The sequence below is a fragment of the Cryptomeria japonica genome, chromosome 9, assembly GCF_030272615.1.
Source record: "Cryptomeria japonica chromosome 9, Sugi_1.0, whole genome shotgun sequence".
Taxonomy (NCBI): domain Eukaryota; kingdom Viridiplantae; phylum Streptophyta; class Pinopsida; order Cupressales; family Cupressaceae; genus Cryptomeria; species Cryptomeria japonica.
In genome coordinates, this window is record NC_081413.1 from 642,748,297 (window position 1) to 643,036,654 (window position 288,358).

A 288,358-nucleotide genomic window follows, 5' to 3' on the forward strand; every position below is an offset into this window, starting at 1 on the left:
GTCAAGGATAGCTTTATGTGCAGGAGATATACGTAAGAGCTCAAGAATAGAGATGAGTGCAGGTGTCTTCCCTAGTTGTTCTACAAAGTTGTACTCAGGCTTGGTTGATGAAAGATTGGTATTCTTAGTGGAGGCACCTGGCAATGTAATCTTACCTCGACGGGTTGTAACATGACATTCAGAGGTAGATTCGGATGAAGATCCCACACCTTTTAGGACAATTTTGGGTCTCTGAGAAGGATTCTCAGGATTTTTGTTTTTGATAGTAATGGTAGAGATATGATTGTCCATTGAGATGTGATTGATAGTAGAATCATAATTGTAAGGTGCTCTAGTGTAATTGGCTTGATCATCTATGACTTTGCCTTTTCCTTTGTCATGTTTTGGGAATGGTTCCTTAAACACCTCATGTTCTTGATTAGATGAATGTCCCTCAATCTCTATATCTCCTTTGTCAATGAGATCTTGCACAATGTTTTTCAATCGATGGCAATTACCTATCTTGTGACCCTTGCTCTTATGAAACTCACAATACTCATCATCATTCCACCAATTTGGTTTTACCTTTGGTTCATAAGGAGGAAAATCTGGAACTGTAATTACTTTATTTGCTACAAGCTTTTTGAATACTGATTCAAGTGGTTCCCCCAATGGAGTGTACTTCCTTCGAGGTTTAGAAGTTGTTTGGTTGTTCACCTGATTGTTGGTAGAACTTGATCCAGAAAAGACGAACTTTGGTCTCACTGTATTGGCATCAACAACGCCATCATTAACTGTATTCTTGTTCTTGTTCCAAAATTTTGGTTTGTGCTTTCCTTTAAAGTCCTCTTTGTTTTCTTTGAATAGTTTGATAACTCCTTGTTCAATTAAGACCTTTTCTGTTGCTAGGCCCTTTTCAATGACATCCTTGAATGTAGACAAACAAGCTTTTCTGAGATCATAGCCAATAGCCTTATTAACGTTTTGTGTGAACATCTCTACCATTTGTTTCTGCGGGATTTCACAAGAGCATCTGCTAGCTAAGTTTCTCCATCTCTGTAAAAATGTTGCGAAAGATTCTCCTTCCTTTTGTTTAGTATTGCACAAGGTAGTAACTGAGACATCTGTTTCAATGTTGTAAGAGAAATGCTGAATGAATGCCTCTGCTAAGTCGCCCCATGACTTAATACCAGGAGGTAATTGAGAAAACCATTCCATAGCTTGATCGCCTAAGCTCTGTGGGAACAACCTCATTAATTATGTTTCTTCTGCCGCTACCTCAATGCAAGCTGTGAAGAATTGTCTTATGTGTGCCTTGGGGTCTCCTCTCCCTCTATATTTGTCAAATTTTGGTGTCACAAAGTGTGGAGGAAATGGAGGCATTGGAATGCTCTTATCGAAGGGATAAGGACATATATCTCTCATAGTGTATGTAGGTTTTGATGTACTCATGTCCTCCACTTTCTTTTGTAGATCTCTAATTTGTTGCTCCAAATTATTCTTGGGAGGAGATTGATTTCTTGTAGCATACCCCATGTTTGAAACACCCATTTGAGGAGGAGCTTGTTGCATATATGGATGATACTGATCGTAGACATGTCCATATGGAGGTCTATATTGTTGCGACATATATGGAGCACTTGGCATAACTTCTTGTTGAGGGACTCCATATCTGTTTTGTGTATATAAACCATATTCAATAGGCCTTTCATTTTCCATTGTGTTGCCCCCAATTTTGACATGAGGTCTCCTTGTGTCAAAATTTTGAGGATGTCCTTGAGTATCCACTTGTTTTGATTGATTCAGACCTTGAGCATGTGATTGAGCATAAGGCCTCCATGATGGTCCTTGAGTGTAAGTATCATATGTTTGAGCTTGTGTATGTGGGATTGCTGGCTTTTGAAGCAAAGCTGATGGTGACTCCGACATCATATTATTCGGTCCTCTATTTCCTCCACTATTTGGTCTCCTTTGATCCATGTTGGGTTGAGTTTGTTGTGAGGGTCGACTTTCCATAAGTTGAGATAAGTCAAAATCATGTGGTATTTTAGCTCCACTATGTGCCATCATGTTTAGAAAGTATTGTCGATCTCTCCTCATTATCTCTTCAACCAATCTATTGAATTGAGGATTCATTATGGACTCTTCTATGTCTGCTGATAGTATTGAAGAGTTGTCCACTGTGTCATTGTGTGTAGCATTGTTGTTTATAGTGTTTGCGCTTTCCACATTTGGATTGTGTCTATAAACATTCATGTCTGGTAATGTAGTGTGCTCAGGATTGTAGAATAGATCATTGTCATACTCATAAGAACTCATGTTTACGGATTCTTGAGCTTCTTTAGCTATTCTCCTAGATTTTTGAAGGCGGGTTTCAACCATGAACTAGGTGTTAGACCAAGATGTGAGAGACTAGATGAAAAATGACGAGAGTATGGAAGACCAAGAGTTGTATGAAGTGTAAATGAATCTTGGGGTGTACTTGCAATGTCCAAAGTGTAAGAACAAGTATGTAAGTAGTAGAGTAGGTGTGACTTCCAAAGAGAGGATAGTTTCTCTTGATGAGGTAAGCTGACCTTGACTCTAAGTAAGACCAAATGAGACCCAAAGGTAAGAAACCTTGATGAGGGACCACTTAGCAAAGTGTTGTAGTATGTAGTGTGTTGAAAGAGTATAGTGAGGACAAGCAAGTGACCTTTTTGACTCAAGTTTAGACAAGTATGAATGTAAAATGAGATGTGAAGCAATGATGGACTGTGTGAAACCTTAGAACAGGCTGAATGCTAGATGAAACCTGAAGAGACAACCTAGGAAGCTCAAGTATGCCGAAACTGATTTTCTTTTGTTTGCTGGACTGTTAAAGTTTTCAATTCCTGACACAGACGCCTCTGTATACTTCACAGACGCGATTCCCAGACACAGACGCTACTTTGTTTGACACAGACGCTGATAAAAACACAGACGCTATTCTGTACTTCACAGACGCGCTTATCTGACGCAGACGCGGTTTGAACAGACACAGACGCGTTTCTGTAACCTTAGTGCAATTTTTCCTATCTGTGAAGTTGTTTTGTTGTGACCAAATCTGATTTTTCGACTGTTTTTCATGACAAGAGGACACAATGTTGATGACTCAATGTTTGCAAGTGTTTAGACTTCAAAATGACTCCAAGAAAGTGACCTTTTGACTCAAGTTTGCAAACTGTTTAGACTCCAAAAGTGTGTTGTTTGATGTAAAAAGTTTTTGCATACACTTGAAGACACAAAAGACACAATGTTTTGCTGTTTTGTCTTGAATGTTTGAGTGTTTAGCATAAGACAAGCACAAATCTTAGGGCTGGCCAAGACAATAGTTGTTGATCCCACATAGGGTTTTACCCCCGAGGCTATGCTATTCAGAGCGGATACTTAGATGCTTGACCTCACTGGCTCCACCCTCGGCACTCACTTCTCGGGTCAGCCAAGCATCAGTCCCCATGAAAACTCCCCATGGCGAACTTTGTATCTCTACTAAGAACCGTATGTGTGTGGGCCGCTACCAGAGGTCCGACCTCCTGCCTCAACAACTAGAAGGATTTGGGCATCTAAAACAAAGAGGTGCTAGTAAGGGCATCCGCTCGTGTGGCCATACATGCGGCACTTTCAGCTCTGTAAATACAGAAGGCTCCCAGCCGGTAGGGGTTACGCCCTACAAATGATCAAATAAATTTGATCAAACGGGTTTATGGGGAGACATAGTGTCGGTATGAACTAATCAGCACACGTTATTCATAGTTTTCACCATGAATACATTTGATTATAGTGGTTTGGATGAGGTGGGTTTTCCTCGCTACCACTTGGGTCGTTCTCTTCTCACTAGTAGTCCTAATGACCACACGGGAAGACAGGCCCTCTAAAGATTAAACAAAAAGAGCTTATTGCTCAAGACACAAAAGACAATGATTCAATTTTAGTGCACCAATTGAAGTGTTTGCTAAGCTATGAAAAACAAGGCACACAATCAAAATTACAAAACCCTAACTAAGGCCCTGCAACAAAATTGTTAGTAGTTTCCAATGATAACCCCTTCCTGCAAGCACACAAGTTAGGTAAATTTTAGAAAACCCAAAAAGACTTTGTGAAAAGGGGCCTTCAACAAAAAACGTTTTTGCCTCCAAAGCAAGCTGCACAAACCAGGTTAGCTAGATCTGCAAGGGTTAGCCGAAAATAAACCAGATCTGAAACCCTAAGTACAAAATCTGAAAACCCGAATCTCAGAAAAATTGAAATTGCAAAACGGAAAGCACAGACGCTTCTATACCAGACACAGACGCGTCTGTATGACACAGACGCGGTTCTGTTATGCAGAGACGCGCTCAGAGATCACAGACGTTGTTAAATGATGCAGACGCGATCTGATGCAGCGCAGACGCGGTTCGGAATCACAGACGCACCTTTCGGAACCCTGCAAAATAAAAACTGACAGAAACACAGACGCGATTCCCTCTATCACAAACGCTTCTGAAACACAAAAACGCGATCCGAACACTCGCAGATGCGGAAAAACCTAAATGTCGTCGAAAAATTGTCCGATCTGCAACTTCAAAAATGCAAAATCTGCAACAAAATTGTTAAATGCAAAGGGACAAGAGTCCCACCGGGCGTGCCAAAATGTTTATGGTGAAAATGGATAACAATCATAACAATATTGAAAGGCTAAAATGAATCCAACCACTAAACCCTAGCCTAACAATGAACAAGGATCCACCATAACATATGAAGATAACCTAAGACAATGCAAAATAACTCAAAATCACAAAGATTATACCATCACATGTCCAATAGGGTTTTGATCTCCATTCTTCCTATCTCCATTGATCTTGCTTGATATATTTGCTCTCAGATTTTTATATGCACAAGAGCTCAACAAAGAACGAAATGTGGTTGTAAGTGGAATTGTAGTGTAGCCAAGTTGCATGAAAGATCATTAGCATGTGTCATTAGGGTTTGACAATGAAGAAAGCATCTCCTTAAATAGAAGACACAATATGAAATGGAGGGTTAAGATTGAGAGGTGTAAAAAGAGAGGTCGGCTAGGATTAGAGGGTAGGTAAAAGAAATACCAAAATAATGAAAGAGGTAGGTAGTGTAGGAATTAAGAGATGAATGACATGTGTCATGTGTAGAAAAAGATAATGAATTAATTAAATAAATAAAGATTTATTTAATTAATAGAAGAAATAGGACAATTAAATAAATAAAATATTTATTTAATTTAGGAAAGGGATAATTTAAATAAATAAATGTATTTATTTAAATGAGAAATAAGGCTAGAAGAGGATAAATGAATTAATTAAATAAATAAAGATTTATTTAATTAATAGAAGAATTAGGCTTAGATAATTAAATAAATAAAATATTTATTTAATTAGACATGACAATTTTGAGTGTCTACAATAAGAATGGAGACAACAACATTGTATGGAATGCATTCTTATATTATATTTATTTAATTTAGGAAAGGGATAATTTAAATAAATAAATGTATTTATTTAAATGAGAAATAAGGCTAGAAGAGGATAAATGAATTAATTAAATAAATAAAGATTTATTTAATTAATAGAAGAATTAGGCTTAGATAATTAAATAAATAAAATATTTATTTAATTAGACATGACAATTTTGAGTGTCTACAATAAGAATGGAGACAACAACATTGTATGGAATGTATTCTTATATTATTGTCTAGAGATGAAATAAAACAATGGAGACCAACATAGACAATACAACCATGCATTTTCTATTACATAATAAAACTATGATATCTCACTTTTACCAACACACTTTATATTTGAGATAGATCTCTTATACAAAAGAAATATTTGTGAAAGGTCATGTATGGGTAACATATCATTTATGAATACCTGAAGGAGAAAGTTAGGGCTAGGAAAGATGATCCCCTGGTCACTAATGCATATATTTCTGAGAGCTGTAAAGAATCTGATTCGGATGAGGATCAGCCTAATACCCCTACCCATAAAAAACGAAGAGCTGAAACAGATAATGTGGAAACGGAGGTGCATTGTGATTTGGAGGAGGAAAAGGGAAAGGATAGTGAGACAAAAATGGAGAGTGAGAAGGATGAGAAGGTTGGTGAAGAGGAAGAAGGGGGTAACTCTGAAAACCCTTACTCTAACCCTATGGGCTCGGATAGCAAGAATGTCACCCAGAATTCTAAGGAGGAAGACAACCCTAATTATGTGGGCACCGAACAAGGTAGGGATTCAGCGAATACTATTTTGAATATTGCCCATAACTATACTCTAGAATCCTTCAACTTCCAGAAATGGGTTATTGACAACATTACTAGCATTCAAAGCAAACAGAGGGATTTGGAAAATAAGATAAATAATTTGATTAAGGAAACAAATTCGGGGAAAAAGAATGAGGAGATGAAAACCAGTGAAACCGAGGAGGAAATCGAGATGGAGGACTGGTTGGAAAAAGATCTGATTAAAGGGGATTTGCAACATCTAGAGGATGTTATCAGAATTGTGAAAGAACGGGCTGAGGAGGATAAAGACAATATCAATACCTGGGTTGCTCGTACTGAGAAAGCTCTGAAAAGTTTCATGAACCACAGTCTTGAGGTCCTAAAAGTTTTGTCACAGAACATGAATGCCTTGGTGGATCACTTAGAGAGGAAAAACTGGGATAAGAACTTGGTAATCATTGAAGATGCACCGACCTCCAGCTCCACTCATCAAATTTCCAGGCGAAGGACGAGGCAAAACACCACTGAGATGGAGACCAAAATGAAAGACATCCAGCTGAAACAGGAGAGAAATGATCTAAGGGAAGCGGCCAAAGTGATGATGATTCTGGTCCAGAATGATGAGGAGTCTATAAAAGTGTTCAATTGATATGTAATGTTGGGTTTTGGATGCTAATTTCTTGTTGGCTCCTTGCTATCTTTTTGTCCTAGTTGTTGGTTTTTGTGCTGGTGTTTTGCAGCTATTTTGTTTCGTTTCTTTCATGCTCATTTTCGTATTGTAAGTGGGTTTTGGGTCCCTTAAAACCTATTTTTTCTTAATCAAAAACATATCATTTTATGATTGTTACCAAAATTTCGCACCAGCTAAATTTTGGTGGCCTAAACAGACCTTACACATTGCAATTGAAGAAAAGATGCACATTTTTTTTTACAAGTTCTTTGATTTTGCACATTATGGTTTTAAATCTTAAGTTTATTTCATATATGCAAGTGTTTCAGAGGAATAATATTAAAAGATTGCATAGAAACAACTTTTGTATTACAAAAAGTGTAAGGTGTCCCACACAAGCCGTGGGAATAGCTAACATAGCTATAGGCATATACTTTAATACAATTATTCATCTAAGAAATATAAACAAATGAAAGAATGATGAGCCCGAGCTTGAAGAAGTGTTGAGTCTTCATCCACTCATCCATCTTTAGCTGCTCACGCTCTTATTTCATCAAAACCTATAAGAGAATTGAAAATATGTTAGAGCAATGAGGATAATTATATTGTCACACTCAAACTCATTAGAATACATAGCCTATCTACATAAGAATATCCAAATATATGTCTATAACTATCAGCATATCGAAATCAGAGGCAAAGAGTCAATGCAGAAAAAAGGTGCCAAGAGATAACAACAAGAATCATGTTTTGTCTAATGTGTTTGGTCAGTGTGCAAGTACAAGTTCATTTAATATTCTATGTTTGAGCAAGTGGTGTTAAATGAGACTCCCACAAGGGTTGAGCCCAGCATTCCAACACGCCAATAAGGCTTTAGAGAACAGAGGCTTGTCATCCACAATAGTGAAGTCTCGAGACCACTGTTATAAATGGCAAGTCAGTGTCCAATGGAACCATATTGAGAGGTTGAAAAGTTGGACAACCCTAATGAGGTCTCAAAATGTTTAAGTTTTATGTGTTCATGTGCACTATCAAGCTATAATCTAATGACAGTCAAATTAGAATAATGACAAGTTACCAACAACCCCAAGTCATTATTCTAGAATGAGATGATTACCATTTTGTCAGAGCAGCCTTAGGAAAATAGAAATGCACAATGAATACAAAATTAAGTCAAAAATAGCAAAAAATGGATGACAACAAACATAATCGATCAAATTCGGTCTCTTCTTGTGAAGATTTCAAAGGCACAAATTTTAGTGAAAGAGTCTAATGAATAGTCACCATGAATTAGTACCAACAAACCATAATTATCATTGTTCCAAAAGAAAAAGACATTATGTAGCAGTTATATGATTGTCAAAGTAATGATAGTAGCAGCATTTACTGTCCTAAACATAGAGATCAATCGAAGGTATTCAATACATCATGAACAACTACAATAATACCTTTCAAAGCTAGCACAAGGATCTTAAGGAAAAGGCAATCCCTAACCTTGACAAGGAGGTATTCAATAAAAGCAATGACAAGGTTTTTGCTCATCACAAGTCATTCTCCACAGTCCACTATCTAGGACAACATAGTAGCCCCAATGAGCAGATATAGTTTTAATGAAATCAAATACAACAGGGTCATGTAGAAATACACAAAAACATGACACCATACAATCATGAAGGTATACAAAGATAGATAAATATTTGCAGTATGTAGGGTCTGAATGGTTGTTAATATGAATAGTGAATGCAAAAAGGTTTGAAAGAAAAATATCAAGCATGATCATCACATCCATCAAGAACGTAGAAATTCCAAATCAAAGGTACAATATTACACAACATGAAGCACAATAAACACCTTTTACTTGAATAAGACATAGTGAGACATGACAAAAAGTTCACAAGTAAGATGATCAAGCACTAGAAGGTTTATCATCATTGATAATGAAGAGTAACAGTTTTGTAGGAATAGTGAGCATATATTCATATAATAACCAGCTCATTAAGATCATAGTACATGGAGTAGATATGCAGATATATATAGCACCCAAGTTTCTATGATGGCAGTCAAAAGACAACAATAAATTCATAGAGCAGTATTATAGACTGGACATGGTAATACAAAATTGATCAGTTCAAGAGATATGATGATACAGAGGTTGTCTCTTCATAACATAGTGGCAAATATGAACAAATCCCTCATTAAGATGGAGTCTCAAATCAGCCACAAAAGCATAGGAATAATCCAATACATCAGTTGGCTGAACACAAACATTGAAGTCACTGCTCAGATAAATCAAACCCTTACAATAACACAATGTTGCAATCATTTAAATCAATAAAATCAGTAGTGCAGGGTATAAGAAAGAGAGTACATATAATGGTGATCATCCTCAGTAGTACAAGCTAAAGATCTCATATTTATCAAAACACACAGTTATGGACAATTTTGCAGATTAGAGCAATCATCTTTAGTGCAAGACATTCATGTTAAATGGCAATGACAAACTAGTCAATCAAGTAATATTCCCAAAGCATCAAAAGATAGAGATCAAACAACCACTATCACAAATTCTCAGAGCTTGACTTATATGAAGTCATAGTGCAATAAGATTAAATGTCCATAAGCTATAGGAATGGCAAAAAATTCAAGCTATAGTGACAGTGCAGCCAAAGAACATTAACAACTATAGGATACCCAAAACTATGTTCATTCATGGTAGGGCAATCGAAGATGATATGACAAGTGATGATAAATGTATCTTTAAGACACTATGTTTGCATGAAAATAGGGAAATCACTATCACACAACCATGATAGTATTTTATACAAGGTTCTTATTCAATTAACAGTTAAAGATAGTATTCAAACAGATTTACTACTAAGTCATCATTAGGAATACATCTCATAAAGCTCCCAGCATTCAATCATTTACAACTCAAGAGAATTTAGAGAAGAACAAGTTATGATAGTCCAAAAAAAAGCATTGATGATAGAGACTTTGAGCATAGCCAAGCTTCAAGCTCCAAAGACATCCAAAGTATGAAAACCAGATAAGGACAGTAGTGTTTTCAATAACCATTTCATACAGTGATTTGCATTGTGTTAAGACAGATTTTGACCTCAGAAATTATAGTCACGTTGTTTTGAAGGGTTCTCGAGATCTGTAAACTAGATTTTTCTTTTTTTTTTACATAATTAGAAGACAAAGATCAAAAAAACCCAAAACATCTCATGAAAACCCAATTGACGAAATTCGAGAACCCTTCACCAGTCCGAAAGGATGCAAATAAAGAGTTTTCCCAACCAAGGTATTCTATCCATTGATTCTACATTAGTCAAGCAATAAGAAATAAGATGGGAAATCAGTCATAGAGAATGCAAAGATGATTCATTGTGAAAGGGAAATCCAGGGCTTATTAGTCCATACCAATGATAAATGACAATAAAGAGCATATACACAGAACAATGAGAAAACAAAATGCAGTCTTATCATTTCAATGATAGTAATAAAAGCATCAATATAGTAAAAATCATTCATTAAATAATGAATAGGAAATGTTTGATAATCATCATAAAGACTCTAAAGTGCAAGCACATAGCATTGTGATCCCTTAATAGCAAACATGGCACAAAATCATCAAAAAAACAAAGATCAAACACGGTTATAGCAACATTCCATTGAACATTTTCTATCACACTATGAAGATACTAATGTTGTTCAATAGTCATAAGTATAAGAACAACCACCCGTAGATGTAAATGGAGGTTAGCATCAAAAAGAGTACAAATATTACAAAGAGTAGCAAAGAATACAAGATTAATGGTTTTATGCAGAATTCCTAGTCTATAGAGGAGACAATAGTATATGAGCTATCATGGTAGATACCCAACAAAGAAGAAGATCAGTCATTGAAAAATAATGATGATGGTTTAACAAATATTTCATTGATAACATCGACATAAACAAGTGAACCTCATCCTTTAAAACCATTCAAAGGGCAGAGGTCTCAGATAGTATAATACATCATCAAGACCTATATGTTGCTCCATATGAAGGACAAGATTACCAAGGGAATGAGAAGCCCTCTGAATAAAGCACATCAGTCACAATATGGTAAAGAATACTCAAATCTGAGTCTCAAAGCAAGGCTACAACCACTGAAAAATGAAATATTGTATCAAATACAGTAAGCACAGGCCTGTAGAATAACAGAGAAGTGGATTTGAAACAACAAAGTACTAGCAGCTCTATAAGATCACTGAAGATGCATGAAAGACGTTCCAGTATTTTTTTGCAAAGAAACCCTAATACTTCACAAAGCATGAATTCTGCTAATATCTTTCCCAAATGCTTTCCAAAAAAGATCAAAGTTCCTGCTTCTGAGAAATAGAAGCATGAAATAAGCAAGGAAGCATCTACATACCATGATATAAGCCATAGAAGTCCATATTACAAAGCCTTCAAGTCCAGGTCGAGAAGAAGAAAAAAGAGTTCATGCACAATGGCGGCAAAAAGTTCTTCTCCAAGAAAATGAAAAGATTTCCATCTTTCTAAGGTTCAACGCCTTTCTCTTGTGTGCCTAGTTCGAGTTATTAGAATGGGCTTGTTTCCTTTTTATTTGTTTTTATAAAACAAACATGCATCCCTCTATATGCCCTTGCTTTTTAATATAACTTGATAAGCTATATTAAATTAAAAAAAATAAAGAAAAATTATTAAATCATAAAAGGGATTAAAAAGGAGATAGACTTTTTATTTTATTTTAATATTGTTTAAATAAATATTAAAATAAGATTAAAAAAAGGAAATAAAATAATTTTATCTTAGCTTTTATTAAACAATATTATTAATTATTTTAAATAAAATTTAAAATAAAATTATTTTGAAAGCAGAAGAAATATAAAATTTCATGCAGAGTTCAACGAACTAGAAGATGTTTTCTTTCAAAGCTATTTTTATCAGTCCATTCATCATGCAGATTTTTAGAGGAGTGTTTCTTTTTTAGATGAGTTATTTTGGGCAGGATGACAGTTCTATTGATAGCAGGGGGGTTCTTTTTTCATGTAGTTTTTGTTGAGGGCCTATTTTCAGCATGAGGAGCTATTTTTGGCAGTGTTTAGCATGAGTTTTTTATGCCATTTTGGGAAAATCCACCCAAGGCTTTTTCTCATGTAGATTTTTACATTAGGGTAAATCAAGATGCAGATTTCTTCAGCTTCTCTTCTATTTATTCCATTCTCTCTTCATTATTTAGGAGTTCTCTCTTTCCTCGACATGATTGTGGACTATTTTCAGACCCTTTCATGCTCAAGGATAGGATGGTAGCTCACTTTTCTAAGATTATAACAACAACAATTCCTTTACTTTCAATAAAATAGCAGCAGATTCCTTCTCAATACTTCTTGTCTGGTGTTTGATGAAAGATACTAATGATTTTTCTGAGATTTATTCTTAATCCTTTAATGTTGTCTCTTTCAATCAATATTATTTTAGGAGGATACATGGTTAATGCAGGTCATAGTTAGTGTAATCTGATTTTGACTGGTTTGTAGTTGTGAAGATAGTTTATTTTCCTTAAAGCAATCTTTCTAACCAGGCCCTTTCTATGAAATATTTATGTATTCACATGTTAAATTGAGTTGTGAAACTTTCAAAATTATTTGTTGAAGATTTTGTGGGTTAAGCGATTGCAGATTTCAGAAGCAATATTTGGTGCATCACCTCGTAGGATAGATTTAATTTCAATATTTTTTCTACCCTTTTTCTCAGGAAAGTTTGCAGGAGATTCATTAGACAGGAAGCCAACCTGATCTCCGGAGGTCTACTTTCAGGATAGGCATGCCCACAGGCCTGAAAGTATTCCCATGTTTCACAGGATTGTTGGGTTTTATACTTAGCTATCACAGGTGCAATCCTTCGTGACAACAATAATTAAATTGATAAACTTTCAATCAATTGAATGGATGTAACATCTTGCGAAGCACTTGGGAGTGGTTCACAAAAACCTACAAGTTGGGTGATGAATTACTTAGAGTTAGATCATTCTTGATCCACCCAAATTGAAGTATAACTTTTTGCTTGTAATCGTTACAAAATGGAATAACTTTGTAGGAAGGTCTCTTTTGATTGCTTGGAATTTGTGATGAATTTAAGATATAGAGATTCAATAGGAGTAGGCATTATTGGCATGCTAGAAAAAGATGCGACCATGAGTTAGCTATTTGATTATTTCCTAACGTCTCTTTTACCACTGTTGGTTAAACAATTTAACCTTTTCTATGTAAATTACAAATGACGTTAGGAAATAATCAAATAAAGGATTTACAAGATTGATGACACCTAAATACTAACAAAAAATGTTAGAGATACCTATGCTACACCCATACCTTAATATTCCCAAAAGAGAGAGCACCATCCTCCCCCAAACCATAAAAACAAACATGGAGAAATTGGTATTAATAATCATGGGTGGCTCAACAAGAGCCAACACATCTCCCACATTCCCCGAACGAAGTAAAATAATAGAAATATATTCATAAGAGGAATTATAATACATTATGCTTTGTATGAGACTTATGAAATTGATAATTCCACACATACAAAATGATGGAGGTGTGTAGCTCCATTTTTTAACTAGATTCATCTTGCTTCTTATTGTTCTCAAGATTAAGTTCCTTGTATGTTCATTTATGTTGCTAACTAAAGGCTTTTTCTCAATCTTGAGAACAATAAGTGATACAATAAGGTTAAGTCAATGGTCACTTTCTCTAAACATCCACTTTCTCTAATCACTATTCTTGCTTTTTCTAGAGATATCTTACTTACACCAAAGTCAATGTCTTTTAAGATATTTTGATCTACATCTTAATTTTCACCCTCCTGATCCAACTTCTTATTGTCTTTAATCCTTTGTATGATTACTTCATATATCTTCTTTAAAATTAAGGCTTTGAACTTAGGAGACTTGATGAATTCAACATTGGATAACAATTTCTCATAAGCTAATGCTCTCACATCCTGCACAACTGTTCCTCCTTCCTCAAAATTTTAAAATGTACTTTCTAGATGAATATTTGTAAGATCATACCTTTGAGGTGAGGCAATTCCCGACTTGATTTCTTGAACATCAACTTAATTTACTCTGATTGCCTCTATAATTGAATAATCAACCAAAGGTCGGACTCCCATTTGTTGCACTACTTTTGTCTAAGGATTATCAGACCTAATCCCCATAGTAGGGGGATCTAGAGGTGGGTAGATATATTTCTCCACATCTTGTATTTCTTGATGTTGGACCTCCATTATAGGATCTTAAATGATTGGCCTTGTGATAGTCCTTGAAGTGAAAAATCCCAAACTATCTACATTGTCTAATATTTTTTGCATGAGGATAGGATCCCTAATTTTATTAAAGGGATCCTTAAATCCAACATCAAGGACCTTCATCTTATTTTGTATGAGGTGAAATTTCATCCATTTATCTCTCTCACTATCAACTTTGGCCTCAGTGAAAAATTTTCTAATCAAATCTTTAGCTTCATCAAATTAATGTACATATGCTGATTTGTATACCCCTCTTTTGAATTTATCAATGTAATTCTTTGGATTAAATCATCTCCGCTTTGATGTCATCATCATGTAATCCATTAATTTAGAACCTAGGATTTCAAATCCTTTCCTTTTTAAGTAATTATAAAGTATGATAATTTTAAAGTAGGTGGGATGAGGGAGGCCTTTTGATGTTGCCTCAAATGTATCTTATCTAGCTCATTCAACTACCACTTAGCCTTAAGAAAATCCACCCTATTGGGTATCTACACAAGTAGAACGTGTAGCTTAATTTCTACTACATAATTTTTGATGATTGTTCTATCTATATGAAAGAATTGATCACCCCAATTGTGGTCATAGTATATAGCTAGATAAGATCCTTGGGCATTAAAAACTTGGTGACATTATCAAATAGTTTCTTACTTTTATGCCCTAATAACATCAACATTGTTTGCACAAAAATATCTTTTAAATAGATCATTAGTTTAACAATTGAAAATTGATATCTCAAATATAGATCTATCCTTGGATAGGCATGGGATTCACCTTTAGGATCTTATGCCTTAGTTGAAGGGTAGATTCTTAGATAGTATCTCCAACATATTATAGAATGTGGCATAACATGAATGCCTTCTAAAAGATGGGATCCTATCATTATTTTCATAGATGTTAATTTTTGTTTGGATTGTATAGATTATAAAAGATGCAAAATCAAATGTTTTGTTGAGATGTTGATGTTGGTTGTCAACAACCATTATCATCAAGTGAATTGTTATTTGAGGATTGTAATCAACCCCCAAAACCTAACATAGTGCAAAGTATGTCATCTTGAAATACTCTTCAACGTGTCTATGTTGAAAGGATCAATTTCATGTTTTGTATTTTGTCTCAATCCATCTAGGAATTTTTGCTTGTGGTTTGGCAACCATTTGACTCTATAACTATATCTACTTTCAATAATCTGGTCACAATGCATCAAAATCAATTTTAACATGTGCCTAAGAGTTAAGGTTGAAGACTTTCATAATCAAATGCACATGAATGAGGATTCTTCCAATGTTAGTGATAGGGAATATATTGGTTTTGGTGATACTCGTAAGGATATTCATAACAAACCACATATTGATGTTGCACACGAGTTTATCAAACATTTAATAAACTTGAAGCAAAGATGCATGGACCAAGAACTCAAACCAAGGCATTTAAGTTACTTATCTTGAAAAATACATGACACTTGATACCATTATATATGCCACTTTATTAATTGAGAAATAATTCATAATCATACACAATCATTTATGCAACACAATATTCTAATGGATAATCCCATTGGAGCATGAGATTCGTATGATACATCTTTATCTACCACACCCACTATATTTTGACAAGTTCATTGGATATTACCTTCACATTTCTCTTTCATTACATCCACAAGTTTTTTGTTTTCTTCACGCTATATTCATGATCTTTTGTGCTTTCATTTTATCTTTCCAAATGGAGGACAAGGTATTGTTGCTTGATACATGGGAGCTATGCCTTCATTCTTGCACATTAGAATCAAAAGTGTAAGGGAATCCTTTTCATCTACATCCTTTAATGAACACACATATGTACATATATTTCACATGTGCATTCCTTGCTGACTTTTATTTCATGTATCATATTGTGTTTTATATTATTTTAATTCAATCATTATTATCTCTTTTTTTCTCCTCAATTTGTATTCAGTTTTTATAGTGCACACAAATTAAGGAGGCATCTTACTATTCATTTTTTTTTAGCTTTTGCACAAATTTCTAGGCCAAGAACACACAATTTCATACAACAATCCAATCTATTGAAGACTTATCTCCTTTAGGATACTATTATTTTACTTATTTTTACTTTGGTATGCATACACAATTCGTTTCAAACACACACCGAAGTGAGGGACAAATGTAGAGAAAAAAACATGTACCATAACCCTTTTCTATTGTTGTTTACACCACTTTAAACACATGTTAATGTTCTTAAGGATGAACTATTAAAATTAACCAATTTACATAATATTTATGTTCAAATGTAGCTTTGGGTCCTAAAAGCCTTTGAATTATATGATTAGGGCATCTGTTTACAAAAATCATCCCCAGGTTATTTTAATATAATCACACTATCTTGTAGTTGCATGGAATCAATTAGAACAACTTCCTATGTCTGTCTTAATAATTTTGTAGGACTAGTGTAATGACAACAAGCTCTATTTGTGCTAGTATTTGATATTTTGTCTTCACGACCATTCTATCTTTTTATTGTTCATTCACTATTAAGGCTTGTTTGACAATTAATACTAGTAACGCTCTCATTTTATTTACATTAGACATATTAAAAAAATATTAACATATGTAAAAACAAACAAAATCATATATTTATAGTTTTACAAAAATTATACTTTTACAAAATCATTAGTATTATTACAATTATATCCTCAATTCTCATTTTCTTGAAATTTAATCATCTTAATCTTCTAATTTATAATCCAATTCTAAATTATTAATTATAATGTTTTTGATTACGAGAAAAATAGGTTTTGAAGGGACCCTGAAACCCTTTACAAAAGAACCTTAAAAGATAAGAGCATTAATAAACAAGACAGGACAGTTTGCAAAAAAACCAGCAAAGTACTGGGCAAAAGCCAGCACAAAAGCCCAACAAAACCAGCAACAACCAGCCAAAACAGAGAATAGACAAATTACTTAATGTTTTTAAGGGCATTAGCCAATTTTTCGCTAATCCCTTGCATTTCTTTGATATTATCCCCGAGCATTGGGATTTCCTTGGAAGAGGCCAAGGCAACTTTTTTCATACTCGCCCTAGTCCTTTTGGCCGCACCTCCAGGAGCACTATCCACATTCCTAGCCTCAATAGCATCATCATCAACATCAAGGTCCACAATAGGTTTGGAAGTGCTGGAGCCATCAAGGTATTTGGCAATTTCCTCCATATTCCTGATCACAGAGTTGAGGATATCTGGAATTATAATGTTATGTCACACCATCCTATCAAATAATTTTTTGGTGTATTGAATAAAATAGAAAACAAATAAAAAATGGACATTTTAAAATATTTAAAACCCTTATTAGTTCATGCCAAGGCAGCATACTATTGCATCCATTGGATTCAATTTTTCAATTAATTTATCCAATCACTACAAAGAATTAATTTTTTTCCACAAAATTTCTATAATTATATTTAATTTTTTATTTTAAATGATTGTAAAAATGTCATTTATTTGTCTCCTTACTGACTCATATGACAAACAGTAAGGAAAAAAATCAATTTCTCTTTTTGAAAAATGATATCATAAAACATTAAATTTTTTACTCGCATACCTATCAACATCAATATAACTCATAATTTGTTATGTCCGCAAGCAACTAGATTTTCGTCGTCATTTTTAGCACTCTTTAATCATCTTAAATTCTTGGTAGATATTTTGATTTCACCGTACTCCCCACACACCACAAACTTTCTTTTTCACTCCATAACGTATTTCACACTTCAAGTATTTTAATTTCACCGTATTTTACACCACAGAAAAATCATATGGAGAGGTTCAAAATCCACGCATCCATCGAAATTATTGTTGTACATCTATCCACTAAATTCACCCTTACCGAATTTCATAAAAGCAAAAGAAATTGGAATAAAATAGTACTGACTATATTATTTTCTATTATTAGTCCCTTCCTTAAGCAGGGAATTAATGTTTTGATGTCACTTCTCATATATTAATTTTTCTTGTCAAATCAAGGAGCATATTTCTAATTGTAATGGTGGAAAAATGGTGAATGATATATCAAGAAGGAAACTACCCTTTTCCTCAGATAGATATGAGAGTTTTGCTATTGATTACCCTTCAAACACTTTTCACCATGTTATATTAGGAAGAGGAGAGGATAATTCACTAGATTCAATCTCTACACGAAGATGGTAGATTGCATTCTAAGTGAAGTGGGAATGATAAGTTGATCCCCTCTTCCTTGTTTGAAATGGGAAGGAATTGATTGAATTATGCAATGCAAAAGTGACAAAGAACTGATTATAACTTGAGATCGGAATATGGGATGAAGTTGTGCACCTGGATCTGGCAATAATATGTCGAGACGAAGTCACCCTACGAATTTGAGGAAAAGTTGCCCGAACCGTGGCGGGAATGTACACGATCCTCTGAAAATCCATGAAACGAAAAGGGTTTTTCCCCCTCTGCAAATGAAGCCCAAATCTGAAAGTATAGCTGCACACCTACAACCTACACATATAAAAGAGAGGAAAATGGGTTGGGATTGGGGGTTTGCCTTTAGGTCAAACCCCAATCTTGGAATTAACCAAGTAATTGCAAGTAGATGTAAATGAAAGACTGAATTGTAAATCACCTCAAGGGAGATTGTAGTAGCAATGTTGATAGAAATGCTTATATGGAATTGTATGTTGAAATCAATCTCCTCTTCAATGGTTGAATCCTTGACTTGAATGCAACACCTAGCCTTGAAGGGAGACTTGAGAATGCTCAATGCTAGAAAAGAATGCTTGAATGCTTGATCGCTTGTGCAACTTGAATCTCTCCAACTTCAACCTCCCCAACTTATGCAAATGAGAGGACAAATGCCCCTTAAATACATATTAGTGGATTTGAATTTCGTCATGGGCCGACATCGGGGGAGTTTCCCGCTCGATGCACAACCAACAATGCAACCCTAGGAAGGGTCCTGCCTCAAAATAAGGCAAGGACAAGGGTGTCATGCCCCTATCCTGGGAGGACAAGGGTGCCATGCCCCTATCCAAGGGGGGGCAGTGGTTCCACGCCCCTATCCTGGGAGGAAAAGGGCACCATGCCCCTATCCAAGGTGGGACAATGGTGCCATGCCCCTGTCCTACCCCTTTTTTTTTGGGCAGAGTGCGGACGGGATGATGCAGAGGACAAGGAAGAAGTTGTTTCTGAAAGCTGAGCAATCTTCGGTCTCTAATCAGGCTAGAGGATTTGAACTCGCATGTGTGAGGACCCTAATGCAATCGAAAATTGCTAGGGTCACAATTTTATGACACTACATTTAGCCCCCACTTTAGCAGTCTAGTATAAGCGTATGACAATACTGCCAGTAAAGTTCAAGGAAACAAGATTGAAAGACTTTTACCACGTTAATGAGGTAAGATGTGTCAATCCCCCAGTGGACTTAGGATCTTACAAATTCAATTGACAAAGTAAAAGGGAAGATCGAGAAGGGGAGAACCATGACTGCGAGTAGCAAAGTTCCCTTCACTATGAGTCATGAAAGAAAGGATACTAAAGATTACAAAGCAAAACAAGGTTCACTAAGTAATTCTAAGTATCACAAGAAGAAAATTATGAGTAGAGTGTATGCCTACATGTTAAAGTGATTGCACGTGTCTTATCGGGAGCAATTGATTTAAGGTAGCATACACCCAAGAGAAAGAGAAGGAGGGAGCACGTTATCGCAAGGATTTAGCCCCCAGTCAAGGAATAAACCCAAGGATAATGAACATAAAACATGAGGTAGTGTCGCTTTCCTCAGGTCAATATGTTGTATGATAACTCATGTATATCATGTATGTATATGCATATAATAATCTTCATTCCACAAAGAAGTATACTACCTTAAAAGAAAGGGAAGAGAGGATGTCTTTTGAGTCAACATGAAAGAGACCAAGAAAAGATCTCAATGCTTTGCATCGTCCCCAAGTAGACATTAAGGAAACAATACAAGAACAACGCTACACATAGAAGAATGGTCACAAAAGATAAAGAAAGGAGAGAGAGAAAGATCTGCAATGCTAATATTGCTAATCTAGCATGACATCCGCCTCCCGATCTTGTTGATCACTATTTCGGGAAGGTGAGCAACATGCTAGAGGAGCGACATCGAGCACAACAGATGGAGCTATCACAAGATCCAAACAAGGACTATGCTTATGTTGTAAGTCACTTTCTTCGATTCTAGGAGCTAGGATTAGAGTTTGTGAAAACTCATCCGATTAATGCTTGTCCACATCAACATACTCATAGTCATTGTTAGAAGCATTAGGAGTTGTATTATCATTATGAATAACATTTTCACCCATTTCTTCATCAAAGTTTAGAGAAAGAGGAGCAAGAAAATGAATAGGAGTAAAACCATCACATGATTTATGCAACTTATGACTTGGAGATGTAGGTTGAACATCTTGCTTAGGAGAAAATGGAATCATGTCAATTGTTGGAGTCTGAGGATATTGAATATTTTAAGGGATAGCATCACAAGTTCAAACACAACGTCTTCGTCGACATTCTCTCGCACAATGATTTCATGGAGTCTTAGTAGAAGGCTAAGAAGGAGGAGGAACACTTGAAAAATTATGAATATTTCTCTCCTTGATAATGGAAAGTTTAGGTTCAAGTCTTTTTGGTTGAACAATAGGAGAAGCAAGCCTCTTCTCTCGATAATAAGAAGGAGGTGGAACTACGACATAGAAAGGAGGAATATTAGGTGTAGGAAGGAGACAAGGTCCATCATGAGGAGGAGGTATAGGTCTAACCTTAGGAAGAATATTGGTGTTCTCCTTAAGATAAGGTAAAGTCACATCCATAGGAATGGGTTGATAATCTTCCTTAGGAGGGAGATTAGTTATAATTGTGAGAGGAAGAACCTCATCTTGAAGAATAATAGGGATGTCAAGTGTTGGAGATATAGGTTGTCTTAAGGATAATATCATATCGTTATTCCATTTTTTATAAGATTGAAAAAGAGCGTCGCTCCTTGAAGGAAGAGATTGAAATTGTTTAGGCCGAAAGAGATCAATAGGAACACCAAGGCTTCTTTCGGATGAACGAAATAAGCTATGGTTCACGGTTATGATTTATCCATTGTGAGGAAATTTGAGACACTTGTGTATTGGAGAAGCAATAATATTCATGGAAGATAGCCAAGGATAGCCCAACTTCACATGGAATTGCTCAGAAGAAGGTATGATAACAAAGTCAACATCCAAGGATTTAGTATGAACTTCAACAGGAAGAGTGATAGAGCCAATTGTAGGACAAGAGAAGCCATCAAATAACTTCACAACCACATTAGAAGCCTCATATATTATTTTATGCAATCATAAAGTGAAAAGATACTCTTTAGTTATGATATTAACCATGCAAGAGGGGTCAATCAGGGCACCATGACAAGGGATGTCCTTAACCTTCACCACTATGTATAAAGGGCCATCAAGTTCTCTAATGGTCTCACTAGGGTCAAATGTAATGCAAATATCCTTAGGCAAATCCTATGTTTCTACCATATTAACCAAGTTTGGAGCCATAGAGGTTAATTCTTCAGAAGATAGAGAATTAGGCACAATCTCAATAACGTTAGAGGTATGAGAAGGTAAGGGCTCGGTGAAAATATTAATATTTTGATTAGGAGGAGCTACAGATTTATTCCCTTTATCATTCACAGCTACCACAAATATAGTATTATTATCAATCAAGTCTTGAATCTTATTCTTCAATGCAAAACATTTCTCAGTATCGTGACCAGGTTGACGATGAAATTGACAAAAGGAATTTTTATCAAAATAGGGGAATGTTGTTGGCATTCTACACTCACATGAGAATGGTTAATGTTTTCATTGATGGCAACCAACCGATAACAGGATTCTACAGGTTCAGCGGCAACACAGACATCATTCACTAGCACCAGTAGGCACAACAAAGGTCATTTATCTGCATTTAGTTTACACTGGCAACTAGGCCGACTTGAGACAAGTTTTGTTTATGTGAATTATATTGTAATGTAATTAATTATTTGTAAGTCGACATGATGTATTGTAAAGACTCATATAGGTATGAGATCTTATAGGTCATTTTTGATATAGCATGGAGAGGAAATTATGTAATGGTAGAAGATAGCGAAAAGATTTTGTAATAAGGCAGATAGGTTATGTGAGTGAATATCATTCATCAACAGGTTTTTAATTAAGGTTTCTGACAGAGCTTAAACCAGTACTGAATCAAGCATTGCAGATGCTATTTTGAGCAGTACATTGTCTTGGATTTAATTATCCATTTTGTTGTCAGTGAGACTCTTTCATTGAGCAGTGAGCTATAGGTTGTTGGCCTTCCTGCATGTGGAGGCCCCTATTGTAACTAATATTTATTCATATTGGCCAGTGAGTAAATATTGTGGGTCACAAATCCCACCGAGGTTTTTCCCTTACCGGATTTCCTTGCCAAAATATCTTGTGTTATGGTGTGCATTTATGTTGTCTCTGTTATTTCTCTTTGTTGCATTATTAATTGTTTACCGGTACATTAATTTGAGTTGCAAAGTTATAAATAAGTTCAAATATTACATTAACCAGTTAGACATTGATTGACCCCCCCCCACCCCCTCTCAGTGTCTTTGGGACTGTCATTGCATCTAACAATTGGTATGAGAGCTTGGTCCTCTATTTGCAAAAGCCTAACAGCTTGAGGAAGATTCTAAAACCGGTATTGATGGAGAGTTTGAGAAAATAGTTGGAAGGCTTGAAGATTTTGATATTGAAAAATTGAAGAATATCAAACTTGAAGATGATCTGAGGGCTTCCCAGGAATTCATTAAAGGACTTCAGGAGAACCTGGTTATAGAACAAAATAAGAGGAAGGAACTTCATGAGCAAATGCAGAAACATGGTGATGAAAAGGAAACTCTTAGAGATATTGTAGAGAAGTTGAGACAAGAGAATAGTAATATGAGGAATGAAATGCAAGATCTGACCATGAGGCTATGTAAGGATATTGAAGACAAGAAGAAGAATGAAGAAGACTTGACTAGGAGACTTAATGATGGAGCAAATGAAAATCTAAGACTTTGTCATGAGAATGATATGCTAAAGACAAATCTGATTCACATGCAACATGATAAAGAGGAGCTTAGGAGACAAATTGGCATTCTAGAAAATGATTTGATCACTGCAAATGAACACAAAGACAAATTCAAGAAAAATTTAGAAAGACTTGATGACATGTTGAAAAGACAAAAACCTGATGGAGATATAGTTGGACTTGGATTTGAACATGGAGAAAGTTTCGGGGCTGCAAATAATCAAGATCATAGCAAACCGGTAAGACAACCTAATACTTATAAATTTAATGGAAAATATTTTAATTGAAACAAATATGGTCATAGAGAAAATCAGTGCAGATTTAGAAATAATCAGAATACAAATTTACCCACATGTCAATGTTCCAAATGCACTAAAGTTGGTCATAACTCAAAAAATTGCAGAATGAATGTGAAATGCTATGTTTGTGGTAGATTTGGACATTTATTTAATCAATGCAGAACACAAATTGGTCAAGGATATGGAAAGGCTATTCAGAGGAATAATGTAACTTGTTATGCATGTAACAAGATTGGACATATTGTAAAATTTTATAGAAGCAATACTATACTGGCGAACAATAAAGGATCTAATGAGAAAGGAAAAGAAAAGGTAAACAAAATAAAGCAAGAATTTTCAAAACAATGGATTAAGAAGAGAGATCAGAGAGTTGATGAATCTATCTTTGCACCGCTAGAACAGAGTAACACTCCACCGGTAGGAGATTATTCATCTAACTAAGGAATAATCCTTAGGGGGTATGGCAGCAAATTGAAAATCATGCATTCTACCCTCGGTTGATGGTAAGAAGTTATATTTCTTCTTTACCGACAAATATGTTAAGACTTCACTTAACCGGAAAGCATTTAATGCAGTTGTTGGAGAACTTTTTGGTTATAAAACACCGAAAAAACCCTCATTTCAATCCACCAAGCATCCAAGCATTCGAAGAGCGCAAAGAGAGAGCAAAGGCATTCCAAAGGTGAAGCAGCAAGATTTTTCAAGCATTCAAAGATTTCAAGTCAAAAGGTATTTATCTTTCGAAATGGCATCTTCATCTTCTGCACCTAAATTTATTGCAAACCCTACTGTGGTAGAGAACATTAAGCGCCCTAGACCTGTATTTAAAATCATTCCTAAGATCACAAAGAAAGATGATTCCATCAGAGCCTTTTCTAAGATTCCGAAGGGAGTTGCTTTTGTCGAAGACTCGAGGATTTACATTTACTGCAACATAGGAAATTTAGGGTCTGATGACTTGAAGAACATGTATAAAGATGTTATAATTGATTAACAAGGTTTAGTCAAGCCGAAGCATAAGATTGTTAAGGATTTAGGATTTGTTGAAATTCTGAACATTCCTGAATTTTTGGATAAGATAGTTTGTCTTGTACAGAGAAGATTTCATGGAGAGTTTATGTGGCTAGATTTTGTTTTTAAAATCACTAAGGAAGAGATCAGGTAGTTACTAGTTTACCCTCAACTGATACTAGACCCAACAAAAAGAAGAAGATACCAAACAAGGGTGTTATGGACCTAACCGAAGCTACATTTGACAACAGATCTCTTAGGCTTGATGATATCACTGATGCAAATGTGAAATATGTGAGCGTGGCATTTGGATACAAAGTTACACATACAAATAGGTTAAATTTTGTTTCTAATTTGTGTATTCATAGTGCATATGAGATGGTTAAGAAAAATGCTAAAATTGATATCTGTGAGTGGCTTAAGGATGAACTGCTAGATAACTTAAAGAAGATTAAGGGTGACAAGAAGAGAACATTCCATTTTGGGAATCTACTTGTGTGTTTAATGCTTTACTTCATAAAGGAGATACCTGACACTGGTCACAAGGACTTTGCATATGACATCCCGGTAGGTAGACAGATCATGGAAGCTATTACCGGCATTGGTGCTAACAGTGATGACATGGTAAAATCCTATTTCGAAAACTTCCAAACCAAAATGAAGGCTAGAGAAAGGATATCACAGAGTATTGTGGATAAGTATGACAAGCAAATATGTTTTGTAATCAAACATGATGAAACATGGATGGAAGCTGATACTCCTAGAACTATTTGGATAACAGAAATGGGTTATGAAGTTGATCTTAATATTATTGAAGCATATGTCAAGACACTTCTTGATGCACCTAGGGAACCTTTAGAAGAAATTTTTGGCAATGCTGAGACTATTGAGAGTATTGTTTCAATGCAAAAGCAGAGAAAAAGAAGAGAAAAATTCATCAGAGATGCATCCAAAATAGCTAAAGAAGTCAAGAAAAATGTGATGAACTTGAGTGGTATTTCTGCTAGTGAACTGGAAGGACTGGAACCGGTAGCTCATGTTTCACCAGTTGTCACTTCTTCTGATACAGAGAATGGTAAGGTAGCAGAGTTCAAAAGAGTTGAAAGGAGGAAGATGAAACCTTCACCGACACCTTCTCCTTCTCCTAAAAAGGCAAGAACATTAAGGAAGAAGCAACAGGTTGTAAGGGAGCCTAGGAAGAAACTAACTCCAAAGAAGAAATAACCTAAGGCACCAGATACTCTTACACCAGAGGAACTGGTAAATGAAATTACTTGAGATGGTAATCTTTGCAATGTGAATAAACTTTATCGTTCATTCAAGGATTCTAATAAGGACACAATAGAGGAGAGCATCATTTTGCATCTTGACATCTACAAGAAAGTTTTGATTGAGGTTGTAGATGATCTACGTAATGACTTGTACATAAGATTAGAGGCTAAATGAATGTCAGTTATGGAATTGGACAAAAAGTTAAAGGTTGAAGCATTGTTGGTTGTTCACCCCATTAATTCTAGGGAGGAGATTGATGAACTGATTGATAAAGCCAACTGGACAGTTTTTATGAGTGGTCACCGGCAAGTCAGCCTAATAGCTAGGAGAGTGAAAGATATAGCTGATGAAACTATAGACAAATGGGACATATTTTTTGTTGAAAAAGAAAAGAAAGAGAAAAGGGAGAGACAAAAAATGGATAAATCTTTTGTGAAGGTATATCAAAAGGACAAAGGTAAAAGCAAAATTGGTAGTGTACCTATTATAAAGGTCATAGATAACCTTTCTCCACCGATGTAGGACACCCCTCCAATAACCTCAGGAACACCGGTACATATAGACAGTCAACCGGATAAGGAGGCTGAAGAAATAACACATGATGATACTAATCCAGATTCTGAAATTATCTTTACTATGAATGTAGATACACAAGATGTTAATATTGTTATGGATAAAGAGACTATAGAGGTTAAGACTATTGATGCTACAAACATTGAGATCTCTGAGCCACCGGTTAACACTGCTAACTCTCATAACATTGAAATACTGGCAAAGCCTAACACTGAGAAACCGATAGATGAAGAGGTACATACACAGACTAAGAAACTAGCAGATGCAGAGGTAATAACACAGAGTGAGAAACCGGAAGCAACTATAAATAAAGAGGAAACAAATGATGGTAACAAGGAATAAATTGTTATAGTCAAGTATTTGTAGAAAAGAAACTTATTGCATTACCAAGAACATCTACTACAGATTTCAGACCTACAAATGTAACAAAGGTTCTTTTGGATTCAATTAAGAGGATCACAGAGTGCAACGCCTTAGCATACAAGGCCATTGATGATACGTTGCCTATTCTGAATGATTGCACTGGCATGTAAGTTAGAACATATTGATGGTTCTTTGAGTAAATTGGACGCATTGTCCAAATTTATTGCTTCAAATGTTCTAACTGTCGATAAGATCAATGTAGAAACCATTAAGGAAAGGATTCTTTGAGAAGAATATCAAGGACTATACAAAGCATATTGATTCCTTATTACCGGTAGTTAATTCCATAATTTTGGAATACAAAGAATTGTATAAGGAAGCTTGTAAGCCTCACCACCTGACTGAAGACATTGATGAAAAGATTAAGGAAACACAAAAGGAGATAGACAACATAGCAGATAATATGATAGGTTCTTCGGAACTTACCTCAATTCTTGATCAGAAAATGACAGTTTTCGAAGAAAAGATAGAGAAATTGGAGCAGGAAAAAGCAAGGATAAGGTTGAAGGCCCGAGAGCTGAAAAAAAACTTGGTCCAAAATTGGACAGTCTTATAACTCAGTGGGTTGAGCTATCTAAGGAATTAATTCAAGGAGAATGATCACCAGAGCAACATATGCATTATCTAATCGGCATGATCCAGCAGACAGAAACCATTATCTCTGATAATAATAAATTCATGCAGAGCCTGAATCTAATTGTAAAGTGGAAAATCGCGATTGAACCCTAAGTGCTCCCCCCACCACTCCAAGGAGAGAGAAAGGAGGTCGCTAGGGTTGACGGTTTTCACTTAGGGGAGACTTTACATTCAAAAGAGGGGTTGAAACCCACAAGATCCAATCCCACACAATGCAAGATTGGATTCTAAATGAGTTTCAAGGGTTGTGACAGCAAGGCTACCCTCTTTTGTAAAGAATGTAGATAGAAGGATTAAGCTAGGAATGCACGAAAAGTGAGAAAGATTCACTTATAAACAGAGATAGGAATATGGGATGAAGCTGCGGACCTGGAATTAGCAGTAAAATGTTGAGACGACGTTGTCCTGCAAATTTGAGCGAAAGTTGACCGGACGATGGCGCCCGGCGTGCACAGGGTCCTCTGAAAAATCCGCGAAACGAAGGGGGATCTGTTCGTCTCTGCACAAGGATTCCAGATCTTCAATTACAGCCGCGTGCCTGCAACCTACACACAGAAAAGAGAGGATGATTGGGGGGTTAGGGATTAGGGGTTTGCCCTTAGGTCAAACCCCAGTTTTGGAATTAACCAAGAAATGAGAATGCTATAAATGTAAATGATTGTAATGTGAACAAGTACTGATACCTTGTTGTAAGAATGTTTGTATTCCTACATGCGAAGGTGTAAATGTTGTTGTATGTTGTATGTTGTAAGTGATCTCCTCTTCAATGGTTGAATCCTTGTCTTGAATGCAACACTTAGCCTTGAATGGAGACTTAGAATGATCAATTGCTTGAAGGAATGCTTGAATGCTTGAATGTTTGAATATCGTTTCCGCGTCTTGTGCACATATATTCTTCCTTTTTTTCATCTACCTTTTTTGAGAGGGGAAATGTAGTTTATATACTTGCCAATTAGGGTTGAAAGACTGATTTTTGCGACCTTGGGCCGACATAGCAACCTTATTTTCCAATTTGCAAACTAAAAGACCCGAAGCCCCATAAGATACCGGGCCCAAAATAGGTCCAGGGACCAAGGCGCTGGGCGCCATGGTCCTGGGGGACCAGGGCACTGGGCGCCCTAGTCCTGAAGGACCAGGACGCTGGGTGCCATGGTCCCACCTCCAAGGACAGCAGGGTGCAAGGAGGGATCAGGCCAAGGTGCTGAAAAATGCAGTTTTTGATGTCATGGACAAGTTTCAGGGTCTCCATTTAGGTGCAGTGTTGCGTCGCCATCGTGAAGACCCAAATGCAGTCGAAATTGCAAGTGTCACAATTTTAGGACGCTACACTAATATTGGTAGAAATCTTTCAAATTGTAAACAACCGGTTACAAGCTATGAGGTAGAATTTTTTCCTTTTGACATACTTTGTCATTGATGTCAAAGGGGGAGTAGTATGGAGAAAAATGTAAGGAAGAAAATGCACAAAAGAAATCACTTGCTCAGTAGGAGCACACTCTTTTTGGGGATCAGTTTTGGACTTCATTTTTGGATAACAATTTTTGGATTTTTCTCATGAGTGTTGCCATCAATGCCAAAGGGGGAGATTGTTGGCATTCTACACTCACATGAGAATGGTTTGTGTTGTCATTGATGGCAACCAACTGGTAATAGGATTCTACAGGTTCACTAGCAACACAAACATCATTTACCAGCACCGGCAAGCACAACAAAGGTCATTCATCGACATTTAGTTTACACCGACAACGAAGCATACCAAAATCCAAGTTGACATGAGACAAGTTGTGTTTATGTGAATTATATTGTAATGTAATTAATTATTTGTAAGCCAACATGATGTATTGTAAAGACTCATATATGTATGAGATCTTATAGGTCATTTTTGATATAGCATGGAGAGAAAATTATGTAATGGTAGAAGATAGCGAAAAGATTTTGTAATAAGGCAGATAGGTTATGTGAGTGAATATCATTCACCAGCAAGTTTTTGGTTAAGGTTTCTTACAGAGCTTAAACTGGTACTAAATCAAGCATTGCAGATGCTATTTTGAGTAGTACATTGTCTTGGATTTAATTATCCATTTTGTAGTCAGTGAGACTCTTTCATTGAGCAGTGAGCTCTAGGTTGTTGGCCTTCCTGCATGTGTAGGCCCCTATTGTAAGTAATATTTATTTATATTGGCTAGTGAGTAAATATTGTGGGTCACAAATCCCACTGAGGTTTTTCCCTTACCAAGTTTCCTCACCAAAATATCTTGTGTTATGGTGTGCATTTATGTTGTCTCTGTTATTTCTCTTTGCTGCATTATTACTTGTTTACCGGTACATTAATTTCAGTTGCAAAGCTATAAATAAGTTCAAATATTCCATTAATCGGTTAGACATTGATTCACCCCCCCCCCCCCCTCTCAGTGTCTTTGGGACTATCATTGCATCTAACAGATGCAAGTTTGGAACAATCAATTTGTTTTATAGGAGGAAGTTTGATAACATTTATGTGCAACAACTGAGACATAATACTATGTAAATATTCATTCAAAGGAGTGAACTGTCTTTCTCTTTGGAAAAAATTAGAAATAGAAGGCACACCTGCGGTAGCATTCACATGGTTGTTATTGATTGGATCATTGAACTTGATGGAGCTTTTTGTTGGTTTGAAATTTGCAAACGGTTGTTGAACACTCTCCCCTTTATCACTCGGAGCCATATGAGTGGATTTCTCCATTTGACTCACAACCAGTTGATAATTGTGGAGTGTTGCACACAACTGCGGAAAGGAAGTAAACTCAGACAAAAGAAGCTTATCCCTGATATCTTTTTGTAAATTAGAAATGAAAATTCTCTTAATATCATTATCAGGTACATGAAAAGAAATTTGAGCACACAAATGCTTATATCTACCAATGAAATCAGTCATTTTTTCTTTAACGCCTTGTTTACAATGCATTATTATTTTAAAATTATTGGATGAAAGCAATTGCTAGTTGTTGAAAGGAAGTGATAGAATAAGAAGGCAGAGAGCAATACCATTGTAAAGCCTTATCTCTTAGTGTTCTTTTAAATAGTTTTTCAAGCAATCGTTGATCATAAGCACAATCAGTACACAAGGTTTGAAACATTTTGACATGCGTAAGAGGATCACCTTTTCCTTTATAGAGTTCCAATTGAGGGATCTCAACATGTTTAGGCGGCATGGCTTTAACAATATCAAGAGAAAGTGGGCTCGTAACATCAAAGGTGAGCACACTAAACTTGGATTGACTCGTGGAAGCAATTTGTTGTTGTAGAGAAGACACAGTTTGAGCAAGAGTGTTAATTGTCATTTCGGTAGAAGAATTGATGTTAGACATAGGTGATTGAGAAGGTGGTCTGATGTTATTGAAAGAAGGCATGGACTAAGAATAAGATGGAGGGACATTATGATAAGTAGGCATTGGTGATGATTGGGTAGGAAAAGGAACACTTAAGGAGGAATAAATTTGTTGAAGGAATTGCCCCCTTGTGTCATACTAATTGGTTGAGGAATAGTAGGAATACTCATGGAAGACATAGGTAATGATGGAGGATTAAATGAAGAAGAGGGATTTCCCCCATGACCCATGGTTGTAGGAATGACATTTTGAGTTGAAGTAGCCATGATGTTGGATGTGAAAGTAGGAATACCATTCATAGGAATATTCAAAGGAATTGAAGGATTGTCTTGTATTGAAGGTTGTGAATAACCTAGGGTTTCAGCACAACTCTTGATAGGCATGACATTAGAATCAACAATATATGTGCAATGCCATGCAATATATCATTTCCATTCTTATCACTTTGAATCATGTGCTTAAGGCCTTCAATTAATAGAAGAGCTTCACTATTAGGGTATTCTTGGGACTTCCAGTGTTGAAAGTTATCAAATTGATTATCTAATGTGAAAAGTTGATCTAAAGAAACCCTAGTTAGAGCTTCTTCTTCATCATGAGATCCATCAATGGGGTGAATAGGCACATGATTAGGATGGGAATAATTAGCATGATCCTCATTAAACAACTCACCCAAATTAGGCTCCATATCCTCGATAATTAAACCTTTAATTCTAGTGCTTCGTCTAATGGGGATAAGATAGGTAGGAATAATAGTGGTAAAACTCATGCACCAGAGGAAAAATTTGAATTTTGAATTATGAAACAAAGCCTACAAAATTGGTTAATGCAAAATTTAAGAAAACAATGATTACACAATTTTTGAACTTTGTTGGAAGAAGGGAATGACACAATTTCCAAAAATGAGAGGAAATTGGAATTTTAAAATTAGGGCCAAGGGAATACCACTTAATTTTAAAATCAGGGAAGATTATAATTAACCTCTTAATTTTAAAAAAATTCTTGAAAGTTGAAATGTTGAATTTTGAAGGTATTTTCGATTCTAGAGGGAACAAAAATCAATAAAATCAACAAATCTTCTAGATTTAGGCTATTAAATACAGTCATAACAATCTCCCAAAATTTTGGGAAAAAAGTCGAGGACCGTGGCGGGAACGCACATGGTCCGACCAACTTTTTTTGAAATTTTGAGGGATGGATATTACGATGATTTTAAAGCTAACCCCAAAAAAATGGCAATTTTTATGATTTCTAGATGGGCAAAATGAAGGCGGAAATGTGAAAATAGGACCCTATTAGGGTTTTGAAGAAAAAGAGGAATTGAATTGCAATTTTGAAAAGGGTCAAACCTAATGGATAGGGACACCTTGGAAAATGTTTAGATATTTGAATGTAAATAAAATTGATTTGAAATTCTCACAAAATCCAATTAATTTTAAAAATTAGGGTTTGATGACCTAACCACCTAATTTTTAAATTTGAATTTTGGGAAGAAGGGGGGAATTGAAAATTTGAATTGTAGGATTACAGAAAAATCTGAGAACAATCAGAAATCTGAAAACTAAATGGAAATCCAATTTTTGCACAAGTTCAAGATGATTTTTGAAAATTAGGGTTCTGACGAGTAACCTCTTAATTTTGTAAATTTTATTTACAAATTGAACAAGACAAGGAGGAAATTGAATTTGACAAACAAAATAATTTTTAGATCTAAGATAACCACAAGCAATTTTTACAAATCACAAGTTCAATTTTAATTTTAAAAACTAGGGTTTTTAATGATTTAACCACTAAGTTTGCAGAAATTTAAAACTTGTAAATGAAAAATATGCAATGTTGTTCAAAGGAAAGAATGCTTCATATCGCGTTCACCGAAATGTAATGGTGGAAAAATGGTGAATGATAGATCAAGAAGGAAACTACCCTTTCCCTTAGAGAGAGATGAGAGTTTCTCTATTGATTACCCTTCAAACACTTTTCACCATGTTACATTAGGAAGAGGAGAGGATAATTCACTAGATTCAATCTCTCCACACGAAGATGGTAGATTAAATTCTAAATGAAGTGGGAATGATAAGTTGATCCCCTCTTCCTTGTTTCAAATGAAAAGGAATTGATTGAATCATACAGTGCAAAAGTGACAAAGAACTGATTATAACTTGAGATCGGAATATGGGATGAAGTTGTGCACCTGGATGTGGCAGTAATATGTCGAGACAAAGTCGCCCTGCAAATTTGAGGAAAAGTTGTCTGGACCGTGGCAAGAATATACACGGTCCTCTGAAAAATCCACGAAATAAAGAGGGTTTTTCCACCTCTGCAAATGAAGCCCGAATCAGAAAGTACAACTGCGCACTTGCAACCTACACACAAAAAAGAGAGGAAAATGGGTTGGGATTGGGGGTTTGCCTTTAGCTCAAACCCCAGTTTTGGAATTAATCAAGTAATGAAAGAAAGTAATTGCAAGTATATATAAATGAAAGACTGAATTGTAAATCACCTCAAGGGAGGTTGTAGTAGCAATGTTGATAGAAATGATTGTATGGAATTGTATGTTGAAATCAATCTCCTCTTCAATGGTTAAATCCTTGACTTGAATGCAACACCTAGCCTTGAAGGGAGACTTGAGAATGCTCAATACTGGAAAAGAATGTTTGATCACTTGTGCAACTTGAATCTCTCCAACTTCAATGTCCCCAATTTATGAAAATGAGAGGACAAATGCCCCTTAAATACATGTTAGTGGATCTGAATTTCATCACGGGCTGACATCGGGGGAGTTTCCCGCCCAATGCACAACCAATAATGCAACCCTAGGAAGGGTCCTGCCCCAAAATAGGGCAGGGACAGGGGTGCCACACCCCTAACCTAGAAGGACAAGGGCACCACACCCCTTTCTAATGGGGGATATTGTCGCCACACCTCTATGCTACCCCTTTTTCTAGGGCAGAGTGTGGACGAGGTGATGCAGAAGAAAAGGAAGAAGTTGTTTCTGAAAGATGAGAAATCTTCGGTCTCCGATCAAGCTAGAGGATTCAAACTCACGTGCGTGAGGACCTTAATGTAGTCGAAAATTGCTAGGGTCGCAATTTTATGACACTACACTAATCCTAAATTTTAAAGCATGATTCTTTTGATATTATTATTTTTCATTTTTTTATTTTTTTTTTCTTGAAATGTAATTGGCTGATAGAATTTTGGTGGCAGTTTTATTGAATTTTAATTAGAAAAAAATATAGAAATTAACTTTTTTTTGGGCATTGTATTCAATGTTTTCGGAAAACTTTAAATATATGAAGCATTTATTATGGACTGTTGGCATTGTCATCACCAACTTATGGTGATTGCACATCAAGAAATATGAAATGAATGAATTGATGCAGATATAATTCAATACTTATTGAATAATCAGTAATTTTTAATGCTTAGTACAAGATTTCATTAATTTCTAGGTTTAAAAAACTTATTTGCATTGGCATGCATTCTACCATTCTCTTACTGCACAGAAATGAGGGATTTCATCTAGATTGAAACAATAATGGATAACAAAGGCAGTGAACCCTATAATCAAAATAAAGTGATAGTTCTACACGTAGCCACCTCTACAGACGTTTAGGTATGATCTTCTTCCCAAATTCTTTAATTTTTTTTGGTGATTTCTGAAATTGCATTTAGGTATTGATTTGCTTCCCAAATTCTAGGGTTTTTTGGCAGTTTTTGAAACTACATCTAGGGTTTTGTATTTTGTTCAACCTTGGGTTTCAAATCATTGTCCTCCTCTGAACCAACTTGTACAAATTCCAATCGCTTTCCTTGAGAAGCCTCTTTCAATATTATACAATGAAGTTTCAATAACTTTTTAGCATAATCAAAGTTGAAATTGATTGAAATTTTGATAAACAAAAGGTGTATAGTAATTCATTTATATTGAGTGAAATTTTTAGGTTGAGAGAAGGAAAAGAATGATAATTACATGTGTTGATATCTGGATAAACAAGAGGTGCATTTGAAGAGTTGCTCCTTCAAACCCACATCACCACAGAGGTTGCATTCAATGGAAACAATCTCTGATTCAGTGCTTTTCACAGTCATTTTATTGGAGTTTTGCAACAGAGTTTCCATGTATTCTAACCCTTGTTCTACTACTTTGAATAGTATGAAGTTGGTAAATATAAGATTTAATTATACAAGCAAGTTTTCTTCATGCTTGTTCTTGGGAAAAATAAACTATACGTGTAGATTTGTGGAGTGTGCAATTATAACATGTTTAATGAGTTTGATAGTGGACTCTTTCCTACCATTACTATGGAAAATATACACTTAGAGTATTAACCAGTTTGATGTAGTCATTGACTTCCTCAGACTTAACAACCTTGTTAAAACCCATAGTTTCATAAAATTGCGCCTCCTACAATTTTAATCATGTTTGAGGTCCTCACATTGGTGACGACACCCTCCTTTCTGACCAAGAGCCCTTTCTGCATTTTCACCCCTTGCCCACTTCCTGTTTGAGCCTTGAGGTAGCCTCAGGGCCCTGTCTGGGCTCTAAGATAGGACAGGAAAGGGGCGTGGTTCCCCTATCCCCCTTAGACATGGGCATGGAGTCCCTGTCCCACCCTCTTAGGGTGCCCCAAGATAGGTCCCCTCAGCCTTATCTGCACTTCAGGATCCCAAATCTCCCCAATGTTGGCCTTTGGTGATATGAATTAATATTTTGAGGCATGTATAAAAAGGGAGTTGGTTTTCTCATTTGCATAAGAAGGAATGGGAAGCAAGAATTAGATAAGCAAGCATAGGCAAAGATATACATCATCAGGCATTCAAGTGTTCAAGTCTTCTTCATTCATTCATTGGAGCAAAATTTCAGCATTCATTTGCAAGCATGTGTATGTGTTAGGGTTTTGTCATGTTACATGCCATTTCATGCAACACTTATGATTACATTCAAAAAGTAAAGAAATCATCATCAACAAATTGCAGATCTACAAGGTATACATTTCCATTGTTTACATTCAAGCCTTTGCAATTACTTTCTTTCAAGGTTGATTCCTCAGTCAGGGTTTGACTAAGGCAAACCCCTATCCACAACCCCTTTTCCTCTCTTTTGTGTTTGTAGGTTGCAGGTGCACAACTATAATTATAGGTTTGGGCTTCATTTGCAAAGACAAAAGAACCCTTTTCATTTCGCAGATTTTATGGAGGACCATGTACACTCCCGCCACAGTCCTGATGAATTTCTCCAAATTTGTAGGGCAGATCTGTATCAGTCTAGTTAGCTCAGATTCGAAGTTACAACACGATCCCAAATTGGTAGCTCTTCATTTCACTCATTTTCTCTCTCTTTTCCACATAGTCAACAAGTTAACTTTCTCATTTACAAAAGAGGGAAAATCACACTTCAACCCTTGCAATCCACTTGGAATTCACATCCTTGTTTCCCTTGGATTTGGATCTAGTGGATTCAAGCCCCTCTTTTGAATGTAAAGTTACTATAAGTAAAAATCATCCTAGTGGCTTCCTTTCTCTCTCCTAGGTGGGGAGTCACTAGGATCCAATTTTCCACTTTACATTTTGGTGAGCCCGACATCTTACACATTAATTATGATTTCTCATTATTAGATCTAATTAATTGCGATTTGGATTTCAAATTTTCATTGCCAAGTTTGATCTATTTGCAATTTTTAGAGGTTAATTGCATAAAAACCTTAATTTTTCATTTTGAGGAAATTAAGCTTGTGAAGTGCAACATTTTAATTGCTCAGATCTGATTTATATTTTAAAATTACAATTCAAATCTGTCTCTTTATTCTGAAAATTCAGTGGTTAAATCATAAAACCCTAATTTTTAAGATCTTTCTATTTTCGACCTTTGACTGTGAATTTGACCGATCTAGACATCTCCAAGTCAGTTGTTTTTTTGGATTCTACAATAATATCATAATACCTATCATCCTTGAAAATCTCAAAAAAAGTTGGTCGGACCGTGTGCACTTTCGCCACGGTCCTCGGCTTTTTTCTTGAAATTTTAGGAGACGGAATTGACTGTATTTTTTTGCTCAAATCCAAAAATTTGGCCTACTTTATCAATTTTAACACCCTCTAAGGTTGAACACAAATTCAAATTTCAAATTTGCAGTTCAAATTCCATTTTCCCTCCTTTATTAAATTTTTTATGCATGTATGGGGTGAACATTATTCTTATTTGATCATCAATGAATATGGAGTTCTTATCTTATTTTGCTAATTCAATTTTGAGTTACATTAAAGATGTTCGTGATGTTCCCTTTCATGCATATGATGATAATTTAGTTCTCCCTTTAATTCATAGTTATGATTTACCCTCTCCCAACATTAATCTCATTAATGAGGGCACATTGGTGTAAAAAGGGAATATGGACACTTCTTTCAAAGATCTCCCTCCTAAAGATGAATCTTTGGAGAATTGTGTTCCTTCTTCTCCTACAAAGTACCTCCCTCATAAGGACTACTTGGTGCAAGAGGATGATATTATTACTACTTATCTTAGTGGTACCATACCTTCTTTTCATGATCTTTCCTCTAAAGATGAAACATTAATTACATATGATAGTCATTTTTCTAATGAGTGTCTTGAACATAAAGATACCTTAGAACAAGAGGATGATATTATTTCTTATCATAATGCTCTCTCTCTCAAAAATCAAAAGCCTAACAAAAATCAAATCAATTCCATTCATGTTCGTAGGAAACCAAAAATTCTTCTTGATTATCATGTTGTGCCTTACACATATACTAATGAGGTAGTTGATGAGAACATAAGTGAAGAATCATATGCTTTCTTAGTTCCTACAATCCTCTCTTAAATTCACTCCAATACACCATATCCTACCAAATAAGTTCCTAAAGAAGGACTCTTAGAGGATGATTGGGGGTCTTTAGATTTCACTCCTACCTTGTCTAGAAAGTCTAAGATGCCTGAATTTCATATTCCCAATTTTTTTCTTAACACAAATCTTGAAATTTATTGGGCCTCTTTAAACTTCAATCCAATTCCCCCAAGAGTGAACCTTCTTTTGAACATACACATGGATGCAATGGACAAATGCTTGAATGTGAGCGACAAAGTCATAAGAAATCACACTTTCCTTTGTCCACATCTTCTTCTTCTCCATTGTCTTGTAAATCCACACCTTCTCATTCTCATTTTGAGTTAAGAAAATGTGTTGACAAATCTTCTAAATTCCAACTTAATATTTCTTCTTTGTCCTAAGCGAAGAAGAAAACATAAACAACATTCTCAAAATTCTTCATTTTGTAAATATCATCAAACCCATGACCATTCTGCTAATGAGTGTCAGGCTTTGAAAACACAAATACAACATTACATTGATTCGGGCATTTTACAAATAATATCTTACAATGAATGGCATATTCATCATGATCATTTAAAATAACATTCAAGTTTCTATTATGTTGCTCCTCACTATGTGATATAGTTAGCCTACTTATTGGGGGCTCTTTGTCATTCATGGTGGTACAATTTCAGGTGCAATCATACTTAGTGAGCAACATAATAGTCTATTTATTTTTGCCTCTCTGCTTGGGGGGAAAGAATATTTCTTTTCCTCTTTCTATGGTTTCATTGTTTTCTTCATGAGGGTACATTATTCATAAACTTGATGTCCTTTCTTGCATGGAGTATTTCTTCATGCGATCACATGTCTGTTCCGTGAGTGGGATCTTCTCCTTGCTTGAAACGGTATGTCTATTATGAACAATCTCCCCTCAGAGAAATTTTTTGAATCTTATTCTTTCTCTCTCTTTTAAAATTACCTCTTCTATTGTGTTATTCATAACTTGATGTCCTTTCTTGAATGGAGTTATCCTCATGTGAGCGCATGTTTGTTCCTTAGTTAGGATGTATTCCTTGCTTGAAACCGTACGTCCCTTATGATTAATCTCTCTCTCAAATATGTGTAGTTCTTCTTATTGTCCTACACTTGGGGAGTATTGATCTCTCTCCCTCTCTCTTTCTCTAAGGATCCACTTTTCCCTATTGTGTGGGTGGTGTGAGCTTTATTATTTAATGTCATTCCTTGTACAGAATTGTTGGTTGTTTGCCCAAGGATTATCTCTTGTACAAGAGGTATAAGTCCTTGATTACAACCTCTTTTCCACTTGGTAATGTACATCTATGATAAATTCACCCATCCCTCTTGGGGATAAGCGTGAGTCAGCCTTCATCAACAATCCCTTTCACCTAGAAATAAGAGGAAGGATTGCATTCTTGTTCTCTATTGCGCTTCATTCTGGAAGATGTTATGTTTGTCTAAGATAACTCCTCTTGGGTGTAGATGTCTTTTGAACAAATATCTCTTCTCCTCCAAGTATCACCTTTACACTTACAGCAAGATATCTCTTTTCAACTATCTTATCCTTGCTTGAAGAGTATTCCCTCTCTTGCTTGGATTTATGAAATTGTTGCATAACGGGTATCTTCTTTGTGATAAAGGTAGGTATACTTGTTCTTATTTCTTTAAGATTGTTGGTGTAAATAAATATTCATTTTGGATATTATTACACTTACTTAAGTTAACTTAGGATAATGCATCTCTTCGTAGTTTGGATTTGAGACACTTAGAGAAGTGTGCACATAGGGATAGAGCTTGTAGGAGAAATTCCACCTTTTGTGGTCTTATTTTGCTGTTACACTCCACATTTGGTGGGTCATCCACCTCTTGTGGAATATTATATTATTTCTCCTACCTACCCTTAGTATTTCTTACCTACCCTTGTTTCTCATTGAGCCACATGTCATATTTGTGTGCTCATACATCCATATGGCCTTGCCTATATAAGCAGGCCTCTATTCATTGTATTGGTTAATCCAATTGATCATTTTGCATATTGATGAGAATACAGTTTGTTCTTGTCATTATATTGTCTCTTTTATGCTCTTCATTGTGCCCTTGATCTTGGCAAAATCCTACATGGTATCAGAGCTATTGGGGCTTCATTGATTGGTTTTTGGAGACATCGTGGAAGGCTTCCATTTTTGGATTTGGGGATCTTCATTTTTTGGGGGTGTCATACAGCGATTTGGACATCACCGTTGAATCCGAGAGGCCGTTTCCATAAATTTCGACTATAAAGTTGACCTATTTTGGTGAGAAATTTTTTTTCCCCATTTTGGCTATTATCGTACAGATTTCGAAATTCTTTTAATTTATTTTTCGGAAAAAAAAAATTATTTTATGAAAAATTTTGAAAAAATCAAAATTTTTTTTTTTTTTTTGGGCGCTGTGTTTGGGGGTCCGCAGACCCCCCCGTACTTGCATGTCGCAGGTGTCGCAGGGTTGTACTCTGCCATTTGTCGGAACCGACCCGTGCCACCTACCTGTACTCGCCGCCACCGCCCAGGTCTCCTCCCGCCGACGCCCAGGTTCACCACCGCCCACGTTGCCACTGCCCTCTGGAGCCCATTATCGCTGGTCTCCGCCTTCGACAGCTCCCCACTGGCCCCTCGGCTCCGGCAACTCCCTCCGCCGATGACCACCAAAATAGGCAGCCTCGCATCCGCCATGTGGCAGGCGGCCACTGGCCCACGGTCGACTTCTGTACGCCACTGTACAGTGCCACGTCAGCAGCCGTACTGCACAATCACCTACACAGTCAGCATTCAGTATAGTATGGATGCCCGATCAGCAGGGAGGCGAAGTTTTTGCGACGGTCATACGACTATCAAATTTAACATAGTGAATTGCTGATGTCAGCACCACATCAGCATTTTTTGAAAAAATTTTGACCCCTCTCCATTGAGCTTTTCAGTTTTGCAGTCCAACTTTGAAAGGCCATATCTTGCTCATTTTTGCTCCTTTTTTGGTGCAATTTTTTTTGAAATGGGCTAAAATTTTGTGATCTTCATAGTGGTGTGGTTATTTTCTGATTTTGGTGCACAATTGTTTTAGAATTTTCAGATTCTCTCAGCTGTACCTATCCGATCCTCAATTCTGCAACTTCAAAGGCCTCGTTCGAGCTCATACAACCTCCTTTTCAGGTGCCATTTTTTTTTTAAGTGCTTATTTTTTCATCTACTTTCATAATCTATGATCAGATTTTAGATATTTTGAGTGGAAATTGTACTTTCAGATATTCATCTTATTTGGCCTATTAGGTACTTGTAAATTGCTTGGATCTTAGTTAGATCTCTTGCATTATCAGTTTGAGACTCTTTTGGCCTTATTGAGGTAGTTGTAAAATTGTAAATCAGAAGTCCACTTTGCCATTTTTTGCAAGTGGCCCATTGTATACACACTACTTATAAAGTGCCAAAATCATCACATTTGGGGGGGGGGGGTCTTTGATTGAGTGAATTTGGGGGGGTGTCTTGTGTGATTGTGCCTCTCTTTGTGCTCTTTCCATTTTTGTTGCAATGAGTCCTAATAAATTTCCACCTTTAACTCCACATAATTATGCATCATGGAAAATTAAAGTATGGAGTAAATTAATGGAAAAGGGTCTCACACACTACATAGATGGAACAATAACAGCAGCACCTGATCCTAAAATGCTCAATTAGAATGGCTCACAAAGAATTGCATGGCTCTTGGAACTTTACGCAAGTATGTATCAGATGACCTCATTTTTCACATTAAGAAGTGTAAAACAATTAAAGAGGCTTGGGATATGTTTCAGAAATTATATGGACAAGTTGATGAAATCAGAGGCTATCAGTTTGACAATGAGCTCACCAACTTGGATCCCAAGAGTTTTGATACAATCCAAGATTATGTCACCAAAGCAAATGAGCTAAGAGCAAAGCTTAAGGATTGTGGAATTGACAAAAAGGATGCTCAATTGATATTCAACTTGTTGGACAAGCTTGCACCAGAATATGCAACATTTGTATCTAGCTTCCAAACTCATCATTTGACAGTGGGGAGTTCCTATGTTATGCCTTCATTTGATGCTTTCACGGAAATGTTGATATTGGAACAAACTAAGTCGTTGAACATGGGGTTTCTCAAGTCTTCAAAGTCCAAGGCTTTGGTGGCTAATCAAGGGAATCAAGGAAGTCAAGGCAAAGATTCCAACAAGAAGAAGAAGCACTCTAAGTCTAAGCCACACCAGGAAAAAGGGAAATCATCCTCTCCATCACAAGGCGATTTTTCATCCTCTTCCAAGAAGGGGACACCACCTAAGAAGGATAAACCAACTTGTGCATATATCAAGAAGTATGGTCATGATGAACATCGATGCCACGCAAAACAAGTTGATGAGTTAACCAATCTTCTCAAGAAAAACAACATCAACTTGCCATCCGCCTACACAAAGAAGGATTCATCTCCTTCCTCTTCCTCATAGTCTAAGGGAAAAGGGCAAGCATTTGTGGCTACAACAGGTTCTTCACAGCAATGGATACTTGACTCGGGTGCCTCATATCACATGGGGTCTACAAAGGAATAGTTTTCTTCATTGGAGCCATCTAAGGTACCTCACATTTACATAGGTGATGACACACAAGTAGAGGTTGAAGGGAAAGGTTCAGTTGACATGGATGATGGAACATTTGAGAATGTTCTCTATGTTCCTAACTTGTCTACCAACCTTCTCTCCATCTACCAAATCACTCACTATGGGAATGGGAAAAAGGTTGAGTTTACACCAGATTCAGTTGTGGTAAAGGAACTTGATGATGATGCCTTGGTAGCAGTGGGACAAGTCAATGACAACTCAAGGCTTTATTCATTCTCCCACTTTGTGCCAAGTTCACCTTCTAGGGCCTTGCTTACTCATTCAAATTCAAAAAGTAAGCTATGGCATGAGTGGTTTGGTCACCTCAACTACTGCTATCTTCAGCAGCTCAGCACTAAAGACATGGTCACAGGTCTACCTCGAATCAGTTTTTCAGAGGGTGTATGTTCAGGTTGTTCCATGGGCAAGCATCCCGAAGAGAAGTTTGATAAAGGCAAAACTTGGAGAGCTTTGGAAGTTCTTCAACTTGTTCACAGTGATGTAGCAGGTCCATTTCTAGCACCTTCATTTAGTAAGGCCTGCTATGTTCTCACCTTCATTGATGACTACTTCTGCTTCACTTGGGTCTGCTTTCTCATTCATAAGAGTGAAGTATTTGACAGATTTCAGGACTTCAAGACTCATGTGGAGAAGCAATCAAGGAAAGTGGTCAAGATTCTTCGCACAGATAATGGAAGGGAATATGTGAACAAGAGACTTGAGGATTTTTGTACATTTGAGGGGATTGATCTTCAGCATTCTATCGCATACACTCCACAGTAGAACAGGGTTGCAGAACGCAAGAATAGAACTCTCAAAGAAATGGCTAGTTGTATGATACATGCACGTTCTCTTGATCCCGCCTTTTGGGCAGAGGCTATCAGTTGTGCCACACACATCCAGAATCGGGTTCCTCACAAAGCTTTGCAAGGTATTACTCCTTTTGAGGCTTGGGCTAGTAGGAAACCGATTGTGAGACATTTCAGAGTCTTTGGGTGTCCAGCATGGGCTCGCATACCTCCATAGAAATTCAAGGCATTGGAACCGCAGAGTCGGCCTTGCATATTTGTTGGATATCCTGAGGGTGTTAAGGCATACAGATTGATGGATCCAGAGACACATGAGGTGTTCATTGAGAGGAGTGTTCACTTTGAGGAAAGCTCTCCTATCTTAGCCTCTCTACCTCCTCCACCTTCCTCCATTGTGGATAGTGATGTTAGTGATTCAGATGATGAGACTCCTACAACTCCGACTCGTAGGGTTATACCTCCATAGGGTCCACTTGTAGTTTAGGAGCCTCGTTCTCCACCTCCACCTAGACCTCATTGGGCTCGACAGACACTTGAGTCCGCGGGTTCTCTTGTTGGGGATCCTTCGGATACACGGAGAACTCGATCACAACATCAGGATCTTCCACATGCATTCATTGCTACCGCTTCTGATCCACAGACATTTAGGGAAGCATCAGGGGTTCCTGAGTGGGACCAAGCTATGGAGGAAGAGTATAGTTCCTTGACGAGGAACAACACATGGGATCTAGTCCATCTCCCTAAGGGGAGAAAGATGGTTCGATGTAAGTGGATCTATTGAACCAAGTTTGTAGCGGATGGTAGTGTGGATAAGTATAACGCTCAGCTTGTTGCAAAAGGTTTCTCTCAGGTTGCAGGTGTTGACTATACTGAGACCTTTGCACCCGTAGCCAACATGAACTCCATTTGTTTGACACTTGCTATTGCTGCAGCTCATGGTTGGGATGTACATCAGATGGATGTGAAGAGTGCTTTTCTTCATGGTGATCTTGATGAGGAAATTTATATGGAGCAGCCACAGGGTTTCATCCAGGATACTTCCTTGGTTTGCAGACTAAGGAAATCTCTCTATGGCCTTAAGCAGGCCCCCAGGGCTTGGTACACCAAGATGGATTCCTTTCTTCTCTCCGCAGGGTTCACCAGGTGTCATTCTGATCCAAATGTCTACATTTTGCGATAGGATGACTCTCACTTGATACTTGTACTCTATGTTGATGACTTGATCATTACAGGGAGCACTTCATCCATCATTAGCAGGGTCAAATCTTCTTTGCATGATAGATTTGCTATGACTGACTTGGGTCTTTTGCACTACTTTCTCGGGATAGAGATTTCACAGTCACCTTCTGGGATTACACTATCGCAGCCCAAGTATGCTCTTGATCTACTTGCACACTTTCATATCGCTGATTGTAAGCTTGCCCCGACTCCCTTTCTTTCAGGAGTCAAGCTTGAGGCTCAGTGTTCTTCTCCACCAGTTGATGCCACTTTGTATCGTCAGCTTGTGGGTAGTCTCATCTACTTGACTCATACACGCCCTGATATTTCATTTGTAGTTGGCATGGTTTCCCGCTTCATGTAGGAACCACATGAGCTTCATTGGAAAGCTACCAAACGCATCCTTCATTACATCCAGGGTACACATCACTATGGGATTCACTATGCAGCAGGCACAGGACTTCGCTTGGTTGGTTACACAGACTCCGATTGGGCTGGCGATCTAGTTGATCGTAAGTCTACTTCTGGTTATAGTTTTCACCTTGGTTCAGGCCCCATTTGTTGGCAGAGCAAGAAGCAACATGCTATTGCTCTCTCTTCGATTGAGGCTGAGTATCGAGGCGCTATTAACGCAGTGACTAAGACCATTTGGCTCCAGCAGATTCTCACAGAGTTTGGTTTCACCACTCCACGGCCGATAGTTCTACATTGTGACAATCAGAGTGCTATTGCGATCTTGAAGAACCCGGTCCAGCACCAGCGGACCAAACACATCGAGATTCATATGCACTATATCCGAGAGCTCATCCAGGAGCATGTCATTGATTTGCAGTATTGTCCTACAGCAGAGCGGGTTGTTGACATATTCACCAAACCTTTTACCGAGAGTAAGTTCCAGCAGTTGCGAGCTCTCTTGGGGGTGTGGGATGTGTCATTAGGGGGGGTCAGCTGACTTCTCCTTCCTCTCTTATGGGGGGGACTTTTTCCTCTTTGAGGTTTTGTCCTTCTTCTTTGAGAGTCTTTTGTACATTCATCTCTCTTTTGGGGGGGAGTTTTTTCCCACTGGGTTTTCTCCCTTTCTCCGTTTGTGAGAGAGTGCATTGCATAGTTTTGCTTGCATTTGCATATTGTACATGGGTACCTATCATGGCCTAGTTGTCGAGACCCATCTTGCATTGTTGACTTGAGTCTTCATTCCCCTAAGTTGCACTTAAGGGGGGGTGTTGGTGTAAATAAATATTCATTTTGGATATTATTACACTTACTTAAGTTAACTTAGGATAATGCATCTCTTCGTAGTTTGGATTTGAGACACTTAGGGAAGTGTGCACATAGGGATAGAGCTTGTAGGAGAAATTCCACCTTTTGTGGTCTTATTTTGCTGTTACACTCCACATTCGGTGGGTCATCCACCTCTTATGGAATATTATATTATTTCTCCTACCTACCCTTAGTATTTCTTACCTACCCTTGTTTCTCATTGAGCCACATGTCATATTTGTGTGCTCATGCATCCATATGGCCTTGCCTATATAAGTAGGTCTCTATTCATTGTATTGGTTAATCCAGTTGATCATTTTGCATATTGATGAGAATACAGTTTGTTCTTGTCATTCTATTGTCTCTTTTATGCTCTTCATTGTGCCCTTGATCTTGGCAAAATCTTACAAAGATATCAACATTAGTCTATGTTGACATCTTAAGGGGGGGCACCCACGCTGCTCCTTTGTACTATACTTCTCCCATGCATTGTATAGTGGGAAATTCTTGGAACCAGAGGGTGGATTCTTAGAGCAAGGTGTCGTCACTTTTCTTGTACAGTGGGACATTCTTGGAACCAGAGGGCGACCTCTTAGAGAAAGGTGTCATCACTTTTCTTGTACAGTGGGACATTCTTGGAATGAGAGGGAAGCCTCTTAGAGCAATATGTCATCACTTTTTCTCTTGTATAGTGGGACATTCTCGGAACTAGAGCATAAACTCTTAGAGCGAGATGTCTTCACTTCTTTTCTTATACAGTGGGTCATTCTCAGAACTAGAGCATGGACTCTTAGCGAGAGATGATGCCACTTTTCTCTTATGCAGGGTGATTATTCTCGGAACCAAAGCATAGACTCTTAGAGTGAGACGGATAGCAGCGGCAACATTATGAGGGGAACAACAGATGAACAATGGCAACAAAACAGTTTTCCCAAGGCCTCCTACAACTAGCCCTACTATTGGTAAGTGATTTGCTTTATAAACTTAGTCAATTAGGAGGTGCTCTGCAATTCTAGTTTTAGTTGTGCTTAAATTGGATATCAATCTGGGTATAGATCTGGAACCGTGGGATCCGCATTCTTCGAAACTAAATCTCGATCTGGGACTGTAGGATGGGCGGTTGTTCCAAGAAATGGTTATGGGACTAGATATGCCCTTAGATATAGTAGGGCAATGAGACGAACAGGCGAGGATGCTAGCTTTGACACATGTACTATACATTCTATACAAGTTGTAGCATACTCGGGCATAGACTCCTATGAGGCACTATGAACCTCTCTTGCACACACACGCGCTTAAGGTTGGGTGGAAATAATGGTGTTCCCACTCTCCTCCCTTACATGGATCACCTAGACAAGCTCTAGGGGTTAGATTTTCGGGTCCTTCTCTCCATGGATAACCTAGTTTTAGGGGCGAGATGTCCATGGTTTCTCTCTTGTTCACCTTTCTTCTCATGGATCACCAAAGTGTGTATTTATGTCCTCTCTCTTCTTCCTCTCATGAACCCATAGTTTTGCTATTGATGGTTCATAGATGATGCCAGCTCTGCTCTTTTATGTGATCTCTTGTTTTTATGTGATGACATTGGTCTTTGTGTCCTGATTAGTTGTTGAGACATCTGACTATCGAGGTCTCTTCAGCTAGTTGGTTTGTTGTCTTGTGTCTTGTCTTGTCGTGTGCCTTTGCGCTTTGTTTTTGTTTTGTGCGTCTTACTCCTTTTTGTTTTGTGTGCTCTTTCATATGTTTGAGTGAGTTAAGATCCTAAGATTGGGGACTTGGTTCCTTGAGATTAGTGACATCTTATACTCTTTGTGACCTTGCTCTGCATCTCTCATCTGCATCTCTCTTTTCTTCTACTTTACCAATAGTATTGGCGTAAGTAATACTCCCACTAAAATGGGGGCTAAATGTAGTGTCATAAAATTGTGCCTCCTACAATTTTCACCATATTTGAGGTCCTCACCTTAGCAATGACACCCTCCTTTCTGACCAAGACCCCTTTCTGCATTTTCACCCCTTGCCCCCTTCCTATTTGAGCCTTGAGGTAGCCTCAGGACCCTATCTGGGCCCCAAGATAGGTCAGGAAAGGGGCGTGGTGCCCTTGTCCCCCCTACGACAGGGGTGTGGCGCCCCTGTCCCACCCTCTTAGGGTGGCCCCAAGATAGGTCCCCCCGGCCCTATCTGTACTTCAGGATCCCAAATCTCCCTAATGTCAACCTTTGGTGAGATGAATTAATCTTCTAACACATGTATAAAAAGGGAGTTGGTTTTCTCATTTACATAAGCAGGAATGGGAAGCGGGAATTAGATAAGAAAGCATAGGCAAAGATATACATCATCAAGCATTCAAGTCTTCTTCATTCATCCATTGGAGCAATATTTCAACATCCCTTTGCAAGCATGTGTATGTGTTGGGGTTTTGTCATGTTACATGCCATTTCATGCAACACTTGTGATTACATTCAAGAATTAAAGCAATCATCATCAACAAATTGTAGATCTACAAGGTATACATTTCCATTGTTTACATTCAAGCATTTGCAATTACTTTCTTTGAATGTTGATTGCTCAACTAGGGTTTGACTGAGGCAAACCCCTATCCACAATCCCTTTTCCTCTCTTTTCTGTGTGCAGGTTGTAGGTGCGCAGTTGTAATTGCAGGTTTGGGATTCATTTGCAGAGACAGAAGAACCCTTTTCATTTTGCGGATTTTGTGGAGGACCATGTACACTCCCGCCATGGTCCCAATGACTTTTCTCCAATTTTGTAGGGAAGATCCGTATCAATCTAGTTAGCTCAGATCCAAAGTTACAACATGATCCTGAACTGGTAGCTCTTCATTTCACTCATTTTCTCTCTCTTTTCCACATAGTCAACAAGTCAACTTTCTCATTTATCAAAGATGGCAAATCACACTTCAACCCCTGCAATCCACTTGGAATTCAAATCCTTGTTTCCCTTGGGTTTGGATCTAGTGGATTCAAGCCCCTCTTTTGAATGTAAAGTTCCTCCAAGTGAAAATCATCCTAGTGGCTTCCTTTCTCTCTCATAGATGGGGAGTCACTAGGATCCAATTTTCCACTTTACAAAACCCATTACTTTGTGTGGCTCCCAAAATATGGAACCAACAAAGCCACATGCCCACATACATGCCCATTATTGATGCTTCCAAATAAATAAAGAACCATATCCCACTAGATACATCTTCCCCACCAACAATGCCACATGCCCACATATGTGCCTACTACGGAAGCTTCCAAATGAACTCTATAAATAACCTTCAAATGTCAGCTTGTAGGTGTGTTGTCAAGACTATAGACCATAAAGATTAGGTGTAATATGGATCAAAATATAGTCTACATTCCTAGTCTCTCCAAGCTCCCCACAATTTCCTGGTGGTAGACATTTTCACACTTAGAAAAGAAACTTAGATTGAAGATGCTTTGTTCTTTGTTTGACAAAATAATTTTTGAAACTAACACTAGCAGCTTCCTCCAATGCTATGAAAATAATAAATTGTTAAGTATACTATTAAAAAAATACATCTCTATTTGTCAATAGCAAAAATTATTTTCTAGTCAATGACAAAAAAAATCAACCTTTGGCTATTATTTAGTCATGACAATTATTACATTTGAAGTTGCTCTGAGTTTGTATATATCTCCTACATTTGTGAGTGTGACCTATCTTATACAAAAAAGCATGTATCATTTTATTGCCATAAATCAAACTACATCTAGGTGTTTTTTATTTTCTTTATCGTTCATGAATCTTCTTAGCATTTGAACCTCATCCCATAAGTTGTTGGCAATATGTTGGATTTGGTTAAGTGTTGTCATTGATTTCAACACTGTATCCCGGTTGGAGACTATCTCAGTTAGTCTTGGTGATCTTCTTGGTTTTCGCAGTGATTCTGATCCGGTATGATCAAATCTCTGGATTCGGTTTTGCATGATTATTCTGGTTGGTTACATAGTTGCTATATTTTGTTGGTTTGTGATTTGGTTCTTTGGGTGTTATCACTTTTGGTATTTACCGGTACCAATTAGTTTCTGGCTTTACCAGCTTGCCTCTTCTATCCCGGTTAGCTTTACTCGTATGCATTATTTGGTGACTTGGTTAGTGGATTTTGGGTCCAGCTTATGAAATCGGTTTTTATCGTGTTGAAGGTATTTCTTGATCATGTTTCAAGTATTTGGTGACTTTACATTGGATGGCGTGTTGTTATGATGGTCTTATTTGGATCCGGTTAAACTTTATGTTATTTCACTGAGGTTTTCTACCGATTGGTGAAGCATGTTGGATTTTGGTCTTAGCGGTATTTCTGGTGGATGGAATTGTTTGGTTACTTGATTTAGGTCCATGCTATGTAATGTAAATCATAATATTGGTTCGATGGTATTGTGTGATGTATTTTTGTAGTTATGGGTTTATGGGTTTAGGGTTTAGTCGACCTTGTCAATAAGGTTGATGATCTATTTTTATAGGTGACTTATTCTTGTAATTTGGATATCGATGGGATGGGAGGTTATGTATGCATTATCAGAGGAAGGATTATGTGTGAATAAAGTCATATAATTCAAGTGAAGGTTGGAAAGGATTTGTATTGCAGAGCAAACATCAATGCTTAACCGGAACTGTATCAAGCATTAGTAGATGCTACTTTCACAGTTCATTTCTTTTCAGATTGTAGTCCAATGTTTATGTAAGTTAGTGAGACTTCCCTTTGTGATGAGTAGTGTGCTCTAGTTTGTTAACCTTTTTGCAAGTGTAGACCCCATTGTAATTATTCATAATAATACTGCAGAGTATTCATCTGATTGTGGGTAGGGTTTCTCACCGTGATTTTTCCCTTTCCGGGTTTTCCATCTCAAAATATTGGTGTTATGTGTGTTGTGCTTTCATGATATATTTTTCATTGTGTTATGCTCCCGTATAAAGTTTATAATTGAATTAATTGTTGTACTTGTGAGTAAACTGATACACCCCCCCTCTCAATTTACTATCGATATCAGATCATTCCAATAATTGGTATCAGAGCAAGATCCTCTTTGCAAAAGCTTAACCGCTTGAGGAGATACGATGGCTACTGCATCTAGTTCTACATTCAATCCTTACCAGAAGGAGAGTCACAGATTTGATGGTATAAATTACAAAATATGGAAGGAGAAAATCAAGATTCATCTCAGATGTCTTGGAGCTGAAGTTTGGGAGATAGTGGAGACAGGGTATATACCTGATCATGATCCTAATTCTGGAACATCGATACCTATTGATGAATAGAAGAGAGCTGAAAATGGTGTGAGAGCAAAAGAACCATTGTTAAGCACCATATTTGATGAAAAGCTATTGAATGTCATAGAGTTGGAGAATGCTAAGCTAATCTGGACAAAGCTTGAAACTCTTTATGAAGGTGACCAAGCTATGAAAATTGCGAAACTTGAAGGTTTTTTGGTAAGATATGAAACTTTGAAGATGGAAGAAGATGAGAAGATAAGTTTTTTCATGGATAGAGTCAATGAGATCATCACGGGTATCAAATATTGCGGTGGATTAGTCAGTGAGGATGAGATAGTGTGAAAAGTTATGAGAGTTCTACCTCCGGGTTACAAGATAAAGTTTATTGCTATAAATAAGCTCCGGACAATGTCAAGTAACCCTGTGAGAAGAGATACATTACTTGGGAAATTGACTACTTTTGAACTTGAAGAACTTGGAGATTGGAGTGCTGCTAAAACTGAGACTGCATTTAAAGCAGCTGCCTCCGACAAGCAGAAGATAGATTGGAAGGAGATGTATGCTAAGGATATGGAGGAAATTGAGAAAGAAGAAAGATAACTTGAAGAGCGAGAAGCCCTGACTGCTAGAAGAATTCCTAAAGGACCAGCTAGAAGTAAGTATGAAGGAAAAGTCCCTTTTAAATGTTTTTCATGCAATAAGATTGGTCATTTTTCTTCTATATGCCCTGAAAGAGCCACTAGGAATCATGAAAGATTTGTGAAGAGTTATAAGCCTAATCCTGAATATCAGAGCAAACCTAGATTCAGAAGGAATAAGGATAAATCATGTTATTATGTTGGTGATGATGATTTTGGTATTACTGATGATGATGATGATGATGATGATGATGATGATGATGATGATGATGATGATGATGATGATGAACCTATGAGTGGATCCGGTAATGAAGCCTCATCTGATAAAGATTGGGTCTTTATTTCTATATAGGGTGATTCTCTGGAATCTGTCATTGAAACAACACATACTAAAGAAAAGGCTTTAACTGCAAAAATTGAAGAGAAGGATGAATGAGTCATAGACAGTGGATGCTCACATCGCATGACTAGTGACAATAGAAATTTTTTATCATTGCAAGAATTTGATGGTGGATTGGTTAGATTTAGAGGCAACAAGGTGTGTAGGATCAACGACAAAGGAACAATATCATTGGATGGTAAGACTAATACTGATAATGTTTATTATGTTGAAGGCTTAAAGCATAATCTTTTAAGTGTAGGCCAGATGGTGGATAGATGATTTCATTTGAAATTCAAGGATGGAAAATGTAAGATCGTTAATACATCTGGATTGGAGATTGTTTCCGGAACTCAGACCAATGGAAATATATTTCATTTGAACTTTGGTGAGAAGGCTTGCTTGATTGCTCAAATTGATGAAAGCTGGTTATGGCAGAAGAGGACGTGTCATGTAAATTTTGATTTCATAGTGAAGATCAATTCAATAACGGATGTCAAAGATTTTCCCAAGATTGTTAAACCTCATAATTTAGTATGTAGAGAATGTCAAATGGGTAAGTAAGTTAGAACTTCTTTCAGAAGTATACATGATAAATCTAATGAAATTCTTGATCTTATTCATAGTGATTTGTGTGGACTGGCAAGGACTAAAATATTTCAAGGTGATAGATATTTTATGTTACTTATTGATGATTATTCTAGAATGATGTGGGTAGCATTTCTGAAAGAGAAATCTGGAGCTTTTGAGAAATTCAAAATCTTTAAAGCTATGGTTGAGACTGAGATAGGACTAAAGATAAACTGCTTGAGATCAGGTCATGGTGGTGAGTTTACATCCCGTGAGTTCAACAACTTTTGTGAAAGAAATGGTATTAGGAGACAACTTTCTGCACCTAGGACTCCACAACAAAATGGATTAGTGGAAAGGAAGAAAAAAACAATATTGGATGCAACATGGACAATGATGACAAAATCTAGATTACCTAATATCTATTGGAGGGAAGTTGTCAATACAACAATATATACTTTCAATAAAGTACACATAAAAGCGATACTGGTAAAACTCTTATGAATTTATGGTTTGGTCATACTCCTACTGTCAGATACTTCAGAATTTCTAGAAGAAAATGTTACATTAGAAGAGATGATGCATTAGGAAAGTTTGATCTTAGAAGTGATGAAGGAGTGTTTTTGGTTTATTCTACTAAGAGAAAAGCATACAGATTTTATAACTAAATATTGAATAGGATAATGAAGAGCATAAATGTCAACATGGATGAGCATGGTAGTAATCAGATCGAATCGTTTGATTATGGATCGGAAGATGAATTTATCAAACCTAAACTGGTAATGCAAGAGTCAATTCAAAATAGTGAACCTGTCACTCTGGCAGCATCAAAAAATTCAACAGTGATATATGAACAACATAATGAGTCAGCAAATCAAGAAAATTCAAAGACTCCAAAGTATGTAAAACTAAATCATTCTGAAGATCAAATCATTGGAGATAAAAGGAAAGGTGTGATGACTAGGAGAAATTTAGTTGCTGAAGAGAGGTGTTTAATTTCTCAAATTGAACCAGGATCATTTATTGAAGCAAGTAAGGATGAAAATTGGATAAAAGCAATGGAAGAGGAACTAGATTAGATCATTAAGGATTATTGCAAGGTGTGTGCCCTTGGTTTCCTTGTGTTGTGCACTGCAACACTTGGGTTTGTGACATGGCTTAACTACCTCCTATGAATTATGTTGATTTCATGGCTTAGTAAGAAACAATCATTAACTTCATTGTCTACAATTGAAGCAGAATATGTTGCAGCTACTACCAACTATACTCAGATTTTATGGATGAAACAAATGTTAAAAAATATAAGGGTAAGTTATGATGAATCTATTCTTATTCACTGTGATAATACTGCAGCTATTGATATGTCAAATAATTTGGAATTTCATTCTACATCAAAACACATTTCTATAAGGTATAATTTCTTGAAAGGAAAAGGTTGAAGCAAAGGAAGTCGGATTGGTATATGTGCCTACTAAGGAACAAATTGCAGAAAATCTAACAAAACCATTGCCTAAAGACACTTTTAAATATCTTAGAGATTAGTTGGGGGTTACCAACCCTCCAAAAGAGACTTAGAGATGCAGGAATGCATTAATCTGGTAAGCTTATTAGATATTTTATTTGATCCGGGTTGATGAGATGGTGCTACTACTCCGGGGGAGTAGTCAGCTGTTTGGTTCAGTAATCTTGGTTTAGTATCCATCCTTTGTCATTGATGTCAAAGGGGGAGATGTGATATTCATGTGAAAATCAGTCATATCTTTGAGGGAGATTGTTGGCATTCCTTGGCACTTGGATGTTTTTCACATTCAGTGTTGCCATCAATGCCAAAGGGGGAGATTGTTGGCAATATGCTGGATTTGGTTGAGTGTTTTCATTGATGTCAACATTTTATCCTAATTCGAGACTATCTCGGTTGGATCTATCCCAGTTAGTCTTGGTGATCTTCTTGGTTTTGGTTGCGATTCTGATCCAGTATGATCAAATCTCTGGATTCGGTTTTAGATGCTTATTCTGGTTGGTTACATAGTTTCTATATTTTGTCAGTTCATGATTTGGTTCTTTGGGTGTTGTCGCTTTTGGTATTTATCGATACCGACTAGTTTATGGCTTTACCGACTTGCCTTTGTAGTTAGATTTACTGGTATGCATTATTTGGTGACTTGGTCAGTGGATTTTGGGTCCAGCTTATGAAATCGGTTTCTATCATGATGAATGTGTTTCTTGATTGTGTTCCAAGTATTTGGTGACTTTGCATTGGATGGCATGTTGTTATGATGGTCCTATTTGGATCCGATTAAACTTTTTGTTATTTCACTGAGGGTTTCCACCGATTGGTGAAGCATGTTGGATTTTGGTCTTAGCGGAACTTCCGATGGATGGAATTATTTGGTTACTTGATTTAGGTCCATGCTATTTAATTTAAATCATAATATTGGTCTGGTGGTATCATGTGATGTAATTTTTCTAATTATGGGTTTAGGGTTTAGCCGACCTTGTCAATGAGGTTGGTGATCTGTATTTATAGGTGACTTATTCATGTAATTTGGATATCGATGGGATGGAAGGTTATGTCTGCATTATCAGAGGAAGGATTATGTGCGAATGAAGTCACATCATTCAAGTGAAGGTTGGAAAGGATTTGTATTGCAAAGTGGACATCAGTGCTTAACCAGAACTGTATCAAGCATTACTAGATGCTACTTTCACAGTTCATTTATTTTTGGATTATAGTCCGATGTTTATGTAAGTAAGTGAGACCTTTTTTTTGTTAATGTTTTTTAGCTTCGATCAGATAATTCTAATCGATAAAATCAAATGCTTAATTGGCCTATCGGCCTTAAGCATTTTATATCTATCCTCTACAAGTATTAATCCATTATTTGCATTATGTATTTAATAAGGTTCTTGCTTAAATATTAATCTTGAAATATGATTACGAATTAATCATATGTATATATTTAATAATGTATAACTATACATTATTAAATATACACATATAATTAATTTGATTATATCAAATAGCATTTAATCATATGCTTATCGATATTTTCTATCGATCAGATTATGTGTGTTTAGCAAACATATTAACAATGTAACAAATGCAAATTGGTTACCAATAATTATCGACTGCATTACATTACGTATCGATATGTTCTTACACGACCGAGAGGCATGTCTTCATATAGGCATGTGTGGACATGATCCACGTAAAGGCATGCCTCTACGAAGGCATGTCTCTCTCGTTATATAAGGACGGAGACAATCGTATTGTGGACGTACAAAATAATAACAGTGCAGAAACAATACCGACTGCCTCCCAGAATATTGCAGGCCATTTGCTATTGGAATTTTAATATATTAATTGATTCTACTTTTACTTAAAATTGCAATAACATTAATATCAATTTTAATTGATCATTATACAATAGTTCATGTTACATTAATTGATATACAAAGAAATCCTTATATTGATATAAAAAGTGGAAATTGCATTAATAAGGTTTAAAAGATCCTATATTCAAATCTGATATAAACATTGACATGGTATTAGAGCTAGTCTAAGGAAGATCCAATCAGATTTGAGTCTAAAGGCAGTCAAAATTTATCATTTGAATTTATTCAAAACACATACTCTTCTCCTAATGGCCAATGGTGTTAGATTCGAGGATCATCTTGAAGGTGCCTCTAACTTTTTCTCATGGAAATTCAGAATTATGATCACATTAAGAGAGCAAGAGTTAGAAGCCTTTGTAGAAAAGGAAACAACTATACCAGATGAAGAAGATGAGAAGAGACAATGGATAAAGAACAACAATAAGACCATGAAGTTGACGTAGTCAAGGATCACATAGTACCTATAATCTCCAAGTTAGATACACAATTCAAAATATTCTCAACATTAGAAAGCATGTATGAAATAAACAATACTAGCAGGGCTCTATCACTAAAACAAAAACCTCACCATATGAAGATGAACAAAGGAGAATCCATTACATTGTATTTTATGAGGATCACAAAATTAAAGGACCAACTCTCCGCCATTGGTCACCTTATAGATAGCAAGGAGCTAACTATGTTAGAATTAAATGGATTACCTGCTTCATGGGAAGGATTCATACAAGGAATTAGTGCTCACTCAAAACTTCTAAAATTTGATCGATTAAAAACAGATTGCATTCAAGAAGAATCCAGACTAATTGCAAAGGGGGATGGTCAAAGCCCTATCAATGAAGACATTCATGTGCTGAACTCCTATTCACATAAAAAAGGAAAGAAAAGGAACATCAAAAGGAAGAAGGGCAAAGATTCAAGAGGAAAGTACTCATCCAAGAGGAAGAGGGATATGACTAAAGTGCAATGCTTCAGATGTGACCAATATGGGGACTATGCCATAAAGTGTCTGGATAGACCAAGAACTCAAGCCACTGTTGCAAAAGTTAGTAAGTCAAGGATAGAAAATGATTAAGAGAAACTTGTATTCTGCTCATCTCTTTCAAGTCAAGTATCAACTAACCCTAATACCTGGGTAATTAATAGTGGAGCATCACATCACATTACAAGATTCAAAGAACACCTTGATAACCTAACACAAAATTCTGATGAGGAAGTAACTATTGGGAATGATTCAAGTTATCCTATAAAAGGAATTGGGACTTGTACTATAAACCTAAATTCAGGCATCTCCCTTCAACTCACAGATGTATTATGTCCCAGGGATAAAGAGAAATTTAGTCTCCATTTCAACACTTGAAGACAAAGGATATAGAATCACCTTTATGGAAGGAAAGGTCTTGGCATGGCCAAAGAAATCAACCATAAAAAAGGCCTCTACTATTGGAGTAAGACATGGGTGCCTCTACAAACTATGTATTTCCTCCTCTCAAGCTTTAATGCACGAGTCAACAAGCACAAGTGAAATTTGGCACAAGAGGTTAGGACATCTTCATTTTCGAGCTCTCCCTTTAGTTAAAAAAATGGTGATAGGTCTAGCTAAACTAAAGAAAAATCATGAAGGAACATGCAAAGGATGTGCTCTAGGGAAAAATACAAAAGGTACGTTTCACACCTGTGATAGCAAATCTAAAAATGTATTAGAAATTATTCATTCTGACTTATGTGGACCCATGCCTGTAACCTCTTTAGGAGGATTTTTGTATTATGTTATCTTTGTAGATGATTTCTTTAGGAAGACATGGATATATTTTTTAAAATGTAAAGAGTTAGAAGAAATTCTTATGAGATTTAAAGAATTGAAGGATCTAGTAGAAAATATATCTGGTAAGAGAATTAAAATACTAAGAAAAGATAATGGGGAGAAATATACTTCAGATAACTTAAAAAAAATTTGTATAAATGTTGGGATTAAGAGGGAGTATACAGTTCCTTATAACCCTCAACAAAATGGAGTGACATAGAGGAATAATAGAACTATTGTAGAAGCTTCTAGAGCTATGATGTATGATCAAAACTTATAAACTTCTTTTTAGGCTGAAGCCTCTAGTACTGTTGTATATGTACCAAATAGAAGTCCCCACTCTCTCCTAGATGACAAAACCCCTGAAGAAACCTTCATTGGAGTTAAACCTGACATAAGTCACCTAAGAATCTTTGGATGTCCAGTCTATATTCATATACCTAAAGAGAAAAGATCAAAATTAGAACCCTCGGACAAAAATGGCATATTTCTAGGTTATAGTGAAATATCTAAAGCCTACAAAATCTATATACCTAGACAAAGATAAATTGAATGAAGTAGAGATGTTATATTTGAGGAAGATATTGCTCTTAGAAAATCTAAAATTACTCAAGAGTTAGAAGACCTAGAATCTCCTCTAAACATGGAAGAGGATCTTGCTCTTGAGATTCAAAGGGAGACTCAAGAAGTAATAGAAAATGAAGGACAAAATGAACTCATGGATCCTGCAAATGAAACCAGAGGTACTCATATGAATCGAAAAAGGCCACTTTGGGCAAGAAAAATGATTCAAGAAGCTAAAGACTATGCAGCACCACAAGGGACCTTCAGGGAAAGCAAAATACCTCACAGGTTTTCTAGCTATGTTGCCTTGATGAGTGAGATCATCAAATTAGAGCCTTCTAGTGTCAAAGAGGCCATTGAAAATCAAGTATGGAAGGATGTTATGACAAAAGAGTATCAGTCCATCATTGAGAATGATGTTTGGGACATTGTGCCTCGACCTAAAGAAAAATCAGTAGTATCCTCAAAATGACTTTTTAAAATCAAACATGCGGCAAATGGCAGCATTGAGAAGTACAAAGCACAATTTGTAGCCAAAGGTTTCTCTCAGAAGGATGGGATTGAATATATAGAGACTTTTGCCCCAGTTGCAAGATATACTTCTGTTAGAGCTGTCATTGCCATTGTTGCATCTAAAGGATGGAAGATTCATCAAATGGATGGGAAGACATATTTTCTGAATGGGATAATAGAAGAAGAAATATACTTAGAGCATCTTGAAGGGTTTTTCATACATGGAAATGATGCATATGTATGCAAGTTGAATAAATCCTTATATGGGCTCAAATAGGCCCCTCGAGCCTGTTATAAAAGAATAGATAAATATCTTTTGGCCTTAAACTTATTCAAGAATGATGTAGATATGAATTTGTACTTCAAGGTAATAAATGGTGAAATATTGATTCTCATTTTATATGTTGATGACTTATTAATTACACGAGAAGATCACCTAATTGCCAAATGTAAGCAAGACCTTGCTTCAGAGTTTGACATGAAGGACTTGGGTCTTTTACATTATTTCCTTGGTTTAGAAGTTTGGCAACAAGCAGATAACATCATCCTAAATCAAGGAAAATACACTATTGACATTCTAATAAGATTTGGAATGATGGAATGCAAACCTATGTCTACTCTTATGGAAACAAACTTGCACAAATTAAAGGAAGCAACGTCATAATCAGAATTTGTAGATCCTACCTTATACATAGAAATTATTGGGTCCCTAATGTATTTGGTTAACACCGAGCATGACATTTGTTATTTAGTTAATGCACTTAGTCAATTTATGTGTGAACCAAAGGAGATACATATGGTTGCAACGAAGCATATTCTGAGATACCTACGTGGCACTATTGGGTATGGTCTTAAATATACTAATGTTGATCTATATCTTCATGGTTACACTGATTCAGATTGGGCTGGAAGTGTGGTAGATAGGAAGAGCACATCAGGGTGTTGTTTTAGCCTAGGATCAACTATGATTTCCTGGATCAGTAGGAAACAATCCTCATTAGCACAAAGTTCTACAAAAGTTGAGTACATTGTAGCTTCCATGGGAGCAAGGGAAGCAATACGACTAAGGAAACTCCTTGTGGGGTTGTTTGGACAAACTTTGAATCCTACTATCATCCATTGCGACATCCAGAGTTGTATAAAGCTTTCAGTAAATCTAGTGTTTCATGACAGGTCTAAACACATTGAGATTCCTTATCACTATGTTAGAGACATGGTTGAAAGGAATGTGATTCAGCTGAAGTATGTTAGTACAGGTGAATAGACCATAGACATTCTCACCAAACCTCTATCCAAGACAAAGGTTGAGCACTTCCAGGATAAACTTGGTATGGTTAGAAATATAAGTTAATTTGAGAATAAAATCTAAATTATTTAAATTATGTTGTACGAAAAGGTGTTTAATATGTAAACCCTTTGTCATGTGTGAGACTCCATGACTGCTTGGGCCCTGTGAACATTTTTGAAAGATGACAATTTTTCAAAATGAACACTTGTATATGATTGATATTGTAAAGTGATGACTTTGCAATATTTAACATCACTATCATGTTGGATATCACGAGACTTGATATCTATGAACATGTCATGATAGTTAACATCTCTGTAGATATTATGGTGGGTATCATGAGACTTGATATCAATGGATAACCATAATAGTTAAGATAATCATGGTGGATATTATGTGAAATAATATTCATGGATATGCCATGATTTATATCCCTGTGATAGGTATCAAGTGACGTGATGCCAATGCATATATATATATATATGAGAGAGTCATGGAAAATATCATGTGACGATATTTGCGTACATGCCATATCTGTCAGATATCACAGTGAGGTGATATTATTGGATCTACTATGTTTTGAATAGAATTAATCCTCCCTAGCTAAGAGGGAGTGTTAATGTTTTGTAGCTTCGGTCAGATAATTCTAATCGATGAAATCAAATGCTTAACTATCGGCCTTAAGCATTTGATATCTATCATCTACAAGTATTAATCCATTATTTGCATTATGTATTTAATAAGATTCATGCTTAAATATTAATCTTGAAATATAATTATGAATTAATCATATGTATATATTTAATAATGTATAACTATACATTATTAAATATACACATAATTAATTTGATTATATCAAATAACATTTAATCATATGCTTATCGATATTTACTATCGATCAGATTATGTGCATTTAGCAAATCATATTAACAATGTAACAAATGCAAATTGGTTACCAATAATTATCGATTGCATTACATTACGTATTGACGTGTTCTTACACGGCTGAGAGACATGTCTCCGTAGAGACATGTCTCTACGTGGACATGATCCACATAGAGGCATGCCTCTGCAAAGGCATGTCTCTCTCCTTATAGAAGGAGGGAGACAATTGTATTGTGGACGTACAAAATAATTACAATGCAAAAACAATATTGATTGCCTCCTAGAATATTGCAGGCCATTTGTTGTTTGAAGTTTAATATATTAATTGATTCTATTTTCATGTAAAATTACAATAAGATTAATATCAGTTTTAATTGATCATTGTACAACAATTCATGTTAAATTAATTGATATACAAATGAATCCTTATATTGATATAAGAAGTGGAAATTGCATTAATAAGATTTAAAAGACCCTATATTCAAATTTGATATAAACATTAACACCTTTGTGATGAGCAGTGCGCTCTAGGTTGTTGGCCTTTCTGCAAGTACAAATCCCATTGTAATTTTTCATAATACTACTGTAGAGTATTCATCTAATTGTGGGTAGGGTTTCCCACCATGGTTTTTCCTTTTTTGTGTTTTCCACGTCAAAATATTGGTGTTATGTGTGTTGTGCTTTCATGATATATCTTTCATTGTGTTGTGCTCCAATATAAGGTTTATAATTGAATTAATTGTTGTACTTGTGAGTAAATTGATTCACCCCCCCTCTAAGTTTACTGTCGGTATCAGATCATTCCAACACAAGCCTCGCTTTGCATAGATGTTTGACAAAAGATTATAACTTGCAACATTATTTAGATAAAAATAATAATATTCCCTATTTGTCTAGTAATCTCACATTCATATGAGCTTTTATAGGCACCAAGAAAAGATCTTCACGTGTAGGTATTACAGGCTTAATTGACATTCTGATGAAAAAGTTTACAATTTAGTCAAGATAGCTGGTATGCTGAAGAAATGCACACATAAGATCTACTATAGTTCATAGTTTTAATACAATAAGACCCACACATATAATTATATTCTTGATTTATTAGATATTTACAGCCCTTAGTCACCAAATGCTTTTGCAAATGAAACACAAGTAAACCTTATAGAGTCATGTTAGGTTCTAGACTATTTCATTACTTAAAAGAGATTGAGAGAGTCAGAAAACAACTAAACCAAAACCCCTTAAATAGATTTTATATCCTTTTCTGAAAATGATCCTCAATATCCTACTTTTCCTTTACAATATATCTGAAATTAAAATGATGACCTTGTATCTTTATTTTATTGAAAAATGCCCATTCCAAATTAATACTATCTAATTGCTTTTGTTTAGAAGTTAATTATGTTATTAATTGAATGCACTAGTAGAACATTAGATCATTTACTACAATGAAATTTTGCAGCGAGGAAGAAATGAAGACTTTCCTTTATTAGTAATTCACTAATAATGTAAACATTAATAAGACCAATCTATGTACCTTTCTTTCATTCAAACAAATCATAATTCATTTATGAACTCAAAATTCATAATGTACTTTTCTTTCATGCAAACAAATCAAAATTCATTTACGAACTCAAAATTCATAATCACTTGTAGGAAACAAATGCATTGGAATATTTGTTACAACAAATACAAAGAATCTTGTTCATAGTATTAAAAGTCTATAAATCAATTTAACATAATAGAAATCAAACGCCAAACATTTATAATTTCTTTTGATTGAAACTTAATTTGAAAGATAGTCTGGAAAAATGCTTTCTGTAACTTGATAATTTTAAGTGCTTATTTGGTGGAATTTTTTTGCAATGCCCTTAATGTCAAACATGCAGTTACTCTTGCACCTGGATGGGGTGCTTACTAATTACTCTTGTCTCATACCACGAGGTGTCTTATGAGTGTAAAGCAATCCTTCAGAAAGGATTGACATCCTTAGAAACCTAGATAAAGTGTTTGTAATGGATTGAACTAGTGTCGTTCATTAAGTTTTTCTTTTGTCTTAGTCATTCATGGAAAAAGACTAAGCATTATCAAAAAATAATACAATAGAGATCATTGTATCCATAAAATCACTTTCAACCTCTTGGAAATGTGATCATAATATACAATCTAGCAAACTAGAAAAATGTAGTAACTATTTACAACTGCAACACTTAGGTAAAATTATTACTAGCAACAAGCTCACTTTGCCAACATCCTTTCTATTTCTGTTAGCATGGAAGAAATGTCCACACAGTAATACTATCATTGCCATTTCCATAGCGATTGCCACACTTGAAAACAAACCTTTTATCCTATACATGGAAAAAAAAACCAGAATGCCTTTAATTTTTACATAATGTATCTTTCACTCTATGCACAATTAGATTGGGAGAAGAAAAAAATTGTTAATAAGAACCCTACAATGCATGTGACAAAAAAATACTAGAAATGAAGCATTCGTAAAGTGCAGACTTATCGTTACAGACATGTGACAAGTAGATAAACAAGTGGTAGACACATGCCTCCATACGTGTGCACTAGCAACAGACTCTTGTTCATTGTGAAGGCACATCACACTCGACAAAACATTAGAAATCCATCATAAAAATTTATGTCCTTATTTTTTATTGGTCAAAATATTTTTCCTTCATTTGAAAACACCCAAAGAAAAAGAAAACCCAACAAAATTAGGATTCACCGATGAGAAAAGATGAAAATCAATGAAAATTAGATTTGAAAAATCACAACAATGCAAGCCAAAGGATACAACTTTTGAGTTTTAGCCATTAGTTGCAGTGAACTATTTAATAGGACATCTCAAACAAATGTTATCTCTTGGAATGTCCGCACAATATGCACAAAATAGACTTTTAAAAAGGCTCATGAATTTTCACACAAATGCAATAAGCAACCATGGATTTGATGTCTATGACCTTCTCCAACATCCCACCTGCTTGTTCCCAAATGGGAGCTTTGGAACACAGTATTGACATGTATCAAAGAATAAAGCAAGGGAGATTTGCCAATGTTAACATTGCTAGGTATGCTTCTAGAGCACATACAAGGCACCATAATCACTAATAAATAGTTTTTTATAATCTCCATAAAATCACAAGTTACTGATACTCTTTTCAAATCTCTGCAATTCCATATATACAGACTAGTGAGTCTTGATCATAGCGTTTAATCTTTTGTAGCTTCTCAAAATCATAAATTCTTATCTCCTCCATGTAGCTCCTTGTGGCAAGCATTGGCAACTCCTCAAGCATAGCACTGTCCCTAATATATAAATTCTTTATAATCTCCATGAAATCACCAATTAAGCATGCATTTTCTAGGTGAATTTTTAGGCATGCGTATCCCTGTTTCCTGTTTTGAGACGAGGAGCTAATACTTCCTATATAATTTTTGGTCTAACTCACTAGCTTACTTTCAATTTTGCCAAGTTTCCTACGGACTCCAGCTGTAACACAACTCTTGTTTGCTATAATTACCACGTTCAGAAATTTTAACTATTTTAGAGGCTATTTTCATTTTCTTTGTACACTTTTTTAATTATAAAATCAATATGTTAACATGTCATATGATTTAATATTTTGTAGTTTTTAATTTTTAAGAGAGATTGAATATAAAAAAAGTAGATGAGGTATTTTAAATTTTAAATTATCTTTATATTATGTAAATTATAATTTTTAATCAATTTATATATATTTTTAATTATGTATTTATCTTTATATAATATAATTTTTGTACTTTATTTTTCCTCTTTCTTAATAAATTAACAATTCAACTTAATACCTATTGTGATGTATTCACACATTGCCCCATTGCAAATGGGGACCCCTACTTTTTGCTTTATAGGGTTTGTTTTCTTGGTCTTTTAGGTTCTTGTTGTATACACCTAAAAATGGTTTGAAGATAATTAATTAAATAAAAAATTATTTAATTAATCTCCCTTCCTAATTTAATTGAATTCATTAGGCAATTTGATTAAATTCTCCCTTTCATCTACTTATTAATAAATCTAAGGATTTATTCATTAAGTTCATTCCATGGTCCCCTTTGATTAATTAATTCAAATTAATTAATCCTCCCCCCATTTCAATCAATTCTTCTAATCCCCTAATTAATTAAAACAAATCAATTTATGAGTTGTTGAAAATTAATTAGTCTTTTCCTATTATTTGAATTTTTAAAATTCAAATTACCCACATGTCTTCTAACTTCTAACCGCCTAACCTAACCATCCCTCTAACCTAACCCATTCCACCTGTCTTGGGTTTAGCCAACCCTATCCTATCTTGCACATTTTAACCTCCTTATCCTAACCTCCTATGGCATGGATATTCTTCCCTTGAGACACATGACACTTTGGCCACATGTCTCATGTCTTGGACACTTGTCATTTTATGAGCAAGGCTTCTTGACACTTGTCACCACAGAGATGACAAGTGTCCCTTCCTCCAACCTCCTCCAATTTCACCCTTGATATCTTCAGACTCAATCTTGACCGTTGATTCCTGCCACCTCACCCCTGGCCTTGGAAATCCTATAAATATCCCCTATTTTGGAGCACAAAGGATCCCATCTCATTATCAATTCAGGCATTGTTACTATAGGCATATCATTTGAGCATTGTTGTTATAAGCAATTGCATCTTAGATTTAGTTTAATTTGATCATTTTCTAGCATAATTGTTGAATCATGTAGCTTAATCAATCTTTTTTCTAGCTTAATTGCATCATCATAAATTAATCATGCATATCATTAGCTTAATTAGTCTCTTGGATCAATCTAGCATAATCAATCTCATCTTTGCATATCATTATCATTTTAAATCCTCCATCTAGGTGTAGTCAAGTCATTGGGATTGCTTATCCAGATCTGAGAGAAAATCCATACTCATATCTCTTAGGAGGCGATAGGTCGCTTTGTCATGGTTCATATTTTATTTGCTTTTTATTTGTTAACCATGCTTGTAATGATCTATTGAGTGTTTGTGTTGCAGCTACAAGTATCACACTTCACAGACACAACACTTGTCTATTAACCTTTTTCATTTGGAGTGTTGTCAGAGGGATCATTTAGATAATAGGCTTTGCTTGAGCTAGGGTGAGTCAGTAGGTGGTCAAAGTCAGGGTCTCATTGAATGCCTTCCTTAGGTCAAGTTTTTCTCTTGTTGCTAGTTCTGTCTTGTTTGAGTTTAAGGTGGTCAGTGAAGTTTTGTGAGTGAGTATCATCTTTTGAGGGTTTGAGATTAATCCAATAGATGAAAGATGAAGTCCTAGGCATAATTCAATGTGAAGATGACCTATTTATCCTCTAGGACACCTTGGACAAGGCTAGACTTGGTGAGATTGATGAAAAGGTAAGAAATTTGAGCAAAAGCATGAATTTCGCTCCTGACCCTTCCAAAGGGTCCAGAGTGAAATTTACCAAGACCTAAGATTTCACCTAAAGTCGTTGAATGGTTGGATTTATTTGCAAGGGTATGGAAGGGAATGCATCAAGGGTTGAGTCTAAGGCGAAGTCAAGTCAGTTTGAAGGTGAATTGAGCCTAGAATAGGAATTTCACTCCTGACCCTTCCAAAGGGTCTAGAGCGAATTCCTCCATAAGACATTTTACCTTGCCCCAAACTAAGAACTAACTCATTATCAGGCATTATTAAGGGAAAAACACTTCTTTGGATGAGGAAATATGGGATATGAAGTTGAGATTTGAGCCTAAGTGCAAATTTTGCTCCTGACCCTTCCAAAGGGTCTAAAGCAAAATTCTTGTATGACCTTATTTCCTCACAAAATCTTGAAGTGAAATGCCATTTTGAGAAAATTTTGACTTGATGATGATAGGAGGAGGCTTGAGAAGTTAGATCCAAGGCAAGTAAAGGAGAAAGGAGGTGTGAAATGAGCTCAAGGAAGAATTTCGCTCCTGACCCTTCCAAAGGGTCTAGAGCGAAATTCCCACAACCTCTATGTTGCTCCTTGTTATGACCAAATTTGTTGACTTCTAAGGCATGCTCGGAAGGATTTGATGCATATTTTCCTTTGAAAGGTAGTTTGAGGCGATGAGGTGGTGAAAATCAACCTGGAACAAGAATTTCGCTCCTGACCCTTCCAAAGGGTCTAGAGCGAAATCCTCAACTTGACCCTCTATTTTGCCTAATGCATCAAAGTGACCTTGTTTTGAGCTAAGTGGATGGCAAATTGAATTGATTATGGTTAGGAGAGGTAGGTTTGATCAATTTTGAAGTGAATTAAGGAGAGAAGAAGTGTGAAATCAACCTAAAATATGAATTTCGCTCTTGACCCTTCCAAAGGGTCCTGGGACAAATTCTCCATAGACATTATTTTCTTCCTTGTTTAGACCAACATCCTTGTTCTTTGGACATAGTGGGGGTAGATTGATATAATCTTGCCATAATAAGTGATTGAAAGTGAAGAAGATGAAGGATTTTGTCCAAAATTATGAATTTCTATAATGACCCACCTTACTTAACCCAACAAAATTTGACCACTTTTTTTTTGTTTACTTTAATCATTTGTGTTTGATTCAATCATATACTCTGGGCATCCATCCATTAGGATTAGGAATTCATCCATCCGGGATGAGCATCTAACCATACAGGTTAGGCATCTGTCCATATAGAGCATGAGGTTTCATCTATCCAATATGGGATAGGCATCTACCCATACAGGGTAGGCATCTATCCAATACAGAATAGGCATCTACCCATATGGGGTAGGCATCTATCCAATTGGGATAGGAGGTGCTCTGGCCAGAGACTTAGACTCATTGGGACCATTCGGGTCCTAAGTCACTCACTAAGTACTACACTCTTATAATAGGAGTGCACCGAGGTCGCCGTCCTTAGGAGAAATCAAAATAACATAATACAAGCTTGAATTATGCCTCGGAATTTGGCTTAAAGCCTCGGAAAGTCAAGCGAATCCATACAGGATTCCTTCCGAGTATGCATTGACTTACTTTTTTCTTTTTATTATACTTATCTTTCAAATTAGGATTCTACTCAATCCTTCTTCTTACCAAACCTAGACCCCATCCACGAATGTCGAAGTACTAGGGACAACTCCGCCCTAGACTGCGTACATACCCATTTCGGCATGGGATCAAGGCGTAAAGTATGTAGTTCCATTTTCTACTCTATGGTTTGATGTAAACTGATTAGTGGGTATGCAACCCTTTCTAGGGTCAATGTCCCAGACAGTTTCTCTGCGGTTGCTACCCACGATGGTAGCACTTAAGCAAAGGCTCAAGGTGGCCTATTGCTTGTGACCTAAAACAACTAGATCCTAATACCTATCATGAGCGTCACCCTTGACCCAATTGTCAATCGTCAACAACTCTTCAAGATTAAATCAATTTCATAAAAGCATTTCACTTAATCAACCTTAAAGGGGGTTTACTATCGTTTAACTCAACGGATGTAAAATCATTTAAGGAATATCTTGTTAGATTATCAATCCAAGGGGGATTACCCGCCCCTTGGATTTTAACTTCCAAGTATCCCTTATTACTCCTCGACGATTTATAGGGACGATGCCACAGACGTCGTTGATGCAGCTTTATTAGGCGTTAAGTGTAGTAGTTCAACACGACGGCATTACCCGTAAGTATGACCCAGAGGCACCGTAAATACCGAATGCTGCTAGGTTTTGGTTTTCTGACTTCCTTTATTTAGTTTTCTTAACTAAGAAGCTATGAAAAACATCATGCTTGAAACAATTATGAATTGAACGTGCATAATTAGACATTGCAAAGCTTAATTAATTGAAATAACTACTTGATGAACCACGTGGAATAAAAACCATAACTAAATTATTTAATATTCAAGACTTGAAATGTAACTTGCATAATAATGACAATTATGAAACTCACATATTAATAATTAAACGTGTAACTTGCATGAAGATGAAGAAAATGTAACTTTGTCATCAATAAATGTAAATAATGTAAAGTAATTCGCATGATGCAAGAATAGTGTAGGTTACATGCAAGGTTAAGCAATGTTTTATTTCTACCATGAGAATAATCACTTATAGAGTCATTGGTCCCAAAAATAGCAATTAGCTTAGACATTTGGTTTGAATCATATTAATATGAATTAATTGCTAAAATGCCAACTAAGTGTTGCAATGGATCTTAAATAGATTAAATAATTCTAATTATAAGATTTGATATAATTTAATTTACAATTATAAAATTTACTAAAGATAAATTAATTGTATATTTACTAAAGATAATTTAATTATGAATTTACCTAAGTTTAATTTTATTAAACTAAGATTAAAATTAAAAAAAGAAATTAACAAATCCAATTGCCATTAATTAAATTTTGTAGTGGTTTTTAAAACTAAGTGGGAGTGGGGCCACGGGTCCCATCACCACTGCGGACCTGCGGGTACAGGCCCACAGTGGTGAGGGGACAACCGTGGTCCCCTCCACTCCCTCTGCGGCCACTATCGTAACAGTGACCTCAGGGGTAGTGGGGGGTACCACTCCCCGACGGTGCAATAACTCCGCCCGCCCCCTGCATTGACCGATATTTCATGCAAAAATATTTTTTTGTTTCGAATCACTGTGTATTAATTTATATGTATTTTTTCTGCATAAGTTTAATATTACAAAAATATAAATATAAATATATATAAACATATATATATATATATATATATATATATATATATATATATATATATATATATATATAGTTTATATTTAATAATCTAAGAGGAGTATGTATATATATAACAATGTTATTATATATATAAAAAATAAGAAACTATTCACAGGCATGGAAGCTAATAGAGGAAATTTAATTCAGATGATCTCACAGGGGCCCATGGAATACACTGCGCTTGAATTCGAGGCAGCAATACAACAGAGAGCTAAATCTCCTCAGAGATGTATAATATTTGATTTCACAGAGATCATATTCAACAATTCCGTCTTATGTTGAGATAATAACATTTTTGATGAGATTTCCAGGAAATTGATATTCACAGAGAGAGTTTTCTGAAAATAAATAAGTAACAAGATAATACACAAGGATTTTATACAAATAATCTGAAAAGAATTCCTACTTGAAATATTATATCACATAGCAATATTTCTTAATACAAATGATTATAAGCATAGAAAGAAAATGATTATTTTCAGATATAAAAGAATTTAAGTTTTTCAAAAAAAAAAAAGAATAGAGGTGTTGGAAAAGCATGATTTATTTTCCTCTTTTTTTTATTCAAGATCTTCTCTAGATTTCAAAAAAAATAGAAAAAGCAGAATCTGATTTCTTTCTTTTAAATAGAGTAAATAATAGATTAACAATGAAAGAGAAATATGCATTTGTATTTTTAAAAAGAAAAGAATTTTTTTTTTATCAATGCATTTCTTTAATGAAAAACAAATTTCCCTTCTATCTAACAATTAAGAAATGATTTCTTTCAGAAAACAATATTCAACTAAAAAATCTAGGAGGAGATACTTCCTTTGAAATATAAAAATTTACATAAAGAAATATCAAATACAAAAAGAGAGGGAACCTAGAGAAGTTTTTTGATTGTTGAATCCTCCCAAATCTTCAAGCCTAGCCTTCCTTGATCCTTCCTTGCAAGCTTGGAAAAATTCTTCAAAACAAACTTACCTATTCTCCAAAAATGAAAATATGACTACTAAAAACAAACTATTTGAGAAAACTTTCTTCAAAGAATCACCAACTCCCTTTTTTGAAAACTTACATACAATATATAGGAAAAATCCCTTAATTCCACTATCTAGAGAAATTAATTAAGACTGAGATTCTTTTCCAATATTGGATCCATGCAAAATTGGTAAATATCCTAGTGGGGGAGTTACATGCAAGGTATTGAAGATTCCTCTAGAAGCTTCTAATTCCTCCTACAACATGTGTCATAATTGGGAATATAAATAAAAATAAATAATGCCTTTTGAATTATATTCTCCAAGTGTGTATGTGGGTCGATTATTTATTCTTTTATAATATTCATTCAATTATTTTCAATAGCTCAACCAAAAATATAATAGAATTGTATCAAATCAAAAAGTGATAAAGGAGGGTTGTGACATCCTCCCCCCCTTAATTTGTGCATCGTCTCGATGTACTTATTGAATGTATCCAAAGGAGCCTATAGTTCCTAATGAATTTAAAACAAAAAGGGAAACAACTGTTGCATTTCCCTAGTATCTTCCCATGTTGCATTCTTTTCATCATACTGTTTCCATTGTACTTTGCATTGATCAACCTCTCTGTTGCGCAATTGGCACTGGCCCCTCTCCAAGATTTTGAATGGCTCTATCATTATTTCTCCCATTTCCTGGACCTATAAAGCATCCCAATTCAAAATATGTTTCTCATCGGGTACATACTTTTTAAGAAGAGATACATGGAAGACATCATGGATTCAGCTCAACTGGGGAGGTAAGGCCAACCGGTATGCAATTGGATTAATCCTTTCCAATAATTCAAAAGGCCCAACATAATGAGATGTAAGCTTAGTCCTTTTCCCAAACCTTATGGAACTCTTGTGTGGCCTAACCCTTAGGAAGACTTTCTCTCCCACCTCAAACTCCCTTGGTGTCCTGTTCTTGTCTGCATAACTTTTCTGCCTATCTGAGGCTTCCTTCAATCTTTACCTAATTTCCTTAGTTTTCCTTTTCATTTTCCTTCAACATGTCTGGTCCAACAATTACTCTATCTTCAAGACTATCCCAACTCAAAGGTGTTCGACATGGCCTACCATACACTGCTTCGAAAGGTGCCATTCCCAAAGATGTTTGATATGTATTATTGTAAGAAAACTCTACCAGAGGTAGGTAATCTTCCCATTTCTTCTATTGGTCCATGCAGTACATGCGAAGTAGGTCTTCCAAAAATCTGATTTGTCCTTTCTATTTGACCATCAATTTCAAGATGGTATGCAATGCTAAAATTTAGTTGAGTTCCCAGAGCTGATTGAAGAGTTGTCCAAAACCTTGAAGTGAATCTAGCATCTCTATCTGATATGATTTTCTCTGGCATTCCATGTAACCTAAATATTTCCTTAACAAAGCGCCTTGCCAAGGTAGGTGCATCATCCGTCAGATTCCCTGGTATAAAGTGTGCCACCTTAATGAGTTTGTCAATTACCACTATTATTGTATCATGCCTAGAAGGTGACATGGGCAACCCTTGCACAAAATCCATGCTAATAACTTGCCACTTGTGTTGAGTTACATCATGTAATTGTAATAATCCAGCTGGATGTCTATGCTCTGCCTTTAGCCTTTGACACTCCAAACATTTAGCCACATACTTGACTATGTCATTCTTCATCCCTTGCCAAAAGTATAGCTTCCTTAGATCAACATAAAGTTTGTTAACCCCTGGGTGCCCTGAGTAAGGGGCATTACGAGCCTCCGACAAGACTACTTCCCTTGGGTCTCCTGTATTAGGAATATAGATTCTATTATTGTATCTGAGCAACCCATCTTCATCTAATGTATACCCTTCAACCTTAGGATCGGTTGGATCGTATTCTAAAGTCAATTTGACTTGCTCATACCATGGGTCATGTCCCTGCTCATCCATTACTTGCCTTTTGAAAGAAGTTTTGAATGTTGCTATAGTCATCAAGTGTCTCCTCTTACTTAAAGCATCTGCCACCCTATTTTCCTTCCCCTTAATATATTCAATTTCAAAATCATATTCACTTAGAAACTCTAACCACCTTCTTTGTCTAGCATTTAAGTGGGGTTGGGTAAAGATGTATTTTAGTCCTTGGTTATCTGACTTTAACTCAAAGGGCTTCCCTAGTAAGAAGTGTCTCCATTTTTGTAGGGCATGCACAATCGTTGCTAACTCTAAGTCGTGGGGTGCATAATTAACTTCATGAGTTTTCAGCTTATTGGATTCATAAGCTACTACCCCTTCATCTTGGACAAGTACTCCTCCTAAACCTTCGATAGAAGCATCAGTTGCGACTGTGAAGTGTCCATTCGGATCTGGTACTTTTAGAATGGGTGCTGAAGTTAGTTTCCCCTTCAAAATTTGGAATACCTTATCACTTTGTTTTGTCCACACAAACCTTTTACCCTTCCTATGTAATGAGGTGATGGGGTTCTCTATCTTAGAGAATCCTTCCACAAACCTCCTATAGTACCCTGCTAGCCCCATAAAGATTATTACCTCTGAAATGTTTCTAGGGATCGACCATTCTACCATTGCCTTTATCTTATCTAGATCAACTGCTATTCCTTCCTTTGATATTATATGCCCAAGGTAGTGGATCTTTTCCTCGAAGAAGGCACATTTTGACAGTTTCCCATATAACTTATGTTCCCTCAACCTTTGCAAAACAATTTGTAGGTGTACTAAATGTTCCTCCTCATTCCTAGAGTAAATCAATATGTCATCCAGAAATACCAAAATAATTTTTTCCAAGTAGTCATGGAGTACACTATTCATTAGGTTCATAAATGTAGCTGGGGAATTGGTTACACCAAAAGGAACTACTGTGAATTCATAATGCCCATACCTAGTCCTGAAAGTTGTCTTCGGAATGTCCTCCTCCTTAATTCTGAGTTGATGATATCCTGATCGAAGGTCTATCTTCGAGAAAGCTGCTGCTCCTTTCATTTGGTAAAAAAGATCCTTTATTCGAGGACACCTATTCTTTATTGTGACTTTGTTCAACATCCTATAGTCAATGCATAGTCTTAAGGTTCCATCCTTCTTCTTAACGAATAAGACTGGTGCTCCCCATGATAACACACTTGGCCTTATTAATCCCTTAGCTAAGAGTTCCTCTAATTGCATTTTGAGCTCTTGTAATTCAGTTGTGTTCATTCGATAAGGTGCCCTTGATACTGGTTCAGCTCCCGGAAGTAAGTAGATAGAAAAGTCAAACTTCCTTTTAGGGGGTAAGCCGGGTAATTCTTCTGGAAATACATCCTTTAATTCTCTTAAGAAAGGGGTATTTTCAAAGGTTGGGGTATTTTCCTCTTTTCCTTCATCAATTTCAACCATATAGATTAGGCCTCCTCTTCTTCTTTCCTTCTTTGATTGCATGGCTGATATGGTTTTTATATTAATAAGGTTAAACTTTCCTTGGATTTTGACCCTTTTCCCCCCATCATCCAAGCATTCAACAACTTTTTTATAGAAATCTACAATAGCTTGATGATCTGTTAACCAACTCATTCCAATAATTACATCATATAATCTTAGGGGTGCCACATAGAGATCTATCCTTGTTTCAAACTCAGGAAATTGTACCCTTTCCCTTGGCAAACACTTAGTTACCTCCCTAGTTGCTTTATCCCCATATTGAACTGTCCATGATGACTCCATTTGATTAACTTTTAATGCATATTTGCTTACTAATTTAGGTGAGATGAAATTTAATTTAGATGATCTCACAGGGGCCCAGGGAATACACTGCGCTTGAATTTGAGGCAACAATACAACAGAGAGCTAAATCTCCTCAGAGATGTATAAATTTTGATTTCACAGAGATCATATTCAACAATTCCGTCTTATGTTGAGATAATAACATTTTTGATGAGATTTCCAGGAAATTGATATTCACAGAGAGAGTTTTCTGAAAATAAATAATCAACAAGATAATATTTCCACAGGGATTTTATACAAATAATCTGAGAATAATTCCTACTTGAAATATTATATCACAGAGCGATATTTCTTAATACAAATGATTATAAGCATAGAAAGAAAATGATTATTTTTAGAGATAAAAGAATTTAAGTTTTTCAAAAAAAAAAGAATAGAGGTGTTGGAAAGCATGATTTATTTTCCTCTTTTTTTTGATTCAAGATCTTCTCTAGATTTAAAAAAAACCAGAAAAAGCAGAATCTGATTTCTTTCTTTTAAATAGAGTAAATAATAGATTAACAATGAAAGAGAAATCTGCATTTGTATTTTTAAAAAGAAAAGATTTTTTTTTTTTATCAATGCATTTCTTTAATGAAAAATAGATTTCCTTTCTATCTAACAATTTAGAAATGATTTCTTTTAGAAAACAATATTCAACTAAAGAATCTAGGAGGAGATATTTCCTTTGAAATATAAAAATTTACACAAAGAAATATCAAATACAAAAAGAGAGGGAACCTAGAGAAGCTTTTTGATTGTTGAATCCTCCCAAATCTTCAAGCCTAGCCTTCCTTGATCCTTCCTTGCAAGCTTGGAAAAATTCTTCAAAACAAACTTACCTATTCTCCAAAAATGAAAATATGACTACTAAAAACAAACTATTTGAGAAAACTTTCTTCAAAGAATCACCAACTCCCTTTTTTGAAAACTTGCATACAATATATAGGAAAAATCTCTTAATTCCACTATCTAGAGAAATTAATTAAGAATGAGATTCTTTTCCAATATTGGACCCATGCAAAATTGATTAATATCCTAGTGGGGGAGTTACATGCAAGGTATTGAAGATTCCTCTAGAAGCTTCTAATTCCTCCTACAACATGTGCCATAATTGGGAATAAAAATAAAAATAAATAATGCCTTTTGAATTATATTCTCCAAGTGTGTATGTGGGTCCATTATTTATTCTTTTATAATATTCATTCAATTATTTTCATTAGCTCAACCAAAAATATAATAGAATTGTATCAAATAAAAAAGTGATAAAGGAGGGTTGTGACAATTTCGCTCTTGACCCTTCCAAAGGGTCCAGAGCGAAATTCCTCAAACCACCTATTTTCTCCTCGTGGGAGGTCAAAATCTTGGTTCTTATGGTGTGGTTGAGGGTGGAGTGATGTATTCTTTCCTTTTGAGGTGGATTGGGATTATTGAAATGAAGGATCAAGCCTAGAATTTTAATTTCGCTCCTGACCCTTCCAAAGGGTCCAGAGTGAAATTCTCAAAATCTCCTTTTTCTCCTAATTTCATGTTGAGCCAAGTGTTGATTTCGGTGAATTGAGCTTTAAGATATCCCTAGGCATGTATTTGAATGGGTTGTGATTCCAAAAAGTGAAGATTTTGAGCTAGAGCATGAATTTCGCTCTTGACCCTTCCAAAGGGTCCAGAGTGAAATTCCTTATAGATCATGTCCTTGGCCAAGGTCTAGAGAGAATTTCTCCTTTCAGGCCTTCTTGAGGGTCAAACAAGTGTTGCCTTCATGAGAGAGAGAGATCGAAAGGTGAGAATCAAGGTAAAACGAAGTAAGAGGAAGGAGGAATTCAACCTAAAGGAAGAATTTTGCTCCTGACCCTTCCAAAGGGTCCAGAGCGAATTTCTTCATGAGGCTCTATACCTTGCTCCAATTTACAAGCTAGCTCATTCCCAGGCAATTTCGAAGGCCAAAGACTTGTTCTCAATGACTCAAATGCATGAAGGATGGAACTAAGTGAGGGAAAACAAGCAAAGTATGAATTTCGCTCCTGACCCTTCCAAAGGGTCCAGAGCAAAATTCTCAAAATCCTATAATTTGTTCATGATGGAGGCCAAAATATGAATTCCTAGGCATTAGTGGAGCAAAGATTAATGTACACTTACCTTGAGAAGCAATTTGGAGCAAGGAAGGGATGGAATTGTGTCTTAATCATGAATTTCGCTCCTGACCCTTCCAAAGGGTCCAAAGTGAAATTCCTATAGGGCCTGTCCCTAGAGAGGATCCTAAGCGAATTCCATTTTGATGACTTCTTGTTAATGATTTGAGGTAAGAAATGCTATGTTGGATAAATTTATCATGTGTACTTAATCATGTTTTGGTTTGTTTTGCAGATGGAGGACCTGACTTCGAGTGTTCGAGAAAAGCATTGAGAGATTTCAAGTGTTCAAGGATTTCCAAGCTATCCTCAAAGACTCCATTCCGCCACACAATGGAACCACATGATGACAGAGAAGAATGATCTTACAAGCACTTCAAGTTGAAGTAATGCCACCAGAGAAGAAGGAATGACTTGACCATGAGAGGGCTTCATCAAGCACATGGGAGTCAAAGGGGTACATCATTCATCACATCAAGGACGAAGGAGGATCATCCAAAATCAGTGCAAGGGTATATTGAAGATGCAAATAGTTTCAGAAGAGTTAATCAAAGTTAGTTTCTCGACATCACCAAATTGAGTATCAAAGAGATCAACCAAGGCACAAACGTCAGACAAGGTGGCATCCCAGTCACCGTTCCTCTAGTCAGATAGATCCACCTCAACATCTCTAGATTCAATGTACCTAACTCACCGGTGATGACACAAACTTCGGTGTACCTACCCCTACTTCTTATTGGTCCACACACATTGAATGTAATTTTCTCATTGGCTAAGGAAGTTTGTTATAACAAACCCTAATTAGGGTTTTCCATCTTGTAATCCTAGCCATTGATCGTAAATCAATAAGAGTCATTGAATTGTAAAGAGATCTCTATATAAAGCACCGACTCTTCATTTGTAAAGGTTAATTGTTAGGAGTTAGCTAAAAAAGAGTTAGTGAATAGTCAACAGATAGAATAGCAGTTAGAGTAGATTAGGAGAAGGCAAGAAATTGTTGCCCTTGATTATAAATAAACTCCGTTTTCATTGAAGTCATGGTGAAATGTGTTGTTTCTTTGCAATATGCATGGTCTCTTGTTGAATCTTCATTTTAGATGATAGATAATTAGATTAAATGAAAGAAGTTACTAAATGCACTCGCGTGGAATCCGCCTAGTCCAAACCATTAGCCTCTTGCTGATTGTAAGTGTGCCCTGTGTGGTCAACTGACATCGAGTGAGCTTAATCTCGAGTCGTTACACGTCTATTGTTCATGCATTAACTTGAATGGTTACTAGTGTTTGACAGTGATGATTTGAACATCTTTAGAAATACCCTAGAAGATCACACTAAGCTGGTGTCGAATTATTCAGTTTGATGGTAAGACCTAGCCTAGTAGGACTCCACCTAGCTGTTCATCCATCTTCTCACATTCTAGGTCTTAGAGTAGACTTTTTGAACCCTGTATCTTTTGATATTTCTTTATCTTCTAGCTAGTAGATAGGATTCAAGTTCCAACAAATTAAACACTCAAGCCATTAAACGTAAGTCCCCTTGTGATTCCAACATAATCACATCAGACCAAATTGAGCTTATCTACACGTAGAGAACCTACATATAAGAACCTTGGAGTGGCCTCGATTGATCCTTAGGTGAAATCTTCAGCATTTGAGGAAACTTTGTTCAAGAGAGGATAAGATACTTTGGTATTTTATTATGTGTTCGCATGTGCATGATAGACACATCAACAATACCTTATTTCAAATTTGGTCTTTTAGATATTTATACATATAAATTTTTTTAATGTTTAATAATTATTATATTATAATATTTAAATAATACTTATATATTTGAAATTTGAAATGTTTTGAATTTCATTGATTTTAATATATATATATATATATATATATTTTATATAATAAAATATAATATATAATTAATTAATTTTAATATATATTATATGAAAATTTTAATTATACTAATAATTATTATCATGTGCGAATGTGGAGGCAGATACTCTTTCTAAACGGGCCCTGTCTTTTAATGTTAAAGGACTGCTAAAATTTGAAGACTTTAGGCAGGTTGTTTTTGATGAGGAGTAAGGACTTGACATCATTTAATGATGCGCATAGGTGAAGTACAAATGACAAGGTTGTGGTGTCCATAGGTGGCGAGCATTAATATCATGGTGATGCATTTATTTCGGCTACAAAGAGGATATTATTTGTTTTCAAGTACTTACATAATTCCTCGTAGCTTGCAGGAGAAGATTATAGAGTTTTTTTGACAGAGGGTTCCAGCGGTGGTGAAGCGGTGTAGGGTGAAGTATGGAAGAAAATTTTACTTTAAAAAGCAAGAGACAACTCTGCCCCTTCTATGGGGACTTAACAATCCGAAGGCTCAATGGTATGTTTAAGTTTTTAGATGAATTACTCCCACAATGTGTGGCTATCATTGTAGGGGATGCTTTCAACCTGATTCGGCATAGGTACAAAACTTGTATGGATGTCTACTCCCTAATAATGGCATGGGGTTTGGAAGTGGGAGAAAGTACAAAACGGTAAGGCGTGTTATGTAGATGATTATCCCTGATGATTTTCTAGGTGACATGGAAACTTTTCTGGAGTGGGCAGTGCCGGGTGTGGGTTTTGATGTGAGAGAAGGATTGGTGGAGGAGGAGCATGGACAACAAAATGGTTTAATCCCTCTCCTAAGGTGGCCAAGAGGTTTGTGTAAGATGCATTGAAGTCCGAAGGCGAGGAGAGGATGGGATACTTTGAAGTTGGTGGTTGAAATCAAAGAACTTGATGTAGTGATCATGATTGCCAAAGCCGAAATGGAAGGTTTGTAAGGCGTGTGCTTTGCTCGAGGAAATGCAAGCAGATAGAGGAGCGTAATTCAAATGCGGTTTCTGGCTTGAAGCGTAAATGAAGACAGTGAGTTGGTTTCACTATAGTTTTTTTGGGAATTTTGTCTGTTATGAGCTGTCTTTTGCGTTTGATGTATAGATGGACAAATTTAAGTGGGCCTTGGGTAGTTTTTTTGATCTCAGTGCTAAAGTTTAGATTTGGGAATTTTTTAGTGGTCCTTTTTGAGATGGGGGTCGTCCCTCTTTGGACTTTTAGCGTTTATGATGGAAGTCTTTTGGATGTTATTGTAAGACTTTTATGGATTATTAATAAAATATAAATTACCACCGAGCAAATTATATATATATATATATTTTTTGATCGGTAATTGGCTGAAACCTAAATAGCTTTTGATTGGAGCTATGAACCAGTGGGGACACAGTAGGGGGCCCCATCCCCATTACATATCTTTGAATTATTATTATTATTATGTTTGATTAGATTGACCCCAAGACCTTCCCCATCCTATGGAAGGCCAAGAGTCACATCTTAGAATTCCACTTCAGATGTTCCTATTGGGAATTAAACTTGGGTCTCCACAGTGAGAACTCAGTGTTTTAACCAGTTAAGCTCAACCCTTTGGACCAAAAAAAAAAAATAAAAAAATTATTATTATCATGTATATATACATTGAATTAAATAAATCATAATATTATGAATCAATTCTTTTATCTTATCAATAAGATTCATTTAATTTAAATTTAATTTTAAAATTTATTATAATTATTTATATATATTTATAAAATGATAATTAATAATTTAAAGTAATTAAAATAAATAAAAATACTATAAATAAATTTTAATAATATCAATAATGATTATTATGTATATATCGGTTGAAGTAAATAAATCATAAAGTTATGAATTGATTTTTCATCTCTTAAGTAATTTTATTTTAATTTAGATTTAATTTTGAAATTTGGTTTAATTATTTATGTGTTTTATATGAAATTACAAATAATAATAAAAAGTAATTAGAATGAATCAAATTTATAATCACTTGTCTCATTATCTCTACCTTCCTCTTTTCCTCTTTATCTCCATCTCTAGATTTTTTTATCTATTTTTGTCGATACCTCTTTCCTATTCTCTCTCCATATCTTTGTCCACCTCTATCTTCTCTTTCTATCTCTTTCTTTCTCTCCTCTCCCTTATCTTCTCTCTCTTCTTCATCTAGATATCTCTCCCCCTTTCTCTCTCCCTCTCTATCTCTCCCCACTAAACTAACTACATTATTGACACTGACTTGACACATTGTTCTTCTTGTTTCAGTTCATCCAATCAAATAATTTTTTAAGCTGACATAATTACAGAGGAAAAAATAAATTGACATTTTAAATTATTTAAAACCCTTATAACTCTTGTTTCAGTTCAGCACGCGTCAATTTACTGTTGCAGCAAATGTTAATCAATCCATCTCATTTAAATTTATAGGATTTCCATCTAAAATAAATGTATTCACCTTACATATTTATTTATTTCGTCGACCGCGAACTGACTCTCAAGGTGCTCCCAGTCTGTAGCTGCGAACATCAATGGTAGAAGAGGAAAGAAATAAGATTGTTTGGGAAACTCCAGAAAACCCTCCTAAACGTGATGACTACATTTTTCATCATGGTACTTGTTATCCTTACACGCTCTTCCTTACTTTCATCTTGTAACTCATACCTATGATATCTTCTTTTCATATGCAGGGAAGCGAATGGTGCGGCCTTATTACTTTGAATTCATTGCTCATGTATGTATCAGCAACTTCATTCTTTACTCATTTTTGAATCCTCATGAAATTTTTTCTAGGTTGACTGCTGAGCTTGGTATAATTTTCAGCTTAGTCATGAGGTAAAAAGCGTAGGGCAGAAAATTTGACAGTGAAATACAGAAGATACCATACCCCAAATTACAACCATCTTATCTGTGGCCTAAAAAATAACCTTTACAAATAATTGAGAATAAAGTTCTTTATTATAATCAAGTCCGCTAGAATTCAAGTCTTAAAAAGAAAATCAGAACTAGTTCATACAAATCACTCGGTGAAACTTGTAGAGGACTTTCTGAAGACAGCTTAGGACCAACAAAACTTATAAGGTGATCAACTTGAATGAAATAGAGAATGGAAGGCATTTCTTTCTAATATACCCACTGTATGATCACGTTAAGGCATAATTAAACAGATGTTTATATTCATAGCCTAGTTCATAAAACCTCAAACATAGGTCACACCAAAATGTGCCACATAATCATTACATCTCAATCTGTCACGTCTGTTGATGTTATTAATCAACCTCTTTATTGTTGTGAGGGGATTTGAGTCTTTCACTTGTGACAGGAAAAGTATGGCTATTCCCAGGTAATCCAATTAGGAGAACAACGAAAGTAAACAGGTTTATAATAATTTTGACACGGTAAGGGCACATAAAAAAAGCTAAAAACAAGGAGAACAGTAGTAGAAACTAGAATGAATAGGACATATGATACACAAAATAATAAAATGTTGATGAACACATGCTTATACTGAGTGGTGGGGTGAATTAATATTAGACAAACTTTTACTTTTTCAAAACTTAACAGCCATAGCAATATCAATCACACAAGATCTAAGAATTATGCAACACAAGTGCACTAGATTTACCTGGAAACCTTTACAGGAGAAAACCACGACAAAATATTGTTTATATAAATTTCATTTCACAAACTTCGTAGGCACCAATCTACAGGAGAATCCAATCCCCTCAATTTGTAGACACCAACCTACTAGAGGCACTGATCCCCATTGCTAAGCATCAACTTAGTGAGAGACACCAATCTCTCTTTTAGGAAGCACCAACTTCCTTATCTTTCTCAAGCCTGCTCACTATTCCTTCATAAATTTGCTCATAAAAACTTCACACATCTGCTCATAACAACTTTATACATATGATCATAACTCCTACATAAATATGATCGCAAACTCTTCATAAAATCTCTCCATAATTGCTTCACAAATCTGCATATATTCTTCTTCTAGATCTGCAATATTCTTCATATAAGTCTGCTCCAACTTTCTACAATACTCTTCATGTTTCCTTTTAGTAAATCTGTTCTTATTCCTCTTCAAGGGTTTGCTCTAAAATCTGAATAATAATCCTTTTTGCTACACTTGATTACTCACTCTCTTTTTTTTGAGTGTTCTCTCTCTCTCTATATATTTTCTTTATAGATGGCCTGTAACCTTAGTATAGCTCCCATGGTAATGAGTGTTGCAAACACGACAAAGCCACTTCTTGCCGCCCCTTGTATTTTTGCCCTTGTTGGCAGTCACATTTGTGGCAAACTGAGGCAATGGTTTCTTGGGGTTGAAAAGGGCCTTTTGCAAAATCTTGAAGAGAGGGTGTAGGGTATGCTTGTGGAATAGAAGCTACAGTTGGAATTTTAGAAGTAGAAGAAGGGTCTATTGACATTGTGTTCATTTCATTTTCACTGTCACTGCTGTTGCTGCTCATTTTGTATGTTTTTGTTTATGGTTGAAAGTCTGAAACCGAAGGGATGAAAATATTTTTCAATCTACATACTCACTAGCTAGATAATAACTTAGAAAACTATAAAAAAAAATTAATGTACCTTGGCTCTAGCTTCAAACTTGCAGCTGGGAACTTGTTTCAGACTTGAAGCAGACTTGAAGCAAAACAAAAAGCAGTCCAATATCTCCTGTAATCAGTCCAATCTCTCCTCTAGATCATGCCAATCTCTTCTCCAACAAGAAAACTCTCATAGCAAGGATCAAAAACTGAGAGAATGAAAGAGATATATGGTGTTTGGGTTAACGTTTTGTTTTGGTTTTAAGTCTTTATGGCATTTAGGGTTCATTTGTAGTTTCAATGTGCTTGTGGGTTCCCCATGTCATAAAACAAGCAATATTTTTATTTAAAAAAACCATTTTTTAATTGGTTTTATCGCCTAGAAGCGTTCGTAAGCGCTGGAGATGGCTAGCCGTGCCCGAGACAGAAAGGAATGTTTCATCCCCAAATGCTTGGGGACGTTTCTTGGTGTTTCCTATTGTCTTTGTTGCATCGGGGATGGCAAGGGGATGTCCCCTTGATGTTTCGTCATCTCGAAAATGGCTAGGGGATGGGGGTAGGGGGTTCTAGGGCAAGAGACACGTCCCCGTGTAAGGTAGTTTGAAACCCTATCTACCTTATTAGTGGTAGTCAAAATTTTCTTCTTTGTTTGCACAACTTGATGTATACATGGAGCCACATTCGTAATATTAAATGATATTTTTGTGCCAATGGAAAACCTTTTAGAAGAAGTATCATCACTTTTTGCTTTAATGTTTGTTTGGTCATCTAGGTAGGTAGGTGAGATGAGTAGTGGGAAATGATGAGAGTGTTGGAGTTGGGGTGTCAGGTATACCCTATGACTTGTACCACAAGTTAAGGAGTAGGGTTTGGAAGGTAGGCATGCTAGTGAGGGGAAGTCCGACTCTTTGATAGAGGCTTGTGATAGAGTAGGGTTTGGTGGAGAGGTATGATGGGATGGACAAGTTCAATAGTGTTGTGACCTAATCACACATCACCCCATTCCAAATGGGGACCCCCTACATTATAGGTCCACTTGTCTTTTGGTTGTGTTTTTTTGGGTTGTTTAGCAGTAGTCCCTTCGATTTCCCCAGGTCCCCAAGTGTTTTGACAAATTTTGGTCAAGTTTGCAAGTGTTTTGAGTAAATTTGGCTAAGTTCGGAGCCTGTTTTGTCTATTTTAGGGTTTTTACCCTTCAGACTTAGATTTGAGGTTAGTAGCTTAGGGTTTTGGGAAGTCTGAATGTAGCAATGAAGTCAAAATCAAGGAAGGTAGTAGTGAAATTTGAGCAAATTCTGAGCACTTACTATTTTAGTACATTTCACTGTGTCTCAGATTGTCCTAATTTTGCATTTAAACAAACTTACTATTTTTAGCAGTATCTATTTTTAGTAAGTGTCACCATGTCTTGGTTTGCCCTAATTTGATGTTTGGAAGATCTTACTATTTTTAGTAAGTCTATTTTTGGCAGGTCTATCTCAAGCAGTTTGCAGGACATTGATGGCAGAGCATTCCTAAGAATCCAAAGTCTAAATCTGGAAGTTGAAAAAGCAGGCAGTTGATAAAAAAATGGCCAAAGTCTGGAACTCCTCCCAAAAGTGGAAAAAGCATGGAAATTATTCTAAGGCATGGAAAGTTTTCCTTCACTTGAGAAATTTCCCTCATTCCAAAAATGGCATTTAAGTTTAGGTGATGAGCTCAAAATCCAAGGCAAAGGGGAAAGTTCAAAACTTAACAAAATTCCTTCATACTTCCCAAAAAGCACTCAAAGGGAAGGATGGGCGCTAAATTCAAGACATGGAGGAAATTTCCTTTTCAAGGAAATTCCTCCATCACCTAAGAATGGCGCTCAAGGAGGGTAGTAGGGCGCAAATATCAAGGGAGGAATTTCCAAGATTCCTCCTTCCCATGTGAAACGTGCTCAAGATGAGGTTGGAGCTCCAAAACCAATGCATGGAGGATTCTTCCTCCACACCAAAAATTCCGTCTCCAACTAGAAAATGCGCTTCGGGAGGAAGTAGGGCACCAAAATGAGGTAATGGAGGAAAAATGCAAACTTCTAAAATTCCTCCACCTCCAAGGAAATGCGCTCAAGGTCAAGTTAGAGTGCCAAAAGCATGAAGAGGAGGATTTTCCTCCCAAATTCCTTCACCATGGTCAAATTGCGCCCAAGGATAGATAGGGGATGCCAAACACAAGTCAAGGAGAAATTTTCCAATTTTTCCACATTCCTCCTCTATAAGCAAATTGCGCCCAAGGTTAGAGATGGAATGTGGAGATCAAAGCAAGAAGGAAATATTAAAAAATTCAAAAAATTCCCTCCTCAAGGTGGAATTGCGCCTAAGGTGAAGAATTTCAAGGCATGAGAAAAACTGGCTAAGTGAGAATTTTCTCTCTAGAACTCTGCACAAGGTAAATTCCTCGGAAAAAATGGTCAGTTGATAGAAAAATCTACCTTCAGGACGAGATGTGAATGAGAACACATAAATGTTCCTTCAGGACAAAAAATCTCTCTTGAAGGATTTCCTCTCTTTTAGAATCCCAGATGTATAGGATTCCTTCAGAATTGGACAAAATTGTTAAAATTCTTCTAATGCCGGAAATTCTTTCAAAAATATCTTTATGCGCTCGGGATGGAAAGATTTTCTTAGTAAATGAGTTGGCAACATGCAAAGGGAATATTCCGTATTTATGACACGACTCAAAAATTTATATGTTTCCATTGTTGAATTCAAAATGATGGCGGGGGTCCACTTGCATGACGAGTTGTCGAAGGAAACATGACGCATGATTGAAGAAAAATAATGCAACTGCCAATTTTAACCCCTTGCCAACTTAGCAACCTAGTGGGAGACTTCTATTTAAATGACAATTTGGAATTCATTTCTCACAACGGTTTGCAAAGAAATTGGAAGCTGGAGAGAAGTGGAGAAAAGTCAGAAGCGAAGTTTTATTATTTTCTAGAAGTCCTTGTTCTTGGAGGTTTTATTTTATTCTAAGTCTAGAGTCACAACATGGAATTCCTTCCTCAATGGATTTATTGAATTTCTTTATTACGAATCTAATGTTTATTATTTTATTTTGCAGGAATGGTGGAATCCAGTAAGGTTGCAAACACCTCCTGGTAGGCACAAATCAAGAACAAGCAAAGGGGATTTCTTCCGGAATCAAAGATTATTTCGAAGTGGAAGTCATTGACACTGACTTGGGAACATTCAGGCTGGGAGAATTCAGGAAAAGAGTATATGGAACAGTTGGATGTGCTCTGTTAGCCATTGCCACAAAGATTGTCAAGAGCGGGATCGTCGCAGTTGTCGGCTTCCCCCAACCATTCAGTGCCCGGAGCTGATTATGGAGTGCGCGAAGCATTACAACACTGAAAGAAGGGCAATTTTGGCAGTGGATGGCAAACTCTTGGCCAACTTGATAGCTGAAGCAATTGGAGAAACTTTTGGAATTCTGGCATACCAGTCCATGACATACAAGAGCAAAGAAAGAGCAACGATGATATATGATGCCGACTTCGAGAGATGTGCTGGAATAATCAACAAATTATGGATGCAAAGGCCAAAGCCACATATTTCCAAGTTACCTAAGCAAATCACCAGCATGGATTTCAAACAAGAATATGCATGGATTTCAAACAAGAATATGCCGATCTTGTGTAGATGATGAGTAGAGTCATGGGATGTCTAGTGGCCTTCATTATTTGAATCGTGGATGTTTTACTTCATTGGTGAAGTAATGGAAGATGAAAGAGTGATATACTGAGCAAAGATAATCAGCCACAACTTGGACCAACGGTTGAAGAATCTAAGGCAAATTCAATCTTTCTATATGAGTTCATATGTCATCTATTCGCTGGCTAGAATGGGCAAATTCAATGGATTGCCAAGTAAAGGACCTATGGGATGCGGACTAGGACAACTGAAAATTCATGAGTGTTATCCGCAGTTACACTTATATAATACTACTTCTTTCAAAGAAGCAAGCGACACATTCACAATGCACATCACCAGATCATTGCAAGGAGGACTTCGTACAAGGTTGTCTCAAGAGGCTAGAAAGTTAGTAAAGAAGTATGGAGCTTGGTACATTCTGTTTCCGAAATTCACTTACATCTGGGTCCAAGGATTCTCTGACTAGCCATATAAGCTTTCAAGGTATCCACCAGACAAAATGGCACCGTTGGAAGTTACCAGACAGTTGAATGCCTATGACAAAATTCAGAAGAAGAAGATGTTGTCACTTGAATTCCCAATTGTCATAGGAGATTACGAAGAAATGTGTCCAACATTGACGACGACAGAAAAGTTAGTAGATGAATTGTTATTCTATCACTTAATATTTCATATTGCAAGGACATTCTTTGATCCATACAACAAAATCAGGATGCTTGCTGGAGTAAAACACAAACACAAGATTCAACTGGAAGATTACTAGGCCAACGCCAAAGATGACTTTGAAGTCAGGAATTGGATTTTTTCCAGATTGCCTCTCAATCTGATAAGACTTTGTGAAGTTATATAGGTGCCGGATTAGGTTGAAGAAGATGAAAATATGGTTCAACCAAAATATGAAAAGGAGAGGGATAGGCCAATTCAGGCTCCAGATTGGTCAGAGCCAAAAGTTGATGATTTAAATATCCTAAGTAGGCCAATCCTAAAATTCACTAGGCATTGGGTTGAACAGTGCATTGCAAAGTTAAAGGCGAAGAATTCTCGCTTGACTTACCAGTTGATGGGATACTTGGACTCTCACAACGAGGCAACGAAAGGGTCATCTGGAGCCTAGGCCAGGGAAGAGGAAATTCCACAGGAAAAATCAAAGCGTAGGAAAGAGAAAAGCATTCATGGGAATTCACAAGCAAAGAAGAGAAAGGAAATTCAATAGGAAGAACCGTAGCAGAAGAGGCCAAGGATAGAGGAAGCACAATCACCTGCTAGCTCTTCTAGCGTGCATGAAGTCGAAATGTTCCCGGAAGGAGTTGCAAGAAACCAGCCACAGGAGGAGGATATTGACATGGTGCAAGCACAAGATATTCTCAACGTTAGTGCCTCCCATAGGCTTGTTCAGTAGAGTAGTCAAGGGCAAAAACTTCCTCTGATCCCAAAACAACAGGATTAGGATTGTTTTATGGAAACAAATCTTGGAGACTTAGGAACTTTTGAGGAAGTTTCACAGGATCAGATGCAACTGGAAGTCTAGGATCAGTAGGCAGCCGCTTCAGATTGGTTGAGAGAAAGAATGAGAAAGGAGTTGGAGGAAGAGATTGACCTTGCACAAGAACTTGAAGAATTATTGAACATGATAGATAAACTAGCAGAATAGAAGGTAGCAAAGAAGTTCTCCATGATCACAATGGATGAGTCAGGATCTAGGACATTACACCTAGTTGTGCCTAGAGTTGACAAAGACAGGAATGAGGTTTCACTTGATGAATATGAGATCTTATAGGTCAACTTAGGGCGTGCCTCCAAGGCACAGGTTGTAGAAGACTTTGATGAATCTTCCTTAGCATTGAAGGAACAAATGAAAAGAATGGAAGAGAAGAATAAGAAGTTGAAGAGCGAGAACAAAGCCTTGTGTGAATATGTGTGACGCTTAAAGCATCCATTCACATTGGAAGATCCGTCCTTTGTTCTTCCCTCTTCTCTTCCCAAAGAATCTATTGATGGCATTGAAGAAATAAGGAGAAGAGATCAGTGTTCCAAAGAATGGGTGGACGTCTTCACTTTAGCTGGTAAATTTATTGAAGACTTGGGTTGCTTCCACTTGCGAATCCTGGCTATCCTGAATAGGCTTGAGACTATGGACAATGCATGAGAAAATGTGCGTGTCTATTAGGATTTAACAATTTCGTGCCTGGAGGCACTAATGGGAATCTAGGCAGACTTTGATTGATTGGAAGGTCGTGTAGGAAAATGAAATATATGACTTCACTTGGTGGTTTTATGCAGTTTGCATTGGAAGGAGTTCTTTGAAAGATTCAATAAGGAGTCAACATCACTGAAGGAATCAGTCAAAAAAGTTCAGGAAGAAATTTTCAATGCAGTAGAGGCATTGTTTGCAAGAAAGTTGACTGATGAAGAGCTGATGGTTGACCATCTGAAGGATAGGTTACACGAATTCTTCTTAATGGAATCCTTCTCAAAGGAACATTTGGAAAATGTTTCCTTATTCTACAACACAATGCACATGACTCAAGAAGCAACATCAAGATGGGAGAAGTTTTTCTCCAAGTGTGAAGACATTTCATTGCTAGAATTCAAGTTGGAGATTGTGCCAAGTGTCTTTGTAGAAGAACTGGAAGTCGTCGTGGCTAGATTCGTCGCATTCGCCATCAATGAACGAGATAATGGTCGTCCAATTTTGGACGAGAATCTATTGATTGCATTATGGCATGGTGGCACATTTATGGCTAGTGGACATTTTGACCAAGTGGTGGTATATTCAATGCATGGTGGCTGCCATATTCAAGGAGATAGTGGCTTATTTAATGCATGGTGGGCGATTTGAGAAGTGATGGGCATTTATTGCATTATGGACACCTTTTTTGGGAGCAAGGGGCAATTAATTAGTAGTGGGTGAGATTCCTCATTAATGGCCATCCCCGCTACTTGGCATCATATTTTGGAATCTCTGGTCAAACCCTAATTAGGGTTTTGCATGTTGAATCTTAGCCATTGATTGGATTGTAATCAAGGCCGTCCAATTTCCTCTTGGAGGCCTATAAAAAGGGGTCACCCCTTCATTTGTAAGGGAGGGGGAATTGTATGAAATTGTGCTATAAGTTTTTGAAGTAATAATAGTGATACATTGGCTTTTGGGGTTCACTTGTGTTGTTTCAAAACTTGCATGGTTTCACCTTCCTGACTTAGTTTAGATTTGCTTCATGTATTTAGATGAATGAGATAGATTGCATTGCTTTGTGGTGAGATCATATGCTCACCTTTTTGTTGATAGATGACTTCTATCTGCAATATAAGGTTGGACTGAGCTTTTACATGTGTGTTCTTAACTTAGATTATTGGATGAACATTGTCCTTTGATGGTGTTCGTTGATGGTTTAAAATTCTACAAGCACAACCTTTGAAGATTGCACCCTCTTTGTGTAGTTGTTTGAAAGTTGCGAAATAAAGTGTGGTTGATCTCACCTAAGTCTTTGCTATCTGTTGAGCTCTTAGATTAGAATTTCTCAATCCTTTCCTATTTACTTTTTGCATTATTCATCAAGAAAAGTTCCAAAAAGAGTTATTTATTGCCAGATTATTCGTGAAAATCTCCTTGGAGTTTTAGAATTTGTTTAAGTCTTCTTGAAGTGTGCGCAAGTCCCCTTGGATTACCAACAACATCAACCAAATGAGTCCATATCCATTGTAAATTCGCTAGTACGCAGTTGGAACCTTGGAATCAATGTATGATTTTCCTGCAATCTTAGTATACATGAGATTTTGATCACGAGAGGATAAAGTGACCATTGGGAACTTTATTCTGTGTTGGTGTGGTCACAAAACACTCGTCAACAGGTAGCTTGATGAGTGAAGGGAATGAAGGCTAGGAATGGTTGAGAGGTATGCTTGAATGGGGAAGTTAGAAAGCTTGATGAAAGTATAGAAGAAAGTGGACTTGGTAGGAAATTCATGTTGGAAAGGGTAACTTTAATGGCTTACACTAACTTAAAAAATCGGCCATGACTCTAGACTAAAAAAAAATGGGGTTCTTAAGAAAATGCATCGGGGATGAAGGGGACAAAGTCATAGACAAATTTGGATCAAGGGGAACACTTGTGATAGGAAATGGGTATTTTGGACCACAACATAGATTGTGGAAAAAGGGGACTCGACATATAGTGGTGAGTAGAAAACACAAACAATCACCTTGAAGGAGGAAGAAATGGCTGTCACACGAGGCCATCAACCTAACAACAACTATCCACAAGGTAAGAATCCTTTCTCAATCTTATGCTGTTTCTAGATTTCATGCCAATTATTGACTTCAAACATAAATCTTATAATCTACATGACCCCCATTGCACACATAATAAGTGGAACTAATTTGGGATTCAAAGGGGTAGAAATTCTTCACTTGTTGCTACTCATAAGATTTGGAATCAGTCCTGCTAACACAATCATCTCCAAGCAACCATATCTAGCCACCACTCTACATGGCTTCTCGCTTTCTATGCCACTCCATTCTCATAGACTTCTCTTGTATCATCGCTGCTCTCAATACAACAATGCCTATCCTCAAGAAGCTCTTTCAACCCAATAGCAAGCACCTTTCCATTTCTGTCTTAGATTCCTTTGGGGATATCTCAAAGGAACTCAAAGCTCTCCATAAATTGCTGGAGAAGGGGATACACAATCCTTTTATTGTAAGGGCGCTGTTCATTCTACTTGTGTTTTAAAATAGTTAGAGAAGATGTAAAAAGTGAATTAAGGGATGCAAAAATTAAGTAGTCATTGAACAGTATGAAAATCTGTTGAACAATGGCATCCTTCTTCTTGAATCAGCCAAAAGGCAAAATGCTGCTATATTCTTAGTGCTGAGATCAATCCTCCTGCAATGTGTATGACTTCCATGCAGAAAGTTCCACTAAGGTAAGTATTCAAGGATTGAGGGACAAGATTCTCTATAAACCCCATACCTCTACCTCTGGATGATTGAAATATCAACAAGTCAAATGAGGAAGTTGATGCCGCTTGTGACCTAATCACACGTCACCCCATTCCAAATGGGGACCCCCTACTTTTTAGGTTCTCTTGGTCTTTTGGTTTTGGTTCTTTGGGTTTTTTCGCTGCAGTCCCTTTGATCTCCTTGGTTTGCAAGCGTTTTTGATGAAATTTGATCAAGTCTGCAAGTCGTTTGAGTGAATTTGACTAAGTTTGGAACTTGTTTTACCTATTTTATGGTTTTTCCCTTTAGACTTAGGTTTGAAGTCTTTTCCTTAGGGTTTTGGGAAATTTGAACGTTGCAATGAAGTCAGAGCCCTTCAAGGAAGCTACCAATGAAATTTGAGTGAATTTTGAGCACTTTCTATTTTTTGTAAGTTTCACTGTGTCTCAGATTAGCCCTACTTTTTCCAAAAACCAAACTTACTATTTTTAGTGTCACCCTGTCCCAGTTTGCCTTAATTTGATGTTTTGAAGTACTTATTATTTTTAGTAATTCTATTTTTGGCAAGTCATCTCAGGCAGTGGTTTGGACATCGGAAGTAGAGCATTCTTGAAAATCCGAGTCTAAATCTGGAAAGTTGAAAAAGTAGACAAGTGGTCAGGAAAATGGCTAAGTATGATGTTCTTTCCTGAACTGGAAAAAGCATGAAAAATCTTCCAAGGCATGGAAAATCCACTTCAAATCCAAAATGGCATCAAAATCTGGAAAATGGACAAGTCTAGAAAGAATTGCTAAGTTTGACAAAATGCACTTCAAATCATGGCCAAATAGGAATTCCTTCATGCCCAAGGGGTGCTCCGGGAATAGGAATGGGTGCCAAACCCAAGGCAAGGAGGAAAAGTCAAAGAATTCCAAAATTCCTTTATCAAGTGAAAATGGCACTCTAGCAAGGGAATGGGCGATAGAAGAGGGTGGAGGAATTTCCTCCCAAACTAAAAAATTCTGTTCCCTAGGCAAATACCACCCAAACATGAAGGAGGGCGCCAAAGTGAGGTGTAGGAGGAATTTCTTCCTCCAAGTTGGATTCCTACACTAGCAAATTTCCACCCAAGTTAGTGCATGGGCGCCAAAACAGGGTAGTGGAAGAATTTTCCTCCAATGCAAAAATCCTCCACTGCATGGAAATTTCGCCAAACATGAGATTGGGTGCCAAACTGAGGTGAAGGAGGAATTTTCGTCCAAAGTAAAAAATCCTGCACATGGTGATTTTGGCGCTCTAGATGAAAAATGGGTGCTAGAAGGGGGTACAAGAGGAATTTCCCCCCAAACTCAAAATTCTTGTCCCCTAGCAAATTTGCACCCAAGTTGGGATGTGGGTGCCAAAATGGTAAAGAGGAGGATTTTTTCCTCTCAAGGACAAATTCCTCCACAAGGTGCAAGTAGTGCTCTAGGTTGAGCATGGGCGCCAAATCAAGGGTAAGGAAGATTTTCTTCCAACAAGGCATTTTCTTGCTCTAAGGTGAAATGTCCCCCTAGCAAAGACAAAGCGTTGAGAGTGGGTGTAGAAGGAAAATTCAAAGTTGACAAGAATTCCTCCACAAGGTGAAAATGCTGCCCAAGTCTATGTTGGACATTGCTGCTGCTAGGATATGTTGTTGAAATTGATGTCAACATATTCCTGATCCGGTGATTGCAGATTGGTTCATTGTGATTATGGTTTGGTGTATGGAGTATCTTTAGTATCATTGTATTCTTCTGTTGTTGATCCGGGAAGCTTAATTGATTATATCATATGATCCGGTTTTGCAGTTTGTTTATTTGATCAGTGCTTTGCAGAGTTCAGTATTTCCTCCGATATATTACGGTGTGATCAGATCTTGATCTGAGATTTTGGGATATTGTTTGGGATGGTCTTGTGTATCTTCATGTCAGATGGTTTGTGATTTGGTGCTCCGCAAGTTATCGAAAAACTGTTTTATCTGCTTGATCTTAGGGGGAGTTTGCTGGAAATGTTTCTTTCTTTGCATTGATTGTTTTTCACATTCATATGTTGCCATCAATGCCAAAGGGGGAGATTGTTGGACATTGTTGCTACTAGGATATGTTGTTGTCATTGATGTCAACATAATCCTGCTCTGGTGATTGCAAATTGGTTCATTGTGATTATGGTTTGGTGTATGGAGTATGTTTAGTATCATTATATTCTTCTGTTGGTGATCTAGGAAGCTTAATTGATTATATCATATGATTCGGTTTTGCAGTTTGTTTATCTGATCAGTGCTTTGCAGAGTTTAGTATTTCCTCCGGTATATTCTGGTGTGATCAAATCTTGATCTGAGATTTTGGGATATTGTTTGGGATGGTCTTGTGTATCTTCATTTCAGATGGTTTGTGATTTGGTGCTCTGCAAGTTATCTTTCTTTGTGATAGTTACTGCTGTTTGAGTGTTCTTGAGTTCCAGACGTTGACAAATGAAGATTTGATAAGTGGTGTTGGTGCAACTGTTATTGATGATTCCAACGTGCTTGCTAGTGTTTCCTAATCGTGTCCTCTTTGTTGTCATGATCCTCATTGATCGTTGTGCAAGTTTTTGGTGATTTTGCTGAACCGGTAATGTTCTTCATGTTATGCGATTTTCCTGGTGGTGTAGTGTGTTACGGTTGATCTTGGCGTGATTTTCGATGGTGTTTCGTGTTTGGAGACTTGAATTAGGTCCATGTTATGTCATGTAAATCATTATATTGGTCCGGTGGTCGATCTTTGTATCATGTGATGTAATTTTGTAATTGTGAGTTGAGGGTTTAGCTGACCTTGTTGTCAAGGTTGATGAATTGTATAAATTGGTGATATTGTCATGTAATTTGGGTATCAAGGTTGTGTCTGCATTATTAGAGAGTGGTGTATGTGCGAAAAAGGATTCATTTTTTTGTGTAGCGCATTGAGGAGAGATTGTTGTTGTAGAGCAGACAATTGTGCTTAACCGGAACTATCATCAGGCATTTGAAGATGCTATCATTTTAGTTCATTCCTTCCGGATTGTAGTCCGGATCTTGTTGTAAGTCAGTGAGACTTCTCTGAAGGTTGTAGCCTTCCAGGTCATTATCTTTTGTGCAGTGAGCTCTAGGCAGTGTGCCTGAATGCATGTGCATTCCCCTTTGTAATATTTTCACATACTACAACAAGGTATCATCTTATTGTGGGTAGGTTCCCACTGTGGTTTTTCCCTTTTCCGGGTTTTCCACGTCAAAATCTTGGTGTTGTGTGTTGTGCTATCAATTTGCTTATCTTTGTTGTTGCTGCAGTTTATCAGATCTATTTTTGTGGTTAAGTTTATAGATCCGGTGAAAACTGATTCACCCCCTCCTATCACTTTTCCTCCATTGTTGTTGCTAACAGTCTTGAGATGGGCATTGAAACAAGATACAGGAGGAAAATTCTAAGATTTCAAAATTTCTTCCAAAGGATAAAGTAAGAAAATAATTCATGGTCAAGGAAAAAATTTTAAATTCAATAAAATTCCTTTCTCGGGAAGAATTACGCCCAAGATGAAGACATTTAAAGGCAAGGGAAAGATTGACCAAGAGAGAATTTTTTCTCTCCTAAATTCCAGAGCTAAAAATGGGAAAAATTCCTAAAAGATAAGAAAAGTGATGGATTGATAAAAAATCTCCTTCAGAACAAGATGAATAGAAAAACACGAAAAAATTCCCTCTACAAGAATTTTATCTCTCCGAAAATACTAAATGAGTAGGATTCTTGCCGAAGTGGATAAAATTGTCAAAAATCTTTCAAGGAAGGAAAATCTTTCAAAATATCTTTATGAATCCAAAATGAAAAGATTTTCACAATAAATGAGTTAGTGACATGCAAAGGGAATATTCCACATTTATGACACTGAACTCAATAATTTATGGAAATTTCCATTTTGAATTCAACGTTGATGGCGAGACCCATTTGCATGGCTAGTTGTCAAGGGAAACATGACACATTTTAAATGCGACTGCCAATTTTAATCTTTCGCCAACGTAGCGACTTGATAAGGAAATTCTATTTAAACGATGGATTGGAATTCATTTCTCACAACGGTTATTGGAGAAATTTGAAGTTAGAAAGAGGTGGAGAAAAGTTAGAAGTGAAGAGTTTATTATTTTTTCCAAAAGTTCTTGTTCTCATAGGTTTTATTTTATTCCAAGTTTGGAATTTACAAGCTGGAATTCCTTCTTCATTGATCTATTTAAATTCCTAGGCGATGATTTTAATTCATTTAATTTTATTTTGTAGGAATGGCGGAATCCAGCAAGGCTGCGAGCACTTCCCGACAGGCGCAGATAAAAAATGAGCTCCAAGGATTCCTTCCAGAATTAAAGATTAATTCAAAATGGAAGGAAATCAGCGACACGAACCTAGGGACTTTCCAACTGGGAGAATTGCAGAACATAATCTTTGGATCAGCAAGACGTGCTCCATCAACCATTGCTATCAAGTTTGTCAAGAGCGGGATTGTCTTAGTTGCCGGTTTCTGTCCAACTGTCCAATGTCTAGAGCTGATCATGGAATGCATCTAACACTATAATGCTAAGGATCGATTTTGGCACTAGACAACAAGCTCTTGGCCAACTTGACAACTGAAGCAATTGGAGAGATATTTGGAATCTTGGCATACCAATCCATGACTTACAGGACCAAAGAGAGAGCAGTGATGATATATGATGCCGGTGTGGAAAGATGTGCTGGAATAATTAACAAAGTCTGGATGTAGAAGTCAAAACCGCATGTCTCCAAGATGCCCAAATAGATCACCAGTTTTGACTTCAAGCAAAGAGCATGCTGACCACGTGATGATGTTAAGTAGAATTATGGGATGTCCACATGCCTTCATGTTTGAAACTTGGATGTTTTTCTTCATCGATGAAGTAATGGAAGGCAATGGAATAGTAGATTGGGCAAGATTGATCAGCAACTACTTGCATGAGCAGTTGAAGAATTTGAAACAGAAGCACAGACCCAATCTTTTTACATGAGTCCGTATGTCATCCATTCGCTGGCAAGAATGGGCAAGTTCAATGGCTTGCCAGGAAAGGGACCCATGGGATGTGGACCAGGTCAATTGAAGGTTCACGAATGCTATCCGCAGTTGCACTTATGCAACACTACGTTCAAATTGGTAAACGACATCTTCACCATGCACACAACTAAATTATTACATGGTGGACTCCACACAAGGTTGTCGCGGGAGGCCAAAAAGTTGATATAGAAGTTCAGAGCTTGGTATATTCAATTCCCAAAGTTTACCTATATCTGAGTCCAAGGGTTTTCTTTTCAGTGGCATAAGCTACCGAGGTATCCAACATACAAGATGGTGTTGTTGGAGCTCACTAGGTAGTTAACTGCCTATGACAAAATCCAAAAGAAGAAGAGGCTGTCCATTGAATTTCCAATTGTCCTAGGCGATTATGCAGAAATGTGTTCAACATTGGCGGCAGTTGAAAAGTCCGTAGATGAACTCTAATTTTATCACTTGACATCCCATACGGTTAGATCTTACTTTGATATGTACAACTAAATCATGATGGTTGCCGAAGTGAAGCACAAGCATAAAATCTAGCTGGAGGATTATTGGGCCAATGTTGGGGATGATTTTGAAATTAGGAAAAGGATGTTCTCCAGATTGTCCCTTGACATAATACTTTGTGAAATTATTTAGGTGCCAGATTAGGTCAAGGAAGATGAGAATGTGGTTCGGTCGGAATATGAAAATCTAAAGGATAGGCCTATTCAGGATTCGTATTGGTTGGAGCCAAAAGTTGATGATCTGAATGTTTTAAGTAGGCCAGTCCTAAAATTCACTAGGCACTGAGTTGAACATTGCATCACGAAGTTAAAGGCAAGTAATGCTTGCTTGACTTAAAAGTTGATGGGAAACTTGGATTCCCATAGTGAAGCAATAGAGGGATCATCAGCTACCCAAATTGGAGGAGAAATTCCACAGGAAGGAACAGAGCAAAGGAAAGAGAAACATGTTCCTAGGAAGTCATAGCCGAAGAAGAGGAAAGAAGTCTAGATGGAAGAGCTGCAACAGGAAAGGCCAAGGGTAGAGGAAGCACAATCATTGGCCAACTCCTCTAGTGTGTACGGATTTGAGATTTTCACATAGGAAATTGCAAGGAGCCAGCCACTAGAAGATATACCTGACAATGCACAAACACAAGATATTCTTAGCATCAGTGCTTCCCATCGACCTATTCAGTAGGAGAATCAAAGGCAAGAAATTCTTCCTAATCCAGTACAACAGGGTCAAGATTATTTCGTTGAAACAATTCTTGGAGACTGAGGAATTTTTGCAGAAACAGGGGCAAATGGAAGTACATGATCAACCTGCAGCCGCTCCAGATTGGTTGAGAGAAAGAAGCTAGAACAAGAAATGGATCCTGCACAGGAGTTGGAAGAACTTTTGAGCAGAATAGACAAACCAACAGAAAAGAAGGCAGCTAGGAAGCTTTCTAAGATCACACGAGACGAGTCGGGATCTAGGACATTGCACGTAGTTGTGCCCAAAGCAGATAAGGATAGAAGTGAAATCACACATGATGAATATGCGATTAGAGAAGTCGACCTAGGGCGTGCTTCCATGTCACAGGTGGTGGAGGATTTTGATGAATCATCCTTAGCACTGAAAGAGCAAATGAAAAGGATGAAGGAGAAGAATAAGAGGTTGAAGAGCAAAAATAAGGCCTTGTGTGAATATTTGCGGAGCCTAAACCATCCATTCAGAGAGGAAGATCCATTCTTTGTTCTTCCCTCTTCTCTTCCCAAAGAATCCATTAATGCTATTGAAGAAATAAGAAGAGCTCAATATTCTAAGGAATGGGTGGAAGATGTCTTCACTTCGGTTGGAAAATTCATTAAGGACTTGGCTCAATTCCACTAGAGAATTCATGCTATCCTGAATAGGCTAGAGATTGCGGATAGTTCATGGGAAGATTTGCATATTTATTAGGACTTGACTCTTCCGCGACTTAGAGCATTAATGAGAATTCCTTGGCAGACTTTGGTTAATGGGAAGGTTGTCCAGGAGAATTAAATTTATGACTTCCCGCGGTGGTTTTATGCTGTCTACACTAGAAAGGAATCTTTTGAAAGATTCAACAGGGAATCCACATAATTGAAAGAGTCTGTCAAGAAGATACAAGGAGAAGTCCTCCTCAATGCAGTCGAGGCATTATTCGCAAGAAGGTTGACTGAAGAAGAGTTGACAGTTGACTTCTTGAAGGATAGATTGCACGAGTTCTTCTTTGTAGAAACCTTTTTCCAAAAAACATCTGGAAAATGTTTCCTTGTTTTCCAGCATGATGCGAAGGACTCAGGAGGCAACAACAGATTGGGAGAAGTTTTTCTCTAAGTGTGAAGAAGATATTTCGTTGCTGAAGTTCTAGATTGAGAATGTGCCAAGTGTCTCCGTAGTAGAATTGGAGGTTGTCATTACAAGATTCATTTCATTTGCCATTAATGAGTGAGATAATAGTTGTCCAATTCTGGACGAGAATCTTTTGACTGCATGAGGGCATGGTGGTGCATTCATTGCTGGAATGTTTGACCAAGTGGCGGCTGATTCAATGCATGGCAGTCGTCGTACTTAATGAGAGAATGGAGCATCTTTTGCATGTGGCCGATTTTGAAGATAGTGGTGCATTCATTGCACAATGGGCGGGTTTTAGTATGATGGTGCATTAATTACTTAATGAACAATTTTTGAATGTAATGGTAATTAATGCTTTATAGGCGCCATTTTGGGCGAAAAGGAATTAATTGATAGTGATCATGATGTGTCATTAATGTTTATTCCCACTTTGCGGCATCATGTATTTGAGAATTTATTGGTCAAACCCTAATTAGGGTTTGCATGTTCAATCTTGGCTGTTGATCGGTTTGTAATCTAGGCCGTCCATTTTCAAGCTGGAGGCTTGTAAAAGGGGTTCACCCCTTCATTTGTAAAGGGGGGAGATTGTATGAAATTGTTGCGATAAGCTATTAAGTAATAAACGATGATATATTGTTCTTTGATACACTTGTGTTATTTTATAACTTGCATGGTTTCACTTTCCTCAGTCAGATTTATTTTCAACCATTTAGATGAACAAGGTTGATTGCAATGTTTTAAGGTGAAGATCGCTTGCTCTACCTGTTGTTGATAGATGATTTTTATCAACAATGCAAGGTTGGAGTTGTTTACCTCACTGGGTAAACAGGAAGAATACAGAAACTGAACAGCAATGCACAATGCAAATACAAAAGAAGTGCCAGAATAAGCTTGCCATTAATGTCAAAAGATGTTCATAATATAATCTGTCGTCAACATTACATGTCCTCCAACACCCGGAGGTGGTACAATATATGACAGCCGAAGGGGTGCGACACAACCGTCGCGACTCCAACTACCTACCCGTTGGCTAACTAACTGACCGCCGTAACACATTATTACCGACGACAACATAAACATAACAACATAACATAATGATTATTCCCGACAACATCATCCCCCCCAAGAAAAGAAGTCGACTCCGACGACTTAATACAAAATAGAGATGAACGGCAGGAACTACTGACGCCAATCGGGCCCGGATCTTATACACTTGCTGCGTCCTCGCCTGAAAACCTTTTCTGCTACCAGCCGATGCTCAAGTGCGGATTTCACCAATATTGCTTCCTTTGCCATCACAGTTCTCCTGGGCCTAACCCAAACTTGTCTGCAAAACACGTTTTTCAGTCTCAGCTTCCACCAACTGCTACTCAAATGATTCTGTCTCCCTAGCCAATTTGTCCTCGATAGCCACCCGTGCTGCTCTCTCGGCATCCAACTCCTGGGTACGCTGAACTAAGTCTCACGCGACTATTGCCTCCAACCTGGTGGTCAGCTCCTCCCGAGCCCTCTGTGCATCCACCAAGGCAACCTCATGTCCAGCCGAGACATACTCCGAGTTCCTCAAAGCGTACCAGTCATGCCTAGAGGTGGCCACAATCCGTTGGCACAAATGCTAGGAGCCAACTCAAATCCTCCATCACACTCCCCAAAGGCTAAAAACTGAACTGAATAACTCCCTGGTGTCATACAACTGCACAGACTTGCAATGCCTTCCCTCAAACTCTGTTTGTTCGCAACCTCCAAATCCATCTCCCTCTACGGCTTATTTCTTCCCCGCCAATGCTTAGCTGCAGGCTTCTTTCTCACAAGACGGACAACCACAACACTTCCTGTGGTCTTCTGTAGCTCAAAATAAACTGAGGGTCTGGGGGCAACGCCCCCAGCGGGGTCGACGGGCAGCGCCCCTTGCGGGGTTTGGGGCAGCGCCCCAGCGGGGTCGAGGGGCAGCGCCCCAGCTGCGCTCCCTGAACCTTCAGAACCCCACGAAAGTCCATGGCGCGCATCATTTCTGTGATATTTTATGATGTCAAAACCCTTCTTCTACACTCCAATATTTTCAGTGTCTAGGCTCCAGATGTCATCGAATCATTTTTCAATCCGTCGTCGTTTTTTTTTTTTTTTTTTAGGCACTGTAATGTCCCGCCATACCACCTCCAATCGTGTGGCTGCTTGGTCTACCTGTGGCGATCGTTTTGCCCTTACGTGGCTGTGTGGAATTGTGTGAAATCCCGCTCTCCCTAAGCGGCGGATCAATCTGTAAGAACCCTCGACCCCATCCATCCGCTTCACTCCCTGCGGTAGCTCGTGGGCTGTGTATTGATCCGGCCGTGCGGTGCGTCCCTTTCCCTGGCTGCGCGGTGATGTGCCTTCGGCCGTGTTCGGTGTCTTCTTCCTCCGCGGGGTTTTATTGCCAAGGTCGGCTGTGCGGTGTGGTCGCTTCTTCCTTTCCTCAGCGGTGTGCGGCGTTTTATATCCTTGCGCGACCTTCGGTGGCTCCCACCGCACGGTGGTGTCACCGTCGGTGATTCCACCGCACGGTGGTGTCACCTTGTCACCTTGGCCCCACTGTACGGTGGCCATTTTCCCCTTCTTTTTTTTCTTTTTTTCTTTTTTTTTTTTTTGACCGTACGGTCGGTATCGTACGACCGTGCGATTTTTTTTTAAAAGTTGTCTAGAGAGTCTTCGGCTCGGGTCCCCTGTCTCTGGGATCGCCCTTCATCCTTCTTGGTTTTTCTCGCCCAAAAGTCTCCTACTTTTGTCCCGTGCCTCTCGAGTTGCTTGCCCGACCTCTTAGGTCCCCTTCCATCCTCTCGGGTCCCCCTCCGGGCTCTCGAGTGTCTGTCTGGCCTCTCGGGTCCCCTGCGCGCTTCGCGTGGTAAGGTTTCAATTTGTACCCGTTGGTGGCCAATCTATTTTCACTGGTCATTGAAAGACCTGGAACCACAAATTCTACAGGGACCACGACCTCCTTCCCGTACATAAGAAGAAGAAGGATAATAAAGATTTTGAAGGCTGCGGCCTTCCACACAGGGTTCCAATCGGTGCCGACACTCTTCGGATTATTTACGTCGCCAAGGTTTGGGGCGTCTCCCTTCCAATATTCTTTGTATTCCGGCAGGTACACCTCTGTTGGTTGCTCTGGTTCCTCTACTTCGAGCCTGTAGCTTTGGAACATTTCGTAATCCTCCATTTGCCAGTGGAAGAGCCCGTTAGTCGAGCATACCTCATCTTCAGAACATCCCTCCAATTCTAGCACCCCTTCACTGTTCGGCTCCATCGCGTTCTTGCCCTTACTTTCATCGGGACCCCCTTCCCCTTTATTAGAGTCCTCCAAGTCGGAAGAGGCGAGCTCTTCGCCGACATTTTGGGTGTGTAGGTCAATGGTATATTTTCGCCCTCCCTTCTCCATGGAAAGTGTATTTTTCTTCCAGTTGTGGTTTACCCTTGCGTTGATCAATCACACTCTCCCCAGGATGGCGTCATAGCCTTTCTTCTTCGAGGGAATAACCACGAAATCTAACAAGAATGGTTGCGCACCAATTGTCACTTGCTGGGCCATCAACAGGCCGAGTGGCTTAATGCCGTGTTGGTCCGCTCCCACCAGGTTGAATGTGGGTGGCCACAGGGTGGGCTTCCCCAGCCGCTTCCATGTTTCTTCTGGTAGTACATTCACCCCAGATCCTCCGTCCACAATGGTGTCCTTCAAAATGGTCCCACGGATACGCATTTCTACCACAGCTGGGTGTCTACCACTGCTCACGGCTAGTAACATCGGGTCAGTCGAAGGGTTGACGGAAACCTCCACCTGTGGTGTACTCTTCGTAGCGGTGGCGGGAACCCCTACCTGTGGTGCACTCGACGATGCGGTGCTTTGCACATTGGTGAGGATGGCAGTCCTCAATTGTGGCATAGAGTCTAGAAGGTCTTTTACCTTTATCGGCACCTCTATCTGCAAGATTTGCTCAATGATGTTATTTTCCGCTTTCGTACGGAATGATGTACTCACCACCTCGTTGTCCCGTCGTTCGGTCGTCATCTCACGTTCAATATTGGCCTTTGCCTCCCGTAATCGCTCCTCCGTACGGGGGTCGGGATAAGTGGCTTTTTTCGTCTGGGCGCGGGTGATCGCCAGTACTTCTTTCTCACCAGTCTTCTCAGCCTTCTCAATGTTGAGGAGATTAACCCTTGCCTGCGGGCAATTTGCGTCCTCATGGTCGCCTGGCCCACACCAACGACAGAGGTGCTGAGGGGTGGCTTCCTTCGTGCAATCACGGGCGAAGTGCCCCCACTGATTACAGGCCCTACATTGGATAATTGGCCGGCCCTTGGCGTCATACTGGATACGGCTTCCGTTATTGTTATTGTTGCCTCTTCCTCGCCTGTTGTTTCGGTAGCCGCCAGACGAGGTGTTGTTGCTCGCAGGCTGGGACGTGCCGGCTGACGCAGATGGTTCTGTAAAGAGAACTTGTTGGTTACGGGTCCTCATATTGTACGGACACTCCTTGGTAAGGTGTCCGGCAATCTGGCAAATATCGCAAAATGCATTTTTCGGACAAGACCCCTTGGTGTGTCCGTCGGTACGGCAGTCCGTGCACCATAAATCCCCTTCGTCGCCTTTGCTTGTGCTTCCTTTGGTTGCCTTTATCTCTCTCATCATTCGCTCCATATCTTTCTGGAGAGCCCATACCTTCCGATTAGAGTCGTCATCACTGCTATCACTTTTGTCAGAAGAGGAATCATCCTCCGACGAGGATTTATTTTTCTTCTTCTTGGACGTCTTCTGTTCACTTTCTAAATCCATTGCCCTGTTATAGGCGTCGGAATATGAAGAAGGAGGTACTATCTTCATTTTTCGTCTAAGGGATTTCTTTAGACCTTCCATGAACCACCGTTTTTTCAGTCCGTCTGCCGGCTGGTTCTCCATCTTTCCTAGCAGCTCTTTGAGCCGCCGGCTGTAGGTTCGGACAGTCTCGTCCTTCCTCTGTTTCGTGCCGTAGATTTCGGCTATGATCTCATTATCGTCTCTTAGGAGACGAAACTCTGCTTGAAATTCCTTCTTCAAGTCTGCCCATGTGCTAATCTTAGCCTTATCCGTATCCGAAAACCAGTCGATGGCTACGCCCCTCAGGGTTGCGGGAAACTGTGTTACCCACTCGTCCTCATCGGTAACACCATTCGCTCCCCAAATTGTTTCACAAGTGCGACAGTGGCGGACAGGGTCTTCTTTCCCATCCCCATGGAACTTTGGAAGTTTTTGTTTTTGTGCCATACCTTGCCTTTTTACTACTGGTGGCTGTTGTCCTACTCCGGATGGGTCAGATCCTATAAGGGGTGCTTGACCGCCGTGCCCCGGTGTCCCTCCGACACTCCTGGTAGCCCCGGTGTCTTCTCCCTCTCCTGCCTCCTCCCCACTCCTTGGAGTTTTCCTAGCCTCTGGTGTGTGTGGCAAGTCCCTCAAATCCCTCAACTGAGTTTTGGTATACTCTATCATGCAGCGAGTTTCCGCAAGTAACTCCTCCCGACTCCGTGGGTGGCCGCTGGCCTCACCGTCCCCTTCGGAGCGTTCCTCCTCTCTTCGCTTATACCTCTGTCGCCTTTCCGCTTGCTGTTCAAGGATCAAGGCACGTTGGGCTACTGCACATTCATCTATATATTGTTGCTTATTTTTGTCTTTATTTAGTGTATTGGGCATTAATTCCCAGACCGCTTTCTATATACTTAATGACATAAAAAATAGAACACTTTTATTCACTCATAATGTGGAAGACAAGTTTATGCCAACAATATGACATAATTATTACAATAAGTGTTCTTTATTCCGCCCCGTATGGCTCACGGTTCAAATGCCCCTGACCTGGCGCCATCTCGTTCTGCTTCCCGTTCCTCGTACTGCTGCAAAATTTGTTGGCGTCGCTCTTCCCGGGCAATCTCCTCCAGGCGAGCTTGTTGTGCCAACGATGCTTGTGCTAGCAGTCGGGGGAGATGGTTCATCAACCGATTTACCTCCGGACTCACTTCCAACGCTGTCCACACGGCACTTGGTGGGACTTCCGCCTCCGCCGCCTCTCGTCGCACGTAGGTCTGAATGGCTACTTGGAGTAGAATCGAAAATTCTCTCGTTGCAGTGTCTTCTCCTACGTAGAGTTTTGTTTGGGCATCGTCGATCTCCGGGTTCACCTCACCAACGGGTAGGCCCATTGTGTCTGTGCGCCATCCGTGTCTCCTGTTCCCGAGTTCGTGTCGGCAACGGCGCCAAATGTTTACCTCACTGGGTAAACAGGAAGAATACAGAAACTGAACAGCAATGCACAATGCAAATACAAAAGAAGTGCCAGAATAAGCTTGCCATTAATGTCAAAAGATGTTCATAATATAATCTGTCGTCAACATTACATGTCCTCCAACACCCGGAGGTGGTACAATATATGACAGCCGAAGGGGTGCGACACAACCGTCGCGACTCCAACTACCTACCCGTCGGCTAACTAACTGACCGCCGTAACACATTATTATCGACGACAACATAAACATAACAACATAACATAATGATTATTCCCGACAACAGGAGTGAGCTATTTTATGTGTGCGCTTAATTTGAATTATTGGATGAACATTGTTCTTTGATGGTGTTCATTAGTGATTTAAATTCTTTCAAGCACAACCTCTAGAGATTGCACCCGCTTCATGTAGTTGTTTACTAGTGGTGAAGTGAAGTGTGGTTGATCTCAACTGAAGCATTGTTATCTATTGAGTTCTTAGATTTAGGATAGCTTTTCTAAACCCTTCCTATTTTACTTTCAGTATTATCCAATCGAAAAGTCCCAAAAAAGAGCCATTCATAGCCAAATCATTCGCGTAAAATCTCCTTGAAAGTTATAAATTTGTGCAAGTCTTCTTCAAAGTGTGCGTAAGTCCCCTTCGATTACCAACAACATCACCACACGAGCCTATATCCACAAAAAGTCGCTAGTACATAGTTGGAACCTTGGAGTCATCGTGTGATCTTTGTGCAATCTTAGCATACATTTGACTTTGATCAAGAGAGGGTAAGGTAGCTGTTGGGAAACTTTACTTTGTGTGGGCGTGGTCACAAAACACTCGTCAACAATGCCCAACCATCCCGTTTGTCTATTTGCATATGAAATCTTATGGTGTCTTCTTGTAAATATGATATCAAATATGGTTGGAAACTACTCAATGCATGTAAAAGAAAAAGTAATACTCAAGTATGGCAGCTGATTGTTCTTTCGCATTTGTGTCACTTTTTCTTTTTTTTTACAAGTACTACTGGTAAAATAGTTAGTGCTCACTGGAGAACTACCACTAATTGAATTGTTTGTACTTCACTTGTATTTCTGTAATTGCTTTGCATTTATCCATGAGTTTTTCTATGATCCATGTTTGGTATGCTGTGTAAAATTATGTACATGCACATTTTAGTATTCAAATATAAGATAATCTGTGCAATGGATTAACTTGTACTTCTTATGTGCATTGCCCCAGTTGATCTCATTCCCATAAGATACAACAAATTCAATATGTTTCAGAATGAGCTTACTAAAAAATTGCCAACCTCATGATGCAAAGTTGTTTGCAGGAAGTGGGAGATGCATATTTGTGACATCTGGATTGAATAGATAACTTTTTTAATTCCTATTGTATAGGATTGTGATATCAGTATTGCTTACAAGTGATAAAAAATACAGAGTACTTTGTTGATAATTATATGAATATTTTATCTACAAGTCTTTTAATGCTGAAGTTTTTTCTCTTCTTGAATTTGCAGGTTAAGAAAAGATGGGCTGGAAAGAAAGTAGTGGATTTGTTTTCACACGAGTTTAGACAACGGCCTTATGAATATTATGTATGCTACAAATATTCATACAATGCATTTACATAAATATCAATGCAAAGCATTCATAAGGTTCTTGTAGACATAATTTTTTTCATAATCCATGAAAATATTTTTGAGTGCTTTTGGATTCAACTGTGTATGTTTTTTCTTTATCAATGTTTTAGATCATACTCTGTATTCCATCATCAGGATGAGTTAGAAAATAAACTAAGTTGTCGGGTTCTTCACCTGGACTCCCCAGGTCCCGGTTTAGTTCCCCTTAGGTCCGGGTTCGGGTCTGGTTCTCCATGGGTCCGGACATGGTTCAGCCCAAACCCTGTGGGTTTGTCCTTGCCAAACCCAAAAGAACCTAGGAGGAATTTTGCCGGCAGAACCCGTCAGAAATTTTGCAGAAAACATGTTTTTTGTTGACTTTTTAAAATTGTTTTTTAATGCCGAAAAGGCAAATTCGACCCCCCAACCCTAATTTGATGTCCTAAAACACTAAAAAGGTAAAAGCTACTTCATTTTTGCACAATAGAATGAAAAACATAACTACTTTGCTCCATTGCTGAACTTTGTTTTTTGCGTGCCATTGCTCAAGGAGAGTTGAAGATTGATTGTTGCTTGTTCCTAGCTGGTTCTTGTGCTACTCCTACACGGTTGCAAGTGTAGATTTGTTCTTGAAGACATTGAAGAGGAAGATTTCAACAAAAGAGGTAGGTTTTTGTGGTTCTTTTTCTTTTTTTTTTCAAATTTTTTCTTGCATTTTTTAACAAATTGAAATGAACTCTCTAGTTTTGTTTTATTTCTTCATTTTGGTTTGTAGAATGGCAAGTGCTTCTAGTGCTAAGAATGAACCCCATTTTAAAATGGACCCAATTTCTTCCCTTTCAAAATATGTGGAAATGGTAGAACAACTTCCAGGTGGAGGAGGTTTTCTTTGGATTTATTCTCATTGCAAAAAACCATACAAGAGCTCATTAAATCGAGTGAAACCACATTTGTGTTTTATCCCTAAAAAAGGCATCAAATTTTGTGTAGGAAAGCCAAAAGGTAAAGGGCTTCTTGTAGAGTCACAAGTATTGGCATATATAGAAGAGCAAAGAAAAGAAAATGAAACAATTGTTGAAGAATCTTCTCATCCTTTGGTAAACAGTAAGAGTAAGAGTAAGAGTAAGAAAGGATTGATGGCCTCTCCATCACATTTCAATCTTGAGCATACAAAGGGCCATCCATTCTTGTCTATACCTCAACAACAACCTATTCTGTCACATAAGAGAGCAAAGGGTCCGTTGGAAACATCATTTCACAATTAGGGTAGTGTTGATGTGTTTTTCATGCACATGCGAACACAGAATAAAATACCAAGGTAGCTTATCCTCTCTTGAACAAAGTTACTCGAATGCTGAAGATTTGCCTAAGGTTCTTGTATGTAGGGTCTCTATGTGTGGATAAGCTCTTGTGGTATGATGTGATTATTCTAGAATCACAAGGGAACTTACGTTTGTATGCCTAAAAGCTTGATTTGCTGGAACTCAAGTCCTATCTACTCACTGGGGAGAATAAAGAAATATCAAAAGCATAAGGTTTAGAGAATCTATTCTAGGACCTAGAATGTAAGAATATAGATGAACAACTAGGTGGAGTCCTACTGGGTTGGGTCTCACCATCAGGTTGAACAATCCGACACCAACTCAGTGCAATCTTCTAAGGGATACTTCGAATATGTTCAAATCGTTACACCATCAGATAGTGATCACCTTTCAAGTTAATGCATGAACAATAGACTCATAGCAATTCGAGATTAAGCTCATTCAATGCCAGTTGACTACATAGGGCGCACTTACAATCAATAAGAGGCTAGTGGTTTGGACTAGGGGAATTCCACGCGAGTGCATTCAGTAACTTCCTTCATTCAATCTAATCATTTACCATCTAAAATGATGATTCAACTAGAAACTATGCATATTGCAAAGAAACAACACACTTCACCATAACTTCAATGAAAATGGAGTTCATTTACAATCAAGGCAACATTTTATTGCCTTCTCTTCCTAATCTACTCTAATTGCTATCTAAGCTTTTATTCTAGCTACTAACTCTTGACTATTAGCTATTGCTATTAACTATTCTAACCTCTATTAACCTTTACAAGTGAAGAGCCAAAGCTTTATATAGAGAGCTCTTTACATTTCAATGGCTCTGATTGATTTACAATCAATGGCTAGGATTTCAAGATGAAAACCCTAATTAGGGTTTGTTACAACAAACTCCTTTAGCCAATGAGAAAATTACATTCAATGCATGAGAACCAATAGGAAACATGGGTAGGTACATCAGAGTTTGTGCTTTCATGTATAAGCGTGATTAATTGAATCTGGACATGCTGATGTGGACCTATCTGACTGGAGGAACAGTGACTGGGATACCACCTTGTCTGGCACTTGCTTAATCAAGGAATGTCGTATCTCTATTGATACTCAATTTGGTGATGTTGAGAAGCTAACATTGATTAACTCTTTTGAAACTATCTGCTTCTTCAACGTACCCTTGCACTGACTTTGGTTGATCCTCTTTTGTCTTTGATGTACTTGATGAATGATGTGCCTCTCCTTGACTTTTTTGTGCTTGATGAGCCTCTTCTTAATTTTGCATAATAGTTATAGGAAGTCATGGTCAAGTCACTCCTCTGGTAGCTCATATCGCCTTGAAATGTTTGTATGATCCTTCCTTTGACATTTTGTGATCTCTTAATGCGGTAGAATGAGGACCCTGAGGATAGCTTGCTCTATTGCTTGCAATTCCTTGAACACTTGAAGTCTTTAACACTTTAGTATTCTTCTCTGCACTTAGGGTGTCCTTGATGATGATGAGGTTTGAAGAAGTTGTCCTTGTCTTGGCTTGATCTTCCTCCAACTTGATCTTGTTGATCTGCAAAACAAACAAAAATGGTGCTAAGTACACATGATATATTCATTCTAACATAGTATTTCTCACTTCAAACCATCAACAATAAGGCACTAGGATCAATTTCGCTCTGGACCCTTTGGAAGGTACAAGAGCAAATTAGGAGTTATTTCAAGATTTCTCACTTTTCAAATGAAAGCACTCTCAAAATCATAGTTCTTGGGATGGTTCGAACACTAGAATCACCTTTAAGAGACCTTCAACACAAATTCATTAGCTAAACCCTCTCTCCCAAGGAATTTCGCTCTGGACCCTTTGAAAGGGTCAGGAGCGAATTTGGCATTTTGCTCAATTTACCTCACATTTCTCATGATCTTGTCTTAGATTTGTCATTTGAATCCTTCTCACATCAAGATCATGTTAATTTGCCTTCAAATCTACTCAAAGGGGGATTCATTCAATTGTTTGAGGTGAAGAATTAGCTTTTTCAAGAATTTCGCCTTGGTAGCTTTGGAAGGTACATGTCCCTCTAAGAATTTCGCTCTGGACCCTTTGGAAGGGTCAAGAGCGAATTTGCTCCTTTAAGCTCAAATCCTTTACTTTCTTATCATTTTTCTTTACTTCAATTGTTTCCAAGGCATGATAACATCCTAATTGAGGTTCCAAGGCATGAAATTAGTCCATATTTGAAGCAAAAGGGAGGGTCTTAGGAAAATTCGCTGTGGTACCCTTGAGAGGGTTAGGAGCGAATTTTGTCATTTAGTCTCAAATTCATCATTTCCTTTGCTTCAATTCACTTCTCAAGGCAAGTATACACCAATCCTCTCTCAACCACGCCATAGGAACAAAGATTTTGACCCCAAACAAGGAGCAAATAGGTGTTTAGGAAAATTCGCTCTAGACCCTTTGAGAGGTACATGGGCTTAGGTGAAATTTGCTCCTGTCCCTTTGGAAGGGTCAGGAGCAAAATTCATATTTTCACTCAATTTTCACATCATTGCTCATGAATTTTAACAAGTTCAAACCTTTTAAGAGAGCTCAAGTGGAGACTCCTTCAAATTTTTCTTGTAAGATGCATGTCGCACCTTGATTCGCTCCAGACCCTTAGCAAGGTACTCAAGCTAAGAGTTACCGGATAGTCTGAGTATTTCATCTGTATTTAACATTGCAGATCTTTATGAGTATCATGAACTAGAATTTAGTGAGGACAGTATTGCAGACTTGAGAAACAGTTGCCCTGGAAGGAATTGGATCAGATTGAAGACATTTTGGACAGTAGGATTGGATGTAGTACCCGAAGCAGTCAATATAAGGAGTATCTTGTGAAGTGGAAGGACAGACCAGTTGAAGATTCATCTTGGATTTCTCAGGCAGAGGTAGACTGCCTTGGTTTCCCTTTGACCCCGACAAAGTGAGAGACTCACTTTTTCAACAACCCCGGATGTCTGATGTAGGAGCATCCTTGGTTCATAGCAATCTTGCATCAACCAACAATATTTCCTTTTTGTTTTGCTTTCTATTTGCAGTTTCAGCATTTCTTTCTGTGTGTTTAGGATTCGGCTCATCGAAACCTGTGGAGTTGGATTTTGCTTGAAGACGTGATCATCTTCCTTATTCCCAAACCGTGGAGCATTTAGATCGTTTTCGGCAAGTTATCGCTACCGGTTTCCGAGACAGTGTCCTGTTACAGGTTGCCTGGACCTATTTGCTTTGGTGATCTACCAGATCCCTTTTGTAGCTTGCGGAGCCTTGAGCGTTGATTCTGATGTTCCTTGGCGTGTGGCCGACCTTTTCCCGTGATCTTTTATCCTTTGGATTTTCCAGAGGAATTTCTTTGGTGGAGTTCGACCTTGTTGGTTTTGCACGTTAGGTCTTGTTCTTAAGGTTTTGATCCCTTTTTGGGCTGACTGGATCCTCTTGGATTGTATAAATCATTGTAATAGAGCATTAGAATGTAATAAAAAAGCTAGATTGAGCATAGAAGATATATCTTAAGATTTGAGGTCCCAGTTGTGACTTGTTCTGTATTTTGAGCATGTTTCAGCAGGCCTATGAGCTGGTTTCTATAATCCAGTTGTTACTGGTTGGTTGTTATCAGTTTTCATGTTATAATTCAATTTGTTCTGCATTGCCTCCATCATGTCCTTGTGTTTCTGTTGTGTTTACTCTTGCTGACCAGTCTAGATTGATCTCTTTGAGGTCCCTCCTAAACGGTGACTGCTTCAAATTAGCATGATCTTAAGGCATTGATTATTATAAACAAAAGACAAGGATTAATAGGTGTTAACAAATTTTGTCCTTTTAAAGAGACATCACCTTCAAAAGGGTGTCTCTTTCTCTTCATAGGGACACATATATATATATATATAATCATGAAGCCTGATTTAAAAAATTAATCTTCCTCAATACTCTTTCCTTTACTACGAACCAAGAGACTCCACAATCAGCAATCTTTAGTCCTTAACCAATACTTAAGCACATCAGCCACTATGCTAATGAAGTGGCATGCGATTAGTTTTGAGGAGGCAGCGGTTAATTTGGAGAAGACTCCTCTCTTGGGAAGATGTAAGAATTGTGATTATCGTCCTCCCTTGAGGACTATATAAGGCAGAAATCCATTTAGTAGATGTTGATTTTATTATAGCTATGGTCGGAATCCACAGGCCAACATTGATATCACAAAGGTTGTGATTATATTTATATTATTATTATGAGATAATATAATTATATTATTATATGATAATATAATTATATAATAATTATAATGTATTTATTATATTATATGATAATACAATTTTTTTTTTTTTTTGATTGGTAATGTCTTTTTATACGGGAGTTTCTAACCAGTGAGGGTCACATTGGGGGACCCCCTCCCCGTGGTTACATTAACATTATGAGGTATTAACACCTCAACTTTATTCCACATCACTTAACTCCTTATATCTCCCCGCACCTTATCACTCCACAATAACACTCCTTATCACTCCGCTACCTTATGCCTCCCCTCCTTATCACTCCACAACCATCCACTGATAGCACACGACCTCCACCCCTTATCTCTCCGCATGGTTCGACCAGTACAACATCTGCAACACACCTTCCTTGACAGCGACCAGCTTTGCTTACACCGCCAGGAACGAGGACTCCACGGGGAAGCCGAGTCAGCACCGGGGATTTTGGGCATTAACGCCCCATTTTTGACTTCATCTACTGCACTTTGCCAACAACACTGCATTGATCAGACCAAGGCAAGGGTACCTGCAAGGATTGAACATTGAACCTCCCTATCAACAGGGATCACAACTTATCGTTGCGTTGCGGGACTTGCCCATTAGGGTTTATGGTAACACTAGTGAGAATCGAACCGGAATTGATGCATAGCACCGGGATCATTAGCCTAACACTATGCCTCACGACTCGCCTTCACACCAACTCGGCTACTCATGCACCCTTTTAAATTATGGTTTGAACCAAGGATGTAAGCACTGCAGGCAAGAAGCCCCACTATTTCTCCAAGGCTCTCCCCAAGGTAAGGGTACTCCATTTTTAACACGGTAGAGATGAACCCATGGGGGTTTGAACCTAGGTTGTAGGCACTATAGGCAAGAAGCCCCACCATTTCACCAAAGGGTCATTCCCCCATAATACAATAATTATTATATTATATTAATAATGTAATAATTGGTGCCATTTGGAAGAGTGGCGACCCTTAGTGTATAGACACCTCTCACATATACATAATGAGATGTGTGATCTCATTCAAAGAGGGATATAACAATATAAAAAAATATGCAGATCAATATAAATTAGAGTGCTCGGGGGAGACGAATATATCGTCTATGGTTGGGAGGGCAATAAAAGTTATTGCCCATGGTTAATCGAGCATACTAGAAAAATAGCAGTAGAGGGTATCAAAAAAGACAAGACAATAGAAGAAGATAAAAAGGAAAGTCAGATCAGTTATATACACACAACAATTAAAACAGAATTCTGATTTAGGCTGGTATGCTTGATGACTATAAATATGTTGATGTATGCTTAATTGTATAAAATATGTTTAGGCACCTATATTCTGTAATATATCTTGTCTATGATATTAATAAACCTTGTCAATCTATTATGTTCTTTAAATTAATAAAAGTTATCTATTCTTTATTCCCACAAGCAATCATATGGGGAATGGAAGGAAATAAGTTAGGGAGGGGCAATAAACTGGTTCCCTCGAATTAAGCAAGCCACCCCAAGTGATGGAATTGTATTAGTGGGATGTTCTTATCACTTGTGGGCCAAGGGTTGGTCTGTTATAGTTGGATGCACTGCGCTATTGGGCTTAATTGGGCTGAACAGTCTCTAGGTGCCCTTTCGAGGTTTCCCTTGCCGATTCTACTATGGTTGATTATGGGAATAAGCTAGGGTTTAGGTTTTAATGGCAAATTTATTTATCATTTCATATGATGTTAATTGTTCATTAACTCTCAAACTCTCCAACTTTAATGAATTAACTTTAGAATGCTAATGATAAGTAAATTATATTGTTGGAATTGTTAATTTTGATCAAAATTAGGTACATCCCAATTTGGGGACATTACAAAATTACCCAAACTTGGGTGCCACAGGGAGGTGGGGTTGGCCACATCAATACAAAAAATTATTTTGCAAATTTTAAACTCTTTAAACTCCTCCAAAGGGTGTCGGCCCATGTGAAAAATAAACCATCATTTTTGCTAATTAATTATCTCCTCCTTGCCCAATGATATCTCAATAATAGTGCCATAAATCAAGCACAATTTAACCTCCAATAATTTGGACTTGCCCTTTGACATCAATGACAACAATTTCCAACAATCTACCCCTTTGTCATGGCAACCTTGTAAAGAAATAGACCATTCATGCAACAAGACTATGCATATCCCCTTGACTAAAATGCTCCCCTTACTATACTCCTTTGACATCAATGGTAAAGACTTTCTGGGTTCAAAAGATAAGACAATGAGTAGCTCCCCCTAAACACATGCTTCTTTTGAAGAACTTAGTGACTGGATGAGAGTGATACCACCTCCAATTTCTCCCGTAGGTACTTAATGAAGAGCACACGGTTATACTGAGAGGTGGGGGGGGGGGGGGCGTGAATCAGTATAACTACCAATTAAAACTTTTTCAACTTCAATCACAAGTATATAACTTATATCATTAACATTTTCATTGCATGCCAACATTCATATGTGATCTAACTAAGATAAACACAAGTAGAACACAAGATATGTACATGGAAACTCTTATAGGAGAAAACCACGGCAAATCAATCCTTTTATATGAATATCTTCTTTTACAAAGTTTGTAGGCACTAACCCCTAACTTAGTTTGTGAGCACCAACCCACTGGAAGCACCAATTCCCACTTCAGAATTCGTGAGCACCAACCCACTTCATATAAATTTGATTTTACACCTTGACAATGTTGCTATCTCAATGGATGATGGACAATTTGATCTTTCCAAATCTGCTTATATTCCTTTCTCAATTGAATATTCTCTTCTTCACAAATCTGCATATATAACTCTCTCAATTCTCCTTCACAAATCTACTGTAAAGTCTTTCTTATATCTGCTATAAATTCTTCCTTAAATTTGCATCATATCCTTCTCTATATCTGTATAATATCCTCCTTTATATCTGTATAAATACCTCTTTAATATCTGTGTATACTCCTCTTTTCTGTCAGCATATATATCTGAATTATATATTTCAATATTACTTATCACTCTTTCTTTTATTTCACTCACACTCCTTATTGGACACAACTCACACATATTACATTCTTCACTCACACTTCATCACATACACCTGAAGATTACTCTTTTTCTGAATAATTAATTTTTGCATTGTATATCACTCTCCACACATGTTCACAATCTGTCTGAAAGTTGTTTTCAGAATTCTTACACACTCTACACAAAAATGATTCCAATATTTTTATATCTCTTAAGTGTCCTTTCATAGAAGTCATGTCTTTTACAATCATCGAATGATTGGGACTTTTCTGAAACAATTTTTAATTGCTATATAAAACACATCTCCTCCTGAAAAGTTCGCTGCCTTACTCAGCCACGTCAATGACTCTTAATGAGTCGGTTAAAACCAATTTCACAAAATAAAACAATGCTCTTTACTTTAATATTGGTCAATTGTTTACCCGATACAAGTAAACCATGTCCTTTTCAAAAACATGGATGCACCGTTCCAATGGCTGCCCATAATTGGTGTTGACTAAACCAATTTATTTATTCATAGAGTTGTTTTGCTAATTTGAATCGCTGACTTCAAGTAAACTGTAGAGACTTATTAATAAAGTTGCTTGATGTAATTCTCCAGTCAAAAGCTGTCAAAGCATAATCACCACTTAGTTAACGGTAATCGATGTGCACTAACATAGAACCCATATTATTGTGCATTAATATATATCGCTGTCCATATTTATATGCTTGGAGTGCTTGGAGTCGAGTACCAAATTCACTGTCCAATATTCACTACTGCAATTTATAATTACTTTCTTCTTTTGGAATCGCTGCATCTATTGTTGTTAAGTGTAAACAATATACAGATTGCCGTTTAATAGATTTCTATCTTCATTAGTCGCTGTTGTTGATCATTTTTTGTAGACTGTTTTTCTTCAAACTGCTCGACCATTGCCCAGCATTATGGATTAATAAGGAAGTCGACCATATTCATGATGAAGTCGCTACTTTCATATTTGTATTGTCTTGTCTTAAGAATATGTGATCAGCATATAATTTATATGCCTTTGTCTTTTTCTTTATTTATCAATGGTTATCGCTGCGTTTAAATAAACATTCACCCTGTCTTATACTTGCTGCCATTAAAGTGAACATACTTGCTGCTCCTCTGTCTTATGTAAGTCGCTGAATACAAGTCTCCTTGAATGCATAGGAATACTTTCAGAACTCTGTCTTCTATTGCTGTATTATAGATATTAACTTTAATACTGAACATTGGAGATCACTTTTAACAGATTGCTGCATTATTTCAATAACTGCCTGTGCATTAGTCTTCAGCGCTGCCTATTATCATTGCCTTGATGCATCTTCAAACTTAAGAGCTTCCGCGGCACCTTCAATTTATAACAAGTATCGGTTTTTTTTTTTTTAAGTCTTCTAAGAATTGCTCACTTAAGACACGTATCATCTTTATCAACAGCAACATGTAGACTCCCACATTATTCGATACTATGGATAGCTTCCATAGATGCTGACACCTCAACTTGTATATTAAAGAGATGCCACCTTTGCATATTAGTGTGGAATCGGTCTTTGTCTTTAGTGGGGCTCTAACATTAAGAGGTGGGCCCCATAATAATTGTCTTTTAGTGGGCTTCTAGCATGAGGAAATGGACCCCACAAATAATTTATTTGTAAATCTTTCAAGGCACAAAGTAACATGTAATTGTTTCATTAAGGTTTGCATGCATAAATTAAGTTAATCTCTATATTTCTTCTATGGTCTGGCCATTTATTGACTGATGCACAAATACAGTCTTGCCCATCTATTAGTTCTTATAACCATGCTGGTGTGGTCTTGTTCTTATATCAGTTCGTATAACACTGTAATCATTGTTGTTAATAGCTTCTTATATCTGCCTTTAGTAAGTCTTTCAAATATCTTTTGTTGTCTTGGATTGCAGTCGGTATAAGGCTTAGAATTAGTGTCTTGATGTCTGATTAATTATCGCTGCAAACCTTTGCCTATATCACAACTATGATCATGAGATCTATCTCTGATTTTTGACATTAATGACTGCCTTGCCATCTTGCCTTCTTGTCATCAATGACAATTTTTCCAACACTTAAAAGTCTCTTTTGGAAGGGGCTTTGTGAAAATGTCTGCAATCTGTTCTTTTGTAGTGATGTACTCCAACTTCACTTGTCGATCAACCACTTGCTCTCTTAAGAAATGATATTTAATTGGAACGTGCTTTGCCCTGGAGTCCATAATCAAATTCATCGAGATGTTTATTGCACTTGTATTGTCACAAAAATGGGGATGGGATGCTCATACTCAACCTTAATATCCTTTAAAGTTTGTTTCAACCATAGAAGCTGTGTGCAACAAGCTACTGCTGCAATATATTCCACCTGTTGTAGATAGAGAAACTGAAGCTTGTTTCTTACTCAACCAAGATACAAGATTGTTGCTGAGGAAAAATAATCTTCCGCTAGTACTTTTTCTATCATGATTACTGCCAGCCCAATCCGCATCCATGTATGTTGTAAGGGTGAAATCTTCACCTCTTGGATATCACAACCCAAAGTCCATAGTGCCCTTTAAATATTTGAATATTCTTTTGACTACTTGCACATGAGATTCCTTTGGTGCTGCCTGAAACTGTGCCATTAAACCAATTGCTTGCACAATATTAGGCCTTGTAGCTGTCACATATGTATTGCAATCATTGACTGGTAAATAGTCTAATTTGCCTCGGTTGATTCATCATCTTTACTCAATAGTCAATTTACATCCTATTACTAGGGGTATGCTCACTGGATTGCAATCTTCCATTCTAAACTTCTTCAATATCTCATGAACGTACTTGGTTTGTGAAATGAATATCTCTTTATTTGATTAAGAAATTTGTAACCTATTGTGCGTATTGCACACACACTCCTATTTCAGGGGACCCCCGTCTTTTTCTTTTCTAGTCTGCTCAATAGGAGAGAAGAAGCCCTGAGTTTTGCAAGGGCAAGCAATGATTCGCAAAATGACTTCTTAACCCAAAAATGAGAACCTAGCTCGCACAGATGCATCCAAAATCCTGACTTTCAAATCAAGCAAAACGTGTTCAAAATCGCTCATTCCTCCGTTAGAAGCCCGAAGTTTGAAGTGAAAATCTCACAAAATGGTTCCTTAGCCCGAAAACCTATAGCTGAGTCTAAATCACGTTGAATCCTTAGGAATCCTGAACTTGCAAAAGGAACAAGTAGCTCGAAAATAGAGAGCTAAGCGTTTAAAATAAACCCTAAACTTCGCATAAATTGTCTTCGGCACCCCCAGATAAACCCGTCATAGTGCGAAATAGAGAGTTCACACATTCTTCCCACCATTGTTGGCGGCAATATTGTACATGAAAATAAAACTAGTTAATTAAGTTATAATTGTGTTGGTTAGTTGGCAACCGAGGGGTGGTAGTTGCAGTGTGACAGTTGGCGCTCACACCCCCTCGGTATCTTTATATACTTCCGAATGTAACTTGTGACAGAAGGATTATGAAGGGAATAACATCTCACATATTGCATCTGATATCTATGGCATTATTATTTTGCGTTATCTGTGTACTTTAAGTTATTCACTCGAGAGGGTAAACATTTGGCGCCGTTGCCTAGATGTACTCGGGAACGGAAGACGCAGATGGCGCACAGACACGATGGGCCTACCCGTCGGTGAGATTAACCCAGAGGCCGACGATGCGCAAACGGAACAATCATCGTGGGATGCAGAGCGTGATGGCAAGAGGTGAAGGGGAAATTGAACCCCGTAATAATCCCGACACAATGTTGATATAAATTGTGGCCGAAAGGAAAAATGATAAAAGTTTTATTTTTGTACATGGCGTGTGCTTGCTATGTACGGAAGTGATTTATGCCCAATATATTAAATAAAGATAGAAAAAAAAAAAAAAGCAGAAACGGACGAGTGGGAGGCCGCGCAGAGGGCCTTGATTCTGGAGCAGCAAGTAGAACGTAGACAGACCCTGAGGCAACTTGCTGAAGGACGACCTGCCGAAGGGTGGCCCGAGGGGAACCAAGGAGGTGTCACAGAGGGTGCAGAAGCCGATGTAAATTTCTATGCGTCGCCAGAACACCGTAGGGTGCAGAGCCACAAAGAGTTTCTGGAGGAAACAAGGTTAAGGAGAGATCTAGTCGAAGAGACCCGGGATCGGTTTAGAAACTTATCCCTTACACCACAAAGTGAGGGTCACCAAAGGGAGCCAGGAGTGGGTGTAGGTGACAACGAAGGGGAGGATAACCGTACGGTAGGTGCCACACTCGGCAGGCAAAACACCGTACCTCCAGTCACCCACGCATGACACACCACCGACATCGGGGGGAGTGGCGCAGGGGCCTAGACACAACCACAACCACCTCCAGGAAGACAAGCCCCATCGATGGGGAGTAAACAGAAATTGTCGAAGTTCAATGGCGACGGGAAGGAAGATCCTGTCTGCCATTGTTGAACGTGTGAAACCATATGGTCAGTGAACGGTGTTACCGACCAAGACGAATGGGTAACACAATTCCTAGCAACCTTGAGAGGAGTGGCCATAGACTGGTACTCAGATATGGACAAGGCCAAAGTCAGCACATGGCCCGACTTGAAGGAGTTTGGGATAGAGTTCCGCCTCCTGAGAGATGACAACGAGATAGTCACCAAGATCTATGGAACGAAGCAGAACAAGAACGAGACTGTCCGAGCCTATAGTCAGCGGCTGAAGGAACTATTGGGAAAAATGGAGAGTCAACCAGCAGATGGGTTGAAAAAGCGATGGTTCGTGGAGGGACTAAAGCATTCCCTCCGAAAGAAGATGAAAATCGTTCCACCTACATCGTACGAAGACGCATACAATAGAGCGATGGATCTCGAGAGCGAGACCAAGACATCGAAGAAAAAGAAGAAGGATAGCTCGTCCGAGGGGGATGACTCATCACAGGAAAGTAGCAGCGACAGCGAGGCTGACAAACGGGTGCAAGCGCTCCAGAAAGACATGGAGCGAATGAGGAGGGAATTCAAAACAATGAGAAGCACCGGTCGGACCGAAGGGGACATATGGTGCACTGAGTGCAAAGAGGGGCACACAAAGGGTACTTGCCCAAAGAAGGCATTCTGCGAGATTTGCCAAGTGATGGGACACTCCACCAAGGAGTGCCCATACAACATGAAAACCCGGAATACACAAATGAACCAGGTGCTGTTCACGGAGCAGGCCACAATGTTCGCACCAGCGGGTATGGGCCAACAAGCGAACAACAATGCAACCTCGGGAGGCTACCGAGATAGCCGGTGGGGAGGACGAAACAACAATAACAACAATAACAACACAAGGAGCCAGATCCAATACGACTCCAAAGGTCGACTGATGGTACAATGTAGAGCGTGCAGCCAATGGGGGCACTTCGCCCTAGACTGCCCGAAGGGAGAGGCCACACAATATTTGTGCAAATGGTGCGGATCAGGAGACCACGAAGATGCCACCTGCCCGAAGTCCGGATTCAACTTGCTCAATGACGAGGAAACCAAAGAAGAGGAAGTGTTGGCCATAACCCGCGCCCAAGCCAGACACGCAATGTGCCCAGACCCGGAGATGGAGAAGCGAAGGGCACGGGAAGCACGGGAAGAAATTGAGAAAGAGATACGAGAAAGGGCGAAGGCGAAGGGTATGACGAGTACTTCCAATCGACCACAGGCGGAGGATGCTATACTAAATCAAATTTTAAAATTAAAACTGGAGGTGCCTATGAAGGTACACGACCTCCTCCAGACGATGCCTCAATTACGAACGACATTGCTGAATAATCTCTCCCAACCACGCACCAATACCAACCACCGCACAGGTGTTCCTGGGGGGTCTGCAATAGACCCCATGCTGCTGGCAGTTAACAGTGGAAGGAACCCGGCCATTGTGGAGATGGGTATCCTTGGCACCATGCTAACCGATACCATCATCGATGGTGGATCAGGAGTGAATGTTCTTCTAGAAGAAACCTGGCGGAAGCTGGGGAAGCCGACGCTGTGGCCATCTACATTCAATCTGCTCGGAGCAAATCAGCATGGAATCAAACCCATCGAGACACTGATGGGCCAACAAGTTACCATCGGGACGCAACCCTTCATATTGGACTTCGTGGTAATCCCACTAAAGAAAAAAGGGTATGATGCGATCTTAGGGAGAGGGTGGTTGGTGGCAGCCAAGGCCACCCACAACTGGAAGAAGAACACTCTGTCTACGGAGAATGGAGGAAGGAAGTTTATCATAGACCTCGGGACACAGTTAGTTAGTGAGGAACTGGCATCATCTTCGAAATCGGAGGGTGAAGGAGAAGGCAACCTGAGGAACGAAGGACGAGGCTGTAGGGAGCCCAACGACGAAGGGATTCTCAAACTAGGAGAGTGCTCCGAGGATGAGACAGGGTCATTGAACGGGCTCTTCCATTGGCAGATGGAGGATTATGAAATGTTCCAGAGCTACAGGCTCAAAGTAGAGGAACCAGAGCTAGTAACAGAGGAGGTGTACCTGCTAGAATACATAGAATATTGGAAGGGAGACGCCCTAAACCTCAGTGATGTAGAGAATCCGAAGATCAATTGTGTCGGCAACGATTGGAACCTTGTGTGGAAGGTCGCAGCTTTAAAAATCTTTATTATTCTTCTTCTTATGTACGGGAAGGAGGTCGTGGTCCCCGTAGAATTTGTGGTTCCAGGTCTTTGGATGGCCATTGAAAATAGACTTGCCACCAACGGGTCCAAATTGAAACCCTACCATGCGAAGCACGCAAGGGACCCGAGAGGATGGAAGGGGACTTGAGAGGCCGGGCAGGTGACTTGAGAGGCATAAGACCACAGCGGGAGACCCTCGGGCGGGGCAAACCGAGAAAAGGTGATCCCGAAGGCACGAAACCCGAGCTAAATCTGGACAATTAAAAAAAAAACTTGTACGCCGGGTGACCGTAGGCTTGCAAAAAAAACAAAAACAAAAAAACGCCAGGTGACCGTACGGCTAAAAAAAGGCAAAGTACATCGTACGGTGGGGCCACGCATCCACCGTGCGGTGGCACCGCGCCGCGGGTCCATCGTGCTGTGGACCCGCGCCGCGTGGTCATCGTACGGTGGCACTGCGGGTCTACCATGCAGTGGCACCGCGGGTGCACTGTGCGGTGGTACCGTGTGCCCACTGTATGGTGGCACCGTGTGTCCACCGCACGGTGGCACTGCGGGGTCACTGTGCGGTGGCTATTTTAACCCGCACAATCGAAGAGGCGAATAGAGGAAAATAAATAAAGAAGGGAAACAATGCGGAGGAAGGAGATTGCACACACCCGCACGCCAGGTACACCGCACTAACAAACATAGCCGTACGGTGGAGTGATATTGACTGCACGGGAAGTTGTTCGTACGCTAGAGGTGTGTCCGTACGGTAAGGAGGTTGTCGACCATACGGGGAGGTTGTATGGCCAGGGTGCTATCGGGGACATTACAGAGGAACAAAAAAAAAACGATGACGACCAGATTGAAAAATTATTTGATGACATCTGGAGCCAGGACACTGAAAATATTAGAGTGGAGAAGAAGGGTTTTGACATCATAAAATATCACAGAAATGATGTGCGCCATGGACTTTCGTATGGTTCTGAGGGTTGTAAATTGGTGTTGGCACCTGGGGCGCTGCCCCCGGACCCCGCGAGGGGCGCTGCCCCTCGACCCCAGTTTATTTTTGAGCTACAGTACACTTGTTGGAGTTGGGCGAAGGGCATTAGAGATGTCATGGTAAGTGTTGTGGTTATCTGTACTGTGAGAAGGAAAACTGAAGCTAAGCATTGGTGAGGGACGACGTTGCGGGTCCGCGCAATTGTATGACAACAGAGAGTTATTCAGTTCAGTTCAGCCTTTGGGGAGTGTGATGGAGGATTTGAGGTGTCTCCTAGCCTTTGTGCCAAAGGGTTGTGGCCACCTCCAGGTAGGAATGGTACGCTTGAGGAACTTGGAATATGTCTCGGCTGGACGTGAGGTTGCCTTGGTGGATGCAGAGAGGGCTCGGGAGGAGTTGACCACCAGGTTGGAGGCAGTACTAGCGTGAGACATAGCCCAGCGTACCCAGGAGGTGGATGCCAAGAGGGCAGCGCGGGTGGCTATCGAGGACAAATTGGCTAGGGAGACAGTATCATTTGAGTAGCAGTTGGTGGAGGCTGAGACCGAAAAGCATGTTTTGCAGACGAGTTTGGTTTAGGCACAGGAGGATTGTGATGTCAAAGGAAGCACTAATGGTGAAATCCGCACTTGAGCATAGGATGGTAGCAAAAAAGGGTTTTTAAGTGAGGACGCAGCAGGTGTATAAGTTCCGGGCTCGACTGGCATCAGCAGTTCTGTTTAATGTCATCTCTATTTTGTATTAAGTCGTCCGGAGACGACTTTCTTTCTTTCGGGGGGATGATGATGGCGGCAATATTGTACATGAAAATAAAACTAGTTAATTAAGTTATAATTGTGTTGGTTAGTTGGCAACTGAGGGGTGGTAGTTGCAGTGCGACGGTTGGCGCTCGCACCCCCTCGGTATCTTTATATACTTCCGAATGTAACTTGTGACGGAACGATTATGAAGGGAATAACATCTCATATATTGCATCTGATATCTATGGCATTATTATTCTGTGTTATCTGTGTACTTTAAGTTATTCACCTGAGAGGGTAAACAACCATGCTCGATAAAATACCGATGCATCAATGGTTTAAAGGTGGGGGGGTTGATCTCATGAATTTTTTCTTGAAATCGCAGTTTTCATGTTGCCTCTCAAACCTGAGAAAAGACCTAATAAAAGGCCAGGCTAGAGTTCTGTGAGGGCTGAAAAGGTAGAGCCTTCAATTCGCGCAAAATCGCCCATTAAAGCCGAATTTCATTAAGTCCAAAGGCGACTTGCATAAGGTCGCATTTTTTTTTTTGGTCAAGTGGCCGAGTTCTGTGGTAAGTAAATGGCGTCTAAGGTAAAACAAGAAAATAAAAAAAATGCTTATTTACCTGAAAATTTATTTAGTCGAAAAGTCAGGAGAGCAAATAAACATAAGTTAAAGATCATCTCTCATTTCACTTGTTGAACCCGAAATTGCCAAAAAGGGGGTTATAACCTAAAAAGTAAGTCTCTCAAGAGGCCCCTTAGACCCGAAATTGCAAAGGAGGCCCCTTTTCACTTAAAATTTTAAATCATTGAAAACATGTAGAAGGCTTGAATTTCATCTAAGTTGGAGAGAGAATCAAGACGAAGGATTGGATTTCACGTTTGAGGAGAGACATTTAAAAGATACATTTCACAAAGAGCTTCTCAAGCCTGAACTCCACCGAGACGAAGCCAGACGTTAAATAAAATTTAATATTTGTTAAATTAATTTATTTAATTTTTCAAAGTGATTATTAATTCAAGGTTGAAATTGGTTGTTTGCAGAATTGACAAGCTCAAGCGGCCAACTGAAGCGTAGGAGCAACGATGAAGCATTGGGAAGTGCGCCATCACCAGATCACTGGAAAGAAAGATCGAAGATAAAGAACACTTAGAATGTTCTCAAAATGTTACAAGTCTATGCATTCTCAAAGATACATAGTTGGATTTAATTCCAGAAATTCAATTTAAAAGACTGAAACTGTTTTATTGTAAAGAGCTGCCTGTGGGTCCCGCTCAAGATAGTTTAAAACAAAGGGACACAGATCAGTTATGTTCAACTACCAGATAGACCCAAATTGAAGCCAAATAGTGATAGGTAGTTGAAAATGTGGTTGAAGGGATAACTGAGAATTGAGTAGGCATGGGTTAAAGCTGCCAGGCTTCTAGAAGGCAGATCAGGACTGTTGGATGCAGTCAATCCTGGCCTCTGATTCAGAATTGTAAAATCTATAAAAGGCAGGATGCCTCTCTTTGTAAAGGGTTAGATTCTAGTTAGATTTTTAGGGTTAGACTGTTAAGATTTTTAGGTAGTTAGAATAGGTTAGAGTTTTGTAGAAACTTAGATTTTAGGAGTAGAATAGAAATGCTGCAAAAATTGTTGTAAGGGCAGTCAAAATCAATATATGAACATTGAAGAATGGCGTTTGTTATCTTGGTTTTCTTTTGTTTGCATGGTTTTCTTTAGCAGTTTAGATAGATTTTCTTGGTGTGCAGGTATCTGATGGATTCGGGCTCATACCATTGAGGATATGCTAATTGTGTATCCTTGTGTTTGGTTAGCCCGAGCCTTTAAATCGTGCTTAGTTCAATTGCAAGTGTCTGTCTGAGCTTGCGTCAGAATTGGGTGCTTAGCCATGCATTTGCAGTTTGAAAACCTTCCAAGTGCCACATACCGGTCTCGTTAATCTTAGGTCTCCTAAACCCTTCTCTTTTGCTTTTATTTCCCAGTTCGAGAATCAGATACAGACCAACTTATTGCAAAACGTAAGTCCCCTTGTGCTCTCGGCAAAACACATCGACTGTTGAGTTATCCCACAGTCAAGAACTGACATTTGGAACCTTGAGGTTGTCCCCTTTGATCAATTAAAAGCAGCATTATAGATTTCCTTATCACAAGAGAGGATAGGATACTCGGCGAGATCATTCTATTCTGCGTTGGCCGGATAGAGTCGTCGCAATGCAACTTTAGCCACGTCAACATAACCCAAGGAAGAAAGATAACTCATCGAGCATAGACATTTCAAATTCTTTTTGCATCTCCATGGCATACTCTTGACACATATTGTCACTACTAACTCCAAAAAATGATATCATTTACATGGACCACAACAATCAATAAGTGATCTCCTTCATTCTTGATACAAAGATTGCTGTCCACAATTCCTGTTTTGAAGCCTTGCTATTGGAGATACTTGCCTAGTCTTGAATACTAAGTCCACAGGCCTTGTTTTAGCCCATAAAGTACTTTCTCTAGCTTGCAAACATAGTCCTCATTCTCTTAAAGGATGAATCTTTCATGTTTGAGCCCATAAAGTACCTTCTTTAGCTTGCAAATGTAGTCCTCATTCTCTATAAGGATGAATTTTTTCAGGTTGTTTGTTGTATACCTCTTCCTCTAGATTGCCATTAAGAAAGACAAACTTTTGATTTGCTAGATTTTGAAATTCTTATAGTTGCCATGAGCTAAAAACATCCTTATCACCTCCGTACGAGCAATAGGGGCAAAGGTTTCTTTGAAATCAATTCTTTTGATTTGTGCTTATCCCTTGCATACTAATTTGGCGTTGTTCCTCACAACTTGGCCATCTTCATTTAGCTTGTTTTGGATACCCACTTAGTGCCAAACACATTATTATCCTTAGGTCTTGGGACAAGTTCCCAAGTTTCATTTTTCTCAATCTGATCCAATTCCTCTTCCATAGCCTTTACCTAATCTTTGTCTTCACTTGCTTTTGTAAAGTTCTTCAGTTCTATTTTGGAGAGGAAGCACATATTTGCATGTTCTGATATACTAGCAAGTCTCCTTGTTTGCATTTTTGTATCTTTTTCCCCAATAATTAAGTCTTCTGGATGATTCTTTTGGAACAATCTGGATGGAATCTTGGATGGTACCCTTGATGGTGTCTTTGATTCTCTTTTCCCAACTTCTTCATTTTTAGTTTCTACCTTTACTTTCTCTTGTTTGCAATTTTCTTCTTCTTGATGATCAACTTCTCGAGACATTTCCCTCTGATGCTATTCTTCATCAACTTTACATTTGCACTTTCAATAACTTTGTGCAACTGCAATCTTTTATTATAGCATTTGTAAGCTTTACTTTTTGTGGAATATCCAAGAAAGATACTTTCATCACACCTAGAATCAAACTTTCCCAAATCTTCATTGTCTCTTCTTATATAGCACTTGCTTCTGAACACCTTGAAATACTTCATTGACACATGCCTTCCTTTCCAAAGTTCATATGGGGTTTTGTTGTTCACTCTGATTTGTGCTTGGTTCAAAATATAGACTATTGTATGAACTGCTTCTCTCCAAGAAGTATCAGATAGTTTGGATTCATTTAATATTGCTCTTGCCATTCCTTGGACTATTCTATTTTTCCGATCAACAACTCCATTTTATTGTGGATTTCTTGTGGCTGAATTCTGTCTTCTTATTCCATGCTTTTCACAAAATTCTTTCAAATTCATTTTGAAGTGAACCCTCCTCCCCTATCGGATCTTAGGCATTTGATTCTCAACCCAATTTCATTCTCTAGTAAGGCTTTGAATGCCTCAAACTTCTCAAAAGATTCAGTTTTTTCTTCCAAAAAAGTAACCTAGGTCATAATCATCAATTAATAGCATAAAATAACTCTCACTTTGTAAACTCTGTCCTCGTTGGCCCACATAAATCAGTATGTATAAGTTCCAAAGGCTTTGATGTAGAGTACTCCTTTGATTTGAAACTTGTCCTTGTTTGCTTTCCATATTGGCACTGTCTGCATATAGTATTAGGAGGCTTTGGCATCTTTGGCATGTCCCTTATGGCTTGCTTATTGCTGATCTTCACAATGTTGTCAAGGTTCAAGTGTCCCATCCTCCCGTGCCACAACCAACTCTCATCTTCTTGCCCCATATAACATTTTTCACTTTTGATATCATTAAGGATGTACAGATTATTTGCTGTTCTATATGCATCTGCTATCAATTCCCCATCCTTCTTGTTCTATATATTATTGATTGTAAAATATTTCTACAATTTGATTTGAACAGTACTGATTTTTATTGATTAGTTGGATTCCAGTTATATCCGTTTAGTTTAGTGAGTCATTGCTGGAAAGGTACCTAATTATTTTTGTTTTCAGGTTGAGGCTGTAAAATCAGGAAGAATTTGCGTTGATGGCAAATTAGTGTCAGATGAATATGTTGTTAAAGCTTCCCAGACACTTAGTCATTTTGTTCACAGGTGAGTACTGGTACTACTTGGTGACTTTTGAAAGTTTGAATACTTTTTGTATTGAAATAAAATTAGCTATTCCAAATCTCTCTGTTAGCAAAGGAATAAAAGTCATTTACAAGATTTGACTTGCAATGTAGGCCTGCGGCCTAAAATGAAATATTTAGATAGAAAAGTCAATGATTAATCAAAGTAAAACTCACAAGTCTAATTGAATTCTGACATTTCTAAACAACCATTATAATAACTTTTCAGAAGAAATCATCCATTGAAATTGCGATTCAATAATTTATTTTCTGTGTTAAAAAGCTTTCTTGGATTTTTCATCTAGTATATGATTTATCTTCTCAACTTAGAGATAGATTGGTAGCTCTTGGATGACACCGTTTGCACATTAGGTATGTGTCTAGCCTTTAGAATGTGGAATGGGATTGGTCACTACAGATTGACATCATTGTTTATGGATTGGGATTTTTTGTTTAACATGAATGGCCTACTGATTGTTGTACACAATTACCTATTTGGTGATCTGCTTGATACTGATGAGATGGATGATGTAATGTACCCTTTTTGTAAATGCCCTAGTTTTTGCCCCTATATCTGCTCTTATTCAATGCTTCTGTTTTTGGGTTGGACTGCTGTATATTACTGTGTGACAAACTCAGTCCATTCTGCTCCTTTTATCAGATCAGACTTTCCAATTGATTGTTTTCAAATCTGAAAGATATCCTCACAAAATTCTGCCTTAGGACTGCTCCAAATATGTGTCTGATTTCTACTCATAAATGTCTTGAAATTTTCCAGCTCATAAAGTCTTCACATATCCTTTTTAAGTCTTCTCTTAATCTCTGCTCTAATCTGCCTTAAAAATCAGAATGATATTCCATGAATTGATGATGAAATGATCCTCATTAATCTTCTACTTATACACCTCCAATAGTTCTCTTCATCCAACGGTCACCTCTATTTGATTAGCTTAGTCAGCATTAGTTTAATAATAATTATTTGTTTGTTTTTGATCCCATCTCAAAGGGTGCACTGCTTGTAATATGGCCTAGGTCGGCCCTAACTTCCCTTTGCCCTAGTTGGCCTTCCTCATCCTATCGCAAATATTAAATGCAAATAAATCTAGGTTGGCCCTTAACTTGGGTCAGCCATTGTTAGGAAAATATCAATATTATTTTTGCCCTTTTTCTTTGAATGCCTAGGGTTTAGACATATTGGGTGTTGGGTTTGATATCATAGCAGGGACATCACAGATGACAATCTAGTTTTTTAACGTCCCCAATTTGAGCAGGATTGATTTGTGAGTTTTAGCTTAGTTCCCGAGCTTTTCTGCAAGCTTCTTAGTGGTGGATCTGTAACCCAACATGATAAGGCCATGGTACCACCACTCATATGCAATACCATCCAAGTGTAAGTTGGCAAACTTAATTTCCTCATCCTCAGCCATTGGCCTAAGAGCCAAGTAATAGTCCAACTTTTGAACTCATGCCCTAGCTGTGCATCTCTAATAGGAACTTCACCAAGACAAGGATAGTGAACACAAAGGATTCCACACATGAAGTCAAGAATTACATCAAAGAATTTCAAGATCAAAGAGAATCAATGAGGGAGATGTCAAGATTCACATTGCAACATGTTCCACAATTGAACTACATAAGGAAAAATGACAAGTTAAGCAAAGATAAAGACTTGATCTAGATGATACAATTTGGGAATATGATCTGTCACATCATGCCGGGCCTAGATAACGTTGAGTATCAAGAGATATTTCCCTATCACAATCACTTTGTGATGATCTACATGAGGCATGCTGAGTTGATGTCCTAGTCATCATCAACCATTCAGGAGATTCGGAGTCAACTCGTCCAAGTTTGATGTACTTGACTTATCAACAATCACACATGTGGAGGCACAAAGTTCAAGATACCTGACCTCAGCTTCTATTGGTTCACATTCAATGTAATACACGTCTTCAATTCATTGTAATTTTCTCATTGGCTGAAAAGGAGTTATTGTAACCAACCCTAATAAGGATTTTCATTGTGTAATCTCAACCGTTGATTGTGAATCAATCCAAGCCTTTGAATTGTAAAGAGAGCTCTAGATAAGGCTCAGTGCTCTGATTTATAAAGGGGAATAGAAAATAGTTGATCAATAGAGAGTAGTTGAATAATAGACAACAATTAGGAATTAGAAGTTAGAATAGGAGAAGGCAAAGGTTGTTGCCAAGATCTTGTTGTAAGAGACATTGTTTTCATTGAAGTTATGGTGAATTCTCTATGTTAATTCATCATGTTGCTTGGTTGTTACTTCTCATTTGTTTTGAAGTTGGTTAGATGAATGGTAGATATCATTGTTGATGAATGGTGTATCTAATGTTCATGCTACTTGTAATTTGTTGATTGCAAATTGCAGTGTGTAGTCGATTGAACTTGTGTGAAAGTTTAACTTCTATTACTTCATGCTCATTGTTCATGTGGTTGATGTGCATTGGTGATATGAAAATCATTCGTTTATCCTTAGGAGATTGCACCAGTTTTGTGTAGTTGTTCCTTGATGGTGAAACAAAGCTTGGTTTGGTCACACCCAATTTACAATCAGTTCTTACATTCTTAGGATCAGATTAGCTTTCTTAACCCTTAATCCTTTTGCTATTTGTTTTCCCAGTTATGTAAGTCTTCATTTCTAGCAACATTCATGTTCAACATAAGTCCCCCTTGTGATTCCAGCAATATCATAAACCTGATAGTATAAACCTTGGAGTCACCTCGTATGATCACATAGCTTAGCATTCGAGAGAATTTTGTTCAAGAGAGGATAAAATACTTGGTATTTTATGCTGTGTATGAAGTGCATAAAAAACACATCAACACCAATGTCTGTTCACTCTGATTGTTCATGGATATCCTTTTAGGCTAGGTTTTCAAACCATATGGATTTTTAAAAAAGTTTTTATTGTCGAGGAAGTAGACCAATTGATTTGGATATGTGAAATTTGGAAAGTTCTAAAGTTTGTTTTAACATCCAGCCTATTTGTAGAGTATATCTTTGAGTCTCTTTGCAATGTCATGGGGATCTATTAGGTGTTTTGTTATTAAGACTTGATATAGACACTTGTGTGTTAGATTTAATTTAATTATAGTTGATTTTAAATGTTAGGGAGATTAAAATCATATAGATTCTTGTTGAACAATGGTATGTTGGTAGACACAACCCTAGTTGAATTGCATCCAAAGGAAGCCAATCTGGCTAGCTCAGTCTAGGAATTTTTTTAACAATATTAAACAATAATTAACAAATAAATGCTTTCATATATGAAAGTGCACTTGAATTGAAATGTGAAATGCATGTAATAATAATACTCTGGCGAAATTATATATGAAATGATGTCAAATATCAAATCAACATATGGTAATAACATAAATTACTGCAGTTGTTCTCGTTTCTGTATATGATTATTCTCAATCATTGTCTAGTGTATTGTAGTAATCATTGCAAGTTACCATCTCATTTGATCATTGTATATAACAACAATGGTTAAAGTAGTGTACTTAGCACCCATTGATGGTGTTTTTATGCACTATTTAACACAAAATAAAATACCAAGTATTCTATCCTCTCTTGAACAAAGACTCCCAAATGCTAAGCTTTGTGATCAAGTGGGATGACTCCAAGGTTCTCGAATGTCAGGTGTTGACGTGCTCTTGGATAGACTTAGTTGTATATGATGTGATATTGCTGGGATCACAAGGTGGACTTAGTTGAATGCTTGAATGCTCGAATGATGCTGAAACATAGGATTTCGCTTGATTTGAAAAAAAAGGAAAAAGGATAAGGGTTTAGAAGGCTTTTCTAATTCTAAGAATGTAAGAGCAAAGGACAATCTTTGGTGGAATTCAACTAAGTCTTTCTTCGACATGCTATGAACATCTCCACAAGGCTATTGCAATCTCCTAAGTGTTGTGCTCTGCACAACACGCCCGGTCTTAGACAAGGGACCCCCGTGGTTGCAAGTCTGCTTGAGTGATAGAGAGGAGTCCAAGTGAGCATTTTGAACCTTGTAGAACCTGATGACTGCTCAACATCACCATTCACGCCAAGGTTGCAGGTTGAGTTGTGGCACTCTAAAGAGTTCGAGCCATTGGTTTTCAAAGCCAAAGGATAATCCTGAAATCGTGGAGGCCAAGTTCGCCAATGCCCTTTCATTTCGCCGGAAAATCCCGAAATCCCCCACCCCCCCACCCCCTCTTGTTGCTCAATAGAGAGAAGCTTCGCCTGTAATCATGCCTTCAAAATCGCTTGTTGGAGTCGGAATTTTGTGGCCTTTCCAAAGCCCCAACGTCGCATTTAGACGACAAAGGCCAATGAAAACCCCAAGCATAATGCTTTGCAAAGCCAAGTAATCCTAGTGAAACAAAAGTCTTGGAAACATCGAAACAAATAACAAAATACAGAGAAAGTTCGGGCTCCTAATGAATCGCGCTTTTCACATTCTCCTTGCAAATTGCCAAAAATACCTGACGAAGATATTAAGCCCTAAAGTGAAAGAACCGAATCAAATGGAAAGTTTGGCGTTTTTTGAAGAGTTGTGAGTTTTGTGATGAAAATATTCTCACATTTCCCTTAGTAATCCCGAGTTTTCCCATAAGCTATGAAGACACGAGAGATAGCAGAGTTCTGCATTTTTAATAACTTTACTAGGTTAGGCGATTGGAGTATTGTCACATTCTTTTCCAAAAGGCCGAATTTGGATGTATGAAGTAAAGTCGCACTTTTCTCCAAATGGTCGAGTTAGATGCCAAGTCTCCCCTTTTTCTCCAAATGGCCGAGTTCCTCCAGGTCATGTGATTTTTCTTTCTAGGCCGAGTTAGGGGCATGTGGTCTAGGTTGGTGTTACACCCAAAACAAAGGGCGAAATTTGGCATTTTTTGTTTGCATTCTCTTTCAAAGCTGAATTTTCATCTAGGACCGAAAGCATTAGGAATGGGCGGGGGTTTTAATGCATTTTGTTTAAAATCCAAACTCACATTTCTCTCTACAAAGCCAAATTTTCTTCAAAGGGTCTAAGGGGTGTATTAAAAGTTTTGCTAAGTCGAATTTTCACATTTCCACTCAAAGGGCTGAATTAGCAAACACCAAAAAGAGCCAAGTGAAATCACACATTTTCACCAAAAAGACCGAATGTCTTCTTAAGCAAAGGTGTCTAAAGAAACTCGACATTTTTCTTAACTTTGCAAGAATATAAAATCGCTCAAATCATCTAAAAACGACAAATTTATTCTAAGTGAAGGGCGAAAGAAGAAAGGTTAGGCATTTTTGGTCATTTTGCAAGAAATCCGAATTCGCACCTTTCCTTCCAAAAGGTCGAATCTTTCCAAGCAAAAGGGGCATTGTTCTTTCAGAGGTAAAATTGCACATTTCTTTCCCATAAGCCAAGTTTTCCAAGTCTTGTAAATCAACTTGCAAGGCCGAGTTTCTCCGAAACGACTAAGATAAAGAGGGGGAAAGAGGTTCGCGTTTGCCTTCAAAGGCCCGAGTTTGACTTTTATCAAGCCGAATTTGCATTTCGCCTTGATGGGTCGAGCTTCCACTAGGGCAATAAAAAAGGGAGCGTTTTAAGACCAAGTTCTCGCATTTTGTCCTCCCAAGCCAAATTTCTCCCTTACTCGCCATAGTAAGTTAAAAGTTAAAAGAAATACAGGGGGGTTTTAAAATGACAAGCGACTTTTCACAATTTGCCTCAAAAGGCCGAACTTTCTCTCCAAATCGGCAAAATGAAAAAGTTGACAAGGGAGGACTTTTTCGCATTTTGCCTCTCATTGCCTAAGTTTTCCCTTTAAAGTTGGTGTGATCTTAAATCAAAGGTAAAATGAGGAAAAGGGGATTCAAATTGTGTTGAAAAAGCAAACATCTTTCATTTTTCCCTCTTGTTCGTTGGAACAAAGCCCGCTGTTGCCTTGACGACATTTAATATCTGTTAAATTATTTGAATTTTTGAGGCAAATAATTCAGGTTGAACTCGCTTGTGCAAATCGATGTCGCTGGAAAGAGCTAAGGTGGTGACCTGAAGAGAAAATTGAAGATAGGATCGCGATCGACGCCGGGAAGCAAAGATGTAGTGCGCAAGATCAAGATGGTGATCACAAAGCATGGAGATACATGCCACCACTGGACAGCAAATTGAACTCCACCAACAAGATTGAAGATATAAGAACACACAAAATGCTACAAGTGTATGCATACTTAGAAATACACAGCTAGGATTGATTCCAAAAAATTAATTTGCTTGTAAAACTGAATTGTTTTAATGTAAATGACTGCCTGTGGGCCTCGTTCAATGCATTTAAAACAAGGGGACAAAGGTCAGTTATGCCTCAGCTACCTAATTGACCAAATCGATGCCAAATAGTTGTCGGTAGCTGGGAAAGTGGTTGGAAGTGGCAGTTGTGAACTAATAAGAATTAAAAGGTATGGGCTAAAGCTGCCAAGCTTCTAGAAGGTAGATTGCAGCCATTGAATGCAATCAATCTTGTTCTTTGATTCAAATTGTAAAAATCTATAAAAGGCAGTGCCTCTCTTTTGTAGAAGGTTAGATATCAGTAGTTAGGATATTAGAGGTTAGAATAGTTAGATGTTTCAGCAGTTAGTAGATTAGGAGTAGAATAGGACTATCGAGAGAAATTGTTGTAATGGTAGTTGGAATCAATATATGAACATTGAAACATGGTGTTTATTATTTTGTTTTTCTCTTGTTTGCATGGTTTCCCCTCAGTTGGTTAGTTAGAGTTCAGTGATTCTGATGGTGAAATGTGGGGGGGTATTTGATGTATTTCAGGTTCATACCGTTGGGGACCAGCTGATTGTAGGTCATCGTGCATGGTTAGTTTGGACCCAAAACTGTGCCTATTTCAACTGTGAGTATTTGTCTCAGGCTGCACCAGAATTGGGTGCTTGGATGAATCGCCATAGTCTGAAAATCCATATATCCTTTGGAGCTTGCACCGTTCTTGTCAAGTTGTCAGGGTGTCTCTGGCAAATCAAGAATTGGTTAATGGAAATGTGTCTACCCACAACACCAACCATTTCTATCATTGCACTGAGGATCCCTAAACCCTTCCCTTTTGCTTTTCTTTTCCGCAGTTTGAAAATCGCAACATCATCAGATGGAGACCAACTTGTTCTAAACGTAAGCCCCCTTGTGTTACCAACAAAACACATCAATTGTTGAGCTATCTTGTAGTCGAGAATTGACATTTGGAACCTTGAGGTTGCCTCCTTTGATCATCTAAAACAGCATTAGGGATTTCCTTATTCAAGAGAGGATAGGATACTTAGCATTCTATTTTGTGTTGACCAGAGAGAGTTGAAATCTGACTTTAGCCACGTCAACACTAAGGATAGCTTTATGATTTTCAAATCATCACCACAAGCATAGACACTATCAAGTTGATGCATATCAATGAAGGAGTGATAATTAAAGTTAAGTTTGGCTAAGTAGATCTAGTTGACTACGCAAGGCACTTTACCATCGGCAAGGTGTTAGTAGTATGGATATACGAATTTCACCATTGATCATACACAAAGTTCTTCCATTCATCTAAATAACATGAAAATCAAATGAGAGAAAATCAAATGAGAGGTAGAGACCATGCAAATTGTTGAGTCAACATATCAATTTCACCATATCTTCAATGAATTTTACATGCTTCTTGCAACAATGTCTTGGCAACAATCTTTGCCTTCACTTCCTACTCTAATTATTTTCTACTCTACTACTTTCTTGAACTCTTTTTATAGTTCTCTCGTTACAATTTAGTGGCTCAGATTGATTCACAATCAATGGCCAAGATCGAAAGGTAGAAACTCATTGCGAAGCATTTAATGCTTGACCAATGATACAATTACATTTGATGGGACACATGTCCTGTGAAAATTCAACCAATAGATGACGGCAATAGGTACATCGAACTTTGTGCCCACATGAGGTAGTTATCTCTTTGATGATGAGTCAAGTAATGATGTGACTGAAGAAGTGATGATTGGGCGCCATCTTAGCTTCGACCTTTGTAACTCATCACAAGTGTGCAAATGAATGACGCATATCTCTTGATACTCAACATTTCCAAGCTTCCGATGTGATGATGACTTTGCTCATGTTGATCTTCTAACTTTGATTTTCTCTTCTGAAACTATCTCCTGTCTTGATCACTTGCATTCTTGAGCTTCCATCTGGCTATACTAGCAGTGATTCTTGGATTTCCAAAGGAAATTCAAGATTGTGAAAATTTCCAGCTTTGAGTGCTTGATGTTGCATTTGGTGTAGTCTTGTCTTGCCCATATTTGATCCTCATTGTGCCTTGAAGTGCATTGATCCTACTTCTTCTTGTGTGTTCGAGCCATCTTATACCTGTGAGAATTGTTCAAATTAGTCTTGTGAAGTGATAATTGCTTGCAAACAACTTAATTGCCTAGGCTTGGATTCATAACCCTAGGATGAGTACCTAGCCTTTAAGATAAAATGCGACTACCTTTGCTAGTAAATCACTATAAATGCACAAAGGTGATCAAATTTACCAAAGAAACTCTCGACTGTACCTCTTACCTTTGATTAGAAACATGATTATTTATACCAACAACCCTTGTAAATATTAAAGAATAATTAGAATGACAAAGGAGCTTGAAATATAAGTAAACCAGTCATGAGACAAGGTACAATTTGATAAAACAATAATAGAAATGCCCCATCTCAATCCTGCATCAAACAATCAAACAATTGTCACTTTAAAGGCCAAATGCGCTGTATGCAAAGAGGACTGCTGTTATGATTTGAAATGGCATCTAGGTAAGACACTGTTCTGATCACAAATATTAATTGCTGGAATGCTTAATCACTCTTCAACTTAGGAAATCGCTGGTAAAGAGGATCGCTGGAGAATTCATTGTTGAATGTCGCTTGAACTGCCACCTTCAAATAAATTCGCTATGTATGCAATCAGAATGGCGACTCACTGCTGCGTCTTAATATAATCGCCTTACAACTAGTCGCTGCCCATGGATATGATGATGATTGTCAATAAAGTCAATCCACATGAGAATGAAATTTCTGGCCTCCAACAAGATCACTGTTTCAAGATTATGATCGCTTTCAATCACAAAATCATCACTTAATATTGTCTCATAACATGAATTATTGGTCAATGTCACTGTTGGAAGATGATGTCACACTAATCACATTTGTTTCATAGATGGATGATTTTCGCTGGATCTCTGAAATGCACCCCGCAATTTTTTTTTCAATTTTTACACAATACATTCACCCATTAGCGTTAGCATGATAAAATGTAGAGAGCAATACAAATAGGTGGTTGGACCAGCCACTTCCACTTTCCAGCGGGATAGAGAAAATTGGAATTCAACAACTATTTGGCGGTGTAACAAGCCAATTACAAATCCAAAATGACTGAAGTAAAACAAGACAATCCCTCTTACCACTTATTCAGTGGGAGGACTGAAGATAATAATAACTATCCACTCAACCGCTTATTTAGTAGGAGGACAGGAGTACAATGAAATAAGATAGTTGGGAAAGCCAACCTCTTCCACTTATTCAATGGGTGTTGTGAAACAATACAGAAATAAGATAGCTGTTAGTCCTACTAATCAGCTTTATAATACATAACATGGATTTTCAGATCAAGAGATATTGCTGTCCAAAGCTGGAAATGATGTTCAATGCACTTCACAAGCTACAAGAGACTAACTAGCCAAAAACAATCCCACACTTTAAAAATTCTAAATCTGATATACTTTTCCAGCAAACTGGAACACATAGACTAGCAACAACAAATCACACTAAAATGCTTACAACTCTTCCAAAATTCAACGGAAAGGCTCGAAACTGAATGCAAATGAATTCTAGGAAGGAGGCATCCCAACCAAGACCAATAAAATGCTGCAAACTTGCTCAAAATGTTAATGCACACATTTCTGGACAGCCCCAAACATGGTACGGCTCGGGAAGAGGGCGATTTGCTATATTAAATTCACAACTCCAAATTAAACTCTGAAAACTGGCATATAGGACCGCCTAGGCCTTAGGAAAATAAAGAGAGAATACCCAGAAGCCACAAAATTTTCCCCTTGGACTTATGATAAAAAGGACACTTAAGCTCTACAATCTACCTGCAACCTTAAAACTCACAAACACCCCAAAATACATCAGAAAACATCAAATGTTACTACATCAATGGACTCCATCTGTTCTTCAGTGTAAAGAACAGTCTCACAATCTCAACTAGTTGCTATCTTTCAAGCAAGAAGCCAAGGACCAGTTAGGAGGTATGCATTCCTCTAAGCAGTCAATCGAAATTTCGACAACACTTCGTTGCAAATAATCATGGATGCCAAAAACAAGAGCCCAAAACTCTTATTTATAACTTTTTGAAGCTACAAATTCAAATTCAAATTCAACTCCCTCAAAATTGCCATGAAATGAAATGAAATTACATCCAATTTGGACGCCCAAGCAAGAATAACATTTGCCTTAATTTTAAATCATGTATTTTCTCCAAAAGGGACCCCAAAATCAACTATTGCTTGGGCGCTTTAAAGGTTATAATGTTTTCATGAAAAATCTCCAAAGTGGATGCCCACCTTATGCCATGAAAATGATAATAAAAAATATCAATAAAGTGTGTTAGGCGTCCAAGAAATAAAGTGAATTATATCATAAAATTAACTCATTTCCTCCTAAGGTGTCCATCTAGCCTTATTAATAATTCACTTATAAAATATTTTTTCCTCAAGCATAAATCGCCCAAAATAAGCTCCAAAAATGCTGGAAGACAAACTGCTCAAACAGACCTACCGGAAATAGCCATGTGAACAAACCTATTGAACCCCTGCTAAAAATAGTACTGCTAGAAATAGCATTTACTAAAAATAGCATACTGCTAAAATTAGTAAGTGTTTCCAAAGATTTTAACCACATTCTGAGAAGCCGTCAAAACATACTAAAAATATTAAGTCCAGAAAAGTCTTCAGATTTATTTTCATGTTACACCATTGCGAAGCTCTCTGAAAAACCCCAAAAAACCTAGATAGATAAGCTACCCTCGCATCCACTTACTAAAAATAGTAAGTTTACCAAACTCCACTTCTTGCTATGCATGTACCATCATTGCGAAGCTTTCTGGAAACTTAGAAGGAATCCAGAACCAAAATTGACAAACTCCAACAGGCAAGCCACCAAAAATACCGAAACATCCCCCTAAAGGTAGGAAACCCTAATTTCTGCTCCCGACTAGCCTATGGGTCTTCGAGGTAGGCTAACGGCCAACTGAACTGGTTACTACTGAGAAGGGGACATTACAATCTCCAAAAGCAATTTGCTGATCACAGGCGATTTGGTGATTTCATTCAATGGACTGGATTTAAAATAATGACAAACTGGTTGTCTTCATTCAATATCATGTAATCATCATCTTTATCTTTCAAATAAAGGTGTTCTATTTCAAATTGATAGTTCATTTCCAACTTCGAATCATGCCTCCCATTAAATGCATTAAGGTGCTATATTTAAATGCAATACAATTGATCCCAAAAAGGTCCTCGAGTTTTGTAACTTCATTAAATGAAATTGTTTAGTTCTTTTGCCTTTAATTAATTGCATTGATCGGATTGCCCAAGCATCCTAGATCATCACAGTCAAAGATGAGGTGTTTTGGTCGAAGACAAGGTGTTCAAGGCAATGGCACAAGGCATTGAAAGCAATGACAATAGGCGTTGAGGGCAATGCATAGTGCGTTGAGAGCAATGCACAATGCGTTGAGAGCAATGCACAATGCGTGCGAGGGCAATGCACAAGGAGTATGAGAGCAATGCACAATGCGTGTGAGAGCAATGCACAATACGTGCGAGAGCAATGCACAATAAATCATCTTCATGGCTTAGTCAAATTTTGATCTCTTTCCAATTCTAAAGGGGAATTGTTCAGACTCAAATTTGCAAGGCTAAGTTCATACTTTGTATCCCAAAAGAAGTGCTGATGTCAGTTTAGCCTCTATGCTGAAGTGGCATTATCAATGCCTTAGAAACATTTTTAACTCTCTACTCTAAAGTTGGTGGGGCTCAAACAATACCATACACACTGCCTTAAAAACATTTAAATTTCCTCCTTAGTGTTTTGTGGGGGCCAGCATACCACATAAAAAAAAGTTCCTAAAAAAAACTTTTAACTCTCCATTTTGGTGGGTCCCGACGATGCCATGTAAGTGGGGGATGTGAAGGAAATAAAGGTGGCGAGATGAAAAGATGCCATGGCAAAGGGAAAGATGAGGGGAAGGGATAAGGAAGTGCCATAGGGTAGGAAGGAAGGGATATGAGGGGTTAGTTAGAGCTGCGGTGGTAAGGAAGTAAAGCGGGCACGGGGGGTAGGAAAAGGAGGTGAGGGTATGTTAGGGAGGCATAAGGGATAAAGGGAGGTTGTTGCAAGGAGGGGATAGGGTGTAGGAGGTAGTTAAAGGGGTGATAGTGGGAGTTATAAGGAGATAGAAAGGGTATAAAGAGGTAAGGAAGACAATTAGGGGTATATTAGGAGCTGGGGGGAGTTATAAGGAGATAACAAGAGGTTGGGTGTAGGGTGTAGGATAGGATGGGTAGGATAAGATGGGTTTGGGTTTAGAAAATATGATATGTAGGTTATTATAAATAGTGGATGGGTAGGATAAAGGGAATAAGGGGGTATTGTGGTAGGTGAGAGGTGTGAGATAGGATAGAATAGGGTTTGTGAAAGGGTAGCAAGGAAGGTTATGAAGGGTGTTAGGGGGATGGGTTAGTATAGGATAGAAAGGAAGGTCGTTAAGGAAATAAAGGGGTAAGAAAAATGGGATGAGGTTGGGAGGTATAAGATAGGATGATGTGGAAGGTAAGAAGGTAGTGAAGGATGGGATGGGGGGTATGCTAAGGGGATAAATGGAATAAGTTGTGGGTTAGGATAAGTAGTTAGGAGGTATAAGAGGTAGGAGAGTGTGAGATATAGGATGTAGGTTAGGATAGGTAGGTTAAGATGGGGAAGGAAGTGAAGGTGAGAGGGAGTAAAGGAAGTGAGGGTGTGTGAAGTTAGAAAGTGGGGAATGTAAAGTGGAAGGATGGGGGAATAAGATTGAAAGGTTAGGTGGAGTGGAAAGAGATGGAAGTGGTAGGGAAATGGAAATGAAAAGGGGAGATGGATGGGGAAGCAATCGGGCTTGGGCACCCACTGGCAGTGCTGAGCTTGACTTCATTCTAAAGAGAGAGAGACTTGTCCTGATCACATCTTAGCCACCTGAGATACTAAACTTCTTCCAAATGAAAGGCTAATAGCTAAAAGACTCAAAAAACTATCCTAGAAAGCAGAAAAAAAGTGGGGGTACCCATTTGCAATGGGTTGATGTGTGAAAACGTCACAATAGCACCCTAATTTGATTTTAGATATAATTGGTAGGTAAATTGTAAGATTACGAACCATTAGACATTTGTGGTAAAACTTTGTACCTTTTGATCTCCTTTCTATATGTATGTACTGTATTGTCATGATGACAATTCTCCATTCACAAGTCAATTTTCTATCATATGTGTCAGGCCCACACAAATCTGCAGGCCGTCTTCATTGCCGTATGTGCATTCATGAGCATGATGTCTGCATATTTTTTTATACATATGTGGTGAACATTCTTATGCATTTTCTTTATGAATTAGATAACTAGAAACATTTATTCATCACCCCACTTTTGTTGTGAGGTTCTGTTTTAGGGGACACCTGGATAATCAAAGACAGTTGCAGTAGCATATGGTAGTGCTTTCTCCTATAGATTTCATTTGGAAGACAAGAAAGCCAGAATATATAGTGTCTGGAAGGAAGTATAGTCTCTATCCCTTGGGACAAAGCTTCAGATGATGGATTTTCTCACTTCCAGAGGAGGAGGCTTTCCATTGAACTCTGATTGTCAGTTGATGTGAATCCTACCTTTTTGTGTAATATAAGTTGCCTGTCTTACAAAAACATTGTGACATGATGATTTTAGGAGATTTTTCTCCTCTATTTTGAGTTCATGGAATACAGCAAGTAAAATCAGTTCTCATTGAAGCAAGTTGTTGCAGGCATAATAATGTGCGTAACCTTCCTCGTTTACAGATTGTTTTAGAAAAGATCCTACCTCCCCCATTGTTTACCATTCTAAACTCAAAATTATAAGTTTTATCATATTGTTGAGCATTTGCAGATGATGTTACCTGTTTAATATATTCATATTAGGATGAAATAATATTTTCTAATTAAAAAGATAAATTCTCTGTATACAATACTGAAGATTGCAAGTAACATTATGATTGCAAAAGTTGTGGACCAGGCATGAACCTCCTGTGATGGCAGAGCCAATCATGATTTTGGATGAAACAAGTGATGTTATTACCGTTTGCAAGCCTTCATCTATTCCTGTGAGTTACCCCTTCCCTTATTGCTGGTTCATAGACAGGAGGTGTTAATTCACTGCAGTGTCTAAAATTCACTATTTTGTAGGTTGTAGTTTTGGTTGAACAATTATGAAATATTGAACAGCAGTAATTAAAGATCAATAGTATCATTAAAACTCTTGTAAACCAAATGACTAATATCACAGCAGGCTGGATGGACACTTACAAAATAAGCAGTGATATTACAGCAGAGATCCCTTTGCATATATTATTCAAAACTACATTAGATAAACAGCAGAAATCAAACTCACAAAATATTCTGTGGCAGAGGACTAATAAGATGGTATGGTAAAAAGAATCAATACCACAAATATAATAATTGCTGGGCTGTAATCAACAGCGAAATCATATTGCAAATTTGTGTTATAAACATAGTAATCATAAATCAGCAAATACTCACCAAAAATTCTCCTTGGCAAGTAATCACAAGAAAAAATCACTGACAGTTTCAGGTAAGAATTAACAGTTGTTTGTCAAAAAATTGCTTATAAATGAAAAAATCCTTGACTCGTGTAAAAACTCATCCATCATTTGGTATAAAAGAGGCAAAGATTTTCTAGTTTCTGCAAATGGATTTAGGGCGTGATTCAAAGTTTTTTTTAGTTTTTGCAAACAAATCTAGGGCATGATTTGAATTCCAATTGTTTTGAACAGATTTAGGGCATGAATTAAAGATTTTTCCTTTTTCAAAATTTTCAATTGCATAGAATTTGCCTTGCGCTTCGAGCTTCGAAGTTCTTTCTTTCACTTTCACTTGTAAGTTATAAATAGGCATCTAAGCCTCATTCCAAATCACTCCCAGGACATCAGTAATAACATGAAGGTACCCCTATGTCAATAGGAACTTCATCAAGACAAGGACAGTGAGCACAGAGTATTCTACACATGAAGTCAAGAATTACATCAAAGAATTTCAAGATCAAAGAGAATCAATGAGAGAGATGTCAAGATACACATTGCAACATGTTCCACAATTCAAGTACATCAAGGAAAAATGACAAGTTAAGCAAGGACTACAGCTATCAAAATAACAAGGGCTGGTTATTACTGGCCAACCTTATTTAGTGACTCACATAGATGGGTGAAGAATTGCGAGAAATGTGCTTTCTTCTTTGGAAAGCAAAGGCTAGCTGCCCTTCCTCTCCACCCTATTCAACAAAATCAGCCATTCGCATGATGGGGTTTAGACTTCATTGGCATGATAAATGCACCTTTTGGTGCTGGTCACAAGTGGATCTTGGCCGCAACAGACTACTTCAATAGGTGGACAAAGGCAGTTCAGTGTTGGAATTCTTTGATGAAATTGTGACAAGATTCGGTGCCCCCTCCACCATCATATCAAATAATGTCAAGGCATTTTTTGGAACCCAAATCAGTTTGGGCAGTTAAGCATGGTATATACTTAAAGACATCATCCAATTACTACTATCAGGATAATGGCTTAGTCGAGTCTTCCAACAAAAACCTCATCGGGATAATCAAAAGAACAATTGAAGACAATCAGAGGTCTTGGCATGCTAAGTTGAGGACAACCTTATGGGCCAATAAAATCACACCCAAGAGGGCAATTGGTAACTCCCCTTTCATGTTGGTATATGGAAAAGAAGCAAGACTCCCATCTTCCTTGGAGTTACCCTCTCTGGTATTAGCACATCATTTGAAACTGACAAAGAATGATGCCATGATATTGAGGCTACTTGAGCTGTTGGAGCTAGACGAAGTTAGAAACTAGGCCATGCATACACTTGAGGTTCATCAAGAGTAGGTCAAATGAAGTTTTGACAAAAAGGCTACTAATAGGGTCTTCACAGAGGGAGATCTAGTTCTCAAGTGGGATGCGGATAGAGCCAAAGCCAGACAACACTCCAAATTTGATGCTATTTGGAGTGGTCCATGTGTCATCACTGGTTGCAAGGAGGCCAATGCATTTCATCTCTCTAGGCTTGATGGTGAAGTTCTTCCAAACCTAGTGAATGGGATTCATCTCAAGCCTTGCTTCGAAAGAGGGTCTTGATTGTTAAAGTGTATCAGATTTATATATAGGTAATTTTAAATTATAATGTAATAATTATGCACAGTAGTTGTAACTGAAGATCACACAATGTTCTGTTTAATATTGTAGGTCGCTGATGTATGCACAAAATATCGTCTGCTATAAGTACAATAATATCGACTGCTCCTGTTTTCACTACGATGTCGAGTGCACTTGTTATCATAACAACTTCATATATATATCATCAAATGGAATAGGGCCGAGATATATATACACTCTCGGTGGTCCACATAGAGTCACGACTCTATGTGGAATCGACATGATTCCACATAGAGTCGTGACTCCTATGTGGAGGAATGACCATTGGTAACCGATGGTAAACATACGCAATGTTTAAACAATTAGTAATCTGTATAATTAGTGACCGATACTATGACTTAACAAACAACTTTTAATCATCACTCTTGACAATTGATATACAACATAAACAATGCTATGTATAATCCGATTGTCATATAAATGGTTATCGAGCAAATCAATCATCATATAATATCGTGATCTGTGATAAAAAATGCAAATACATTGAAGTACGATCCAGGGTAAGAATATCCGACCGTTGCTACATAGTTTTCAACATTGATGACAATGCAAATATTAGATTAGAGTTTGTTTTGCTTTCATAAGTGCTTTTGCACCTGTTGCATTCTCTTTAAGAGAATGTATGCTCTAGTTTCGAGCTTCCCTCCAAGTGTTGGCATGCAAATGATTTGAGGTCCTTACAGTGACTCAGTGCCCAATGGATACTCAAGGCTTTTGGATTTCGTGCTTAACAGGCAAGCATCTCATAGAGGTCGCCAAAATGTTGTCATTTTATGGCACCCTTCGGCAAGAACCGGTCAGAGATATGTTCCATGGACCAGCACTGCCTTGATTGATCAAGCACAAAACCAATGGAATCATGAAATGTTGAAGTGTTATCTTGTCAGGAGGTGGCTTCGGGCCTTCCCCTTTGCATATTGCCCTTGTACCTTAGAGTCCGTTGGTCCCTTCTTCCCTTTTCTTTCTTAGGGATTCCGGAGTCCGGTGAACTAGTCTACCCTTCCCTTTTGGGGAGAGGTATCTTGTCTCCTTGGACCTCAGAATCTTGGACTTCCCTTCCGAATTCTGGAGTCTGGGGAACCAGTCTACCCCTTCCCTTTTGGGGAGAGGTATCCTGTCTCCCTGGACCTCGAAATCCTGGACTTCACAAAATACTCCAAAATGGTATGGCTGGGTTTAGAAGTGTCAAACAGCAGCTAAGATCTTCAATGAATGCAAAAATCAGCTCTTTAAAATCTTCGCCAAAATTGTTTTCTTCAAATCTACTATTCAATAAGCTTTGCAAATCTGAAAATGTAAACTGCAATATGCCCAAATGTGACCTCTGAATGAAATTGCTAGTTTATTTTCCAAATTGTATCTCTCAACAACATGGAGAATATTGCCTGCAAGGTTTTTCGTACTCACAAACCAAAGATGTTGAAGCAATCTCCTCCAAACAAAAGCAATTTAAAAAATCAAACTCAACATATCCTCAAATGAGAGCCTCAATCCTCCTTTTATATTTCTTTTGCTTTTTGACTGTTTTTTGAAAAAGCACTTTTTTGCCTTTTGTCTCTTTTTTGAAAAAGTATTTTTTTCCTTTTCACTATATTTCAAAAAAACACTTTTTGATTTTCACTCCTTTTTTTTGGAAATGTGCTTTTTTCTTTTTTCGCTACTTTTTCACCTTTTCCTTTTATTTAATAAAAGTCACTTCCTTTTTAATCTCCCAATGTAGCATTCAATAATAAAGGCTCATCCATTAAAATAAATCACCTTTAATTTAATAATTGGCCTCTATAGTCCCTTCATTAAATAAATTAAAATAATGATATAGTTGAATTTTTAATTAATTAAAACTTATTGTTGTTTTATTTAAAACCCATGGACTATATAAAACGCTAAGATCATCATGAAAACTGAACCCACTGACAATACAATTAAATGTAACCTTGCCAACTGGACTTGTTGGTGCTCAAAATTGACTTACTAAAAATAGAAAGTGTTGGAAGACTAACCCAAAATCACTCTAGAAAATTGTAATGTCCCTATGAAATATAATTTAATAATAAATAATAATAAATAATAATAATAAAATAAAAAATTATTATTATTAAAAATTTAAAAGAATAAAAATAAAAATAAAAATAAAATAAAAATATAAAAGAATATAATTAAATATAATTAAAATTTAATTAAGTTAACGAATGGTCAAAACACATGGAATGAAAAGTTGTGTCTCCCTCAAACATGAGATATAAATGGGAGAAGAGAACATCATTTGAGAGGGGATAATTTGGAAATCAGAAGTGCATATATAATTTAAATAAGAAGTGCAGATCTGATTATGAAAGGTTGTGTCCCTTTCAAAGGGCAGAAATAATGAAGATTTGCACTCTTTGAAAGGGTGCTAATGGTGAAGGGGCGTGTCTCTTGCCAAAGAGCATACATGATGAAGAGGTGTGACCTCTCCATCAAAAGCCTCCAATAACATCAGCATCAATCAGATTAGATCAGAACTGTTATTAAGTTACAGGCAGTAACATCCTTGTTCTTGGTGGTATGCACAGGGATGTGCTTAATATGCATGCTTGATATATGAAGCTTGATAATGTTCTTATGCAGAATTTAATTGTAATATTAATTTGGACTGCAATATGTATGAGAGTCATATTTAAATTACGTATATATTCATAATACATGAGAAGTTAGCATACTTATAGTCTAAATCATGCTATTATCAGTGTTTAAGAAGATGGGGATGAGATGTTCCGAAGAGAGGCAGTCTAAATCCAAGCAATAGGTTAAGTCCCAAGATAAGGTGGGGATCGGCGACCCATAAGCCTTGAGGGTAGTAACATGCATACTTATAGTCTAAACTGAAGTAGTAGCAGGGTTTGATATCTATATTAAGAACTATGAATAATGAAATTAATCATCCAATAAGGAAATAAATAAGCACTTGTTAATAACTAATAAATTGAAGAATATCAATGACTGACTTCATGATTAGTCTCTCAAGCAATTTTAGTATATTGAAATAGATTAATAATGTTAATCAGGTAGGGGACATTACAAAATGGCATTCTTCTCATAATCTTGATGGGAGCTCAACTAACCATGGAATACTATCAAATTGCTAGATGAATTGCTTCCAAGGTTCCCTAACCCTAACTCAACAACCTACGGGAACCAACTGAATAGGCTAAAAATCTACCAACTCAGCTGGTTAATAAGGGTACATTACAAGCTTTAGAAACCTTGGCGTGCTTGTTTGTGACGATCTCTATGTATAGGTGTGCACCATTGTCCAAATGCGTGCCTAAACACTATACAATCAAAATGCAACTCGGAGATTTGTTTTGATTGACATGCGCCTAAACATTGGATTTAGTTTGTTTAACTTTTTCAATTTAAGTAGAACTTTCCTCCCATGTGGGTTCTTGCCTACTATATGGGAAATTTCAAAATTCAAGCATCTTTATTGTTTGTTTATATTGGTGTTTTCCTAAGTCTTGGAATGAACCCAAACATGGCATCCATTTTTTGATCTATGCGGCTTTAAATATTTCAAAACACCTTCATTCCTTTGATGTGCTTGGCAATTAGTTGTGGGATTTGTTTTGTGTATATGCACACTTAGATCCCTTGATGCGTGTGTGAGCACTAAACAATAATCTTTCTGTTGTGGTGGCACTTGTGTGTATATGTGGGTCCAAGCATAGGTATGTGCCATAATACTACAAAAATATTTTCAACTTTTGAACAAGATTTTCTTTGTATTGTTAGGCATTCAAAAACTAGATATAAGTTCTTTCAAGATTTGAATCCTTTACAAAAGCACATTTGGAAGCACTCTTAGGTGCCTTTGATTATAAATTTAATTCTTTGAAAACCCTCCTTCTGAAATGCACTATTAGTGTTGGAAGAATGTTGCAAATATGTGCTTGAGAGATTTTTGAGAGATGTGTTGTCATTGATGTCAACATATTTCTCTGTCTGAGACAGTGATGTAGTGAAGTTCAGTAAGTTAGATTGTTCAACATAGTAAACATGATGAAGATCAGAGTTTGCGGAATAAAGGGTTTGTAGAGGGTTGTCTTTAGTTGATTTAGTTCAATTTTCAGAGGTCCGCATGGAGATTTGATTGAGTTATGGGTATATGTGTTGTGGCTGGTTTTTCAGTTGTTCAGTGGTGACAAAGTGACAATATTTTGATCTGCATTGCTCTACATTGTAATATCTTGATCTGTGGATTTGGAGGTATGTTTGAGATGTTGGTGTGTGTCCTCAATTCAAGTGGTTTGTGGATATAGTCATTGCACTTAGTGTTCTTGAGGTTCGATATGGAGATGCTGGTGATTCTAGTAATTTCTGTTGGTACGGATGTTGCTATGGTAATTCATGATGCTTGTGGATGTTTCTGGATCGTGTGCTTTTTGTGTTGATGGTCCGCATTGATCGTTTAGCTCGCAATTGATGTTTTTCTCTAGTACGTTGGTGTTCTTCATGTTCTTGGCTGACCAGATGCTTGTAGTATGTTGTGGATGTTCAAGGTGTAATTTTTGGAGGTGTAATATGTTAAAGGCGAAAGATTTGGGTCCGTGCTATGTCTTGACTGACATTTGCTTGGTCTGCATGTAATATTTGCATTGAGTGTGGTTTTGAAATTAGGTGATGTGTGTTGAGCCGACCTTGTTGATTTCTCTAAGGTTGATGTCATGTATAAATAATTGTAATATCTTTGTATTTGAGTGTAGTTGTGGGTGTGTGGATGAGTGTGCATGTGTGTTGAACGTATACATCTTTTGAAGGCAGAGAAGAAGTGTGAAGAAGAAAGTTATTTTGTGTTTCAATGGGATTGAACCAGGCATTAAGGATATGCTATTTTTCAGTTCATGATTTCCAGATGTGATCTAAGATTGTTTGTATAGGCAGTGAGCCTTCCTTGGGCAATAAGCCTTTTTGTTTTGAGCAGTAAGCTCTAGGCAGTGTGCTTGAATGCATGTGCATTCCCTATTGTAATACTTCTAACAGAGTATACCTATTTTGTGGGTTCATCCCCATTGTGGTTTTTCCCTTGACTGGGTTTTCCACTTCAAAAATCTTGGTGTTATGTTTGTTCATGATGTGTTGGTAATTTATGCTTTCATGTTTAATTATCAAATTTGAGAATAAATTTAAGTAGTGTAAGTTTTTGTGACAATTGATTCACCCCCCCTCTAGTTGTCTCCCCTATTTCATTAATTGGTATTAGAGCTCTTCCATCAATTAGACCCTTGGAACTCCAACGTGGTGTGTGCTTTTTGAGTTGGCATGTTTTAAATCCTTCCTAAGATGCATTTGAAGATTTTCCTGAAGCGATGACTTGCATTGCATAGCATGCATCTGTTGGCAATTTGTTGATGTGTTTTTCATGCACATGTGAACACAGAATAAAATAGCAAGGTATTTTATCTTCTCTTGAACAAAGTTTCCTGACTGTTGAAGATCTCGCCGAAGGATCAATCGGAGTAACTCCAAGGTTCTTGTATGTAGGGTCTCTACGTGTGGATAAGCTCTTTGCAGTATGATGTGATTTTGCTGGAATCAGAAGGGGACTTACATTTGATGACCTGAGCGTTTGATTTACTTTGGATATCATTGGAACGTGGGTCTTTACTGGTCCTTGATTTTTTTAAAAAAGGGAAAAGGATAAGGGTTGGAGAAGGATCTAATCCTAAAACTAAGAATGTAGGAACAATGGATGACCTTTGATGAAACTCCAACTAGGTCTTGCTTTGACATGCTAAAAATCATCTCCGCAAGGCTAGTGCGATCTTCTAAGGATGACTTTATGATGTTCAGATCACCGCTACAAGCATAGACACCGTCAGGTTGATGCATATCAATGAAGAAGCGATAATTGAAGTTAAGCTTAAGCTGAATGATTCCAGTTGACTACACAAGGCAAGTCTGCAATCAACAAATCGCTAGTATTATGGATATACGAATTTCACCGTTGATCATACAAATTCCTTCCACTCATTTAATAACATGAAATCACATTTGAGAAGTATAGAGACCATGCAAATTGTTGAATCAACACATAGAATTCACCATTTCTTCAATGAAGTTTACAAGTCTTTTGCAACAATATCTTGGCAACAATCTTTGCCTTCTCTTTCTACTCTACTCTAAAATGCTACTAATTATTGACTATTCTCTCTAACTATTTCCTATTCTCTGACTATTAACTATTAACCTTTACAAATGAGGAGCCAGGGATTTATATAGAGAGCCCTTTACAAACAGACGGCTCCGATTGACTTAGAATCAATGGCTAGGATTACAAGATAGAAACCCTAATTAGGGTTTGTTACAACAAACTTCCTTAGCCAATGAGAAAATTACATTCTAGGAGTGAGGACCAATAGGAAGCAGGGGTAGGTACATTGAAGTTTGTGCCGTCCCCGATGAGTCAGGTACATTGAATCTGGACATGCTGAGGTGGACCAATCCGACTGGAGGAATGATGACTGGGATGCCACCTTGTCTAATGCTTGTGAATTGGTTGATCCTCCTCTATTTCTGACATGATGAATGATGTACCTCCTTTACTCCCATGTGCTTGATGAGGCCTCCTCACTGTCAAGTTTTCTTTCTCTGGTAGCAAACCTCGCCTTGAAGTGCTGGCAACTCCTTTCTTTGTCATCATGCGGTTCCTTAGTATGGTGAGGTGAAGGTTTTGGCAACTTCTTGAACGCTTGTAGTCTTCCAACGCTTTAGAATACCTTGAGTCCACCTTTATGCTTTTGGAATGTCCTTGATGAGGATGGACTGGAATAGGTCGTCCTTGTCCTGGTTTGGTCTCCTCTAATCTGCAAAATAAACCAAAGGATGATTAAGCACATATGACATATTCATTTCAATATAGCATTTTCCACCTTAAATCATTAATGAGAAGACATCAAAATGGAATTTCGCTCAATATCCTCTCCAAGGCAGGCCCTATAAAAATTTCGCTCTAGACCCTTTGGAAGGGTCAGGAGCGAATTTTGGCAAAGTTGCTCAATCAGACTTCATTTTCAACATTACTCCACCAAGATCAAGTCATTCACCTCCAAATTTGCCCAGGACAAGGTTTTGTTCAAGGACCTAGGCAAAATACTAGACCACTTAGGAATTTCGCTCTAGACCCTTTGGAAGGGTCAGGAGCGAAATTTGCATTCTTGGCTCAAATTCTTCCCACTTTGTGACCATACTTGCTCAGATACATGTCTATGGATGTCCTAAATCTCAACCAACACCAAGTTTGATGCAAAATTAGAGCAAAATGGAGTGTTTTAAGGATTTCGCTTTGGACCCTCTGGAAGGGTCAGGAGCAAAATTTGTATTTTAGGACAAATTCTATCATGTCTCTACTCCAAAATGCCTTCCAAAGCAAGCATACGCTATCCTTCTCTTCACCAAAGCCTAGGAATCCACAACTTGACCTTCATCATGAGTAAATTAGGTGAAATTGAGAATTTAGCTCTGGACACTTTGGAAGGGTCAGGAGCGAAATTCAAGTTTTAGACTTATTCCTTTACTTCCTTCACTTCAATTCACCTTACAAGGCAAAAATATCTCACTCCACCTCCAACCATGCCATAGGGATCAAAGTTTTGGCTTCACTCAAGGAGAAAATAGGTGGTTTGAAGAATTTAGCTCTGGACCCTTTGGAAGGGTCAGGAGCAAATTTCATTCCTTGCTTGTTTTCTCTTGCTTAGCTCCATTCTTCTCACTTTGTCCCCCCTTGACTCTCCCTTTGGATCCTTCTCTCATGCTTGCAACACTTTGTTTGACCTCAAAATGGCTAGAAAGGAGAATTTCGCTAAAAATCATGGCCAGGGACAGGACCTATCTAGGATTTCGCTCTGGACCCTTTGGAAGGGTCAGGGGCAAAATCCTTGTCCTAGCCTGAAATCTTCATCATTGGTGGCCACAATCCATGTCAAGGCATGCCTAGGGGTCCTTCCAAGCTCAATCTACCTTGATCCACACTTAGCTTGACACAAAAATGAAAGGAAAAGGTGGATTTTAGGAATTTCGCTCTGGACCCTTTGGAAGGGTCAGGAGCGAAATTCACCTTCTTGAAGCTTATTTCATCATTTTCCACTTCAATTCACCTCAAAGGTCAAGGAAACGTTACTCCATTCCTCTCTAGGCCAAAAAATACCAAAAGTTTGACTTGTTTTGGAGGGGAAATAGGCGATCTTAGGAATTTTGCTCTGGACCCTTTGGAAGGGTCAAGACCGAAATTCTAGTTTTTGCTCAATTCCTCCAAATTTGTTGATTCCTAGCAACTCAAAGACATGCCTAAGGATATCCCCAATCTCAATTCATCCTGACCCACACTTGTCTTGGCATAAAATTGAGAGAAAAGAGAGGTTTTGTGGACCCTTTGAAAGGGTCAGGAGCGAAATCCACCCTCTAGGCTTGACTCTTCATCTTTTCAATTCCAATCTTCCTTGCAAGGCAAAAATACACCACTCCACTTGCATCCATGCCATAAGAATCAATGTCTTGACCTCATCCAAGATGAAAATAGGAGTTTTCAAGAATTTCGCTCTTGACCCTTTGGAAGGGTCAGGAGCGAAATTTCTATTTTAGGCTAAAATCCTTCACATTTTCACTTTGAGTCACTCCCTAAGGCAAAAACATGTCAATCCATCTTCCAACATGCCTTAGAAACTAAGAACTTGGCCAAAACAAGGAAGAAAATGAGGTCTATGGGGATTTTCGCTTTGGACCCTTTGGAAGGGTCAGGAGCAAAATCCACATTCTTGGTTGGTTTTCCACTTCCTTCATCCAATTCTCCTTCAAACGTGATCAATTTCAAGCTCCTTTCTCCACATTTAAGTGAATCCACCATCAAACTAGCTCAAGACAAGGCCGTTTTCATCATTTTAGGCAAGATAGGGGGTTAAACTGAGGATTTCGCTCTCGACCCTTTGGAAGGGTCAGGAGCGAAATTCTCCTTCTAGGTTGATTTCCACCACTTCATCACCTCAAACCTCCTCTCAAAGACAAATATGCATCAAAGCCTTCCCATCACGCCTTAGAAGTCAACAAACTTGGTCATATCAAAGAGCAAAGTGGAGGAAAAGTGGATTTCGCTCTGGACCCTTTGGAAGCGTCAAGAGCGAAATCCATGTCTTAGGTCAAAATCTTCATTTCTCAATGCTTTCAATCACTTCCTGAGGCAAGAACATATCAATCTACCCCCACCATGTCCAAGGAACAAGGATGTTGGCCCAAACAAGTGAGAAAATAGTGTCTAGGGAGAATTTCGCTGTGGACCCTTTGGAAGGGTCAAGAGCGAAATTCTAGTTTTGGGTTGATTTTACACTTCTTTTCTCCTTCTCATGCCTCCTCTCAAAGACAAATATGCATCAAAGCCTTCCCATCACGCCTTAGAAGTCAACAAACTTGGTCATATCAAAGAGCAAAGTGGAGGAAAAGTGGATTTCGCTCTGGACCCTTTGGAAGGGCCAAGAGCGAAATCCATGTCTTAGGTCAAAATCTTCATTTCTCAATGCTTTCAATCACTTCCTGAGGCAAGAACATATCAATCTACACCCACCATGTCCAAGGAACAAGGATGTTGGCCCAAACAAGGGAGAAAATAGTGTCTAGGGAGAATTTCGCTCTGGACCCTTTGGAAGGGTCAGGAGCGAAATTCTAGTTTTGGGTTGATTTTACACTTCTTTTCTCCTTCTCATGCCTTGGACATACTTTGTTAGGCTTCCTTCCATCATGATCATGTGAATTTTCTCTTCAAGTTGACATCTTGCTCAAGATTTTGTGAAAAATAGGGTCTTACAAGAATTTCGCTTTGGACCCTTTGGAAGGGTCAGGAGCGAAATTCACATTTAGGCTCAAATCTTGACTTCATTTCCCACATTTCTTCATCCAAACAAGTGTTTTGCCCTCAATAATGCCTGGGAATGAGTTACTTCTAAGTTTGGATCAAAGTAGAATGTCCTATAGAGGAATTCGCTCTGGACCTTTTGGAAGGGTCAGGAGTGAAATTGAAATTCACTTTGGACCCTTTGGAAGGGTCAGGAGCAAAATTTGACATTTTGGTCTCTCCGTCAGGATTCATATATGGAATATAACATTTATGTATAAGTGACATTTTCCATATATACTGTCAGGATGTTTGAGAGTGGTTTTGGACCTCCAAGAGTTATAATGCAAAATCTAGTATTTGGAGGATTCTTCAATTTTCCAGACTTAGTCAAATTTTAGGATCAGGATGACATTCCAGACAGCACCAAATTTGAGGACATTGGAAAATCAGGATGATATTCCAGACTTTATCACCCACCAATTTGACCTAACTCAGACCTTCAAAGATGATATTCACTCACCAAGCTTCATTGACCTCCTCAAACTCAAACAAGACACGATTAGCAACAAGAGAAAAACCTAGAAAGCAAAAAGTAGGGGTCCCCATTTGCAATGGGGCAAAGCGTGAATACGTCACAACAAGATCGTATACCCATTTAGAGCCTCATTTATTCTTTTCACCATTTGTTGTCATTATTGTAATGTCCTCTTTGTAGACATGAACAATTGGCAAAGACCCTTTACTTATTTAATTGCTATAGGCTAATTGGTATGTGGCAAGGTAATAATTAATTAATTAAATTGCATCGTCTAAAGAGATTCATTTTTTGGGCAACTTATATTTAATAATTATTTTACTGGACAATTATTAAAAAGTGACTTATTTAGGGTACAAAAATGAAGTTAAATTAAGAAGAAATTTTAAGAGTCACTTTTGGGGGTTGAAATATAATATTTCAATTATGCAAATATGGTATAATAAGAAGAGTTGGAAAAGAGAAATTCATTCTTAGCATTTTATTTTCAAAACTCTAGCTTGAGATTGAGCAAGTGTTCATCTATTCTACCTTAAGATGAAAATCTTTCAGCAAAAATTGGTTTTGAAGACAAAAACCCTCCTACCCAATTTGTGAATGGATTCATCCAGGATTTACAAGTGTGCTGAAGTTAGAAATTTTGTGGATATTCATGTTGAACAAATTGAGATATCATTTTCGAACTTGTGAATATTGCTCCCATTTGAAGCAAAAGGTGGAGATTGAATGAAAGAATCATTTGCTAGTGATTTTCTATTGACTATTTGTTGATAAGAAAGATGCAATAGTCAGCCATACCATTTGGAGGTTACTAGAGCAAGTTATAATCTTTTGTTAGTGGCCGCAAGCTGCCTAGAACTGAGTTGTACAGGTACAAGGGAGGTGTTTGTAGAGTTTGGGATTGGGTGACCAGCTTTGGGGTAGTTTGGATGGTTATAAAGTTTAAACCCTAGTTGTACCATTATTTGATGAGCATTGACTTCATATGTTGGGTGCAGCCATTACGGATGAGCAAAAAAGGCTAGAAATTTATTTAATTTAATTCAGATCATAATTGAATGTATGCAGTACCAAGTTTATCGAATGAGAATATTGGTGTAACAATTCCAACCATGCATATATGTTGTTTTCATGCGTAGCTATGTTGAGATAAATTTCAGTTGAATAGCATTAATTTATTTTACAGCTACGTGAATTGTGGTTAGATTGAAGTATATTAATTTCTTGTGTTTATTTAATTTGTGAGTATTTTGTCAAACATATGTCAAAAATACAAAAAAAATAGCTAGGGATATTTCAAATACCATGAGCAAACGACATTGAAAGCCAATCCTTTTGTCTAGATACACCTTGCATTGTGTTGAATGTAAGCTCGAAAGACTCATTGTGAAATGCTATTAAAGACCATGAGTTCTTTAGGTGTGGCATAAAATGGGTGGCTTTTTGGTCGAGGATTCAATGATGAAGGAGGGTACCTTATTCCTTGAGATCATTTTTTTTAACAAAGGATGATTTGATTTGCAACCTACTATTTGATCTACTTTCTCTTACTAATATATGCTATGATGTGCTCAAGTGGAATGGGGAAATTGTTCTTTCTTGGGTAAGATTTGATGTCCTATTTAGGGATGCCACACAAATGGGGTTTCGTTTGATCGTATGAGCTTGAATGTCCAATGTCAAACCCATTGCAAATCCAAATACAACTGCTACCACTTGAAACCTTCTACCATTTGAACATATTTCCAAAGAGAAGAATTTGGCTTGTTTTGAAGCGAGGTTGGCTGTTGGAGCTAGAATCTGCTGCTATTGTAATTTCTATGGCATCAAGTTTGCACACACACACACACACACATACGTATACATATACCTATGTATGTATGTATGTGTATAACTATATATATATTTACATATGTATGTATACATGTATGTGTGTGTCTGTGTGTGTAGTCTTAAGCATTTGCCTTAGATTCGTAGAAGCATTCAAAAACAACAAGAGAGTTCATTTGTAAAACAAAAATGCAGAAAGAAAAGCCGAAAAAATCCACCTGTTTTTGTAAGAATATTCCTCTATGGTCTCCTTTGTAGTGAATGGATTCTTGCACACGTGGAAATAGCAAATTAATCACTTAGGAATCTTCACTGGTCAATTTTCAACTCTATCCATACAATGGCAAGCAAGATTGGAAGTTCAGCGAGAATGAATGACTTTTGTGTTTTACATTCTTAATGAGGTCATCTATTTTGTTCTTGATTTTTAAATGTCTTATAATTTTCTTTTTAGTGTTAGGGAGGTATTTTTGCATACAAGTCAAACTCAAATGTGTTAAACAGTTAAAACAAGCCAAAAAAGTTAATCTTCCATTTTCAGCTGGATTTGCCATGGGTTCTTTAGAATTTGCCTGGGTACTATTCCGGTTCTCCCAAGTTTGTCTGGAATGAACCCATAGATATAAAGGCAACCCTTGGCCACACCCTTGCCTGCACTGACCACTGATTGTATCTGAACTAGCTAGATAACTGGGACAAGCCAGTAACACATATTAAAACAAACATGCAGCTATCAAAACAACAAATGCATCCACAAGCAAAAGTTATTCTACAACAACGATAACAAGCCAAGGCTATGTAAGCATCTTAGGCAACCATTTTTACCAATGCAACAAGGTTTTGTTTTCTCATCAAATTTCAAATCATTTCTCTAATAACCTTGGGGTATGGGTAAATCCTAAACCCATATAATACACACTAGGCTAACTAAAAAGTAAATATAATTTATTTCACAAATTTCCCTTTCCGCCTCTCCTAAATTGTGTTAATGTTGCTTGGACACTTTAGCTGTTTCTGATGTTTTTCAAAATTGTTTGGAATCGGATCTGGAGTTCTCATGCGAGAAAGAGGGAGGGGGAAATTGAGTGAGAGGAGGGAAAAAGTGGCAGGGAGAGGAAGAGGGAGTGAGAAGGGATAAGGGGGAATGGAGAGGAAAAGAGAATAGGGGGAAGGAAGAGGGAAAGGGAGAGATAAGTTTTTGGCATTTTCTGTAAATTCTACATTTTATTCACTTAACCAACAGGAAAGATACAAACTTTTTTGATAATTTCTCACTTCCCTCTGTCTAAGTCTTGTCTAAATCTAAAGGTTCAGAGAAATATTTCTGCCAACTAATCATCACAGAAAATTGAAATATAACTATTGTTCATACAGTAATATCAAAATGCAGTTGTAGTGTTTTTTCTGGTAAAATGTCTTTTTATTTGTCTCTCATATCATCTGATCAAGTGTATTGAGATTGATATTTGCAGGTACATCCATGTGGGCAATATCGCAAGAACACAGTTATTGGCATTTTAGAGGCAGAGCATGGGATTGCTCCTTTGTTCCGTATCCATTCAAATAATAGATTCTTTAAATGGCAATGTCAGGCTCTCTTTTCCTTTCACCAAATAAAAATAGAAGCATCAGTGTTGATCTTGAATTAATTACAATCTCTTCCAGCAATACATCGACTAGATAGATTGGTCTCTGGGCTTCTCATCTTAGCCAAGAATGCTGCCTCAGCTAACCAGTTTCGACAGGAGGTACATATCTTTCCTGTCACATTAAGATCATCAATTTGGAATATTTTTTGCATAGATTGTGTAACAGTGTCATAAAATATTGCCCCTTGGCAATGCTGTCCTAAAGACTCAGTTTCAGTTGATCATGATTGATGCATCTTTGCATTCTGGAACCATTCTTTCAAGTGTTGCACTTTGAGCTAGTCCCTGAGAATTTTCTATAAAACTTTTACACATGGAATATTAATTTAAAGCTTTCATGGAAGTAAAATGTTTTACCTTGTCTAATAAACTCTTCTTTGACTGCTTAACAGATAATTTTTGGTTACGATGAATCAATTTTAGAGCTTAAACATGGCAGTTCTCTGGACTTAATTGTAAAAGTATTATAAATTTATACCTATGTGCAAGGACTACTTGTATATGACCTTTTAGAAAATGTCTGGCTGGTATCTCGTGGTAAGTAATACAGAAGAGCATGTATACACCCCCGGCTTCCTGGTAAAAGTAAAACACAGATGAAGTCCTTTGTATGCACTCCCCTTCCCTGGTCCCTTGGTAAAAGTAAAATAAAGATGAATTTCTTCGTGTAAACTGCACTTTCCTTACCCCTCACCCCCACATCTCTCTTCTTCTGTTTAGTTCCTTTTATTCTTAGTTGTTTTTATGTTTTATTTTGATTGTTGGAGTCAGTTTAAGAACTTTTGAGTATTGAGTCCCACTTTGGTCGTTGCTGGACATTGATATATCTGTGTCCATTTTCAATTGTTTCCATAGTAATCGTACTCACAACCTTGGTTAAAGGATTTTAATATCACTTATAAAGTTCAATAGGGCATAAATTTGGTGAATAAATAAAAAGCATTATCTTACCAAGGACCTTATCATTACATTTTTACTTCTCCTCTTGAGGACTTATGATGTGTCTCACCTAAACAATATTTTGCTCGTAGATATTTTGAATGCATGCCTTGACCTTGAATTAACTTTGCTAATGTTTGTACACTTGGAGTGTTTAAACCTTGTTGGTCTGCATTGTAAATTTCATCCATAGTCTTTGATCTCCAATCTTATTGATATCAATCAATCAAAATAAATGTTTAATCCACAATGTGTATGCAACCCCAGATTTGAAAATATTATATGAATTCAGCTGTTTAATAAAGAGAATAGAAAATTCATATAATTAATATCAATCTATATGCTTGAGTTGTATGATTTTAGACACATTCTATAACATGGCCCAAATTTAGACAACACATTAAGTTTCTATGAAACATCAGTTTGTAGGCAGGGTTACTTATATTCTCTTGGCAGAACTTTTAAGGTCAACCCTTAAAGATAATAATTTATTCTTACTATTTGTTTGTAAAATCAATGGGTTTTTTTTATTGGCAAAACATTTCTGAATAGTTTACAGGGAAAAGCCCTAAAAAATGTACAGGCGTAGTCAATCAGGTTGCTTTGAGAAGACCATAGCAGCAATTAACCACTTCTGAAAACTCATCAAGTTTAACATATAGGCCTAAATAAACCAGACCAAATTCAAAAGTTCAGTAACATATTAGCTAGGTACAACCTTTGTTCTCCAACAAAATACAGAAAATGACCAAAAATTTAATAGCCTGTACCATGATATATTGCATCAACAAAGATAAAATCATTAACCAGTCTGGTATTGAAACAAATGATATAATCACTCAAAATCAACATAAAGATTGTAACAAAGCTACAAGTCAACTCTACCAATTCTCTGCTGGCAGTTTTTGTTTTGTCTTCATTGTGCAATAGAACTCATTGAAGCAAAAAGGACATTCGATAGAATTCTTGAAAGACCATCTTTGTTCTTTGTTGGGGTGAAATATATCAATTCCCTCTTTTGTGTGATTAATCTGATGTAAGGATATAGTTTGCTTTGAATGTGGTGTGGGGTTAGCTTTGATCACATTCCCAATATAACCTGCAAAACTTAGGTCATTCTTGAATGTACCATTAATTAGTTATGCCACAATCTCACCACATGCTTCCTTATTATGGTGAGAGAGATTTTAACCTGGTCTATGCTCTTACAAGTGTTCCTCATTGCCATTTGTCATGAGGTTGTTGTCTAAGGCACATAATGCATATGAACAACATTAACTTGCATCATAATTGATCATGTCTAAAATAGACTTATACATCATCCTAGGGCACAACTTCTTGTAGGTAACAATAATGAAAATATGCATGCATATGGTAAGAACATGGTACATCATAATAAAAAATTTCCATTCATACCATTGTCACAATTAAATGTGATTAAAATAAGCCAAAAAATTATCATATTCTAGTTGGTTAAATTCCATAATCCAATTGAGCAACAATTATGCCATTTTGATTAATGGCTAGAATATGCCGTGAAATTTCAATTAGTATGCCAAACCTTCTTTTTATCCCTACTTCATTGGTTTTTGGAGGGAAGACTGCAATGTAGTTGCTTTGCTTTTCTGCTTTTAAATTGTTTTCTTGTGTTTGTAATAGTGTGGGGTGGAGTTCTTTAGTGTTTTTGGGACTTCAAAAACTCTTCTTTTTGAAAAATTGGGGTACCTCTAGGGTGACTTCAAGAGATGTCAGGAGATGCTAGGAGGCACCTAAAGACTCTTCATTTCTCCATACTTGTCTTCAATAGTAGGGACATTTACTTGTACCTGTTATATATACCAATTCCTAGGGGACACAAGCCTAGATAATAGGGCTTGGTTTTCTTGGTATTTTATTTATGAATATTAAAATAATAGAAGATATCCATAAAAAGAGGTTCTAAAAAAGGGCATCTTCATTGTAATTTGACATCAGTTTTATATATCATAACAAGATGTCAAGTATGTAATCACCAATACATAATCTTCACAAAACATCTTCAAATTGGGAGTGTATTAAAATAACGCTTCTTTCAAGGAACATACTTATTTCTGTATTCAACTTTCTTTAGATCTCCCTTTTTGTTATTGTAATGGGTGAAAAATTAGGGTTTCCACCACAAGAAGGGAGAAGACCATTAATTTTTGCTTTGGGACCAATTACATCAAAGAGGGGTTAATCCAATAGATATAGCCTCAAATCAGCAAGGATAGGGCTTACAATTCTTATTAGATTCACTGGATTGGAAATTGATACCCTGTTTTAAGTTGAATTGTGAAAATGTTAAAATTAGGGTAAATGTGCTGAAATTGGAGTAAATATCCGTGAATAGTGAGCTACAATTGTCAAATGGAGCCACAAACTTGGATTTGAGTAATGTATGAGTATTTGGATTTGTTCCCAGAAGGTCGTCCGGGATTGTTTGGACCAGATTGCTCTTCGTTGTAGTCCTCCACACTTTTTGCCATCCAAAGGGGATTCTGTTCGCCTCTGTGAATTATGTCGATCCTTAAAGTTACAGCTTCGCACATGTTCTTGCGCACACTAGAGAAGGGAAAATGGTTGGGAATAGGGGTTTGCCTAAGTCAAACCTCGATTTAGGAATTAACCTTGAATGAATAACTGCAAATATTGAAATAAATAATGGAAAGGTATACCTCAGATCTGCAATTGTTGATAATGATGCTTTGCTTCTTGAATGTAATCACATATGTTGTATGAAATGGCATGAACATGACAAAACCCTAATCACATATGTTGTATGAAATGGCATGAACATGCCAAAACCCTAATCACACACATTCTTGCATATGACCGATGTAATTTTGCTCCACAATGGTTGAATGAAGAATATGCAGCTTTGAAGATCTCTGAAAATACTCGATGAACGCTTCATGGATTCTTAATTGCTTAGAGATGGAGACTTAGGTTGAAATGAATTGATCGAATGTCTTAATTGCTTAGAGATGGAGACTTAGATGGAGACTTAGGTTGGTATTGGTGCGTGGTTGGGAGAGATTATTTAGCAATGTCGTTCGTAATTGAGGCATCGTCTGGAGGAGATCGTGTACCTTCATAGGCACCTCCAGTTTTAAAATTTGATTTAGTATAGCCTCCTCCGCCTCCGGTCGGCTGGAAGTACCCGCCGTACCCTTCGCCTTCGCCCTCCCTCATATCTCTTTCTCAATTTCTTCCCGTGCTTCCCGTACCCTTCGCTTCTCTGTCTCCGGGTCTGGGCACGTTGCTTGTCTGGCTTGGCGCGGGCTACGGCTAGCACTTCCTCTTCTTTGGTTTCCTTGATATCGAGCAAGTTGACGTTGGACTTCGGGCAGGTGGCATCTTTGTGGTCTCCCGGTCCACACCATTTGCACAAATATTGTGTGGCCTCTCCCTTCAGGCAGTCTCAGGTGAAGTGCCCCCACTGGCTGCACGCTCTGCATTGTATCATTGGTTGGCCTTTGGAGTCGTATTGGATCCGGCTCCTTGTATTGTTATTGTTGTTATTGTTGTTTCGTCCTCTCCACCGGTTATCTCGGTAGCCTCCCAATGTTGCATTGTTGTTCGCCTGGGAGTTGCCGATACCGCCCAATGTAGTTGGTTGTTCCTGCGTAAGCAATACTTGTTGGTTTCGTGTTTTCATGTTGTAGGGGCATTCCCTGGTGGGATGCCCCATCAACTGGCATATATCACAATAGGCCTTCTTTGGGCAGGAGCCTTTCGTGTGGCCGTCTGTCTTACATTTCGTGCACCAAAGCTGCCCTTCATTGGTCTTGGTCGGACCTCCCTTCATAACCTTTAGCTCTTTCATCATCCTCAGAATATCCTTTTGCAGGGCTTGCACCTTTTTTCCGGACTCGCCATCGCTGCTGCTTCCCTCGGAAGAGTCATCATCCTCGGATGAGCTATCCTTCTTCTTTTTCTTCTTGGATGTCTTGGTCTCACTCTCGAGATCCATCGCTCTATTATGTGCATCTTCGTATAAGGTTGGTGGAACAATTTTCATCTTCTTCCAGAGGGAGTGTTTCGGTCCCTCCACGAACCATCTCTTTTTCAACCCATCCGTTGGTTGGCTCTCCATTTTCCCCAGCAGTTCCTTGAGCCGCCGACTATAGGCTTAGACAGTCTCGTTCTTGTTCTGCTTTGTGCCATAGATTTCGGCTACTATTTCTTTGTCGTCTCTGAGGAGGCGAAACTCTATCTTGAACTCCTTCAGGTTGGGTCATGTGCAGACTTTGGCCTTATCCGTATCGGGGTACCAGTCGATGGCCACTCCCCTTAAGGTTGTTGGAAATTGTGTTATCCATTCGTCCTGGTCGATAACACCGTTCGTTGACCATATGGTTTCGCAAGTGCGGCAATGGCGGATGGGATCTTCCTTCCCGTTGCCGTTGAACTTCGACAGCTTCTGCTTACTTGCCATCCCATCACTGGGTCTCACTCCTCCGGTGCCTTGTGTGCTTGTACTTGGTGATCCTTCGCCTTCGCCTCCTGCACCTGACCCTCCACTCGTGGGTCCTCCGGGGAAGGTTGCTGACTCCGAACCAAACAAATTGCCTCCCGTACGGTACCCTTGTGCTCCCCCGGCAGCTTCGGCTATACCGTCACCTTTGGTTGTCTCCCTCTGGTTGTCCTCCGAAATGGACAAGTTCTTCAGTAGGTCTCTGGTAGCGTCGATCAGGTTTAGACTTTGCCTTGTTTGTTCCATCGACTCTTCGCGACTTCTTACCCTACGGTGGTATTCTGGCGAACTGTAGAGTTCTCCTTCAGCACCCTCCGTGACTCCTTCTAGGTTCCCTTCTGGAAACCCTACGACAGTGTATAGAGTGTAATTCCCTTTGTCTATCTCTGCCTCTGCAACCTCCGTGACGACAGTGTAGAGATGTTTACCCCGTGGGGTGTGTTATTAATATTGCATATCAACAGTCAGATGATAACCATAGGATAGAATAGTAACCAGAAACTCAGAGCAATGCTTTCATTAATGCCAAAATGTCTAGTACAATAATCATTCTCTGCATCAGTGTATCCAACAACAAGTACAAGAGCATATATAAAGACACGGTCGAGGGTTGCGGTTACCACCCGTGGGGAACCGTCGTGCAACGGACACCTACCCTCGACGACACTAACATACTTAACCAACATAACTTAACAAGTAGTATAAAGCCCATTTTACAACCAACAGTAAAGTAAAACCATTTGCCACAAAACGATGTGAACACAATAGCATTGACCCCTCATTTAATAGTGGGTATTAAGTTTTCACTTTATTCAATTACTTTCCCGAATATTAAATAAGTACAATATAATATTACAATTTTACAATATAACTCAACAAGTGGCTCCGACAATGTTCTTTATGGAATCTCTACGTGATGCATGTCCATCTAAGTTCCCCTAGATGCAACACACACACAATAAAATAATAGAACAATACAAATATTATGCAAGGTGTACAACACCTTATCCCAATATTCTCCCACTCGTATGCATTGCATAAGGCTCAATCAATGAAATACATCATCATAGCCATACATGAAACCACATGAATCTCCATGGCTTGAAATCTGGTGGTTGGAGAGGTTGGTAGAGCATTGATGGCATTCCTGCAACAAAAGACACCATATCGGACTTTTGTTAGAGCTAGGGGTTGGTCTTTAGGCTTCTGCTTTATGCCTTTCCAAATGGAAGAGCCAAAGGGGAAACCTGGAGGATCGAGGGCTAGTGAGGAGCAAGGAAAGGGGAAGGAATGAGGAAGGGTTGCTGATAAAGGGTTAGGCCTATGCCTTACCCCTTGCCAAAGGCTGATCACCAATCACCGAATGCCTTAAGAAAATTAAGGCTAATGGGGAAGAGCCAAAGATAGGGTGTCGGGGTGTCGGGCATTGGGCTTTCACCTTAACTCATTCCTTTAAAAATGGAAAGAGTTAACAAGAAAGTTCGAAGGCCGATGACTCGAAAATTGGGTGAAAGGGTGGAGAGAAGGAGACATGCATCAATGATTGGGCATACCTCTTAACTCATTTCTACAGGAGGGGAAAGAGTTAAGGTGTAAACCTGAAGGCTGAAAACTGAAAGACTTAGGAATTTGGGGGAACAAGGAATTGAACTTTGGGCATTGGGGTTTCTATCTAACTCATTTAAAGATAAGGAAAGAATTAGAAAGGAAGTTTGGCTCCCAAAGGTGGATTGACTTAGATGAATTAGTGAAGGGAAGGTAAAGGTGGAGTGCTAGGTTTGGTGAGGAGAAAGGATGAAAGCGATAAGGAGGAAAAGAGAGGACCAAAAGCCCGAAGCTTAATAGAACGATTACTTTTTTTAACTAGGGTGCTTGGCTAAAGCATGATAAGAAGCAGAATGGTCCATTTAGGATCTCTCGAATTAGGTATAATTGATGGACCATAAGGGTGACATGAAATGGTAACAGCAATTGTGAGTATTACGATTTCTATATTTTATATTTATATATATATATAGTCGAACTTGTACCCGTACCCTAGGAAAAAAAATCCATACCGCCATACCCGATACCCAAACGCACACCTGTACTAGAACTAGTAAATTACATTTTATGACCTTACCACTTCTTTGCCTTTTCCACAAGATGGAAACTCACAAAAATAATGCCATGTACTGTATCTAAACCTTTTGTGTTGATTGGAAATCTTGAAGAAGAACATCCATTTCTGAGACAGTCTATTTGATCAAATCTTAGTCAAATAAATTCTTTGAAGAGGAGATGCTTGGGTGCCAAAAAGAGCTCTAGTTGTCTTTAATGAATAAGGGTCTAAAATCACAAGATTTACATTCGTCTAGTTATATTATACTAAATAAATACATTGACAATTACTAGATTCATTGAAGTCTTTCCTTGCTACAAAAGTTTATTTATATCTATTACTTTATGCTCTCATTTCATAGATGGCTGAATTTGTCTGTAATGTGTTGTCTTGATTTACAAGTTTATTCACATTAATATAGTGCAATACAAATTATTTTAGGCTTTTGATGTCATTAATTAATGCACGGTGATATATCTCATTGCAGATTGAGGCCGGGAAAGTGCAAAAAGAATATGTTGCAAAGGTCAAAGGTGTATTTCCTGCTGAAGAGGTATATATAAATTATCAAGGGTGTGCACAGATATTTATGTCATTTTATGTTTGATTGTTGGATACACATTTGTTTCTGTGCTTCCCTATTTTGTGAATCCTATATATTTTACTATGGATGCTATTTTTTTGCTTGCATTTGATTTTCATAGGTTCCACTATGATGGCTATTGATATTAGTAAAATAATTTAGTCTGAAATGTCCAGACAGATGTTAATGGGGTCATATTTTTGTTTGCCTACAAACATCACAATAACTAATCCCAAAATGAATGCGTCATTAGCATAATTCTGTATTTTTTAATGAGATCCAGAAATTGGAAATATCCCAAACAAAAATCTAATTGATGTTTTATACTAATAGTGCAGGTGTGAATGTCCATAAGTGCCCAAGTTATTAGAATAAATTTTCAACATTATAATAAGACAATATTAACCAGTTGTGATTTGTTAGTCCTTTTGAACAGTTCTAACTATCCATTGTATAGAACATAGTTGAACTACTCGCCAAAAACAAAAACTCACCAAGGCCCGAAAAAAAACTCGTTGAAAACTCGACAACTTAAAAAATTGCTTAAATTTAATTAGAAATGCATTTTTTTTGCATAATTCATTGAGGAGATGCATCCAATGAGTCAATAAACGAGTACACAAAAGAAACAAGCTAAGTTTAGATATATTTGATTGATTTAAATGCAAATTGGGTACAAAATGGCATCCCCCTTTGGAATGCTGATGGCTGATAGACTAAAACAAAATGAAATAGCAAATTGTTTTTGTAAAACTAAAAGTAAATACTACATCAAAACATTTTACATCTTCCTCTTCCCAGCTCTAGTGAAAACTAGGTGAGAGATAGAACTAGAGGGTCTAGTCCTAGGAGTCCGATGTGGCTCCTCCACCTCGCCAAAATGAGGTTGAGGGTAGCGTCCCTTGCGGGGGTTTGAGGGTGAGAGAGAGAGGGGTAGAGAGATAGGTCTAGATCTTGGGGGAGGAGAGAGTGAGATAGAGTGGTAGAGAGAGGGGATAGATGAAGAGTGACAGGGAGATAAATAGGTCTAGAATTTGGGGTAGATAAAGTGAGTGAGATAGAGAGAGCGAGAGAATACTGATAGGAGCCTATTGATTACTCAAATTTGACTATCTGAAAATATAGAAGATCTTCTAAAACCTGGAATTTGCATTATAACTCCTAGAGATTTGAAACCACTTTCAAACATCTTGCCAATATATACATGAAATATAACTTAAAGTATAAGTCCTTTCTTATATTTAAATGTTATATTTCATGTATATATTTTGATGAAGAGAATGAGACTAACTTGAAAAATCAAATTTAGATAAATCTTTTGATGTGTTTGGGCCTCTTTTTTTTATGCAGCCGAGATTTTGTTACAGAGTCGCCGAGTTTTTCTCAAAAATTCGCCAAAAACTCGCCTTAGCCAAAAAGTCATCGAGTTTGCGGTGAGTACTCCATGTATGGTATATAATGTTACAACTCCTCAATAATCATTTGCTCATTTTGCCTTGATATTTTATACACATTCACAATATGGTATCTAGAGGGGAGGAAGAAAAATGCTTCTTATTTTCTGTTACGTTTTAAACTGTTGCTAATGCTGATTTTGTTGGCCTGCGTGCCACCAGACAAAAACTCAATGAGTTTTTGTGGCAAGTCAATGGCAAAATTACTCACCTTAGCCAAAAACTCACCGAGTTTTCGGTGAGTACTCCATGTATGGTATGTAATGCTACAACTCAATAATCATTTGCTCATTATGCTTTGATGTTTTATACACATTCACAATATGGTATCCAGAGGGGAGGAAGAAAAATGCTTCTTATTTTTTGTTACGTTTTAAATTGTTGCTAATGCTGATTTTGTTGGCCTGGGTGCTGTTGACGTGTGGAAAGTCGCATCGCTGCAACTCTATCCGGCCAACACAGAATAGAATGATCTCGCCGAGTATCCTATCCTCTCTTGTGTAAGGAAGCCCTAATGCTGTTTTTAATTGATCAAAGGGGACAACCTCAAGGTTCTAAATGTCAGTTCTTGACTGCGGGATAGCTCAACAGTTGATGTGTTTTGCTGGGAGCACAAGGGGACTTACGTTTTGCAACAAGCTGGTCTGCCGCGATTCTCAGACTGCGAAATAAAATCAAAAGGGAAGGGTTTAGGAAACCTAAGATTAATAAGGTTGGTATGCGGGTAGACGGATTCAACATAACCAATCCCTGCTTGGCCAGAATAACTCACAACCTTGCATAAACGGTGCAATCTTCAAGGGGACTTGGAAGATTTTCAGACTGCAAATGCATGGTTAAGCACCCAATTCTGGCGCAGCTCAGATAGACACCTGCAATTGAACTAAATGCAATTAAAGGCTCAGACTAACCATACACAAGGACATACAATCACTATCTCCTCAATGGCATGAGCTTGAATCCATTAAATACCTGCACACCCAAAACAGAAAGATCTACCTAAAATGCTGAAAGAAACCACGCAAACAGAAGAAAACAAAGACAATAAACACCATATTTCAATGTTCATATATTTGCTTCAACTGCCATTACAACAATTTCTGCAACATCTCTATGCTACTGCCAAAATTTGACCTCTACAAAACTCTAACCTATTCTAATTGAAATCTAACAGCCTAACTGCCTAAAAAAAATCTAACCCTTTACAATAGAAAGGCCCTTGCCTTTTATATATTTTACAATATTGAATTAGAGGCCAGGATTGGTTGGGCCAGGATTGGTTGCATCAAAGGGTCTTGATCTGCCTTCCAGAAGTTGGCAGTGTTAACCCATGCCTACTCAATTCTCATCTCTCCACCCAACCACTATCTCAACTACCTACCACTATTTGGCTTTAATTTGGGTCCATCTGGTAGTTGGACATAACTGACTAGTGTTCCACTTTGTTTCAAAATATCTTGAGCGGGACCCACAGGTAACTTTACGTTTAAACAATTTCAGTTTTTAAAACTGAATTTCTGGAATTAAATCCAGCTGTGCATTTTTTCTGAGAATGCATAATTTGGTAGCATTCTGAATGTTCTTCGGTCTTTGGTCTCGGTGGTGGATTTTGTTAAGTTTTAATGATCAGATTAAATAGAAATAATTAAAATTCAAATACACAAAATTTATCTTGGGAAAACCTTCCTCTTGAAGGTGAAAAAACCCAACAATGATGTTTCTTATTGTATTTATCAATTTACAAGATGTCTTTACAATGGACTTGCTTCTCTCCTAGCATCAAACAATTTATTGAACACTTCTATTCAACATTCACAAAGTGTGAGGAATATATACAATCTACTGTGTATTAGAAGTGCAGTCCACTCGCTGTCTATGATGCAACTGCTGTGAGCATACAACTGCTGTAGATGTTTATCGAACTGCTGTAGATGTATGTCGAACTGCTGTAGGTGTTATTCATTCAATGCCTTTTGATAGAAAACCTATCTATATGCACCCACACGTGGGTGTCTTGAAGCAACACAACTTCTAATCAAAGGTCGGCTCCACTCCAATCGATGTGACTTCCTCCAAGGGTGGCGGGTTATCAAATTAGTTATATTTTACTAACAAAACTGCTTCATTAATTTGTCAATATAAAGTATGAAAGTCGGCAAGTAATATTAATTTAAATCAATGCACATATAAAAAATGTCTAAGGCTCAAAAGACATTTAGTTTTTCTTTGTTGGTTCAAAGAAGGATATTGACCGACGCTATAAACATCAACACTCCCTCTTAGCTAGGGAGGAATCCTTCTCGATATTAGAGTTGCATAGTCACTTCCACCATGGCGACTCTTAGAGGCTGAGTACACACAAATTCTAAGTCATAAAGTCTCTCAAACGACATTCTCCATACTTACTTGTAGAGGGTGAAACAAGGGCTGGAACCTCAAACTTCTCTCATAGAGAAGAATGCAAAACAAGGGCTGGAACCTCAAACTTCTCTCACAGAGAAGAATGCACAACAAGGGCTGATACCTCAAACTTCTCTCACAAAGAAGAATGGTCAACAAGGGTTGATACCTCAAACTTCTCTCATAGAGAAGAATGCTCAACAAGGGCTTGCACCTCAAACTTCTCTCACAGAGAAGAATGCATGACAAGGGCTTGCACCTCAAACTTCTCTCAGAGAAGAATACATTATAATACATATCAAGTAATCACTGATGCTGAGATTCCCTCTCAGCAAGGGCTTCATTTTCCACAATTCCAAGCTTGTCTTGAAAATGCACAAATTTCACTTTCGCAAGAGGCTTGGTGAAAATGTCAGCCGTCTGTAACTCAGTACAAATGTATCTCAACTGAACAACATTCCTTTGTACCATATCTCTGATATAGTGGTACTGAATTTCTACATGCTTCGTTTTGTCATGAAATACTGGATTGACTGAAAGCTTTACACAGCTTTGGTTATCACAATGTATGATGGTAGGCTCCAATGATTGACCAAACAATCCTACAATGAGCTTATGAAGCCACACTGCTTCGCTAGTTGCTACACATGCTGCAATGTATTCTGCCTCTACAGTGCTCAGAGCTACTGAAGACTGCTTCCTACTACACCAGGAAAACAGCGCAGACCCCAAGCTGAAGCAACAACGAGAAGTGCTCTTCTGATCAGTAACGCTCATTGCCCAATCAGAATCAGAATATCCTTCAAGAATCAGGTCCATACGGGAGGAGTATTTCAAGCCATATCCAACTGTGCCATGCAAGTATCTCAAGATATGCTTGACTGCAATTAGATGTATCTGTCTAGGTTCACTCATGAACTGTCTAAGTGCACTCATTGCATAACAAATATATGGTCTAGTGTTAACTAGATACATTAGGGACCCAATCAATTGCTTGTACATAGTAGGTCCACAAGATCTGAACTAGCTGCAGCTTCCCTTAATTTCTTCAAGTTAGTTTCCATTGGTGTGGACATAGATTTACAATCTGTCATTCCAAATCTCTTCAAGATATCGATGGTGTATTTTCCTTGACTTAGGATAATCCCATTGGGCCTCTGCCAAACTTCCAACCCTAGAAAGAAGTGCATGAGTCCTAAGTCCTTCATCTCAAATTCGGAAGTCAACTCCCCTTTACATCTATCAATGAGATGATCTTTTTCGGTAACAAATAGGTCATCAACATAAAGTACCAAGATCAACATATCACCATTGAATACCTTGAAGTAAAGGTTTGGATCAGCATCTTTCTTGCAGAAATCCAAACCCACTAAGTATCTGTCAATTATTTCATACCAAGCTCGACGAGCCTGTTTAAGACCATATAGGGCTTTCTTCAATTTACACACATGAGACTCTTTCCCATGAATCAAGAACCCCTAAGGTTGCTCGATGTAGACTTCTTCTTCAATCACACCATTGAGAAAGGCAGTCTTCACATCCATATGATGCAACTTCCATCCCTTAGCTGCAACAATGGCAATGATGGTTCTAATGGAAGTATAGCGAGCAACAGAAGCAAATGTTTCTTCGTAATCTATTCCCTCTTGTTGAGAGAAGCCGCGAGCCACAAATCTAGCCTTGTATTTTTCAATACTGCCATCAGCTGCATGTTTTATCTTGTACAACCACTTGGAAGATACAACAAACTTCCCTTTTAGTCTAGGTACAATATCCCACACATTGTTCTTGAGAATGGATTGATACTCCTCATCCATTGCATCTTTCCAAACTTGTTGTTTTGTGGCTTCTTCTACACTAGAAGGTTCAGACTCAATAAGATTACACATTAATGCAACATAACTAGAAAATCTTTGTGGTCTTTTGCTTTCTCTGAGTGTGCCTCTAGGAGCGGCAAACTGTTCTGCTTCCTGCATAGTGTTTTCTGCCCAAAGAGGTCTCTTTTGAAACACAATAATATCTCTAGGTCCATCAGTGGGATCCAAAGGTTCAATTGGATCATTACTCATATCAGGTTTTGTAGTCTCCCTCTGAATCTCAGGAGCATGATCGACATCCATGTCTTGAGGAGTCTCATCATCTATCTCTATGCATAAGTCCTTTGATTTCCTAAATGCAACATCTTCCTCAAATGTGACATCCCTGCTAACTTCTATCTGCTTCTGACCAGGAATATAAATACGTTAGGCTTTGGAGGTTTCACTCTAGCCCACAAATATTCCTCTCTTGCCAGAAGGTTCCAACTTGGTTCTCTTGTCCTTGGGAATATGAACACACAGGACAACCAAATATTCTCAGGTGTCTGACATGAGGCTTGATACCTGAGAAGGCGTCTTCAGGAGTCATATTTTGTAATATCCGATGAGGACATCTATTTTGAACATACACTGCTGTTCTAGAAGCTTTTGCCCATAGAAAAATCTGAAGGTCTTGATCATGAATCATAGCTTTTGCAGCTTCAACAATAGACCTGTTCTTCCTTTCAGCAACCCCATTTTGTTGAGGGTTGTAAGGAACACAAAACTCCCTCTTGATTCCTGCCTCAATATAGAAATCACGAAAGCTACCCGAGGTGTACTCACCTCCATTATCAAACCTTAAAATTTTAATTTTCTTTCTAGATAAATTTTCTACAAGAGCTTTAAACTCTTTAAACCTACCTAGGACTTCATCAAACTCTTTAGATCTTAAGAAATAAATCCAAGTCTTCCTAGAGTAGTCATCTATAAAAGTTACATAATACAAACGTCCACTTAGGGATGAAATTGACACTGGACCACATAAATCTGAATGTACAAGATCTAGTATTTCTTTAGACCTACTTTCATTGCTATGAAAAGGACTTTTAATATTTTTACCCATAGCACAACCTTTACAAGTACCATCATTTACATGAATAAGTTCAAGAATACCTATTACCATCTTCTCCAATGATGGAAGAGCCCTGAAGTGAAGATGTCCAAGTCTTTTGTGCCAGAGTTCGTTGGAACTGGAAGAATCATGAATAAGAGCTTGAACTGGGAGAGTGGAGAGTTTGTATAAATTCTCATGTCGATTTCCGATCACACGAGCAATCTTGATGCTGGAGTTGTTAGGTCAAGCAAGAACTCTTCCTTCAAAAAATGCAATTTGATAGCCCTTATCCTCCAAGGCTGAAATAGACACAAGGTTTCTCTTGATCCCTGACACGAACAATACATCACTTAGGTGTAGAGAAACTCCAGATTCAAGGTTTAGAGATGTAGCACCAACTCCTTTTACAACATAGCGTGCATCATCCCCAATAATAACTTGGAGATGTGACTCTTTCTCCACTAGATCAGAAAGGTGCTCCCGATGACTGGTGATATGACGAGAGGCTCCACTATCGATTAACCATGTATCATTGTCCATAGGAACATTGCTTGATAATGATGATATGAAAAGAAAACCATTGGAGTTATCTTCAACCTCCTTCTGAGATGAGACTTCATTGATGTTTGCTCCTTGATGATTAGGTCTTGTCAAACAATCCTTTGCAAAGTGACCAAACTTGTCACACCTAAAACACTGGATGCGAGAGAGATCTGTCTTCCTCTTCCTAGAATTGGGTGCAGAATCTGATTTGAAATCTCTATTCTTTTTGAAGTTGCCCTTCTTCCAATACTTACGTTTCTTGGTAGATTGAGTGGCAAGAACATGTGTATCTTCATTTTGAGAACTCTTGACAATTCCTCTAGCAGTCAATCTTGATTCTTCTTGAATACAATTTGCACTGAGTCGATCAAACTTAGGTAATTTGGATCTTCCACTTATGCTTTGGATAAATGGCTCCCATGAATGAGGTAGGCCATTCAAGGCTAGCATGACAAGGTCTTTATCAATCACTTGATCTCCAATTACACTTAGTTGATCTCTCAATTCTGAAATTTTCATGAAGTAGGTGATGACCGAATCTCCTTTTGCCATCTTCACTTGGTGGAGTTGCTGCCTCAAGAAAGAGCCCTACTTATGTTGTTAATCTCATTTAAATCTTCCAAGGTTTTGAACATATCTCTCGCAGTTGTCATCTTGGGTATGAGTGGCACCAAGTGATCCCTCAGGGAGTCGATTGATATCTTCCTTTTGCTTTGATGACATTTTTCTTGAAATGAAGCTTCTCCTTATGATCTTCAGGTTCGGACAAATCCTTTTCCTCCACGAATTGAAGAAGATCATTTTCTTCAAGTGCAATGAGCACTCTAAACTTCCATGAGGTGAAGTTAGATGCGCCTTCAAGCCTATGTTCAACTTTAAGGCCGTTGACCATTTTCGAGACTTAGAGGATACTACTCGAAGGCAAGAGAGAGGAGAGAATGCTTAGAGAATCTGATCATGATCTTCTTTTACCGTGGCTCTGATACCATGTTAAGTTTTAATGATAAGATTAAATAGAAATAATTCAAATACAAATACACAATTTATCCTGGGAAAACCTTCCTCTTGAAGGTGAAAAAACCCAGCAATGATGTTTCTTATTGTATTTATCAATTTACAAGATGTCTTTACAATGGACTTGCTTCTCTCCTAGCATCAAACAATTTATTGAACACTTCTATTCAACATTCACAAAGTGTGAGGAATATATACAATCTGCTGTGTATTAGAAGTGCAGTCCACTCGCTGTCTATGATGCAACTGCTGTGAGCATATAACTGTTGTAGATGTTTATCGAACTGCTGTAGATGTATGTTGAACTGCTGTAGGTGTTATTCATTCGATGCCTTTTGATAGAGAACCGATCTATATGGACCCACACGTGGGTGTCTTGAAGCAACACGATTTCTAATCAAAGGTCGGCTCTACTCCAATCGATGTGACTTCCTCCAAGGGTGGCGGGTTATCAAATTAGTCATATTTTACTAACGAACCCGCTTCATTAATTTGTCAATATAAAGTATGAAAGTCGGCAAGTAATATTTATTTAAATCGATGCACATATGAAAAATGTCTAAGGTCCGAAAGACATTTAGGTTTTCTTTGTCGGTTCAGAGAAGGATGCTGACCGACACTATAAACATCAACAGATTTCAACTCAAGGTCTAGCGGCACGCTTCCCAATGTTTCATCGCTTTGGTCCTTGCGCTCTGCAACGCATTCTTCTTCCGGCATTGGTCGTGATCGCGTCTCGTTTCAGGCTTTTTTCTTGTTCTTCTCGACGATGCCTTCGACTTGCAAACAATCAATTTCACCTTTAATCAATCAATTTGAAAAATTAATTAAATGAATTTGACAAATAGTAAATTTCTTAGACGAGGTCGGGCTTGAGAAGCTCTTTGTGAGATGTATCTTTTAAGCGTCTTTTCTTCACTTTCGGCCGACTACTCCATTTTGAGAGATTTTTGCCAAAACCACCCTTTGCAAGAAATTCGGGCGAGATGATTAAAATGCGAGTTTTGACCCCCTAAGCCTTGCAAATTCGGGTCTTTTGGCCATTTCGGCTAAATGAGAGACTTTGGCCTCTTGCAAAAAAAGATCTTTTGCCAAACTCTAAGTTTTCGGGCCTCTTAATTAAGATGAGTGATTTTACATTTTGACATCTAATTTCAAACTTTCTCTTTTTTGGTTTTAAAAAACATCGGCCACTTTGGTCAAAATGCACGACTTTTCTACTTGCCTTTCACCCTGATGTTAAATTCGGGCTTTCTACACAATTCGACAGTCTCAGATGATTTGTGTGATCTCTTTATAGCATTGGATTTTTAAGTTTTAAAACGATATGAAAGCGATTTTGGGTGTTTGACCGACCTTGCGTGATTTCTAGATTTTCGGCCTTTTAGGCTCTTTTGCGAGATTTGGAAGGAACTCGAGAAACTAGATAAAAATGTGCAATCTTCTGATCATTTTTGGGCCAAATGAACTCTGTGTTTCGGCCCTAGAGGTTATTTTGTGAGTTTTAAGTAGTTTTCGGCCTAAATGGCCATTCTGTGTGATTTTCTCTTCATTCCATTTTCGGGTAAACAGAGGATTTTGCACGATTTTTGTTTGTCGTCTACAAAACTCTTGACTTTGTTCATTTAGCTTTATACGCCTAACTTTGATAAACTTTGGGTATTTTCCTCATCTTGCACGATTTTGGTTACGCCCAATGAAATTGCACTTTGTTTTCCTCCATTTTTGGCTTGCACAGAAGAAATGCGTGATTCAAACTCGCGGACTTGGGCTCTCACTCCATTTTTTGGCCTAGAAAGAGTGTTTGCGTGATTTTAACTTGGTTTGGTCAAACAATACTTCGGCCATTCAACTCAATTTGAGAGAACCTTAACTCGACAGTTTGCTACAGAATGCACGATCTTACCTCTATTGGCCATTTTTTGGGCTATGGGCTCCTTTTGCGTGAATTTATGAGAACTTCGATTCACATTTTGCCTTCCTTTTCCGCGACTGCGGGTATAATGTTGAGAAAGTGCAATTTTCTACTTGTCTCATTTTGGGCAAGTTGAGCCTTTCTGAGAGCTTTAAGTTGTTTTTGGGCAAACTGGTCAGAATGTGCGATTTCCTCTTATTACGAACTCGCGATGTTCGGGCATTTTGGAGGATTGGCGATTTCCATTTTCCCTCTAAGAATAGATCATAGCATGAAATGCAGGACCGTAATAAGCATGAATTGCACTGTAGACTATAGGAACAGGCATCATTTCAATATGAGAGGGTGTGTACAAAGCTGGCACCATCTCATCTTTTCTTGGCAACATAAATGGAATGTTATGTTGGCCTGAAAAACCAGCAGTGGTACTCTTATCTTCTCTATATAAAATCTGTGGTTGCCTAGCAGAAGGTATTGACACATCAATGGCATCTTGTTTTGAACTGTCCACTCCCTCAAATGGAAGCACACAATGTGGTGACATTGTCTGTTGAGTTCCTCGAATACAAAGAGTGCGGGTATGTTCATAATCTTTTGGCAATGAATGAGTATTGAGAGGAAAGGAGCCACTTGATGGATGCTCAATGTGACTACATTTTGTGTTGTACCTTGAGAATGCTGAAGCTAGTGAAGGTTTCAAGACACAACAATTTTCAGGTAAACTACCTTCCGAAATGGAAACTGGTCTCTTTAGTGTGGGCTCCAGTAATGGTAAAAAATTGGAATCAGATATGGTTTCATCTTTCCCATGAATGTCATTTTCTTCCCTCGTCCTACAAGTTTCGTGTTGTCATTTTATGACATCCTTGGTCCATCAGTGAGAACCGATCAGAGATATGTTCCATGGACCAACGCTGCCTCAATTGATCAAGGAGAGAGGAATCATGAAGTGTGAAATGTTGCCTTGTCCGGAGGAAGTTCCTCCCTTGGCCTTTTCTTCTTCCCCGGAACTTAGGAACCCCGAGGTTTCGAAGTTCTTTTCTCTTTGCCCTTGTCTCTTTCCTTCTTCCTTTTCTGGAATTCCGGAACCTCGAGGTTCCGAAGTTCTTTGCCTTAGCCGCTTTTCTTCCTTCTCTGGAACTCCGGAACCCCGAGGTTCCGAAGTTCCTTGTCCCTTTTCTCCTTCCCTCTTCGGAACCCCGAGGTTCCGAAGTTCGTAGCCTTCCTTTCCACCGCCTATTCTCTTAAGCTTTTCCTTTGCCTGGAACTCCGGAACCCCGAGGTTCCGAAGTTCCCTTCCTCTCCATAGCCTTTCTTCTATCCTTGCCCGGAACTCCGGAACCTCGAGGTTCCGAAGTTCCCCTTCTCTCTTTAGCCCTTTCCCTCTCTATCCCGGAACTTCGGAACCTCGAGGTTCCGAAGTTCCTTTGAGCAGTTCCCTGGAACTCCGAAACCCCAAGGTTCCGAAGTTCCTTCCCCTTTTGCCTTCTCTCCCTAATTCCCCTGGAACTCCGGAACCCCGAGGTTCCGAAGTTCTTTTCCTTCTCTTTCTCTCTCTATCTCGGAATTTCGGAGCCCCGAGGTTTCGAAGTTCTTTCCTTAGCCTTTTTGAAGTTCTCGGGAACTCTGGAACCTCGAGGTTCGAAAGTTCGTTGCTCCTTCCCTTGTCTTCCTCACTTCAGGAGTCCGAACTTCCGAAGTCTCTGGCTTCCTTCCGACTGGCGACACTTCTGGATGGCGTGATCAACACTCAAGGCTTTTAATGCTCCAACAGTTTTGGTGACTTGAGCACTTTCTTTGTGGAGCCACAAGGGTGCATTAAATGTTTTTGGCAGGATTTCCATCAGGGAGGTACGGGCCATGCTTGGTGACTTATGTCACGTCTGACTTTGGAAGGTTAGTCAGTCCACCTTCCTCATAGTTGCCTTTGGTGGTATGGCTAGGTTGCTTGCATGTACAAGCCAAGTGCATGCACTTCCAGATTGACATGCAAAGGTCATGATCACTTTTCTATATAAGGCTGTTAAGCCTCATTGTAAAGGGTTCTCTCCCTATTGCCTTGAGCTTTCTTATGCTCTTCTCTTCTTTTGAAGACTTGTAATCTTTCACATTTTTGCAACTGTAAGATTGGCCTTTGGCCTTGTGATTAATTAAAAATCTCTATTCTTGCCTTCCTTCAACTTATGTATGATGTGTATGTGTTCTTACCTCCATTATAAGCCTATGTTTGTGGTTTCCTCTCACATGTATGCTGTGTTAACTTGTTTTCTGAGTGTGACTTTGTGGGAATCCTTCTCCCCTCTTGACACTTAGAAAATTCTAACCTCCACACATTCGTTTGGATCACTCATGCAATTGAAGTTTGTGCATCACTTGGGCTTTTCAGTTGATTCCTTATGCCATTTCGGGTGGGGAGAGAAACAATCTCTTCTTGGTGCATCACCTCCTTTTATTTCAAGCATTCTCTCTTCCCTTTACTTTTGCAATTTGTTAGGATAGGCTTAGGAGCTAGTTTGAAGTGTTGAGTTGGTTCAACACCTGCACCTATTTGAAGAAGGAAGCCGGCCTTCTCCGGAGATTCAACCCCCTCGCGCAAGATCCCACACTTTGGGGTTGTTTCCATGTTTCACAAGGTTGCCGAGTCGATAGCTCAGCAAGGGTGCAAGCTTTTGTGATAACAGTTCCTCTTCTACATTTCTCTCCTCATTTCCATTAGCTATGGAACCTATTAAGTCAATAGCCTCTCTGCAAGGCTTAGAACATTCGCATTTTGGCCTTCCAAGCCGAATTTTGGCGATTTGGAGAGGTTTATATGGAACTCGGCCATGTGAGGCGAGATGCAAACTTCGCCTTCATTACAAAGTCGCAGGGTTTGCTTTTATGCCCAAACTCGGGATTTTTGGTGGCTTTGAAAGCCTGAACCTCTCAATGACCCTCTCTCTCTCTCTCTTACGGGCAGACCACACAAAAACAGGCCCCCCCTGTCAAAGACAGGGATGGGGTGCAAAATACACAACAGGTGCCACTAGTATTGATATTGTTGGCCTAAGAAAAGTCTTTAATAGGGGCAACATGTGAAGAAAAACATTTGATGCTGCCAGTATTTGTTCCCACCAAAGGCAATGCTGGGTGAATATGTTGATGGCAGATGAGGACAAATTTGCCTCTGCAGTGTCCATATCTGTGACAACTGACATCATATCACTTACAAGTTCAAGTCAACTCATCTTTGAAGTCTTCACAGAAACATACATGAGTGTCATATAAAATTGCAGGTATGCCATTCTCTCAACCAAGTCTCACAACTCTGCCCAGCTCTCGCTCTGCAGATTGCAGCAGAGTGATAATCATCTGGAGTTAAAGGGTAGATTTTTTTTTAATATTCCTCTTTCTAAAAGAAATCTGCTCAATACAGTAGTTCTGGAAGCATTATTAAGTTTATATTTTGATGGACCTAAAGTTCAAAATTATGAGTGCATGATAATATTGTAAAATAAATCATAATGAAAATGGGCAAATTATATATTTGTTTAGAGCACTTCAAAAAAAAAGGTCAATACATTTTTGGAGCAAAGTATTTAAGAAAAGTAATACAAATGTTATTGAAATTTTTTCAAGTCATTGCAACATTTGGTATAAACATTGCCTTTGATTCACATTTATGGGGAATTCTATTGTGTTGACATATGTGGCATCATCCATCAGGGAGAAATAAGGGCATAGACAACCTTTTTGGAGAGAGAAGAAATCCTTACATTCTGGAAAAAAATGGCTTCAAATGGTCTAAAAATAATGTTTCCTGACTTCCAGTTTCTGAAAGGTCATAATTATTTGGCTTGGAAAAGCAAGGTATAAATTCAACTTGAGTTTGAATATTGCTGCGCTGTTATTTCTGGAGGAGTCACCAAACTAACACAAGTTAGAGATGAATAGAATAGGTTTGATAAGGCCATCGAAAGGCCAAAATGATCATCCTATTTAGTGTTTCAGATAAGGTTCAACCTCATGTTACAACAACTACAATAGCTAAAGGGGCATGGGATCACCTCAAAACTGTCTATGAATAAAAAAATAAGAACTAGATCCTGCATTTGCTTAGTTAATTACACTATTTGAAATGTAAAATGGTGAAAAGTTGGAAATATTTTTCAAGAAGAGATGCATAATTGAGGACTGTAATGTCCCGTTAATAGAATACCTTAGCATGTTGGGACAATTACCTTGAATTCTCCTCTTTACTTTAATCTGTACTTATGCTTAGATCCAATAAGGGAAGATATACCAAATATCTACTGTTGTTTCAGATTCAATTCAACAAAGTGTATTTGCGATATGATATAGGTACTAATATGATTAATAACAATGTCTGTTACAGGGATATGAAATATGTTATGAATGCAATATTCCTATCACTAATAGTGATAGTCGATACTATGTCTGACATAAACAATATAAGTATACAATTAATATGTATTACTGGCAATAATGTATCTGCTCTATCTGATGTGATAATGTAATTATGCAATATGGTAATATTGCTAAGAACGATATGTTGCTGTCTCAGATTCTGATTTGTATACTTGCAACTTAGTAATCGATGCTGTTTCTGATATGCACCCTTATTGCCTGCGATCACTGGTGTTGCCTCTAATCTGAAGTTTTATCCTTGCAACCTATAAATGCCAAATGGCAAATGCTCAATTTGAGCAGATTCTGAAATGGATATAAGAAATAAACAATTCTATATTCCATGCTTTTCCAAATAGATGGGATGTCTTTATATATGGTGGGAAAGAATGCTCCAAGAGACATGTCTCTTGTCTCTTGGCAATCGTTGGTTGTTGCCCCCTTAAATCGTTGCCTTATATCTTTAATCGCACCTTTTCATAGCTTATTGTTAATTTACTCCAAATTGCTACTGTTTGTTCCTTTATGATAATCGCTTTTTATCATTGGCTATGGGACTTGAGATAAATATAGTTCGTTTGAATTACAGAACCATCATTCAGAGGCAATAGTATGAAAACATGAACATCTGAGTTAGTCTCCAAATTGCACCATTTAAGATTCAGTCAGAGGCCCTATATTGGCTCATGGCACACAAAGGGATACAAATATGAGTCGCTGCATATTAGGGTAGCATTATGCCTCCACCTTGATCAGTCTGCTCTTGTCTGCATTGAAATGTCTCTAATTTCTTAGTGATTTTCTTCCAGTCTGTAGTCCAGTCTGATAGTAATGCGATAGTGGTGCTTGGAGTGGCATCCAATCAATTTAACTTCCATGAACACTTCTATCTTCTTGAGTTGATGCTATATTGATCACCGCACCCCAATGTATTCTGGATGCAGAGTTAAACCCGCAACACAGTGCCTGGATATTGGAGTCGCTTCAATGCGGGTCAACAATAAACCTGAAGCGATAAATATTCCTTTCCAATTCTGCAGACAAAATGGATGTAGTCGACAAAGCTTCAGCTTATATCCACAACAAAAGGTTTCATTATAATCTGGCTGTATTAAATGGCCAACTTGAACAATACATTCACCACTGTCTACTTAGCTCTTAGAATATTATTAATCCCTGCGGCCTGTGTCTTAGTAACCATGATGCAATGGCATAGAACCCAAGCTCAACAAATGTAGACTTGGTTCGATAAAAGGATAATTCCCTTAATACAATGGAGCCACCAAAGATATATTAAAAGGATTAGTCTGAAGTGCCAAAACGCTCCAAAAATCTATTTCCTTTATTTTTCCCGCAGCTAATTTAACAAACCTGAATCAGGCTCATGCATCTATCATTGGTTAAGTTGATCAATGGTCATGATTTTGTATGTGTGAGAGAGTTGTTTCATCATGAGAACTTGGATACTTGCAAGTCTTTATGCCTTTATGGATGGATAATATATCAATTTCTTACCCGTCTTAACCCTTATGGGAATACGATGATCTCCTTAATGTGTGCTACTTTACAAAAGATATACAACCTGTTTGTTGTTTTCTATTCATCTTGTCAGTGATGTTATGTTTCTCTAATTCTCAAGTTAATTTCAGGTCTGATGCTATGTGAATTTTCACAGAATACTATAAAAGATCTTTGTGGATTAGGTTCGCATCTCTAATTCTCAAGTTGATATCAGGTCTGATGCTATGTGAATTTTCACAGATTACTGCCTTTATCTGCCTTCAAAATGGATAAAAGATGCCTTCAACTCAATTTGTCTTCTTTGATCAAGAGATTTGTTGTTCTTTGCAATCAGAAATCGCTGGTCTGAGTAAAATTCGCTCTCTTCACATATATTTTGATCAAATGCAATGATCAAAATCTAAGTGCAGAATTGCTGTCTTGAAAGCTCGCTGCCTTGATGAAATCTGCTGTCTGGGAGTACAGATCAAAATTCGCTGATTTGTTTGATAGATGATAATGAAAATGAAATCAAAACACCCTCTTTATATAGGCGCTGAATAAAAGGAGGTGTCTTTTCTCCTATATAGGCTGACTTGCATCATTGCAATTAATTTTTTTATTTTGCTATTGGCTGGGCACTTTCTTCATGACAGCCGGCTTGATGTTGTTACTTGCTTGATTTAGGGGGTCGGCTTTGGAATCCCTTATTTGCATAGCCTAGTCCGTATTTGCATCTTTATTTGCACAATTTGATCAAATATTAGCCACTTAAGCGAATCGGTATTTTGCCTTTCATTCGTACCAAGTTTGTTCTATGTTCCATTCGTACCACTTCCAAGTCTTGAAATCTCCAACTTGAAGGGCAGAATTTTCACCTTCATTCGTACCTTGTTCGTTCCATGTTCCATTCGTACCACTTCCAAGTCTAGAAATCTCCAACTTGAAGGGTGGAATTTTCTCCTTCATTCATACCTTGTTTGTTCCACGTTCCATTTGTACCACTTCCAAGTCTTGAAATGTCCAACTTGAAGGGCGGAATTTTCTCCTTCATTTGTACCTTGTTCGTTCCACGTTCCATTTGTACCACTTCCAAGTCTTGAAATCTCCAACTTGAAGGGTGGAATTTTCTCCTTCATTTGTACCTTGTTCGTTCCACGTTCCATTCGTACCACTTCCAAGTCTTGAAATCTCCAACTTGAAGGGTGAAATTTTCACCTTCATTTGTACCTCGTTCATTCCACGTTCCATTTGTACCACTTCTAAGCCTTGAAATCTTCAACTTGAAGGGTGAAATTTTCACCTTCATTTGTACCAAGCTCATTTCGTGTTTTGTTCGCACCACCTTCATTTCATGAAATCTTAACTTGGAAGGGAGAAAATTTTACCTTCATTCATACCAAGTTGATTTCGTGTATTGTTCGCACCATTTTCATTTTGCCAAATCCGAACTTGATGTGGCAGCATTTCAAGCTTCATCTGTACCAAATTCGTTTTGTGAAGCTCATTTCTCATTTTTGCATGAACAAAATCTCTCTTGCTAAGTCAGCCATTTGGAGTTTATTCGTACTAAATTGATTTGAGCGATCCAAATTCAATCACTTTGTTCCCTCAAAGTGGATCGGCATTTTTGCATTCATTTGTACATCTCCATTTTATCAAATTCACATCTAATGTTGGCAGCTTTAGACTCTTTTTACACATATGCTTGACCTTGCTTGGGCAGTGTTTCATCCTTCGTTTGCATGATTAATTTGGTCTTAGGTTCTCCATTTGTATTATCTCATCCATCTGATCAAATGTTGATTGCCCTTCTTCACCAAGGCTGTTTGGGATGTTACTCTTCATTTGCACAAGCAATTGTGCTTGATCAGATTTTGATTGCCTTATAATGGAATTGTCCCAGATTGTGTTGAATTGACCTTATTCACTTCTTCCTTGTAAAATTCAGGTTTCCTTTTTCCCATAAATTTGCCACTTTCAGATTGATGGAATTTGACCTAAATCTGATATGAACCAGGTCTGCAAAATTACTTCTTAGGTCTGATGAAAAATACCCCCAATCTGCTCTTCTTTGTTCAAATTAAGATCTGTTTTTGTCTCAACCTTGAATTCCACACGCTTCACCCAGTCTGGAAATGAATTATCTCTTGGTACCGCTGACTTGAAATCTGATATTCTTCACCTTCCATCAGATCGGATTCTGAAAGATGACACTTGGTGACATTCCCATCAACATGATTGAGATTATCTTCAAAATAGGTCTGATTCACTGCTCCTACATGCTGGAAGTTAACTACCTTTATCTCTGCCTTGTTCGAGTTGAGATTTTTTATGCTCTTCTGCTAGGTCACATTCAGACCGGCTTTGCTCTTTTTATGATTTGATTTTGAATTTGCCTTTATTTTTCTTTATTTGACTTTTAAAACCCCATTTAAGTGACACGTCTTTACTCAAAGGCCAGCTCCCTATCTTTCTTGGTGCCACACCTTGCCTTATGTTTCATCGTGGATTAAAAGGGGCTTAGGCATGTGCTGGGGATATTAGGAGCCAAAAGAAATGGTGAGGTGGATGCTCCTTATTTTCTTTAAAATGCCTTAAAAAAACGTTTTCTTCCATCTTAGAGTTTGATGGGGCCCAAGCAATGACATGGCAGAGAGGGAGAAGAATGTGAAGTGTTGTGGGTTGCAAGTGAAGAGCGGTAAGGTAAGGTGCCACGTGAGAAAGGGTAGTAGAGGATGTTTGGGGAAAGGGAAACATAAGGGATATGGATGTGGGGGAGTGAAGGTAGGAGATGAGGATTAGATAGGTGAAGTAAGGGTAAAGGGGTATGACATGAAAGTTTAGGATAGGATGTGGGAAATGGATGGGTAGTGGTAGGCAAAGGGTTAGGATAGGATAGGAGGGTAAGTGGGTGTGGATGTGAAAGGTAGGTGTGTAATGTCCCCTTTTCTAGGTGACATGAGATGAGCAGGGGTTGACCTACCATTCGAGTTTCCGTAGGTCAATGATATGTCTAGGGGACACATTTTGAGGGTCATGGAGCTTTGCAGGGGCTCTGTGAGCCGTTTTGGACCTTCAGACAACAGTTCCTACTTTTTAGGGAGGTCTCCTATTTTTTAGGGAGAATTAGCAGTTGACTAGATGACCACCTGTGGGACCAGGGAGCAGAGTAGGATCCTTTTGAGCAATTACAGGTGTTTGGAGAGAGGTTCCTATTTTTTAGGACGAGCCCCTACTTTTTAGGAGGAACTGTTAGTTGGCCTGTAGGACTCAGACAACATCAGTGATCACAATGTTTTAGATGGAATTCAAATTTGAGTCGCGGATTTCATTTTATGAATAAATATTTCCTAAGTTGGACTAAATAAATAATAATAAAGTGAAATAATACAATCACTTTATATTAATAAAGTGGCCCTTTGGCACATTTTCCTAGAAGTTATAACTTAAATGGGTCAAATCACTTAAGGGAAGTATTTTTTTAATAAAAATAAACATTTTAACATGTTTAATGATGCCAAAATTCCAACCTGTTGATGTGTATTTTGTACACAACCAAACACAGAATAAAATACCTAAAGGGTACCTTATCCTCTCTTGAATAAAGTCTCTGAATGCTGAAGATATCGCGAAAAGGATCAATCGGGATGACTTCAAGGTTCTTTGCTGTAGGATCTCTACGTGTGGATAAGCTCTTTGTGGTATGATGTGATTTGCTGGAATCACAAGGGGACTTACACTTGATGACTGAACGTCCGATTTGCTTTGAATGCTGCTGGAACACAAGATTTTACTAGCTTAGATTTTGAAAAAAGGAAAAAAGGACGAGGGCGAGGAAAGGATCTAATTCTGATACTAAGAATGTAGGAGCAATGATTGATCTTTGATGAAATTCTAACTAAATCTTGTTTTGACATCCTAGGACCATCTCCACAAGGTTAGTGCGATCTTCGAAGGAAAGCTTTATGATGTTCAAATCATCACTGTAGGCATAGACACCATTAGGCTGATGCATATCAATGAAGAAGCGACAATTGAAGTTAAGCTTAAGCTGAATGATTCCAGTTGACTACACAAGGCAAGTCTGCAATCAACAAACTGCTAGTAGTATGGATATACGAATTTCACCATCAATCAAGCACATTTCTTCCACTCATCTAATAAAATGAAATCAAATATGAGAAGTATAGAGACCATACAAATTGTCGAATCAACCCATAAATTTCACCATTTCTTCAATGAAGTTTTACAAGTCTTTTACAACAACATCTTGGCAACAATCTTTGCCTTCTCTCTCTACTCTACTCTAATTGCTATTCTATCAACTAGCTAATCACCTTCTAACTACTCTCTATTCACTAACTTCTTTCCATTGCCTTTACAAAATGAAAAGTCGAGGCTTATATAGTGCCCACAATACAATTCGATGGTTAAGATCAATTTGAGATCAATGGCCAGGATTCAATAATGAAAACCCTAATTAGGGTTTGTTACAACCATTACATAACGTTTAATGCTTGACCAATGATAAAATTACATCTTTAGGACACATGTCTTCTCTGGAAAATTCGACCAATGGATAGCTGGGGTAGGTACATCAAAGTTTGTGCCACCTTCCATGAGTTAGGTACATTGAATCTGGACATGCTGAGGTGGACCACACCGACTGGAGGAGCGATGACTGGGATGCCAACTCGTCTGACACTTGGTTGATGCCAATTTGATGTTGCTGAGAAGCTAGCTTTAATTAACTCTTCTGAAACTATCTGCTTCTTCAACGAACCCTTGCTCTAACTTCTTTTGTCTTTGATGTGCAGGATGATTGATGTACCTCGCCCTGGAATGCTGGATTGGAAGAAGTCAGTCATGATGATGCTAGATTGGAGGAGATCATCTTTGTCTTGGACCGGATCTTCTTTGATGAGAGCCTGTCGACTTTTAGATACTCTAGCCTTAGGAGTCGCCATCTTGATACCTACACAACATTTCAAAATTAGTCCTTGAGCATCAAAGGGTAGAAAATAAGACTCAAAAAGAAGTTTTAAGATATTAATTAGGAAACCTAATGATAAATCTAGAGTTATCATTTCCTAATTAACCATGCAATACTTAGATTTTCCAAAACAAATGTCCAAAAATCAAACCTTAAACAAGGGTGTCAAGATGATTTTGCCATACCTCCTCTTGAGTATTAAACTCTAAGAAATGATGCAAAAATAGATGAATTTCGCTAAGCAAAATGTAGATCAAAGCTCCCCCTTGGATAAAATGCGCCTCCTTTAGCCTTCATAAGAATCAACTCCACTTCCTTCTAGTCTCCAACACTTGAAATAAATTCGCTCCAAGCAAACCAGATTTCGCACCTTCAATTAGCCTTCCAAATTCGCACTTGAAGCAATGATTGAATGATTTGAATTGTGGAAAAACACCTCCAATATATAGAGCGCTCACCCCTCTTCTCCCCAAGGCCGACTTGCCAAATAAAAGGTGAAATAATAAATAAAACCTCAAAAGAGTAGGCCGACTTGTCAAATAAAGGCAAAATAATGCCTTGTGCGCTCAACTTGTAATCTTTTATTTTTTTAAAATTAATTTTAATACCTCTAAGATGCTTATTTTGATTATTTCAAGGTACAAAATTAATTTATTAAATTAAAATGCCTTTAATTTAATGCGAATTTGATTTAGTCTTTCCAAAGGCTTCGAAGTGAGCAATTTTGAGGAATATCAATGCTCAAATATGGTAAAAATAAAGAATGCTACTAACTTCGCCCTGGACCCTTGGCAAGGGTCAGGAGCGAACTTTCAATTTAGGCCTTGCATACCTCATTTTTCTTGTCCAAAACTTCATCTAGGAATTTAAATGGCATCTCTCATTGGAGTTTTGAATTTGATTTCATTTGATCTTTAGGAGGAAAGTGTATTTAGGGTTTTTTCGCCCTGGACCCTCAGTAAGGGTCAAAAGCGACTTTTGCAAATTAGGCTAGGATCATCAAACTTTGGAGGCAAATCCTTGTTCATCACGTTTTGGAAGACCCTCTCTACCTTAGCACAAACTTGGGAGGAAAATGTTGGTTTTGTGATTTTCGCCCTAGACCTTCAGAGAGGGTCAGGGGCGATTTTGAGTCTTTTGCACAAATTCTTGATCATTCCAACTTCAAATTACTCTTAAGGCGTAGAACATCATACTTCACTCCCTACTGAGTCTTGAGAACAAAAATATCATCTCGAAATGCAAGGAAAATGGGCATACTTGGAAATTTTGCCCTGGACCTTCAGAGAGGGTCAGGAGCGATTTTTCCCATTGTCATCAAAATTTGCACTCTTAGCATCTCAATTCCACTTCAAGGCATTTCAAACATCGTTTCAAACTTGTGTCTAGGCTTAGCTTCATTCAATTCTGGAGGAAAAGGTTTGATTTTAGGTTTTTCGCCTTGGGCCTTCAGAGAGGGTTAGGGGCGATTTTGCTATTTAGATCAAAATTTCTTCACTTTTCTCCTTGAAACCTCTTTGCTAGGGAAGACTTCACCCTTTTTTGTGCTATGAATAGGTTTTTATGTCCAACAAGGGATAAAATAGTGTGTCCACAAGAAATTCGCCCTGGACCCTCAGAGAGGGTCAAGAGCAAATTTGCCTTCTCTAGGCAAAACTCCCTCATCTTTTCATCTTCAAACGGGTTTGGGGCTTCATCATGCTCATTCCACCGGTCATCTTGCCTTTAATACCTCATCGTGACCACAACAATGCTAAAAATGACCTTCATGGAGAATTTCGCCCTGGGCCTTCAGAGAGGGTCAGGGGCGAAATTATCTTTGTTGCCCAAAATTGAACAATTTTCATGCTTTCAAACCTTCAATTGTATCAAGTGACGTCCAATCTTCTCTCCGAGAGACCCTGCACAAAACAAGTTAGCCAAAATTAGCGAGGAATAAACTTGAACAACATTTTCGCCCTGGACCCTCAGAGAGGGTCAGGAGCGAAATTTACAATCTAGGCTAAATTGCTCAATCTTTTAGTTTCAAACCACTTCATAGGGCGAGGTAAGATCATTTTCAAGGCCAGGAACAAGGTTTCAAATTCAAGCGAGTTGGTATATGATGTCTACAATGAATTTCGCTCTGGACCCTCAGCAAGGGTCAGGAGCGAAATTCCTAATCTTGGCAAAAATCCATCATTTTTCAAGGTTTTCAAACATTTCCAACTTTCCCTTCAAAATGTCTTGCAAGTCAAAATTTGGTCAAATAAGGCAAGAAATGAGTCCTAGATTGATTTTCGCCCTGGACCCTCTGGAAGGGTCAGGGGCGAGATTTGCTTTGGACCTCTTGAGAGGGTCAGGAGCGAAATTTGACATTTTTGAACTCTCTGTCAGGATAATTTTATGGAATATAACATTTAAGTATAAGTGAGACTTATACTTTAAGTTATATTCCATATATACTTTCAGGATGTTTGAGAGTGGTTTCAGACCTCCAGGAGTTATATTGCAAAATCTAGTTTTTGGAGGTTTTTCAGTTTCCAGACTTAGTCAAATTTCAGGATCAGGACATTCCAGACTTAGCCAAATTTCAGGATCAGGACTTTCCAGACTTCATCACTTATCAACTTGACCTAACTCAAGTAGAACCTGCTATCTAGGTGATCCCCTTGGCGACATTCAAAATGCAAAGGCTAACTGACAAAACCCTAAAAGACCAAGAAAACAAACCCTAAAAAAGCAAAAAACAGGGGTCCCCATTTGCAATGGGGCGATGTGTGAAATGGTCACAACACAACCCTAACCCCAAATTCAAATTATGGTTTGAGGAATGTAAAAGAGCATTTGGGAGCTCATTTTTGCATTATGTGATTGAAGATTTTTGAGAAGAAAACTATTTTGTAGGTCTGCAACGTATTTTGCAGGTGTGTGGATTGGAATTGGGAACGTAGACCTCCATTTCTGAGAGAAAGGATGAAAACCCTTTCATATTTTGTCAATTTGGATTGCTGGGAATGCTTATATCTGACCAATAAGGGTATTATTGAGAGGAATTTTGACACTTACAACAACAACTAATAATGAGAATCAGATTTGAGGAGTTAGAGGGCAAATTTTGGCTAATTATTGCGGTTTGTGGCCAGCCATACCTCTCCTAGCCTAGCCGTACACCCGTAGCTTGCTTGGGAATTCATAAAAAATAAATTGAAGGGTTTTACTTGGAATTTTCTGTACAAATCTCATTGTCAGTAGTAGGAATAAAGATTGGAATCATTCTTTTAGGCTTATGAAGTCACTGGAGAGAGATAGGAGCAAATCAGTGTGGAAAATTGTACATTTTCAGTGAAGTCTCCTGGGGGTTTGAAGGAAACAGCAACAGATTGGTCTATTTATGTTAGATTTGTTTTTGGTAATTATTTTGTAGAGGAAATAAACTCATTGGAGCAGTTAGGATTCATTGGTAGCTCCTGTAGCAGCTCCTGGAATCATTTATGCTAATAAAGTAGCCCTCCAAGCAAGGCGTTGGACCTTTGGTAGGCCAATGTTGGCATGTCTTTCGTGAATTCCATTGTTTATTGGCTTTTGATAATTGCTGTTACAAAAATCACTCAATCTGAAATTTTATTTCAGTCATTAGTTTATATTTATTGTTGTCTTTCAATTGCATTATTTAAATTCCAAGGCATACATAACTTTTTGCAAAAACACAAAAAACGCAAAAAACCACAAAACAAGCAAACAAAACCAATTTCCTTTTCCGCTGGCCAAAGAATTTTAAAAATCAGAAAACTAAGTCAGATTGCTACATTCTGTAGTCGGCATCTTTCAGTGGTATCAAAGCATAATTCTGCCAGCCTGTGAGGTGGTAATTGCTTTCACTTGGTGTGATTGGATTTGGTTTTCAGTTGACAGTAAAAAGAATCATCATGACAGGGTTATGTAAAAATAAACTAGCAGGGAGGGAATTTGATCAAACACCTTCAAAGAGTTCAAGACATTCTAGAGGTACAACTACATCTAAAAGTACAAGGAGGAGGCCCCCTGTTAAAGCATTGAATGATACAGTCATGAGCAACTATCATAAGTATTGCTCCCTTCCAAAACAGATACAGGAAATGCTTACCTTCACCCAATTTATGGGTATTCTAGATGAAGTTGAAGATGCTATGAATTCATATCAGCTGCAAAGAAAAGGAGAAAAACCGATTGACTTATCCATAAATGAGGTTTGTAAAAATCTCTATGAGGAATTTGATGAACATGCTACAAGGGATGAAGTGGTACCTATGAATGTTGAAAACATGTCACAAAGGTGTGGCAACCATTCTGATTTTTATAACAGCAGTCCTTCATATGAACACAATGATGATTCAAAGGTCATGGCATATGAGGAGGAAGTTGTAGAAGGCATTCCTACAGTTGGCACGCAATATATGAGTGTTAAACAAGAGGGATGCAAGGGGAAAGCAAGCCATAGCAGCCCTGACTTTTATGACAGCAGTCTTACTACTGAGCATAATCAAGATTTAGATGTTTTGGTGCATGAGGATGATGGTTGTGAGGGGTTATCTCATGCAAACACTCATTGTTTGGGTGTTATTGATGCTTTTGATATTGAAGATACATGTCATAATGAGTCTGATTTTTCAAATCAGACCTTAGAAGATGGGAACAAAATATAAAATGTGCCTAATGGTGATGGTTCTGAGGAGAGTTTGACGGATGTGTGTGAGTCTATCTTGATAGGGGAGGTGTATGTTGAACTTGGCAAATCAGCAGCCTCTAGCATGTCATTCAAGCCACCCCACGAGGTTCATAACAGCAGTGATATAACTTCTCTTCCTCAAGATATGGCAACCTTTGGTCAAGAAGAGAATAACAATTTGCATTCTAGATTTGAGGGTACATATGGTGCAATCATGGGTTATGATAATGTTAATAATACAATCCATCATGAATTAGATTTTGTGCATTTTGGGATAGCTGATATAGAGCAATCTCAGAGGATGAATGAAGGATGGTTGGCAAGAGCCAGGCAAGCCAAGTTGATAGCTCATTAGGCCAAGCTTCAACTTCAGCACATTCATAATACTCATCATCATATTGGTAAGGAGGAACAAGAGCTATCTAATTCTGATTTTTCAGCTGATATTGGTTATTTTTTACATGGTGGTGATGGAATTGATAATGAGGCTCATAATGGACCAGCCACTGATGAGTTATCCTTGATTGGCATAGAAGGTGTTCCCAATGCACCTTTGATTTTGTCACCTTTTTCATATGATAAGGCAGTGTTGTACTTATTGATTGGTGACTCAATTTTCTTAGATTTGACAGTCGGCTATGAAGATCAGCATGTAAGGGACTTCATTTGTTACATGGCTCAACAAAACATTTACTTAGCAACCTTTAACGAAGGCACATTAATTTGTGAAAATATAGGTAAAGTTACAACCGCTGTTTGGAGGTCTTGGAAAAGTATTCAACACACTTTTCTTGTTGGAAATTGGCTCATTGATGGATTCATATCAGCATTGATGGTTGGTGGTACTTGTGGCTTCAATTGGAGTGAAGTTCTTAGCTGGTTAGATGATGTCTAGGTTCATAGCAACAGTATAATGAGTATTGACATGATGGATGGATATGACAGTGCAAAGATTTGGGATCCTGGTATTGACATGCGTGGTGCATCTCTTTAGTGGATCCATGATGAGATATTTCATTTTGGGTATACAAATGTTTATATCAGAGCAGCACAACGGTTGGGTGAAGCAACGCTTATCAGATTGATATGGGATCTGCAAATTGGTTTTCAACGTGCAAGTGCAGATTGCTCGAGGGAAAGCAATCTTCGAGAAGGGAAGATTGTAATGTCCCCTTTTCTAGGGGACATGAGATGAGCAGGGGTTGACCTACCATTCGAGTTCCCGTAGGTCAATGATATGGTTAGGGGACTAATTCTGAGGGTCATGGAGCTTTGCAGGGGCTCAGTGAGCCGTTTTGGACCTTCGGACGACAATTCCTACTTTTTAGGGAGGTCTCTTATTTTTTAGGGAGAACTGGCAGTTGACTGGATGACCACCCATGGGACCAAGGAGCAGAGCAGGATCCTTTTGAGCAATTACAGGTGTTTGGAGAGAGGTTCCTATTTTTTAGGCCGAGTCCTTACTTTTTAGGAGTAACTGTCAGTTGGCCTGCAAGACTCAGACAACATCAGTGATCATAGCGCTTCAGACGGAATTCAAATTTGAGTCGCGGATTTCATTTTATGAATAAATATTTCCTAAGTTGGATTAAATAAATAATAATAAAGTGAAATAATACAATCACTTTATATTAATAAAGTGGCCCCTTGACACATTTTCCTAGAAGTTATAACTTAAATATATGGCCACTTTTAATGAGGAATTAGACCCTCAATGGGTCAAATCAGTTAGGTGAAGTATTTTTTTAATAAAAATAAACATTTTAACATGTTTAATGATGCCAAAATTCCAACCCTAACCCCAAATTCGAATTAGGGTTTGAGGAATGTAAAAGAGCATTTGGGAGCTCATTTGCATTATCTGATTGAAGATTTTTGAGAAGAAAACTATTTTGTAGGTCTGCAACGTATTTTGTAGGTGTGTGGATTGGAATTTGGGAGACCTTTATTTCTGAGAGAGAGGACGAAAAACCCTTTCATATTTTGTCAATTTGGAGTGCTGGGAATGCTTATATTTGACCAACAAGGGTATTATTGAGAGGAATTTTGACACTTACAGCAGCAACTAATCATGAGAATCAGATTTGAGCAGTTAGAGGGCAAATTTTGGTGAATTATTGCAGTTTGTGGCCAGCCATACTTCTCCCAACCTAGCCGTACCCCTGTAGCTTGCCTGGGAATTTATAAAAAATAAATTGAAGGGTTTTACTTCGAATTTTCTGTACAAATCTCATTGTCAGCAGTAGGAATAAATATTGGAATCATTCTTTCAGGCTTATGAAGTCATTGGAGAGAGATAGGAGCAAATTAGTGTGGAAAATTGTCCATTTTCAGTGAAGTCTCCTGGGGGTTTGAAGGAAACAGCAACAATTTGGTCTATTTATGTTAGATTTGTTTTTGGTAATTATTTTCTGGAGGAAATAAACTCATTGGAGCAGTTAGGACGCATTGGTAGCTCCTGTAGCAGCACCTAGACTCATTAATGCTAATAAAGTAGTCCTCCAGGCAAGGCGTTGGACCTCTAGTAGGCCAATGTTGGCATGTCTTTTTTGAATTCCATTCTTTATTGGCTTTTGATAATTGCTGTTATAAAAATCACTCAAACTGAAATTTTATTTCAGTCATTAGTTTATGTTTATTGTTGTCTTTCAATTGCATTATTTAAATTCCAAGGCATACATACTTTGCAAAAACACAAAAAAAGCAAAAAATCACAAAACAAGCAAACAAAACCAATTTCCTTTTCCGCTGGCCAAATAATTTTAAAAATCAGAAAACTAAGTCAGATTGCTACATTCCGTAGTCGGCATCTTTCAAGGTGGAGGATAGGAATGGTAGGTAGTGAGGTGGATGGAAGGAAGGGAGAATACATTCCGTAGTCGGCATCTTTCAAGGTGGAGGATAGGAATGGTAGGTAGTGAGGTGGATGGAAGGAAGGGAGAATAGAGAGAGATATGAAGGATGCCATGGCTAGGGAAGGTGTAAAGGATATGGATTTGAAATGGAGGATATGGGATGGAGGGAAGGATGGAAGTGGATGAACAAAAGGATGGAGAGGCGGACTCCCTCGTATGAAGATTTTATCCTTGGATTTCCAAAAACGGAAATCCAAGGAAAGCCACTGATATTCCAAATTTCACTCTTTCATACATTTCTTACATCGAACCTTCATCATGGAATTCATGCCTGGACACGACCTGGAAATTGCATTGCATCTTCTCTCAAGTAGGAGGTTAAAAGCTCCAAAACTATTGCTAAGCTAGGCAACTAAACTAAGACAACTACTCTAGAAAGCAAAAAAGTAGGGTTCCCCATTTGCAATGGGGTGATGTGTGAAAATGTCACAACAAGAACAAGTGTGGTTCTATAACCTCATCCCATCAAATTCCTATGGGCAAGTTTCGCTTGTCGATGGTACATCATATGAAGTGCAATGTATTGGAGATATTTCTTTACTAATCAAGACTCACAAGTGTTGACTTACAAAGGTTTTGTATGTTCTAGGGCTCATGAAGAACCTTCTAACAATAAGTTTGTTAGTAGAGAAACACTTGAAAGTTCATTTTGATAGATATAATAATAAGAAACTATGTCTCATTTGGGACAAGACTCGCAATGGTGATGTTATTCTTGGGTAAAGTGTTCTAGTTGGTTGATGTCATCCATGAACACAAGGCCCGTGCAGTAAAAACAAATTCATCCACTAGTCTTTGGCATAGAAGATTTGATAATCTTAGTTTGGAATATCTTGTATTTTTTTTTTGCATTTTCCTTTAATGTCTTTCTTCATTTTACAGCAATTCAGAAAAGCAAATAGAAATAGATCATTCAAAATCATGAAAGGAGCCAACATTCGAATCTTGAAGGTCATTTTCTGAGTCACATCCCATCCTTGATATATGCGTGAGTGCCAATTTCAAAGTGAGAATACAAACTTGGATATCAACAAGCAGGATGAAGCGGTTGCCCTCCTAGCGCACTACTACCTAAGTGTCCTTAACATAATTCAAGCAATCAAACAAATTGTAAGAGCAGATCAATCAAGATAGAACTACTCAATGATAGATCAACAATTTTAATAATCTACTCCTAAACTGCCAACAAGTACACAAAATTTCTCATTCACCTACCCTATAGGTCCTAAACCAGTGGAATATAATGCAAAATAGCTAGGGCAAAGTATCCTCCATTTGTTGGGTGTGGAATGGTTAACGCAGATCAATAAAATATCCACACAATAGAAAATGCCATCTCTCCACCAACATGACCGACACATATTGTCTAGACTTTGTATCAAGTATATGACATCACAATTTCAACAAATATGCTTTCCTTTTAAAATCAAGTTTCAGTGTCATGTCTTTTTTATTTATGCTTCTTTTTAGTATGCACCTCTTGAATCTTTTGAAGGTCTATTTTAATCACCTAGTCCGAGAACTTATTTGGATTTGTGGAATTTGTGATCTATCTTTGCTTTAGTATGTATCCCAATATATACTTTTATTCCCCCTAAAAATAAGTTGCATGTATCCCAATATTTACTTTTATTCCCCCTAAAAATAAGTTAAGGATTTGATCATCATGATTTCAATGGTAAGCACTTATGCAACTTGCCTTATACTCTAGGATTTCATTTCATGCTCATCTTTCTAAACCTTTTCTTTTGGCCATGGCTTGAGTTGAATGGACAACATACAAATTATCCCATGTGTTTTTTCTTAGTTCACTGTGTTGGTTGAAAATTTTGTACACTTGGGGAAATATACAAAATTGTGGCTTCAACCACAGTGTGTGAGTAAAACTCTCCTAATTAAAGGAAGGCTCCCCCTATCTACAAACTAAACTAATCTAATATGAGTGGGACAACAGTCTTTCTTCTTCTTTCAAGAAAAACTATACTCTTTTCTCTTCACAGAAAAGTAGTAGCAACTGGAAATAAATAACAACAAATACCGAAATGAGATTTCTTTGTAGGATTTTTGGAACATAAAGGGAAGCAAAGTTTCCATGAAGGCACAAAGACCTCCATCACTTCCTCGGAACGGGGAAATAGAAAGAAAGCTCAAAGTCTTCAACTATCTATTCTCCTATCAACCTTTTTAGATGATTTTCTGCTAACTAAGCACAATATGTAGCAGCTCAAAGTCTAACTACATGATGCACCTCAACTCACATGCACAAGTCTACAAAATAGAAGCAACACAAAGTCTACAAGCTATCTTTCCACTTTAGCTTTCCACACTAGTTTCAGATATGATAAGCAGCTCAAAGTCTACAAGACCAAATCTGAAAACCAAACATATAACTCTAAATACAATTGGCAGCTCAAAGTCTGCAAGATTGAATTTAAATCCCTCTTTCACAATAGAACAAAACTCACAATCAACTCTAGAAAATGTCGTCACATAACAACTTGAATTGGCACAAAGTCTCAACACAACTTGCCTCTTTTATTGAAAACAATCTGATTTACATCTAAACTCAAAGTCTTAGAGTGCACATACAAACTGACAGAATTTTGTTGCATTGCAAAAAAGATCCTATTTACAAATGAGGGTCCTCCTTATATAGGAAAATGTTGGAGAAAAATGTGGGCACAGTTGACTAATTCAACTGCACAGTCCCACTTGACTACAACTTCAGCAGAAAGAAAATATGCAGCTGCGAGAAAACTTGCGGCATCTAACAATGCAACTACATGAAAAGAAAGTGTCAAAAAGAGGACACTTTATTCATCTTTCTCCTCTTCATTGGATTTCTGAAATTCTTCAAACCGAGCTAAAGCAACTTGCATCTTAGCTTTGTCTAGCGCCATATCAGCAATCTCATCAGCGCATCTTCTTTTCTGTATCGATTTGCTGGGAGAGGGCTCGGACATTTCAACATGGATCATTAGTGTTTTGAAAATGATCACCATCGGACCAGCAAATTTCATCTATCAAAACAAGAAATAGGAGTCAGAAATGACTTAGGAGACAAAAAGAGAAAAACTTGCAGGTCGGACTTTAAACTCCGAACTGCAAGTTCAAACAACATCATATGCAGGTCGGACTTTAAAGTCCGATCTGCAAGGGAAAAAATTGACAAGCAACTGCATGTCGGACTTTAAAGTCCGATCTGCAACCTACGAAGGAAACTCAAAATTCGCACATTGGACTTTAAAGTTCAATGTGCAAGGAAAATCAAGCAAAGATTGCATATCGGACTTTAAAGTCCGATATGCGAGAAGGGCAAAACTTAACTTGCAGGCTGGGAAAAATTCCCTGACCTGCACATAGACCTGCAGGTCGCAAAAAATTCCCCGACCTGCACATAGACCTTGGCGAATTAAAACAAAAATAATCATATAGGAAAAGACTCCTTACAAGTCGGACTTTAAAGTCCGACATGCAACTTCCTTCTTGCTAAACTGCACATCGGACTTTAAAGTCCGACATGCAAGCTAGGAACACTTGCACGTTGGACTTTAAAGTCCGACATACAAGTGAGGTCAAACCCCCTGCAGTTCAGGTTTTAAAGTCCGAATTGCAGGCTAAAACAAACTGCAGTTCGGACTTTAAAACCCGAACTGCAGGCTAAAACAAACTGCAGTTCGGACTTTAAAATCCGAACTGCAATTTGAGACCACATGCAGTTCGGACGAACTGCAGGCAAAGACCTCCTGCAGTTCGGACTTTAAAGTACGAACTGCAGGCAAAGAAGCCTGCAAATACACATCGGACTTTAAAGTCCGAAATATATTTGGCCAAGAGAATCCTGCAGTTCGGACTTTAAAGTCTGTACTGCAGGGAAAACTGCAATCTTAAGAAACAAGGAAAACAAAAGACGAAAAGCAAAAGAGGCTAACCGACAGAGTCAATCAACCTTTCCCAGAGGATGTGAGGCACGAAACAGACCAGTTTCGTAGGGTTGCCTCACGATTTTAGCCGCGCTAAAATCGAGGACAACACACTGCCCATGTATATCTTATTATTTCTTTTTCCATAGTTTATAATACACGATAGTCGATCATGGCAAAATCTCACAAGATATTCAATCTTCCAATCTTTATTGCAGTTTGATGGAAAACTTGTGATATTGCCCTAAAAAACATGTTGATTGATAATTTCTTATGTTTAATCAATTTATTTTGATATTTTGGCTGCTATATTCCTGCAAGGTTCCCAGTTTTTTGAAATATTTTGATTTAATCTGTGTTTTTCTTATTTGAATAATTGCATTTAGGGCTATTTGGGCACCATTTTGCCATTAAGGTTCTGATAATTTATGAAACAAGCAATCACGGATTTGAGGGCGTTAGTCTTAGGTATTTTAAATTTTGAATGATTCTAAATTAATTTTTTAAAATATTTAGTTTAATAATAAAAAATTTGAAACCCGAAATCAAAATGAATAATATTTAAGATAAAAAAAAGTGTGGCATGGGGGGGGGGGCAAAATTTTGCAAGGATGTGAATCTGTGTAGAGAAGTTCGAAGGCATCCAGGAAGTGAAAATAAGGGCAAGAATCCTTAGGGGACATGAGCACCGGATCAAGGGAGAAGAACCAACCTTGATAGATGGGGGAATCGATCTTCGGATACCCCATCCTTTGTAACAAGAGAAAACACAATACCACTTGGCAGAGGAAGAGCAAACAAAGAGAAAAGACCGAAGCACCCGCAGGGCAAACAGTGGATGCCTCACAAATCGGCACAACAAGGGAATGCGCAGTTTTGATATAAAGAATTCTCCAAAAATGGGATTGACAAGGGTTTCAAACAAAGGAAACAAAGCAGAGTCATGGTGATTTCTTTGAAAATCATTTCCTAGATTGCAGAGAGATATAAAGACAAAGCCTTTTTTACTAAATGGAGTTGAGAAGGGTTGCAGGTGGACAAAATCAAGGAATGGTGGATCCTATGGTTAAAAAATAGGGTGAGTGTGAAAAACTTGCTCAATGGATTTTTTTGTACTTCATGCATTGATTCAAAGTTAAAAGACGAAATTTTGGGTGGGGAATGTCTCTTTTTGAAGGAAATGCATTCTTAACAATGGATTGGGTTCTAAACTTTAATATGATGAGCTTTAAATTCAAAACAAAACCTATATGGATCTCCTTGGATGGGCTTCTATTAGAATATTGGAACTTTGAAACCCTAGTTGTGATTAGGGATGCCCTGGGAACCTTTTAAGGGGTTGAGGAGGATTTCATAAATGGGAAGGACGGTCACTAGCCCAGATTTCTTGTAGAGACATCTTTGGAGTGCGGATCTATAGATGATGTGGAGAATATCATGAAAAATGGGAAATAGATCCAAAGGGCTGAGGTGGATGGAATACAATCAGGAGGAAGATGCCTATTGCGTAAGCATTTGGAACCCAATTTCTCCAAGGCCCAACAATCAAAGAGTGGGAGGAAAATTCCACCACAACACCTTCAAAGATCAATACAAACAAGGACGAGGTGGTTACAAATGACAACGAGCAATCGAAAACCAAGGATAAGTAGGAAGAAGGAACCACCACAAAAGATCCAACAAGACTAATATTGAAAATCAAGTGTCCAACGAAAAAAGGAAGATTGATGTCACCATGGAGTTGGAGGATGGGAGCCAGTTTGGCAATAACACATAAATACCATCTCTCCTGACACAACTGCATAAGGGCAATGCCTTTAAAACATGATAGGGGACATCGAGAATGACAACACACAATAGGGATAGGCTTTGGTGGAAACCTTGTAGGAACAGGCTTTGGGAGAATCAATACAACCGGTAGGAGATTTGCATGATTTCAAAAGTAACAAATTGGAGAATTAGTTGGGAGTGGTAGAAAAACCCAAGGAGGATGACAGTAACAAAATTCTAGTGCAGGATGAACAAGGTCCCACTTTGGATGAGGTCAAGCACATGAAGGAACAGATAATGGAGGATTCTTGCAAGATAATGGACAATATCATTTTCAATTAGGACTTCTTTGAAGGAGAAATACTTGACATAGATTTGGGCCTAGCTCCTTTAGACGACCCACTGATGGAGGATACAAAGGATGAGGAAATGTGTGAAAATGAGTAGAAGCTTCCACTTAGGAATTTTGTCAAACACTTTGCAAACAACCCCTTTACTTGCTGTTTCTATGTTTCAGTCTGATAAAGATTGCTTGAAATGATGTCAAATGTGATTTAAATGCTTTCAAAAGATTACTAAGATGTCTAGGCAAGGAACTATAATGCAAATGCAATTCTTTTTGTCTTTATGAATGCATATAGATTGTTGAGACATGGACCAGCTAGGACTCGAACCTAGGACCTTCCATCGCTGCTGGAGTGCTCTACCACTGAGCTACTGGCCCCTCTTGGACCAGTCCATCGTCGGTCCGGGTGTAGCTTATTTCAAACACCAACATCCCCCCTTAAGCCACATCTCTTGTGTGCTTGGGGCTCCTAGCCCAGATCTGGCTCTGATACCATGTTGAGACATGGACCAGCTAGGACTCGAACCTAGGACCTTCCATCGCTGCTGGAGTGCTCTACCACTGAGCTACTAGCCCCTCTTGGACCAGTCCATCATCGGTCCGGGTGTGGCTTATTTCCAACACCAACATAGATGACCCACACTATGTAAATATGCACCTACAGCAACTCGACATTACTTCAAACAGCTGGCATGCAATCTATTATGCTGTCTATGAAGATTATAACCATAGGCATTACATCAATCATTTATCATGCAACCTCTTCTTCCTTTCATTGATGTTCTACCTCATTACATTACTTGTATAGAATGAGCAGCCTAGACTATTGGCCTTACAATGATTTCCCAATGCTACACAAGTCTGATATAAAATAATCATCTACAGCAGCCCCCTTAAGGCCTGATATAACAATTCATTACTTAGGAAACAGTGCACTACAATGCATGAAGTGACTATGAAAGAACCTGATTATGAAGCCTCCTCAATCAATGAAGGCCTGGCATCCCTAGCTCATGCAATGAGGACTGCTGGATGCCAAATCGATGCACAAAGGTAGCCGCCCCTGTTTCAGACCTGAAGCTTTATACAATGAATTATTTGCAGCCTTTATGCCGTCTATTGTGCATTAAGCATGATCGCCTAAACCTTAGGAAGGCAATGCCCAAGGTAGCAAGAGTAATCGCTGGATATCATACTCACAATCTGCAAATAGATGAAGTCTGATATAAGAATTGATGGCTGTCGGTGTGTTTCTCAAACCCACGATTTTCTTCCAAGTGAATATGAATATTTGTGTCACCAGTGCCTCCAATCTGCTTGTTCGATTCCAAAATTCCACTATTAATCCAGATGTGAACTCCGTTTGAATTCACGAATCTTGAAGGAATGGGTTTCCGTCCAGCCTTCACTAATTCCAAGGGTTTTTGTCCTTAGAAAATCCAGTCACTGATTTCCAGCAACAATGGAGAAATAATCTCAATATCCAATTCTCATAACATGCCTCAAATGAAAGGATAGCCTTTCTTATATATCTTCTCAAGTCGATGAATGCTTGTACTTTTAGCAATGTGGGATAAAACATTCTTTACTTTTAATTTCTCCTTATGAAATAGCTTCTCGAACAAGCTGGAGAGCTTTATTAATTAAAATGACTTTATATTGTCATTTTATAAAGTCACTTTATGAAAACAACTTAAACACTTTTTAACCCCCCCTTTTAGTCATCATATCATAAAGTCATTTAATGCTATAATGGCCCCACTCTTAATGACATTTTATAAAGTTAAATAGTAACTTTATAATATAATCATTAGCAAATAATATCATTAAATGCCATTATAATTTTAATATCTCATTGATTACTCATTATCTCTTTGTCTCGTTTGAACTTGGAGGTCAACCATTGTTCCCATTGTGCATCCAACTGGCTTACTAAAAATAGTAAGGGTTCCTCTCGATCAAATACTAACTTATATAAATAGTAAGTGTGTGAAACAGAGTCAAACGAAGGCCAAACTGAACCAAACGAAGAGCAATCCTGAACACTTCTGACCTCCAGAATGGGAATAAGCCTCCTGCACTGCCAACTGGGACCCTCTAACTGTCAGTCTTAGCCTATTAGGGCCAATAATAGGTTAATCCAATCATAAACCATATCATCCCAAAAAGGGGACATTACAACATAGGCCACAGAGTCAAACGAAGGCCAAACTGAACCAAACGAAGAGCAATCCTGAACACTTTTGACCTCCAAAATGGGAATAAGAAAACTGGGACCCTCTAACTGTCAGTCTTAGCCTACGAGGGCCAATAATAGGATAATCCAATCATAAACAATATCATCCCAAAAAGGGGACATTACAGCATAGACCACAGACTTGAGACTTTACCTAGGGTTTGAACTTTGAAGAAATGTTTACTGTGTTACAATGTTATATAATTTCAGATTTCCCCATATATATGGCCGTCCCTTGTTCCGTGAAAAAAAAAATCCCGGAAACCCGTTTGCCTGTCCCCCCATTCCCTTGTCCCGAAAACTCAGGGCAACATAGGTAGATCCTTATGGATGGGCTAATTATAGCCCAAGAAGCTATACACTATATATAGACATACAAAAGATTAGGGATGGTCATTAAAGTGGATATCAAAAATGCATATGACAAGGTGGATTGGAGATTTCTAATCAAGACAATGGAACCTTTCGGTTTCAACAGAAGGTGGATAAATTGGATCTTTCAATGCAATTCCACCTTGAGATTCTTTGCCTTGGTAAATGGCTTACTAGAAGGATTTTTTGAAGTGTCTCATGGACTTTAACAAGGGATTCCCTATCCCCTTTTCTTTTCATCATAATGGCTGAAACCTTGGGTAGATTGTTCGCCAATGGAGTTGATAGAGGTCTCATTTAGGAGCTATAAATTACAAGCTCACTGCTGCCATTGTCTCATCAACAATTTGCTGATGACACAATGGTCTTTGGAACTGTGAAGAGGAGAGAGGCATATCAAATGAGAGGCATCCTTAATCAGTACTCCAAGGCTTTAGGACATGAGGTTAGTGTAGAAAAATCTGAGAGGCATCCTTAATCAGTACTCCAAGGATTTAGGACATGAGATTAGTGTACAAAAATCTGTTGGTTTCTTTTTCAATATAACATAGCAACAAGAAAGAGAGATCCTCCATGTTATGAACTTCAAGTTAGGTCATTTCCCTTGCTCCTATCTTGGACCCTTGGTGAAAGGTATTAGAACTAACAAGCTAGGGGACACGTTGAGGCAAAAAATGGATGACAAAATGTCTTCATGGAAAGGAAAGTGGTTATCATGGGTTGGAAGGACTCCTATGTTAAGAGCTGTAATATCTGCCATGCCCATATATCTAATGTCATGCATGGCTCTCCCTTCTAGAGTATGTCAAAAACAAAATCAAATGATGAGGAAATTCTTTTGGCAAGGTACAAAGGATAGAGATGAAGTTACTCTAATTGCTTGGGACAATGTTTGTCGATAAAGAGAAGGTGGTGTTGGTCTTTGGAACCAAGCAATTCAAAATAAGGTGTTAGGGGCCAAACTCATGTGGAGAATGCACAAGGAACCCTATACAAAATGGGCTCAAATCCCACATAGGAAATACTTGGAAAATGACTATCCCACAGGAATTTTAACCACACCTAACTCCCCAAAAGCTTCAAGAATTTGGGACTTTATGCAAACGTGCAAATCGGTGATCATGGATTGTATTTCATGGGATGTTCACGACGACAACAAAGCTCTTTTTTTGGTTGACTTGTGGGCAAGTTATCCCAGCCTTGATAGTTTCTTGGCTACCCCCAATATCAGACAAACACTTTTGTAGGCTTGGGGTCCTTTTGTCAAGGACTATGTGGTCTTCGATACAACTGATGGACTTGTAGATTGGAAATGGAAGGACTTCCCAACCTTTAGGGTTGATGAGAGGGAACTAGAAAGGTTAAAAGCTGCCTTATCCAAAAGAATACTTGTGTTTAGGAGAGGGACAAATCTAATGTCCCCACTAGTTAGAGACCACTGTCCTGCAAAACAGATTGTTAGAAATACAACAAATATACATATATAGCTAATCTAATTTGCAATTAAACTTAAATTACTTAATTAATGCTAATCTCAATTCTTATTTAATAAAAAGGATACAAGTGCATTACTGGGACATATCCTTAGGTGGCTGTGAAACTCGCCTTCTTGGAACCCATCTTGGTTCCAAACCATCCAGGAAATGGAAGGTTAATTCAATTCCTGTCTTGGATGTAATTTCTTACACCCAAGCCATACCAAGGAAGACCATCCTATATGATCCATTCCTTGCCTTGGATGATGCATCTCATCATCCAAGTCTACCAGAGGGGACTGGCCAGATCTGTCTCTTCTTGGATGAACTTAGTCAACCAAGCCATATATATGCATATAGATATTCAGTATATACTGCCTACTAGGGATTATCATAATCCCTCCATTAGGCTAAGGGAGTTTCCTCCCTATAGCCTCCATCATATAATCACATTTATATTACATTTTATAATTGATTACTACTTTCCATTCACATTTACATATTCCTAACTTAACATGTATTCCATAACATATATTCAGAAAATGTCCATTATCAAATATTCACATTTATTAACTTATATTCCTAACTATTCATTGATGTGTATTCATTAACATATGTCTATACATATTCATTAACATCTGAAAATCATTCATTAACATATGTGTTAAACTGTTCATTACTTATATTTATTAACATATGTATTAAAGTATTCATTATTTATATTCATTAACATATGTAATAATATGTTCATTCATGACTTACCTGTGCGTGACCTGCTGTCGTAGCTTTCAGACCTTTCTCTCTAACCACATAGCAGTCCTCCTTATCCTCTTCGCTAAAACTGAAAGCTATTCTAATAAAGATCTCTTTATTCACTCTGCACGTACACCACTCTCACGCAAAGATCTTCTTTTATTATACACACACTTGGTGTATATCATTGATCTGTCTTTCTTTTCAAACTCCGTACACCATACACCCTTGTAGATAATCTTCTCACAATTTTCAGTCCAATCTGCTGTTCATTTCCATATAAACTCTTCTTGTGGCTGATCTGTATGTGTTCAGTCTGATGCACACCACGAAACAGTATTACCTTCTTTTCTGATTATTCTTCAGCATCTAACATCTCACTTCACTGTAATATTTTCTCAGTCTGAAATAATTTCCGTATTATTATTCTTCCCCCCGCCCCCCCCCTCCCCGCCTCCACATTCTAGATTTTTCTCACTCTAATATCTTGCATTTAACCTAGAAAGGTATAGCTTTTTACAAATGATATGACTCTTCATTAAACAATTATTTGTTTTAAAGATAAAACATTTCCTTAAGAAATCGCACCACTTCATAATCTAATTGCTCTTAAATTAATTCGCATCTTCTCCTTGACAAATCACTGACTTCATAATACGTATAAACAAATCGTATAACTTTATCATAATACGTATAAATAGAGTTGCACCTCTTAGTAATACGTATAGATGATAATTCGCATCTCTTAGTGATACGTATGTGTATATTAGTCATTAGTCACCAATAATATTAAAGTCGACTTGCTGTATAATAGAGGCTTCTTGTATAAACAAAGCCTCTGTATTAGGTATGATTCTCTGTTCTTCAACATAATCGATCTTTTAATAAATCTTTATTTTGACTGCTCCACGCACTTGCTGGTCATGGATTGTCTTGAATACGAATGCTAATAAATGTGTTACAACCTGATCATCAGCGGTATCAAATGCTACCGCTGATGATCATTTGTAATTACTTTGGCTTTGGACGGTTGTATTACTATTTCTTGACTTCAATATAATAATATATTGGTCACTTTTCCCTTGTATAATTACTTTTTTTAATTGCCTATTGTGTCTTTTAGTTATTGTTGTCAATTACAGTGTGGTCATCAAAGACTATGCTCATTGTTCCATACTTAATGGTCATTGGCCATCTTTAGACTAGTCTTTAATTGTATTCTTATTTATTATTGAATATATAAATTATGTTGATAATATATAATATTCAAGTCATGTTCATAAATAATATTTAATTAATGAATTTTAAATTATCATTCATTGGTAATTATTATATTAATTAATAATAATAATTTCTTAATTTAGGGTCTCTCTCTTTCTCTCCGTATATATATAACGATCCAGGAGGGGACATGACAACAAACAACCTGGCTTGGTGTGGCTCTAAGTCAGGCATCTATAATGTCAAGGACGGCTATGAAATGGTCACTTGGAGCGTAGAGGGCCTGATAACTAACATTCCCTTACAATTTTGTTGGAATAAGTTTGGTCTCCCAAAAGTGGGCATCTTTACTTGGACTGCCCTGCAAAAGAGGATCCTAACAACAGAGAGATCCAAAAAGATGGGATTCTAGGGCCTGTTGAGATGTGTTCTATGTAAAGGATAGGAGGAATTACTTGATCACCTTTTATTGGGATACCCCTTCTGCAAAAGTGTTGGGTTTGGCTCTCCACCAAATTGGGGTGGATTATTGCTCTACCCAATGATATCCTATGCCTCTTTCAGTCATGGCCAAACATCAAGAAATCTGCAACATATAACTGTCCATGGAATATTAGCCCCCAAATCCTCATTTGGGAAATTTGGAAGGAGAGGAATAGAAGGTTGTTTAAGGACAAGGACATGACTCTAGGTTCATTTCAAAATAAGATTAAGGCGGCCATTGTTGAGATTGTTAATAGTTGATTGGGCAAATTTGCATTGAAAGATACCTCCTTTATAGATTGGGTAGCAAAGATGAGGCTACGATGGAATAAATTATGGATTTTCATGTGGATTGGCAAAGGAAATAAGAAGGATGCTTCACCTAGAGATAATGTATCTTGGGTGGCTCCTCAGCTTGGGTGGTATAAACTGAACTTTGATGGAGCAGCTAGATGGAATCCGGGAACCTTGGGAGTTGGATGCATGGTAAGGGATTGGGAGGGAAGAATGGTCAAATTTTTATTGAAGCCATTGCCCGACAATACCAATAATGAAGCTGAATTTAAAGCTTTGTTATATGGCTTGAACATTGAAAGGAAATGCCAAATCATAGTTAAACTCCTTGGAGAGAAATGCATTTCATTACCAAGTTGGGGACACTTCGGTACTATGACATCGGAGAGTGTAATGAGGTATGCATGATAGTCAACTAATTTGCAAGGACAAAAGGAATGATAAACCATTATTGAGCAATTAAGATGGCTTTGGTTGGAAGCTTGTGCGAAAGGAAGTTAAATACCCCTTTATGCAAGGCATTTCAACATTCAAATCTTGGTGTTGGAGTTTGCAGAGTGTTTAGATTGAGAAATGGATTTGCCAAATAGATTGCGTAGTGATAAGAGGCAAATGGTGTTCTTGGGAATGATCTTAGACTTATGACTAAAGACAATATCAAAGGGCCATACTGACTCTTGCATCAACTAATTGATAATTGAGGCAATCAAAATGGTGCTTGGAAGGGATTTCTTGGCCAACAAGAATAGATACTAGGTCAATACTGATATTTCCTCTAGATTCCTTGCCTCACTATTGGATTTAGGAGGCATGAAAGTGGATATACTCCTTTTGCTACATGAGATTTTTGAGCCTGACATCTTGGTTGATGTGTTGACAGGTGTTTTATGACCACACCAACACAAATAAAATACCAAGGTATCTTATCCTCTCTTGAGCAAAATCCCGTGCATGCTAAGATTGCAAAAGATCATACAAGTGACTCCAAGGTTCTTTGTCAGGTCCTGACGTGTGATTAAGCTCAATGGTTGTTGTGATATGTTGGTAACACAAAGGGACTTACGTATGGATCATTCTTTCACTTCTTTGCTATGGTTGGAACTTGATCATTAGATATTGCAATCTCATGATGCTTCTCTCTTCGAATGAATTGAAAATATACTGAAAGTAAAAAGGGGAAAGGGTTAGAGAACCTATTCTACTCCTAAGGACAATGATATCAATGGATAGTGCTCCAATGGATGAATTCCACATTAACCAAGTTCTACTTCGTCAAGCTTAGCAACAACTCCACAAGACTGGTGCAATCTTCCAAGGGTTATGCAAAGAATTTTCATATCATAATGAACACCATCATAACGAACAATGAACATTGAATGATCGAAGTTAAGCATCCATGTAAAAAAAGGCTTAGGCTAACTTTACACAACAAATAGAAATCATCTAAGTGCAAAAAGTATGAACCATTGAAATTCATCAAACATTATCAAATTCTCCATTAACATCAATGTACTTCTAACAATCTGAGAAATCGAAGGAACACCATGCAACAAGTTGAAATCAATGTACTGTTTCCAAGAATTCTGTCTTGAAGGAAGGAATTTTGGTCATGATGAAAAAATCCTCCTCAATTGGGATTTTGCTCCCCAGAAGCCTACGTGGGTGCATTTTGGAGGTAAGAAGGAATTTTGTGTTTTTGGAAAAATCCTCCACTGCCAGTGATTTGTGCCCTCCTACTCCTGGGCGCATTTTGGAGGTGTTGGAGGAATTTCCTCCTACAAGGAAAATCCTCCCTGCCTTGGGATTTGCACCCAAGGAGGAAGGATGGCGCAGTTTGGGGATCATGGAAGAATTTTCAAGTTTTGGAAAATTCCTCCACTTCATGGGATTGCACCCACTCTTTTGGATCTTGTGTATTTTGATCGAGGTGAAGGATTGTTTGAACTTTGGAAGATTCCTCCTGTTCTTGGGAATTGCACCCAAGAATAGATTTTCCATGCCTTGTCCTTTTCGATAAGGATTTCCAGACAGACAAAATTTGATCATCTGCTTGCTCTTTAACTTTTCAGGATTTAGAACTGGATATTCAGGAATATTTTGCCGTTAGTGCCCTGCCAGTTGCCAGAGATAGACTTTCCAAAAATAGTAAGTTCTTCCAAACACCAAATTGGGGCAAATCGAGACACTTACCAAAAATAGACTTACTAAAAAGACACTGCTAAAAATAGTAAGTTTGTTTAAATGCAAAATTAGTCCAATCCGGGCCGTAGTCAAACTTACTAAAAATAGTAAGTCCTTAGTATTCGCTCAAATTTCACTAGTAGCTTCCTTAGAGGGGTTTTCATTTCATTTCTTTGCTCAGATTTGACAATGACCTAGGCTACTGACTCCATTTCTAAGTCTGAAGGATAAAACCCCAAAATAGATAATACAAGCTTCCAAACAACCAAATTTCTCCAAAACAATTGTGGACTTGAGGAGATCGGCGAAACTGCTGTCAGACTTAGCATATTAGCGAAATTTCTCCAAAACACTTGGGGACTTGAGGAGATCAAAGAAATTGCTGTTGAACTTAGCATAAATCTATCTTCATTCATCCAAACACTTGATTCCTTGATCTGGAGCACATTTTCACCCTTGGGGAGGAATTTTTTCAGACAGCCAAATTTTGGTTGTTTTTCTTTCATTTCTTCATATCAGTTCTTAGGGTTATCTCGACACTTAGCCAAATATCCATCACTCCATTCCTTTGCATGTGAATTCTTTGTTCTATCACTACAATCTCTTCCTTGGATGATGATATCATCCACTCAACAATGTCCTCCTCTCAACATCCAAAGTCTTACTCCCCTCAATGTACCTAAAAAAGACAAGGAAATGTTGTGAAATATAAGTATCAATCAAGTTCATAGTTAGCAAAATGCAAAGTTCGAAGGATAAAGCAATAAGCACAGTGCATTTTTCAATACATCAAAACCCTAATTCTTGACTTGATGACAATATTAGGACTGTATCCTGTCTAGGCTATATATTCCTTATGAATCCATTCCCTACTTAGGCACTTCATCACCTTCAAAGATCAAAATCCAGACTAACATGACCTTATATCTCATTCCTCAGGGTCTAGAGATGACACAAATTGCAAAAGACTTGGCTTATTCAACAAAGAGAGAGGGTCCCTATTTGCGATGGGGTGATGTGTGAAAACGTCACAACAAGACGACATCGACATAATTGTTTGGAAAGAGCTAGGGGTTGGGATTCCATGGCCGAAGCTGCTCAAACTTTGGGCTATGGTTCAGTGACAAGCCTTCATCTTGAATTTGGACGATGGAGCCCTTGGACGCCATCGTCACTAAGCTACTGTGGGTTGAGATTTCCTCAAATGAGTGAAGGCAATCGACATGGAGGAGAACGTGGAGTGGCTTTTTTGTTTTGTAGACATTATTTTAATGAGCAATTTCTTTGAAGCTGAATGAGGGATGGTGGCTCTGGTGTTTGGCTTCTGCGGATTTTGGTAGAGTAAGGTGGCTTCATTGGTTTTTTGGCTCACTAGTATTTTTGAAATTTTGGGGTGGCCTTGCTTTTGAATTCCGACCCATGTTGGGGTAATACAATGTATTCCTTATTGAGATTTTTAGATATGGCCCTGCATGGGCTAGGGTTGGGCTCTGATAATGATGGTCATGGGTTTTTTGATGTAAAGGTGCAAAACTTTGTAAATATTCTTTCCAGATTAATATAAGCACTTCCTGCTATGTGGTTTATTGAGCAAAAGGAAAAGAAATCTTGAAACCCTAATAAATAATTTTAGGGTGTCGGTGTAATATTCCCCTTAAATTTTTTTTTAATTTTTCAATAAGAATTACAGAGAAAACACAAAAACCTGTTAAGGTTAGAGAAATAATCCAAACAACTGAAAGGGAACCCTTCCACCTTTTGTTCACCGAGAGCCCAATCCGGGAGGGTGAGAGCATACGGTATTCCGGGGATCGTTAGCACCATAAACCTAACTGAAATTACAATGCATGGGCAGCAAGCCAGCCCCCTTCTGCTTATTCAGCAGGATAGATACTAAACTTCTTGGCAGTAAACCAGCCAAGGAAAACAACAAGAAACTTAAACTCAATCACTCTACCGCGTATTTCAGCGGGAGGACATTACATAAAGCTATCACTCTACCGCATATTTCAGTGGAAGGACAATACATAAGACTTATCACTCAACCACTTATTCAGTGGGAGGATTGAGTTACAAATACCAAAAAATAGGCGGCAAGCTTGCCTCTTCCACTTGTTCAATGGGTATGCTTACAGTCCAGAATTGGTTGATAGTACTACTATTCAACCTTACAAAATATAGGAAAGATAGAATAGAAGAAGAATGCTGATCATAGAAGATACTATCACCAAACCAGTTCAACACCAACTTCCTAAAATCTGATATAAATAACAGCAGGCTGGAAATGCATAACCAGCAGCACCAAATCACACTAAAATGCTTCCAACTCTCTCCAAACTCACTCAACACACCCCACAACTCACCTAAACTGACACTAGATACAGAGTAACTAAGAACAAACTGAAAATGAGCTTCTAAACACCTCAAAACACCAAGCACACATCCCAATGCACTCCCAAAAACCCATGCCTAAGCTGGAAAGTACGATTTGCAATATAAATTCAAAGAATCCAAATTAAAGGCTGCAAACTTACAAAACATGTCGCCTACAACATAGAAGTTGTTCGAGCCAATGCCCAGAATGATAGGTTGCAAAGGCAGGGACGTAGGATCAAAACTTTGCTTCAGCCACACAGGAACCAGCAACACTGAAAATTACAGCAGCAAACCAACTCTCTCAAATCCACACACACAACCCACATGAACACCACGCAATCCACACAAACGAACCTCAGCTAGGAGTGATGTCTCACACTCGAAACTGCAATGGAAAAGTCTAGGAGGTTTTCACCCTCGAAGAAGTCTGGAATCATTCCGACAGCATAACATTATAATTTTTTTGGATAATCAAATGAGGAGCCAAACACCTGTATATATAGATTTTCAAGTCTGAAATTCAAATTCAACTCCCTCCAAATTCACCTCTCCAATTTGCATTTCATTTCAACTGGTGTACCCAAGCATGACACCACCCCTTAGCCAAAATCACGCCTAGCAAAGGGGACCATGATTTTGGCATAGAATATACTTTGTCAAATATAAAATAAAGTCTTTTTTTTTCATTTTGGCGTCCCCCTTCAATCACCACATAATTCGCCTAGGCAGACTTAGGAAGAAAATCATATTATGCACAATTCCCAATATCAATAATCACTAATAAAATAATTAAATATTAAACCTTAGGATAAGGAAATAATATTTAATTAAATAACTTATAACTCCAATACTGATTATCACAAAATCAAGGATGAAGTTGAGCAATGAAGACCACTGAACTGCGCTACATCAGGACCATAACCAAGATTGCCAAAAATAGAAATGCCCAAACTGCCACTTACTAAAAATAGTAAGTCATGAAATACTGCTCCGAAAATCATGATCTTCGCACCCAGAGAAAGAGCTTGGAAAGCTCAGTAAAACTACACCATCCAGACAGCCAAACCCTAACTTACTAAAAATAGTAAGTTCACATTTCACCAAAGAGTCAATTGCATGTTATGCCATACTGGAGTTCATGGAAAACCTAGAAGGAAACCACAAAAAGGACTGAAGAATTCCCTCCTGACTAACCCTGACAAGCTCGAGTAGAACTCCACAGAAGATGGAAACCCTAATTCTCCTTTCCACATAGCCTATGGGTCTTCGGAATAGGCCAATGGACCACTGAATGCATCATCACTAAGAAGGGGACATTACAGTCGGGCTAGATTTTCAAAAAGTAACAATAGTTTTTAAAGTATCTTTTCTTATATTTTAAATTTGAATTTAAATAGTTTCAAATTTTAATAATAACAAAATTTCATAGTAGCTGGCATCATTGGCTCCATTTTTGTTATTTTTTCGTTGTAGTTTGTCACTTTGTAGCTTGACATTTGTATATTGTAGTTTGTGATTGATTTTCAGGGTTGAACTGTTAGTAACACGTTATGCAGTGTGTAGTGTAAGTAGTGATCTCAAAATTAACCATACGTAAAAATTAATGGTGTACACTCTCCTCTCTCTCTCTCTCTCTCTCTCTCTCTCTCTCTCTCTCTCAGCAATCAGGATAGCTTTAAATATAAAAAATATCAGTTATTACTTCTTTTAATTTTAATTTTTGAATTTGTGCCCATTTTTTGTTTTCCCAATATTTTCTTGGTATTATCCTGAGAAATTGAAATCATCTCTCTTTTGGTTTAATGAGATATTCATGAGAAAGGCATTTGTTTTTATGGTTTATACATGAGTTTGTAATGTCCCCTACTTGGTTCAAGACAATTTTAACCGTAATTAATTGATTTCCAATATATTTATAACTTAACTAAATCGATTAAGAGACAAAACTATCTTAACATGAATCCAACCTAGGATGTTCTACCTTTCCTTAAGTCCATCAAGTACTAGCTATCTCACCATACTAAATAATTAATCCTATTTTTGATTTATAAATCATTTACGCATTTATTAATTTTTAATTAATAAATACTTATTATTATCAATCAATTAATAAATACTTTGTTTTGGTGATTTAATAAATATTTATTAATTTACTCATTAATAATTACTTTTTATTATATTAATATTAACTATAATTATTATTTTAATATTTATTATTATCCATCTTTATGTTATCCCCCATTGATCATTCTAATCATATAGATACATAAATAAGTAAATATAGTAATGTGGCAGACAGATCTGACACATAACAGATCTGGTCTGCCATTCTTATGTTCTTATATATTGGCTTTACATATATTTCACTCTTATGCTAATATTATGTAATTTGCCTATCTGGGAATTTCTTTTATTTAACCCTCGATAGGTTCCTCTGATTTGTATACTTAAAATATATGCCTCAATTTAATAAATTGTTGCTACATATGATCTTCTTATAGATTAATCTTCAGTTTGGTGTGTATATATATATATATATATATCATCTGATTACTTCCACTGTCTTCATATAATTCTCTTTCTTATATCATATTCAGTTCTATTATATAAATTATTAAAACCTTATTGCTTAAAGCTGTTAATTATTTTTAATGGTTGTAAGGGCAGACAGATATGACATGCGTCAGAATCTGGTCTGCCACTACATATGATATTAGGAATGACTGTCATACATATTGCAGTCTATAGTAATATTAAATTCTGCATAAAAATTATTATCAGACTTCGTATATTAAGCATAGACATTAAGTCATCACCAAGAGCAAGGATTTTTACTGCCTGTCCTAACTGTTCTTCGTTCGAATGCCTGGAACACTATCCTTTATGATGAACACGATGGCCTAAGCTGGAACGTACTATTTTAACTTCCAATATTTTCCTTAGTGCCTATGTGATTATTATATTTGCTATTCTAATTGAATCTTTATACTCAGGCTATATGGTTATTTAATCAAAAGTGGACCCCGTTTCCTTAGGTCTACAAAGTATATATAAGCAATCTGATTCTTGTCTTTTGGACAAAGCTCTACTACGATTATCCAATAAAGATCAGAATGAAGGAAAATAAAACTACTACTTCTATATCCCTTCATGGAATAGTTTCAACTCCTTATGTACCTTGCAATATCGAAGGGATTGCACCCCTTGAATATTGAAGAGACATATCTCTTACAGATCGGGTCTCTTTAAAGCATAGCGAATCGGTATTGTTATACAAATGATAATAATTAGTCTACTTGTATAAACGGTAGCATCAATCTTTATCATTGTTACCAATAAGTTGCTGTCTTATTAATAGTTATGACTAATTATTTAATTAGTCGACTTGTACCTCAAGTTAATTCTCTTTGTTGAGTATCGATACTTTGATAGTAATTAGATATATTCCGTTAACGATGGCCTAATTCTCATATATAAATTATGTTTACAAATATGTAAATTATATTTTTAATATATATAAATTATGTTTATCATATAACATTAATTTTTTTTTTTATTTGAATCTTTCAAGAATATTAGTAATAAATATTAATTAAACAATATTTAATTCAAATAATCATTTTTATGTTAATTATTGCATTAATCAATAATAATTGTTTCATTTAATATATATATACATATATAACGATCAAGGAGGGACATAAAAGTTTAATGAATAAACAATCGTCAATGAGCAAAGTAATTAAATATTATTATCAATCAAGACATTAAATATTATTATTTATCAAGTATTACTGATACGGGGATATGACAGACTACCAAGTATTACTTTTTAGTTATTATATCTTCTAATCCTAAATGCAGCTTTTCTTGCCCTTTTTATACATTTATTAGTGATTAATCGTTGCAAAGGCAGACAGATCTAACATGCCATTACTATTACTTTAAGATACAATTAATCCAATTTACCTTCCAAACAGTTGATTTAAAAGAAATATTAAATGCTACTGTTGTCAGGTTGGCATATACATTATTGCCTTAGGATGTGTATGGTTTTGTTTTATTAATCGATTTTAGTAATACAAAATTGGGGCATGACAGAGTCATTACAGTCAAATGTACTGCTTCATACAGAATGCACAGTGACTACGGTTAATATGCTCCATGACATTTTCTATTAGTAATCATATAGGCTCCAAGCAATCCATATGGTAAACTTTGCCTCCATTTTATATCATGCGTACACTTACATGGCATTTCCTAATTATTTATATAATTCTTTTCAACTTGACATGCAGTATTAGTTTTGAGATACCAAGCTACTGAGGACCTGTGCTGCTATCTGTTTATCTTCAGTCACATCTTAGTAAATGAAAGAGACATCCAATTTGTCTGTTGTAACTTCTCTTATTTGAGAATTATATTCTAATGTTTCTGATCTGCACTGTAGGTTGAAGTTGATGCAAATGTATTCTATGATGCTCGAGAAGGGAAGAGCACAACAGAGGTACACTAGACTGTCTACAATCTGGATGTTTTCATTCCCAACAAATTAGCAGAAGAGAATGAAATTTCAAAGGAAAAGTGTAATACAAGAGGAAGTTTTGAACCAAGAAAAAATAAAAGAAATGGAAAAAGAATAATCTAGGAAGTTATTGTGAATAATGGTACAGAAAAGAGGCACCAAAGCAATGAGAAGTAAAGGAGTGCCAAACCTTAGAAACAATGTAGGCATGGTAAAACAATTATCCTAGGATGGGATATCTCAGTTTAATTCTTGCATGATTTTTAAAATTTTAAATTATGTGCCCAATTTAGACATGAAAATCTTACTGCTAAACAAGTTGTCTAGGTGGTTGATGGCAGTAACAAGCAACCTGGCAAGGGGAAAGCAGCCCACACAAAGTTTGTAAGACTTGGTACAAATGGAATTTTCAGTATCGTCAAGTGCTTACCTGTAAGTGGTCGGACACATCAGGTGAGCATGGTTCTCATTTTCCATCTTCTGTTTTGGAAATCTTGAACTTTTGAGCATGGAGCAATCCCTATTCTATTAACTATGAACTATAGCACATTTTCCAGTTTCAAAATGACAATGTTTTGGTATTTATTAGATCCGTGTTCATCTGCAACATTTGGGTCATCCTATAGCCAATGATGCACTCTACTCTGTGGAGAATCCTCCTGACCGGTCTATAGAAGGAACAAGTTCTGATCGGGCTGCTAGGAGGAGGCAGACACTTGTGTCTGAATTGGGTCAATCAGAGCTGTGTTCCAGTGGTCTATCTAAGCAGTGTAATAGCCGTGAAGAAGCTGGCATTGTGTTTGATGAAGACCTTAATGAAGGAAACCCATCTACAGATTCCAAGTCAAGGGGAAATGCAGTTGATGATTTAGCAGGGACCATCAAGAGACAAAAAGTGGAAGGAAAATCAATAATGAACAAGAGACCAGCAAATTGTTCAATGGGAGATCCTTCCATTGATTTTCAGAAAGGGGATGCAAATGCTGATGAAAGGCTTAGTATGCATGGTTGTGAGAAAATGTATCTGAAGATCGATTCAATGTGTACAAATTGTCCCAATGTGGCTCCATCTGGGTAAGAAATTGATATTCTATCTCTTGCATGGATTTTTCTCAAGGCTGTTAAAAACCACTGCATAATCAACCATTATGAATACTAACTAAAATCAATGGAAGGGCATGTGAGCATTGCAGTATACACAGGGAAGCTTGGCTAGTTAGTGCAGCTGTACTATAGTCTCCTGCGTTCAACAAAGTCTTCTCCATTGGTTTCAAATTTCAATAGAGAGGATTTCCTCTTCAATATTGGTCATTTCTTTTAAATTGAAGGTGCACTTATATAAAGTATAGATTTCTTAAATAGCTTACTTGTTCCCCAAATTCCGTTCCTCCACGTAGGCTATGGTACTGGTGTCCATAGAATCGGTACAACATGGGTTACACATATCAAAGTTTGATTTCAACGAAAAGTTACATAAACCAAAAAACAAGAAAACAAATGTCATTTATTTAACTATAGATTACTTAGGTATCTCTGGCATGTAAATAGCTCACCTTTCTGCCAGTTTAAGGAGATCAATTCGTCAAGTTCAGAAGTGATATCTAAACTTAGGGTATGGGGTATTCTAATGGTGGCAGCTTTGGTAAATAGGTAGACTGTTTTAACCTTATTCAACTCCAAACTGATGATTCTTTGTTTTCCAATGGCACTTAATCTTTTCAGTCTCTCAAAACAGTGCTCCCATCTTAGCACATCAGAACAACCTTCCATGACACCAATATGAGGTACAACTAAAGACTCTTCACTCTTTCATACTTGTTACTACTTCATTATATTTGGCATACAATCGTTTACAATTGATATGCTGTTTAATGCTAACATACAATTTCAGATGGTCACTTGTATGTAAAGAGGTTGCTTTTCTGTAGCCAATTCAGGATCATTTCTTCAACTTTAGAGGTGATGTCCAAACCTAGGCTATGATGTACCCTAATGGTGGCATAAACAGTGATCAGTTGGCTGTTTGTTGAGTTCAAATTGACGACCCTGTTTTCCAACAGTACAAAGTTTTACACTCTTTAAAATGTGTTCCCATGTTGACACATCAATACAACTTCCATGACACAACTTAAGTTACAAGCAAAGACTGTGTCCAATTGTGCTTGGATCCTAGCCCCCTTAGGCATTTCAGAATTATTATGCTTATCATATATAATTTCTAATCGGTCTCCTTGGCCAAGTTTGTCCAAGTGTTGTTCTCCATCATCGCAAAGGTCCCAAAAAATTCAAGTGTGGTGGTTCTCTATTCAAATTCCGTAGAATTTGCTAAATGTTGGAGTTTTAAAGTTTCCCATCCTGGCATACTTTTCCCCCACCTGCCTCTTTTTTCCCTTGTCCTTGTCGGAGTTTTGGACTTTCTCTTACCGGCATGCCTTTCCTTAGACCCCTTTGCTCCAATGCTTTACAATGAGTTACATTTTGGAGTCGTATAGATCTACTCGTGTCATTTATGGACATTGGACAAATGATATAATTCCTCTCTTCTTGTTTTTCTTTATTTCTAGATAGTTTAGAAACTGATGGAGTACGTTTCACTAATATTTTGAATCTACTCCTAATTACTAGTTATTTTTAAAATTCCTCTATTTTCTTGTTCTGGTGGAGGTGGGCTGTCAATAATGGCTATTTAAGTTAATTGGTTGTGTGAAAGAATCTCCCAAGCCATAAAAAGGTAGAATATAATTTCATATCTTTGTTGTTTTAGAGCATCTAATGGCCATTTAAGTTAATCGTGTGAACGAATCTCACAAGCCATAGAAAAGTAAAATATTTAAATATACATTCATATTTTCTTTTAGTGTAATATTTGTTGTTTCAAAGTATCTGAACTTTAGATCGGGGCCAGTTGAGACAACATTCTCATGCACTGGTAGTTACCATTTTTCAAGAAAGTCATGCATTGTACACTGAAATGTGGTGCAGCTATGATGAACATGAGGATGGACTATTGTTGCATTGTGTTCGATATTCTGGACCAAACTGGGCCTACGAGTGTCCCTCACCTCAATGGGCTCTCATCTGATGCATTTTGATTTTTGAACACTTGCGGTCATTTTGGAAATGTTTTCTCAGTTTTTATGATGGGCCCCAATAAGTTCAGTTTACTTCCAGCCCTTGGTCTACTGTGAACTGTGAAGAATATGAGGCCACTGGTAAGCTATAGCTTTGTCAGAGAAGTATTTTTTACACGAGTAAATGTTGTAATAATATTGGGCAGTTGGTTACTTATTGGAAATCAATTACTTATTGGAAATCAATCAAGAAAGATTCAAAATTTCTGGAAAATCTATGTTGTAGATGCTAATGACCAGTCTTAATGTATGTTGCAACTGTTTTCACTAAATAAAACTCATGATGGATGCTTGATAGTTTTCTTTGAAATCAGATCAATAGAATTTGTTTGGCCTTATAAATGCAGTAGTGTGATTGATAGTTTATGGAAAGTACTGATATTACCTACAACTTTCTGCTGTATTTTGTAAAGTGGCCCATAATTTTGTATATTTTGATTTTTTTTCTATGATGTTACAAAGATAATTCAGAACAATTGAAGTCAATAAAACTCAAAAACATTTAATGGTTCCCCATGTTTGGATCATGAATGTGAATCTTCGTGAAGAGGCAGCTTTGGAATTCCAAATTGGGAATATACTGTTGTCTTTAGCAGTTGATAGTGTAAATGATAGAGGGAATAAGCTTACTTTATTCCTTGATAGAGAGCATGTTATAATCTGTCAGGCCATTATTTCAAGCCCATAATCAATTAACTCGTTCATGACCAAACTGATGTGTAAGATGAAATTTTAGATCAGAGATCTTTCTAGCTAGTGATTTTTGAATTGATAGAAGCTGACACATTACACATCATGATCAAAGGCAATATATAATATGCTTCAAAACAATTGGCATTGAAAGTTTAAGTTTGAATTTGAAGAAAATAAAATTTGTGATCTGTAAAAGACTTATACATAGATAGCCTAAACACTTCTTACATATGAGGATTGTTGCATTCGTTGCAGAAAAGTGTCATATCATCTGAATTAACGAAATCCAGATTATCAGAATTATAATATCAAGAATACTTATTATCTTCATTAAGAATACTTATTATCTTCATTTTTATTTTATTTTATTTATAAAGCCCTTCTGCAGATTGTGTCAAAGTGGTAGGTTGTACTCTGCATAATGGATAACTTTCTTGGATCATGTTTTGCTACATTTTTATTCCCTAATTTGCTTGCATTAGGAAGAATATATAATTTTATAGACATTTTTTGTTTTCCAGAGACCTAGAAACTTTATGGTTGGAGAAAAAAGTATAGGTTTGAGATCCTAGGAGAGCTCATGGGTATAACTCTCTAAACTATAAGAATTTAGATGTGTTATATGCGAAGCAATATTGATAATAAATCAGAGAAAGATCCATGGAAGAGATTATAGAACTGGAACTAAAAAGGCTTATTATGCCATTGAGGGTTGTGGTTGGATGGTAGAGACTAATGGTTGTTGCATCATCAGCACAAATTTTTGTGTAACTCCCGACTGGTTTATTAGGTGGCATCCTCATAAGGAAGATGTATAGTTGCTTTGTCCATTAGCTATTTTTAAGCCATGATGATTGTTTGTTCTATACAATGTGATGATACAGATGTAAACATAAAGTTACAAATCCATGAAGGCCAAAGAACTATAGAGCACAAGTGATCACTGAGAGGGGGGTGAATCAGTGATATTTAAAATTTTAAACAAAGAGTGCAGATATAGATAGATCAAAGCACACACACACAAGAACAAATCACTTAACACAATAGTTTATGAGGAAAACCCAAAAACCTCAGTGAGAAGAGCTACTGGAGTCTACTGCTCCAATCCATCCTCACAAATGAAACTCTGATTGCAATTTTGATTTAAGGGCACCAACCCTAGAGAACTACCAACTCCTCAATTTAGAGCACCTACTCAAGGAGTACCCACCCCTAGATTTTGAGCACCAACTCAAGGGGATTCAACCCTTGCACTGAGCACCCACTCAAAGAAATACTAATGCCTAATGTGTTAATTTGATTATATAGTAATACCTTGTTACAAATGAGTTTTGTAACTCTTCGACTCTACTTGACATACATATGCTGATCCTCGTAGTCTCACTTCTGTCTTCTAGTCTCTGCAGCTCAAAATGATCTTCTCAATAACTTTTGTACAATCACACCTCATTTTTTGCAACACACACTACTTCACTGGATGCACTGCCTGACCTATCTTTCTCTCTCTGTATTTTTCTGCAGTCACACTACATAATTGCTCACTCTTCTTTGTAGCTCACTTCAGTCTTGCAATCAGCACACACTCTGTACACCTTCACCTGATTTATTTTTCACTACAAGCTTTTTCTCACCTGCTCTGCCAGCACATGCACAACTCACTCAATCACATCTCATCAAAAGCCTATTCCATTCGGTCACTTTGTGCATATTTCATTTCCCTCCAGAAAGAGTTCAAAAATATCTTTTCGAGCTCCAAAGAAATCTTCCCATAGACAGATCGAATCATATGTACTTTGATGGCCACCAATCATAAATATATCCCCTTGACATTATTCTGCAATCAGATACATCTCTTATATTAGGTTACTATGTTTAGTAGTCCTGGATCTGATTTTCTTCCTCGAGCCCCCAAAAGAATGTTCTGCAATTGGGTCGCCATAAATGCTCTTCACCTGTGCACAAAAATTCTTTTGTCATTGTGATTTGCCTTCATTCATTCTACAAACTCCACATCATCGAAATAAGCTTCCACATCACCCGGTCTTCGTTGGTCAAACAACCCACATGGACACATTAACTATCGACATTCACAGGTAAGAAGGAAAAAAAACTGTCATTTTGGATGATTTCTGCATTTGGGAGTATTTTGCCCAGACCCATCAATCATTACAGTGAAGTAGGATCTTGTCACTATAGCTTCAACAATCTGTAGGAGGTGTTTTGACGTCATATCGAAACACCATGCCACAACGAAAAGCATGTCGGTGTTGGCAAACAGACCACAAGTCACATCGAAAAAGAAGGCGATATCGACCAGACGCTTCTTCTGTCATACCAAAAAGAACATATCGCTATATCTCCCACGGGCCTGCAAAGGGCAAAAATAGTCTTGCCAAACTGTGAGGTCTCCTGGACAAGGGACATGTCAATGAGACTTATCGAATGCCCCACCGAAAAGGGGCATATCGGTATACCTCCTAGGGACGACATGGGGCAAAAAAGCATCTTGCCGAAAAGACAAGCGGGCCCCACACAAACACATCACTGCACAGGTGGACCAAGGAATGCAAGCCAACTGGAAGTCTACGGACGAGGAGCGAAGTGGGCTCAACAAAGGTCCCACCAAGGGGGAAGCGACGTCGGTGTAACACACGATGGGGAAGTGGTCTTGTCGAAAAGGCGGGTTATGTTGAAAAATCATTTTTCCAGTCCACCACCACAAGGTCCCACACACACAGAACACTGCCAAATTGTGCTCGCCACATGGCACAACTGAGCACGAAGGAGAAGGGGGGCCCACTCGACACATCACTTCCTGAGGACACCAAACCATCATCGACACAATCCACTTGTCGCCAAGACCAGTCATAGGTCACACCGAAAAAGGACCTTATCGGTATGACGTAAAGAAGCCGATAAGAGAGAAATGAGGTCTTGGCAAAAGACCATGTCTCATCGACAAGGAACATGTCGATGAGACAAAAATGGGGTCTCACTGAAACGCAGGCAATGTCGGCCAGACAAGAAAGGGGTCTTGCCGAAAACTGTCAAACAAAAGATTTTCAAACATTTACAATCTGCAACTCACAAGGATGAAACCCGCTGGACACAACACATTGAGAGACCAGCATAGAACATTATTCCAACTCTCAATGACATGAATTCAACACATTTGCACATCATCACTTCATTCATTCTGCATTTCAATTCTTCTGCAACCTCATCTGCATCTAATTGACATCAATGACAATCAATTGCCAACAAGAACATCATGAAAGTTCAAATGGTTGATCTTCCATGCAACTTTCACCTGAGGATAGTGTTTGAAAGTACTGTGGACTATGAAAATTGAATCAGCATCAACTTAGGCCATGAGTGGCATAATCATTAGAGTTGTGTTTGAGTAATCAACCTTTTTCAGTATACAGTTAAAAAAGTTTGGAAGTCCATATATATTCAAATGTAATGATTTTATCCATTGAGTCGGTGATCTAAACATTGTTAGAAACTTTGATGCCACAACAAGTGCAACGAAAACAAATTGGAAAATGACCTTTTTCAAGATTGACTTACACGTGGCAATTATACTGTCTTTTTCTATGAAAGTTTTGGCATGAAAAATTTGCCTTATTTGAATAGTAGCAATTTTTTGGTAAAGCGAGAAAAGTATTTATATTTATAAATTGGAGAATTACATCAAACCCATTCCAAGTCTTGGGAAGACCAAGAGGAGAGGTAAAAGGCCAATGTTACATCAACTGAAAAGTTCAACTCACAGTGCCCTTGAAAAAGAGAAGACATTTCTTAAAAGATTTGACATACAACTGCAACAAAGAGCACTAGAATAAGAACATTTAATAAGATCAAAATCTGGTTGGATTTGTATTGTAGTAGCCAGCTTAAACATATAATTGTGAATTTTCATTTCTGATCAGACCAAAAATGCTTTGATGCAAGTCAACCACTATTAGTTGAGAAAATTTCCATGGAGAAGGCACAGTTGTTAGCTCCTCTTTTAGGCCTAAAGAAAGTATTGCATGTATATCGTAGGCTCCTTTTCTTTTGTGGCAGTATCGTTGTCTATTTTAGGAGGGAGCTAAATAGTGGCAGCAGCAGTGGAGCAAGCCTGATGGAGGGGTTTCTCTCTCTTCTGTGGGTAGCCTTAGTAAGGTACAATAGCTGTTTTGTTTTTTGAGGCAACATTTTGAACATTTTGTTGCATGACTTTAGGCTTAAAAGATGATCTACCTATGGCATCATTTCTTCTTTGTAGCCTCTTGAAATTATTAATAGGTACAAAAACTAGTCCTTTTGTTGTTGGATGCATTCTTGCAGCATTTTGATATAGTCGCGGTGTTTACAGTTCACTAAGAGGGCATTTTTTTTTTTCATGGTGGATAAGGAAACATTAACCATTTATGATCTTCCGCATTTACAAAATGTTATCATTTAGAGCTAAAAGACCCTTGATTAGTTGTTCTTGGAATGGATTGAAGGGCCTTTTGAGTGAGAAGGGCATTCAACGTGTTTAAAAGGGGCCTTGGTGCAGGCGATTGAGAGAGCCATGCTTGCTAATTTAGTTAGGAGTTGAGATCACTTGATGTGTTGTTGTGATGTATTGGAAATATGTGTATTTATTTTTTGGGGGCAAGGATATAAATTGTGCTCATATTAGATTTCTTAATGGTGACTGGTTAAGTTTAGGGACAGTAAACTTGTATTGACTGTGGAGTTTTAGGTAGGAAAGGAGGTAGAGATAATTTAATGTTCATCAGAATACTAAAATCAAATCGAGGAAAGGTGTTACTGGGAAGATAGGTGGTCACATGGTGGGCTTCTTGGTATTGACCTTTTGGAATTTTTATTACCTTAGTTTAGCCCACCTTTCAGGTTTTTGATTGTCTACACTGATTGGCTGACATTAGGTTCAGGATCTGTGGTCCCAAGATTTTGAATGACAAAACCTAGCATGGCCATTTAATTGTTTCTTTTTAATTTTTGCTATTCGTTTCACATATGACTTAAAGGATCTGAGAAATGTTCAAACACTTCAACGCAGCATATTCAAACCTCTCTTTTATTGCAATTTGTAACAGATTGTGGCTTTGTCTTTTTAGCATTTTAATTGTTCTAATTCACAAAGCAAGAGGATCAGGTTGAAAAGACCTTTAGTGATTGCAAACCTTGCAATTGAATTTGTGAGATCTGGTAATCCATCATTGTTGTGTGCTTCTGGCATCTCAGTAGCGGCATGTATGGATTTGATGCACATGACCATGGTGTAGGGTTTAAGCTTCTATTTTTGAGGGGTATTGTTGATGTGTTATCCATACACCAAATTATCATCTAATTCGTTCTCTACTGACTGTCTATTTTCACCTAAGAGTCTAGTTGTGTTGTTGGGTCTATTCTTGGTACCTAAAGACTGGGAATGAGATCTAAATAATTCAATTCAGTTGCTTGTGTAACGTATTTTTGAAGAATTTATCAAGCCTTGTGATATCAATAAGGGGCACATTTGAATCAATATTTCTTGGTGCAACTCTAATTTCCTGAAGATTAATGGATTTGTCATGCCTCTGAGACTGAATGAGGTACACGGTTTCATAAATATTCTACATGAGCATTAGTTACTTGAAAAGAAAAATGAAGTAGGAAAGATAAATGACTAAAGGCAAGTGAGAGATGTCATTGGCTTCCCTTATCTTGCCATTTTATCTGGATTCTCCTGGATTGGAATGATGGGATCTACAGATCTTGAACTTTGAAAATGTCCTTTATCTGTGAGCTCTAGTAGTTTGAATTCTAGATAACTTGTATGCCAAGTTCCAAATGTTGAGTACGTCCAGGCACCCGTGCCACAATGTTAACATCATTAAATTTTGACTTGATATCAAAAAACTAAACAAGATCATAATTTCATCCATAACGAAGATGTAAAGTGCATTCAATTCAGATGTTACGACAAGACATGATACTAAGGCACATCATCTCGAATTTCAAGTAATTGTGTTGCATATGGTCACGCTATTGTCTACTTGTCTTCATTTTGAATGGTAGAATATTCACCAATTTTTCTTTGAGGTTTTGGTTGTTTCTTCAAAACGAGTGATGGTGCGGGATGCAGCGGATGCGACAAGAAAGTCAAATTTTGTTTACTTCTTGATAACACAAGAGGACTTCTTTTTCAAAACATGACTAGTGGGCCGCAATTCCTGCATTCTCGCACTTCCGCGAGCATGCAATGAATTTGTTTCAATGGAATATGGTTGCGATAAACACTTCTGGGTTTTGAACAAGACAAATGGCGGAACATATAACCAAAGATCGAATTAATGGCTCCTGCACTCCTGCGCTCAGATAAAGTTAAAAAAAACCAGTGAGGATGTATGACATCAGAGGCGATGAGAAAATCATATCTTGTTTAGTCTGACGACTTTAAAAGCCAACATGGCATGAGATTCAAAATCCTAAGTGGGTTCCACTTGCCAGAGTCTCGCTGTCTGGCACTTGTGCACTGGAAAAGTTCTGAAATTTCAGTACAAAGTGCCAATTATTTTAAAACCTGCACTCGTGGACCAAAATTTCCTTCCAAAGCAAGCATGCATGACATTTATTTTGACTATAATTAGAAGGGAACATGAATTTTACAATAAAGGATTAAAAGATCAAAGCTTAAAATGGAATAGAATTCCAAATATATTGTCTTATAGATTGAAATACATAGGGAATCGATGAAAGCAGAAACGATCAAAACTAGATTCTTAAATCATCTCAGAAAAGTCAGAGTCACTCGAGAAAACCAGGAACATATAAAAATAAGTCCCATAGGGGATGCGAACAGTAGCCATGAAACATCCATGGAATGCTTAGGTTTCCAAGTTTGAAATTTTGCTGTGTTAGGTCACAATAATTGTTGACTCTTTGGATGAAATCGCTGGTATGTATATCCAAAAATCTCAATATTATAGAAAAAGACAGGTTTGAAAAGGAACCTTCCAGGAAAGAGTAGTGGGGGCATGCTACCTTTTGTAAAGGAGTGTAGAGCCGAACAAATATAGCGAGGTCGGACTACCACCTTTTTGAAGTTGGATCCCGACAAAATATTTGTCTATTTTCAAAAGATTCTTTTAATATGCTCAAGTATTTGTTGAGCATTGCTTCATTGCAAATCTCACACATTCGTAGTTTTGGTAGAGTTACTTCCGTTAACTCCTTTGAAGTCTTCCAATATTGCTAATTAGCCGTTCATGGCCTTTTATAGAGTTATTACTAAGTTATCACTTTTAAGGAAAAGTTCAATATAGTTTATTATTGTTGTTTTTCATTGAAAGGACTTTTTAAGATATTATTTGGGTTTGGGAACTACTATTGCTTTTAGAACTATTAATGACCTGGGGAAGACTTACTTCTTAACATTCCAAGATCAAAGTTAATTTTTTTAATGTAATAAATTATTCTTTTATAAAAGTTTGTTCAAATTTGTTTAAATCAAACAGTTGACCATTCCATCTATCTTTTAGGTCTCCACTTTACATTCACATAATGAGCATAGATCATAGATTTCTCTATATAAGTTAACTCTGAAAGTAGTCATTACCTTATATCCTCTTGAGCACTCAAGGTGCACATGCTCTTATAGATTATGTTCTTTAATTATTCACATCATAATTTATTATTATTACGCATTTTTTTGTTGTCATAAAAGGGGTAAAAATTTATTAAACTCAAAGAGAATTATAAAGCAAGAAAGGCCAATAGCCTAACAAAAACAAAGAATCACACATTCCAATTAGCCATAATTAATTGCTCCAACATGTCAAATAAATCCATAGGCAAATGTTCCCTATCTAAAATATGCCAACCGTGCATTCAGTTAGAAGCTCATTTGCCAAACAGTATGCAAATCTATTCCATTGTCGAGTAATATGAGAAAAAGGTAAGACTCAAAAGACTTGCTCAATCTTAAATTTTGGCGAACCACCATAGCTAAGTGCCAATTCATGCCATTCAACCATTGAGCATTCAACAGTTTCGCCACCATTTGTGAATTAGATTCACAAATAATCTGTTTCCAAACAAAAACACCACCTCTCCATAGCATACAAAATTGTGAGATCCTCCATGTAGTTATTTGTATGAAACCCTTTATAAATGGAAAAGAAAAATTGAGCAACACCATAACTATCATGACCAATGCCACCAATACCAGCATGGCTAGGATTCCCCCTAGAATACCCATCAATATTTATCTTCAAAATTCCTTGAGGAAGCTAATGATCCACCCATTCAACCTTTTTAATAGATTGTTTGCATCTATTCCTCTTAACCTGCTTATAGCCTACACGAAGAAAAGTACCAACTCCTTGACCAAAGAAGTTAAACCTTCTAAAAATATCATCACCAGGATTCATCACACGAGAGAGACCACACTGTCGAGACAGTTTATTGAAGAGTGTGTACAATTTTTCGCCCCAATTGTTGAGCAACCAATTTCACATTCTGAAATATCCAGTGATTATGTTCTAGCCAAATATACCAAACAATGAAAGTAGGTCCACGAGCCTAGGCTATATGAATAAAAGGAGTCTTAATTGGAGGCTTAGCCAGCCAATCCCAAAATTGAGCCAATGAAGAGGTATGCCAACAGGCTCGATTCCAAACTCCCCACCATAGATGCTAAATCTCTCTAGAGAAAGGGCACTAAAAGAAAGGATGAGGAACATAGTCTTCATTATTGCAACAAATGTTGCAAATAGAAGGTCCCTCAAAGCCATGTTTGCATAAATTATCCCAAGTAAGACATCTATTTTGAACCAACCACATGAAAAAATTGCATTTGGGCCATGAAAATTTGTTCCACTTGTTTCCAACTTCTTAGCTTTGGATTAAGCATAATTTATTTGAATGCACTTCCACATGAAAAAGAAAAATGGAACTAAATAACATATACCATAGAGGCATTAATTATGGGTGTCCTAGTTGTGTTATGGATTCTTATGTGGCCATGGTTGGTTCAAGGTGTTGGTGTTGGAAATAAGCCACACTCGGACCGACGATGGATTGGTCCAAGAGGGGCCAGTAGCTCAGTGGTAGAGCACTCCAACAACGTATGGAAGGTCCTAGGTTCGAGTCCTAGCTAGTCCATGTCTCAACATGGTATTAGAGCCAGGTCCAGGCTAGGAGCCCCAAACACACGAGAGGTGTGGCTTAAGGGGGGGTGTTGGTGTTGGAAATAAGCCACACTCGGATCGACGATGGACTGGTCCAAGAGGGGCTAGTAGCTCAATGGTAGAGCACTCCAACAGTGTATGGAAGGTCCTAGGTTGAAGTCCTAGCTGGTCCATGTCTCAACACAAGGGCTCCCTATGTTTTTGCTTGCTTTCTCTATGTGTGAAGGCTTAACCCCTTTCTTGTCCATGTTCTCCTCCTATCAAGGTTTGTGAGTAGGATGTGATTAACAATTAAAGTTTTTACACTCATCAAGTTTGATTTGTAGATTTTGCAACTTTTGGTCATCTCTCTCGAACTTGCATAAGTGGGTTTTGGGGTCTTGGAGGTCTCTATTGGTGATGCAATTGAGCCTTTTCCTTGTGCTAGGGGTTTCTTTATGACAAGCTTTCATACTTTAGGGGACATGGAGGTGGTGTTGAATGGTAGGTTTTCGATGTAGGGTGAGTTCTCCATCTCATAAATCGTGGTTTCCTTCGACATTAAATCTCTCAATATTATGCTAGTTTGGGTGAGGTTGTCTTAACTTGTTTAGTTATGGGAAGATGTATGCTTTGAGGATATACACAAGCTATTGGTCATGTTTTGAAGGTGGATTCATCAATGTGTACTTGATAATTTTACCTTTGCCCATATCTTGGTGAATATCAACATCTTTGAGGTTCTTCATGGGGAGCTCATCTTGATGGTTGAGGACATGAAGTGGATTCAATAACTTTATTACAAAAGCCTATTGTTTTAATGCAGTCAGTGCTTTTCTATTGGACATCTTACTTTTGAGCGCCTAGATTCTTGTTGCAAGGTTGCAAACTCATTTACTTGGTGATAGAATACCCTTTTCATTTGTTTGACTATGAGCACTTCTATTCTCGCCTTCCTAGTTGATTAGGATCCTTGTCTTGCATCCATATTGGTGGGTCGTGATGTAATTTAAGAGGCTCCTCTTAAGGCGGGTTCCCCTTGGGTTATTGTGTCTTCGGTAATTTTTTTGACCTTGGTAAGAACGTTAGATCCAATTTAAGCATCTTCTATGTTTGGCCCCATTACCTATTCAGTCGATTATGGGGTATTCTTGCTCTTGCATAGTTAGTGGATTTTGTGTTGCACACGACATCTTTGGGTAAGCTTTCTTCTTCATCACATGAGGTGACTTTGGATGAGGGGGTAGTGGAGGATTACCTCCATTCTCCATATTCAGAGGAATTAGAAGGTGTGTCTTGGACAATTATTCAAAGAATGAAGAGAGATCTTCCTAAATCTATTATAAAATCTTATCATCAAGTTAATGGTGTGAGGATTGTAAGGAAGGGGTCACACATTGTGTAAGTTAGATAGGGTTGTTTCAAATGGTAGTGTAACTACAAACGTATTGTTTTTGGCTATTTTAGTATTTGTTGATTTTCTCTTATAAAAGGTTCTAGTCCCTTTCAAGACTTGTTCTTGTTGTTTGGTTGGTTGTGTTGAACACTATTGAATGATGAGAGGGGGTGGGTGAGATGGTGAATCAACATATACAAAAACTTAATTAGAATTAACCTTTCTACTTAACATTCACTCCATTTACCATATGCATGAAAGTAAATAATTAAAACCACAAAAGAAATCACACATGAACACCAAGATTTTTACGTGGAAAACCCAAAGTGGGAAAAACCATAGTGATAACTATGTCACTATATGAATAGTTGAGTTACAATGTGTACAACATTGTAAATTGTACATTCTTAATTAAGTTGTCCAAATCCACTCTTAGTAGCACTCATCTTAGTGTGTCCCATTGAAAATTTTCATTATAGGACTTCTTTAGGCATTTAATTAAACCTAAGTCCTCTCTCATCAATCCACATATCATAAAATTGGTCCCTTCATCTTAGGTGTGCTCCTTTTTATTATTTAATCCTAATTTTACCCTAATTTTAATCTTCAAAGCATATCTCGCATCCCTAAAAATTCATAAAAAAGTTGATACGACTAGGGTGAATCTCTACTACACGATCTCAAATTTTTTTCCTTGAATTTCAGGAGGATAATTTGGCAGTCTTTTCTAATTCAAATCCCACTTTGTGTCAAATTATATCAATTCTAAGTTGGCTTTTCATCAAATTCAAACCTAGGGTTTCACATTTAAGGCAAAATATTTCCTCATTTGGAGATCCTAATTGGCAATTCAAGAGGAGATCCTTGTGGAGTGAAAATTCTTGTTTAGGTGAAGTCTTAGATCAACAAATTCATTCATCATCAATTCTTCATCAACCATGGAAGCTTCAAGAGACATTGGAGGATAATAAGGGAATTATCCACTATTGACTTGCTTGTACCTCTTCATAAGGATTTGGTAAGATTTCATGTTCTTATGCCTCTATATTGAGCTTTAGATCTACATCACATTAGTTATCAAATTTACATTATTGCTTTAGAGTTGCATCCTAATTGTGGTTTAAAGCGTTTTCATTACAATCATTTAGAATTTGTTCTACCACATTTTGGAGAACTCTAGTTTGCATTTATTCATAGCAATCTTACATACACATAAGATTGAAGAGCACACACACTTTTTCAGTTATAATATCGGCTATTTATGGAGGTGGAAATCACCAAACAAGGAGGTAGACTAGGGCAAACCCCTATATAGCCACAACCCTACCATTTTCTATTTGCAAGTGCAGTTGCAGGTATCCAACAGAGTGGGAAGATTTCAAGAGATCTTAGGAAGCAGGTACAGGTTCTTTGCTAGAATTCTAGCTTGGTTCTCAAGGACCAAGGCACTCAACACCCTGAGCCAATTTAGCTCCGGATTTCAGATTTGTTGCTCAAACTGCATCATGATTCAAGCCCCCAGTTCATAGCTTAGCAAATCACACCTTGGTCTTGTCAATTCTGCTCCATATTTTACCAATAGGTGCATAGTCAGATCCTTTCATCTCTGTACCCACTATCTTAGTTTTTTTAATCTCAAACTGCATCATGATTCAAGCCCCTAGTTCATAGCTTAGTAAATCACACCTTGGTCTTGTCAATTTTGCTCCATATTTTACCAATAGGTGCATAGTGTGATTTGCTAAGCTATGAACTAGGGGCTTGAATCATGATGCAGTTTGAGATTAAAAAAACTAAGATAGTGGGTAATGAGGAAGAAGAAGAGGAAGAAGAGAGAGATGGAAGAACAAGAAAGAGAGTTGGATGAGCTTGAAGCACTTATTGCTTGGAGATTGCCTAAGGGAGTCGATAAGTATGATGGAAAGTTATCTTTGAAATGTTTCTCTTGTAATAAGATAGGACATTTTTCTTATAGGTGTCCTGAAATAATGTCTAGGTATGATAAACATGATAGATCCGATAATCATGATAGATATGAGAAGCACGATAAGTATGATAAGCCCTATAATCCTAACCAGAAGTACAAATATCAAAAGAGATGGTATTATGCGACTGATGAAGGTGCGACAAATAAAGAGTCTGAGAATGAGAATTCAGAAGATAAATTTTTATTTATTGCTATCAAGGAAGATGATATGGTACCAGTGAGTTCTACAAGCTACATTGTTGAGGAGAAAACTTTGGTTGCTAAGATTGAAGAGAAGGATGAATGGGTAATTGACAACGATTGTTCGACAAGTGACAAAAGAAAATTTGTGAATATGGAGAAGTATGATGGTAGTATAGTGAGATTCGGAGATGATAAAACTTGTGTGATTTGTGGTAGAGGTTCTATTTCTTTTGATGGTAAGCATAATACTGATGATGTCTTATAAGTTGAAGATTTGAAGCATAATCTTTTGAGTGTTGGATAGATGGTTGACAAGGGATATGATTTGCAATTCGAGAAGGGTAAATGGAACATTCTAAATGCCTCTGGTATATAGAGATTGCATCAGGAACTAAGACTAAAGGTAATATCTTTCACTTGAATGCCGATGAAAAAAGTTGTTTGATTGCTTAGATAGATGAAAGTTTGTTGTGGCATAGAAGGATGTGTCATTTTAATTTCGACTGCATGATAAGGATAAGTTCTACTCAAGCTGTTAGAGATATACCTAAAAGTGTAAAACCTTCTAATCCGGTATGTAAAGAATGTCAGATGGGAAAGCAAACAAGAATTTTATTCATAGTAAGTTGTATACATCTAATGATTTATTGGATCTTATACATACTGATTTGTGTGGTCCTACAAGAGTGAGAAGCATGCAAGGAGACATATATTTCATGTTGTTGATTGATGACTACTCTAGAATGATGTGAGTTACTTTTCTAAGGGAGAAATCATAAGCATTGGAGAAATTCAAGATATTCAAAGCTAAGGTGAAGATTGAGATAAGATTGAAGTTGGAATGTTTAAGATCAGATAGAGGAAGAGAATTCACATCCAGTGAGTTTGATTCATTTTGTACAAGGAATGGAATTAGAAGACAATTATCTGCTCCTAGAACCCCTCATCAGAAGGAGTTGTTGAAAGGAAGAACATAACTATTTTGGATGCTGCTAGGACTATGTTGATTGAAGGAAATGTTGCACAAACCTTTTGGAGAGAAGCTGTTAGCATTGCTATTTACACATTCAATTGGGTGCATATAAAAGTTGATTCTGGTAAGACTCCTTATGAGCTATGTTTGGTCATGCTCTACAATTAGATATTTCATAATTTTTGGAAGCAAATGTTATATCAAAGAGATGAGGATATAGGAAATTTTGGTGCAAGATGTGATGAATGAATCTTCTTGGGTTATTCTGCTAAGAGCAAAGCCTACCGGTGTTACAATAAGAGATTGACGAAGATAGAGGAAAGTGCAAATGTGAAGGTTGATAAATGTCATGGAAAACAGATCAGAGCATGTGGATATGAGTTTGATGATCAAGATGTTGGTTCAAAGGATGTGCAAATTGAGATCCTTAAGTAGAATGCTCCAGTAGAGAGAGTTAATTCAGATATTGGTGCTGTTGGTGAAGAAGTCCAAGAATCTGAGAATTAGCACAATCAAAAGACTTTGAGGTATGTGAAACTGAATCATTCATAAAATCAAATTATTGGTGATAAAAATAAAGGTATCATGACCAGGAGAAGGATTGCAATTCAAGAGATTGTTCCTACTTATCAAGTTGCCATTAGTTTTATGTTCAAAGTTATTCTATATACTCTAGTCGGTTATCTCTACCGAAATATTCAGTTGGTATGCATAGTCTAGTCGGTTACAGAAGAAAGTAGTCTCAGAGCGTAGTATACACCGAGCTGTCTACCGAGTATCATTCCATGTCTACTGAGCAGCAAAGATGACACACCGAGTTGATATACACCGAGTGAAACGTGTTACCATATTCATTGAACCTGGACATACATATGGAAACGTGTTACAAGATTGAGGCACATAGAACCATTATCACATTGGAAATTGCACTTAAAGATTGTGTATGATTTTGAGGTCATCTAACCAATGAAATATTTTGCATGGTTATTCATTCGATAAAACATGTTTGTAAGATCGAAGCAATGAATGGATCATTGACATAAGAGATCTATTTATACAACATGAATTAATATTAGAAAGATACATGTAGCATGACAGAAAGGAAGATATAGAAATATATGAAGCAAGACATATGAAAGCACTAAGTGTTATGACTGTTACAAAGACACAGAGGTCACCGAGAAGGATTTCAGAGAACAATCAAAGGACAAAGTAAACAAAAGGGTTTACCGAGTTACTATATGGGTTACTGAGGTATGCTATAAGCAAGGTAATCTTATTCTGAGCACATAGAATCTGCAATAACATTCCAGATGTAAAGTTGCAGATATTTGTAATGAGTTTATTGTAATATTTTGAAGTTGTGAGAGAAACCTTTAACACGGTAAAAGACTCTAATCAAGTCTATAAATTGTAAAGCCTCTAACCAGGTGCAACATTTAGATTAAGTGTTGTAAAATCCTTTAGCAAGCTAGATCTAACAGATCTTGATACTCCTAACAGGGTAAGCTATCAGAAATAGCTAAACATGTAGCTCTAACCGAGCAACCTTTATTATTGTAGTAGTGAAGTTGTGGTGCCATCTCCACCGTAGTTTTTCTCTAACCAAGAGTTTATGCGTAACCAAAATATATGTGTTATGGAGTGAATCATATATGATTGTTATCTATTTGTTTTAGCTTTATATTATGTTACTGCACTATTCGGTTTATGCATAACAGTAAAGTTATTGTTGAAGAAAAGTTTTGGAGTACTGATTCACCCCTCCCCTCTCAGTACATTAGCTTTCCATATTGGGCCTAACAATTGGTATCAAAGCTTCAATCTTGGAAAAGGGTTTAATTGTCTAAAGAGAAAGATCTTATCAATGGAAGGCTATAAACAATCTCGGAGGATTGTGTATCTGCAAGAAGAGATGGATCATGCTAATCAAGTGATTGCAGACATGCAAAGACAAATGCAAAAATCTCTGAAAGTGAGAAGAAGATTATTTGATGATTTGCAGGACTCTCAAGAGTTAGTGGAACAAATTGAGACATCATCTGAGAACAGTATATTTGAAGAGACTGAAGAAATGATTGGAGTATTGAAAGAAAAGAACAAAGCACTGGCTGATCAACTAAAAGCAATGAAAAGAGAACATGAACATTTCAGCACACAGATGACTGAAAATCTTGATGCATTGAGGACAACCAAGGATAAAGTAAGAGATCTATAAAGAGAGAAACAATATCTTGAAGTCTTAGTATCTGATAAGAATGATGAAATCACAAGGATGACTGGAATTCAACAAAACCTGTCAGATCAACTAGGTTATGCACACCATGAAGCAAATCTGAAAAATGGTGAGAATCAAGCATTGAAACTTGAAGTATCAAGGTTCACCAATGAACTTGAAATAGAGAAGAAATCCAAAGAAACATTGAAGAAGAGTTATGAAGCATCAAAGATGTTGGATGAGAAACTGAATACAAGACGACCCAACAAAGATGCAGGACTCAGTTACAAAGGAAAAGACTCTACCGAGAAGGGAATTCATACTACCAAGAGAGGAGAATCATCAAAGCAAGCTGGAATCAAAAGAAAGAAGCCTATTTGCAACTACTGTGGAAATCAAGGTCACACTACCAACATGTGCCAAATTAGAAAAGGTAAGCAACCAAATGTCACTAAGTCCAATGGTTATTGTTACAATTGTAATAAATATGGTCACACATCTAATCAATGTAGGACAAAGTCTGTTAACAATTATTAGAAGGCAAAATTCAAAGGGTTTTGTAAAAACTACAATAGATATGGACATAGTACCGAGAAGTGTTGGTTTAAGAAAAAGAACTATATGTGGTCTGCACACCGAGCAAATGCTAGAGGTTACCCAACTCACACAGATCCTTACCGACAGTATTCTGCAGTACCATGGGATTACAATACAAGGATATGGTGTGAATGTTGTGGAAGATATGGACATATAAGTGCCAACTGCTTTATAAGGTTTGGGATGAACAACCGAAGATCATGGAGAAATCCTGGTATGACATGTTTTCATTGTCACAAAGTTGGACACTTGGCTAGAGATTGCAGAGATCAACCTAGAAAAGACACTGAAGAAATAAAAGACAAATTAAAGATGATTTGGAAAAAGAAGGAAATTGTGTCAAATGAAGAAAGCACCTTACCTACAGAGTTAGGTGCACCTATTCCAAATTAATCGATAAAGGTATGAAGGGACTGCATTCTCTCAAGGTTAAATCTTAACAATTTTTATTTTATTACGTACTTAAGTCAAAATCTGCATAGTTAAAGATGTATTAGTAAGTATTGAAATTCTATCAAAGTCTTTTGGAGCACTTTACATGAAGCCTGTCAAGTCGGTAAATGAAGGAAGTTTGGTTACGTGGTTAAAGCGGAAAAAGGAAAGAAGGTTTAGTGGAACCAAGTGCATTTAATATTTTTGACCTAACTTGCACGGAGCCCGATAAGGCATATTGTGTACTTAAAAGCATTTTTGCGGTCATTTTTACTTACCAAGTTTTTGAGAGAGTAGAGTAAAGAGAATCTAAGGTGATCAAACCTCCTACAAAGAAAATTCAAGGTATTTACATCAATCTCAATGCATTGTTAAGTTGGTTTACCAATCTTACCAAGTTGCTATTATCTGCTAAGTATAAAGTGTCTGCCGTTTGAAAATCCTGAAACCCTAAGGATCTTTTGTTAGTTTTTATCTGAAATCTACAAATGGCACCTAAGATCCAAGATCCCATCATTGTTAAGAATGTTGAAAAGCCCTCACTAAAATACTCTTTGACTCCCAAAGTTGCATCTGAACCGGATGACAAAACCATATTCTCACTCATCCCGGATAGAGTGTTATTAGTCGAGGATGTGAGATTCTTCACCAAATGTCATGTTAAAGAACTCGGTCATGTTGAAATCAAAGACACGTATGATGAGCTGTGCACGTATGGTAAATTGAATAGCAAGTATGAACACATTAAGATCAAGGGATTAACTGAAGCCCTAACCTATCCCCATGTTTTCAAACCCCAGTGGGTCAAGTTTGTTCTGAGCAGAGTTCACGATGACTTCATGTGGCTAGAAGAGCAACCATTTAAGATTACCAAGGAAATCATTCATCTGATTACCGGTTACCCTATTTATGATCATGCCCGAGATCAAAAGATGATATCACAGAAGGAATTGACCAGTTTAACCGGAGTGGAATCAGATTGCAGAGGATTGAAATTGAACAATGTCACTAATGAAGAACTAAAATTTGCCATTAGAGTAATAGGTTACTGTTTCTTCCAATCGGCAAGGGAAAATAGTGTACCCTGTGCAGCAATAGACCTAGCATACAAAATTGTGAAAAAGGGAATGAAAATTGATCTTTGTGAGGTGTTGCTGAAAACCTTGTTTGAGAATCTGAACACCATCAGGAAGCCGAAGAAGAACAACTTGGCTAATACACTAAAGTTTGGATCACTACTTGTATGCATGTTTTTCTATTTTGAAAAATTCTTTCCATCAGTCGGTAAAGTTATTTGGGAACTACACCGACCAATCACCCATCAGATCAATGTCTTCATTAAGAAGTTAGGAGATAATTTTAATGATATTATGGATGATTACTTCAGTAAGTTTCAAGAGAAGATGCATAACAGGTACCGGATTCCACCCCAGCTAGTGGAGAAATACAAAGATGCCATATGTTTCGAAGTAGACACTGATTACTATTACGTGAATGCTGTGGAACCAAGAACTCAATCTTTGTCACCTATGGGATACGAGATTGATTTTGACATCACACAACAACAAATTGATGCATTTCTTACATTACTGAGGCATGCTACCGAGCTGAGGTATGGAACCTATGAAAAAGTAAAGGAAAAAGTAAAGATGAGCATTGTAGTACCCAAAGCTACAAAAAAGGCAACAAAGATGATAAAGGCATTATCAGAGAAATTTGGAGAAGACTCTTCCTCCACACCTGTCAAAGGCACTATAGCCATTACCGAAGAGGAATCTGAAGCCCAAGAGGCAGCTATAACACTAAGCACTGAATTGCCTAAGGGAAAAGTGTTGAAAAGAAAGAAACTAGACACATCAAAGGCCTCACCGACTCCTCTAGCAAAGCGACCTAACACTAGAGCATCTACAACTTCACTGAGTAAGAAAACAAAGAGTGTTACTGTTCCCAAGGTAACAAAGACCTACAAGAAATCTACTCGGAGACTCATTTTGGCAAAAGAGTCTAGTGACATCGAATCTGAGGATGCAAGCAAATTTCAGATTGTCAAGAGCAAGAAGGTAAATATACATAGTGTTGAAAATTTCTATGCTAATCTGAAAGAATATGGTGGATTTGGATCATTCAAATATGTTAAGTATGAAACCAGAAATAATGATGAAAAGAGACAAATTGAAGAAGCTGCCATCTGCACACTTCTAAAATTCCAGTTGGCTCCATTGGAACTATCTAGTCACTTCCAAATGAATTATATTTACATATTGACAATAGGTGGAAGTATGCAATGGACTCGGAGAAACAAATCAGAGAAAGAAGTCTGGTACATCTATTTCCTGACATGTCAGTAGCTGAAATAAAAGAACATCTGACTACCTACAACACAAAGTTTCTCGTCCAACAAAGAGCCTTAAAATTGATGAATGGGCTGTATATTGAAGTTGAAAATGAGACAAAAGCAAAGTGGAAAGAAATATTTAAAATCAAGGATGCCGGTGAGCAAGCTATAGTTGAAATTGTTGATGTCATCGAGCAAGATCCTGATGTTGCGGAGCAAGACCTTGCTGACACCATTCAAATAGATGAAGATATCATGGATATAGAGGCACTGGAACAGGAAATGATAGAAGGCAATGCATATGCAAAAATTGTATCTAGTGAATCAGTCTTGGAACAAGTTCAGCCTTATCCACCAGTTAATCAACCAGTCTCAACCGAAACCCCTCAGGATATGGATCAAGGCACCGAAGGTCACAAGTCTATAGCAAGAGAAGGTACTACTCAAGAACAAATGTCTCAGGCACCTTCTAGCACTGTAAATGTTGCAACTGAGACACCGAGTACCGAGACACCAAAGGACGCTATAGAGGCTAAAGAAACCAACCAAAGTGTTGCCTCTACAGAGCAACCCACTGAGTGTCATCAAGCCTCACAAGCCATTGTCTTAGTTCCATCAGTGAAAGGTAAAGAAAAGAAGATGAAAAAGCATAGTTTTAAAGCTGATTTGTCAAAACCAATAGTGTTGCCCAATGTAGACATATCAAAATTAAAGGGGCAAGCACTCATTGTTTTTGGTGAACTATGCAAAGCAAAGGCCGAACAAGAGAAACAAATGGCGATTCAAAAGAAAAATAAAGTACTTCAGAAGGTGAAAGCACTCTTAATAGATATGCTACCTGAAGCTACAGTGTCAACAGATGCAGCCATCCACATTCAACTAGATGAACTCCTAACAAAGATAGAGACATCTAGAGTAGATGCATCAGAATATTTGAGCAAGCTAAAAGACAAGGAGCTCACTGCAAAAATGATAGAAGAGGTACAGAAAGCTATAGCTATTGGCAAAGTTAAACTTGTCAGATTTATTGCTGAGTTGTCCCCTCAACTCAAGCACATTCTTTATTTATTTCAGAAACTCGATATATTTTCTTTATTCATTAAAGACATCAAGAATAAAATAGAAACAATTGAGAAAGAGATCATCGATCTCTCAAATAAGTTGACCACATAGCCATATTCAGTTCAGAATTTCTATACAAAGCTACAACAGCTCATGGCTCAACAATTGGACCTAAGAAATGAAGAACACAAGATCAGGATGGACATGATGACCCTTCAGACATTATTCCTTCCTCATCTTTCATCCATCCAAGAATAGATCAACCGAGCCACATCCCTATCTACTACAAAAGAGGGAAGCACTTTAGATGGCCTAATATCATTATTGGCTGATATTCAAGCGCATAATTCTTTAATGGATAGTGTAAAGGATGCCCTCTCTGTCGCTCTCACCGAAGCATGAACCAAGTACAAATCCATTTTGACCAGTTGCCTCCACCAAATGGTAATTAAGTTTTGATGTTTGTCAAAAAGGGGGAGTGATATAGTATTCAAAGCATCAACGTATAATATCAAACAAAAGGAGTATAGTATACAGGGGGAGTATACCAAGCAGAGAGAGAAGTGAACCGAGCAGTGAATAGAACAACAAGCAAAGAACAAGTGCAACACACAAAACATTGATCACTGAGCATGCAAAATCAGAAGTTTTGTACAATATATCGATAAGGGGAGTATATTTGGATTTACTATTTCATTGACTATTGTATATACTGTCACTATAGTCAAATTTTGCAAGTATATAGATTATTGAGTTATAACTTTGAAAGTAGTTTTTTGTCAAACATCTCAACTAATGTCAAAAGGGGAGATTGTTACTACTCATCAAGTTGCCATTAGTTTTATGTTCAAAGTTATTCTATATACCCTAGTCGGTTATCTCTACTGAAATATTTAGTCGGTATGCACAGTCTAGTCGGTTACAGAAGAAAGTAGTCTCAGAGCGTAGTATACACCGAGCTGTCTACCAAGTATCATTCTATGTCTACCGAGCAGCAAAGATGACACACCGAGTTGATATACACCGAGTGAAACGTGTTACCAGATTCATTGAACCTGGACATACATATGAAAACGTGTTACAAGATCAAGGCACATAGAACCATTATCACATTGGAAATTGCACTTAAAGATTGTGTATGATTTTGAGGTCATCTAACCAATGAAATACTTTGCATGGTTATTCATTTGATAAAACATGTTTGTAAGATCGAAGCAATGAATGGATCACTGACATAAGAGATCTATTTATACAACATGGGTTAAGATAAAAAAGATACATGTAGCATGACAGAAAGGAAGATATATAAATATATGAAGCAAGACATGTGAAAGCACTAAGTGTTATGATTGTTACAGAGACACAGAGGTCACCGAGAAGGATTTCAGAGAACAGTCAAAGAACAGAGTAAACAGAAGGGTTTACCGAGTTACTATATGGGTTATTGAGGTATGCTATAAGCAAGGTAATCTTATTCTGAGCACATAGAATCTACTATAACATTCTAGATGTAAAGTTGTAGATATTTGTAATGAGTTTATTGTAATATTTTGAAGTTGTGAGAGAAACCTTTAACAGGGTAAAAGACTTTAATCAAGTCTATAAATTGTAAAGCCTCTAACCAGGTGCAACATTTAGATTAAGTGTTGTAAAATCCTTTAGGAAGCTAGATCTAACAGATCTTGATACTCCTAACAGGGTAAGCTATCAGAAATAGCTAAACATGTAGCTCTAACCGAGCAACCTTTATTATTGCAGTAGTGAAGTTGTGGGTGCCATCACCACTGCAGTTTTTCTCTCTAACCAAGAGTTTATGCGTAACCAAAATATATGTGTTATGGAGTGAATCATGTATGATTGTTATCTATTTGTTTTAGCTTTATATTATGTTACTGCAATATTCAGTTTATGCATAATAGTAAAGTTATTATTGAAGAAAATTTTTGGAGTACCGATTTACCCCTCCCCTCTCAGTACATTAGCTTTCCATATTGGGCCTAACAGAGATATGTTTGATTTCAAAGATTGAACCTAAAGATGTTGTTGAAGCATGTATATATGAGAATTGGATAAAAGCTATGGAAGAAGAGTTGAATTAGATTTAGAAGAATAAAACATGGGAGCTTTTTCCGATACCTAAAGACAAAAATGTGATTGGCACTAAATGGGTGTTCCAAAATAAATTGATTAAAGTCGGTGAACTGGTTAGAAACAAAGCAATATTGGTATGTAAGGGATATTATCAGATGGAAGGAATTGATTATGAGGAGACTTTTTCTCCGGTAGCTAGAATCGAAGTTGTTAGATTAATGCTTGCATATGCTGGTTACAAGAATTTCAAGGTATATCAGATGGATGTTAAGTCAGCCTTTCTAAATGGTGATTTGGAAGAGGAAGTCTTCATTGAGCAACCAGATGGGTTTTCATTATCAGAGGAAGGAGACATGGTATGCAAACTGAAGAAAGCATTGTATGGACTTAAGCAAGCCCCTAGAGCCTGGTATTCTAGATTGGACATGTATTTGATGAAGTTGGGATTATGTAAAGGTACTGCTAATAGTAACTTATACTTTAAGGTTGATAATGATAACATTTTGATTGTTGAAGTTTTTGTTGATGACATTATTTTTGGAGGAGATGATGATTTGAGTATGAAGTTTGTTGATGACATGCAAAAAGAGTTTGAGATGTCTATGATAGATGAGATGAAGTTCTTCTGAGGACTACAAATTACACAAATTGATAAAGGCACTTTCATTTCTCAATCTAAGTATGTGAAGGAATTGTTGAAGAAGTTCGGGTTAGATGATTCCAAGCCCGTTGGAACTCCTATAGTGACTGGATGTAAGTTGTCTAAGAATGATGAATCAAAAAAAGTTAATCATGCCTTGTATAGATCTATGGTTGGTGGACTATTATACTTGACTCAGATTAGGCCAGATATTATGCATGTTGTTTGTCTTTGTGCAAGATTTCAAGTTGATCCTAAGGAGAGTCATGTTATAGTTATGAAGAGGATTTTCAAATACTTGAAGAGGATAGTTGACTATGGTTTATGGTATTTGAAGAATGATGATTTCATGTTATGTGCTTATACTGATGCTGATTGGGCAGGTGATGTTGATGACTAGAAGAGCACAACTGATTGAGCTTTCTTTTTGGGAAAGAAGTTGGTTTCATGGTCCAGTAAGAAACAAGATGCTATATCTCTATCTATTGTAGAAGTTGAATACATTGCTGCTGCTAGCAACTGTACTCAGGTAGTTTGGATGAAGTTGATGTTGAAGGATATTAGAGTTGTATATGATGAGCCTACTGTTATATATTGTGATAATTCAAGTGCTATCAATATTTCCAAGAATCTGGTACTGCATTTTAAAACAAAACATATATCAATTAAGTATCACTTCTTGAGGGAGAAAGTCAATGATGAAGAAGTCAAATTGGAGTATGTATCTACAAAGGATCAGATTGCAGATATCTTTACTAAGCCTTTGCCTGTAGATACATTTGTATATTTGAGAGACAAATTAGGGTTTTCTGTCCCTCCTGATGAGAACTAGATGCATTGAGATGCATCAATCTGGTGGACTTTAGAGTCTTATCTTCTTATCTAGATTGATGAGTTGGCGCTGCTACTTAGTCGGAGTAGTTAGTGTATGGTTCAGATGTTCAGATTTGTGAGTTTTTTCTAAAGGGGAGAGATTATTTGGTAAGGGGGACATAATAATCATTTGTATTTTGATCTTTGGCATTGCTGTCAAAGGGGGAGAGAAGAATGTGAAAAATTGCCTTATCTTTGAAGCTTTGTGTGCATGATCTTAGGGGGAGTTTGTTGGAGATTGTTGGTGTTGATTTATTCCTTTGCATTGATTATTTTTCACATTCATATGTTTCCATCAATGCCAAAGGGGGAGATTGTTGGATATTGTTATTGCTAGGATATGTTGTTGTTGTTGTCATTGATGTCAATATATTCTTGTGCTTTGGTGTTCCGGTGATTGCAAAGAATTAAGTTTGTATTTGATCTGTTGTGCTCCGATATGATCATATTTTTGGTTGCGGATTTGGGAGAGTATTTGGGATGCTTGTGTGTATCTTCAATTCAGATGGTTTGTGATTTGGTGCTCCGCAAGTTATCTTTTATGTCCCAGTTGTTGCTGTTAAATGTTCTTGAGTGTTAGCATGTTGATTGATGAAGATTTAATTAAGTGGTATTGGTGCAACTAATGCAGATGGTTCTAACGTGCTTGTTGGTATTTCCTAATCATGTCCTATTTGTTTTGTTGGTCCGTATTGATCATTGTGCACGTTATTGAAGATCTTATGGGTCTGGTGATGTTCTTCGTGTTATGCAACATTTTTAGTGGTGTAGCATGTTGCAGTTGATCTTGGTGGGATTTTTGGTGGTGTTGTGTGTCAAGGATTTGATATGGGTCCATGTTATGTCATATATGATATTGTATTGGTCTGGTGGTTGATTCATGTATCGTGTGATGTAGTTTTGTAATTAGGTCTTAAGGGTTGAGCTGACCTTGTAGTCCAGGTTGATGATTTGTATAAATAGGTGCTATATTTATGTAATTTGTGGATCGGTGGTTGTTAAAGGTTGTGTTTGCATTATCAGAGAGTGGTGTATGTGAGAATAAAAGAATTTATCTTTCGATGTGAAGTGTTGAGCAAAGAAGACAAATGAGCTTAACCAGAACTGTCATCAAGCATTTGGAGATGCTATTCTTTCAGTTCATGTAAACCGGATTGTAGTCCAAATATTATTGTAAGGTAGTGAACCTTCTATGAGGGTTGTTGCCTTCCAAGTCATTATATTTTGAGCAGTGAGCTCTAGGCAGTGTTCCTGAGTGCATGTGCATTCCCCATTGTAATATTTATACATACTACTGCAGAGTATCATCTTATTGTGGGTAGGTTCCCACCATGGTTTTTCCCTTAACCAGGCTTTCCACGCCAAAATATTGGTGTTATGTGTGTTGCTGTTATTGTGTTCATTTATGTTCTTATTGCTGTTGATAAGATCTAAGATTGTGCTTAAATTGTTTAATCCGGTGAAAACTGATTCACCCCCCCTCTCAGTTTTCCTTAATTGTTTTTTCCAACAGGAAGATCATTCATAAACATGAATACCAAACATATAATTAAAGATCCATAGCTGAATTGATACTTACTTTTCTTCGTTCTGTTTAGATTCTCCAACAATTTCTCCCTCAACAATTTGCACATATCGAATCTCTCTTCGACAACCACCATCTAATGTGTGGTGTAAATGGCTATAGCAGTGGTAGAACCCTCTTGGTTCCTATAGTCAATCTTGTATACTAGAATCTTTGTCACATACAAGACTCCCAAATTAGCAATATCTTAAACCGTCATAGTCATTCGATATGACTTAGCACCAATCAACTCTACAACATTGTCATTCTTTACAGTCTTCTTCTTTAGCACCATATCGATGCAACACATACCAATCAATGTCTTAATTGCATCCCAATTTATTTTGTAGGATATGTCCAAATACACTATATCCTCATGAATCTGACTCAAAATGATCTTAATCCACTCTTCATAGGTAAAATAGGGAAAATCTTTCTAAACATTCAAACCCATTACCAAAATGTTCTTATATTGTTCCTTGATGAAGTCAAATTTTCTTTTGTCAACTTATCCTAGATATATGAAACTTCAAATGACTAACCTTGTTCAGCTTAGCATGAAGATATGCCCTCACCTCTTCAATGCAAACATAGTTGATCAAAACCCTTAAAAACATACTTTCGTTGTCTTTTATCATCACCACATACCAATACAACTTGAAGACGGTTCGTGGTTGTAACTTAGGATCAACAACAATTAGAGTTGCCATATCACTCTTTCACATAATTCATAGGGAACTTAGGATTTGTAGATGTAACAATTCAAACACATTTATCACACAAGAAATTTGTTCACATGCAAGAGCTCTCAAGATAGTGGGATCACAAGTGATTACAACTCATAAAGCCGATACTCTATTTTATCACTTTTCTTAAACAACATTGTGCATCAACAAAACCATTCAGATACCTCTAGAAACACCTTCATAACCTATACCATGCTGAAAACAACTCAACATCCAAACCACAATGGGGTTCATAAGATCTTCATTTTCTCTCCCCCTCAAACAGTGCATACTGTCTAGTTACTGAAAGAGGAATATGATTCAATAGTAGGTGCAAAACCATCCTCACTTTTTTCTTCTACCTTCTCATCTGATTTCTTCACTTGGCATCTTCATCTTCTCTTTTATTTAATTGACATCAATATTCTTTACTGAACTAGTAGTCTTCTCATTCTTTCCTCTACAAAACCTAGCAATGTGTCCAAATTTATTGTAGTTATAACAAGTTGGACCTTGTTATAGACCATTTCTATTCCTTCTTATGTTTGACCTACACTCAATAGACTTGTGCCCAAATTTGTTGCATGCATAACAATATCCATTAAATGAATGAACAATTTTATCATAGCCTGTATTCACATATCCATTCCTTACCATCCTACTTATGCATTCATTTTCCTTATGTCTAAACTTATTGCAAGTGCACATTGACCATTAAATTATTGACATCTAATCTAACTTCTAAATTCACTAGCTCTATGTCCAAATTTACTGCATGAAAAATAATTACCATTAAAGGATGATGAATACTTGGTTTGAGCAAGAGGAGTCATTTATCAATGTTCTTTCTCTAGACATGAATGAAACCTTGTTGATCTTTGTTAAAGTTCTTCAATTCATCATTGATCTTTTCTTTTCCTTTATGTCCTTTCCTAGTGTTTTTACCTTTCCCAAAACCAAGTCCACCTTTATCTTTATTCTACTTGTGAGCACTCAACACAACATCAAGCACTTCACTACCACCTTTCAGCTTTAGACCTTTGTCAATTTGTTCTTTTTACTCCAACTCTTTCTTCAACATATCTATTTCTTCCTCAAGTTTGATACATTCTCTAGTTTTGTCATGTAGCTTTGTTTCAAGATCATCAGTAACTATTCTCCCTTCATCAAGTAGTTTTCTTAGATAGGTGATCTTCTCTTTTCCTTTCATCTAGATCTACTAAAGTATATCTCAATTCTCTATCCATGTCTACCATAACATCCAAATAAAAATCAAACACAGTGTTCAAAAACATGGATCTACCTCAGCTGTTAGGCTATCACTTCAGGAACCTTTCTTTGATACCAATTGTTGAACACTATCGAGTGCTGAGAGGGGTGGGGGGTGAATCAACATATACGAAAACTTAATCAAAATTAACTCTTCTACTTAACATTCATTCCATCTACCATGTGCATGAAAGTAAATAATTGAAACTACAAAAGCAATCACATATGAACACCAAGATTTTTACGTGGAAAAATCAAACTAGGAAAAAACATGGTGAGAACTATCTCACTATATAAATAACTGAGTTACAATGTGTAGGCCAAAGGTCAAGGAGCTTATTGCCCCTAAGATGACTTGAAAAGATAAGGCACAAAACCTTAGAGTAAGATACAAAAAGAGAATTGAAAACATTGAAGATAACTTCTATAGGGAAAGATACAATACTCCAGATAAAGATACATCAATAGGCTTGAATTGTAAAGAATTGCATCCACTGGAATAATGATCATAGTTCACAATCTAAACATATTAGAAATTGCCTTCATCACTTCTCTGTAACACTTCCAGACCATTGTACTACTTCACATATTATTCACACAACACACACAACTTCTATATATCTTTGCACAATGATTCCATCCTTTTTATATCAATCGCAACCTCAAGGACACCGATTAGGTCGGCCTAATTAGGTGTAATGTGTGAATTCATAATTATCGACCCAAGAACAAATTCCAATGCAATTCAGAAGGAAAAATGAGACATATGAGACTTCACTCCAATTTGACACACCTTCTTGTCCATCCTGAACCATTGCCTGTAAATCCACACACAACCGCACAAACCAAAACATTATAGGTTAGGTGCAAAAGATGAAATTGTCAAAGCACATCACCTCAACTTTACACAATCTTCAATGCCGACCACTAAGAGTACTTGTGGATGCCCAAGATAGCATCAAGAAATACTAATAACACTGAATTACTGCACCACATTACCTAAATACTAACACTTATAGGAATGCAACACATTCCTGTACACCAACACAGGAAAAGTTACACTTGTCTAAACACACATTGTGGATCTTAGAAACCTATACCAAAGCTCCAAAAACTTTAAGATACATAATTAAAATCCTTTTGGTACAACCACAAATAGACTCCACACATCCGTATGGCCACATTATGATACCACAGTAATTGCACTATACCAAAGCACATTTGGACCAAAGATTGTAACCAAGTATCTCATCTGGATCAACAAGTTTGACATAATGAAAACAAGAACTCATATATGCCATATATGCAACATGTTGTTCTTATGTCTAGGTTTTGGGAGCCTAATAAAACCTATTTACCCTTTACTTAGAAAAAATAGAGAAAAAAGAAAGGAAGCAAGAAAACAACCTATTCTAAGTAAACAAAATAAATAAATGTGTATTCTAACTAAATGTTTAGAAATAACACAAACTCCAAAGAAAAGGATGTCATGTTGCCTTTCCAAAATAGTAAGTTCAAGAATAATATATTAACCCATCTTATTTCTTGTGGGTTAATAGGAAAGATCATAGGGAAATAATATATTTAATATTTAAACCATTTATGGCATAGTGTGATGATTAAGTTGTGGCATTGTTGATGTTGCCACCAAGGTTCAAACCTCTATTGAGCCATTAAGTCATGGGTATTGTCCTCTCGTTGATCTGATGTACTTGTAGGCTTGAACCTTAGCATTAAAGTCATGGGTGTTCTTGCCCTTATTTTCTTAATCTTATGTGTGCATGCTAAGGATGAGGTCCCCCGTTTGTAGCCTCAATTGGCTTGGGTTAGGCTAAAAATTCTTGAGGTACCACATGAGTGTTCATACCATTGTTGTGTTAATGAAATAAATTCATGTTTAGGATGAGGTACCTCATTTGCGACCTCACTTGGTTCAGACCAGGTTAATTTTCTTGAGATATCAATAATATACTACCTTGATTATTCACATTTTACAAGATAATTAAATATTAAATTTAATAATATTAGTTTAGGGGTGTGAAGAATCTCCAATAGCATTTTTCTCTCTTTTTCTTTAAGATAGAGAATCTTTGGTAACGATCAACTCACTATTTTGGTTGGTAGTTTTAGAGTGGGTTGAGTTGAAAATTTGGAATTTATTTTCTCTCCCAAAAGATGACATGAGGGATTTGAGAACCAAGTTTGGATGGTAGTAGATACATATTGATTTTTTCATTTTTCCCATTCATTCATCTTATGCTAATTTCTCTTATAGAGCATTTTGTGATAAATTTTTCTTTTGTGGATGCAAACCCATAGGAGTTTGCAATCTTTGAACTTGCCTATTGGTTGCTAGAATCAAAGGACAAAAAAACCTTTGTTCTTGAGGTTATTCTCATATATGAATTGCATTAGAGCTTCAATATTTGCTTCATGTGGGTGTTCATGCCCTTGTGTTAATGCATTCTTGTAGGGGATGAAGGCCCTCATTTGTGGCCTCACTTGGTTTAGGCCAAGTTAATATTTTTTTGAGCTTCCAATAATAACTATCTTCATTATGTTGGCATTTGATGTTGTTCCGGTGATGCTCCAGTGAAGATTGGTGATATTTGATGCATGCAGACTCTTAGGAGTTGTCATTGATGGCAACTCAACCTATTGATCTTATCTAGTATGGAGTTTTGGTTAACCGGATGTATTGAGTAAGTTTTCTGGTATCAAGTCTGCCCATTGAAGCTCAGTGTACAGTTTTGTGGGCATTTCTCATTTCCGATGAAGAAGATTTTGGTTTTGGTGATTAGGGTTAGTTGGTTGACTATCAGAAGCAGATTATCATGCTAATCCACCCCTAGGTATTTCTTCCTAAGCCTTTTTGAAGATCTGGTATCTGGTAGAAAAGTAAAATAGGAATATCTTCATTATTATTGATGTATCGTGTGGTCCAGATTTCTTGGATAGATTCTGGTGATTAATGATGTGTTCAAGATAGTTGGTGAGACCTATAGGAAGCGTGTGAACATGTATTTTTGGGTCTGGAATGTTTTTTGTGAAGATCCAAGTCAACTTGCAGCATTTCACGTTTCATATTTTTGTGAAGCCGACTTGTGGGAGATCAATTTTGCTAGTGATGATATATAAAATTGATTTGGTTGATGCATTTGGGTGTGGATATGACGTGTGTGTTGATTTTGGAGCGATTGAGCGCAGTTTAACATACACACCTTGAAGTTTTGATGATCCGGTAAGCAGACCAGAGAAGAACATAGCAGTTTAGCTGAACAATGTAGTGGATCACTTTGTACCTAGCTGGAACAGATATTTGGCATAGTTAGATGTTGTTTTCTAGTTCATTGTTCATTTTAATCATTCTATAATTATCAGTAAGGCAGTGAGCTCTAGGTAGTGTGCTTGAATGCAAGTGCATTCCCCTTTCGTAATATTGTTTTTCTACTCGCCATAGTGGAATAATATTGTGGGTTCAAATCTCACTATGGCTTTTTCCCTTTCCGGGTTTCCACATAAAAATATTGGTGCTATGGTTATGTGATTGTTTGCCTTATGTTTCTGCATTTTAGTTTCTTATTTGTGGAGCCGATTGATTAAGACTTAGATTAATAAATTTGTAAATGCCAGAACACTGATTCACCCCCCCCTCTCAACGTTCATTGATTCCAACAAGTTATTCACATTTTATAATATAATTAAATATTAAATTTAATAATATTAGCTATGAGGGTATTCAAGAATGCCTAGGAGCACTTGACACTCTTTTTCTTTAAGTGGCAGCATCTTTGGTAATGACCAACCCATTATTTTTGGTTGGTAGTTTTGGAGTGAGTTGAGTTGAAAATTTTGAAATCCTCCCATAGGATGACATGTTTTTGAGAGCCAAGTTTGGATGACAATAAATACATATAAAAAAATTCATTTTCCATTCATTTATCTTATACAGTACTTTGTGTAAAAGTTTTCTCGTGGACAAAAACCCATAGGAGTTTGCAATCTATGGCCAAAAACCCATTGGTTACAAGAATCAAAGGATAAAAACCCTTTGTTCTTGAGGTCATTCTCATATAGGGATTGCATTAAAGCTTCAAGATTTGCAAATTTCTTTGGTCATGTAGTGTTTGTTTGAGTTGCAAGTATTGAAGCATATGGTTTTGAGTTACAAATTGATTTTCAATTTGGATTAGTGTATGTGTTGTAGCACATTTTGTTATGATTTAGATTGTTTTTATATCAATCTCAAAACATTATAGAAGTTGTAGATAGTTTGAGATTTCCATTGCCAGTGTGTATTCACTAGTGTGATTTTGGGGGTTTGTTGGAGTAATAGTTTCAAATTGTCTTTCTTATTATGGTTATTGTTGTTACTGTTGTTTAAGATAATTTATAGGAGTTGAGGGCATTATTATTTTTGTGGAGAAGATTGGGGGACTGCAATGCTTTAATTTGGCAATGTTGTGTTTTAATAGGGTGTCATTTCTATGCCATTTTTATGCTAGTTTCCAATTGTTATTGCCACTATTAAAATTGACTGTCATAGAAGTCTCTTTTCTAGTATAAGCTCAATATATATCAATAATATCTTTTGGTGTTGTTTCAAATTTGTGAAAGTTTGGTGTTGATTTATTTTTTTAAGTGGACAATTTATTAATCTTTCTAGGCATTTCATATTGCTTGGAAAGGTTATTACATGAGATTTCAAATATATCTTTGGGCATTTGATTTGTTGTGCATTGATATATTTTAATATAAGAATATAAATATTTACTTTGGGACATTATTGTTAGATAGTTCAGATAACCAGAAGACAACTAAGAGGGGGGGGGGGGGTGAATTAGTTGTCACCAATTACCATAAGCATTAGCAATTTAAACTTTAATACTGGAACCCAAAACAATAATACCGGAATAACAGTTAATTCAATTAATCATAAACAATAATCACAGAATAAAAGACATCCACACAACACCAAGATTTGTACATGGAAAACCCGGTAAAGGGAAAAACCATGGTGGGAAGCCTACCCACAGTCAAATAATACTTCTGCAGTAAATATGTGAATTACAATAAAGGGGTCTATACTTGTAGGAAGGCCAATAGCCTAGAGCACATTGCTCATCAAAAAAAGGAGTCTCATTGACTACATACAAATCCAGACTAAAATTCGGTGAAATGTTGAACTGCAAAAGATAGCATCTCTTATGCTAGAGTACAGTTCCGATTAAGCTCAATATCGGAGGACTAAATCCTCTTACACAAACCCAATTTGATCTCCAATGATTGACCAAATCCTCTGACTAAGTGATATTACATTATTCACACATTACATTCCTTGACCATGACCTCTTACAATAACCATGATGATCTACAATGAGATCTTACATCTTATTTATAGAAACCCTCAACCCTAAACAATTAGGTCGGCCACTAGACAATAAACTGATTAAATAATTACAATCTATGTCAGCCTTAGAACAAAACAAATAGTATCCACACATAGGACATCCCAAAAATACAATAGTAGGTCCTATCCACACGTTATATTAATACCGATCCACAACCTAGATCAACTGGGACCAAGTATAGGCCCACACACTTCAGCAATGATCTCCAAACGCCAAGTCTCGAACATGATCACCAACAACATCCTGAAACTCCATCAGAAGTTGCATGAACACCAATTATGCAATGCATCAAAGATCTCCACCAAAATCTCTATCGGTGAAACCCTCGCTAGAACCAGAAACCAATCTTCTAAGTAAGCATAATAGCATCCAATTACCAGACCAAAACTAGTTGACCAAATATGAGTATAGGCATCATGAACAAGCCAATTCCATCACTAGATTATACCAGAGTCTACTAGATCATGTCGGATCCAATTTAATCAAAAACCACTCAACCTACAAGGACCAAAAGGGTTTCGGTAAAGCATCCGAACCATTAGTGTTGACATCAATGACAAAACATCAATGCAACACATAATCAATTCCACCAAATGGCTAGGCTATCATTTGTTCAAGCTAGGAGAAAGGAAGTTTTGCAAAATCAGGATGATGAAGAGAAAAATGAACTTAAGGAACAATGTCAAAAATTGAGTCAGGAGAACATGGTTATGAAGAATGAAATGCAAACTATGACTATGAGTATGTCTAAGATATTGAGGGAAAAAAAATAAAATCTTGTTGTATCCCTGAAGAACAAATTTGAAGAATGTGGTAGGTTGGTTCATGAAAATGAGATATTAAGGTCTAATTTTGTACAATCCCAGAGCAATGAGAAAGAGCTTGAGAGACAAATGCCAATCCTAAGAGATGATTTAACTACTGCAAGTGATTACAAAGAAAACTGAAGATCAACTTAGCACAACTTGATGAGTTACTGAAGAGACAGAGGTAGATTGGAGATTCCAATGGACTTGGATTTGAGCAAGGACAGAGTTATGATACTGCTAATGAAGATCAAAACCATAAGGCACCGGTAAGGCAATTCAACGGTAGATGTTTTGTTTGCAATAGATTTGGTCACATGGCTAGGCAATGTAGAAACAAAGCAAATCAAAACCCTGATTCTGCTCTTGGTAAATGTTCTAAATGCAATAAAATTGGTCATAAGACAGAATATTGTAGAATGAATGTAAAATGCTATGCTTGTGGAATTTTTGGACATATGGCTAATCAGTGCAGGTCAAGCAATTTCACCGGTTTTAGCAAGGCAATTTAGAAGAAAAATGTTACATGTTATGCATGCATTGTAGTTGGACATATTGCTAAGTTTTGTAGAAGAAAAATCCACCGGTTGGCAATGGAGGATCAAATGATAAAGGCAAAGAGAAGGTTAGTGAAATCTGGCAAGATCATACTTAGAGATGTGTTAGAAAGACCGAAGAGCAATCATCAGATGGGAATGTTCTGGTTACCTATCCGACAAAAGAGGCTGCAGATGCCTTAGGTGTAGGAAAATTTCATGGAAGATGATGCATATGCCCCTGAAGGAGATTCTAGAAGATGTTCTAGATATTGGAGAGGATTATCCAGTATTGATACATTCAGAGTGAGATCCGGTATCTTTCACCGACAGTCATTTATGTTAATGAAATATTAAGGTTTTTTTGATGGATAAAAGGTCGATTACACTTCATTGTTATTCACCTAGCATTCAAAGAGATTTTAGAGTGATTCAGAGTGACTTAGTGCAATCAAAAGCTATGAAGAGGCGATCAGATTTCTTCTTGAGCGATCACACCGACATCTGAAAGGATTTGTTAGAGGTTTTCACCGGAAGCATTCTAAAGATATTTATCTTGAATCATGGAATTAGGATCATCTTTTGCTCCTATTTTCATTGCAAATCCAACTGTAGTAGAAGTTAAGGACTGCCCTAGGCCAATTTCCAAATGGTATCCACATGTGGCTACCAAGGAAGATTCGGTTGGAGCATTTTCTCGCGTTCCAGAGTGAGTGGTATATGTGGAAGATGTTAGGGCCTATATTCATTGCCATATAGAGGACTTAGGTACTTCAGAGATCAAGGGGATGTATATGAATGAACTCATGGGAGAATCTGGTAAAATCGAACCGACATATAAACACATTGAAGATCTAGGGTTCACTAATATTCTGGATATTCTGAAGTTTGAGGATGGGATAGTCAGATATGTACTGAGCAGAGTACATGGGGAATTCATATGGTTGGACAAACCCTATAAAATCACCAAGGAATCCATTCGAGAAATTATCGGTTTGCCATTGGTAGGGAAACATCCGGATAAGAAAGTATCAAATGACTTCGTAAGGAAGATCACTGGTGGCACATCAAACAAGAGATCGATGAAGGTGAGCACCATCACTAACACCGACATCAAATTTGGCAGCATGATCGTAGGATACAAGGTAACTCAGTGTATTCGACTGAATTCAGTTTCTCGTTCATGTATTTTGGCCGCATATACGATGATGAGAGAAAATATCAAGTTAGATCTTTGTGACTAGATGCTTGAGGAATTATTGATCAATTTAGGGAAGATTAAAGGTGAGAAGAAGGGCACTTTCTAGTATGGAAATATGTTAGTCTTCTTAATATTATACTTTTTGAATGATACTCTCAATTCTGGAAGGAAGCAATGGGATTTTGACATCCCAGTAGGAAGATAGCTAAAGCAATCAATTGTTGCATTGGGAAGTATTAGAGATGATAAGGTATGGGGTTACTTCAAGGCTTTTCATAAATCTATGAGGTCTAGAATAAGAGTACCTGAGCATATTGTAGAGAAATACTCTATCAACATATGTTTCATGGTCAAGAAAGATGAGAGCCTCATGGAGGCAGTCAATTCCTGAAAGATTTGGATAGCTAAAATGGGCTATGAGGTGGATGCATTAATTCTTGATGCACATGCAAAAATTCTACTTGATGTAGATATAGATGAAGTAGAAAAACCTTATGGAATGACACAACAAAAGACTCTTGAGCTTGAAACTGAGTTCAACCAAAAGAAGAGGGAAGAACAAGAAGGTAAGGCAAGAAAGTTTGTACAGGAGGTTTCAAAGGACATTAAGGCTCTAATTGATTTTGTCCCAGAGAAAGAAAGAAAGAGGAAGGCTCTAGTAGTTCAAATCAAACTTGTGACTATAGATTCTGAACCTGAAGATGACACACCATTAGCATTCAAAAGGGTTGTGAGGAAGAAACTGTAAGAACCTAAAGTGGGAGAAAAGAAACAACTGGTTAGGAAGGTTACCATCAAATTACTAGCACAGAAGCGGGCACCTAAGGCCACATCAACAACTGCATCTGGTACTACCAGAAGGAGGAAGAAGAATGACATTGATTTGGCACCAAAAATTGGTAATGTGACTATGTCTTGTGCTGAAATTGTTGATGAAATAACTAAGGATGGGATGCTGAAAATGTTAAGTCTTATTATGATACATTTGAAGTTGATGAACAAAGAGAGGTAGAGGAAGAAAGTCTTCTATATTTAGATATCTATAAGAAATCATTAATTGAAATATAAAATCAAATACCGACAAAGCTATACAACATGTTAGATGCTAGAAGATTATCTGCAATGCAATAAGACAAACACATTAAGATGAAAGAAATTTAGCTACATGTGTTGCTATAACTCTAGATGAGTTGGAAAAGACAATTGAGGCTACAAATAGGAAGGTATTCAACAACAAACATAGAATAACTAGCCTGATGTTAGGAAGGATGAATGAAATAATAAAGGAAACACAAAAGGTTGGATAAAAGTTTTGGGAGAGCATAGAGGATTCTTCACTTCACCAAAGACAAAGACTAATACTGTAGATACACCAGTTGAAGGGAAAGGTAAAGGAATTATGGGTACTCCACCCTCAGTTTTGAAGAATATCAAGATAGTGGAAATTGAGCCACCGAATAACACAAATGTACAAAAAAATACATAGACATCGGTTAATGCCGAGAAAATTGTACAAGATACTAACATTGAGGACACTTGTCCTCCAAATATTAATATATAGGTTGAGGATACTGTTCCTAGAGAGGAACCGACATTTTCACAGACTGCACCAAGTGGCAAAGACACCGGTACAAGTGAGGAGGCAAAAAAAGTTAAATCACTAGAGAAAATAGGGGAATCCGGTAGGGAACCAGTTGTTGGCACATCATTATTGACAATTGACACTTCTCTAGTTGAGAAGAAAAACATCACAGAGATGAGTCCCACAAAACTGATGATGATGGTTGCTAAAAAATGGATGGAGGGAACCACAGATAAAGAGATTATAGATCAATCCATAAATATTTTGCACAAATTGGTCCCAAAATGTAATATTGAGAATGAAGCAAGCCCTTCCGGAAAGCTTAAGTCTATAATAGAGAACATCTCTTAATATTTTTAATCATTACAACAGATCTGATGCAGAAGGTGGTGGGGGTTTCACAAGGATTCAAACTTTTATAGTTATATGGAAAATACAAGGTTTGAAGACTTCAATCCCCACTATGCTTACAAGCACACAAGAGGCTAAAAGGTGTCAAAACCTATCAAACACTTACCCCACTAACTCCAATGGATCAAGGTGTTTGGTTATTCTAAAAATAAAAGGATTCAACTGGTTTTATGATTCAAATGTGTGTTTTAACAACAAAACTCAAGTTTAGGCTTCTAGGCCTAGTTGCCCCTCCACCAGCCCTATTTTGGAGGTTTTTTGATCATAACTCCAACTTTTTCCAAAACATAAGACAAGTAAATTAGTTTTTCAGATACCCATTGAGCTCTAGTTTAACATATTAGAAACTTAGTATAGGTTACTTTGGAGTATATACACTGCCTTTTGACTGTACCTCTGTTTTAGACCTCAAAAATGCAACTTTTACAAAGGAAGTATACTTTATTTGTTCTCCCTGACTCCCAAACTTTCAAAAGTCCTATAAAATGGTTCAAAACTCCAAAATATGCAATTAATTTCAATCTAAAACTCTCCCTTATACTCAAACCCCAACGTAGCACCAATCAAGCCTCAAAAAGTGAGATTTTACCAAAATCCACACTCCAATCACTTCTCTGACCAATTGATGATTGATTCACCTTTTCATTGGCATAATAAAACTATAGCAATCATAAAAATACCACCTCCAATGGACGGATCTCTTGCTGCTACTCCTTAGCCACCAACTTCCTCATAAAATCTTGCAACTTCTCATGGTGATCACCTACAAATCATTCATTTTCTGCATGTATTCATGTCAAAACTATTGATACATGTTAGAAACAGATCATTCCATGAGTATTAGGCCTGAAACACTCATGGAATGATGATTTTCATGTTAATCCTATCAAAACTTGAAAGAAAACCTCACAAATTGTTAGGGCAGTCAGCAAATTAATGGAGTTTGATACAAAACCCTCAACCAAGAATTCAATAAAGGCAAATAATATGTAAATATGTCCTTCAATGAATCACAATGACATTTTCAATCAAAGAATGAACAAAATGATACCAAAAACTCCTTAAAATTGCTTGAAAATATGAATTTTATTGCCTTTTTGCTGCTCCAGTCTGTACACAGGTTCCCATGTCCGTACAAGGCATTGAAAAAGGTTTATATATCCTTCTAATAACTTCCCCAACCATTTCCAATTGGTTTTGAGGATTAGTTTGGGTTAAAACTCCCTAAAAACTAATTCCCACCATTTTACTAACAAGCCATTGCATTTTGAATTTCAAATATTACATTATTCATCTTAGCAATAACTTGACACTCCTAATTGAAATTTTTGGACCTTTTAGGCCTTTTTACATTTATTCAAAACATCAAAACTCATCTAACCCTATTACATTCAAATTTTGGGTCCTTTAGGACAAATTTGCAACTTTGACAATTTTATCCAACTTGATACATTTTGAATTGCCAAAAGCCATAATAGGGTTTAATATGGAATAATTGATCTTGTTCATCATCCTCTCATCTCCTAATGTCTTCATTGTCTTCATTGGCTTCATTTGGTTTGTTGATCTCTTATTGACAATTGACACTTCTCTAGTTGAGAAGAAAAACATCACAGAGATGAGTCCCACAAAACTGATGATGATGGTTGCTAAAAAATGGATGGAGGGAACCACAGATAAAGAGATTATAGATCAATCCATAAATATTTTGCACAAATTGGTCCCAAAATGTAATATTGAGAATGAAGCAAGCCCTTCCGGAAAGCTTAAGTCTATAATAGAGAACATCTCTTAATATTTTTAATCATTACAACAGATCTCTAACAGGCAAGCACTTGAAAAATTCACTTTGGCTAAGAGAGCCGCTTTAGATCAGATCATTGAGAGAGAGAAGAAAAATATTGAGGAGATGTTAATTCCAATTGAAAATTGTTTGAAACAAGGTACTAACATATCTAGGGTATGTTTCAATACTAAGATTCTTACAACAAAAGTAGATGAAAAGATAAAAGAGGTACAAGACAAAATTACTAGTATTGCTAACTCTTTTGATGGACTAATTTCACTAACCACATCTATTGATGGACAAATTTTGACCTTGGAGAATCAAATTTCTTCTCTTGAAAAGGAAAGAGATAAGATCATTCGGAGATCCAAAAGTCTCAGAGGTTTGGTGAGTCCAAGATTGGATTCACTTGGTGTACATAAGAAGGAATGCATGGATATGCTTGGTAGGCCCACACCGATAGAAGTCACTGAGAAAGAATCACTTGCATATTTACTGAGTGGACTTGTATCTATCTCCGACACATTCAAAACCGATTGGGATACTTATGTAGAGTTATTAGAGAAAGCTTGCCCGGAAATCTTGAAATTGGTCAAGCTCCAGTAAGACATTTTTTGAGGTATTCAGTGTACAATTATTATTCTTTGACATTCTTTTTACAATTTTTGGGCATTGATGTCAAAGGGGGAGAAGTATAGATGTGAAAAGGAATGAAGGGTTGCATACATTAGGGGGAGTTACAAAGTTTTTGAAATTTTGGAGTATTGGAGCATTTTGCATATTCAGCTCAGGGGGAGTAGGGCAGGATGACAAAGACAATAAACTCCCTAGTATGTCCTTTAGGTCATAGTCTTACCCAACAATTTTCTTTGATTTTATAAGAAACATATCAAATAGGATTGAACTTATTATAATATCCTTTCCCCTCATTTTATTTATCCTTTAAGAGTACTAAGTCTACAATTTGAAAGAATTCAACTCTCTTTCTAAACCATCTTTTGATAACAAATTGATGTTGGCTAAAGCATTGTAGGACATCTCCTCTTTGTTCTTACAAGCGTGTAAAATGTTCAAGAATCAAGAATGAACTTGATCATGTTCCATACAATTCAATTCTTAATGAAACAATGTGTAGGCATCTTTAGGGATGCAGGAAGGGCTAGGTCTTCTATACAATAGGATATATGGAGTACTCATTGTTACTTTCTTCCTTGTTTTATGTACCCATAGTCCATACTTAGAAAATAGGTAAACCAACTTCTAAAATTTTCTACAATTCATCTTTTGATAGCATCAATCATGTTCTTGTTAGTAAATTTAGTTAAATCACAAATTCATGTGAGACAAGAGTACGATGTGGTTCTAATAAGGATTTGCATGTTTGAGAGTAGGGCCATTATCACAAACCAAAGCAAAAGGAATCCAAAATTGTGAAAGAATATACTTTAGAGAAGATAAGTGACCATTTTAGTCATCCAATTTTTGGTGGCTCATGGTTCTGTCTATCAAGTACATTAATCTAGAGTTATTAGAATGCATTTATGCCCTTGAAAGCAATTTGGATTGATAAATTCTATAAAATCCAATCGTAGACACATTAAAATTGTTATAGCCTAATTAATTAAATATTTATATTTATTTAATTACCCACTTTTCTTCTATTAATTAAATGATTTTTAATTTATTTAACTAATTCACTTATCCTTTTCTAAATATTTTTCTATCCTAATTTAAATAAATATTTTTATTTATTTAAATTCCCTTTTTCCCAAATTAAATAAATATTTTATTTATTTAATTTATGTGGCCCCCCTATATTAATTAGATAAGTTTTTAATTTATTTAATTAATTCATTAAGCTTTTTCCCTCATTTATCTTAGCCATTCCCTTTTTTTATTATTTCGTCTGCCTATCCTTCAATCTTAGTCGACCATCTTTTATCCCACCTCTTAATCTCAGCTCTTCATTTTTAGGATGTTCTCTGTATAAGAGGTTTCTTCTCCTCTCTTTTCCAATATAGCAACCTTGGAGAATACTTACATTATGATGAATTAATTTTAGCCTACATCAAGCTACATCATCACAACTACATATATTCACCATTGAGCCCTTGTACAACCATAAAATCTGAGAGCAACATATCAAAAGAAAGATCGAGATAGGAGAACAATGAAGATAAAACCCATTAAATGTGTGAATGGTATCATTTGATTTATTTCATGATATTGAATATTTTATAGTTCTTCATTGATGTTGTGCTTGATTTCATTGTAGATCTAGGGTTTTTGTGGTTGAATCTTGTTAGGATTTACAATATTAAGAGTTCAAATTCAACATATGAACTAATTCTTTCTCAAAAAATGGTTGGATCTTAACGAAGGTTGGAGGGGTGTGTGTGTATTCTATTCTTTGCCAACATGTGTTTGGCATATATGAAAATAATTTACATGTACATAGTCATGCCTAAAAATTGCAGCCATGAGATAATGTGCATGGAGGATGTGATGTTTGTAGCATCCCTCAAAGGATCCCATACCCAATTTTAGTGTGAAAATGTTTGAGGGTTGTTAGTTTATATGTAGTTATGGAATAGAGACAAACTCCTTCATGGTTATGTCTAAAAAGTACATGGAATATTATCATTTATTTGGTCAATTTCAAGCACAATTATCTCCTATTGGTAGTATTTAAATCTTGCAGGATAATTCCTTACAATGGCTAGGACACTATATCTAAGTACTAGGTATCCTTATTAACTTATTCAATCTCATTTTTATGGATTGAATTGTTAGGATTCGTCTTAGCCAAACATTGTGAAGGGTATTATCAATAACAATCTTCATAGGCTACACTTTAAATCAAATTCTTATAAAACTTCCATCAATTTGTCTCAAGATTCAACTAGCTCATTTTGAGCTAACATATATTGCACAATAGGATCAATAATAATGACATAATAGGCAGATTGCACTAGAGGATCTAGAATAATGACATAAAACATAAACTAAGTTATAGGATCAATAATAATGGCATAAAATTTACTTTGTCTAGAACATATTGTTTAGAATTTTTTATTGCCTTTACTAAAGCAAATGCATGTTTACCAAACAAAGAATATCTCAACTCCATATTGTTTAAGTTGGTTCTCATGGTTATGATGGGTTTTTTATTTGTGTGTTCATGTTGTTGCATGAGTATTCCAATAATTGTATTCTCTAGAGATATAAAATTGAGACATGGCATTCAATGTCGTAACTACAACAAATTTTCCAATTAACTTCTAGACAAATTTATTTTTATCAGAGAATGAATTTAACTCATTGGTTGGAGGGTGGATGTTTAATAGGGCTCAAGTATGTCTAGGGCTTTTATATATATATATATATATATATATATATATATACCTTCTTTGGTGCTAATTTGATGGAATTTACCTTTTGTATTTCTAAGAATAGTTTTTTTGGGGTTGAGTGAAATACTATGCACCAATACCATCAACCATTCTATGACTTTGTGCAAGTGGTGAACATGTTTTCACTTGCACTTAGAAAATATTTGCCAGATCATATATATCCATTGCTCTATGAAATGTTAAACCCATATTAACTAGTGCAAATGATGTCCTATTATAGACAAAGTCCACCTATTTGTTGTGAATGTGGTCTTTGGATGGTCTTCTTGATGTACTAGTATATGATTGAACTCTACAAATTTACCTAGAAGGGACATCATCTTAGATCCATTCACAATGCACAAGACTTCATGAAGAAAGGACAATGGGTAGTTTTCTTTTTAGATGCCCCATTCAAGTTATGAAAATCAATGCACAATCCATTTTTTCCATTCTTATTTTACATAGTAAATATATTCTTAACCCATATTAAGTGTCAAAGTGATAAAATTATGTGAATTAAGAGTTGTTACAATACTTGTTTCGATGCTCAATTCTAAGATGAAATTTACATGATGATGTTAGACATGGCTTGAGAGGGATGATATATATGATGAGCATGAAGTTGAAAATATGGAGGTTTTGATAAGACCATACAAAAACATCCATATATTCCTTATTAATAGAATTCAAAAAACTTTCTCCTTATTAGTGCCCAATAAATTTATATTTGAATTTTGTGGGTACTCAAAAGAGTTCATTTTTAGTATGAGATAATTTTGGCCTTGAGTCCTTTCATATTGTGATTTGGGTGCTTACATATTTACATTAAAATACCTTTCCAACAGTGTTGTCCCAATTTGGATTTTGTCTATTCTCAAGTTTAAAATTTCCTCATCATACTCAAGGTGCATGGAATGAGCCTATTGGTTCATGATTAAACACTTGACCTTCAAATATTGTAGTAAAATAATGATGTGTCAATTATATATGAATACTTTAAGTGGGAAGCATAGTCTCAAATTAAACGAGATGACACAACCTCCATGATTTTTGCCAATGTTGAGTCAACCAAAGCTTTAATATTGACCACTGAAGTGTTGATTCTTGATTTCATGAACCCATGTGATGACTTCAATATTGACATTGTCAAAAGATTTAATTAGGTCCTAAAATTGATGTTTAAAATTTTAAAGTTTGGTGTCATTACATTGATATACTTCCAAATTTGGCAAGTAATATGTTCTAGATCACCTTCCACTCTTAATTATTACACATTATGGCTCAAGGAAAATTATAGCCCATATGATAGTGCTTTGTACTCTACCATGTTGTTTGTACAAGAAAATTGAAACTAATATGTTGTCAAGTAGTACTTGCATTTAGGGTTTACTAATGCCATGTTTGTACCCAGTCCTTGCTTGGATTTGGCTTCATGAAGAGGAATGTCTAGATTCCTAGTTCTTAATTAGGTCCCAAACTTGATGTCTACAATTTCAAATTTTGGTATCATTATTATTCATATCTACTAAAAATTTGGCTAATAATATTTTTTGAATCACCTTTTACTCTTAAATATGATACTCAAGGGCTCTCAGAAAATTTTAGCCCGTGTGTTAGTGATTTGTACTCTACCAAATTTGCAAAAGAAAATGAAACCTAATATGATGCCAAGTAGTGTTTGTCTTTAGGTTTCACTAATACCATTTATGCACCTAATCCTCACTTGGATTTAGCCCCATTGAAGAGTAATTCTTATATTCCTAGTTCTTAATTAGGTTTATGTTGTTCTCTTATGTTACTTTTCTTCAATAGTTAGGGTATAAACTCTCAATTTGGTTTGTCAAGTTTGAACTTAATTAGGTTGTAATTGGTATTATGTGATCATAATATTTCTTTTAGAATTTTATAAAGAACATAAATGGACACTGATAGGGGGGGGGGTGAATTAGCATAATTCAAAACTTTAAGTTCAGTGTGCAGATTTTAAGGATGTAATGCAAACATAAACACACATAACACCAGACGTATGAGGAAAACCCAATGTGGGAAAAACCTTGGTGAGAATAGCTACTGGAGTCTACCGCTCCAATCCAAACTCATAGGTAAAACTGATTACAAAGTTTAGGGCACCAACCCCTGAAGATTTAAGGCGCCAATCCAAGGAGCACCAACCCCTAATTTTATGAGCACCTACTCAAAGAAACACCTACCCCTGCTCTAAGCACCCACTCAAAGATTTATAGTGATTGTTCAAGTTTACATTGTAATGATAAAGCCTTGTTACAAATGAGTTTTGTAACACTTGCAAATTTCTCATATCATGAGAATGAATTTCTCTACCCGTTGAAGTTCCTTCTCTGTTTCTTCTTCTTCCTCAATCTCTTTTTCTTCCTCTTGTCTTGATTTCTTCTTTTCATTTCACTTTGCTTACTTTTCCTGTTATGGCAGATGTCTCTGTCTTCTCTCCGCAACAACACTCTTTGTACTTCACCACAAGAACAAACCTCTCTTCAACACATTGTATATATATTCTCCGCACACAATCAATCAACTTGTTGAGATATAATTATGTTCCACCAACCAATGTCGAATCATTTTTACATCTACTGCTGGATTAGATCGACTCTGTATGCATCGGATTTCTCTTCTACTGCATACTTGAATATTTTATTCAAGTTAGTTGTCTTGGAGATCTACAACTCTGGAGATTTTATTCTCTGTCCTGAATATGATCTTATATTTTCTGCTTGTATTAAATGCATCCAAAATTTCTTCTAATCATTCTTTGTACTAAGTTACTATTTTTAGCAAGCTTGATCTGTCCAGCAGATTTGATCCTACCTCTATCAATCACCTCGAGCCCATCAACCAACTGTAATAGGATCTCCATTAATGAGATCACCATCCTCTATCGACCTACCCTAAAAGAATTGACAATAATCTATTAGGATTCCCAAAGATACTGAGAGGGGGGGTGAATCAGTATCTAACTGGTTTATTGATTTACTTGAATTAAAACATGTAAAGCATGTCAATATAGTGTATCGGTAAATCAAAAGTAGTGTAGTAAACAAAGAAAACAATAACCACATGAAGAGCACACCATAACATAGTAGTTTAACGAGGAAACCCGGTGTGGGAAAAACCTCAGTGGGATTTGTGACCCACAATGTTCACTTACTCGCTAATAAGGGAATATTACTGCTACAATAGGGGCCTACACATGCAAGAAGGCCAAGTGCCTAGAGCTCACTGCTCAATTACAAAAGGAAGTCACATTGACTTACAAAAATGGATTATAATAATCCAATGTCTTGTACTACTTCAAAATCCAGTACCGATTTTAGCTCTGCTGCATACATAAACCCTTAACCTAAAATTCTCATATTAGGTCTGCATTATTTCGCCTATCCTTCATTACTAAATATTCTATAATGATCTCATACATATATGAGTCATCTTACAAATCGCCATGTCGGATTACAATGATTTTATAATTAATTACAAAATATATTACAAATAAAATTCCTGTCGGCCTAGGTGCCAGTATCCTTTATTTCACTGTCGGTGTTCTGTGTGCCGGTGTAGAGTTTGTCGTTGCTGGTGCCAGTATAATTTTCTTGTCAGTATCATATGATTGCAAGGTTGCCATCAATGACAAAACCTTCAATCACCTACAATTTCTCATTGGAGTGTGCATTTGCCAACAATCTCCTCCTTTGGCATTGATGGCAACACTCATGAGAAAAATCCAAAAAGTGTCATCCAAAAAGAATCTACCAAAATTGTCTTACCAAAAACCGTCTTACCAAAAACTATGTGCCAAACATATGTGCTTCCCTTGAGCTGATGGTGTCTTCTGCTAATCATTTTTCTCATTACTACTACTCCCCCTTTGGCATCAATGACAAAGGTTGTCAAAGTGTCAACTAAGTGTGGTTTCCAACTTCATCCCTGTAACCGGTTGGTTACAATCTGAAAAAGGTCTGCCAATACTGGGTCCAGGCTCTCAATGAACCGTTCACTATCCTTTAATGCAGCCTCTGTCCTATGAATTGTACCAGTGAGGTGTTGCATTTGCTGTTTCAGTGTCTTTTGTCCTTGAACCAATGCCTTAGATATCTCTTTTCTCAAGGAGGCGAGGTAGTCCAATTTTGGACTAAGTCTCCATTTCAGATATTTTGCCTTTCCTTTTATTCTTTCCTTCTCTCTTTCAAATTTTTGAAGTTCCTCAAAACCTGTTATTTTCTGCTAAAAAACTGATAATGGTTCAGATGAATTAATGAAATTGTCAGCTAATTTATTTATTTCTTCCTATACCATACTGATCTTCTTATCTATATCTACTATCAAAAAATTTGTTTTACATGTATCTCTGTACAACTTTTAAAATTCTTTTAGTGTTTTACATAGTGTCAGTAAAAGAGTGTCAAATTATCTCATGCACTTCTTTATTTCCTCTTCAAAGAATTTATGTTTTTCTTTCTCAATTTTCTCTTTGAATGCTTCCTCATTTAGTTGTTCAACTGTCACAATGTTGTCAGTAATACACTTAGACAATGTGTCAAGTTGATTTAAAGAATCTTTATTATCCACATTACACTTGGGTGCTACCATTTTCAAAATTGGGATTGTATCATCAATAGCTTTGTATGCTTGTGCACCGCACTCTGTTATTTTCTTGATTGAATCCAATAGAACTTCTGTCACATTTATTGGTCTGAATTCTGTCATGGAAGAACCAACAATTTGTATTCCGTCAGTGTGAGTAACTTCTTTGCTTGTAGTGACCTCTGGTAGGTTAGTTTGTGTTTGCATTTCTCTAAGCAAAGGTTTGGGTTTTTCAGCTGTTGTTAGTGGCACTATCTCTGCATGAACCTGTTCCTATGAGGGAGCTTGTTGCTTTGCCTGTTTCTTAGTGTTGTCCACTGTCGATTTTTCTTCTGTGCTGCCTATTGCCGATGGCTCAGTAGATGAATCATTATGTACATTTGTGGTCTTTGCCTTTCCAGTGTTCGGGGTCACTGTAATGTTTTCTACTGGTGGCTTTGTTGCCACATTTGATTTCCTAGTTGATTCTTTATCCACCTCAATATTGACTTTCTAATTGTCAATGTTCATTGTATATAATACCTCAGAATCAAAATTTGTATCCTCATGTGGTGTGTCCATACTCTTAGTAGCTGGTTGATTGTCAGTAGTAACTACTGGTGGAGTATCTAGAGGTGGTGGGGATAAGTTGTCTGTTATTTTTATACGGGGTGGTCCACCAACCTTACCTTTTCCCTTATCCTTTTGATATACCTTGATGGGTTTAGGGCTTCGATACTCTTTCTGTTTCTCCTTCTCTACAAAGAATATATCCCATTCATCAGCTATTTCTTCTGTTACCTCATTCACTCTACCTACCATCAGTGCTACATGCTGATGAGCAGTTGAAAATACTGACCGGTTAGCCTCAAAGATCAATTGATCTATCTCTTCAGGTGAGTTGACGAGATGTACAACAAGTAGTTTTTCAATCTTTATTTTCTTATCAAGCTCAACAATAGCTAGCCTTCTAGCTTCTAGTCTATTATACAGATCTGTCGGTATTTCATCAACAACTTGCATAAAATATTTCTTGTAAATATCTAAGTGTAAGATTACACTGTTCTCTACTTTCTCCTTGTCATCAGTCGATAGTGTGTCATATAATTTGTTAATGTTTTTCTGCTTTCCATACTTTGTTATTTCATTGAGAAGTTTATCAATGGGAGCAATAGTTTGTTGAGTCTTCTTCTTGGGGGTCATCTTCTTTTTCTTTGGAGTCAGGTTCTTTGCTAGGGGCCTCACTGCTTGTTGCTTCTGTCTTGTTTTTCTAAGAGAAGGTGAGGGTACCAGTGAATTTTTTCTCTTTCTTTCAACTCTTTTGAATTTAGCCGATATGTCACTCTCAGAGGAAGTTGCAACCGGTGACAGATGAACTTCCGGTTGAAGTTCTTCCAGTTCACTCTCCTTAATACCGGTTTGTCTTAATACATCTTCCTTGATAGCTTTTGCCTACTGGGTCCCTTTTCTAACAGTTGCCTCAACCTTCTTAACCCTTTTTCTTGATTGAATTTGGCTTTCTATTGTTTCAGCACTGCCAAAAACTTTTTCTTCAGGTTCCTTTGGAGCTTCTAGGAGGGCTTTTGCATAAGTTTCTATTATGTTGTCATCAGTTTCATACCCCATTTCAGTTACCTAGATGGTTCTAGGAATAACTGCCTCCATCCAAATTTCATCCTTTTTTTATTACAAAATAGATTTCATCCTTATATTTGTCCACAATTGCTTGTGACAATCTAACTCTAGTTTTCATTCGGGCCTTCAATGCTTGAAAATACTCATTTATGTTCTTTTTCTTGTTCTCTCCCATGTTGTTCAGTAAATCTAACAATTTTTTGCCTACCAGTATATCAAAACCAAAATATCTAATACCAATACTGGGTACTTGTTTGGTTATGTACAGCATCAGACAAACAAGTAGGTTTCCAAATCTGAATGTTCCTTTCTTTTCCCTTTTGATCTTTCCTAGATTGTCTATTAGCTCATCTTTAAGCCATTCACATATGTCTATCCTTGCATTATCTTTTACCATATCATAGGTACTTTTAATGCATAGGCTAGAGATTGAGTTTAACCTATTTGCATGTGTAGTTTTGTAGCCTAAGATCATACTGATAAATTTGACATCGATATCCGTTACATAATTTACCCATAGTGATCTCTTGTCAAATGTTGCACCAGTTAGGTCTATCACTGTGTCATTTGAGACTCTCTTGGTTTTGTTAGGTTTGTTACCGATGGGAGGTAACCCTGTTACAACTTTGACAACTTCCTTAGTAATCTTGTGAATAGAGTCCAACCAAAAGAATTCACCATGAACCCTTCTTAGCACAATTCTTATGATATCCTTGGGAAAATCTAGGATACTAAGAATTTCTGTAAAACCTAGGGTTTCTATTATCTTGTGTTCAGTTTAGACATTTCCAGATTCATCACAAATTATAGATTTATACATGTTTTTAATTTCATCATCACCCAGTTCCTCTATATGACAATGTATATACATTCTAGGGTCTTCAACATAAACTACTTCCTTAGGGATTTTAGAAAATGCACCAATAATATCATCTTTCTTAGCAATTTCGGGAACCAGTTTGAAGACGGGTCTAGGGCACTTAACTACCTCAACAACAATAGGGTTTGCAATGAATTCAGGAGTAGATGAAGAAGCCATGGTTATAAATACCTTTATCTGCCTTAAGGAATGATTGCTTCGCTAAGGGTGCCTTCACTTGGAAATTTTCGCACTCTCAAAAGTTTGAATGCTTGGTGAATGAAAATGGAGCCAAAACACTTTCTTTATAATGTCATTATCTCCAACTACCACATTTAATGCTTGCCGGTTAAGTAATGACTTAACTTATCTGCCAGTATAAAAGTAATTTCAACTTCTTACCATCAACCGAGGGAATGATAGCATGTTTCTCATTTAGTTGCTAAACCCTCAAAGGATCTTCCTTCAATTAGATGAAGAGTCTCTTTCCGATGGAGTGTTACTCTGTTCTGCCAGTGGAGGAGTATTCACATCAACATTCTGATCTGACTTTCTAATCCATTGTTTAGAGAATTCTTGCTTTACCTCTTCAACCTTTTCTTTACCTTTCAAACTAGGACCTTTGTAATTTGTCGCTGAGGTCTTGCTTCTACAAAATTTAGCAATGTGTCCAATCTTGTTATAGGCATAACAAGTCACATTGTTTTTCTGAATTGCTTTCCTATATCCTATGTCGGTATGTGTTCTGCATTGATTAGATAAATGCCCAAATCTTCCACAAACATAACATCTTACATTCATTCTACAATTGTCTAAATTATGACCAACTTTGTTGCATTTAGAACATTGAACGGTGGGTGTATTAGTGTTCTGATAATTTCTAGATCTACACTGATTTTCTCTATGACCATACTTGTTATAGTTAAAGCATTTGCCATTAAATTTGTAAGCAATAGGTTGTCTTACCGGTTTTCTATGATCATGATTGTTTGCAGTACTGGAGCTTTCACCAACTTCAAAGCCAAGCCCATTTGTATCACCATTAGGTTTATGATTCTTCAACATGTCACCAAGTTCTTTTGAACTTTTCTTGAATTTTTCTTTGTGATTATTTGCAGCAGTTAGTTCACTTTCCAAGATTCCTTTCTGTCTTATGAGTTCAGTTTTGTCATTTTGTGTGTGCATTAAATCTATCTTCAACATATCATTTTCATCATCATTTAGTCTTCTGGCCAAGTCTTCTTCATTCTTCTTCCTATCTTCAATTTCTTTACAAAATCTCATAGTCATATCCTGCATCTCATTCTGTGTTGTACTGATCTCCTATCTTAGCTTGTTTACTAGATCATTAAGAGTTACCTTTTCATCTTTTTCATTCTGCATCTTTTCACAAAGTTCTCTTCTCTTATTTCTTGTAATGGTAAGATTTTCTTGAAGCGCTTGAATAATGTCCTGAGTAGCCTTCAGATCATCTTCAAGTTTGATATTCTTCAACTTTTCTGCATCAAAGTCTGAAAGAGCTGTTTCCGATTGTTTCTTCAAGTTTTCCATCTCTACCAGTGTCAAGATCTTCCTCAAGCTATTAGACTTCTGAAAATAGAGGACCAAGCTCCGATACCAATTGTTAGGATTCCCAAAGATAATGAGAGGGGGGCAGGTGAATCAACATCTAACCATTTTATTGATTTACTTGAATTAAAACATGTAAAGCATGTCAATACAGTGTACCGGTAAATCAAAAGTAATGCAATAAACAAGAAAAACAATAACCACATGAAGAGAACACTATAACACAATAGTTTAACGAGGAAACTCGGTGTGGGAAAAACCTCGGTGGGATTTTTGACCCACAATATTCACTTACTCGCCAATAAGGGAATATTACTGCTACAATAGGGGCTTGCACATGCAGGAAGGCCAAGTGCCTAGAGCTCACTGCTCAATTACAAAAGGAAGTCACACTAACTTACAAAAATGGATTATAATAATCCAATGTCTTGTACTGCTTCAAAATAGCATCTGCTATGCCAGATCCAGTACTGGTTTTAGCTCTGCTGCATACATAAACCCTTAACCTAAAATTCGCATATTAGGTCTGCATTATTTTGCATATCCTTCATTACCAAATGTTCTATAATGATCTTATACATGTATTAGTCATCTTACAACTCACCATGTCGACTTACAATGATTTTATAATTAATTACAAAATATATTACAAATAAAATTCCTATTAGCCTGGGTGCCGATATCCTTTCTTTCACTACCAGTGTTCTGTGTGCTGATGTAGAGTTTCATTGCCGGTGCCGGTATAATTGTCTTGCCGGTATCATATGATTGCAAGGTTTCCATCAATGACAAAACCTTCAATCACCTACAATTTCTCATTGGAGTGTGCATTTGCCAACACAATCCTCATCATCATCGACTTCTACATATCTGATTTGTTCTAACCACCAAGGAGCCACATGTCTTCATATTCTTTGTTGAGGTCACTTGGTCAAGACAGGTCAAATTCCATGTGGACAATAGGGTTGCACAGATTAGATGAAATTCATGCTATGACTAACCTTTGTGTTATATGCTTTGCAGTATGTTGCATGCATTGGGTTGACTCATTCCGATACAATTCCTCAAAGATCTATCAATATAGATTTAACTATTAGGCTGCCATCTCGTATCTACTCTGCCTTGACAACTTATCTCGATGACCTTGTGATGCCTTTGGTCCCTTTCGTCGACATGAGTTACTCTGATGAAAACCTCGCTTTTGATTTCACTTATCACGATAAGCTATCTCAAATGAAGAACCTCCAAACCAAATGACCACATATTGGAACTACTATAACTATTGACATAGGAAAAACATGCTATAAGGATAGTATAAGTCTTTTTGATGACATACTGTCAACCTCCCTTTATCGACATAGGTATTCTGAAACTCAAACCCCATGGTGACAAACTTCATTGGCATATGTTACCCAAAAATGTAAACTCATCAGAACAACCAGCACTATTAGACTAACATTTGGACACTAACCCATCAATACAAACTTATTTTGATGAACCAACATGAACAAGAGTTGGAATAGCTACTCCAAAATCACATACCCATTGTCCTTCAACATATCGACATATGTTCTTTTGATGATCTTACCAAGGGGTCTACTCTTTATTTTCCTCTGTCAGAATATCTCACACTATCAGCATAGTGGGAATTTGTCATTTCACCTTCAATAGCTACTTTGATACACATCCTCGATCTCTTGGTCGGCATAGCTATTCCGATACTACGATGTTAGAGTAGTTTACTCTATCGACATAACACAAACTTGTTATGCCGCCTTTATCAGCTATTCCAATGTGTGGCTCTACTTTGGTATTCGACATTGCTATCCGGATCCAACAAAACATGACAAAAACTCCATATGACCCAACATCGACCTAACTTAATTTGATAGAAATTTCCTCCACACAACTCGGTATCAACCTAGTTATTCTGATCAAACCACCATAGCAGATATCACCTGCACAACACTTGATCAGTTCAGTTATCCCGATATGATCACTTCTACAACCTGCAACACTTGTTTATATCAATGACAATAATGCCAACAATATCCCCCTTTGGCATTGATATCAACACACACAACAATGCACACATGAATCTCTTTCTCCCCCTTTGACAATAATGGCAAAGGGACCTGCACACCACCTGCCAATTGATGTTTTCTATATAGTCCACTAAATGAACCATTATTACAATATTAAAAGTAGTGTTAATACTGCTCACAAAAATTTCAGAACTCCTCCTGAGACAAACATGAGGTTCAAGGATAATAAATAGAAAAATAGTATGATGCCCTTGAACCACAGACCTCAACAATACATTTAAGTGTTGAAGGAAGGTGGAACAACACCCAAATTGTATCCTAGATACTCAAATGCATCCTTTGGGAGAGGCTTTGTGAAAATGTCAGCAACCTGCTCACTTGTGGGAGCATACTCAACCTTTACCTCCTTCTTTGAAACTTTGTCCCTAAGAAAATGATATTTGATTGCAATGCGCTTTGTCCTTGAGTGCATATCAGGGCTCTTGGAAATTTTAATGGCACTTGAGTTGTCACACATAATAGCAATAGGATCTAAAAATGATACCTGAATATCCTTTAAGGTTTGTTTCATCCACAAAACCTATGAGCAACATGTGGCATCAACTATATACTCTGCTTCAGCCATAGATAAATAAATAGAATCCTGCTTCTTATTGTGCCATGAGACCAATATGTTTCCAAGGAAGAAAGCTCCACCATTGGTGCTCTTCCTATCATCTATGCAACTTTCCCAATCAGCATCAGTAAAGGCTTGTAAGGTGAAATATCCTTTCTTTGGATACCATAAGCTATAAGTGAGTGTCCCCTATAGATACTCAAATATCCTCCTAACAACATTGACATGCAATTGCTTAAGAGATGCTTGGAATCTTGCAACCATGCATGTTGCTTGCATAATATCAAGCCTTGAAGCTGTGAGATATAATAGGATTCCAATCATGGATCTATACAATGTCTGATCCACACTAGGTGACTCATCATCTTTGCTTAATTTGCATCCTTTCACCATGGGGGTACTAACCAGTTTATTGTCTTCCATCTGAAATTTCTTCAACATGTCTTTACCATACTTGGTTTGAGAAATGGATATTCCCTTATTTTATTGTGATATTTGCCAACCAAGAAAATATGATAACTCTCCAAGCATGGACATTTCAAAGTCTGACTACATTTGATCAGCAAATTCTTTGCATATAACATTTTTGTTTCCTTCAAAGATGATAACATCTACATATACCACTACTATGATCATGTGATCTCCATCTACCTTGATATATAAATTGTTGTTATCATTTCCTTTTCTGAAACCTTGCTGATGGAGGTACTTATCCAACCTAGAATACCATGCTCTAGGTGCCTGTTGTAGACCATATATTGCTTTCTTCAATCTGCAAACAAAGTTCTCATCTTCATGTAGTTGGAAACCTTCAGGTTTCTCTATGTAGACCTGTTCTTCAAGATTTCCATTAAAGAATGTAGATTTGACATCCATGTGATATAATTTGTATCCTTTATGGGCTGAGAATGCCAAGAACATTATGATTGCTTCAAGTCTTGCAACTGGTGCAAATGTTTTGTCAAAATCTATCCCTTCAACTTGAGCATATCCCTTACACACAAGTCTTTCTTTGTTCCTTATCACTTTGCCTTCTTCATTTATCTTGTTCCTGTAAACCCATTTAGTCCCAATGGCATTCTTGTTTACTGGTCTAGGAACCAAATCCCAAGTCTTGTTCTTCTCTATTTGCTGCAACTCTTCTTCCATAGCATTTATCCACTATTTATCCCATGGGGTGTGTTATTAATATTGCATATCAATAGTTAGATGATAACCATAGGATAGAATAGTAACCAGAAACTTAGAGCAATGCTTTCATTAATGCCAAAATGTCTAGTACAATAATCATTCTCTACCTCAGTGTATCTAACAACAAGTACAAGAGCATATATAAAGCAATGGTTGAGGGTTGTGGTTACCACCCGTGGGGAACCATCGTGCAATGTAAAACTACCATCGATGAGACTAACATACTTAACCAACGTAGCTTAACAAGTAGTACAAAGGCCATTTTACGACCTACAAAGTTGTCTCCGGATGACAAGGACAAAAATCCAAGACTAACACAACAAAATGGGGATGAAGTACACTGTATACAATAAGAAAATCAATGAGAAGAAGGTGCTGAGGGGGTGTCCCTGAAGGAGGTAGTTGCACCGCCGATGAAGAAGATGCAGGAACTGCTGATGCCAGTCGAGCCCAAAATTCATACACCTGCTCTGTCCTTGCCAGAAAACCCTTTTCTACTACCATCTGATGCTCAAGTGCGGATTTCATCATTATTGCTTCCGCAAGGAGTTCTTTTTTTTCATTGACATCATAGTCCTCTTGTGCCTAAACCAAACTTCTCTGCAAAACACGCTTTCTAGTCTCAACCTCTACCAACTGCTACTCAAATGATACTGTCTCCCTGGCCAATTTGTCCTCGATAGTCACCCACAATGTCCTCTCAGAATCCAACTCCTGGGTATGCTGAGCTAAGTCTCACACTACTACTACCTCCAACCTGGTGGTCAGCTCCTCCCGAGCCCTCTATGCATCCACCAAGGCAACCTCACGTCCAGCCGAGACATACTCCAAGTTCCTCAAAGCATACCATTCATGCTTAGAAGTGGCCACAAACCTTTGGCACAAAGGCTAGGAGATGCCTCAAATCCTCCATCACACTCCCCAAAGGTTGATAACTGAACTGAATAACTCCCTGGTGCCATACGACTTCGCATTCTTGCAATGCTTTCCCTCAAACTCTGTTTGTTCACAACCTCCAAATCCATCTCCCTCTATGGCTTATGGATTCCCCGCCAATGCTTAGCTTTAGGCTTCTTTCTCACAGTATGAAACAACCCCACACTTACCATGACTTGTGTGATGCCCTTCACCCAACTCAAAAGTGTATTGTAGCTCAAAAATAAATTGGGGGTCTAGGGGTGGTGCCCCTAGTGGGGTTGAGGGGTAGCACCCCTCGCGGGGTCTTGGGGCAACACCACCAACACCAATTTACAATCTTCAGAACCACATGGAAGTCCATGGCGCAAATCATTTTTATGATATTTTAAGATGCCAAAATATTTCTTCTCCACTCTAATTTTTTCAGCGTCCTGGCTCTAGACTCCATCAAATGATTTTTCAATTTGGTCGTCGCTTTTAAAAAATAAAATTAAATGCATGCTTGTTTGAATGTCGGCATATTTTTCATTTCACGTGCCATCACCACCATTTATCCCTGTCGTGCCGTGGTATTTTTCCTTTCACCCTTTTTTAAATCGCCACCATCGTTGCCGTGCTCCTTTAGGCCTACAGTGGTATTCCACTATCGGTGACCTCCGTCGATGGTGGTTCCACCGCACGGTGGTCTCATCATGGTGGTTCCACCATATGGTGGCCCTCTTGATGGTGGTTCCACTACACGGTGGTCCCACCGCATGACGGTTCCACCATGGCCATTGATTTTTTTTTAAATTTAATTTCCTAATCTCTCAGTCCTCTGCCTCTATGATTTCCCTTCATCCTTCTCAATTTACCTTTCTTGAGAGTCTACCGCTTTGGTCCTATGCCTCTTGAGTCACCTGCCCGACCTCTCAGGTGCCCTTCCATCCTCTTGGGTGTCCTTCCAGCCTCTCGAGTGCCTTGTGCGCTTCTTGTGGTAGGGTTTTAATTTGGACCTATTTATGGAAAGTCTATTTTTAATGGCCATCCAAAGACCTGGAACCATAAATTCTATAGGGACAACGGTCTCCTTCCCATACATAAGAAGAAGAAGAATAAAGATTTTGAAGGCCATGACCTTCCACATAGGGTTCCGATCGTTGCCGACATGAATGATCTTGGGATTATCTACATCACCAAGGTTTGTCTCCTTCAATTTTACCTCTTGATACTTGATGGGTTCTTCCTTTTGGAACTGGTGTGCGGTGGTGTCACTCACACGGGCGTCTCCCTTTCAATATTTTATGTATTTTGATAGGTACACCTCCTTTGTTTCTTTCTCTGGTTCCTCTACTATGAGCCTGTAGCTTTGGAACATTTCGTAATCCTCCATCTGCCAGTGGAAGAGCCCGTTCAATGACCCCATCTCATCCTCAGAGCACTCTCCTAGTTTGAGAATCCCTTCATCATTGGGCTCCATGCAGCCCCATCCTTCATCCCTTAGGTCACCTTCTCCTTCACCCTCTGATTCCAAAGATGATGACAACTCCTCACTAACCAAATGCATCCCAAGGTCTATGACTTCCTCCATTCTCCATAGGTAGGGTGTTCTTCTTCCAGTTGTGGGTGGCCTTGGCTGCCACCAGCCACCCTCTCCCTAAGATCACATCATACCCTTTTTTCTTTAGTGGGATTACCACAAAGTCCAGTATGAGGGGTTGTACCCCGATGGTAACTTGCTAGCCCATCAGTGTCTCGATGGGTTTGATTCCATGTTGATCTGCTCCCAGCAGATTGAATGTAGATGGCCACAACGTCGGCTTCCCCAGCTTCGCTAGGTTTCTTCTGGAAGAACATTCACTCCCGATCCACCATCGACGATGGTATCAGTTAGAATGGTGCCAAGGATACCCATCTCCACATTGGCCGAGTTCCCTCTAGTATTAACTCCCAACAGCCTGGGGTCTATTGCAGACCCCCCAGGAACATCCTTGCGGTGGTTGGTATTGGTGCATGATTGGGAGATATTATTCAACAATGTCATTCATAATTGAGGCATCATCTGGTGGAGATCGTGTACCTTCACAAGCACCTCGAGTTTTAAAATTTGATTTAATATAGCCTCTCCATCTTCGATCGGCTGGAAGTACCTTCCATTCCCTTCGCTCTCTCTCATATCTCTTTCTCAATTTCTTCTCATGCTTCCCGTACCCTTCACTTCTCTGTCTCTGAGTCTGGGCACGGGTTACAGCTAGCACTTCCTCTTCTTTGGTTTCCTCGATATTGAGAAAGTTGACACCGGACTTCAGACAGGTGGTGTGTTCATGGTCTCCTGGTCCTCACCATTTGCACAAATATTGTGTGGCCTCTCCCTTCTAGTAGTCTCAAGCGAAGTGCCCCCACTGGCTACATGCTCTATATTGTATCATTGGTCAGCCTTTGGAGTCGTATTAGATCCAGCTCCTTGTATTGTTATTATTTTTATTGTTGTTTCATCCTCCCCACCGGTTATCTCGGTAGCCTCCTGATGTTGCATTGTTGTTCTCCTGGGAGTTGCTGGTACCACCCGATGTAGTTGGTTGTTCTTGTGTAAGCAATACTTGTTGGTTTCGTGTTTTCATGTTGTAGGGGTATTCCCTGGTGGGATGCCCCATCAACTAGCATATATCACAATAGGCCTTCTTTGGGTAGGAACCTTTCGTGTGGCTGTCCGTATTACATTCTGTGCACCAAAGCTCCCCTTCGTCGGTCTTGCTCGGACCTCCCTTCATAACCTTCAGCTCTTTCATCATCCTCAACATGTCCTTTTGTAGGGCTTGCACCTTTTTGCTGGACTTGCCATCACTGTTTCTTCCCTCAGAAGAGTCATCATCCTCAGATGAGCTATCCTTCTTCTTTTTCTTCTTGGATGTCTTGGTCTCGCTCTCAAGATCCATCACTCTATTATATGTATCTCCATACGAGGTTGGTGGAACAATTTTCATCTTCTTCCACAGGGAGTGTTTCAGTCCCTCCATGAACCATCTCTTTTTCAACCCATCTGCTGGTTGACTCTCCATTTTCCCCAACAGTTCCTTGAGCTGCCGACTATAGTCTCAGACTGTCTCATTCTTGTTCTGCTTTGTGCCATAGATTTTGGCTACTATTTCGTTGTCGTCTTTGAGGAGACAAAACTCTATCTCAAAATCCTTCTTCAAATTGGGTCATGTGCCGACTTTGGCCTTATCCGTATCAGAGTACTAGTCGATGGCCACTCCCCTTAAGGTTGCTGGAAATTGTGTTACCCATTCATCTTGGTCGGTAACACCGTTCATTGACCATATGGTTTCGCAAGTGCAACAATGGTAGATGGGATCTTCCTTCCTATTGCTATTGAACTTCGACAGCTTTTGTGTACTGGCCATTGATGGGGGTCGTGCACTTGCACCACTCCCACCTGCATCGGTGGTGTTTGTTGTTTGAGTGACTGGGGGTATTGTGGTTTTTACGTGCATGCTTGGTGTGATGGGTCCCAAGAGGGGGTCCTGCTTTCTGTGTGTCTATGGTCCTCTGCACCTATGGTCGTACGGTTGCCCTCCCCTCCATTCTCACCCTTGTCATCTATTCCCTCCCTTCGGTGGTCCTTCGTGCGTGGTGTAAGGGATAAATTCCTAAACCGATCCTAGGTGTCTTCGACCAGATTTTTTCATAGCTTTGTTTCCTCAAAAATATTTTTGTAGCTTCTCACCCTATGGTGTTCTAGCGACACGTAGAAATCTCCTTCAACATCTTCTCCTACACCCTTTGTGACACCTCCTTGGTTCCATTCGGGCAACCCTTTGACAGGTCATCCTTTGGCAAGTTGCCTCAGCCTCCATCTACATTCTACTTGTTGTTCCAGAATCAGGGCTCTCTATGAGGCCTCCCACTCCTCACTTTGTGCCTTCTTATTTCTATCCTTATTTAATAAGTTGGGCATTAATTCCTGTATATAATGTAGGAGTGTTCTTTATTTTGCCCCTAAGGCTCAAGGTTCAAGTTTCTTGTCATCGCTTGCCATTATACTCCTCTTCCCAGCGATGATTGTTTTCTTCGTACTCTCGGAGGACCTATTAGCGTCACTCCTCACGCTGGGTTTCCTCCCTTCGGTGCTGGTGGCCAAGGGTTGCTTAGGCTAGGAGATGCGGGAGTTCGTGCAACAACCTATTTTCTGCTAGATTGACGTTGAGAGTGTCCCTAACTACACCCTCAGGTACCTCTTCCTGTGTAGCCTCCCCTCATACAAAAGTCTCTATATCTGTCTGGAATCGGATCACGAAGTCGCCTGTCAATGCGTTCTACCCTTCGTAAAGTTCTCTTAGTCGGCTATCATCCCCCTTGATGCTATTGCCAATGGGCTGGCCCATTATCCTCCATAGGCCATTCATGCTCTGTGGCTACCCAGATTCAGATGATAATGACAGCAGATGTTTACCCCATGGGGTGTGTTATTAATATTGCATATCAATAGTCAGATGATAACCATAGGATAGAGTAGTAAATAGAAACTCAGAGAAATGCTTTCATTAATGCCAAAATGTCTAGTACAACAATCATTCTCTGCCTTAGTGTATCCAACAACAAGTACAAGAGCATATATAAAGACATGGTTGAGGGTTGCGGTTACCACCCGTGGGGAACCATCGTGCAACATACAACTACCCTCGATGACACTAACATACTTAACCAACGTAGCTTAACAAGTAGTACAAAGCCCATTTTATGACCAACATCTACTTCTCTCTTTTGCTGGCCTCATCATATAGTCTAGGTTCCATCTCAATCATAAGACAAAAATTTACTTGCTCAGTGTTCCTTTCTCTCCTTCTAGTGTGCACACCCTCATTTTTGTTTCCTATGATCTACTCTTTAGGGTGATTATTTTGCACATATCTATTTGGAGTCTTGTTAGGTACTTCTTGTTCACTTTCAGATTTCTCTTCATCTTCAATTTGATTTATTATGCTCTATTTTCCTTTATGTACATCTTCTTCCACTCTTACATGTACACTCTTAATCACCTTCTTTGGCCTCTTTTTAAAACATTTATAGGCCTTTCTATGAGTTGAGTACCCCAAGAAGATACCTTCATCACTTCTTGAACCAAAGCTTCCTAATCCATCTTCATCTCTTTTGATAAAGAATTTTCTGCCAAACACCTTGAAGTACTTCACTGAGGGTTTCCTATCATACCATAATTCATAAGGTGTCATTCTGTTGTTGACTCTCAGCTGAACTCTATTTAATGTATATAAGCAGTATGGATTGCCTCCTTCTAGTATATATCAGGTAGATTATATTCATTTAACATTGTCCTTGCCATTTCCTTGATTGTCCTATTTTTTCTTTCCACAACACCATTTTGTTGTGGTGTCCTAGGAGCTGAATATTGTCTTCTTATTCCATGCCTTTCACAGTATTCTTTAAATTCATTTGATGTGACTTCACCTCCACAGTCTAATCTTAAACACTTTAGCTTGTAACCACTTTCCTTTTCAACCATCTTCCTAAAGATTTTGAATCTTCCATAGGCTTGAGACTTGTCTTGTAGGAAGGTAACCCATGTCATCCTAGAGAAATCATCTATAAGCAGCATAAAGTATCTTTCTCCGTTTAGGGCTCTTGTTCTTGTAGGCCCACACAAATTAGTATGCACGAGCTCAAGAGGTCTTGTAGTTGAGTATTCTTTAGTTTTTAAGCTTACCTTAGTTTTCTTCCCTCTTTGACACTCATCACAAAAGGTGTCAGCAGGTTTGATAATCTGTCGTATGTGTCTTACATAACCTTTCTTTCTTACCTTAACAAGGTTATGAAAATTGATGTGACCTAGTATTCTATACCATAGCCAACTCTCATCAACTTGTCCCATCATAAATTGAGACTCAAAGAATTCCTTAAGATTATATACATTGCCATATGTCCTTTTTCCTTCAGCAACAAGTTGTCCATTTCTTTCTTTTTTGATTTGACATCCTTTTGAATCAAATGTAAACTTATATTCTTTGTCACACATTTGACTCACACTGAGCAAATTGTGTTTTAGACCTTCCACATAATATACATTATGAGATTTTAATTTTCCATCAATGTTTAGTGAACCTTTACCCTTGATTTTGATTGATGAGTTATCTCCAAACCTCACAAAACCACCATTCCAATATTCCAATTTGATGAATTTCTTCTTATCACTAGTGATGTGGTTGGAACACCCACTTTCAACTACCCACAAGTTTTTCCTTTCAACAAGTAGGGAAGTGTGAACAATCAAACCTGACTCAACCTTATCTTTATCCTTTTCTTCCCAAACTTGTTTTGATTTCTCCTTCTTTTCTGTTGTCTCATTCTATTTTGGTTTTGCATTAGGTTTAGATGTTGAAACTATCTTATTTTTCTTAGCTGTCCTAAGATTATAGTGTTTTGCAATGTGGCCCAAGTTTTGACAATGATAGAATTTTACATTTACATTGAATGATGAATTTGAAAATCTATTGTAGGACTGAGATACATTTCTCCTACATTCATAACTTCTATGACCATACCCATTACAATGATAACAAATAACATTCATATCCCTCAGAGTAGAAAATTGATTTCTACTTTCGAAACTAGGAGGGGACCTATGCATAAGCTTACAATCAACAATTCTATGACCATAAGTATTACATTTATAGCAGTAGCCATGGAATTGAGGTACATACCAATCATTATTGAAGTTGTTTCTCATTTGTCTCCTTGGAGTAGCATAGTTCAGTCTTCTCAAGGTCACCCTTTGTGTATCCTTGACCTTTGTGAAGCCTCCATTATCAACATTGGCTTTTCTTTTAGGATCAACATGCTGGTTCCTTGATTGATTATTTGTAGCAGCAACATATGTCTTCTTCTCATTGGGCTTGCTGATTGTGAAGATTTGTTTGACTTCACTTTCACTTGAAGAGGTGAAGAGTATCTCCTATTTGATGAATCTTTACTGTTAGAACAATGTCCATTTTGAAATCCAACACCATTTATATCCTTGTTGTGCTTCTACTTAACATTTTGTCTAGTGCTTCAGTGTTGCCCTCATATTTAATTCTCATATTGCATTCGTCTTTTCACTTTTCAAGTTCTTTTTTGAGATTCACAATTTTTTCCTCCATCTTTTGATATTCTTTCTCTTTGTTTTCTAAATCTGATTTAGTCACTTCATACATTCTTCTAGATTCATCCAACTGAGTGGTTAAAGCAATAAGATGGCTATTTGATTCTTCAATATTCTTGTTTAGTAAGTCATGCTCCCTTATGATAGACTTCTTGTATTTCTTGAACTCTTTTCTTACTTTGTCAAGTTCTTCAAGAGCACAAACCAATTCTCCTTCAAGGTTAACCACAACATCTACATCTTCTTCCTCACCGTCATCTAAATTTTCAGATTGACCACCACTATGTTTTTCATTAAGGATCTTTTGGGCCATGAAGACATTAGTTTTTTTTTCATCTTCACTGTATTCCTCAACTGATTCACTTTCATCATCAGAGACATCACTATCAATTGAGTAAATAAATTTCTTCTTTTGAAAATTTCTTGTTCTTGATTTGTTAAACCTTTTACCCATATCCTTGACCCCTTCCACACTATTTTCTTCCTTCTTCCTTCTTCTAATAGGGACACTTAGCCAAAAAATGTCCAATTTTACCACAATCAAAGCATTTGAAAGATAACTTTCCTCTGTACTTGCCTGATCCTTTCTTGAGCTTTCTAACAAAGTTAGCTTCAACAACATCAAAGTCATTTTCATCTTCATTTGTAGCTTGTTCTTTTCCTTTTTCTATGGTATTGAAGGCAACTTCTCTCTTTGAAGGTTCAACACTTATTGTTCTCATCTCATAGGTAGACAGAGAGCCAAACAATCCATCCTTAGAGAAAGTCTTTAAGTCTTTATCTTCCTAAATAGATAAGACTTTTGTATCATACTTTGAGGTTAATGATCCCAAAACCTTTTTGACAGTAACTTCATCTTTGACATCCTCTCCAAGTCCTCTTATAGCACTCATAGTCTCATCCACTCTTTGCAGATAATCAACTATCTTCTCTTCTTCTTTCATTTTTAGATTTTTAAACCGAGCTCTTAGATATTGTAGTTTGTCTTCTTTCACTTTGGTATCTCCTTCATATACACTATGTAGCTTGTCCCAAGTTTCTTTTGTTGATGTGAAATGCATGACTTTGACAAACCGTGTATCTGATAGACCACTTAATATTGCATTCTTATCTTTGGCATTGTTCTCATATTCCCTTTTAGCAATAGGGTCAGTAGGAGGAACTTGAGGAATAGTGTAACCATTTTTTACTGACATCCAAACATCAAATCCTAAGAAAGACAGGCAGGTTTCCATTCTTCTACTCCAGAAGGCATACTTGGTACCAACAAAGATAGGTGATTTAGAGGAGGATTCATTCCTAGCCATTGTGTTCACAAAGCAGGATCTACCTAAGATAGAGAAAGATTTACAGTAAGGGAATTGAAGTCCTCTGATACCAATTGAAGAACACAAATGGACACTAAGAGGGGACGTGATTCAGTGTAATTCAAAAATTTATTTAGTGTGCATATTTTAAGGATGTAATGCAAACATAAACACACACACACACACACAAGATCACATCACATAACACCCGATGTACGAGGAAAACCCAATGTGGAAAAAACCTCAGTGAGAGTAGCTCCTGGAGTCTACTACTCCAATCCAGACTCATAGGTCAAACTGATTACAAAGTTTAGGGCACCAACCCAAGGAGCACCAACCCCTTAATTTATGAGCACCTACTCAAAGGAACACCTACCCCTGCTCTGAGAACCCACTCAAAGATTTACAGTGATTGTTCAAGTTTACAATGCAATGATAAAGCCTTATTACAGATGAGTTTTGTAACACTTGCGAATTTCTCATATCATGAGAATGAATTTATCTACCTGCTGAAGTTCCATCTTTGTTTCTTCTTCTTCCTCAATCTCTTTTTCTTCCTCTATCTGGATTTCTTCTTTTCATTTCACTTTGCTTACTTTTCCTGTTATGGCGGATGTCTCTATCTTCTCTCTACAACAACCCTCTTTATACTTCACTGCATCAACACACCTCTCTTCAACACATTGTATATACTCTCTACACACATCATCAGTCAACTTGTTGAGATGTCATTATATTCCACCAACCAATGTCGAATCATTTTTATAGCTACTGCTGGATTAGATCAACTCTATACACATCATATTTTTCTTCTACTACAGACTTGAATATTTTATTCAAGTCAGTTGTCTTGGAGATCTACAACTCTAGAGATTTTATTCTTTGTCCTGAATATGATCTCATATTTGTTGTCTATAGTAAATGCATCCAAACTTTCTTCTGATCATTCTCTATACTAAGTTGCTATTTTTAGTAAGCTTGATTTGTCTAGCAGATATGATCCTACCTCTATCAATCACCTTGAATCGATCAACCAACTGCAACAGGTTTTCCATTAATGAGATCACCATCCTTTGTCGACCTACCTTGAAATAATTGACAACAATATTTGTCGTCACTGACTTCTACATATCTAATTTGTTCTGTCCACCAAGGAGCCACATGTCTTCATATTCTTTGTTCAGGTCAATTGGTCAAGACAGGTCAAATTCCATGTGGACAATCAAGCTGCACATATTAGTTGAATTCCATGTTGTGACTAACCTTCATGTTATACGCTCAATAACATGTTGCATGCATCGGGTTGACTCATTCCGATACAATTTGTCAAAGCTCTATCGATATAGCTTTGAATGTCGAGCTGACATCTTGTATCTACTCCTCCTTCACAACTTATCTCAATGACCTTGTGATTCCTTGATCCCTTTCGTTGGCATGAGTTACTCCGATGAAAACCTCACTTTTGATTCCACTTATCGCCAAAGCTCTCCCGAAAAAAGAACCTCCAAGATAAATGACCACATATCGGAATTACCATAATTATCGACATAGGAAAAACATGCTAGAATGATAGTATAAGTCATTCCGATGACATACTATCAACCTCCCTTTATCGGCATAGGTAATTTGAAACTCAAACTCCATGGTGACAAACTTCATCGACATAGTTTGCCTGAAAATGCAAACTCATCATAACAACCAACCCTATCAGATTAACATCTGAACACTAACCTGTCAATACAAACTTATTATGATGACCCAACATGAACAAGCATTGACATAGCTACTCCAAAATTGCATGCCCATAGTCCTTCAACATATCGACATATGTTATTCCGATGATCTTAACAAGGGGTCTACTCTTCATTTTCCTCTGTTGGAATAGTTCAGACTATCAACATAGTGGGAATTTGTCATTCCATCTTCAATAGCTACTCTGATACACATCCTCGGTCTCCTAGTTGGCATAGCTATTCAGATACAATGATGTCGAAGTATTTTACTCTATTGGTATAACAAAAACTTGTTGTTGTGCCTTTATTAGCTATTCCAATGTGTGGCTCTACTTTGGTATTCAACATTGCTATTCGGATCTGACAAAACATGACAGAAACTCCACATGACCTAACATCAGCCTGACTTACATTGATAGGAATTTCCTCCACACAACTCGGTATCGACCTAGTTTTTCTGATCAAACCACTAGAGTAGATATCACCCGCACAACACTTGATTGGCTAAGTTATCCCGATATGATCACTTTTTCAACCTACAACACTTGTTTATTTGCATCCTCTTTGGCATCCCTGCAACACTT

General features: G+C 37.5%; 1 protein-coding gene and 1 non-coding gene across 3 annotated transcripts; one reads left to right on the forward strand and one right to left on the reverse strand.

Moving 5' to 3' along the window:
* The first annotated feature begins 80,720 nt into the window (after positions 1-80,720).
* On the forward strand, positions 80,721-221,171 carry LOC131066723 (RNA pseudouridine synthase 7). Of its 2 annotated transcripts, XM_058001552.2 has the most exons (13): positions 80,721-81,053; positions 81,131-81,174; positions 106,816-106,893; positions 128,334-128,434; positions 142,819-142,906; positions 158,731-158,809; positions 158,924-159,006; positions 166,933-166,998; positions 217,653-217,709; positions 218,055-218,180; positions 218,317-218,801; positions 219,450-219,511; positions 220,710-221,171. In XM_058001552.2, exons 1-12 carry the CDS (start codon positions 80,972-80,974, stop codon positions 219,508-219,510), a joined length of 1,350 nt encoding a protein of 449 aa, XP_057857535.1. In that variant the 5' UTR covers positions 80,721-80,971; the 3' UTR covers position 219,511; positions 220,710-221,171. The 2 variants fall into 2 exon arrangements, with proteins under 2 accessions (XP_057857535.1, XP_057857534.1); XM_058001551.2 differs by lacking the exon at positions 219,450-219,511 and having other exon boundaries at positions 80,737-81,053.
* TRNAA-AGC (transfer RNA alanine (anticodon AGC)) lies at positions 202,119-202,189 on the reverse strand. The gene has a single exon. It is a non-coding gene; the product is annotated as a tRNA-Ala (tRNA).
* Positions 221,172-288,358: the final 67,187 nt, after the last annotated feature.

What these genes read in the sequence shown, in the direction of transcription:
- LOC131066723 (XM_058001551.2), top strand. Translation starts at nt 80,972, where the DNA reads ATGGTAGAAGAGGAAAGAAATAAGATTGTTTGGGAAACTCCAGAAAAC. An exon ending in CTTAGTCATTTTGTTCACAG is followed by an intron (nt 128,435 to 142,818) that starts GTGAGTACTGGT and finishes GTTGTGGACCAG; the next exon opens with GCATGAACCTCCTGTGATGG. An exon ending in TGGGATTGCTCCTTTGTTCC is followed by an intron (nt 158,810 to 158,923) that starts GTATCCATTCAA and finishes AATCTCTTCCAG; the next exon opens with CAATACATCGACTAGATAGA.